This window comes from Podarcis melisellensis, assembly GCF_964234715.1.
Source record: "Podarcis melisellensis genome assembly, chromosome: 4".
Classification (NCBI taxonomy): Eukaryota; Metazoa; Chordata; class Lepidosauria; order Squamata; family Lacertidae; genus Podarcis; species Podarcis melisellensis.
In genome coordinates this window covers 68236943-68525300 of record NC_138531.1, presented here as the reverse complement: position 1 = coordinate 68525300, position 288358 = coordinate 68236943, and the positions used below count along the sequence as shown (strand labels likewise).

At 42.6% G+C, this 288358-nt stretch overlaps 3 protein-coding genes and 1 pseudogene across 4 annotated transcripts; 1 reads left to right on the top strand and 3 right to left on the bottom strand.

Annotated features, from left to right (window-relative positions):
* Nucleotides 1-32179: 32179 nt before the first annotated feature.
* On the top strand, nt 32180-36981 carry LOC309368819 (craniofacial development protein 2 pseudogene; annotated as a pseudogene). The gene is made up of 3 exons (XR_014173461.1): nt 32180-33781; nt 34761-34867; nt 36902-36981. The product of XR_014173461.1 is annotated as a craniofacial development protein 2 pseudogene (transcript).
* A 1899-nt stretch (nt 36982-38880) lies between these two features.
* Nucleotides 38881-83435, bottom strand: CD47 (CD47 molecule). The gene is made up of 10 exons (XM_081908547.1): nt 83228-83435; nt 78921-79274; nt 70407-70496; nt 61530-61631; nt 58394-58486; nt 57458-57553; nt 55078-55170; nt 51640-51671; nt 46169-46197; nt 38881-42561 (listed from the first exon to the last, which is right to left on the bottom strand). Exons 1-10 carry the CDS (start codon nt 83274-83276, stop codon nt 42489-42491), a joined length of 1011 nt encoding a protein of 336 aa, XP_081764673.1. The 5' UTR covers nt 83277-83435; the 3' UTR covers nt 38881-42488.
* Nucleotides 83436-154933: 71498 nt separating this feature from the next.
* IFT57 (intraflagellar transport 57) lies at nt 154934-178468 on the bottom strand. Its single transcript, XM_081908522.1, has 11 exons — nt 178209-178468; nt 172216-172378; nt 170297-170415; nt 166627-166717; nt 165497-165565; nt 161549-161668; nt 158674-158745; nt 158011-158142; nt 157649-157711; nt 156053-156119; nt 154934-155310 (listed from the first exon to the last, which is right to left on the bottom strand). Exons 1-11 carry the CDS (start codon nt 178385-178387, stop codon nt 155129-155131), a joined length of 1257 nt encoding a protein of 418 aa, XP_081764648.1. The 5' UTR covers nt 178388-178468; the 3' UTR covers nt 154934-155128.
* Nucleotides 178469-187533: 9065 nt separating this feature from the next.
* MYH15 (myosin heavy chain 15) lies at nt 187534-270897 on the bottom strand. Its single transcript, XM_081908322.1, has 42 exons — nt 270752-270897; nt 269056-269159; nt 266599-266742; nt 263640-263796; nt 260665-260692; nt 258867-258960; nt 257636-257656; nt 256538-256630; nt 253023-253086; nt 252828-252926; nt 250173-250276; nt 246244-246382; nt 245378-245496; nt 244159-244308; nt 242765-242935; nt 241508-241687; nt 240354-240486; nt 237072-237145; nt 236042-236129; nt 235791-235908; nt 234459-234582; nt 231255-231391; nt 230516-230771; nt 225007-225249; nt 224098-224274; nt 223336-223481; nt 221962-222052; nt 218638-219027; nt 215499-215625; nt 213358-213476; nt 212769-212965; nt 209942-210291; nt 207243-207367; nt 200870-200985; nt 199937-200129; nt 198459-198662; nt 196943-197068; nt 195308-195478; nt 194908-195012; nt 194098-194193; nt 191534-191671; nt 187534-187668 (listed from the first exon to the last, which is right to left on the bottom strand). Exons 1-42 carry the CDS (start codon nt 270840-270842, stop codon nt 187651-187653), a joined length of 5820 nt encoding a protein of 1939 aa, XP_081764448.1. The 5' UTR covers nt 270843-270897; the 3' UTR covers nt 187534-187650.
* Between the last annotated feature and the right edge of the window lie 17461 nt (nt 270898-288358).

The window sequence follows — 288358 nt, the reverse complement described above, 5'->3', positions numbered from 1 at the left end:
GTATTATTCATCCTTACAACAGGAGGAAAAGGTTTCATAAACATTTAGGTGCCCTAAGTGGAGATATCCATGCCTATGTGAATTGCATTTTCCAAATACATATTACTCATCCTTTCAGCTGAAGCAAAAGCTTCCATAAAATATTTTAAGTGTCCAGAGTGTAAGATAACCTTAGCATATCAGCCCATAGCAGAAGGTATATAGGAGATTAGATGAAACACTATATATTGCTATAAGTACACATGTGTAGCGCATTTGCACAGTTTCTTGCTCAGATGTCTTCCAAAACAGATCAGCCTTAACCAACTTGGTGCTCTCTAGATGTTTTGGGAAACAGCTCTCCATTCAACCCAGCCATGCTGGGGCTGATGGGAGTTTTAGTTTAAAACATTTGGAGGGCAACAGGTTGGTTGACAAAAATTGGATTAGAGAATTTCACAGAGAACAGGTCTACCAGTAACAGCTAAATGGAAATTTGATGTTGAGAAGCAGCAGGAGATGCTGAGGACAATAATAAGGGAAGACCACTTGGTGTATTGCTTGCGAGCACGGAGAGTTATCTCATTCATTGTGGATGGGTTGAACTAGTTGCTCCTTGCTCTGATCCAGTAAAGTAATTATTATGTGCTTAGTTTGCACAACCTGAGAATTTCTATAAGCCCAAATCCAGGGTGGTTTTCTTTTTTGGGTCTAGGTGTCTTGATTTAATTCCTGTTTGTAGACCAGTCACCCACAAGTCCTTAGGGCATAGTCATGTGGGAGATGAACCAATACCAACCAAAAAAAGAGGCAAGAAAATCACCCACCTTGGCCTATGAATAGATGGAGAACTGACATTGAAGAAATCTCTGCCCTCCATTAGATACTACATTAAATAATTAAACTGTATGTTTACAGTACTTGCTTACAGCATATGGCTCTCAGCCTCACGGCCATTTCTGTCTCTCCACTTAACCAAGACTGTCACCTGAGGGCATTCACATGACATCAAAATGCTGTTTGCATTTCCACATTGTGGTTCTAAAACGTACAAGAGCTAGAATATACATTGGACGAGGTTTGAAGGGTTTTTTGTTTTTTTAAAACTGAGGCTGTTGGGTGTGTTTTTTAACTGTCTTCTACATTTCATCCCACATTAACAACATTCACACATATATAAAAATTGCAAGAAGAAGAAAAATCTTGAAAATGCATTTAGTATCATCTGGGGGAAATACTCTAAGTTGCTTTTCTCCAGGAAATGAAATAAAACGTTCCAAAGCAGAGGTAGAAACCTGTGGTCCTCTAGATGTTGTCAAACTTCAAGAGCCCTTCAAATACAGTAGTACCTTGGTTCCTAAATTTAATCCATTCCGGGAGTCTGTTCGACTTCCAAAATGGTTTGAAAACCAAGGCGTGACTTCCGATTAGCTGAAGAAGCTTTCTGCACTCAATTGGAAGCCCCAGAAGCCACGTCGGACGTTTGGCTTCCAAAAAATGTTTACAAACCGGAACACTCAGTTCCAGGTTTGCGGTCTTCAGGAGCCGATTTGCTCAGGAGCCAAGCCGTTCGACTACCAAGGTACTACTGTATTATAATTATTGTACATTTGTGATGATTTGTGCTCATGATGGTATCAGGGCATTTATACACAATCCTACTTTTAATTGAGTTTGCAACTGCAGAAGTTTTGGGGTGGACATACTGTTTTGTCTCCCTAACTTCCTGCTGAAATCCAGTAACTTCTTATGCCATGAATGTTCTGGTTTATTTTTGCGGGTGTGTGACAGGATAAGAATTATGTTCACTGTGCCTTTCACTTCACCACTGAATATCTGCAACCTGTCACCACCACACAGGATTAGGGAACAAATGCACCTAGCAGATGGCGTGGATTGAAGGAAGTCTTGAGCCCCAGGATTTCTCTTTTAAAAAGAATTAAGCACTGGTGGTGGAACTCAGAAAGCTCTGTTTGTGCCAGCTGATATTTAAGTAACTGAAATCAATAACCTGTGTCAGCTTGTAGCAGAGTATAGGCAGAGGACAAAAGCATCTGTGCTAACAGTTGTCTGTTTCTACTTTGGTCACAAAAGGTCTTAGTGAAGTTCACTATCTTGGCCAGCACAACACTCGTCTGTCTGAAGGACCCTTCAATGGGGGTCTTGTTTGGGAACAAGCCATTTTTTTGAGGCCACTGGGGGTGGAGAGCATCGTACAAAACACAAAAACTGGCGTTTTGAGCAGATGAAGGGAGACAAAAATAAATAGACATAATTTGATTTGTGTGCTTTGAGAGGGGAGGGATATTTAATAAGCATGTACACTTGTGGATCTCAATGTTAGACAGAATAATAATACAAGCTTCACTCAAATTGACTGTACTCCAATGGCTTGTTTACACCGCAATTCATATTTGCAAAACGGTACCCCATTAGGCTTGAACAGTTCTTATTTTCTATTAATTTCTGATAAAAGGTTATGCAAGTTCTCACATCCCACCCACCCTCAGCTCATGCACCAAGTACTTTTGTGGAGAATGCTTCCTTCATTTCCACTTCTGTGCTAAAGCACCAGACAGTATGTAGGGCAGCTTTTCTCAACCTGGGAGTTAGATATTTCCCTTAGATTCCAACAGCAGCTCCTTATGCCCTGACACAAACCCCAGACTGCCAAGAACTGAAGTGAAGTCTCAGTATATATTTTAAGGGCACAGGGAACCTGCAGTTGGACTCTAACTCCCATCAACCCCAGCCAACATGGGGATAATGGAAGCCGTAGGCAAACAACTTTGCCTAAGTGTCTGGGCCAGCAATCAGCTTCACCTGCTGAACAGCAGCCTGAAGGGGGAGAAGGCAGAGTGAGTCCACCTGCAGCTGATCAGCCTTCAAGACACAGAGGAGAAGGCACTGATGAGAATCAGCTGGCTTCAGCCTTCCTAAGCAGAGCTTCCAACAGCAGTCAGTTGCTGGTAACAACACTAGTAGTTCCTGGTCCTGCTGCTTCCTGTTCATCTTGATCCTGACCATCGGATTCATCTGACCATGTGGATTGCTGTTTGCCCAACCCTGCGACTGGACCTGACTTTAGATACAGACCCTGCCCCCAGGCAAGTATACCTCCAAGACTCTTCTGGTTGGCTGGCCTCCCAGTCCACTGAGCTCTGCTTGTTTTTGCTCAGCATGAGACTACAACACCAAGTCTGGTTTACATATTGATTTGGGGCCTCCTTCTGGAAGATTGCCCCCTGGTTTTAATGGTGTCTGCCACACTCATGAATTTCTTTATGTTTACATTTAGCAGCTGGGCAACAAGGGAGAATTGGTGGCGTACTCTTAAGTGGGCATGGGTCTTTGGCATGGCTGAAGTGTGGTCCAAGCATATAAGCCCAAGCAAGGCCCATGGCATACCCCGCAAGTGTCCTGGAAAACCTAGGACATCCCATTAAAAAGAAAGGGCAAAGGGGTTGTGCTGGATGTAGTAGGTGATTGGAAGCTAAAGTAGGGCTTTGAGGAAGGGTGTGTGTGTGTGTGTAACACAGTCTAAATAATGGTAGAAGATGATAATATTTTTTTGCAGCAGAGTTTCTTGGCAGAAGCAGGGAAACTGAGTCGTGGCAAAGGAGAAGCTAGAGAATAAAGTTGCAGTGAATAAAGGTCAGAGACGGCTAGCGTCTGGGCCAGGGTTTTGGTTGAGGAAGAATGGGTGGGTTCTTAAAAGCAAAAGCAAATGACTTGATTGTGCATTAAAGGAGTAAAGGAGAGGGAAACTGAGTTGAATGTATGAGAATTTTTGCTTGGATATTCTGAATTTGAGATGGACCATCCAAACAGAAATATTGTTGAAAGGCTGTCTGACAAAAAGTCTCTATCTCAGACTATTTTCTTCACCTGCTCTTGCATCTCCAAAGGCGAGGCCTCATGGGCAGTTCAGACAGAAGGCGTCATGCGTTCACATTAAGTGGGCATAGGAGGGGGAAGCAGGATTGCATCCATGGTGTTTGTCTGAAAGGGACCTAGATGTGTACAGATGCATGTGTGCATCTGCTTAACACCACCAGGAGTCCTGACTGGCCAGCACTCTCACTCACATAGAGTCATCCTTCATGTTCATGCAGAGGCGTATTTAGGGGAGCGCAACCAGTCTGGTCGCACTGGGCACTGAGCCTCAGGGATGCCACAAGGAAAACTGCAACTATTATTTAGAATGGAGTGCGAGAAGAGGGGGGTTTTAGCGTTGCACAGGGTGCCACTGAAATTCAAGACCCGACTGGTGCATGTCTGTACTGGGATTTGGGTTTGCTATTCTGTATTCGTTCAGCTTTTGATCACGCTATCATAACTCAAACTCATCTGTCGTGGTTCACATGATCTTGGCCCACTCTAGTGGTTTGCAAAAATAGAATGATTGCTTTTCATCCTCCGAATAATGTTGTGAGCCTAGTTTACAAAATGGATATTGCTATTTACAGTTATTCATGGCCCACCATCAAGTAGCCATTTGTATGTTTTCAGGGGTATTGTAATGCATCTGTTTTGTGGTGCCACATTAAGTATGACATGCTCTTTGCCTCAGTCTACATTTGAAAAAGAATTTTAATGAGGTTCAGGGGTGCCAACGTGAATAAAATATTGTGGGGTAGGTAAGCCCAACCCCATATCATTGATCACAAGATGTGACACACACACCCCATTTAAATGGCAATTCCCAACAACTTTGGGGGTACCTGGTCCCATCAAATATTTTATTGGGGGGCAAAAGAGACCTTGGCCTCTAGGAGTTGGCTCCTATGATGAGATTTGTGCGTGTGACTGAACAAAATACTTTGCTTTACTATTTTGCTATTATTATTTTTTAACTCAATCCTCAGTTGTGTTGCTGGCCCTGTTTTATTTATTCTTACAGTACTTATATTTTTGGGGCGATGCTGAGAAATGTCTCATGTCTTAAAGTTCTACTTTAAGCCTTATCAGTTTGTGTACTCCTCTCTTGATCATGCAGTTGCAGTGATCCAACTCAAAATTTATAATGCTCAATCTACCACCCAGTGGAGAAAAAAAATGGTATAAGTAATAGTTTTGTTTCCACAACCCCACTCTATTCCCCTCCCCTCAGCCTGTTCATTTAGCCTCAGGGCACAGACTTCTAAGCAACATTTTTGCACAAATTATTGACCCATTTCATTGATAGAAATTCCTCTGGGAGAAGCTCAGAGAATCGTTCTTGTAAAATTTATTTGCCTATGTATTTATAAAGCTACTAGTACCTCTAAGTATTTCTATCTTACTCTACCCCCATCCCCTGCCAGTCATGTAAATGGAGAGCTTTATGATAAGGTAAGAAGCATAAGAATGAATGTTAATGGCTCCCATCATGGCCTCAGTAAAAGAGAGTTCAAGGGAATACACATTTCGGCGCATCAGATCAGACAGTAACTTTGAAACAATGAACACGAGCAGAGTCTGTTAGTATAATGAACTGGGTTATAAAGCACTGTTGATGTGTGTGCGTGTATCTCAGCATTGTTGTCTGCCACCCTTATTTCCAAGTAGTGCGAGATTCCTTTTGGAATGAGGCATGATATATATGCAACCTGAGCCTGTGTTGGAGGGGTTTGCAGCATCAACACTCCAAAAGGGTCTTGTTTCTCCCATAGCAGAAATCAAATGTTGCTCTCAAACATTGCGCGCGCTCTCTCTCTCTCTCTCTCTCTCTCTCTCTCTCTCTCTCTCTCTCTCTTCTCTTGCTGCTTTTCTTCCAGGTCACATCACTGCCCCCAAACTCTCTATTCTAAACTCTGGCTTTAGCTATTGAGGGAAGGGCCCCCATCCAATGGCCATCTCACACCAAGCCCTTTAATGGCTCATCACCTGGGCTATCACTTTGCCTCTAATCCCCAAAATTAGAAGCCTCGATTAAATTCTAACACTTGCTGGATCCAGGGATTAGAGGAGTCTGGCACACATTTTAACACCCCAAACTCATGACAGCATATTGTTAACTAAAGCTACAGCTTGCATGAAAGCCAATTGGCTTGCACTGTTGGTGAATGAGCAAACAAAGTACGGGTCATGTTAAAGTTTGATGACTGCAAATTTCTCCACCATCTTTAGTCTGGATACATGTAGGCACCCTTTCAGGTTAGTACCAATGCGGCTGCCCCAGGGCATATCCAGAACGCATATCAATGTTGGGGGTGTGAGCACTGAGGGGTGGGGTGGAGCAATCCCATTCCCCTATCACATATTCACTGAGCACATGAGAAAAACCTAAGATCGGGAGAGATAGGAGAGGATTATCACTTTATATTTGTTTTATTTGTTTGTTTAAGCCATTTTACTTGCGCTCATCAGCTGGGGAAAAAAAAAGCTCCCAGAGCAGCTTATTAAATCAACAATAAGACAATTCAAAAGTCATGACACAAATGGAAAAGGGATCGCGGGGAGAGAAGGGGGAAATCAAACTCAAGCAGTCGTTCTTAGATACAGAGTTCTTGTAATGATCAAGCGTAATCGGGGGGGGGGGAATCAATGAGAGGAGGAGCCAAAAGTAGCTGGACTCTCTCAGCTAAGCTGACAGAGCTCCACCTCTCCATTTGCTAAAACATGTTGAAAAGTGAGGTTGTTTCATCAGAACACCAACAAAGTGTGTGTAGAGAGAGAATTGCTAGGGACCCTGAACAGAACCTGGGGGGGGGGGGCGGGATACCAAGAAAGGAGGAGCAGCAGCTGCTACTGCTAATAATAATAATAATAAATAATTTCCACAATGGCGAAACTGAACAAAAGTAAACCATAGGACCTGGCTGGGAAGAAAGCAGCTGTCACAATTTATTATCCAAATGTTCTCATGAGGTGAAGCCCAAACAGGAGAAATGAGCACAGCTGGGAGGATTGTAGTAGCATAGCAAGGGTAGTGATTTAACTTGCAGATCAAGAGCCAGGGTGCCAGTAGCCTTGTGAAAAGTGTGGCTGAGGTCAATATCCCTGGAGAAAATTGGGCAACCAGGACGTCAGCTATGATTATTTTGTAATGCGTGAAGGGGTGTAGCCTCTTATTCTGACAGAGGCCAATGTGCCTTCAAAAGCTGGATGACAGGCAGAGACCCAAGGAGGGTGGCTTCCCCCCATCCCTGCTAGAAAAAGCTGCACCACTTGAATGATGGCCTGTTAAAGCATGTTTCAAGGGATGCAGCTGCCAGAAAGGTTATTTCAGGAGGGCTGCTGGAACAAAAAGGGTTTTCTCTGTTGTATGGTGAATATTTTTTCTTTCCTATGACAGGTTGAAAGGAAAGGTTTATTTTGCATGTGGGTTTTATCTGTTTCGCAGTGAATATTTTAGCATATTTCTTGCTGTCACTTTTATAGTAACACTCCTTGGCTCACATCATATTTAATGTATGTGGGTTCAATGTGAGTTTTGCCCAAATGAGTATCTCAGTTAAAAGGCAACATTCTGGATGGAATATATAAAAAAAATAAAATTAAAAATTGTCCACAAAAGGTGATGGGAGAGAATCAAGGAACTGTCCCTCACTCAAGATTACAAAATTAGAGTTAACCAAGTTTACTGCTCACACTGAAGGCCTGGAAGTATTTATATTTTGTTAACAACATATTTGACACTTCTGTTATGTCCACCAGATCTATCAAATTATTGATTAGATTAGAATATAAATAATCTAACCCTGATCAGGCTGCAGTCAGAGCTGGTATCAGGGGAATGGCTTTGTCATTTAATTACATATTGATTTTATAGCTGTAAACCACTTAGATGCACATAGATTAATAGGGAGGAGGAGGAGAAATAATCATTGTTGAGCACCAGTGAAGGGCACCATCTGAAGCCCCCAACATTGAAGCCCCTGCTGCTGATGCTCGCAGCTCCCTGAACCCGCTGCTCTTTCTTGCTGTTGCTACTTTCTCACCTGCATCTGAAGAACATCTGCTCTGCATGTAGAAAGTTTCAGGTTCAATCCCTGGTATGTCCAGGCAAGGCTGGGAATCTTCTTCTTTTTTGGCGATCACTTGTAGCCGAGTAAGATTGTCTTCCATAAACACGGTTTTAACAATGAGTCCGTAAGTGACTATGGAGGCCAATTCTGGATCCACACGTCCTTCCACAGTGGGGACATTGGTTTCTGGGCGGGAGCTGATCACGGTGTGGATTTGCCAAGCGTGCCTTCCTCTTAGCGTGTTTCTCCCTTGCATCCTGAGTTCGAGTGTCTTCAAAGCCCATGACACCTTTGGCTGTTCTCCAATTGGAGCGCTCGCAGGCCAGTGTTTCCCAGTTGTTAGTGTTTATACTACATTTTTAAAAAATTGCCATTACGCTTTCCATTTTAAAGTTTGGAATAGAGTAGTTGCTTTGGAAGATGATAATCAAGCATCTACACAACATGACCAGTCCAACGAAGTTGATATTGAAGAATCATTGCTTCAACACTGGTGATCTTTGCTTCTTCTGGTACACTGGTATTATTTCGCCTGTCTTTCCAAGTGATGTGTAATTCTTTTCGAAGACACCATTGATGGAATCTTTTGAGGAGTTGGAGATGGCGTTTATAAGTAGTCCATGTTTCACAAGCATACAGAAAGGTTGGTAGTACAATAGCTTTGTAAACAAGCATTTGGGTTTCCTTGTGAATGTTCCGGTCCTCAAACACTCTGCACTACAATTGGGAGAAAGCCGCACTCGCAGAGGTTTGAAGGTCATCCTCTGAGCGTAAGGCTGGGTATGTCCCCAGCCTGGAGCCCTGGGTAGCTTCTGCCACTAAGTGTAGACAACATTGAGCAAGATAGACCAGCGGTCTGACTCCATATAAGGCAGTTTCCTAAGTTCCTTCTCCAAATCTAGGAGGAAGAACAGCCTCCACTGACCTTGCCAGCTGTATCTGGCAATGGTGCCGACTGGGCCTAGAGTGAGAGGACAAGTAAATAAGCAGAGATCATGGGAAGGCAGAGCCTGGCTCCTCTTCTTCAGTGTACATAAAGAGACCTGACTGAATCTTCTATCAACACTGGCAAAAGGACAGCGTCCTTCACTACACCTGAAGGCAGCAGGCTGGCTTGCAGGGCACTGAGCGGCCCAGCCAGGATATACACATTGCTCAGCCCTCCAACACCTCCAACACCTTGGGCAGCTACATCACTCTGCCAAATGACAGGACCTTTCTGCCACACATAAGCAACCCAGGTATGAATGCACCTCCCCATTTGCATCCAAATATGCACCCAGACAGTTCAGCAGGAATCAGGTGAGCCTAGCAATACAGTGTTGGTATTCCATTCCCTTGCTGTGCAGACGTGTGGGATTGTTTTAATCGCATGTCTGTGTTTTACATTCCAGCACTGATTGTTGGAGTCTTGTGAACGGAAGCTCTGTTCTGTATTGCTTTTGTTTTCCCTTCTCTCTGAGAGCAAAAAGGAGAGGAGCCATGTTTTCCTTTGTCCTGATTTTGTATATAAATAAAGTCGCTTAGTGCCCACACCCCAGAGCCTGGCTTCTGCTGGTGCTGTTTCCCTGCTAATGTGTTCTCATGTCCTGGGATATGAGTCACATCAGTGCGATGGGGCACGGGAGTGATGAATTATCCCGGGCGGCGATGCGTTGGAGGAGAGGCATGGGCCTTGGCATTTCCCAACATACAGATGGGGATGCATGCAGGGAAGTTTTTAATGTCTGACATTTTATTATGTTTTTATATGTGTCAGAAGCCCCCTACCCCCAGTGACTGGGGCAACCCAGCCAGATGGGTGGGGTATAATGAATAAAATCACTATTATTAAATTATTATTATCATCCTCATTACATCCAGACTCACACCTGCATCAGCACCACACACAGGTGGGCAGTGAGCATCTCTTTCTTGCTGGGTTGCATAGATCTTTATCTACATAAACATCATATTTAGACATTCTAATTTTCATTCCATCTCAAAAAAGGAGCAGGAAGAGCCCCCCTCCTTCGAAATGCAGGATGGTATTTTAATAAAATTGTGTGGGTTTTTTTGCCTAAACAATAATTAGGAAACGGGTTAGTTATTCTGGGGTTTTTATTTTAGTTCTTTTGGCAGCTGTGAATTCTAGTACGCCTGTCTCTCTCTCTTTCTCCCCCTTTCCCCCCCTTCCCATCTGACCTCAGCAGCTCCTGCAGCGCTGGCACTTATGTCTGGTATTTTTGAATTCAAAACTGCTGATCCTGGATTGGGGCCAGCACCAGAGCTTGGTGGATGGACTGTGTTGGGAGCAGGGGCAGGAGCAAAGGCTTCCTGTTCATCTATTCTCGGTGTTCCCTGTTGCCAAGTAAGCAGCAGTCCCATCAGGCAGTCCCAAGGCTAAACTCTACACAATGCAGACTGCAGGTGCATCCCCAGCAGAAGGCAAGAATGAATGGAGTGCGGGCAGAACAGAACATGTCAGATGATGGAAAGCAAATGGCCCAAGCGACAGGCTGCAGGGCAAGTCAAACATCTTGCATTTATTTATGTATTTCATTTATATACTGCCTTTTCCTCCAAGGAGCTCAAGGTGGTATACATGGTTCACCCCCATCATTTTATCAGCCCTGTGAGGGAGTTTAGGCTGAGAGACAGCGACTGGTTAGACAGTGAGGAGCATGGGTGAGTGGGGATTTGAACCCTAGTCTCCCAGGTCCTGGTCCGACACTCTAACCAGTAAAAGGTAAAGGTCCCCTGGGCAATTAAGTCCAGTCAAAGGTGACCATGGGGTTGCACCGCTCATCTCACTTTCAGGCCGAGGGAGCAGGTGTTTGTCCACAGACAGCTTTCCGGGTCATGTGGCCAGCATGACTAAACCGCATCTGGCACAACAGAACACCATGATGCAAGCCAGAGCGCACGGAAATGCCGTTTCCCTTCCTGCCACAGCAGTACCTATTTATCTCCTCCACTAGTGTGCTTTCAAACTGCTAGGTTGGCAAGAGCTGGGGCAGAGCAATGGGAGCTCACCCCATCACGGGGATTTGAACCGCTGACCTTCTGATCAGCAAGCCCAAGAGGCTCAGTGCTTTAGACCACAGCACCACCCATGTCCAGTTTAACCACTACACCACACTGGCGCTCTCATGCATGTGTGTGCAGTATCAGCAATCACACATTTGGAAGATATTTGTACCAGAATATCAGAAGAAGCATTGGGGGGTAATTGGGTAAGCACTGAGGTTAAGACACAAGCCTAAAGGGCAGTTGGCAGATCTATTGCACAGGGACTTTCTAACCATGGAAAGACCCTCTTTGGCTTTAGGAGCCAAATAAATCAAGGCCAAGTAGATAAAATGCTATTGGTGTTAAAAATGTCTTTGCATTTAACATGCAGATTTTTTGGTTTATAAAGCGGAAATAGCATCAATTTGTGTGTTTGAGGGATGACGGCAGTGCTGATGGTTATTGGGATCACGGCAGGTATGAACTGGTGCAGTCCTCTGGCAAATCTCTCCTCTGAAGCTGCTGCTTTCATGGAGGTGAGAGGGCTGCTCCTTGTGTGTGCGAGAGCCACAGAGAGCCCCTGTGCATTCAGCAGAGTCAATAGGATGGGATGATGACATAGCCATGGACTGGTTCTTGCTCATTCTGGGCTCCTAAACGTGCTCACATGAGCATTTAAAGCCCTAAATGACTCAGGGTCCAAGTATCTGAAATTGCGGCTCCTTCCCTTCAGAGCCTCTTGGGTTTAAGATTAATTGGGGGGGGGGCTTTTGATAGTTCCACCATCTTAAGAAGTTCAGTGGGTGGCAGCCCAGGAGAGGGCTTTCTCTGTGGCAGCCCCTGAATTGTAGAATTACCTCCTCACAGAAGGTGTCTAGCATCATTGTTATATAGGCTCCATCATATGCTGAAGATACAGCTCCTTAGTGGCTGCTTCCAGATTTGGAATTCCCTCCCTAGAATACCTAAATTGGCTCCCTCCTTCTCCTGCCACCAAAATATGAAGACTCTCTTCTTCCAGCAGGCTTTTGGGGACTGACTGCTGTTAACGAAAGGGCTGGTGCTGTGCTGTTTCTATTGTAATGGTTTGTATGGTTTTAATGTATTTAATATATGTATCTAGTTTTAATCCCATCAAGGTATGTTTTAGTGGTTCTTACTTGTAAGTTGCCTTGAGTCCCAGTCAGGGGAAAAAGCATTGGGGGGTAAATAAATATATTTATAGAATGGTAATGGCAATCATAATACACTGGCATTTGATACCTGAGAAATATAATTTTAGAACCCACTCTATTTGCTTGATTAGAATGTGTTTTAATGGTTTTCAATACTGTGTTTTTAAATGGTTTTAACCTGCCTTGGGACCTTCGTAGTGAAAGGCAGGTAAGAAATATAATAAATACATTGGTAGATGATATATTTTAATTCATTTTTCTATTCCTATTGGGTTCTTTAAAAAAAACAAAAAACAAAACTTTGGAAAGGGTTGATACAAACTCAACTTTATATACCAGGAACAGCAAATAAAAATGTTTCACTTTGAAAGCTACAGAAACTTCCAGGCTTTCATTTCATCATTAAAAATCCATCATCCCTTTTCTCTCTTTTTGCTAGTGATGTCCCCAGGAGTATTTAGAGAAGCAGAGTGAGCAGAATAAAATAGTGATAAGTGAAAAATAAGCAGGAACAAAAATATTCAAAAGCACATTATTTTGATGGCCAGCTCCAAAAGACTCGGGGAAGAGCCATCACTCAGGGACAGAGCATCTATCTGGTAGGCAGAAGGTCGAAGGCATCTCCAGGGAGGGCTGGGAGAGAACCCTGTCTGAAACCCCAGAGAGCTGCTGCCAGTCAGTGGGTGAATACTGAGCTACATGGACCAATGGTGTGACTCGATATAAGGCAGCTTCCTTATCAGCAAAGAAGCATGGAGGGGCATAGAAGCATGGAGGATCATAGTGTCAGAAAGTAGCTTCCTGCTCACAGGGCCAACGCAATGTATCTGGCTGTAACTCAGCAGAGACTCTTAACATCACCATGACCAGCTGAACCTCTGACTGAGGCAGTCAGGAAAAGTGCCCCCTGATGGGCTCTGTCTAACATCACCTCCCCTCCTCACAAGTAGCCTTAACAGTGGCAGGAGCAGCAAGGAGGCCGGTTAGGCAAAAGAGTGGACAAAAGTGGGCCGCAATCTGCATCCTATGTGCATGTGGCAATACAGACGTAAAAGACTGTAATTAAAACAATAACAATATATATTAGGTAGAAGAGGTAAAGGACTCCTGACAGTTAAGTCCAGTCACAAACGACTCTGGGGTTGTGGCACTCATCTCGCTTTACTGGCCGAGGGAGCTGACGTTTGTCCGCAGACAGTTTTTCCGGGTCATGTGGACAGCATGACTAAGCCACTTCTGGCGAACCAGAGCAGCACACGGAAACACCGTTTACCTTCCCGCTGCAGTGGTACCTATTTATCTATTTGCATTTTGATGTGCTTTCGAACTGCTAGGTTGGCAGGAGCAGGGACCGAGCAACGGGAGCTAACCCCGTCGCGGGGATTCGAACCGCCGACCTTCTGATCGGCAAGCCCTAGGCTCTGTGGTTTAACCCACAGTGCCACCTGTGTCCTAATACATTAGGTAATTGTCTGCTAAAGCTCTTTTTATGATTCCTTATCTTTCAACCTGGCTTCAATGAGATAGCATTCAAATAGAGGACCATCCTTCATAAAGTTGGGACAGTTTGTTGGTTAACTTTTCTTCAACTAGCACAGGGACAAGGAAAGGAGGACACCTTCACCCCGGTTTGGTTCCTCTTTATCACATACACTGCGCAAAAGGATAATGACCTATCCTCCCCCAATAGCATGCAAATCAATATGACTAACCTGACCCAATAACCTACTGCACACAAACAAACAAACAAACAAACAAACAAACAAACAAACAAACAAACAAGCCATACTGCAACCAACTGAACGCAACCAACTGATCTTGGGACCCCTTAACCTCTCTATGTATATACAGTGGTACCTCGGGTTAAGTACTTAATTTGTTCCGGAGGTCCGTTCTTAACCTGAAACTGTTCTTAACCTGAAGCACCACTTTAGCTAATGGGTCCTCCTGCTGCCGCTGCGCCGCGGCTGCGCGATTTCTGTTCTCATTCTGAAGCAAAGTTCTTAACCTGAAGCACTATTTCTGGGTTAGCGGAGTGTGTAACCTGAAGCGTATGTAACTCGAGGTACCACTTTAATGTAAATAAAGGTAAAGGACCACTGGACAATTAGGTCCAGTCAAAGGTGACTATGGGGTTGAGGCGCTCATCTCGCTTTTCAGGCTGAGGGAGCTAGCGTTTGTCCACAGACAGCTTTCCAGGTCATGGGCAGCATGACTAAACCACTTCTGGTGCAACAGAACACTGTGACGGAAACCAGAGCGCATGAAAATGCACACCCACACCCCTGCTATCCATGTGATGCTGACACAAACCCTACACTAACACTATGCATCAGAATGAAAGAACAACATTCCCCATCTCTCTCTCTCTCTTTCTCCCCCCCTTTTCCCCCCAGTTGCAAGATGCCTATGACAAAAATGTCTCTCACTACATGTAAATGAACTGTGAAAAAGACTATGAATTGAAAGTGGAGACGAAAAATGTACTTTCCCCCATTTATCTGTAGCACAAGTACATCTTTTTATTTTTAATTAGTTTTTATTAAAGTGGGACAGTTGGCCACCCTGAGGAGGTGGCAGCTGAAAGTGGCCACTTATGAAATGCCAATGAAGAGTACAGCGGGGGTGGGGTGGGGAGATAATAGAGTTTTGCATAAAGAATACATAGGCTAATTTATATGTACAAGATGCAAATTTAGAAATACTAAGTGCAGTTTAAATAGAAATCCAACACACTTTGCCATACTTGTTGTGCCCAGATGACCCCTCCTTTCTCTCTACCCTGCACGGCCAACTGCCCTGTGGGAAGGATCCTGACAACTTGTAATTTGACTTTGTTTATTATGAATTCCTTCATGCATCTTGATGAAAGCCACAATGGAAAAGAATTGTATCCTGAACTGTGGTGATGCTGATCAAGGGAGTTTTAATTTTATTTACTTGTTTGTTCAGTTTCCTCTCTGAGCAATAAACAGCCATAACTGCAGCACAGATCTTGCTTTCCCAAATGCTCATAACTAAAAAATGTATATGCACATAGTTTAATTGTAAATGAAAATCACTAAGTCCATACGTTGTTATTTATTTATATCCCACTGGTAAACACATGCATACACACACACACACACACACACACACACACACACACACACACACAGTTATCTCAAACCAGTGATTTCAACATTGCCGGGATAAGCAGGAATGTTTTTAAAGTCCTTGTGATAGTCAGTAATAAGAGAGACATGCACCTCACCATGGAGGGCAGCCTACAATTGGTGAACTGCTGCCAAAAAGGCCCCATCCTTTGTCAACACCAACCAGGCAGCACCACCAAGATGGCTGATAGATCTGATTGCCCTTATAATTAAAACACCCCTCCAAAAGCATGTATGCATCCCTGGAGGGCAAAATCCTAATATTCCTGTATTAGCATAGGTTACATGTGTATCATGTATCAGTGAAACAGTGTTGATGCCCTAACTCTAGAGCAGGAACCATTTTATATCCAGAGGGCCACATTCCTTTCTTGATGACCTTCTGGGGGCCAACTGACAGTGGTAGGTAGCCCCAGAGGCAAAAGTTGGAGAAATGAATGTGGATTTTACTTTACCTACCTGTGCAGTAGGCTAGATCCTACATATACACACACACCTTCCTAGTCCACCTCTCTCTGCCTTCCTAGTCCAGCGAAGCAAGCTGCATGATCAGAGTTCAAGGGCACAGTCCAACCAGGCAAAAACCCTCCAGGAGGGTTGTCCAATGTGGGGCTCAAACCCACAGCCCTGAGATTAAGAGTCTCACGCTCTGCCAACTTAGTTATCCCATGGATGGATGATTCTCATGTACACCTGTCAGAGTTCTCCCTGCCCTTTTGAACCTGGGTCTCCCCTGGAATTGTACATAAGAACTTCTTCCACTCAGCTCCAGTAGTCCTGACTAGTCTCCCCAACTCCTGGCTGTGCTCCTTTCTTTTCTGTGTTATTCTTGCAGTAGTCACTAGGCAACTTTATCTTATTTCCAGCAACCTCCGACTGTGCTGCTGTTCTATCACCGTGAACTGCTTCTGAAACTATGTTCTGTTTATCATTGCTTACTTCCAACATGACTTCCTGCCTCACCTTGACATCCCTCCCTGCACACACACTGCTTGGCTGCCTCTCCTGTTCCTGCTTTCTGCTTATTCACTTGGATTTTGTCCCTTCTGCTGCAAAGCCTTACACCCAGGCTCCTTCAGTGAGTTTCATCAGTCCCACAAAAGGCAGAGAGGAGGGATGGTGAATGGAGCTGTCAAGGTCATCTCTCCTTTAAGAGCCACCTGACCCACTGTCCCTTCAAGGTATGAAGAAGACTAGCAGTGAGAGCCAGCAACAGCAGCATCTCTGGAGAAACATCTGCCAGGGCATGTTGCCATTTTTCAAGTACTCAACTTTGAGGGATGTCTTAATAAGACCCCCAGAGTCTTGAGGCCTGGAGCACAGTAGCTTAAGCCTGCTTTTTATTAGGGGTGCCACTGTCCGCATCCCTTGTCACAACTAGTATTAACAATTCAGCCGACACACGTACCACCAAACATTATTATTCCAAAGGCTGTGAGAGCATCGAACACTTGTTGCGGGTGCCGTCTGCTGCCCTGACATTAACGTAAGAGTTTAATCATCCTCATCAGAAGTAAAGAGTAAAAATAAACATGCGTAATAATGTTCTCTTTGTAAAGAATCAAGGCACCAGAGAGGATGCAAGGAATGCTTATCTCCAGTTATTTTGCAGGTGGGACAAACCTATTTTGCAATCTCTCTCTCTTGTAATCTCTATGATGCACCCACAAAACAGTTTTGAGGAAAGAGGCATTTGGTGCACATCAAGCACTCACAGTCCCTACAGGCCTGGACCTTCATTCCATCCCAGCTCCCAGCCCACCTCATGGGCAGTGATGACCACAAGCTGGCATTTTGCAAAACTGAAGTTGCATTACGACCCTTCCCAAAATGGTTTTGTGAGAAATCCTTACAGTTTAGTACGGAAATGCTAATTCGGTGTGGGGAGTGGGATCTGATTGGAAGGCTGGGTCCTGAGCTCCCCCCAACACCCCATGTGCCACTTTGACATGTGGGTAGGGCTGCTCAACTGCCAATCACCTTTCTTCCTTTTCAGCCTGGCTGGAACTATGCTGGTACCATCAATCGAGTGAGCTCTGCTTTGCTAGGAAAGGGTTGGCTGCACTCAGGAACTCTCACCTGGAGCTCCCAAGTGGAACCAATCTGACCAGGTCTTGCATTGGGTGCCTAATGTAAAATATGCCAAATAAAAGTCTACCTGCCAAAGAACAATGGAGAGTACACTTTAAGGCACCTGATGGTTTCTTTGCATCACACATGATGTCACATATGATGTCAGATGTGGGACAAATTGGCATGGCTGGGAGAAAACTGCTTCATGGGCCATATTAGGACCTATGTTGGTCCTAATTAGGTCCTAAAATGGGACAGTCCCCACCACTACTAACTTTAGAGCAATACACAGTTTTCTGAGTCCCTCATTCAATCTGCCGTAAGACATATTAGTATTAAAAGATAGTTAGCTAAAGGTATATTTGACAGATTATGGGTAGGATTTTACCAACTATTTCACACTCACAATGGGCCTTTTGCAGTGATTCTATGAGCACATGAAGCTGTCATGGGACAAGAGTCAGCTTCTCCTGCTGAACAGCAGCCTGAAGGGGGAGTGAATCCACCTGCAGCTGATCAGCCTTCAAGGACACAGAGGAGAAGGCCCTGATGAGACCCAGCTGGCTTCAGCCTTCTTAAGCAGAGCTTCCAGGAACAGTCAAACGCTGGCAGCAACACTTGTAGCTCCTGGCTCCACCTTGCTGCTTGCTCATCTTGACCCTGGACCCCACGATCATCAGATTCCCTGACCCCTGGACTGCCTGACCTTGTGGATTGCTGTTGGCCTGACCCTAGGACTGGGCCTGGCTTTGGATGCTGCCTCTGCCTCCAGGCAAGTACATCTCAGAGGTTCTTCTGGTTGGCTGGCCTCTCTCACTTCCCCTGAGTTCTGCATGCTGCTGCTCAGCAACAAGACTATGACAGAAACATCAGTAGCCTTTGTGTCATGAAATAGTCTGATTCAGACCAGGCGTGGGAGGCACTTGAGGAAATGGACTCTGAATGGGAAAGGGAGGGGATGGCACAGCAGTGCAAAACCTTTTGACAGCCCCCCCTCAATGCACCAGGATCTGCTGATGAGGCAGGTGTTCCAGAGGTTGCCTCTCCTTCACCTGTGAAGAACAGGGATCCATTGGAGACTGGGGAGGCCATATCCCTGCCAGAGGGTGAGGAAGACTCTGCTGTGTCAGAGTGGGAATATTCAGAGTAGAAGGTTGGCTGAGGGAGAGGCAGCACAGTGAAAGAAAGAGGCAGCTTGCTCCTCTTAGGCAGAGCACCTGTATTCAGACCAAGAATTTCTGCAGAGAAAGGGATTCTCATCAGTAACTGGTCATTTGCAGCCTCTGCTTGGCAGGTAGGCAGGGAAACTCATTAGGACAACCTCACTGCTCCTGTGCAGTCTTGGAAGCCATATTACTGATCTTGGGCACCTGAACCTAGGAACTCTTTATTGATTGTTGTGCTCCCTTTGCTTTTTAAGAGCAGCCGTACTATATCCTGCTCTTTCCACAACACTGAGTTTGTACCATGAGTCTGCTCTAATAAATATCCACTTCTTTACTTACAAGAAAGCACACCAGTTGTCATTTTGAAGCAGGAGTCAGGACATGTTGACTGATGTGGGAGAGGGGAAGGATTGTCGATGGATAGCTCTCACAGGACCAGGGGCATTGTCAAAGCATTGGTCAGTGTTGCCTATACAGTCAGTGGCTCTCCAAGGTTTTAGACGGGGGAGGGGGGTTATTCACACAACCCTGCCAGAGTTCAAACCTGGGACATATATAGACAAAGTGTGTGCCCTGCTCACCGACGAACAATGCAGTCTTTCATCCTTTTTGGAATTCATGATTCCCATGTTAAACAGCGCAAAGCGGTGTGAGGAGTTTGCACGCCTATCATGCTTTATATCGAACAAACAAACCACCTTGTTCAATTCCTCCTTTTCCAGCCAATTGAAAATCTACCCAGCATTTTAACTAAATGTTGTTTTCTCAGTGGTAAATCAAACTAGACCTTGAGCAAAAGGCAGAGATGGCATCTGTCTTAATTTTAGAGTGGCAAAAGGGAGATATATTTAGGGCAGTATAACGGAAGATTCAGTTGTAACTCTGGAGACAAATAGCAGCACTGATTAACTGTGCTGCAAACTGGATGGATGTGCTGTTCGCTTAAAGCTGGGGTGATATTTGGACACAGTGCATTTATGTTGCTGTGCAAATCTCTTCTGAAGCAGAACAATACCTTTATTGAACCCAGAGGTTCTTCTCTATGAGAGGCTTGTGTTGTTTGGCTTTAAATCCAGCATTTGACTGATCATCGTACTAGGGGGTTGGGCAAAACTCATTCAGGCCATTTTGGCTACCAGCTTGGGTGGGGCTGCTGTTTTGAGTTATTTTGGAGCTGCTTATCTGCCTTGTCATGTGTGTGTCTTTCCCCCTCTGCTCTCTGTATAGCTTTGCATGGAAATTTATTTGCCAGAGTCGCTAAATAGGAGCCGACTTGCTCTGTATCAGAGCTGGTGAGCTAGTGTCCCTATAGATGCTGCAGGACTGCAACTCCCATCAACCTTTACCTCTGGCAGTGTTGGCAAGGGCTGATGGGAGTTGTCATCCAACAATATTTGGCAGACTGCGGGTCCCTCATGTCTGCCCTTAAACCCATGTTTGTGTGCTGTACACCTCTGCTCCTGTCCATGTATAAATGAACAGTCTATAATTATTGGTGTTAACCACCTTGAGGATTGATTGGCAGAAAGATGACATAGGCGTTGTCTAATTAGTTAATTAGGAAAAGCAACCAAGACATTAGCTTTCCCTTGGCATATTTCTCTGAAGCACCAGCACAAAATAGCACAAACGGTTAGTGTTAATACTGTAAAACTTCTAGACTGGGTGGAAGGGAGCAAGGGCAGGGGAGAGAGGTAAGAACACCTGTTGTCTTTGCTCCCTGGTAGTCCTTCTGACCCTCAGTGTTGTCATGTTGGAGCAGAACCATGTTATGAAGTGAGTAAATTCAAATTCAAATTTATTTACGGCTATTAGCCCATAAAATATGTACAAACATAAAAGCACAGAAGCATAAAAAAACCAATACATCTAACAACAGAAGGGGAACACCACGATGCAAGGGTGGGTCATTGAGCAGTGACAGATAACAGCTTGGGGCCCGGAAAGATCCAAGGGACGGTTCACAGAAAAAGGAGAACTGGAGACGAGATCCATCATGCACTCTCATCATAACTGTCCGATTAGTTTTTGTTGTTGTTGTTGTTGTTGTTTTTTGGTGGTTTTTGTGTGTGAGATAACCGCATTCAGGAATCTCGCCACCTGCAGAGTTACAGAAGGATCTGTATCCTGCAAAAGCAGTGCGGCATGTAACTCAACAGGCCTGCCAGCCAAACGCAATAAAGCAGGACCCAGGAATTTAGTCCTAGCTATGCTATGTAAGGGACAGTTGAACATTATATGTGGAAGAGATTCAACTGTTTTCCCGTCACACTCGCATAGCGGAGACACCAAACCCTTGGAAAATCTGTGGCTCAGCAGGTTCGATGGAAAAACATTGAACCTTGCATGAATAAATGCAAGTCGGTGTGGTACAGATGAAAGAGATGACATGTATGATGGAAGGCCAAGTGGTGGGGTTATTCCGTGGTACCTGGGGGAGCAGACACCCCCACCCCTGGAGAGGTTGTGTTGATTTTCTATGTCTGCTAATCTTTGCTCAATAAGGCTTTTGGCTGAGCGTAGGTTCATCTTTAAGGAGTCCGCTGGGGAAATTCCGAAGCTCAGAAGTTTAGCATGGATTTTTCCTACCCACGGGTTAACAAAGTCATCCCACCAGAGGCACTGAAAGAGGTAATGGTCGGGAAGCCTATGCCAGCTGGACAGCCAATAGCCAAAGACTCGCTTCCAGATGACCGTCTCTAAAGATGCAATCCTTAACTCCAGATGTATGGCTGCGTTGCTCACACACATGGGGAGTTTCAGGAGGCGACGGAGAAACTGATTCTGCAATGTCCCCAGCGATGTTAAATTGGACCCTGGGGCCCAGAGCGGGGCAGCATAACAGAGGGTGGAAACCACTTTTGCATGGTACACCTTCAATGCAGAAGGGATGTGGGAGGCTCCGTCGACCGCAAAAAATTGGAGTAGAGTGTAAAGTATTGTTTTCCCTTTGTTCAGTAAGTACTGTATCTGTGGCTTCCAGCTTAGGTTGTAGTGAAAAAAGACTCCCAGGTATTTAAATTTGAAAACCTGTTCTAATTGGACTCCATCAAACTTCCAGCTGTAAATTTTCCGAGACCTGGTAAAGACCAGTACTTTAGATTTTCCATGATTAATTGTCAGGTGGTTGAGTTTACAATAAGCCGCAAAAATCTTTAGAGCTCTGCATAAACCGACTCTAGAGTAGGAAAGGATCGCTGCATCGTCAGCATATAAGAGCAGAGGGCAGCGAAAATCAGCTAGGCGGGGGGCATGAATGTTGGCTTGAGACTCACTCAGAAAGAGCTTCATATCACTAATAAACAAGTTGAAGAGGAGTGGGGCCAAAATGCAGCCTTGACGCACTCCTCTATTTATTGGGACCTCATTGGATAGGTTTCCCGCCGGTGTAAGTCTCACTCTAGCCGACGACCCGTGGTGTAATTGGGTTATAAGCCATAACAGCCTTCTATCTATGCCCCATCTCTCTAATTTCTTCCATAGACAGTTTCGTGGGATACTGTCGAAGGCGGCCTTTAAGTCTATGAAAGCAACACATAGGCGCCCCCGACTCGGGGCAGAATATTTTCTGGCAAGATGATACATAATTACCATATGGTCAGTGGTCGAATAATTGTTCCTAAAGCCCGCTTGCTCGTGGCCAATCAAGTTTGAGTCGTACGCCTATGAAGTGAGTAGAAGCTGTTGCGGATGGTTGCCACCCAGTTAGACTGCTACAAAAACGGCAGTGCTGAAGCGAAGGGAACTTGGGATTGCAACAAGGGTGCCCTCTTTGAAGTGTTTCTTGTGTTTGCTGAAATGTCTGATGGTACCAAGGAATCTTTTGGTGGGAGAGAGCAACCTGGATGAGAGCCGAATTAATATTGGGAACCCTACATCTTTCTGATTGAAGGGTGGCAATTCATTTTGGTTTTGATGCATTTCTGACAGTGAACAGTTTGGCTGTATCCTGGTGTTTTTGCCATAAATTTTTAGTTGATTGGAAGGATACTGGAGTGATTGGGTGCATGAGTGTGAAGTGTTGGAAGTAGACTGGGGTGAGCGATATTGAATGGGTAGCATTGTATGATTTGTGTGGATGTAAGACAGATTTTGGGTGTGATGTGTATGTGTTAGTGGGGTGACTGTTTTACATTATGAGCCTTGGCAAGAGAGAGGCTGAAGGAAGAGAACCCTGACTCTTAAGATGCTTTCAAAATGTGCTGCTATGGTTTTGTTTTGAGTAGATTTTGTTTGCTTTATATTGCCTTGCCTTGTAGTTTTGTATTATATTGTAGTTGCTCTGTTTCCTTGTTTGATATATATACATACAGTGGTAACTCGGGTTACATACACTTCTGGTTACAGACTCCGCTAACCCAGAAATAGTGCTTCAGGTTAAGAACTTTGCTTCAGGATGAGAACAGAAATCATGCTCCGGTGGCACGGTAGCAGCAGGAGGCCCCATTAGCTAAAGTGGTGCTTCAGGTTAAGAACAGTTTCAGGTTAAGAATGGACCTCTGGAACAAATTAAGTACTTAACCTGAGGTACCACTGTATTGCATTTGTTGTTTAGCTAACTGCTTAGAAACTGTCTTTATGAAGCTATATCTAAAGTTTTGAAATAGATAAACAAACAGCAATAATAAGCAGAGTAGATTATGTATTCTCGCAAGGGATGAATGTAAGTAGCAGGGTTCCCCGAGTCTGAAATGAAACTGAGGTTCTTAACTAAGTCTATATTCTGTTAAGGTGGCCAACTTTGTGGGCAACATTGAATTATTTAGGAGAGGTGTGGTTTGCTAAGAGATTCCAAAGGATCTCTCCAAACTGGGTGAACAGGCAATAAAATGGGAAATGTGATTCAATGTACACAAGAGCAAAGTGATGTGCTTTGGGGCAAAAACTCCTAGCCATGTATGGAATCTATGTTGGAAGTGACTAGCATCATGATGGACAGCTCAATGAAAATGTCAACCCGTTGTGTGAAGGCTGTGAACAAGGTAAATTCCATACTGGGGATAATTAGAAAGGGATTACCAAGAAAGCTGCCAAGATTTTAATGTCTTTATCAAATTAGACGATTCAGCCATAACTGCAATTCTGTGTACATTGCTAGTTGCTGCAGCTCTTAAAGGGACAATGTACTGCTGGGAAAGGTGCAGAAAAGAGCAAACAAAATGATCAGGGTGTTTGAGCAACTTCTCTCTAGGGAAAGGAAAGGTCTCAGTCTGAAGGCAGACACTTCTGAAGCTAAGGAGGCTGGCGGTCTGGTCAGTGAACGGACAGATGTGTGACCACTTGGGAACAAAATCTACGTCAACTTGGATTCCATGATGGAAGAAAAGGTGGGATATAAATACAGGGGTGGGGAATGGCTTTTCAGTGTAGAAAAAGTTAGTAGGAGGCATGATAGAGGTATATAAAATGATGGATAAAAAGAGTATAAAATGATACTCTTAATACTAGAACCCAATTAAGTTGAATGATGGGAGGTTCAGAGACACAAAATAAATACTTCCTTCATTCACTGTTACAATATGATGTCCATGAATGCAGGAGGCTTTAAAATGGGTGGCATACAAATAGAATGTGATTAAATAAATGATGGCTATCATGATGACTATATATTCCCTTAACGATCTGAGACATCTTATCCCAGAATACTTAGAAACAACAAGAGGGCTTTTACCCCCATGTCCTTCCTGTGGATTTCCCATAAGCCTCTGGTTGGCCACTGTGAGGAACAGGATGTTGGACCAGATGAGCTTTTGATGTGATCCAGCTGAGCTCCTCCGGTGTTCTTAAGCCTTATATAGATGTGTTTCTTTGATTCTAGTCTGTGCATTAGCTAAAGGGGATCAAGTCTACTAGAAAAAAGGGAATGAAGTAGGAGTATTATAGGCTGCAAAAAAGCACTGCAACTAGCTCAAACCTCAGTTGTTGCAAATCTTCTTCTGGCAGAAGGCATATGATGCACAAGATATGGCAAACTCCTAGAAGAGTTCAGTGAGTGGCCTGTTAAAAGCTCAGCATGCACTAGTGCACTAGTGAAAACCATAATTTGCTGTTAGGTATCAGTAACAGCTCATATTCATATTAAACCAGTGATGTAGTAGGAACATTACCTTATTATTTCATGGACCAAGGTATTTATTTTAGATTAAAATTAAAACCAACGTAAACTATGAAGGACATAAACTTTATGATCCTTGATGTTCTATTGCCATTTTGATACAAGCTCAGAGGAATGATCCATCAATTTAACTAAGAACTGCCCATTTAAAAATAATAATGGAGAGTCAAGAAAAGTCGAGAATGTGCAATAATTGTCACTTCTCCATCTCCATGCTAAAGTTACTAAACAGCTAATTATTATGGGCTGACAGTTGTATCACTACAGTTTCCTCTATAAACCAGTAAAATGAAGCTGTGTGATGCAAGTCAGTTTATCATTCATGGTGCTGTTCATGTCAATTTAGCTGCACCAAAATCAGCTTAAATACACTCAAATGCAAGTAATTGAACAGTACAACTGTTCATTTTAAAGTAGCACACTCAGCATTGAATAAGGACAATTAGCATTCAAGATCTCAGGCCTCTATCTGTGTGCAATCAATACAACACCAGCAGTCCCAATCTTTTATTGTTGCTGTTGAGTTTACAAAATAATGTGATGCCGTTTTCTTTTTTTGTTCACTGCAAAACATTGCAGACGTGGAACTGCTGGCTGTGCATGAACATCTCTGTTATTTGCAAGGGAACCGACAGGCTTTGTGAAAGGGCAGACTTTTTCCATGGTCAATTGTGTGTCCTTAATATTCTAGACCAGGAAACAACAGGTGCTACCTAGGGTGATGAATAATGTACTTTCTTCTGTAGCTTCCAGTGCCAGACTACATCTTGTTTTCTAATTGCCTGAGAGTAAGAACGGAATCTGGTCCACACACTCCAGTACATGGCAGCCAATATGTACATTCAAACTTTGTCTCCTCTATCCTGCTGCCACCCTGCCTCCACTTGTCCCGTTTCTGTACCATGCAATGGGTGCTGGCTCTCCAACAACAGAAAGGCTCTGAAACGGAGTTGCACTTTGCAGCCCTTATCATCGGGGCATTTTTTCAGCCGGAACTTATCAGAACTGTTCCGGCACCTCTCAGTTGGGCCCCATTGCCATTCTAAGAGAACAAGGGAAGTTTTCATGGTGAGTTCTGGCACCTCTTTTGCTAGAAAAACAGCACTGATTATTACTCAGGGCATCACTCATGCTTAGCATAGAAAGCCCCAAGAAGATGGAAATAAATTATGTGGTTGGAGAAGGTAAAATAACGGGAGACAGAAAACATAAAAAATGCGCACATTATATATATATATATGTGTGTGTGTGTGTGTGTGTGTGTATGTATATGTGTGTGTGTGTGTGTATAGTTGCACCACACAACTAGCCAATCACTTTCTGTATTAATAAAATAATAACAAACCTCATTAACAGTAAGAGTTAGCAAGTTTTTAAATTATTATTTTATTAATACAGAGATTTTCAGGTCAGGATTTAAAGGCTAGAGCAACAGCTGACAGTCTGCTGGGCAGGTAGTTCTGTGCAGCTTGTGGCTTTTTGTTGGAATCTGGTCGATTTTAGCTTCCTTTTATATCTTGGTTTTTTTTTAGCTTGTTTTTCTTTTTTATAATGAAAACTTTTAAGCTGCAATGCTGGTAAAATGTCAACACTTAACACACAAGAAACAGAGAGAGAGGAGTAATGAAACCATGAAACCTTGAGCCTAATCCAACTTAATGGTTTTGTGGAGCCGGGGGGGGGGGGAAGGGACCCATGCCATTTATTTCTTCCAGAGATACTAATATTAAAAAATGAAAAGAAGCTGGGGCAATAAACACTTCAACATACTTGTCACACATTACTTTGCCTGGCCGGAAGGCAACACTAGGCAATTGTCTATCCCAGCATTTAATAGAGGGTTAACATTTTTGTTGAAGCAACGTTGAAAAGAAAATCCTTTATAGGAGCAGAAGCTAATGCAACCACTTCTGTTGTTGTAGGAACAGCAGAGAGCCTTGATGTAACAAAGGTCTTTATATTAGATGCTATTTGAAAACAAGGAGTGTCCAATCCCACTGCGTCAGTCAGCGTCAGGTAGATTAGTCTTGATATTCACCCTTCACTTATTTGTTAACATCCATTCAGTTCCTTGTCATACAGTGGTAAATAATTCCACTTCTCTCCAGCTGAAGAACTTACTCTTCAAATATTTGTGCTTGGCTCAGAGTCACCAAATCATGTTCATCGTTGCCTACAGAGAACAGCTTTTGAAATATTGATAAATGGCTGCTGAATTATTAAACCACCTCAAATTATAGCATATTTGAGTCAATTTAATAAAGAGAAGTTTAATACGGTAAGTATTTTCTGCAGCACTGTTAGTACTGATGCAAGTGGGGCTAGGAAATCAACATCTCTTGTGATTTTTATAAAAGAAGATGGATCAGTGGAGCATTCACCAGGAGAGCTTGTTCTTCATAGATGGTACTAATCACTTTGTAAAATGCAGAGCTTCCCTCCACAGACAAACACATGATGCATTAAGGAAAGCAGCTTGGCTCCCTTCGTCTAATGCTGCTCATTAGGCTGTGGGTGGCACGGTTCAAGGCTATCAATTTTGAATGGAGAGAATAGTTACAGGTTTTAAAAATCATACCATTAGTGCCTTGCGCCCGAAAGAGCTTTGAGCCTGTGTTTCTATCACAGCAGCTTTTTATGGCATGTACTGGACAAGCCCCTTTTGAAACAGAAGCGACTTTCAAAGGCAATGTATAATATGAGAGATCTGTTCAGAGTGAGGGTGGGGCAAAGGAGGGCAGGAGTGCAGGGATCAAAATCCCCCCCCCCCCGGATACACGCATGCAACTCATTGGATTCTGGTCACTGTGTTTATTATACAGGCCTAATTTAATTTTAGGGAATGTTGATCTTTTGATACACACTGATAAATCACTATTTCTATTCCACCAGAAAGCATAGGAAATTAAAAATGTACCGCATTTGTTGTGGGTATTTTTGCATTTATTATAGATTCTCCCCCTCTATTAAAACCTATGCATTTTATACGGAGGTGGGGTGGGAAAGAAAGGAATAAGGGATGCCAGTTTGACAAAAAATATTAGGCAGTATAAGAGGAAAGGCAACTGAATGAGGGAAATAATTAGAAGACTTTAGGTATAAATTTTGGTTTAAATAACGAATACAGTGGTACCTCAGGCTAAGAACTTAATTCATTCTGGAGGTTCGTTCTTAACCTGAAACTGTTCTTAACCTCAGGTACCACTTTAGCTAATGGGGCCTCCCACTGCTGCTGCACAATTTCTGTTCTCATCCTGAAGCAAAGTTCTTAACCTGAGGTACTATTTCTGGGTTAGTGGAGTCTGTAACCTGAAGCACCTGTAACCTGAAGCATCTGTAACCCGAGGTACCACTGTATTAAGTAAGGGCTGCCCATCTTCACACCTTATGTTGAGCTTTGGCCATTTCTTGGTCTCTCGAGATCAGCGTTTGAAACTCCCATTGTTCCGGACACCTTTTGCGACAGGAAATTTCATTAACATGAGCAGTTTCTGAACTCTGGGCACAGTCCTGTGCTTAAGATTTCAGAATAAAACTGCAGAGGGGAAGGAAAGGAGGACCTTTTTCTGCCTCCCCCCTTCCACCCACTCTCTGAAGACTGGAGAAGAGACCCACTTAACAATATTAGGGGGGCAGGCAGGGGAAGCATGGCTTTGTTTTTTGAAGTCTTCACTAGACCATGTGAAAAATGAATATAAGATTTTGGCTGCAGTTCATTCATTTTCAGCTTTATATTCTTGTTATAGGCTTAAGGTGCCATTTAGCTTCTAGCTTTCATATCTCGGTTTCTAACACTGCTTGAGATACCCTGCCCCACTCCAGCCAAGGAGACAACTTGCAGCATTGAGTAGATATTAGGCTGTGGGCATTGGTAGAAAAGTTCTGTGAGGAAGGCAACCCATTGGGTTCTTTCTTAAAACACAACTTGTTTCCTGCAGGTTGCCTTCCTTCCCCTCCAGCTGCCCCCTTCCCACTTTCCTTTCTCACTCCAGCCCTTGCCTGCCTTCTCCAGGCTATATGCTGCCACCACTACAACCTTAAGCCTCCAGTTTGCCTGCACTGAATCATAAATTCTAAGCGCACCACAAGAGTTTCTACTTCAGACAGTGGAAATGTTACAGGTAGGAAACATGCCTTCCTGAAAGTGCCTTTCATAAAGCAATAGAAATATATATATAGTAAGACACTGAGATATCGTTCATCTTTATAGGCAGCTCACTGCTGCTGTGCTGATCACCCTTTCACATGTCATTAGAAGCCATTCATGGATATAGCACTGTGTTCTCAATGCTAGTATTCCTATTCCTATTAATATTAAATTAATAACACTCAACTTTGAGTTTCCATTCCCTCCCTTTATACTAATTGCTCTCTGTTTAAAATTAATATAAATATGTTTCATTACGCGTTTGTAGCAAGCCATCTGGGGACCTAATTTAGGCCTGTAATTCAAGGTGTTACTATGGCAATGGTATAATAAATTGGGAAGCCACTGCCAAATATTTGGATTGTTAGTTCAAACTGAATGTGAGTACTAGACCCCTGGCTCACCCCTTGGCTGCTCATCCCAAAACTTCTACTCCACAGCTTAATTGCCTTTTCACTCCTGCAGTGCACAGCTCATCTTATAAGGTCTGTGTGAGTTTCTCTCTCAACTCAGAGCCTCCTTCACTCCTCTCTCAAACCTAGAGCCTCTTGGGCCTTTAGCCACTTTTTTGCGTGTGACACTTTTGCCATTCTTGTTCCCTCTCAAACCACAGATTTCCTCTGGTGTGTGCTGCAACTCTTTCTGTCCCTAGGCCCTGAATTTTTTCCCCCCTCAGTCAAATGGACTTTTATCACTTCCCTCACAGAGGCTGCTGTTTCGTCAACATTCTCTGCAGCTCAAAAGATCAGAATCTGGCTCACAGTTCTTCTGGCTGCTTTTACTCCTCCTTTATGAAGGCTCCTAGGAGGAGGATGGGGCATGATGGAAACAGCCACCCACCCCAAACACAACAGTCTCTCCGTCCCTCCCCCTTGGAGTTCTTACTGCAGCTTACACAAATCGTTCCCTTTGAGAAACAGGGAAGGCAAGGAAAGCTCTGAACAAACAAGACATTTCACTATACACAATCAGTATGGAGATAAAATGGACAAAAGCAGCAATACATCTTTCTGGTGGAAGGCTGTGCATATCACACATTCAGTACTCGGCGAAAGGGAAAATGTGGGTTGGATGTGGACTTCCCGAGAGCTGAACTTCGCTTTAGGGATGCCCTCGCTTAAGAGGAAAGGAGGTAGTCAGCCAGTGAAGCTTTGGCTCACTCCCTCCATCTATCTAGATAAATTGCTCACAGGGTGAACTCTGCAGCCATCATCACAGCTTTTTCATGAACCAACTTCCCACCAGCACTATTACCAGAGAGAAGCTTTAGAAGACAAGGAAGATGTTGGCATTGCCCCATTAGAAAATGGGGTACACTTTTTAGGCCAGATCTGGAGGTTTATGTATCTACTGTTCTGGTTAACAGCTTCTTCTCCTGACGTTTTGCTGAACAGCAGAGAATGGCAAAACATCATTAGACATTCAAGCTTTGACTTGAACCTCGGGTCACTCCATTATTCACGGGATGACACTGTGCATTGGCATATGAATTTACAGGTCTCTAAAGCATTGATTTACTGTTACTGATGTAGTGTTGCGACACTGACATATGCCAAACTTCTCCTGCAAATGCAGCTAACAACTTTCTGCATTCACATAAACATGAAAAAGCTATTCAGCATGCTCAATAAAGGGAGGGGGAGTTCTGCTGTCTTACAGATGCAGTTTCTATGGAAGATTCAGTGCTTTCAAAATTCAAACTTGGTTTATTTTAGTAACAATACTGATGAAAATGTTCTCTGCTTTTCCACAGTTTTGATATATCACTGCATGTAATAAAATTGTGCTTAATTGAGTACCAAGGGATGTGACCTCAATGATCCCTTACAGCAACGTTGGGTGGGCCATGTGAGAATGGTGGTTACACACAAAGGCAATACCAGTTTAATATATTACGGTTTTGAAACTGACACCTCCAGAAAGAAGGCTTTCATGCTTTTAGCATAATCTTCAAGTATACGATTATTATTTTTTTCCTTTGGGGAAATGAAGAAGAGCAGCAGAATTCCAAATGGATTTGAACATTACCTGCTGAGGCACACACAAGTTCTGATGAGGCAGGCATTTAAACTATGAACACTCTTTAATTTCTTTCATTAAGAATAAATGAAGTGTACATCTTGCAAAACATGGTTCCCAAGTCATCTCTATCAAAAGGGGCTTTTTTAAAAAAATGAAATCACTTTCCTTGTTTACTCAAAAGTCTATTTGATCATTTATGTAATACCTCTAAAAATGAAACTCTATAATTTGCCCCCGTTTTTCTAACTACAGCTAGTATCTGATTCAACCAATGCTGGGCAGGTTTGATTTATTAAATTGTTGCCGGTATTTTCCTCCTTTTAAATAGATGTGATTGGATCAGGCTTCCTCAGACTCAGCCCTCCAGATGTTTTTGGCCTACAACTTCCATGATCCCTAGCTAGCAGGACCAGTGGTCAGGGATGATGGGATTGTAGTCTCAAAACATCTGGAGGGCCGAGGTTGAGGAAGCCTGGCTTGGATCCTATGCTGCCCCTCTATTTACAGAAGGGGAAGTGATTTCCATCAAGTGTCTTGCCCATCACCATTCACAAGGGGCACTTGAACCCCAGCAACAGATTTTGGGGGACACGGAACTGCAAAGGAAAAGGTAAAAGCGAGGCAAGAAATGCCTGTTCCCTTCACAGAAGGATATTTAGTTGTACCTTCCTATACCTGGTATAGTACGTATGTCGTACCATTGTAAAAAAACGTGCTAAGAGCCTTTCAAGGCTGAAGATGACAGAGGTTGTATTCATGTGGCAGCTTATTTAGTTTTCCTGAAGTTTCCCTGTTCATTTCTGCATTGAGTTTTCACACAACATAAAAGCCACTTGAGCAAATATATAGTGCAAGTTTAGTGCTCATTTCCATGTTATCTGCAAGAGGATTTTTTTTTCTGGAAACAAGTAACATGGAAATGAGTACTAAACTTGTGCCATATTTGACTATATTCCCAGCAGCGGCTTTTGTATTGCACAGAAGTCAAATACAATACAGAAATTAACAGATAAGGAAGCGTTGGGAAAACAAAATTAATTGCATGCCAAAGCCCAGAGACCCAGTTGCTCCCTGTGTAATGAAATAAGCAGACCAGGCAGCAGCATATAGTGTTACGGGGGTTCAATACAGTACAACTTTGTTGGTTACAGATGTGGTTTGGCGTAGGCGTTGGGTGAAGCCATTTATTTAACTCCAGCCTGTCTGTTGGGAGTCTGCCTAAGGGTCAACCACATCATGGGCGAGGAGCTATTGTGGCAAGGCCCCCTAAATAATAATAATAATTTATTATTTATACCCCGCCCATCTGGCTGGGCCTCCCCAGCATACAGAAAGCATACAGTTATATCATTGGGCCTTATATATATTGTTGTGCCTCACTTTACCTTATAGTGCCAAAAGTGCCTAATTCTAAAAAGCAAAATGCTGTGCCTTTCTCTTAGCCTTATTGCTATATTAGCAGAAAACATAAATGCATTTAGCTGTGTTTGCAGTTTGTAAGGAAGACATCCATCATAGCCATGGGACGGTCATCATAACCCAATGTTCAGTGAAACAGGATGTCCAAGTTGGGTGCTTTCCACATAGTACACAGGATGTCTGATAACCGGAGGCGGTTTTGGGGCTTTGTCTGCCCATTGAGGATTTTTGCTTTGCTTGCTGATAACAGTATATGAGTAATTACTAAAATAATGAGCAATTATATGGAAAGCAGAAGTAATCTTTATATGAACATAGGAGGATATAGGAAGGGAGGTGTCCAAGCTTATTGGTTTAATTTTGCTGCAGTTTATGAATACGTACTCCTTCATGGATCACTGCCTTGCCGTGGCAAAGGGGCTTGAATAACTCAGAGAAGCTATGAGCTATGCCGTGCAGGGCCACCCAATATGGACAGGTCATAGTGGAGAGTTTTGACCAAACGTGATCCACCTGGAGCAGGAACCGGCAAGCCACTCCAGTATCCCTGCCAAGAAAACTCCATGGACAAAGACAAAAGGCATATAAAAGTTATGATGCTGGAAGATGAGCCCTCAGGTCGGAAGGCGTCCAACATGCTACTGAGGAAGAGCGGAGGACAAGTACAAGTAGATTCAGAGCTGATGAAGTGGCTAGGCCAAAGCCGAAAGGACGCTCAGTTGTGGATATGCCTGGAAGCGAAAGAAAAGTCCAATGCTGTAAAGAAAAATATTGCATAGGAACCTGGAATGTAAGAACCATGAACCTGGGTAAGTTGGATGTGGTCAAAAATGAGATGGCAAGAATAAATATTGACATCCTGGGCATCAGTGAACTAAAATGGATGGGAATGGGCGAATTCAGTTCGGATGACCATCACATCTACTACTGTGGGCAAGAATCCCGTAAAAGAAATGGAGTGGCCCTCATAGTCAACAAAAGAGTGGCAAAAGCTGTACTGGGATGCAATCTCAAAAATGATAGAATGATCTCGATACGAATCCAAGGCAGACCTTTTAACATCACAGTAATCCAAGTTTATGCTCCAACCACTGGTGCTGAAGAAACTGAAATTGACCAATTCTATGAAGACTTACAACACCTTATAGAAATGACACCAAAGAAGAATGTTCTTCTCATTATAGGGGATTGGAATGCTAAAGTAGGGAGTCAAGAGATAAAAGGAACAACTGGCAAGTTTGGCCTTGGAGTTCAAAACGAAGCGGGGCAAAGGATAATAGAGTTCTGCCAAGAGAACAAGCTGGTCATCACAAACACTCTTTTCCAACAACACAAGAAACGACTCTACACATGGACATCACCAGATGGGCAGCATCGAAATCAGATTGATTATATTCTCTGCAGCCAAAGATGGAAAAGCTCTATACAGTCAGCAAAAACAAGACCTGGAGCTGACTGTGGCTCAGATCATCAGCTTCTTATAGCAAAATTCAAGCTTAAACTGAAGAAAGTAGGAAAAACCACTGGACTGGTAAGATACAATCTAAGTCAAATCCCTTATGAATACACCGTGGAAGTGAGGAACAGGTTTAAGGATTTAGATTTGTTTTTTTTTTATAAATATTTATTAAGGTTTTTACAGAAAAGGAAAAAAAACATCCAATAACAATAAACAGTATTACTTTGTTTAACAAAATTTCATATCCTCTTTGAGCTTCCTCACGCCTCCCACTCCCATTTGCATCATTAATGAATTTTGTCCAGCAAATTATCATCTTATTTCCAAATTTTATAACCGCTTATTTAGTTACAATAAAATAGTTCTCCTGCAAATTTGTTTTTCTTAATCTCTCTTGTCATCAATTCCTGATCTATTTTAGTGATGGCCAATTATTTATAACTAAGCATCTTTCTTAACATTCCAATAAATCATAATATTTTTGTAAGTAAATCTTAAATTTCTTCCAATCTTCTTCCATCCTTTCTTCTCCCAAGTCTCGGATTCTGCCAGTCATCTCCGCCAGTTGCATATAGTCCATCAGTTGCATCTGCCATTCTTCCAGTGTGGGTAGATCTTGAGTTTTCCAATTCTTAGCGAGTAGTATCCTTGCTGCTGTTGTCGCATACATAAAGAATGTTCTATCTTTCTTTAGCACCTTCTGGTCGACAATGCCCAGAAGAAAGGCCTCTGGTTTCTTGGTGAAGGTATACTTAAATACCTTTTTCAACTCATTATATATCATTTCCCAGAAGGCCTTCACCTTAGGGCAAGTCCACCAGAGGTGGTAGAATGTTCCTTCATTTTCCTTACATTTCCAGCATTTGTTATCTGACGAATGGTATATTTTAGCACGTTTAACTGGGGTCATGTACCATCTGTATATCATTTTCATTACATTTTCTTTCAAAGCATTACATGCAGTAAAGTTCAGCCCAGTGATCCACAACCTTTCCCAATCCTCAAACATAATATTATGCCCAATATCCTGTGCCCATTTTATCATAGCCGACTTAACCATTTCGTCTTGTGTATTCCATTTCAACAGCAAGTTATACATTCTTGAAGGTTTAAGGATTTAGATTTGGTGGACAGAGTCCCTGAAGAACTATGGATGGAGGCTCGTAACATTATACAGGAGGCAGCAACTAAAACCATCCCTATGAAAAGGAAATGCAAGAAAGCAAAGAGGGTTTCCAATGAGGCCTTACAAATAGCGGGGGAGAGAAGGCAAGCAAAATGCGAGGGAGATAGTGAAAGATACAGGAAATTGAATGCAGATTTCCAAAAAATAGCAAGGAGAGATAAGAAGGCCTTCTTAAACAAGCAATGCAAAGAAATAGAGGAAAACAATAGAATGGAAAAAACCAGAGATCTGTTCAAGAAAATTGGAGATATGAAAGGAACATTTCATACAAAGATTTCCATAATAAAAGACAAAAGTGGAAAGGACCTAACAGAAGCAGAAGTCATCAAGAAGAGGTGGCAAGAATACACAGAGGAACTATACCAGAAAGATATGGATGTCTCGTATACCCCCGGTAGTGTGGTTGCTGACCTTGAGCCAGACATCCTAGAGAGTGAAGTCAAATGGGCCTTAGAAAGCATTGCTAATAACCAGGCCAGTGGAAGTGATGATATTCCAGCTGAACTATTTAAAATTTTAAAAGATGATGCTGTTAAGGTGCTACACTCAATATGCCAGCAAATTTGGAAAACTCAGCAGTGGCCAGAGGATTGGAGAAGATCAGTCTACATCCCAATCACAAAGAAGGGCAGTGCCAAAGAATGCTCCATCTACCGCACAATTGCACTCATTTCACACACTAGCAAGGTTATGCTTAAAATTCTACAAGGCAGGCTTAAGCAGTATGTGGACCGAGAACTCCCAGAAGTGCAAGCTGGATTTAGAAGAGGCAGAGGAACCAGAGACCAAATTGCAAACATGCGCTGGATTATGGAGAAAGCTAGAGAGTTCCAGAAAGACATCTACTTCTGCTTCATTGACTATGCAAAAGCCTTTGACAGTGTTGACCACATCAAACTATGGCAAGTTCTTAAAGAAATGGGAGTGCCTGATCACCTCATCTGTCTCCTGAGAAATCTCTATGTGGGACAAGAAGCTACAGTTAGAACTGGATATGGAACAACTGGTTCAAAATTGGGAAAGGAGTACGGCAAGGCTGTATATTGTCTCCCTGCTTATTTAACTTATATGCAGAATTCATCATGTGAAAGGCTGGGCTGGATGAATCCCAAGACGGAATTAAGATTGCCGGAAGAAATATCAACAACCTCAGATATGCAGATGACACAACCTTGATGGCAGAAAGTGAGGAGGAATTAAAGAACCTTTTAATGAGGGTGAAAGAGGAGAGCACAAAATATGGTCTGAAGCTCAACATCAAAAAAACGAAGATCATGGCCACTGGTCCCATCACCTCCTGGCAAATAGAAGGGGAAGAAATGGAGGCAGTGAGAGATTTTACTTTCTTGGGTTCCATAATCACTGCAGATGGTGACAGCAGTCACGAAATTAAAAGACGCCTGCTCCTTGGGAGAAAGGCGATGGCAAACCTAGACAGCATCTTAAAAAGCAGAGACATCACCTTACCAACAAAGGTCCGTATAGTTAAAGCTATGGTTTCCCCAGTAGTGATGTATGGAAGTGAGAGCTGGACCATAAAGAAGGCTGATCGCCAAAGAATTGATGCTTTTGAATTATGGTGCTGGAGGAGACTCTTGAGAGTCCCATGGACTGCAAGAAGATCAAACGTATCCATTCTTCGGGAAATCAGCCCTGAGTGCTCACTGGAAGGACAGACCGTGAAGCTGAGGCTCCAGTACTTTGGCCACCTCATGAGAAGAGAAGACTCCCTGGAAAATATCCTGATGCTGGGAAAGATGGAGGGCACAAGAAGGGGACGACAGAGGATGCGATGGTTGGACAGTGTTCTTGAAGCTACCAGCATGAGTCTGATCAAACTGCGGGAGGCAGTGAAAGACAGGGGTGCCTGGCGTGCTCTGGTCCATGGGGTCACAAAGAGTCGGACACGACTAAACGACAACAACAATGAATATGTAATGCCTAACGCTATCTGGAAAAAGGTATATAAGCCCAGAGCACAAATGATCAGGGTCCAGTCCTTGGGAGAGAACTCCACTGGACCTATTGCTGTCAGCAATAAATTTTACTTTCTTTTCTCCAGTTGCTGTGTCTGTAGTCTTTGAGCACACCTTAAACATGTATCCAGGTAACCTTCGCAACACTATGACCTACATCAAATAGGGGTACCCCCTGAGGGGTCCCTGCTGGAGTTCTGTGGCCCTAGCTCCCATCTGGGTGTCAAACAGAAGGAACTCCTCACAGATCTCTTTAATGGGATACCCTTAACCAAGGAGGGCAAGCAGAGGCTACAACCTCCCCTCCAGCCAAGACTAAGGCTTACCCAATGCCTAACCTCACAAAGTAGTAGAGGTGGGCAAAAACTAAGTGGCTGGTGCCAATTTGTCAAGTGGAAAAACTCCTGCCCAGCCTTGAACATGGTAGCCAACAATGGCCATAGCAAGGTCTAGCATGAAAGCAGCAGCATTTGGAAAAAGGGGTGGCTTGTGGTCAGGCTAGTTAGTCACTTCCCTGACTCTCAAGATGTATTAAAAATGCGCTGTCAAGTTTATGCTTTTTGAGAATTTTATTGTTTTATTTGGGAGGTTTTTAGCTCTTGATGTTTTTTGTTTTCAGATATGCTGTAAGCCACCCAGAGGGGCTGGAGAAATAATAATAATTTATAGTTTCATTGTTAATTTGTGAAGGGTTTTGTAAACTACTTGGAAACTGTTCTGTTATTAAATGATACATAAATATATGAAATAAATAGATAATTTATTGGATTAACCAAGTCCAATGTATGCTTATGGTAATATGCTAATGCTGCATGCCTGACAGGAAAGTAAAGGCAGAAAATGTAAGCATGTGAAGTGGGAATTCAGAAAATTGCAATATAAGACAGTCAAGTTTAAAACAAGAATGGAGGGAGTGGGAGAAAGAGAAACATCAGCAGAAGGTTAGAAACAGTTTGGGCTGAATTTTTACGAACAAAGCACATCAAGATGTGCTTTATTATTTTGTTGCTCTTGGCAGCAAAGGATTTTTGTGTGTGTTTTTTAAAATCTAGAATTCTAAGGAAGCTTTTGTACTACCAATGCCAAGAGGATGGAGAAGTTCAGGAAACATTCACCTGAGTTTTCTGTGTTGCTTCGGTTACAAGGTCACCTACACTTCACATACCTTATATTTTCCCTTGTAAAACATATAAATTGTTCAGTCTCAAACAACATATTCTGAAGCATGAGGTGAATCAGACTCAATTTTATTTAAAACTGGAATGCTGATGGATCTGCAGCTGTTAAAATGAGGCATTATCTTTGAAATCTCATTTGCCTTCCCTCCTTCATTTTCCTACCAATAAATTATGCCCCACCCAAACAGACCTTCTTGTCACTATATGAACTCCTCAAACCTTGCCTACAAAAACACCAAGATGTCCCAGGCATAATAAAATATTTGCTTTCTATGGAAGCTCTTCTGAATAATTTTTAACCTGAGAAGGGATGTGCCATAAAAGTAACTGCTAAAAGGTATGAATCTGACAAGCATCTGACCTGAAAATAATTTTTCCTTCATAGGTCTTGCTGACGTTTCTCAGGTCAAGTAATTAAAAAGTTAGCCAACTCCCCACCCCATAACACTATAACATGCCTTGAATGGTTAATGTACATTACCAACTTCAATGTCTTAAAATGCACCTCACCATGATTTCTCCACAGCACAGAGAGCATTTTACACTTTGCTAAGTTATTTCCATTATATTTACACTAGCTCCCAGAAATTTAATTATTTAAGCTTTTTTTCTTTGCATGGTTTTAAAGAAATTTCAACATTTAGTGCTAATGTGCTAATTTAGAACATAGCATTGAACTCACCGGCTGAAAACTCTGTCACTGACATTTCTGTTTTAATGTTAATATATTTTCAATAAAATAAAGGGGCATGGTTAAGCATACCGTGAAATACTGAATTAGTAACAATTTGCAACAAACTTTTCAGGGTTAATTTGAAAGAAAAGTAGCCTAGCAGGCCTAAAAATAATTGTTAGCAACTTCGAGAACGCAAGGAGAAAGACCCTCAAAAAATTAAAACACTTTTATTTTAATTATATAGTTGATTTACAAAGCTATGTTCAATAAATAAAAACACACTGTTATGTTTAAAAGACTGAAGATTTTTTCCAAATGGTCAAACAACAAAGATTTGGCTTTATATTTATACAAAAAGAAAAAGGAAACCCCAATCACAAGTATTAAAACAGGCATAACCACTTTGGTTTCTTAAACATCGGGAGAAATAAAGGACTAGTTTAGGAAAACTTTCTCTTCTGAATGACGGCCGTATGAAATTTAAAGCACAGGACCCTCTTGTACATGTTATGACATTCTCAAACGGGCATAATCAGAATCAAAGTCTTTCTGTAAGACGAAGGAATATTTATTTATAGGAAAGAATTTGGCTTTACCCGTTTGTGGGCTACATAAGTTGTTTTTAGTGCTTTTTCAAACAAAATCATATAGTCTTGCAAGGCAAACAGCAGGACTAGACTTCAAATATAGCATGGAATGAATTTGCAGAATTCTCATTTTCTGCATGCTCCAGAAATGAGATGCATCAGCAATGAATCAACTTACTACAATGCTACGGAACACGTGGACGGATCACCAACTAATGGGATATATTGAATTTTGTTTTGCATTCAGGATGGCGGACCTCAAACACATGCACAATAGTATCTTAATTTTTAAAAAGAGAGATCCAAGATCCCAAACCTTAAGATTTAAAGCCAATGTACAAGCTTACCACCTAATCCTGCCATCTTTACATGAATATTTATGATCTTCAAATACCTACCTCAGTTAGGGACAGACATGAGAATGTAGGCCTTTTACCCAGTTTGGTAGTTATCAAACAATAGTACCCAGAAATCTAAGAATAAATTTTGGAAAACCACTGCAGGAATATGAGCATTGAACAACGGTACCAGAGTAATAATAAAAAAAGAAGCAAAGCAAACATTCAAAATCAGAGGCAATCTATGATATTCCTGCTCCCAGGGAGCACAGCCATTTAAAAAATGAGAACCAAACTGCATCAGATCTCTCTAATAAGCCCCTTTATTCAGGCAAATGTTTTGTTCATTAACTGCTGTACTGAATGGGGCAATGAGTGGGGAGTTGGGGAACTTGCATTTAGCATCATCAAGCCTTCAGCTACTCAAGAAGTCTATGCTCTCAGCCTTCATTGTGGTGATGGTTGTTCAGGTAGTAACAATTAGCTAACTAGATTAAAATAAAACATTTTAGCTATGTAGATGTGAAACGCAGTTTTATTTGAGGAGGGAGGGCTATCAGGAGACTGAGCAAAAGTCCCACTGAACATTTTAATAAAGAGTATTTCACGAAATTGACCTGAACTTCCAAAAGGGAAACTCCACAATTTAGGGGCTCAGAACGCTATGTTTCAATACAATTAATCTTGCAGTCCATTTAAAGTGGATAGATTCTTATTGGGAAGGTGCAGAAGAGCACACAATGCTTTTTTAATGCAATTTCCTGAATGGAGTCTACACAGAATATTTTAGTGGGATGGAAACAGGAATACAGTTCCTTAAATCCTCTTGAATGAAGTGGGGATTATTGGTTTGTTTCTGTCCTTTTTATTATGTATTTTGTGTGTTTTTATATTGTAATTATATATTGTGAACTGCCCTTGAGATCTATGGATATAGGCAGTATACAAAATTTAATAAAAATAAATAATAAATCCTGTATATGTAAATAACTGAAAGACGAGATCACAGAAATCATAGTTTCAAAAAAAAATGCAGCTTAATTTGGAATGCTGGCAATCTATAGACCAAAAAAGAACAACTCCTGTTTCTGCGCATAAGTTTCTGGCAACTGCAGGAGATGGAAAAGAAATAGGATTTAATTAGCATAAGTGTTATGGGATGATTCTCAGCCTCATGAACATTAAAGGACTACTACATTCAGCAGTGTAGAAATTGGGATTTGTGCCACGAAAGCTGAACTCGGTCCTTAATTTTAAAGAGCATTTTAATTAAAGAATAGGAAAAAAGAGAAAGTTACTTTGACTACAATACTGATCACCAAAGCACACAAAGAATTACAGTATATACAGCAGGAATACTAACAGGAAGTGTGTGGTTGGGACTTTTGTGATCATCTGTGAGAGTTGGAAACCAGGCTCTTATTTAGAAAAGACTAATGACGATCGTTTTTCAAAAATATTATAATACAAACTATCTGTTCATCTTGTAATGTATCCACTCACATTCACACCACATAGGGTATGAACAGTGCTTAATATAAATAGTTTTCTCATTTGAATATTGTTTCTGTAATTGTCATAGAAAACGTCAAAAAGGTAAGATTGGAATTAGGCAGTTTTTGCACATTGTGCCAAACTGGCTTGGCGTGAACATGACATCACGGCCACTTTACCCTCCTCTGGTCATTCTGCTGCTGGACCACACTGAGCTAAGCCATGTTTTGACTCCCCATGCCATCTAACCCAGGCTCGTGGTTTAACTCTTATCAAAACTAATGATGAGCTGCAAGTAAAGTTTGTTCTTGGTTTGCAGTTTGCCCCGCAGAACTAGACTTCAAGCCTGAGATGGGACAACATGCTAAGCCACACCATGTCTTAGCATGGTGCGCAATGCAGCAACAAAACAACTAGGGAAGAGCAAGGCAACTATCGTCTCCTCCCTGGGAGCCTGCATACGCAGGTCACTGCACTTGGCCACTGTTTCGTGTAATGTGAACCAGGTCAGTGTGTAATAGCAAGATGGAAAAAAATTGCATCGTTTATCATGCAGTACAAAGATTTGTGTAAGTGGTCCCATTGATTTATCTTCTGTGACCCTGCAATAATGTTCAGTCATACCAATGCTAGCTTAAGCTTAACCTCTTCTAAATATAGGGCTGGTACTGGCCATGTTGCAGGCTACCAGGAAAAAAACCATTTGTTTCGTAATATAAATCAGCCTTCACCAACCCAGGACCCCTCCAGATGTTTTGGAATGTGGCTCCTATCAGCGACATCCAGCATGGCTGTGTGGCTGGTGCTGAGGGGGAGTTGTAGTTCAACACACTTGAGGGACAACTAGGTTGGGAAAGGTTGAGCAAATACATTAGCACTGAACAGTTATATGTACAAAAAAGTTTTTTAAAAAGTAAAAAAAGAAAGAGTGAGAACTGCGGACTCATGAGCAACTCTTCTGCTTCCCTTCCTTCAACACTGCTCCCCAGTTTTGAGGCTAGGAGTGCTACTTCATGTAAGAAGTAGCTGCTGTATAGCATCACAAAAATTGGCCCAGGACAGAAAGGCGCTAATGTGCCAAACACTGTTAATGTTGGAAAGTAGTCCTTTCATGAAGTCTCGTCTTTATGAAAAGTGGCAGTTCAACAGTGCAGCACTAAAGAGACACAAAACGGTGAGTAAAAAAAAAAAAAAGAGAGAGAGAGTCCTTTGTATTCTTTCCCTCATCTAACCAAAAAGGAGAGAAATAAAAATAAACTCACGTGCATACACTCATTTCTCTTTTAAACATTACCACAACTCCTGTGACTATAAAGTTACCTCATAAGTCATTACAGCACTTTTCCACACATGCAAAACAACTAATTTCCTGATTTTCTTTTTCTTTGAGTAGTGCATCATCAAGGCCACGGTGTATCAACAAAAGTCTTTCTCCACTTGTTTCCATGTCCATTGCCAGATTGCTTTACTTTGCTGGGAAGGGAAAAATAAACCACAAAATTATTATCTGAAATTTGGTACACTTTAAAAACAAACAGTTAAATCTGATAAATCGAGCGAGTGCCTTCAGAACTTAAGGTAGGTTGCTTGAGATAGGAATAATAGCCATTCACTATATACATTATGAAAGATCAGCATCAATTGGTTTTTGCAGCTATTTTCAGTTCCACAAACCTATTCGAGGAAGTGCAAATGTATTTGAAGTGTAAGACTGAATGCAGAAGGTCCCAAGTTCCACCCTTAGCATCTCCAGTTAAATTGTCATGTGATGCAAAAGATCTTTACAGCACACCCTGGAGAGCCAAACAAATCATGGCTTAGCATGGATGTGTTTGGTCCATCTGGCTCTGACTGCCAGTGGCTCTCCAGGGTGTCCTGTAAAGATCTAGTGTTTTCTAGCTATTCCGTTGTAGCTTGGCAAACATCTTGGGTGGGGTGGCTAAACAAACCAGAGTTAATTATGGCTTGGTGTACTCACAAGCCTTCCTTAACACAAACCAAGTTTCACAAGCCAACAATAAATCATGGCTTGAGGATGTGGTTTGCTGATACCAAACAAACAATATTTAAGGTGGTGGGTTTGGATGGCCAAACTACAGTTTAATAAACCGTAGTTTACTTAACCATGGCTTACTGTTATGTGCAAATGAGATGTCAGTACAAGGCAGGTTTGTATGTCCATGTGGAGAAACAGTGACATGACCAGGTTACGTGAATGAATGATGTTCTGTTATAAAAAGGGTTTGATTTGTAGATAGTTCTGAATGAGACAAAAAGATTGGCAGTTTACTTCTAAAAGAGACCTGGAGCATAAAAGCTGTTCCTCAGTTAGTGTAGCAAGAAAGAGTTATGTTAAAAACAATTAATAAAAGGGGTATCTATATGCCTTGCAAGACTTTCCATGATGTCAGTTGACATTGGAGACCAGCTTCTTAAGACAGGATAGTGGAACCAAAAAGGTCAAACTGTGGCAGATCTTCAGTGGACATTCCATTTGGACTCACTCATTCTTAGTTAAAAATCAACAAGACATTGGGGTGACAGAGCATATTTTTTGTGAACTGTCTTCTGACTGAAGGGAATATAAAGACCAAGTACTGACGAGAGAGTATGAAGAGGACTGTCAAGTCCAGACTGAGTATTTCAGCCTAGCCTACATCAAAGGGTTGCTGTGAAGAAAAAAATGGGGAGGGGGAACCCTTGAGCTCCTTGCAAAAAAGGTAGGATATAAATTGAATAATAATGTCCTCTTATTTTACACTTCAAGTATCCCCATCGAGTCTTTAACACAGTACAAGTGGGGTTTAATGAATTTTACTTACTTTCTCATTGAATCTAGTGTTAAGAAGATGCACAAACAGTTGTAACAAACAGATTAAACACTCATGATTATCTCATTGATGAATGACTAAGACCTAATTACTTGCAAGTTCAGTTGCGGTCCTAGATTAATTAATCTCGATTCCCATGAAATCAAGATTAATACAGAAGCCACTGAACTAAATAGCAAGCCAGAGATTAATGAAGTATGTAAAACATGAACACTTATTTCCCACCCTGCTCAATTCCCTGTGGATTAATAACAAAATTAGGAAAATCAGTATTTTTAGTAAGCATTAGTCTAACAGACTGATCACATCCACTACCAATACCATTTTTTCTGATCACATCCACCACCAATACTATTTTGCCTTTATTTATAAAGGAAGGAAAGTAATTTAAAAAACAGGAATAAAGTGGCAATTCAAAATGTTGCAGTGTGGAGGGGTGTTCATGGTCAGGGTTCCTGACCACCAGCTAAGCAATGTTGCGGGAAACTCTTCCCCCTGACCCTGCGTGTGCCTGGCAACTTTGCCTGTAGGACATTCACAGCCAAGTGGAATCTGCAGCAAACCTTGCACAGTAGAAGGCTCTCATTCAGTTTTCCAGTCAGTCCTACCTTCTTTCAAGATGTTCCAATATACTTTAGCCATTTAACATGTTTTGTACTGATTGGACTGTTTCTGTCTCATTCCCCTCTTCTCCCTTTTCAGGCTCTCTCTCTCTCTCTCTCTCTCTCTCTCTCTCTCTCTCTCTCTTGCAAACCTTGGGACTGCTGATAACCTTCCCTCTTGTGTGAGGGTGTCGTAATTTTGGCTCCACAAGCTCCACACTCAGATAATATGTTTGCCATTAATATATGTTCTATTTGTGAACTGCATTCTTTGCTACAAGGCTGTGAGCCTCTCAAGGGAGGCAAACAGACATCTACAAGTTTTACCCTGGCTCAGTAGCCAGCCATTATTTGTGCCCGCTGCTGACTCCTTCCCTAGTCATCCGCATTTGCCAAAGGGGCTGGGGAAGATGTAGGAGATTTGCTTCATATTGTTATTGGCTTTGGAGAAGGAAGAAGCTCCTTTCTATCACTGTTCTCCGCTGCATTGCATTCTGGGGCTCAGCAGTTGACTGAAATTTTGGGAGGGTGATCTGTGGACTGCAAAGCCCCCTGCCTGATTTAATAAGGGGCCATGGCCATTTGATGCAGCAAATGGATTTATGGAGCCACAGCTGCAAAACTAAAATCTGTAAAGATGCTGGAAATACGGAAGTTTGCCAATGGCTTTAAAGTGACTATAAACCGCCACTATTTGGAGACACCCGCACACACCTTAATTCATAGCTAGAAAAACTGGGCCTCAGGGACTATTTTTGGTGAAATATTCAAGGATTGTTTGTGTCTTACTAGAAAAACTAATAACTAGAACTACTAATGCTTTGAAGTGTGCCTCCTGTTTCATGAAAAAGGGAAAAAACCAAAACAAAGGAAAAATCCCATAGCCCTACTGAAAAGCAAAGCTAATAAATACAGGCAAAACTTACCATCATTCTAACATCACTCCTTTCGCATCTTTGCAAAACCAAGCAAAACGTTAGTAGTTAGAGAAGCAAGGAGTAAACAGCAGTTTAGTAGAAACAGTGTTAAAATATATTGTAATTTAAGACATGCAAGAATTCCATGTAAACAGCAGTTTAAGAGGAACAGTGTTAAAATATATTGTAATTTAAGACATGCAAGAGTTCCATGTAATGGAAAAGAAATTAGAGAGTCTGATGCACAACCAGCCTTTCTCTTGATTCTACATCAGCATTCATTGGGATTTCCCCCAATACCAGTTGGATCAAATGAGGAAATCAGAGACCAAAAGGCAAAAAACAAAAAAAAACCCCCAAGTTTTGCTAAGCACTATCCTAGAAACTTGTGAACCCCATGCAAAAGATAACTCATATCTACTTTTCAGAAGGAACCAATCTTTCATTAAGAAACTAATTCCTTTTGGCAAATGAATTTATAAGATCAAAGTGGTATTTATCGTATATAAAAAAAAGCCATCTGAACTTTGAAAAGGTCCAGATAAACCAAGAATTACAGAGCCATAAACTATTTTCTAATACCCATAAGAGATCTATGAAAAACCAATAATTTAAGGTCAGGAATATTTTTTCATTATCTTGTATACATTTTTATACAGCCCCAAAAGCTAATTTTTGGACTGGAACAAAAACCAAGTCCCTGAATATAGATCAAAATTTCAATTACTACCTACCATTAAGTGGTTCTTCGACAGCTTTCTGTAAAATATTTAAAATATATATGTGTGTATATATATATATATATAAATATAAATGTCTTCATGTCTAGCTTGGATCTCCCAAATTAAATGACTCTAATTGACATATACAATAAATAATGATTCTACAAAACAAATACAAGAAACAGCAGAACATTAATTAGGTTAATGGCAGGCTGTTAGCTCTAGGGCCAGTAATAGCAACATGTAGTCAAGAGCAGAGAGAAAATGTGTCCCACAGGTTGGCTCACAGCCTCATCCCCCCTCCCCAAAACTGCAAGATTGCTAGTCCCTTAGTTCCCAGAGGAGCTGATTTGGACAAGAGAGAAAGAACACATGGAGTGTAGATCCCAGTGCAATGATGAGTGTACACTTAACCCTCCATTTGGAGCCTACTGGAGCAAAGAGGATGTGTTATGAGACCCCAGCCTTAAAAGTAGGCTTTTCTTTCCAAGGCTTCTGAACATTAAGCATTCCTTCTCCCAGTATTTATACAACGGTGTGATATCTACTCATCCTTCCATTCTCAACTTCTTCTGATCATCTGTACCTATGAACTTACACATATGAAGATATGCTCTCATTACAACAGAGCAGACATGTGATAAGACCCAATCAGGAAAAAGCTGTTGGCAAGTCAAGAATTTATTACTATAATATCAGATTGTGACTGCAAAGATGCAGAAATATTTCTGAAATAATAATTCTTCTGAGACTACTATAGTCACTGGTTGGAAGGCCTCAAAATCAGTGATGAGGGTCTTGATAACATAGTGTGGCCTATTTAATAACAAAAGGGGAAAGGATTTGAAGGATCTTATCAGTCAAATTCAACAATTAGGGGCAGGAGAATATGCCTATGTTTAAGACAAAAGTAGGCAAGATAGAAGTCCCAAGAAAGCAAATTGGCCTAATCAATTGCACCCAAAACATTTCAAGGCATTTTTTTTTCAAGAAGGCTACCAGCCAAACAGATTACTTTCATCTATGGATGTAAAATAATCTAATAACATGGTTCAGGATTGAAGAACAGGGATAGGGCTGAGACAAAGCCAAAGGACACTGCATATGAATTAAGGAAATGTTATGTAGCCCTCAGATTCTCCCTCTTGAAAGAAAATAAGTTCCTGTTTAGAAAACATTAAACGGTCCTGTTTAACAAAAACAGATATTGAAAATCATCAAAGGCCAGTTAAAGTTATTGAGCTCTATACAGCTGTTGTTGAATTAAAATATTTCTAAAACAAGAACAGATGGTTTTGCTACTAAATATCATAATATTTTCTTGAAATGCATTGTCATATTTTCTTCTGGAGGCATTAAATGCAGATATGCAAGAACAAACCTTTCCAAAAACATAGGCTTCTTTATCCTTAAGAAAGGATAAAGATGCTTCTGGAGTCAAATCTTACCAACCCATCACCCTTTTAAAACAAGAGTTTAAAATCTGGGCAACACAATCATTGGGAAGTATACTGCAGAAGATCAGTTAAGTTTTATTTAAGGAAAACATAAATTAGAAATGAATATAAGGAATCTTTTGAATACAATTCATGTGATTACTAAATCTAAAAACCATAGAGAGTTATATTTTTTTATGTGGAAAAAGCTTTTGACTATTTAGAATAGGGCTATTTGTACCTGATTCTGGAAAATGCTGATCTGGAAGGGAAATTTTCTACAGGAATATTGACGATATATACTAACTCATATACTTCTGTCTCAGTTAGTGGTGTACGTTCAGCTTACCCTATTTTTAAAATCATTTCCCCCTAACTATTGAGCCTTGAGCCAAAGCATCAGGGTCTAAGCAGGCAGTAGTAGCATTAAGATGGGACAGTAGGATTTTAAAATTAATTCATAAGCAGATGCTGTGGCATTATTTATATATTATTCAAATAACTCTTTTGAGAAGCTACTGAACCCAATTAAGGAATTTAATGTGATTTCTGTTACAAAATTAATTTTACAAACTGGATGGGTTGTTTTAACTTAGATAAGACAACAAACAAAAATTAACAAAATATCTGATTTAATGGAGAGACTTCCCTATTAAGTATTTATGCAAAGTCTGGAAAAGCTAACTAAAGTTAATCATGAAAAACTCATGCATGATGTTTAAACGTATTTTGCAAGAGGAAAAGGTCTGCCCCAGAAATTACAGTAGTCTCAAAGACAGTTTTTATTTTTTGAATATACCACTGCCAGTATCTTCTGAAATAACCATTAACTGGTAAAAAAATACTAATAAATTTTGCCTGGTATGAAGAAGAAGAAAAGAACCCCAGGGTTTCAGGAAAACTTCGTCAGACTTGGAAAATACATTTGAAGTGTACTAAATTTGGCAAGGAGTTGATAAAAGACCAATCAAAGTAGTCAAAGTGTATTATCTGCAGTGGATACAAGGAAAAATTAAGGCCCGGATTGTCACTACTCGCTGCATACGTGTTTCTATCTCTGCTGGTTATATTAAAGGTTGCATTTCCCAACACTTTTTAATTGTTTATGGGGTTTGTTATTGCTGTTTTTTATTGAGAGTTATGCACCTCAGATGATTTTAACCAAAGGGTTATGTATACAGGCATCCCACCACTTATGTGGGGCGTTATGTTCTGGGCCCCCGTGCACATAACTGAAATCGCAAAAAGTGAGGAGCACCCAACTTTTATAGGGAGGGCATGTGGGGTGGGGAGGGAGAGACTCGGGTGCACTGCCGGAAGTGCTGCCTGGAAGTTGCTTGGGGCCACTGCCCAGTGTGCCTTCTCTTGCTTGGGGCTGCTGCTCCCAGCCTTCCCTCCAATCCCTCCCATCGCAGCAAGCGAGCAGCTGAGAGTGACTTCCAGGCAGCAGTACCAAGAGAGGGAAGATGACCCGGGCAGTAGCACCTGAGCAACTTGCAGGCAGCAGCTCCAAGAGAGGGAAGGTGTGCCATTTCAATCATTTTATTTCTTTATTTCACAGCAACCCGTGTAAAAGCGGCCGCGCATGAGTAGGACACGCATGGGGCACGGGGAGAGAGAATGCCTGTACATTTTTTTTAAAAAAGAAATCAATAAACAAACCATGGTTAACATGATTGCCTTGCAGCCAGTCTGAAAACTCCCATTGTAAAAGAAGTGTGGTTAGGGCCTAATGGGACATGGAAAGAGGGTGTGTGGAAGCTTAAGGTGCATTCTTGATCTCCTAGCCAATGGCATAAATGTTAGGTCTGCACTAGGGCATAGGGCAGCTGTCTTATTTGCAACCTGACATATCCAGAACAGTGTGAAGTGCAACCCAGGCAGCTTACATGATAGATCAAAGGCCACCCTGCACAGACGGATTTTACAATTTGCAGGGGAAAGGACTGGATCTCCTCCTTTTAACAGTAGCTGTATGGCTATCAATTTCTCCTACTGCCAGAGGGGGAGAAAATGAAACTTCAAGCAAGGGCTCAGGTCTGACAGATGAAGAAATATTAGAAGCACCTGCCGTTTCACTTTACCTTTCAAGTGTGCTTTCAGGATATATATATATATATCCTGGTTCCATTGCTATAGACCAGAGTAAAAAAAACAATGCAGCCCTAGATGTCAAACATAGCAAAAGTGGTGGTAAATCCATTTATATATTGTACCACTTCAAGCAGCTAACAAAACTGAATGCTTTTCCATGTTCCTCCTCCCCACCTGCTACCCCCAACCATCAGCCAAAAGAACTCACATGTCAGGGAAAAGATTAGTTTAGAATGATTCTCATTAATTTTTATTTGTGCAGGGCTCTTGTTGTTGTTGTTGACAGAAGAGCATTCAATCATATTAGCCCCATCTGCAGTCTAAAGTGGCACAGTGAATAAACAGCTTTACCAACCAATCCGCCGCTCATGAGAAACAGTCTAAGAGCAAACTTCAAGCGCAGCATCTTTTTGCCTTCCAGTCATATTTGAGTGACAGTGCGTCTATATAAGGAAGCAGGGATGAAGGGTAAGAGAACCACACGGTGTCCTGCCAATCCCTCTCTGGGCTGATCTTTCCACATTAGAAAGTAGCCAACACTAGTGTCACAGTTGATAAGGAGCTTGCAGGAGCGGTGAAGCACCCCCCCCCCAAAAAAAAAAGAATAGGGAGGAGGGCTTATTAGCATTGTGCATATGCACAAATCCTCAGCCAAATCAGAACAATTTGGAAAGATCAGAAACTTAGCTGAGCTCAAGTGAGGCCCTCCAAATCACCTTGAGCAGTTTAATGGGCCTCCAGCAAATTTCTCCCCCCCAAGCTGATAAGAAAAGAAAAAAATCAGAGTAAGAAAGGAGGGAGCTGGGGAGAATATCTTTGTGACTGATGATGATGGGTTTTAATTGGAGGGAATGATCCTTTACCAGTGGACTCTAACTGCAGTGTTTTGGGGTAGGAATGCCGAAGAAATAAATATCCTTGTTCTTGTTAGTTATTCTAGTGCTGCTGGCCTCTGGCGCGCGCGCACACAGCTTTGTACTTCAATTCTGAGACTTTCTGGGGCCAACTGAGCAGAGCATAAGCCTGAAGCAGGGCTCCCCCCCACACCTCATTCCTCTTATACCCCTGGCCCAAGCACCCATCATTCTGAAATTCTGCATCTTACACTGTTGAGGTGTTCCTAGGAAAGTATGCCATTTTCATACAAAAATAACTTCCCCAAAAACCACAAGGAGAAGGCACCTAGCACACAAAAAAACACCCCTGCATTTATGTTTCTGAAATTTGGCAGGTTTTCACCTTTAGGGAAGCACATATCTCTTGAAGAGACACAGTATCCCCTAACAAATTTACCACAACAAAGTAGAGGAGATTGTATTCATTCTTTTTTTTTTGTATTCATTCTTTTTTAACCACTCCAAAACTGTAAAAGCTGTCCTTGCAGGAAAACAAACCCAGCAAAGCTTTGGTTTCACCAAATGGAAACTGGGACCTGAGGTGAACTGAGCAGCCTCTGAAGGAATCAAGAGTCAAATTGCACTACTCTCTGAAGTGCTAAACTGGGGCCTGAGCTTAATCTTTAGGCTTTAATCTACTACCATTACACCATTCAAAGCTGTAGTATACAAGTTACCTGAAATGCATTGCCTTGATTTTATTTTTCAAATGTTTCAAATTTTTCTAGCTTTTTTATTATTTAAAAAAAGGTTACTTCTCCCATTCTTAACGATTCCAATGTATGAGTGGTAAAGCTGCACTTCAAGTCTCCACTCTGTAGTCGTTGTATAATGAAGGAGATGGGAAAAGATGTTGAATGAATAAAGAGTTGAATGAATAATGAGGCAAAGCCAGGGTTGCATGTCTACATAACCTATTAAAATGGCAAGAATTCTCATTGCCGTGATTCTACTTGCTACCAATCTGATCAAACCAATTGTGAAAGATTCAGAATCACATTATGTATCACCTGAGTCATCCAGCAACCCCGTATGCATTAATTTTAAGCTTACCTTTGGAGGCTGATGATCTTTGAATCTGGTACCTATGGTTACAAGTAAAAATATAGCACAATTTCTTACTGGATACTCAAAGCACACAAATCTAATCACCACTATGCAGGGACATAAGACGACCAAGAAAGAATTTCAGCCAAAGCCTTGGACTCATGCTCTGTCCCCTTCCTGCCATTTTCCTACATGGCTACTAGCATTTACTTTCAGTTGTTGCACATGAAGCACAGCTTGTTTAAGCCAGCACCTCCTACTGGTACATGATGTTTGCTGAGAGATGCTGTGAAACAGAAAGTAAAGGCTAGCAAACTCCTTCCAATCACACAGGAGGAGAGGCAAGAGGGGAACATGTGACAATTCATGGTTTTAGCATTACCTGCAATGAGGCCATTGTTTAATATGTTCTCTTTTCCTTTCTACTTCTTAACTTGTGTCTCTGTCTCATCCTCCTTGCTTTTCCCATGCTTATTTTTTAAACATTGCAGGAGTGTGACAGAAGCAAAGCTTTTCTTCTGGTTGCTCGTGCAAAGTTCCTTTCTTGACCCAGACCTGCATTCTTGCAAGCTTTCCAGGAGTGCATGTTCAAAGCACGAATTGTGTGGAATGTTTCTTCAATATTTATATCTTTGGTTAAAACCACATGTCCCTCCTTCCCTTTTCATGTTTGCTATTGGAATGCAGTAGACAGAATGAAAATGGTACACATGCAGGACCTTCTACCTCTACGACCCAAGGCCAAGAAGCAGAGTTCGTAGCCATGCATGCATGGATTCCACAGCAGTAGCCTTCAGCTTTTTCAGATGCAGAACACACACCTGCCATGGGAGACTCACTTTGGCTTTTATCTTACAATGTGTGACTATATTTGTCTCTCCTTCTATCCTCCTCTCCCTTCCTTCCTTCCTGTCCCTGGCTGTTTCTTCACCAACGGTCTTTCACCACTTCTTAAAGACTTATTTATTCCAACTGCCATTTCTTACTTCATTTGGCTGCTGCTGTGGGCTTAAAAATAAAATAAAAAACAAACCTGCTACCGCCCACTTTACCTGTTTTAATGCAGTGATGGTTAGAAGTTAGATCACAATGTACTTGTAGATTCATGGGCAATTGACATTAGATTGGCAAGGGTTTCTGGTGCTCGATTTTTATTTTTACAGTAGCAACAACTTCCCGCAACTAAATTAGGCTGCTGAAATGAAGAAAGCTAACAAGGAATCAGGAGTGCACTTGTGTTGAAGGAGGGAGACCTCATCAGTTCTGTCGCTGAGAACAATTTCTTAGACATAAAATGAACCATGGTCCTTTATCACTAACTAGAGGTGGACATATAGGCTGGAGTTCCAGTACAAAACACAAAGTGGTTCCAAAAAGCAGAAGTCTGCTCAGCTCTTATATCTACCACTATCAGCAGATAATTGCTTTTTTAAAATTTTATGTTGTTAGCCACCTTTGGACATCTTCAGGTGGAAAGGCAGGACATAATTTTACTAAAAATTACAAAAAAAGATGCACTCTCACACACAAACACAGACAAAACAATGGAATCGTGGTCATAGTGCAAGTCAGCGCATAATTCAGCTGTGGGTCGATCATGACCCAGCCAAGAAGATCACCATTACACAGTACTAGTCCTCTCCCTTCACATCTGTATCAGAAGCAACTGTGGGACATGGATACATAGAACAAAAAGCTACGTACACAAAACACTTTTGGAATAGATTGTTGTGAATGCAGTTCCAATCTCTTCATGTTTATCTCCTCAATAAGTTTGTGAAAGAAGTGCAGAAGCGTTCCTTCCTTCTGAAGCACTCGAAAAGCTTAGAAAAACTTTAAAGGGCTTAACCTTTTTCTCTGAACATCAGCCTCCAAGGCATAGTTTCAAAGAGTGATGCTACTGTGCATGGGGGGGGGGGCTAAGAATCAGAAAGCCCCGTTATATCCATGGGCCAAGTTACATGCTTCTCTGGATAGTTTTAACCATGTGATATCTATTATTTCAGCTCAAAGACTTCAAGGCCTATGTGCATAATACACACAGCTGTATTATTACTGTCTAGCTTGCAAACTTTCCTTTCAGCAAGACTGCGTTTATTTTTCAAATACCTATTAAGCAGCATTTGTGCCAGAGCAACCCTCACATTCTTCATCCACATAACTTGCATATAGAAAATCCAGACCAAATATTTTCAGGTATACATAGTCAACAACTGCCTACCCAACCCCATCCCATTTTCTCTCCAATCAGCAAACTCACCTTCCCTTCATTTACAATACAGGCATACTGCTTCTTCAGTCTTGAGTCTCCAAAATAATATTGGAGTACAGCTGCCATTATCCCCAGCTGAATGGTCAGGTATGAAGGGGGTTGTAGGCTAACAACATCTGGGGCCCAATGTTGGAATAAAGTTCTACTTCAAGTAAGCCTGGGACCTGATTATGTGCCCCCAAGTTTGATTGCTGATTGCTTTCCTTTTATCAATAGATCCCCCAGACCAAAAATATTGATCTGCGTTGGAATGCATCGCAAGATGCCTTATAGAACTCAGTTGCTGGATATGTGCCCCTACTGATCAATGCCAGCACCTTCTATTTCCCGTAAAATGTTTTTCTGAAAGAAAGGAGAATGATAGGCTCCACACCACTTAATGGAAGGCAGCTCATTGTACTCATGGCACAGGACTTAAAAACAGCCCAATATAACCCTTGCAAACAGAGACAAATCAGTGAGATCCATTGTCAACTGCCATCCCTCCTTCAAAACAATGCTACGTAGTGCCCCAAATATTTATCTGATAGGCTAGGTGCAATGTCCAGCAGAGTAGTTCCATTAGCTCAAGGATTTCTGTTTTCACATTGGTACTTCACCTCCCTCTCCTCTCCCCACGTGCCATCCCCAAATCTACTCATGTGGTAAAGGAACTTTTTTTGCGTGATATCACCCCATGTATGGAGCACCTTTCTCAGTCTGAGGGCCACTTTCCCTGGCTGCACGCCAGTGGTGGGCGAGACCCAAGGCAAAAAGTAGGTGGAGCCAGAGGTAGAACAAAGAATGCAACTCTTCCCTTTGTACAGGAGGCTACATTCAAGCTACATGCAAGTCACTGGTTTCTATCTACACGCCCACATACACATCCTCCATCCAGGCAAGCAAGGGGCATTATCATAGCTCAAGGACACATCTCAGCCAGTCAAGAGCCCTCAATGATGGTACAGAACAGGATCTGTGAGCAGTGTGACCTAGGGAGAGTCCTGAGGGCTGGAAAGAAGCACTGGCAAGGCTGCATTTGGCCCCTGGATGTGAGGGTACACAAGGCAACCTGCATTTGTGATCTTCTGGTCAATCCTCTCCGAAACGGCACTAAACAAGAACTTTGTTTGAATATTCATTTGATTTTAAGATAAAGCATTTCATGTATACTCTAAGTAAATAGTACTTACCAATAACAACCATATAAATGAAAGCAATTGCTGCTACAGTATCAATAATTCCTAAGCCGGCAATCATAACAGAAGTTTGTTTTGGTGGGCATTCTGTTGAGAGAGAGAGAAAATGGAGTATTTAGGTTAGCATTTTTGTTTCTATTTTCTGAGTTGGTCTGGCAGTGTAACTACAACACTTAGGAAAAGATCTACAGCCATAACATCTTGCGCCAATGTGCACATTAACTGCTACAGAAAGTGTCAGGTTTTGCTGCATCTTTTACATGTATCAACCACCATAAGGAATATGCAGAAAGATATTAAGGAACTGTGGGTCAAAAACCAACAGCAAACAAATACACTTGGCTGTATTTTAATTTTCTGCAAGCATTGGTCTCTAAGACTCATAATTTCAATGGTTTTATGCTAAAACCTGGATCACAAACATCTTCTTTGATAATATGCAGTTTAGTGAAATTAAAATATTTTTCACTAACAATGAAGTTATTGACAGGAGACTGAAGAACAGATGTTACTTCCATCTAGGACGGGGGGGGGGGACCCCCAATACAAACACAATTATTTTTAAACTCAAAATGGTGAGTGTGGAGGAAATATTTAGATGCTGGATGCCAAAGAACAACTCACACACTTGACGAACTTGTTGAATAGGCTTCTGTTAAAATGAGTCACTGTGAGCCTAAAAAAAAAAATTCTGCAAAATTCTATGCAATGACTTTGACACACAGTTACACAAAGCTTAGTAATCTTGCTGAAATTTAAGAATGCATACAATCAATTTCCTCTTCATTAATCAGAGACCCCAAATTTTGTGGGCTGGTGTGGTATGGTGTGGTGTGGTGGACCTCTCACTAATGCCAAAGGAAAAGACTAGAAACTGCATAGCAAAATCAAACTCCTTTCAGATATTTTGTGATCCCAAATGAGTATCTGCAATCCACAGGAGTCACTGCAACCCTCAACTAGCCTTTATCTAATAAGAAAGATAAGAGGCGAGCATACAGAGCCATTAGAACAGAGCTACTGCCGCTTTATTTGCCAAACATTGAATATTGCTTTAGAGCAGTGGAAAGGGCTGAAGACTGGATGCCTGCAGTTAAAGATAATTTATTCAAACCAGGATTTAGGACCAAAAAAAAAAAAAAAAAAGTAGCTCTATTGCTTTATTTTTTTAAAGGCTGCAATAAATGTAATTTCACAGAGGCAGCTTTTTCTAAACTCAAATCTAAGCACAATCTCCACGCCCCCACCAAAAGAGCACCGCAAATTTAGATGTCTAGTATGCTATTATTATTTCTGGCTGGCCACCCTTAGAAAGACAACCTTTAAATATTTGAAACTCAGTCATTTCACACATTTTGTCATCTTGCTGATGTTTAATGCTGTTAAGAGTAAAGAAATGCATCTAAATGTGAAAAGATTTATGTTCACAATTTTCTCTGCTGCAGTAAGTGAAAACTGCATGTGTGTGTGTGTGCATGCGCGGGCAGGCGGGCGGGCGCACAAACACATCACACACACTAAGAATGTGGGCACAAATTAAAATAATTACAAAAAATGTCAGCAGTAGCTCTGAGTGAATCTTTAGGATATGCAGTATTACAAAGTTAAAAATTTAATGCAAACCCTTTAGCTCCTACTTACAAAATTCAGCAGTACATGGCATGGTAAAGGTAAAGGTACCCCTGCCCGTACGGGCCAGTCGTGACCGACTCTAGGGTTGTGCGCTCATCTCACTCAAGAGGCCGGGAGCCGGTGCCGTCCGAGGACACTTCCGGGTCACGTGGCCAGCGTGACGAAGCTGCACTGGTGAGCCAGCACCCGTGCCGCACACAGAAATGCCGTTTACCTTCCCGCTATAAAGCAGTACCTATTTATCTACTTGCACTTAGGGGTGCTTTCGAACTGCTAGGTGGGCAGAAGCTGGGACCGAACGATGGGAGCTCACTCCACCGCGGGGATTCGAACCGCCGACCTTACGATCGGCAAGTCCTAGGCACTGAGGTTTTACCCACAGCGCCACCCGCGTCCCAGTACATGGCATAGCCATTCTAATTAGAAGGTAACACCACCTTCAGGCAATTGTTCAAGAGATAAAATAGTAGCTCCAAGTCCCCATAGATCCCTGTTCTATACAACCCTGTTATGATTACGATTACGATATCTTTATTGTCATTGTCCCTTGCAGAACAATGAAATTGAAATCCTGTGTGGATTTCACAAACCCTTTGTGCATTTCATAATGCAGACAAGCTGCTTTGTAGGATATTTGTTAAGTGTGCTAGCAAGCTGATTCCCCTTGATAGTATAAAGGGTAAGTAATTTCTAGGGAACAAAAAATGTAAAGAATTTCAATAAAATAAAATACATTGCTCACCTGGCAAACTTGTAGCCAAACCTGCCACAGCAATTAAATATCCAAGCGCTTTCAGAATTATCAGAATAATTGCAAAGAGCGGTGGCTTCTCGAAAACTGGGGAAATAATCATACGTTATTGAGAAAAGAATGGCAAAACCAAAAAGATACATAAGTGAAAAATGGAACAAAGTAAACACCTTCTGAAATGTAACTGAAACCAGTGTGAATGTGTGCTACATGGAATGTTAAGTAAAAACAATCAAAAAACCTCCCACAGCTAGGCTGTCTCGTTTAATTTATCTTATTACATCACAGTACATACAACGTTGTATATTGAAACAGAAATGATATACCAAAGACAAGTAGCTGCATTCCTCGATCCAGCCAACTTTCCGCACTTAGGTGCACACATGTTTATATCAGAGCTAATCAGAGTATTGGATTCATCCACTTATCTTTACCAAGTTAAACAATCTTTGCAGCTTAGCTTCTTGTCTCTGTTAGGGAACATTGGCAGATGAGGCCAACCTATCTATTGGCTTCAAGTATCACCACACTTCTGTGAATGGCAAAGGAGGAAACAAAAGTTCGCTCTCTCCAGCATCTGCAGTGAAATGCCACAATGCAGACACAAGCAACACCTCAATACAGTCGCACCTTGGTTGAGGAAAGCCTTGTGACTTGAACATTTTGGTCCCCGCAGCCAATCGGAAGCCGTGCCTTTGTTTCCGAACGAAGTCAAACGGACTTCTGGAACGGATTCCCTTCGAATTCCGAGGCACGACTGTAATGCTAAAATTTCTCCCAGAGGTTATCCAATACAGGGCTGGAGCTAGCATTGTTAAAAGATCTACAACCCTACATATCTAAGGGGTTCTTCCCTTTCTGCTTCCTCTCCCCACACAATGGATTATGAAAACTAGTTCACAAGTTAGTAAAGTAACAGATTCTCACCTGATTGAAACACAAAGAAGAGAGGCGGCACCAAAAGGATAGTAGGGAGTACAACTAAGCCAAGACCAAATTGAGACGCTAATGTATAACCCTCTGCAAGAAGCCAAATGAAATAAAAAAGGAAAAGAACAGTTACTATTCAGGGAAAGCAAGCCAAGTGTTACTTTGATCTAGACTCTACGTTACCCCTTGCTCTTAAATCCTGCAACCCATAAAGCTATTGATTTAGAGGAAAAGAACACCCCAACACATTTGTGCCCCAAATAAATATATATTATTTTGCCCATTGTATTCTTGGAATACACCATTTATTACTAGTTCTTAAGAAAGGAACAGTACTGGACAGCCTCAAGGACAATAAAAATTAAGTGATACAATCACAAGAGTCCTACCCCTTTAAAGTAACAGTGTTTACCATATCCTAAAAGAGGCAGCAAATTATGAAGGTGACCTACTTAAATGCCCTCTGCAAGAGGAAACTAGAACTGTTTCCATAACAGGATGTAATAAACAGCGCTCCAGAACCACCCAAGCTATTCACATAACAAAAGCATTCATATCAAGACTACTAAATCAGAAAAAAGGTGCTCTTTTACTTGAAAAGCTAACATTCAGATTAAGGTTCTAACTGTTACCAACTTTGTCAATGGAGACTGCAGGCCTTTCTTGGAACATGTGATGCCCCCTCTCAGCCTCTTAGCTTAATTCGTGTTCTTGTTGATCTTTTACACATAATGCTTGCACAGCGAAAGAAATACAGCAGGTGTGGGGAGCCTTTTTGTTCTCCAGGTGTTGCTAAATTATAACTCTCATCATTCAAAGCAAGTTATGTCCAATGCCCGGGGACGATGAGAGCTGTAGTTCAGCAACATTTGGATGGCCAAATATCCCCCACATCTGAAATCAAAGCAAAAACAAACTAAGGCCACAGTACTCAGTCATCGCACCACTCCTAGCTATTTCTGACATGACTAATTTATACTGAACAAGAAAAGGATTAACAATAGGAAGAAGGTGAGTGCATGCAAACGATAAAAAGCCTGTCCTTGAAATCTCCCATGGAAATTAAAAGGGGTTGCAGAAAAGCATCACTTAGAGAATTAGGCTCACGGTTCACAATCTGGTATAGTCACAGATTGTTCAAGATTGAGAATGGCACACAATTCTGCCCCTCCCCCCCGATTTTGTTCTCTGCAATTCACAGCTCTTTGCGCATGCTAAAATTAGTCTGTTAGCAATTTTCAATGCATTTATGTTTTACTTTTTTTAAGAGCATGCTATTGAACTGTCATGTGTTAAATAAAACAAAATGAAGCTCTGGGCTTGTTTGAAAGTAGCAGTTAAACTACAATAAGTATGCTTTATTAACTTTTTTTTTAGCTAACCGAATACTTTGATTTAAATATTTGGCTACTAGAAAAAATATTTATACAGTGAATACAATTAGTAAGTCCCCCCCCCCTTTAATTTAGTAAATAAAAGTCAAACAAACAAGTTAAATCAGATCCAAGTAGAGCACCAGAAAATGAACCAGTGTTGCTGGCCCTGTGCATACAAATCTAGGTGCTATTAGATTAAACTGTCCCTCTCACTTCTACTTGGTATGAATTGGTATAAGCTGTGAATTGGAGAGAACTATTTCCTAGCATTAACTTAACAAAATCTGGAGGAGGGGCAGGATTGTGTGCCATTCTTCAGCTCGAACACTGAGGTCCAGCGCCGAGGGCCTTCTGGCGGTTCCCTGGCTGTGAGGTTACAGGGAACCAGGCAGAGGGCCTTCTCGGTAGTAGCGCCCGCCCTGTGGAACACCCTCCCAGGAGATGTCAAGGAAATAAGCAATTATCTTACTTTTAAAAGACATCTGAAGGCAGCCCTGTTTAGAGAAGTTTTTAAATGTTTGATGCTGTATTGCGTTTTTAATATTCAGTTGGAAGCCACACAGTGGCTGAGGAAACCCAGCAAGATAGGTGGGGTATAAATAAATTATTTATTATTATTATTATTATTATTATTATTATTATTATTATTATTATTAGATTAAGGGTGCATCTGAGGCCTACAAGCTTCCTTCCCTTTCCCTGTGCAGAAGGTAATAACTTCCCCTTTTCCTTTATTTGAACAGGTTTCTCATCTCCCGTACCTGGTATATAAAACCTTCTGCAAAGCTTGAAGGAGCTCTACTGATGCCCAAGTAGCTTCAGTGGTTATGTCCAGTTCTGGCTGGTTCACCAGCTCTGGCAACCTCTCCAATAGACTACTGCAACATGCCCCATGTGGTGCTGCCCTTAAAAGTGATCCAGAAAGGTGGTATACAGCATGGCAGCCAGGTTACTGACAGATGTTGCAAAGTGGCATCATGAGTCTTTTAAAAGAGGCCCCATGGAACATGTGTATTCTGTATCCACGGGGCTTCTTTTAAAGGACTCACCCTGTACCTGTCCTCAAGAATCTGCACTGGCTATCTGCCTGCTACTGGAACCAATCTGAGGTGCACCCACTGGTAGACAAAGCTCTAGCTCTATTTAATACCCAACTATCTGAAGGACCAGCTCCCTTGTTACTGGTCAGCCCATGCTTTAAGATCTGCATGACTTGCTCATGGTACCACTGATATCCATAGATCATGACAGAGTAATGTGGCACACTACGGATGTGGAATTCCCTCCCCACAGAGGTTTGTTTGCCCCCTAAATGTCATCTGAAGACATACTTGTCTCCCCAGGCCTAAAATGCAGGCTGAGAGGTCCTGGATGCATGATTGCTTGCCATTTCTGATTTTTGTTTTTTTTCTGTTTGGACTATACAGTGGTACCCTGGTTCCCGAACAACTTGGCTCCCAAATAATTCAATTCCCGTATGCTGCAAACCCAGAAGTAAGTGTTCTGATTTGCAAACGCTTTTTGGAAGCCGAACGTCTGTTTCGGCTGTTGGCATTGTTTCTGGGACCAATCAGAAGCTGCGCCTTGGTTTGCGAACGTTTTGGAAGTCAAACGGACTTCCAGAACAGATTGAGTTCGAGAACCAAGGTACCACTGTATTATTGTTTTATGGTTCTGAGATATTTAACCATGTACCGCCCTTGGAACCTTCAGACTGAAGGTGGAAAGTAGTAATGATATTAATTTTTGACACTTACCTTTGAGCAAAAGAACAGCACCAGGCACAACAATAATCATGACTATTAGTGCTACAAGACCAAAGCTGATCTTCTTAAGAAGACTCATCTCAAACTTCACAGCTTTAAGTAAAAATGAAAAGGGGAGGAGAATTTAAACACTAAAGTACTTAAACACAAATATGCTGCTTTTACATTTCATCTGATTCTATGATCTACTGGAAGAAAAAGCATCAACAGAATATAAATGCCGAACGTTTCTGCAAGTGATTTTGGACAGCGGTGATTATAAATAAAACTACATAAACATGTTTATGCTGCTGTAATCATTCTATACCACACTTACAGAGGTGCAGTGAAGCAGGGACAGGCAAGGATGAGGCACTACCACCTACTTCACAACAGAGGTGATTATCTTCTGGGGTGCTATCTGCCAATCTTCTGCATGCCAAATAAATCAGCTTCTCCCAAAGAGAAACCCACCAAGTAAGCTAATCAGAAAAAAGGTAAGTTACACTAGCTTGCATGACTAAGGGCTAAAATGCTACCATTGTTCTGAAAAAGACCCTTTTTATGACCGATCAATTTCCCAGAAAATAATGAGCAAGCTTTTGGGTCCACCAGAACTCTTCATCAGGGTGGAATTCAGGAAAAGGCTCAAAGGGGCATGAGGGGAGGGGAAATGCCTTATTATTGAAACTACAATGTTTGCATCAGTAAAAAATTCAGTTTTGTAAAATAGTCTTATGAGGGGCGGGCTGTGGGAGTTGTCATAAAGAGCTTATCTGTACACTTATGCATAATCTAAAGCATCCACATATTTGCCAAATGGGAATGATGTGCCTAGTGCAAACTGGTTGCATTCCACCAAAGGCTTTTAAAGAGGCAAGACCGGAAGCGGAAGGTGAGGATAGCGGAAATGGTATCTGCAATTCTAAGAGTTTGTAAAATGTATTTTTAGGCTTGTGGAAATTGTCATATGGCAATGGTGGTTGCCCGTGAGTAACCAGTCAGGACTCTGACCTGTCTTTTAGAGGTTTTATTTTGGTGCAAAACTATTTACAGTGCAGAACCACAAGTTCATGTCTGCCTCAATCACTAGGAGAATCCGGGAGTGGTCATTTTCGGGTCTTCCCCCAACATAAGAGCTTAGTCACCCCCAGCCTTTTCCTTCCTTCTTTGCGTTTTACACCTCTGCGCAAGGTGGGCGACAGAAAAGGCATGCTTCCCTCCTGGCCGGCTTGGCAAGGAGCAGTGCTGAGGCTCCCAGCAGCATCCTCTAGCCCCTTCCTCTCCTTTACCCTGGAGGTGTGGCCTTTCCCACCCTCAGACTGACGGGGTGTGGCGCTGGGGCTCCCAGCAGCATCCTCTGGTCCCTTCCCCTCTTCCTCACTGGAGGTGTGGCTTTCCCCACCGCAGGAAGAGGAACTGCTTCACAAGATTTTCAGAGGTTCCCTGTATCCCAACTGCCTCCCTTCCCTGTTCCGATGGCAGTCCCCTGACAGAAATGTTGGCTTCCTTCTGTTATTGCATGCAATTAGGGATAGTTGGATTCCTTAAAGCCTGGTCTCTTTGCTGCTACACGCTTTGAACGCACATGCAAGTGGGGTGATGGCTTTCCATCGCTCTATGAGAATATGTTGAAAAGAATGGCTGCCTCCATGTGAACACTACTCCCCTCCATGCTGCCGCCATACATTTATGTCCTGCTATGAACATTCTCATTTGCTTTAGATGCCTCTGTGTTAAATTCAAATGGTTTGCCTGCCCCTTTCTACCACTGGCACACATTATTCATCCCACACTTGCTTTGTAAGTGAAACTAAAATTCCAACTCCTCCACTAAAGGTTCACACAATCGCAGATTCAGGATCGGCTGTGTGAAATCTGTAACAATCATCTACACCACCTGTAAAACTCCGAGCGACTCAAACTGGCAATATCAAAGGGACAACTGCAACTATGCGCTCCAAGACTTCCTGCCCCCATTACTACTTTCTGTCATGTCAATAGGAGGCCACTTCAGAGATGCTGCGTTCCTGCACTCCTCTTCCTCCCAGCAGCAAACACTCTAGCTGTACCATACAATACTGGCCACAAGCAAAATCTACAGCTCTGTCTATGTGTTGCTGTTTTCTCTGAGATTCTATTTCAAATCAGAAGCGCTCTGCATAGAGTTCAATTCGTCTGCTGTTAGTTTCATGTGTGAGACAGATCAGATCCTAAATTCTTCCTTCCTAATTCAACAGAACATGCCAGTCTTCTTCCTTTTCTTTTTTTAAAGACACCCAGTTAAATTAGCGAAGTTACAGAAGTGGTTTGCTTCAAAGACTGATGGTTCATAGGTTTGTACAGCACTTTGGGAGCCTTCCAAAGAAAAGAAGTTGGAAAAATTGTACGCTCAGTAACACCAGCTGTGCTCTCTTCTGCCCTAGGCTCTGTTAACAAACTGCCAGGTACGTTTCTCTGTTCCAGAATCATCTTTGTAGATGTTGCACGTGGTTAAAAAAAAAAAGACACAGCATGATTTCCGTGTTTTAAAAAGTATGCGTGTGAGAGAAAGAAACATTGCAAGTAGAATTCTAAAGAGCAGCATTTAAAAGCTGAACAGCTATCAGTAATCACCTCTCACTATACTCATGTTTTCTGATACATTAAAGCAGTAGCTGTCTTACAGTTTACCTCTGCAGCACAGCAATAAATTGGAAATGCTCGGTTTTGCTACTCTGTCGAATGTTTACTTAATCAGCATGCCATGAAATAATGCCTACAGGCATTGGGTTAGCATCCCCAAGAAACATTACATCACACAGATGTAAGTACTCTCCAGCACAATGGGACTGTTTTTAGCTTAATAATATATACTGTATCCAAAGTGATGTCTAAAGTGATTAGTAAGCTTTGAAGATCCACATCTAGCATTACAAACCCCCTCAATGTTCACAATGCCCACTGCAACAGGCACTGGCCTATGAATGACATTTTAAATTACACAGTATTATAAATAACAATTTGCGTTCTCTCAAGTGCTTCAACATATGTACCAAGGGCATGTGGAATTTTCAGAAGCAAATTGAACGAAAATATTACCTATTAATTCCTGCAAATAAAAGAGACAGGCAACTGACAAACAGATGGCTACTAGCAGTACCCAATCATTGCTCTTCTTTTGTAAGCCACAAAAAGAATTACAATCGACTTTCCACATTATTAGGAGTACAGAGTTGTATTTTTTTCTATATGCATAGCAAAAAAGGAGGGGTTCCCTGGATAAGCAGCAGCAGGCCATGCATTTCAATATATTTACCCCTTGCCTATGAACTGAAAACCCTTCACTTGGGCTCTTCATTCTTGGAGTAACAACCCTCTAGGATTGATTCAAATGCCTAGGTACATGTAGCAGAATCACAATGTATAGGAAAAAAGTATGTCTGGGGGGTGGGGTGGGGTCTGGAAAGAAAGAATAAGAGGATAAATGCCTGCTATCCACAAATAATTCTTCAACTGGTTTCTGAAGAAGCACAAAAGAAGAGAAAATCCTGAATTTTCTGGTCTTCCCTTGATAATGGACTGGATGAGAGCCAATAAACTGAAGCTCAATTCAGATAAGACTGAGGCACTGCTAGTGGGTGGTTCGCTAGACTGGATAGGTAGAAGACTGCCTGCTCTTGAAGGGGTTATACTCCATTTTAACCTTAAGTAGCTTGGGGTGCTTGTGGATCCAACACTGTCATTTTGAGGCCCAGATGGCCTTGGTGGCATAGAGTGCCTTCTGTCAGTGTCAGCTGGTGGCCCAGCTACACTCCTATCTGAATAGCCTAACTTCTGTGGCCTACGCTCTGGTAAGCTCCCTCTAGGATGGATTTCTATAATGCAATATACACAGGGCTGCCTCTGAACATAGCTGTCAATGTTTCCCTTTTTTAAAGGGAAATTCCCTTATTCCGAATAGGATTCCTTGCAAGAAAAGGGAAAAGTTGACAGCTATGCCTCTGAAGAAGGTTCCGAAACTTCAGCTGGTGCAAAATTCAATGAGCAGAATGCTCAACAGAACAAGACAGCTTGAGCATACATATAACACCAATCCTGCTCCAACTGCACTGGCTTCTAATTAGTTTCCTGGCCCTGTAAAGCCTATAAAGCCTTGCATGGCTCAGGACCTCAACACCTTAAGGATCACCTCTCCCCATATAAATTGACCCGGGCCCTGTACTTGTCATTGGAGGTCCTTCTCTATGTCTCACCTCCCTGAGAGGTCCGGAGGGTGGCAACATGAGAATGGGCCTTTTCTGTAGTGGCTCCCTGACTGTGGAATGCTCTCCCCAGAAAGGTTGGTCTGGTGCCATCACCACATGTCTTTAGGCAACAGGCAAAAACATTCCTCTTTACCCAGGCCTTTAGCCATTAAATAATCTATGGCCTGTTAAAGTGGGGGTGGGGGTGGGTTTGCTGTTATTATGATCATTTTTTAATACTTTTTATTATTATGCTTTTTATTATACTTTTATTATTGCTGCTCCGTAATGTGTTCTTAGCGTTGTGCACTGCCCTGGTATCTTTTGATAAAGAGCAGTATATAAACTGAATTAACTACAAAACAACAACTCCACTGCTATTTATGTAGCAGGCATTGATTGGATAACTCATATTTTGTATCTGATATGTGTGTGTGTGTGTGTGTGTGTGTGTGTGTGTATTTGCACATGCTTATGTTTCAATAATCGCATCTATTTTGTTGTTACTTGGGTTCCTGCAACTATGTCTTTTTCTTTTCTTCCTATATGCATCCTGCTATGTTCTTTGTGCGCCACTGGGCATGACTGAGTTGCTATGTGTGGGGACTCCAGCACTCATTTAGTTTAACCATTGTGTTGGATGCCATTATATGACTCCCATTCATTTCTTAAAACTGATCATTTAATGATCACAAACCCATATACAGTACATGAATGCATACACTCATACATAAATATTTTAATGAAAAAGAGGTATAGCATTATAAACACCATGCTATAATGCTAATTTATTAGCTATAATACAGCTATAGTGCTGTAACACTCTACTGCAATAATTCCACAGCAGTATGGTGTCACAGGAATATTTCTCTTTCACTTTTTTTTTTAAAGGTGGTTTTTTTAAAATGACGTCAAAAATGGTGCTCAACACAAATGTTGTCGTAATGGTGTGCCAAGGTGTGCATGGGTCAGTTATCCTGTCTGTCATGGAAAAACTGCACCCTTTAGAAAAGACTAAAGAGTGCATTAAAGGTAAATACATCTGTGAAGTTTCAAGTACTCCTTCCATTCAAGTACTCCGTATGAACCCAGGGAAAATCCAGGATGACAACGAATGAATGACAGTGCTGTGTGGATGCTCTGTAACACTGAGTGAATGAAGCATGGCAATTCCATACTAAATGCCTGTGGGGAAACGTTGGCTCATTCAGAGGAACATGTTAATGGACACCATAAAATGAACTCATAAGGTCAGAAACAGAAAGAGAGCCTTATTATATGGCTGTTCAGTAAGTTTTCACTTCACGGAAAATGTATTCCACCATATGGGAATGATGATTGGCCTTGGCTGTCTCCCCATGCCAAAAGTTACTTTACTGGACACGGAGTGATACTAATCTATTATTTAGTATGGGTATTCATTAAAATTCTCACAGCAGTTTAAAATAGGACTCAGTGTACAAATACAATTTAGCTAAAATAAGTTTGAATAACTGAGGGGGGAAAACTATTAAAGCTGCAACTCTATCTATGTCTTTAATTCATTTCTTTCAGTTAAATCTCTCTCTCCCCATCCTGTAAGCTTCTCTTTACAGCAACTTTGAAGCTTTATATCAAAGAGCTTCTCCTTGTCCTTTAATAGAGCTCTACAAGGGTAAATTATTTCCCCAGATGCTATATGGAGCATTGGTGTGGGCTCATTCGGACATCTCAGTACAGTAATCAGTACAGCATAAATTATTGCCTAGAATGGTGGAGTAACCAGATCTACTTCTAAGGCCTTTGTTCAATCAGAGACAGTCTGCCATATTCAGCAAGAATGCTTGCTAGGAAAGAAGTAACTCCCCTTTAAGCATCACTCCATTTTTATTGGATGCTACAGATTTTTAAATGTCATACAGGACTGCCAATTTTAAAAAATAGGTCATGGGGAAGCAAAAGTGATTGATGATCTCTGGAGATCACGCGTTAATCTATACTGCTGTGACTTTGTGAGGGAAATCTTGTAACTAGCATACCATGGCAATGTACCATGTATTCTGATGCTCTGTTCTTGGTCTTGAGCTATGTATACTATTATGTATGTGTGTCTGCAGAAGCCCTGAGCGATAAACTTTGCTTATTTGCTTATTAAACAGGTTGCTCTAAGTTTACACCAATAAACAGAAGAAAAACAGTAATGGAACCCACAAAGGATTAAAAGGCTTTGATTGGTACCCAAAGGATAATGCAGTCAATGCCAAGGAAGCTTCTCTTGTGAAAATTTTTCATAACTGGGAGCCACCACTGAGAAAGCCCTGTTCCTGGTAGCTATCTCCCTTGCCTCTGATGGCAGGGCACCCACAGAAGCCCTTTGGTTGCAAGGCATAGGAGGGTGTATGCAGAGGCAGGCCATGCTTCAATTCTCCCATGCAGAAAGAAAGGTTTTCATCTAATTGCTGGTTTTGTCCTTTTAGTTGGAGCTAGAGATTAGTCGAGTGCTGAAAATATCTCCTCCTTTAAGAAAACCAAGCTAAAAACCAAACCCATTCTACAGCAATTAATAAGAAAATAAATTGCATCCAAAAATTATCAGAGGGGGGAAGTGGGCAGGGTACAAGAGTTTTGTTGCACTTTCCTTATTTTCACAGTGGCTGCTGGCTGCTGAGGTTCGTGAGCATGCTTCCTTTCATCCTACAAGTCTCCCCAGTGGTCTGCATTCTGCAACCTCACCAGGTGACTGCACTTCCTTAAAAAAACTCACAACAATAAGGTACACTCAACCCTATTCCCACCAAAATTATTAAGCAGCTTTAAATCACCCCAGAAATGCAGCAAAAAAAGTAACCACCCTAGAAGTCTATTTCACAGTGGTAGGGGTTGGTTTTGGGGTGGTGGTGGTTGTTTTTGAAGAATGGAAGACAGATTTCAGCACAGCACAGCCACAGTCAGTGCAACTAATGCAGCAAGGGCATGATGTGATCATGGTACCCAGTCCCAGTTAGTAAACTAGAAGCACCTTCAAAAGCAGCACCAAGTACTACAGTTGTTTAACCAGGAAATCACCAGAGCAAGGCTACCTCTGTCTAGACAACACTGGTCTAAGCATTCTGTAGCACCAAACAACTAGTGCTTGACAGTGATGAATCAATGAGAAACAACTGACTGCAAACATAATCCTTCAGCAGAGTGCAACCCAGTCAACCACGAGATGAACACCTCAGTCTTTTCTGGACTGAGCTTCAATTTGTTGGCCCTTATCCAGCCCACTAGCACAGCGAGGCGCTGGATTTAGCATTTCCTCTGCTTCACCTAAACTAGATGTGGAGTAGAAACAGAGTTGGGTGTCACCCACATGTTGAGAATATTCTACCTCAAACCTCCAGGTGAACTTACGCAATGGTACCACTCTGAGGCATCACTGTGTTACTATTTGTTTTAGGGCGAGTGGTGCATGAAGTGGCGCGTGGGCATTTGTTGTCAGTCTTCTGTATCTCCACCTAGCTGACCGTTACTTGCATAGGGCATTTGTTGGGTAGTGTCACTTGCAAGGATTACAAAACCAGAATTTGTGGCTGTATGCAATCAGTGACGCCGTATCTACTGTTGCTTCCCCACTTCTCTTGGGATTCAATTAAACAACAACAACACTGTTCTGGCTCATATTTGTCACTGGAATAATCCTGTTATATTTATATTTCAATAACATGAAATGCTAAGTTCTGAGGTTAGATGTCTAGCACATAGTTGCTATGAATTTTCTGTTCCCCTGACTCCCCTCAACATGTCTGAAAGATCCCAAATCTCCCGGCACCTCCATTTCACACTCTGCATTTTGCTAGTGCTGCTAAACCTTTATTGAAATGTTATCCGCAGCTGTACAGTTCAAGCACTAAGAATACAACAGGAGCCCTGCTAGGTCAGATCAAAGGCCTATCAAGTACTGCATCCTGTTTCCTGTAGTGATGAATGAGACGCCAGTCTAGGAAGTCTCCTAGCAAGATGCAATTGGGATATGAGCTGTGCAAGTACCTATTTTCAGATTATTTTTCAATCCAGTTGTTCACAGTAGGACTGATTTGTAGGCAGGCATAGGAAATAACTCCCCCAAAATTAAATGGCCAAGTTGAGGAACATCAGGAAAGGGAGGAGCAGTCACCTATTTCTTGCTCACAGAGCCAATACCCCAATGAAGAGTGGAGGTGGGACAGAAAGGTTGCCAAACCAGTTCCTCAAGCTAAAGCCATTCCAACGTTCCAAGTCTAGCCAGGCCCACTGAGATTGGGGTATTGGGTCAACAGGTGGTAGGGCCCCCAGACTCAGAGCTAGCTTTCTTTTAAAAAAAATCCTTCTAGAAAGAAGCAAAATGTGTTCTGTGTTCACTGTACCGCTAAGATCTTGAACAAGCAGTCATTGATAACCACAAGTTTCCTTTCTACAGCAGATCATCAGAAAAAGGTACTGATCACCATCAACAGAAGTCATATATTAAAGGGTATCAGACTTGAAAGAATGGAAAATGTTAGAAGCTACATAAACTGCTCATACTATGAAATCTTACACATTTTTTTTAACCTAATGCATTAACTACTACTTCTTTTTACTCCATTGTTGGGCGCGTGCAAAGCATTTTACGATAAAATACTATTCAGCATTGGTAAGGAATAAAGAATTTAGTACTTACCAACATAGCCAACCTGTAGCAAAAACAATGCTACCGCCAATATGGCTGCACCAATGACTAAGAAACTTTCCACTGGTTGAAACCAATATGCTATAAGAAAAATATAGTAGAAAATACAAATTTTAGTTTGATTTAGCAACACAAAACAAGCAAGTCTTATTGTATTAATTAATATACTGACCCAACATTAGCTCTGGGGTTTACTTTGGAGACCACAGGAGGAACCAAACACTCACAGTCCAAACTGTCATTTTTCTAAGTTTCACTTTCATAAAATGATGGAATTGTGTATTTTTACTGTTCTCCCTTGGGCATCCCCCCCCCACACCCAGTATCTTAAGAGTAACAGCTTCTCCATCTCAACAGATTGGCTCATTTCCAGGGAGACAGGCTTAACATTAGAAAACTATTCTCTAGTTTCATTTTGACATTCCAAAAGTCCTTGACATGGAACAGACTATTGATAGATTACATCAAAAATCTTTATATGCCATTCACTAGTCCAACTGAGTAAAGTTATTAAATATGTGCACACACATTAAAAATATGAATGTTTAATTGTTGATTGCCTTCAAGTATGCTACTATCAAAGGAAATTAAAACAAGTTTAAGATGCTATTAAAAGTTATCGAGAACTTGTTACTTTTATTCTTCTTTGATCTCATGTCTACCACAAAGTCAATTAATTCATGCCTAAATCTGGATCAATATACTAACAAATTGAGACTCAGAACAAGTTGTACCACAGTGGCATCTTATCCATCCCAAATACTTACAGACTCTATACTGACATGGTAGTTTACATAGAACTTCATAATCTAAAAATAATATCACATTTCCTCTGCAAAGCCAAGTAAAGCTATTTGGCTAAGAAAAGCAAGACCCTAGATAAAAAACACTGCAATGGATTTTAGCCTTTGGAATGCTTACTTTAAAAAAATTACTTCTGATCAGGCCATTCCTTGAAATGCAAGAATACTGCGCAGAAACACAATGACAATTCAAGGAGCACAACATGACCTAACTTCTACAACTGCTGTTGCCAGATTGTGATGACTACTTCCTTCTAATGGAATAAATCTGGCCATGCAAGTAAGCAGGAAAGAATCAAACTTCTTGAAAGGAACAAACTGATTATACCCAGGAGCAGATTCAGCTTGTACACTTTAGCAGCTTGTCAGCTACTCACTAGTTAATAACAGTGCTATTTGTGGCATTAAATTCTTAGTACAAGCCAGGTCCCACAACAAAGCCATTAAGCTCAATTCAAAGGCTAAATCCATCCATCCATCCATCCATCCATCCATCCATCCATCCATCCATCTATCTATACTGAAGAACCGGCAGTGACAAAAAAAGAGGGAACATCTAAGCTAGCTCAGTCAGTAGAGCATGACTCTTAACCTCAGGGTCAAGGGTTTGAACCCCACATTGGGCAAAAGATTCCAATGTTGCCGAGGATTGGACTAGATGATCCTCAGGATTCCCTTCAACTCTACAGTTCTATGATTCCATCTACTTTAAAGGCCACAACAGAACTGAACTAGCACTTGCAAGTTGCAAGAGCAAACAAACATGGAAAAGAGGGAACATGAAACATCCAAAATTATGCAAAGGAACTGGTGGAAAGAGTGTAATCATACAGACAAAAGGTCTACAGCTCATTAAGGACCGCAAAATGAATCTTCTTGCAGAGGCAATACATCACCTTTGCCTTTATCAACAATACATGAAGTGGAGAATATGGAAAGATCTGTGACACATCTGCAGAGAGAAGTCTGTTCTACACATCTGCATGATCTGGGAATGGAGATTTGTCTTCTTCTTGCATCCCCTTGGAACGATAAGGTCACAAGGCTGGGAGAGCTTGTGGACCCAGCCTTGTTCCTCAACGCTAAGGTAGCAGCTATTGCTAGGAGTACTATGGCAGGAGTTGTATCACTTCTGTCCCTTCCTGGATAAAGCAGATTAGCCAGTGACATACATGCCTTGGCCATGCCCAGACTGGATTACTGTAGCACACGCTTCATAGGGCTACCTCCAAAAGAATCTGCCTCTGCAGATCTGAGACCAAGCCATCTCTGACATCCTGCCATATGATCCTGTATGCCCACTGCATTCAACATTCAAGGTCAAACAATGCATCCCACCACATTCAGAAGTACAACTGGCTTGAGTATGAGACATGGCCTATTCTACTTTAGCATCCGGAAACTTGTGAAACTCCCTCTTTAAAAAGACTTGGTTTACTCCCTATCTCTGAAGCTCAAGGCAAGCTGTCAAGACCTTTTGATTTTGGCAAGTTTTTAATATGAGTTTTAAATTTTAATCTCCTTGTTTTTATGTTGAATTCCCCTTGGGGTTTTTACTGCATGCAACTCACTCTGGTAATTGAACGGCTCCTACTGTGCTTTAGGTCTTTAATGAACTTTTTTGGAAGCCACCTTGAGTTTCCTTTATTAAAAGAGATCTAGCTATATATTTTTTTCAAAATTAAGAAGACCCAGCTGAAAACACAGTTCTTCATTCTTATCAGTTCATGCTGGCAATTTAGTTGCAACTAGGCTATATCAAAAAACATTTGAAAGAAGAATTAGCAATTCCATCCAAATTAGCAGCTCAGAATACAGATGGGGAACAAGCTGCCTGGGACCCAGAAGCAGCCTGTAAAGGCTTTGAGTGGCTGGACAACCCACCAAAATATTTACTGGTGGTAGCAGTGTTGCTGCTTCCATTTGGTTTTCTTAAAAAGACCCACTGTACAGAATTCATTAGGAATAGTAGCAGCAGAAATGGCACTTAAGGCACTGCTACTGCAGGGGAAATGTCTCTCTTGGCTGATTTGTTTGTGGAAGGGGGGGTTATTGGTTTGTTGTTGTTTTGTGTTCTCATTTGCATTTTCATGTCGCGAACCGACCTGTGATTTTCGGATGAAGGGCAGCATGCAAATTTAATAAATACTCATAATAAATAAAAACAAACCACAGAGTCCAGGAGAATCTACAGCAGTGCTGGGGGACCTGTGGCCATTCAGATATTGCTGGACTCCAACTCCCACCAGCCCCAGCCATCATGCTCAATGGCCAGGTATGAGTCACTGTTGCAGGCATCTAGGACCCCACTAGTACAAAAATGCTTCAGTGCTCATGGCTAGTTACAGTGCAGTTAAGGAGCACTGAAGAGTCTTTCTCTGCCCCCAAATAGGTGTCAGAACTGAATCATGGCTCCAGTTTCCTCTCGAAACATACAGTGACACAACACTGTCAATTGTTAAAGGTAAATTGAGCTATCATGTTAGTCAGCTAAAATTGCTTATCCTTCTGCACTTCATATAGCTACATTATACAAATACAGGCAATTACAGACCATCTATGAATGAAATAATGCTGTGTGTTCAGAGTAGGATAATTTGATCTAACCATTTCTTACACAGAATTCTTGAATAACAAAATCCCAAAATTCAACTAATGGTTATAAACAAGCTGCAGGCCAAATGTAAATTGACTTTTAGAGTCAATTCAATTTCCAGAATTGATTACAAAAGTATTAGAATTCTGAGTTGCCATTACTTGAAGATTCTTGAAATTCTTGGTACTGTAGCATGCTTTCAGGAATGCCCCCGTGATCATTGCCATTTCCGTTCTAACCAGAAGGTGGCATCGCGATTCCTTTGTGAGCTTGGGCAGCTTTTACAATTACATTTTAAAGGTATGTTTTGTCTAAGATTCAGGAAAATCACTTCTGAGAATAAGGACAATTTTGTTGTCAAGAACTGGAAGTGGAAACGTTTCAACAATAAAGAAAATTAAACAAAAGGGGGGGAGGAATATACATTTCTATATCAATTTCAACACTCATCAAGACATTTACCACAAGCGATAATCTCAAATCCCATAGTTCTACAAATGTGTATAATTCAGCCTGATTAATTCCATTAGAACTGAATAATAAACACATTTTAAACCTCAAGAACGAAAAGAACAATCAACCTATATTTTAATTCCAGTTCAAGTTGCATTGCACCTGTAGCCGAAACAGCAATATCCATGGACAAGAAAGATGTACAAATACATAGGAGTAAAGCTCTTGCTGCTGCATTAGCTCAATACAGACAAGATACATTGTACCTCACTACCCTCAGAAGTGTAAGGAATGACAACCCGAGAGGGCCTTTTCTGCAGTAGCCCCTAAATTGTGGGATTCGCTTTCCACAGAGGCATGCATGTCTAGTATTTTCATCAAACAACTTTCGCCAAGTGCTGAAGACATCTCTCTTTACATTGGCCTTTGGTGCCCCATAAGGCTCCGCATTTGTAAGAAATCAGCCTTTTAGTGTGGCAGTACCCATAATTTGGAACTCCCTGCCTACTCACATCTGGCGGATGCATCCAGTGCACTCCTTTCGGCACCTGCTAAAAACATTTTTGTTTACACAAGGCTACCCACACATGCAGAATGTTTGTATGTGCTTTAATCTGATTTGTGATTTAGTTAGCTGCTTTCAATAGTCTTTTCCATGTAATTTTATTGTTGCTGGGTTGTTGTTTTGCAAACTGCATTGAGCTTGCTGTTTTTTAAAAAATCAAGCAGTACATAAATTATATGAAATGAATAAGCATAAGGGCATAATCAAACTGCCTTATACCGAGTGAGGCCACTGATTCAACTAGCCAAGTCCTGTGTATTTCAGGGGTAGCCAACATGAAGGCCTCCAAATTTTGTTGGAATATGGCTCTCATAAGCCCTGACCATGCTGGCTGAGGCTGATGGATAGTCTCACTCAGAGAGGCCCTTTTCCAGTATCAAAGAGTTTGGACTCAATTGCACCTGTTGAAGGTGTTTTGTAAGGCTGCTTCCTGGGTGTCTGTGTCTACTTTTGCAAAGCACTACTAAACTGACATTTCTACCTCTGCTAATTCCACTCTCAGCACAAAGGCTCTTCCTCATTCTTGTCCAAATGTGGCTGCCCAACTCAGGGTGTCAAGGGACATTGCTACAGTACATCCCTAAGCAGGTTGATCTCCAACTCCAACAAAAATGAAATTAGACTTATCATAAGCCTTTGTTCTACTTTGATTTGGGAGGACATCCTGCCCACACCTGGTACAAGGCTGTTCCTCACAGACTAGCCTATGAAAGCCTCTTTCATCATTATTTGAGTTGTGATTCCTAGAGGAAGAGAGATTGTCCATATTCTGCCTCACTCTACTTCATACTGGATGCTATTAGTTTGCCTTGTTGATTTAGCAAAGTTACATAGTCTCCTAAGAAGTAGCGATTAGTCTACTTCCAGTCTCTGACAATTTCACACCCATTCATTCAAAAATCCATTCTGTCCATAAACCTGACTTTTCTATTAAAAAACCCCCAAATCTGTCTGAAAGTTCGCATTTAAAAACATTTAAATACAAATTTTATTTCAACACACACGTTTCTAAGCATATTTTATTCTAAAATATACATGTTATAATGGATTTGTGTACTTTTTTGAGGCAAAAATTGCACTGCACAATTCCGAGAAGTGGATAATCTGAAAAATAATTATGCTCAAATCCTTGTACAGGAGCTAAAAATTAGGTCAGTTTGCCAGGTAAACAAATGGACAGAACAAGGCCCTCCATCCCTGCTTAAGAGGATTCCCCCCACCCCACATATCTATGGCTTGTCTCAAACTGGATGCCTAACTAAATTCATTAAAGTTCTGCCTCTGAAAACAGATGGTGAGGATTATTTTATTCATTTTATTTGTCACTTACTAAAAACTAGAAAGATAAGCACCAACTAAGAGCAAAATGTCTGAGTGAATAGGAACATCTTCACCTGGCACAGAAAACTAATAGTGAAAGTGCGAGGCACATCTCTCTAAAAGGAACATTCCAGTCAGGGAGCCACAACCGAGAAGGCCCCAACCTAACCTAGAGGTTTCCAGAGCGTAGACAACAGAAGCTAGGCTATCCTTGTCCAGATAGGGTCACAGCTGGGACACCAACTAAAGATGATGAAGGCACTCTGCACAATTTGTGCCTCTAGTGATGGTAGTTGATCCAGAAGTATCCCCGAACTGAATACCGACTGTGGTGTAGGGACTGCAACTTCATCTAAAAGGTAGAGAGACCCCTGACCATTAGGTCCAGTCGTGGCCAACTCTGGGGTTGCAGCACTCATCTCGCTTTATTGGTCGAGGGAGCCGGCGTACAGCTTCCGGGTCATGCGGCCAGCATGATTAAGCCACTTCTGGCAAACCAGAGCAGCGCATCGAAACGCCGTTTACCTTCCCGCCGGAGCGGTACCTATTTATCTACTTGCACTTTGACATGCTTTCAAACTGCTAGGTTGGCAGGAGCAGGGACTGAGCAACAGGAGCTCACCTGGCGCGGGGATTTGAACTGCCGACCTTCTGATTGGCAAGTCCTAGGCTCTGTGGTTTAACCCACAGCACCACCCGTGTCCCCCGCAACTTCATCTAGAACAGCTTAAATCCCACCTACCCAGTCAAAGGAACCACCTGCTAACAGTGCTTCAGTGTTACCCGGATTGAGCTTCACATTATTGGCTCTCGCCAACCTAGCATATCCCACAGCTGCCAATGTGAAGGGCCCAGGACACATGTAGCCACCTGCATTGATCCAAGCACCTTTCCCACATCCTTGAGACATACCAGCTGAAGCTCATCCAACAAAAAGAACCAGACACTGCTCTGGATACCTCTTAAGATTCACCTACTATATTGTATAGGGAAGGGGTAGCCCGGTGTGGGAGAAAATACCATTCTAGCCACCATGAATGCAAACCAGCAGCCTAAGCCTCTTCAGCCTGAATGATGTATCACCACCAGAAGCAAGCATTGCCAAAAGTGGGCACTGCCACCTTGCCTATGGCTTGCTTGACTCTCCTCCACTTACCACACTGAACATCCAATGAATGACAGAGGGACAATGCTCATCTTAATCATGGTGCCAGGAAGGGGGAGGGGCTGAAACCTCTCCTCCATCCAGCCCAACTTTACAAGGAGATACATATTGTCCCTTCCTTATTTTGCCATCCACTGTGCTGTTTACAAACCTCATATGAGAACATTGGGACTCTGCAACCCAGTCCATGCTGCCTTCTTGTGGAGAAAAGGTTTATGATATTTTATTGCAGCCACCTTAACCTGCTGCACTGTTTGGTTTTGTGGTTTTCAGACTGGCTGCGTTTTATGAGCTGCATTGGATTTTGGTAACGAAACGAAGGGTGCAGGTACTTTAAATACACTGTGGAATTCACAAGGATAAAAGAAAACTGTCTAAAATCAAGATGCAAGCAGGAGTGGCTCCCCTGGCAGGGAAGAGGAAACAGTCTCCTGGCAGGGTCATCACTAGTTTACATGAATGGGGAGAGGTAAAGTGAAGGCAAGGTCAGGGCTAATTGGCATAGCAGCAGGAGCACTGGATTGGTTCCACTGGTGTGACTGCACAGCCCTGACATCACTACATTCTTGCCCCTCCTGATAAGTGGCAAAGAGGACCAGTGACAATGGTATTCTGATGTTGCTCCTAACCTCAGTTTGTATCGATGATTATTAGTGTTATATATTATTAGTGCTTTGTTTTACGCCTGCTTCCCTGGTGTTTGTCCTAGCACGGCTTCAGATTTGCTACCAATTTGTGGTTGTAGGTACTTGCATTAATCCCATATTTTGTAATGGCATTGTGCCACAGACAAAAATTAAAATTAAAATCACTTACCGTATTTTCCCGTGTATAAGACTAGTTTCTTTCCTTTAAAATAATGTAAAAAATTAGGGGGTGTCTTATACACGGGGCCATCTCCCCCCATTTTCTTAAATCTGAGTCCCTCAAAATAGGGGGCATCTTATACATGGGGGCATCTTATAGACGGAAAAATATATCACTTTATTACCACTGTAATTTATTATACTGTAATTTTCCATTCCATTGCCCATTCATCGAGTTTGAGGAGATCCTGTTGGAGCTCTTCAAGCATGCCTGAAACATTACCATCTCAGATAAATCCGCTGTCACCTACCTGCCAACATGGCTTCTTGCACCCCAACAAACTTGCTTGCCAGCTACAAATGATCCTGGCCCTCTAGGAAGCAGAACACCAAGAAACAGATTCTCCAACCTCCAGCAAAGCTCTTCCCAAGTCATAGAGGATTTGGTGGAACGTTTCTTGGGCTGTGCTGAGCAAGCCGAAACACATTCGCCAAAACACAGTGCAACACGAGACTTCTGTCTGCAAGACACAGCATGAGAAGCCACACTGGGCACACTGCCCATTGTAAAGCTCAATAGAGAGCCCCACCCCACCCTGCCCTCCTCTAGCAGCCACAGAAGTCTCAGGGGAGGGAAAGACTCCATTGTCAGCACCAATTCTAGCTGGCTACTAAACTAAAATGTGTGGACCCCTGGCTACTTTGTCATTCACCCAAGAATCCAGATAAATTATACATGGGCCTTTAAAAGCACCAGTCTTGATACATAACAGAGAAAAACAAGACAAATAACTTACATGTACCATATCGAAGTTCAATTACATTCTCTCCTTCTCTGTTTCTTTCTACTACTATACACGTGTAGTTTCCAGGAACAGCTTCCTTTAGAGACATCTTGATTGATGCAACACCAGCAGTTAGGTTCAATATATCCAGTAGATCTACACTCAAAAAAGTATTGTTTTTGAAATACCTGTTCTCATAGCCATCATAAGTAAAAAACTCTTTCCCATCTATTTTCCAGTTCAAAAATATTTCATCTCTGCTGAACCTTTGTAGATTAGTAACTATGCACGGTATGATAATTTCGGTTCTATTACAGACATCAAAGGAAACATTGTGAATCTTCTTAAACATCAACTGGGCAGAACCTGCAAGAAGGAAAAACAACTGTTACTTATTTGAACAGAAAGAATTAAGTCCATGCTAGTGTTCATAACTTTTGGAAGGTACATTCTGCTGAGGACTACCCCCGTACAAACTCATAGAATGAGGACCACTTAAGAACAGTTCCGGGTATACTGTGCCACTATTAGCCAAAATTGTGGAAACTTTTGTTAATTACTCCATCACTAACGCTGCCTCAGAAGAACATCAGGTAACAGCAGCACAGAAAGGGAAAACAAGCCAGCTATCAGTTTTTCCTCTGCATTATTTGATATTCCAATGTTTAGGATAACCCCCCCCACACACACACTCCCAATTATTTGTTGTGATTGCTTTGTGCCAGTACTGTTGTCAAGCCATCTTAATCATATCAGAGAGAAGGTGGGGCCTAAACAGGCAAGCGTTTCTAAAATATTCAGCTTAGGAACATCTGTTTTACCAATATCAGACAATATAAGTTTGCTGTCCTATAGTTTCACAAAGCTTCTACACTTCAGAGATTTACAATTCTATGTGTCAATTTATTAGCTACTCAAAGACTTATTGGCACTTCATTGGCCTGAGCATCATCTTGTGGCTTACAATGGTTTTTAAACTATTGAGACCCCCAAGGCGTACTGTCACAGGCCTCACCTGGTTTCAAATAATTCTAATTCCCCAGAAGAGAGTTGTTTTGAAAGTAAGTCTGCAGTCCTAACCCCATTTACCCCAGGAGTAAGGTAGTGATGTATGGAAGTGAGAGCTGGAAAATAAAGAAGGCTGATCGCCGAAGAATTGATGCTTTTGAATTATGGTGCTGGAGGAGACTCTTGAGAGTCCCATGGACTGCAAGAAGATCAAACCTCTCCATTCTTAAGGAAATCAGCCCTGAGTGCTCACTGGAAGGACAGATCCTGAAGCTGAGGCTCCATTACTTTGGTCACCTCATGAGAAGAGAAGACTTCCTGGAAAAGACCCTGATGTTGGGAAAGATTGAGGGCACAAGGAGACGGGGACGACAGAGGACGAGATGGTTGGACAGTGTTCTCAAAGCTACAAACACGAGTATGACCAAACTGTGGGAGGCAGTGGAGGACAGGAGTGCCTGCCGTGCTCTGGTCCATGGGGTCACGAAGAGTCGGACATGACTAAACAGCAGCAGCAGCAACAACAATGCTAATTAAACTCAAGTGGATTTACTTCTGAGTAGACAGGACTGCAGCCTAAACCCCTTCTCTCCTTTACAGATAGTAAGAATCTTGGACCAAATTAAAAGCATTATTTTGAGATTTCCCTTCAACTGTCAGCATTTGAAAACTCTTAAAGCACCATTCCTTGGTCATTGGAAGAAAGATATTGGGAATGCTCACAAAAAAATACTCAGGTGGTGCACTTCTAATCTCCAATCATTCTTCCTGAGCAAGGTTGGGTTGTGGAATACTTCCCACTCCTGGCTGAGCTGACCTTAAAGCAGCATTTATGATTTATCCAAACATAACTATTAACACAGGCTAAGGGCAAGCCATGTTGGAAGTTGTTGCTCGTGGAAAGGGCAAAGAAGGGGTATGCCCAACGTATGCAATGAGCATGTCAGGGCAAAGAAATGAATTAGAAAAGTTACTCTGCATCCAAATTTCCTAGTCCCACGGACAAAGTTTAGTGTAATTTACACCACCAAACCTTCAAGTGCAACTAAAATTGACCCCATATGAGTCAACGAAAGGGCTGCCCCCCTGCAGGCAGGACCCATTAGGATGCAGTTTAATTCATGCAGGAAATGCACCGGTGCAAGGGTCTCTTGGCATATCTGCATAGACAAAGTTGCTCTGTTAATTTTCTTTTCTTGTATTTAATGTTGACAGGACCACTTGGTCAGAACATAAGATGAGCCTGCTGGATCAGACCGAAGCCCTATCTAGTCCAACATCCTATTGTCACAGTGGCCAACCAGATGCCAGTGGGAAGCCTACATGACTCAAAAGCAAGAACACTCTCCACACCGATGATTCTCAGCAGCTGGTATATAGAGGAATACTACCTCCAGCAGTGAAAGCAGAACATAAACCCTTATCCTGCATGAATTTGCCTAATCCTTTAAAAGTCATCCAAGTTGGTGGGCACTGCTACATCCTGTAACAGAGCAGGAAATTTTTGCCTACAGAAAGCTGACATGATTTGAAGGTGTCCTACCTGCTGTTTGAAAAGCAGGTCCACTAGTTGTTTACAGATTTCAATTTTACAGATTTCATTAACTTTTAGGTCTTTATGTTGAACTAGCCTAGTCCCCATCTTCTGTGCAACCCAGCTTAGCCTTTTCTGTTCCTCTTCAAAACTCCCACTTTAACTCTCTCACACACTACAGACTGCTTACGTGCTTCAGCCGAAAGCTTGATGCATATAATTTATTAAACCTGTAGGTGGCTGACAGCGGCACATGTTGTGTAACTTGAGCCCTTGCACTGCCTGCGTAACCCAGCAACTTGGAAAGCTTGCAGGCCAACAGATGTGGGTCCTCGGAAGGTTCACCAAAGCTATAGGCTCAACAGCAGAGTTTGCTTCACCTGATGCCTCCGACCTCTGCAATTCATGGACAAGGGATTGGAGGCAGGCTCTCAAACTCTAGCAGCGCGGAAACCACAGGCTATGAGGAGGAAACCACAGGCAATAAGGAACTGCTTTGCAGTCAAGTACTGTGCACAGAATACCATTTGGTGAGTGAGCAGGCCAGGCCCTCTTCTGCGCCCAGAACAGAAATGCAGTGGGATGGTGCTAAAGGGATAAGCTCTCTGTGCCCCTCTTCTGCTAGCACCCAATAGGCTAGTAAAAAAAGGTGTTTCTTCTTGCAGGCTGCCAACTTTTGTGCACTGCTTTACAAGGCATGTGGTTAACCCCACCCCATTAACCGGCTGCGACAAAGGCCCAGCATGGATTATTCCGCAGATTACTTCTGCGTGTTGAGAAGGAAGGAGCCCAGGGGAAAGGAATGCTCTCCCCCCATATCCCACTCCCACTCCACACCGGATCCCCGTTCCAGTTCGACAGCTGTGCGAAACTGCTGTGCACATGTCCTCCGAAGTTTTCAGGGAACAGCAGCCACACAGAGGGAGGCGGATTACCCGCTGCCACAGCAGTTTAGGTGGGTACTTTCAAGGGCAGCAGCCATCGCCGATGATGATGAGGTGCGAAAACGCCAGCGGGAGCCCGGCCCTCCTAAGAGCAGCCACGGAAGCACCGCTTCTCGGAAACCAGCCGGAGCAGGCGGAGGGAGGGGAGAGGGGAAAGGGACATTCCCTCCACGTCTCCCGCCTGGTTCCAGGCACGGCAAGTGCCAGGCTTGCCAGCGCCCCAGTTCCCACCTCGTAGTCCCCCCCCCCACACACACACGAGAGCCTGCTGTCGGCTCCGCTTCCCCGCACGCTCCGAGCAGCAGGAATCCTGAAGCGGAGCTTATGGAAAGCGTCAGGCGTCGGGAAGGGGGGAAGCCAATCCCAGCGCGCATCAACCCCAGCGCCCGCCTAAACAGCGGGCTCGCTCGAAGGGAGGGGACGTGGCGCAAAGCGAAGCCCTGCCCGTCATTGCGCACTTTGGTGGGACCAGCAGCGGCTCCCTCGCCAAGGACGGCGCGGGCTCCCACCTGCCAAGAACAGCCAGCCGCGCACCTGGGCGGTCCCTCCTCGACCCCCCACCCCCTCCCAACCCCCTGTCCGCCCTGGGGCCTGAGGGCGGGAGAGCGAGAGCGAGAGAGAGAGCGAGAGAGAGAGCGAGAGAGAGAGAGAACTGCGCCGCCGCCGCCACTACTCCGAACCTGCTCCACCTGCGAAGCGCAAAAAGCGCAGGGCGAAGCTCCCGCGTTCTGACGCGAGGGGCGAAAGTCGTCCGGGCGGTTAAACGCCCCGCGGAGGGTTGGCGGGAGGGCGGAGGGGGGGGAGGTGAGGGAGAAAGAGCCAAGGCAACTCACCGGCGCCCAGAGTGCCCAGCAGCACCCAACACACGCTCAGCGCCCACATGTCCAGCCTCGGGGTGGGCAAGCCGCCGCCGCCGCTCTCTCCGCCGCACTGATTCTTCCTGGCCAGCCGAGCGGGCGGGGGCGCCGGAGGAGCCGGAGCGGGGACCCGGAGTCGCCCAACCCGCAGCCTGACGAGCTTCCGCTGCTCCCTCCAGCCGCAGCGCGCGGGGCGGGGCCACACGCGGCTTTTGCTTTCGCTCTCCGCCGCGGGAGGGGAAGGCGGAGGCGGGGGAGAGGAGCGGAAGCCCTCCGCGCCCGCGGCCCCACAGAGGCGAAGCCCAGCCCGGTGCCTCCTCCCCAAATTCCTTCTCCCTTTCGGCTCGGAGGCGAGCAGGGCGAGCGGGACCTGGTGCCAAACGGGGTTGATTGGGGGGGGAGGGGGGTGAGTCCGGTGGGTCCGCCTCGGAGCCGACGCCGCTAACGACCGCTCTCCCGAGTCTCCCAGCCGGCGGTTGGCGGAGTTCTGGGCGGTTCTAGCGCGCCGAGCCGCGCGCCAGCTTCGGAGTCAACGCCGAGCAACTGGCGAGGTACCGAAGAGGAATTCTGAGTCACGCGGAAACTTGCGCGAGGCGGGCGCCGTCAAGGATACCGCCTCGCCCGTCTTATGTGAATGCAGCCTGGGGCGAGAGCGCAGCTTGCGGAGATCGCCTTGGTCGAGGGGCTGTTTCTTGCCTTGCCTGCGCGGGAAGGACTGCCGAGCCTTTTCAACACTGGGGGGAAAAAGTTGCGTGAAGCCTATATGCTCATAAAAGGTTTTCCCGTCCTCTGGACCTTCAGTGGCCCGATCCTAAATACGCTCTGTATTATTCCCTGGGAAATTAAGACTGAAGATGAGAGCTCTTAAATCTCGCATCCAATTCGCCTACCTTCGCTCTGCCTGCTGTCTTGTGACTCCATCATTATCAATAAAGTTTAATTAAACCAACGCTTTTGAAACGTTTGAAGTTAAATGTGGGGAATTATCACGCCCGTTGACAAATACAGTTTTTCCCTATTGAAAACAACCAGGTTGTGCTGGGGAACATCAGAAGCAAAATAATGGGGATATTTATGTTCTTTATTGTCCCTTTCCCCAGATACTTTGTTACTGTCATAGAACACAAGCACACTATTTTCAGTGCATTAAGACAGCCTTACATTTAGGCACTTGGTAGCCTTGGTAGGTAGGAAGGGAAGATAGGCAGACGGGAGGACTGGTGGGCGAAGGGCAAATTCCATCTATGCTCTGTGGCACAGAAACCTATTTGGCTGCTAGAGGAGGGAATCCTCTTTGCTCAGCCTGGACATGAGGCAGGCTGCTGAAGGAGGGGCAGTGCTGCCTCTTGCTCCTCTACCCCCCGCCCCACAGGCTTGTAACTTCTGTGCATTCATTTACAAGGCTGAATTAGGGCTCATTTAGATGCTACTCAGCCACGTGGAGACTGTTGGTCATCTGCTGCACCGCACAAGTTTCAGGCCGTTCTAACATTCAAGCCCCGTTCTCGTAACAAATGGGGGTGGGGAACCATGTAATTCCAGGGTATTTCGCAAAAGCGCACAAATGACATTTTGCAGCCATAACATAAAATGTAAATTAAGTACACAGAGACAAATCTAATTACACTGCACGATATAGTCATTGTTAAGCTATCTTCTTTCCCAACCCTTCCAGCCAGGAACACTCCGGCTGTCCTTTCAAGCATAACTAATGGAAGTTATTCCGGTGGAAAGGGCAAAAACGGGGTGCGTCAAGGGGTGGGCAATGCCAGGGCAGGGATACCCAGCTCGTTCTTGCCACATCTGCATCAAAGTGCATCATTTAAAGCATTTTTATATCACTGGAGACATCCATGTGTCCTGGGAATTGGATGAATCCTGGGAACTGCAGTCTGCTTAAGGGTTAGAGTTGTCAGGAGACCCCTATTCCTTTCAGAGAGCTACAATTTTCAGAGTTTTCAATCCCTCTTCCCCGAGAGCTGATATTCCTGCCTCGCCCCTCCTTGAGAAGACGAAGCCGGCCACTGTAATTCATGTCACGGTGACATATTAAAAAAGACTACTGCATTATGTTCCACATGGGGCTCACTCGGAAGAGTGCTCAGAAACTTCTACCGGTTCAGAATGTAACTGCCAGAATACAAACAGGAGTTCCCTGCATGCCAGCAATAGGAAGGGCATCTAGACATTGCAGTCATCTAGATAGTGCAGTCATCTGGACATTGTGGTACTCCAACTCCCATCAGCCCCAGCTAGTGGTCAGGGAGAGGGCAACCCATAGTATATACAAAATTTGGAGGGCCACAGGTTCCCTATCCCCACTGACGTACACTCAATATTGTTCCACCTTCATTAGATTCAGTTTGTTTTTGAATCCATTCCATGCATTGGTTTGGACTTTTAAAGCCTGAGACAGTCATGATAAGGACTGCCTTTTCCAATACGCACTTTCCCAAAAACTCAGATTGACATCAGAGGCTTTGTCCCACGTCCCATCCTGTCCCCCTGTCCCAAGGTATAGTAGGTGGGTCCAAGACAGCCTTTTAATTTTTTTCCTGTGAAATTGTTTGTATTGGATTTAAAAATACAACATGTAAATAAACAAAATAATACTTACATATCTAAATAAAGAGATTCTCCGAATCTCAGGACTTCCCCCCCCCATCCCCCCATGGAGTCTCAGTTTAAATATCTACAACTGCATATTCATCCGTACTCCGGAATTTCTATCAAACCATATTGTTCATAATAATTTTTACACTACAAGTGAATCAAAATCCTGCTCTTGTTTCCATCTGCTTACAGTGGTCACTTAAGTACTGTAACTTATATTTCCCCTCCCCACAATAAAAAAAATTGTCTTCTTGTTTTCTGACTTTTCCAGTCAGTTTTGCCATTTTGGCATAGTCCATCAGCTTAGTTTGCCAGTCTTCTCTGGTAGGGACTTCGTCTTCTTTCCATCTCTGGGCTAGTAGCATCCACGTGGCTGTTCTTCCATACATTAAAAGTCTCTTCTGGTCCTTTGGTATGTACATGTAATTCCTAATAAAAAAAGCTTCTGGTTTCATAACAAAAGTTATTTTAAGCTTTCTTTTTCATTTCATTATATATCCTTTCCCAGAAGGCTTTTATTACCTTACAAGTGCACCACATATGATCAAAGGTACCTTCTTTTTCTTTACATTTCCAGCAAGTATTTGAACTTGTCCTATACATTTTTGCTAGCTTAGGAGTTAAATACCACTGGTATATCATTTTACAAGTCAGCCTTTTTAGTCACAGTGCCACAGTTGTGGAATGCCATATTTATAGACCAATATTTCTGCTGCTGTTTTACTAGGCAGTTTGCTACTGTGCTTTGCTCTCTTTTGGTTGTTTGGTTTGTTGGTAGTTTTATCATTTTTCATAACCTATCATCATCATCATCATCACTACTGTAAGCTTTGGTGATCTTTCAAATAGAAAGGGAGGTTAAGAACCAGACTGGATTGCTGCAGTGCACCCTACATGGGGCTGCCCTTGAAGATGGCTTGGAATCTTAAACTGGTCCAAAGCGCATGATAATTCAGTCTGTGGAGCATGAGACTCGCAATCTCAGGATTATGGGTTCAGGCCCACATTGGGCAAAAGATTACTGCATTTCAGGGGGTTGGACTAGATCAGGGGTCAGCAAACCTTTTCAGCGAGGGGCTGGTCTACTGTCCCTCAGACCTTGTAGGGAGCAGGACTATATTTTGAAAAAAAATTATGAATGAATTCCTATGCCCCACAAATAACCCAGAGATGCATTTTAAATAAAAGCACACATTCTACTCATGTAAAAACACCAGGCAGGCCCAGCAAATAACCCAGAGATGCATTTTAAACAAATGTATTTTACTCATGTAAAAACACGCTGATTCCTGGACTGTCCGTGGGCCAGATTTAGAAGGCGATTGGGCCAGATCCGGCCCTGGGGCCTTAGTTTGCCTATCCATGTACTAGATCACCCCTGTGGTCACTTTCAATTCCATGATTCTATGAAAATACACTGGCCAGGCTTCCATTTAGAACTCACATAACCCCTGTTTTAATACAGCTGCACTGGTTTCCAGTTTGTTTCCAGGCCCAATTCAAAATGTTTAAAGGCCTGATTAACATAGGCCGCAAATATCTGAAAGACTGCCTCCTAGCCTACAGGCCCTCTCAGGTGTTAAAATGATCGGGGCGGGGGCTTGGTGGTTTTACCACCCACCCCCCTCATAAGTTTGGGGGTTGATGGGCCGGAGAGAGTGCATTCTTTATGGTAACCCCTAAACTGGAATTCCCTCCCCACAGAGGGAACGTTTCTGGCACGTTCATAAAAAAATTACAGCTTACTGTATTATCTTAATTGTAATATTTAATATTGTATTGTTAGATTGTTGTAATGGTCCCTGGGATCTCATGGAGACAGGCAGGTAAGAAATATTATTATTAAATGTTTTGTAGAATATATAGATATTGGAATATGGGTGTTTGCCTGACAGCTACTGACTGAAATAATAGAATGAAGCTCTAGAAGGTGGTCTGAACAGGTGTGCAACTTGTATTAGCAAGGAGCAAATTGTACCCCTAAACTGAAGAATTGAAACTAGGCTAGGAAGAAATGGGCGAGCGATGTGTTTTGTGGCAGGGGCTAAAAGGTGAGGTATAAATGAATATTTTAAAACATTCCTGTTTACTCATGCACTTGATGGCTGAAAGATACTGTTCCTGGCAACTCTGAGATTATTGTTTTTGAAATGTTTTAAACTGATTTCAGAATGTTTTGAAATCCGTTCTATTGTGAATGTTTGCCGCCCTGGGCTCCTTTGGGAGGAAGGGTGGGATATAAATTGAATAAAATTATGCAAGACATATTGTTCACTTCATTCTGCTTATTGCAGAGGATAACTGTGCCCGTATATAGGTTAAGTGGAGAGATATGGTTTCAGCATTTGCATTCTGCTGGCACCTTTGTAAAATAAGCTGGCAAAGAGCACAACACAATGCATTTTTCCTCAAGAAGACAATTCCAATCTGTTGAATGGGCCTTTCTCTCATTCAGCTATGCCTAGGATCACAGCCAAAACCTTATAAGTATAAATAGACTGCAGAAAATACAATTTGAACAAAGGAAAACCAATTGTACAAAGCTGTAATAGAAGTACAGTTGTTAATTTATAAAAACAAACGATAGCAGGAAGTGCAGCCTGCCTAGAAGCTGCAGGTCCTAAGGGATGGGGCTTGGTTTTTGTTTTATGAGGGAAAAAATGCTCACTGCACATGCTCCAAAGTTCTCTTGCATTCCACTGCCAAGGTTTGTTTTTGGCAATAAGAAACTGGTTTCAGGACTGCGACTGGCTCAGATTAAACCCTGCTAGAAGCCTTATTCAGTGTATACAAGCAACAAAATGTAGTCTGTGATCTAGGGCATGTGGGAGGTGGGGGGTTCTTGCTTCCCCGGCTCCCATCCTCGATGGAGGCTTCTTTGCCCCCTGACCCTAAATTAATTATGTTTTCTGCCTGAAAAGTCATGAAGCACTCGGAGATCTCTCCCTCTCTGCGATCAGGGTCCCCTAAAGCGATTCAGCCCAGCTGGCTGTAAAAAGGCCATGCGATGGGAAGGGGAGAGCTTGCGAAGCGGGGAGCGGGCGGGGAGGAAGCTGATGCTAGACCCAGCCAGCCTCCTCTCGGCAGTGGGAGTCAAAAGGCGCTCATTTGTAGCCAGCAGAAATGGAGCCCAGCTGAGAAGCAGCCAAGGAGACAAGGATTTGGGGGCGGCGAGGAGTCTCAATTCAGCTCCCGAGATAATGAGCGAATAGACAGGAGAAGGAAGCTGGGTTTGTGTGTCTCTGTGTGTGGCAGCGTTGGGCTTGCACTCAGTCACACACAGTGCACGGTCTGTCTGTGATGAGATGACTGTGCAAAGCTTGGTGTACTGCCGGGTCCAGAGAGATGCAGCTGCAACAGCACACCCACTCATCTCTCTGCTGCCAAGGCAGGCTCTCAGAGCCCACCCACTCCCGGCTGCCTAGCACACCCACGCTCGACGACGAGCGGCGGCACGTACACACAACCAGTTGCTGGTCGTGCCTCTCCGAAGGGTTTGCCACTCAGCAAAGCAGCTGTGCAACAAATGTGCTCATCAACGGGGGGACGGGGACTATTAACTAACAGCTGTAGCTCTGTGAGGAAATTAGCAGCATTAGCACTTATTTGCAACATCACAACAGTAGCGAGATAGTAGTTGAAGTTATTTGCATGATAGCAGGGGCGTTCCAGGGTCATATCCCCGCACAGCCATCATGCTGTGCCTCTTAGCCTACCTCACAGGATTGCATAGCTGTCAACTTTTCCCTTTTCTTGCGAGGAATCCTATTTGGAATAAGGGAATTTCCCTTAAAAAACAGGGAAACGTTGACAGCTATGTTCCAGGATAAAATGGGTGGGGCAGAGATCTAGGGATGCAGCCATGACCTCCTTGTAGGAAAATGTGGTATATACAGTGGTACCTCAGGTTACGGACACTTCAGGTTACAGGCGCTTCAGGTTACAGACTCCGCTAACCCAGAAATAGTACCTTGGGTTAAGAACTTTGCTTCAGGATGAGAATAGAAATCGCACGGTGGCAGCGGGAGGCCCCATTGGCTAAAGTGGTACCTAAGGTTAAGAATAGTTTCAGGTTAAGAATGGACCTCCAGAACAAATTAAGTTCTTAACCCGAGGTACCACTGTAAATGCAATCATTTTCAATATTTATTATTATTTATTTAGTGCATTTAGAGCCCGCCTTTTCTCTAAGGAGGCGTACATAGTTGTCCTTCTCATTTAATCCCCACAATAACCCAGTGAGGTGTGGGAGCACCCGCTGTGGTAGTGGCCTAAAGGGCCATAATGAATGTGATAATGTAAACCCCCTATAAATCCTTGAATATGCTTCTAATAGAGAGGTTATGGTAACCTATTGCTTTAAGAAACTGATGATTTTGCAAGAAGCCGTCCCCCACTGGGAGAGAAGGACTACTAATACTTAAATCACAAAGATACAGCTCATAAGCTAGAACATAAGTTGATAAATGGTGCAAATGGCTACACGTAATACAGGTTCCCAACATGCATACTAACACAAAGTAACTGATCATGGTGAGAATCAAAGCTTAGTTAGCAATGCTTATTGTGACGCGGGTGGCGCTGTGGGTTAAATCACAGAGCCTAGAACTTGCTGAAGGTTGGCAGTTCGAATCCCCGCGACAGGGTGAGCTCCCATTGCTTGATCCCTGCTCCTGCCAACCTAGCAGTTTGAAAGCACGTCAAAGTATAAGTAGATAAATAGGTGCCGCTCCGGCGGGAAGGTAAACGGTGTTTCTATGAGCTGCTCTGGTTCACCAGAAGCAGCTTAGTCATGCTGGACACATGACCCAGAAGCTGTACGCTGGCTCCCTCGACCAATAAAGCGAGATGAGCACCGCAACCCTGGAGTCGGCTACGACTGGACCTAATGGTCAGGGGTCCCTTTACCTTTAACTTTACTAAACATGAAAGGAGGTAACGATGTATATGATTGGTGGAAATACATCTTGAGGTGAAAGGCAACACGGCCGAAGATAATTCCAGCCTATGCCTAGGGAACCTGTAGTTCACACATATACCCTGGAACCACCAACCCCTAATTATACCAACGTGCCTGTTACTGTAGTTTTAGTTACCTCAGGCAGCAAGCAACTGGGAGATTGCATATTTACTAAGCTAAGGGCCCCTGATCGTTCAGTTGGATTAAATCAGCTCCAAGTTGACCACAGATCCCTAGAATAATGCTTATTATAATCCTGTGTATGCTTTTGAATCTTTCTTTCCAGGGTTACTCAAAGGACTCAGATATAGTGCTGGCAGGTCTCCGGTTCAATAAACAGGTGTTTAAACTAGAGGAACAGGTAAACCAACTCCTAAGCTTCTTGAAAAGGGCAAAATGTGGCAATTAGAGACCTGCAGCTAATCTTGCATTTCCTCTTGTGCATCTGTACACATAAACATGCCACATACGCACCACCCCCCTCAACACAAAGAATACAAATTCACAACATATACAGGACCTTCAGGTTTGAAGGGAGGGAGATATGATTCAGTTTGCATTTAAAATTGAATCTATGAAATCTGCACCCTCTGAAATGAGACCCAAATCGCACACCTCTGAATTTTGTGATGCAGTTCTCCAAACAAAGAATGTTTACTAAGATGCACATTTTAGGGGAGAGAGTGCATAAAAAACAACATATTAGCAAAAATAACATACACAAATGCATCATATTGTGAAAAACTGCTTCAATTTCTCCAAACTGCATACACAGATGCGTTTATCCAGAGAAATCCACACTAAAATGCTGAAGAGATTTCACAAGGATTTTTTTTTTTAAGGCAACCACAAATGGTTGAAGAACTGTGGAGAACTGAATTTGTGACTGGGAAAATAAGAATCAGAGAACAAACTGACAGATTCTACCATCCCTCACTGGGCAATAGGTATAGGTCACAATATAGATTTTAACATCTGGGGAAAAGTCTAGAAAAGTGACTTGTAGTTTACAGCATGCTATTCTTTGAATAACTACTTGAAAATGATTTACAGATGGCATTTAACTCTGAGTAGGCTTGCTAAGATGTATAAGACTGAATCAGATAAGTGCTGGAGATGCAAAGAGGTGGAGGGAACATTCTTTCATATGTAGTGGACTTGTAAAAGGGTAAAAGATTATTGGGAAATGATCCATAATGAATTGGGGAGGGTGATTAAAAGTACTTTCCCCCAAAAAACAGAGTCCTTTCTGTTGAGGATAATTAAGACTGAAATTCCCAGATGTCAAAAAAGGTTGTTTATGTATGCCACTACTGCGGCCCATGTTTTGTTAGACCCAAAATAGAAAACGAGCAAGGTCCTAACCAAAGAAGAATGGCAACTTAAGTTGACAGAATATGCGCAGCTTGCAGACTTAACATATAGAATAAGAGAACAAGAAGAACATAAGTTTAGAGAAGATTGGAAAACGTTTGTTGAATATACGGGAAGTAATTGTGTACAGTTGAAAATGCTGGCAGCATTAAGATGAATTCAACAGTGTAAATAAGTTTTGATGGATGCTATAATGGGAGACTGAATGGTATAGTTTTTGTAAAATATGCAGGGATTTGTGATATGTAAAATGAACCATGCAAAGAGAAGAAGGGAAGACATTGATATCTTAAGGTTGTGAAAATGAGTACATACAGGAAAGAAAGGCATTCCCGTTTGCTCCAGTGTTTCACAATTGGAACAGATCAAAGTCCTGTTTCCAGAGTGCTTTGCTGAGCTCTCTCAACAGTGACAGCTTGGTCAGGTGAAACTCACAATAAAATGGGGGGGGGGATTGCCAGGGAGCTGACAGCCCATTAACAATGGATTGCAGGCTGGCTCTAGTGCAAAGGCCAGAGGTTCACTGCCCCAGTTGAAAGGGTTATGTCCAGATTAATGGGTTTACAAGTTTTTGGCACTCTCATTAAGAATATTGATAAATAGCAAGCCATATGTTTAGGAGGAGTTTCTCTTTGTTGGTCCATATGGATAAGCCTGGAAGACAAAGCTAGCAGGTGGACTTGTTTGTGACTCTAAACTCCAACAACAAGAACCTCTTTTAATAAACTAATTCTGGTTGCCCATAATATGCGGTGATAATTTGGATGGTTTATGAGTATGCTTCCATTTTTCAGTAACCCATTATTGGCCTAGCTTCCTGTTTCAGTTCAGCACAATGTTTGAAATGTAAATGCTGTGCCAAACTCTGTTTTCTCAATTCTCAGGGCACTTTGAAACTTCTTTAGTATTTTGTTACCATTTTGCTGGGTGTGAGGAGTTTGAGAGCTGCTTATTGTGGCAAGTTGGCCAAAGGTGTTTCTTCCCAGTAAATATTTGTCTGGCACTCTGCAGCCTCCCTGGCTACCTGACCTCCGTTATCTGGAAAAATCCCCATGGGAAGAGTTGTCTCAGGACATTTCCCCCGGGCCTTAATTGAAGCCCAGGCACCTGGGAAGGCTGCAAAGAGCAGACCATTAGTAAGACGATTTATGCAATGAAGGGTACTCACAGATACCCCTGACCACCTCAAAAGTAGCGTAAGCACAAGAAAAACCCCTGCACCTGACCCATGAAAATTTCACAGAAATTTTCTCTGCATTGATAATTTTTGAATACAATTTCTTTTCTCATTAGTTGATGGAGAATGGGGTGGGAGGAGCACAGGAGAAATATTAAACACAGCACTTAATAAGAAAAAAACCTGGCTTGACGCCCTCAGAGATTACGTTTAGAACTTCTTCTCAATATAGGCTAATTTTGCTATATAGTTATTAGGATTCAGAGCCACACTAGATGATTTCCGAAATAAATGAATGCATTTCACATGAATGGTTTTTTAAAAAAAACTTAAGTCTCTGCGGAGGTGGGAGGGGAGGAATCAGGACTGGAACAATGACATTTGGGGAGGAGAAATTTAACCCTTTTCTTTCACGTCATTGACTTAGTAAAATTCTCTCCCCGACTACCTGTTCTTGCCACCAAAACATGCACAAAAAGCACCCACCCATTTTACAAGTTGTCTAGCTTGACCCTCAAGCATTAAGATGATACTATTTTGTTCCACTTAATGAAGTAATTAATGTAGGGCTGCTGTCCAATTAAAGCTTTCTTAGCCAATTAATCAGTTGAATGAATCAGTTAAAACGTAGATTTGCATACAAAATTACTTTTTTATTTTTGCTAATTGCTCATGTTATTTCAGTATTAGCTGCCTTGAAGAACCTTGGGTGAGTGGAATATCAATATATCTTTTAAAAACAAGGCCCATTTGGCATGTTAATGCTGTGAAATCCTCCATCACGGGCTCATATATGTCTAAATAAACCATATATCATAAAGTCACCATAGTCTCCGCTGACCCTCAGTCTGAAAGGAAACATGATCCTTGCTCAGAGATTGGGGTGATGTGCCACATTATTTTAGCTGTTTTTAAGGATACGTCTGGGCATCACAGCTTAAGAAGGACATTGACAAGCTGGAATGTGTGCAGGGAAAAGAAGAAGAAGAAGAAGAGGAGGAGTTTGGAATTGGTATCCTGCCTTTCACTTCCCTTAAGGAGTCTCAAAGCAGCTTACAATCTCCTTTCCCTTCCTCCTTCACAACAAACACTCTGTGAGGCGAGTGAGGCTGAGAGACTTCAGAGAAGTGTGACTAGCCCAAGGTCACCCAGCAGCTGCATGTGGAAGAGCGGAGACACGAACCCGGTTCACCAGATTACGAGACTACCGCTCTTAACCACTACACCATGTTGGCTTTCAAGGGACCAGGGTGATGAAAAAAGGGGTCTGGAAGCCATTACTCTGAGGGATGTTTGAGGGAGTTTGGTATGTTTAGCCTGGAGAAGAGAAGACTGACAGGTGCTAATATATATGTCTTTTAATATCTGAAGGGCTGTTGCATGGAAGATAGAGCGAGCTTCTTTTCTGCTGCTCCAGAGAGTAGGACCTGAACCAATGGATTGAAATTGCAAGAAAGGAGATTCTGACTAAATATTAGGATACCTATTTCTGACAGTTCAAGCTGCCTGACAATAGAATGTGATTTTTTAGTAGTGATTCCTGTGTTGCAGGGGATTGGACTAGATGATTCTGAGTGTCCCAACCCTCTGGTTCTCTGATTCTAAATCACCTTAGGATCTACAGAAGGCAGGCATTTTGCTGTTAAAACCATGCTGCTCACTTTTGCAGTTCATTTTCTCCTCACACTGGAGCGGGAATCAGAATTAGGAGGCCTTTCTCTTTCCACGCTGAATTTTTTTTCTCAGGCTGCAGCCCTAGCTCCTACGTTGTGGTTTTATTTTCTATTCCCCGCAAAAGTAAAAGTAGTCACTTGTTAGGAAACTTCTGTTTTTTTTTTTAATGTGTCAAATGGAAGAAGTCGACAAAGCCTGGCTTTTCTGTGCAGCTAAGGCAGGCTAATAAAGGCCACGTGCTGCTTCTTAAATAGGAAACGGAGAGCCTAGCATAAGCCTGGTTCCATAATACATTTCCCTCCCAGCTCCTGAAGAAATTAGATGGTAAAATAGGAAGAGAGGTAAGAGAGAAGAGATAACCCAGGCAGGCAGGCAGGCAGGGGATCCTCCTTCACTGGGTGTGTGAGATAACCTATCACTTTCTTTACATGTTGGTGGGGAAGCCTTCAGAATTCAATAAAAGCTAGAAATGTCAAAGGGTGGACCTGCTTCCCGGTGTGGTGTAGTGGTAAGAGTGCTGGACTAGGATCTGGGAGAGCAGGGTTCGAATCCCCACTCAGCCCTAAAGCTTACTGGGTGATTGGGGGGGGGGTCACTGTCACTCAGCCTAACCTACCTGACAGGGTTGTTGTGAGGATAAAAGCAGGAGGAGACAAACTTTATATGCCACCTCACGCTTCATGGATGATATAAAAGGTGAGATAGAAATGCAATAATAAACAAACCATGAATACAGATTGTGTCAATGACCTCAGCTGCAATGTTCCTGTGTTGTTCTAAGTTTTGTCATTCGTTTGTTTACATAGGCATGCGCCATTCTGGGCTGTGCTGGAGCACCTGGGGGAGATGGGTCTGTTCTGATTGCCATCTCTTTCCCAGATAGGCAGGGCATAAATAATAAATTACTACTACTACTACTACTATTACTACTACTAAAACAAGGGTATCTAACCTCTGGGTCTTCCACCACCAGCCCAAGTTATATTGGATGATACAAATTGTTCAGTGGAGGACCACAGGCTATCCCTGCTTTAAGGGAATTGTTGTTGTTACTCTTATTATCTTTTTTAAATAATTTTTTACAATAACAATCATTTCATTGAAAACAGAAAAAGAAAAAAAGAACTTAAAAAGAACAAAGAAAAACAAACAACTTCTGAATACATTCTGAATGTCAATTCCATATTTTGGGATTCCTTGAATCCCCTGACTTCCCTCCACTCCCTCCCCTGATTCTTTTGTATTATTTTCATTTTTGCATGTCAGCAACAAATCTTTATCTCTAATTACCTCCTAATTTAAACGTTGTCCATAACATTACAAGTGTTTTGTTCTTTTAACCCTGCTAGCGTGTTGACTTGTTTACATTGCTTTTTTTTCCAACTTAAATTTTTATTAGTTTTCATCAAACATACGTTCCAATACATTCATTGTATTAATACATCTCATACATAACATTAGCTCTGTTGAGCTTCGGACTTCCTTCCTCTCCTTCGGTAAGTATCATATATTTTTATTATGTCACGTATTTTATACATTTATCTATTTGATCATAAGCTGTTGAAGTTAATCAAATCCTGCCAGTGTCTTTAAAGATTTACAGTTGTCTCTTATATAATCCAAGTATGACTTGTTTACATTGCTTTTGTAAATATGCAATAAAGTTTTCCCATTCCTTTTTATATTTGTTATCATCTTGATTTCTAAGTTTTCCAGTTAATTTAGCCATTTCCGCGTATTCCATTAACTTAGTTTGCCAATCTTCTTTTGTAGGGACTTCTTCTTTCCAATGCTGGGCTAACAATATTCTCTTGGCTGTTGTAGTGTACATAAACAAAGTTCTATACTCTTTTGCTAAATCAGTTCCTGTAATTCCTAATAGAAAAGCTTCAGATTTTTAAACAAAGGTTATTTTTTTAAAAAAAATTCAATTCATTATATATCATTTCCCAATTTTTTTGATGACCTTACATTCCCACCACATATGAAAAAACATGCCTTCTACTTCTTTACATTTCCAACACTTATTTTCTTTTGTTTTATACATTTTTGCTAATTTTATCAGTAAGTACCATCTGTACATCATTTTCATAAGAATCTCTTTAAGTGAGGTACATGCCATTAATTTTATTTCATTTTCCCATAGTCTTTCCCAGTCTACCATCATAATGTTATGTCCCATGTCCATTGCCCACTTTATGATAACAAACTTAAACTCTTCATCCTTGGTTTCCCATTCCACCAATATGTTATACATTTTTGATATTATTTTATTAGCATTTTCTATAATTTCTCTCTGAAAGTTTGAAATTTCATAATGAAATCCTTTTTTATCATTTTTAAATACCTCTTTTAACTGGAAGTATTGAAGCCAATCTGTTACTTTCCCTCTTATTTCTCAAAATTCCCTCAATTTTAATTGATTATCTGTTTCCATTAACAGCTCTCTATATGTTGCTCAATCAGTTTTTGTATTTGATTTTTTCATTGATATTGCTTCCAAAGGTGAAAGCCACCATGGTGTTTTTTTGTTCTAAGATATCCTTATATTTTCCCCACACTTGGAAAATTGCATTCCATATTATATGATTCTGGAAGCTTTTATGTACATTTGCTTTCTGATACCATAGATACGCATGCCAGCCAAATCTATTATCATGTCCTTCTAAATCTAGTAAATCTATATTTTTTAATAATATCCAATCCCAGATGCAGCAAATGCAAGAGGATTCATAATGTAATTTTATATCTGGTAAGGCAAAGCCACCTCTTTCTTTAAGATCTGTTAACAATTTATATTTTATTCTTGGCTTCTATTGTTACTCTTATTATCATCCTCTTTATACAACAATAGTAGTTATTAGTGCTGTGGGTTTTCCGGGATTCAAGGACCCCCTAAAATTCCTGGGTGCCAGGTTCTCGCCATAATTTTTGAAGTTATTAAATTGTGGGGTTTGAAGTCTAGTCAGCCTCCTGAGGAGCTGGGCTTGTCAAGAACAAAGACAAGCGATAGCAGAGTCAGTACCCTGACAAAAGGTGAAACATTTGGCAACAGGCAAGAAAGGGGGAGGCTGCCAGGATTACAGGTGGTGTGTAACACTATTTTATCAAGCAGTCCCATAACTAGGCATGTACAGTGATTGATTTGGTTGTTGTTGTTGAAGAAGAAGAAGAGAACAACTCTGCTCATAGCTTCACAATGGTAAAAGATGAAACCATATTTTATAGTTTTCCCCTTTAAAATATTTCTTATGTGATAGGAATTTCTCTTGTGTAGAACTATCTGCTTCTTGGTGAAGGCTGTAGGGCAAAGGTGGACAAGAGTATGGTCAAGATATCAAGATTCACCTTGTTTAATGCCTTCATATCACAAAAGAACCTAGAATCATAGAATCATAGAGTTGGAAGAGACCACAAGGGCCATCGAGTCCAACCCCCTGCCAAACAGGAAACACCATCAGAGCACTCCTGACATATGGCTGTCAAGCCTCTGCTTAAAGACCTCCAAAGAAGGAGACTCCACCACACTCCTTGGCAGCAAATTCCACTGTCGAACAGCTCTTACTGTCAGGAAGTTCTTCCTAATGTTTAGGGGGAATCTTCTTTCTTGTAGTTTGGATCCATTGCTCCGTGTCCGCTTCTCTGGAGCAGCGGAAAACAACCTTTCTCCCTCCTCTATGTGACATCCTTTTATATATTTGAACATGGCTATCATATCACCCCTTAACCTCCTCTTCTCCAGGCTAAACATGCCCAGCTCCCTTAGCCGTTCCTCATAAGGCATCGTTTCCAGGCCTTTGACCATTTTGGTTGCCCTCCTCTGGACACATTCCAGTTTGTCAGTGTCCTTCTTAAACTGTGGTGCCCAGAACTGGACACAGTACTCCAGGTGAGGTCTGACCAGAGCAGAATACAGTGGCACTATTACTTCCCTTGATCTAGATGCTATACTCCTATTGATGCAGCCGAGAATTGCATTGGCTTTTTTAGCTGCCGCGTCACACTGTTGGCTCATGTCAAGTTTGTGGTCAACCAAGACTCCCAGATCCTTTTCACATGTACTGCTCTCAAGCCAGGTGTCACCCATCTTGTATTTGTGCCTCTCATTTTTTTTGCCCAAGTGCAATACTTTACATTTCTCCCTGTTAAAATTCATCTTGTTTGTTTTGGCCCAGTTCTCTAATCTGTCAAGGTCGTTTTGAAGTGTGATCCTGTCCTCTGGGGTGTTAGCCACCCCTCCCAGTTTGGTGTCATCTGCAAATTTGATGAGGATGCCCTTGAGTCCATCATCCAAGTCGTTGATAAAGATGTTGAATAAGACCGGGCCCAAGACAGAACCATGTGGCACCCCACTAGTCACTCTTCTCCAGGATGAAGAGGAACCATTGATGAGCACCCTTTGGGTTCGGTCAGTCAGCCAGTTACAAATCCACTGAGTGGTAGCATAGTCAAGACCGCATTTTACCAGCTTCTTTACAAGAATATCATGGGGCACCTTGTCAAATGCCTTGCTGAAATCAAGGTAGGCTACATCCACTGCGTTCCCTTCATCTACCAGGCTTGTAATTCTGTCAAAAAACGAGATCAGGTTAGTCTGACATGACTTATTTTAAGGGCAAGTCTTCAGCTTTAAGGGCAAGTCTTCAGCTGTACAGATATTTCACAGAGTCTAGCAACTGACAGTTGGCAACAGGTCCAACTGAATTGCATTAGGATATGAGCGAGCTGGACCTAACTCCTGTGGCTTAAAAAGAAAACCTGGAAAAGATTGAGTCGTGCAGGTAGATTGCTTCCCATGACAAGAGAGGAGTGGTAGATAGCAGCATCACAGCAATCTTATCCCCTGCAATAAATCCTACTGAGGTCAATGAGACTAAATTCCCCCCAAAGAGAGTAAAGGATCACAACTATTATGCATTCAGTGGTCTGTGTTTGCCTGAGCTTGAGTTTGGACTAAGGATTCTGGACCCCTGTGTTCTGATTCGATACATGATATCCAATCACAGAACATTTCAGGATTTGGGACTCTGCCATTGGCCCTTAAACTCTGAGTCATAATTTGCAGCTTGGAAGTTTAGACAGCTGATCACACTGGGAGTGGGATTGGCCCAGGCCTTCACAAATGTATATAAGCAGTTGCTTTGCCCCTGTTGTCCAGTTCTGTTAGTTCAATAAAGGTTCTTGCTGTTTTCTCTGTGTCTTGCCTTGTGGGAACCCACCTACACTTCAACAGCCTCATAAGATGAATTCCAAAACCAATTCTGTTTGTTTTTTAAAAAAATAATTCAAGCATGGTCTTTAATTTTCACCATGGAGGGCCTACCTGGCTCAGGCCAAATATCAATCCAGCCCACCATCTTGCTTCCTGCAGTGACCAAGCAAATGACCCCCTGAGAAGGCTACAAGCTTGGCATGAAGGCAATGACCTTCTTCCAATGCTGCTTCCCCGTAGCTGATATCCATTGATGGACTTGCCTCTGAGCATAGAAGTTTCATGCAGCCATCTTGACTAATAGCCAGTGGTTACCCTCTTCCTCCGTGGAACAGTCCAATCACTTTAGATAGAGGACATTGCCACATCTTCCTGTACAGAATTACATTGGATTAAGCCGGCATTCTGTCAGGGATGGGGAATCTGTGGTCCTACAGATGTTCTCAGGCTACAATGTCCACCTGTCCCATCCAGCACGGTCAACAGTCAGGGAGGATGGGAGCTGTAGTTCAGCAACATCAGGGGTGCTGAAGGTGCAAAAGGTTTCCCAACCCTGCATTGTCTGAGGAAATGCTTTATTGTTGTTTGTCCTGCAACTGCTGCAAACCAGCTTCATTGGACGACCCCAACCTGTCGACCTGTCATTTCTCTCTGCAAGCTTCTCTTTTCTATTTGAGTGCCCTCCTGGGTCCCTCTTGTACATGGCTTTTATTCTTAGCAATCCCTCCCCCTGCAGTGTTTGGCAGTCTGTGTGTGTTAGTCTAAAAGGCATGCTTCGGTTTCTGCCCTAAGATTCTAGTGAACCAAAGTAATTTGTTATCAGCTGGCATGGTTGCAAGAGTCTGGGAGGTCAGGAGCAGAGCTTGAGTGGATCACAATGCACTGAGATGATTTTAATTGGACATGATTCCGCCCAAGAAAGGTCTGAGCGACTGGTGTCCTGCTGGTCTCATCGGCTACCAGCATTCCTGCTTCACTAATGCCTAGCTGAAGGAGGCAATCAAAAGGCAGCTGCATTTTAGTGTTCCTCGCTTATTTCTTCCCTCAGCAACATCTCCAGAAGCGCCTAAATTATGGATGCTGCTCTTGCCCGCCTTGCCAGAGCCTGTCGTTCTACTCCTGTCCTGACCCACTTGTTTGTGAGAATCTTAGCTGTGTGCGTTGTGGGGCAGGCGTGAGGAATGGTGCAGCTATATCTGTACAGAAACTGTGCTGCCGACGGTATAAAATCGAATTAGTTTGCGGAGGTGTTTAAGGAGCCCTTAGTATGGGGGCCTATCCATGTTCAAATGAGGCCCCTTATCTCTGCCACAATTATGGCCTCCGTGCCTCTGCGCCACTTACTCTTCATCATTTATAAACCAGGCAAATAGAAGTTTCCAGCTTTATAGAGTGATGTTGAGTGGATAACTGTGTTAAAGATTACGAGGCATTCTGATGCTATGGATACAGTGCCAGTAGGAGACAGATGGAGGGGTCGGGCCTGTCAAGAGTGTGTTGTGAGAGAATTCGTGCATGCCTAGGTACAGCTATGGGAAGATTTCCTGATTAAAACCTCTTTGTTTTTCTGTTGATGAGTGTTGGCAACTACACCTACAGAAATCACTCCCAGCTGGTTTCTTCTCCACACAACAGTCTCTAGTCATGCAGTGACTGTATGGATCCTTGTCTCAGTATATACTGCCCTTAGCAAGTCAGTGTTCTCCGGAGACCTTGGCATCCTGCAACTTTTTCTTTCTCTCTTTTTTTGGACTAGGTTATCTGCACAGACCCACGCAACAACAAACAACAACACCCCCTTCTGCCATGCCAACACACACATAACATGAAACGAGATGGTGGTTTTTGTCTCCACCTCGCTCTCTTTTAGCAAACAGAGAGGTGCTCAGCTGGAGTGAGCAAGAGGCAGCATGCACCCCTCTGTGCAAGCAGCATGTCTCAGCCAGCCAGCGCATTGTCAGAAAATCAAAGCAACCTGCTATTATTTCTGGAGCCCAGGATATACTCAAATCAAGTTTGCCAAACACTCAAATAGCACTGTCCCTGATTTGAAAGAGCTCACAGGTGAGAGAGAAGAAACAAGGAGTTCCTTCTTGGGTAGCCAAGAGAATTTACGAGCTTAAGGAATTGAGGAGACTCATGAGAATTTATGAGCTTCCGAGGGGGAAATGCCGTATGCAAAAGGCAACAGTTTCTATGGTGCCAAAACAGAACATTGGCACAGAACTGCCGTGAAACAAACCGTTGAGAGACTGGTATGTTGCCCACAACCACAAGCTCCACTGGTCACTGGTTCCTACAGCATTCTGCTCACTGCTGGTTCATTTCCTCCTGCACCAAAATCCAGACACATAACTTCCAACATGGGGGACAGATGGAAGTAGCCCCTCATAATGTGGTACATCACAAAATGCAACCAGGGTCCATGCACCAAAGAAGTGTGAAAACCTAAAATATAGAGCTCCCTACCAGCAAATATTAGATCCTATTATTCTAGGCTCTAACTTTTATGTTTTGTTGTTGTTGTTGTTTTAAAACTTAATATACAGCATACTAAATTGCAGGTCAGATAGCAAAGTAAAGGGGCAGCTGTTATTTTCTGTACAAGAGGACACAGCATGTACACCACAGTACAATGTGCAGATGTGGTGTATTCCACGTTCCCCCAGATGTCCCTGGGCAACAGCTTCCACCAGTCTGGCCCAGCATAGTCAATGGTCAAGTGTAATGGGAGCCATAGTCAAAAACATCTGGAAACCAGGCACCAGCACAGGATTTTGTTTTGTTTGCTATGACCTTGGACAATGTCATAAATTCCAGGCTACCTTGGTGGCTTCTCACTTGTGCTGATGGATGGATGAAGGGGTCAACGTCTTTCTTTCTGCAAGCTTCTTCTTCCCTTGAGATCTTTCAAGTGTACTGTGGGCCAGCCATCCCAAGTGTGCTGGCTGGAGCTAATGGGAGTCATTGTCCAAAGAATCTGGAGGGCACCAGGTTGGGGAAGGTCACTACAGGTCAAGTTGTTTCCTTCCTCCTTTCTTTTCTCAGGCTGTTGCTTCCCCGTTGGGTTTTTAGAGCATGCTATGGAGGCTGCTCCATCTCCTTTTTTATTTTGTGCTTCCTTCCACTGGTGATAGTGATAAATTATAATTAGACCTGACTGGAGCATAAAATTAACTGCATGGTTTTTGTAGTTTTCAAAAGCTGTATATTATATTTTTTTTTTGCAAATAAAGGCAGAGCAGTGTGTTTCCTGGAGTCATGTGCATTCTTAGTCATGTTTGTTTGGACAAATGCAGATTAATTATGAAAATTCCTTATGATTCCTTGTCTCTCTCACATTTCTGCTTATGTGCACAAGTGCTGCCTGCTGAGTTGTTTTTAGGTTGCCTTAGTAACTTGCTTCCACTCTCTCCTTACCCCCCACAACCTCTCTCCACTTGGTGCTGTTCAATTCATGATGAGTTTGGAGAACCCTTGGTCGGGGTTAAAACACAGTCACTGAAACTGAAGAATAAGACAGCAGTGGGCCATGTCCTCCACAATCAAGGTATGACTCCTGTGATTGCAAAGTTGAAAACATCCAGGTTTTAAAGACCTAATCTGAGGAGTGGTATTTGGGATGCCATTACCAATTTGACTTTGCTTCATCCACGCCTACAGCATCGGTGCCCCTGATCCAGTTATGAAGGTCAACATGTTTAAGGCTTCCTAAGGCTTCATAATACCAATTTCTTGCTGGATGAGGAAGCACCGGCATAACTCTGGTGTGAATGCAAACATGGACGTCACGTGTGTGCATGCCGTGTTGGTTTCAAAGGCTTGCATGTACTGATTCGCATTCCAAAGTGGGCTTCAAAGGGATGTACGTGTATTCTAAATGTTCACTGAAATAATCAAACCCATTCACATGTGGGCACAAAAAGTAAATCCCTTTTAAAGAGTTACTAGACCTTGAATCATAGAATCTTAGCGTTGGAAGGGACCTTGAGAATCATCTAGTCCAACCCCCTGCAATGCAGGAATCTCAACTAAAGCATCCATAACAGATGACCATCTAACCTCTGTTTAAAAACCTCCACAGAAGGAGAGTCCACCACCTCTTGTGGGAGTCTGTTCCACTGCCAAACAGCTCTTACTGTCAGAAAGTTTTTCTGAATGTTTAGTCTCCTTTCTTGCAACTTGAAGCCTATGGCTCGAGTCCTACCCTCCAGAGCAGGAGAAAACAAGCCTGCTCCCTTCTCCATGTGACAGCCCATGAGATATTTGAAGATGGTTATCATATCTCTTCTCAGTCTTCTCTTTTACAGGCTAAACATACCCAGCTCCTTCAAGCGCTCCTCATAAAGCTTGGTTTCCAGGCCTTTGATCATCTTGGTTGCCCTCCTCTGCAGACGTTCCAGCTTGTCAACATCCTCCTAAATTGTGGTGCCCAGAATTGGACAAAGTATTCCAAGTGTGGTCTGACTAAGAGCTTTACGAAGCAGTTCTCATGACGGAGGGCTTCTTTTGACGCCAGCACATTCTGGATGCTGGGGGAAAGTCACAACCCATCCCAACACACAGCCACGTCAGTCCTTGGCAGGCAACCATGTGTCCTGCTGTTGCATACTGAACTTAGTTCAGGTTGGCTTTTGCAAATGAATGAGCACCTAGAATTGTAACCTCATGCTGAAAATTCCCCCAGGACAAATGGCAGCATGTGGTGATGGAATGTACATGATCACCATGTTGCACAATAAAGGGCTTGGGAGACAGAGCATTTGGGGAGTATTCATACAGACATCCACACACTGAGATGATTATTGGGAAAGAACCATAGCTGAGTAATAGAACATCTGCCTTTCGTGTAGAAGCTTCCAGTTTCAACTGCCCACAGTTCCAGGGAGAGTGGACAGAGAGTCACTGTTTGCAAACCATGGAGAGCCACTGACAGTCAGGCCTGGTGTGGGGAACCTTTGACCCTCCAGATCTTGCTGAAGGACAGCTCCCATCATCCCCAACCACTGACCATTCTGACTGGGGCTGATGAGAGGTGTTGTTCAGCAGCATCTGGAGGGGCAAAGGTTCCCCTGTGTCTGGCAAACATAGTACTGAACTAGTAGCCTGGCCTGGTGTTAGGCAGCTTCCTGTGGGAATATGACAAAGTGCTTTACATGCAGACACATTTGGTTCATGGTCTTGGTGTACCAGTCATGTGAAACCAAGTGCATACAAGGTAGGTTTTCTTATCCAAACAATGGTGTAGCGATTAGTGTGTGGAACTGGATGAAAGTCAAATTTCCTGATAGCCATATAGCTCAGTGGGTGACCTTGGGCCTGTTATGCATATCTGTTCTATCTCACAGAATTGTTGTGTGCATAAATTGGAGCAGAATTGCGTATGCCATCCTGAGCTTCGTGGGGAAAGGGTGGCTGACATCCGTCTGTCTCGGGAGACAATAGGGGAGTGTGCTTTTGGGGGTGAAGTCAAGCTGCTGGACAGTTGCAGTGCCTGCTGTGGCTGTAGAGACTGATACGGAAGAGACATGTTTTGTTGAAGCTGGGGTAGACGAAGGCGTCCGGTTGTGCTGCTGCAGATGCACCATGGCGTTTCATTTCAGTCTGGTCTGATTGGCAGCAGCTCTGTAGGGACCCAGGCAGGGGTCTTTGCCATCAAGCTGTTACCTGATTGGTTTAATAACTGGAGACAGGAAGGAAGCCTGAGCCAGCTTCCTTCTGCATGCAAAGCATGCATGCTGCCACTGAGCTATAGCATCTTCCCATCATAAGCTATAAGCACTATTGATTTTAATTTAGTCGCTCCTCTAACTCTGTTGTTAAATTTGGCTGACTTAACAAGTGCCTTTGGAAGCCTGATCTGATTCTAAAAAGGGTTCTGGGTTCCTCCTACTTTGTTTGGTCAAAAAAAGAACTTCCTTTTTAGATTCAAACAGCTTTGAGAGGTTAGATTTCACCCACTATTTAAGAAAAAACAAGAAGCTGTACCTCTGCTCTGCCAATGGGTAGTTTTTTAGCAGTGGGTTGCTAAAGATTGTGTGCCTTTTGCTGTGAAATAGATTTTCAGGGGGGGGACACAATTCATGGGAATTAATATGCAGTTTGTTCTTGCTTGAAATTTTCGTGTGTCTCCCAGCATTCTTGTTTCAGTTTATAAATATTAATAAATAACCATTAGTTTTGTCTGACACATGCAATTAATTAATGGCTTGTTTTTTCAAAAGTATTTGAGCAAACACACCCAGACTGTTGGGTGAATTTCATGTGCTCATCTGCTTTCTTTGCCATATATATTAGGTTAACAGCAGAATCATTTCAAAACTTCCCTTTCCGTTCCTTATGTCTTCCTCATTTTCTTCCTCTGCCAAACTGTGGAACAAAGTACAGGCCGGATGTTATCTTCCCATGATTAATGTAACTAAAATCAACTTATGTCATGGATAAATGTGAGTGATTCTGTCCCATCAACATCTACAAAAATGAATCATTCCAGCAGAACTGGCATTATTATTATTATTATTATTAATGATTTCTATTTGAATTGCTTATTAGAAAAGAGGTTTGAAGAGAGTCTCTCACACTACTGGCACGACTACGAGCTCCTGTTAAGACCAGGGGCAGTCAGTAGCAATGGCAGTTCATTAGGCCAAACTACAGCCAGCATAGCACAGAAATATGGATGGAAAGGATCTTGTTGCCATTGCCTTTAGGGACCAGGAGGCAATGCTAGAGGTGGGGTGGCATAGCCAGCAACATGTTGGCATCTGTCTGTCCATGAGGCAATGGAGTGCGCCTCTGGAGGTGAAGTCAAACCACGGTGTTAGCAGCACTGAAGTGCCCTCTCTGAGGTGCAAGCCTGGGCAGTGTGTATGGAGGTCCTGGGCTGCCCAGATTACAAGAAACCCCCACCCCCAATCTCAACCACACTGATGTGGTTGAAAGGAAAGCAGAGCAATCCATCTGGTACCAGCTTGGCTGCAGGAGTTGCCAGAAGGAGGCGTACAAGGTGCCATCAAACTATCTTAGGGCCTCCACTCCGGATTTGTGTAGAGTTTATGCCTCAACTTTTCTTCTCCTGAAGCTATCCCGCAAGGCAAGAGAGGTTTAGGATCTGAGTTTTCCATTTCTTTTTGTTGTTGTTGCTAATGTCATGTGTGTGTTTTTTTTAAAAAAATTATACTTTTCAAGTTTATTTATTTCACTAATTTTACAATCATTTTGACATTTCAAAACTTGACTTCCTTCCTCCTCTTTCTACAGTCCCTTAAATTTATTTTTAATATCTTCTGCATATCCAAATTAACTTAATTTACTCATTTATTCATCTTCCTTAAATATACAGTAGAATCTCTATTTATGACCACCTCTACTTGGGCCTGATCCAAGTCGCGACTGTGGCAAACCCAGAAGTAAATACCGGGTTTGCTGCGATTTGCACACATGCAGAAGCGGTTACCGCCGTCTGCACATGCACACAACAGCGCTTCAACCAGCGACCCGTTTTGCCTAAAGGACAGGCCGCCAGAATGTTCCACTGTATAGAAACTGCAGGTAAGTACAATACTTACAATACTGTGGTACCTCGGGTTACATACACTTCAGGTTACATACGCTTCAGGTTACAGACTCCGATAACCCAGAAATAGTACCTCAGGTTAAGAACTTTGCTTCAGGATGAGAACAGAAATCGTGCAGCGGCGGCGCAGCGGCAGCAGGAGGCCCCATTAGCTAAAGTGGTGCTTCAGGTTAAGAACAGCTTCAGGTTAAGAACAGACCTCCAGAACGAATTAGTTTCTTAACCCGAGGTACCACTGTAATTCTGCCAATGTTTTTATCTGTTTACAATTTATCTGTGAATATTCAATATGAGTTTTCCTTTTCCTAGATGGGCTACCTTCCCAGACTGACTAGCCACACCTGCCCCTCACTTCCTTCTACAGCATGTGCAGAAACCACCTTCTTGACCATTGGAACCACTATTGGCTCAATCTGCCAGAGCCTGTCTTCACATGCAGTGGAAGTCCCTAACTCACTGAGGGCTTGGGACCCATTGGGCTGCCCTCACCTGGTTTAGCCGGCTAGTTGAAGCCGTTCCTGGGGTGTGGCTGCCGTCACATGCTGAAAGCTTCTAAGAGCCACAGGTGGAAGCTGAACGCAGGGTGGGGGCCAAAGGGTCTTTCACTGTTGTCTGGGAAAGGGGATATTATTGCTGTCTGGGGATGAGTTATTAAGAACAACAGACTCAGGTAATGAATTGGCACAAGTACAGCCACTGTCTCCCACTGCAGCAGAGTCACCTGCATTCCTTAGCCCCTCAGGTCATGTGTCTCCTGTCCCTGGCAGAGTCTGAGCTTAGATTTCTGAGGAAGTGCAAAAGTGGGCACTTTCTTTTAAACTGGGGCAGACTATGCTTGCTGGAGGGAGGCCATCACTTGCAGAGGACAAATAATGGCTCGATTAGAGGCATCGCTTGCGCTGGATGTGATGCTGTGACTGGGATTTTATTAAGGGAACCCAATCATGATGTCATTCACTGCGGGGAAATGTCTATTTACATGAGTTAGCCCTTGTAATTAGGCAACCTTTGGGGATTCCCATCAATATATGAAACTAGGCTCAAGCTTCCTCCTATCACTTTCATTTCGCTCTTTGCTCACAAGTGAGGTCATAGTCTGGAACTGACACTCCCTCTTTGGGTGCAGTTGTCCATTGTGAAAAGAGGATGCTGGGCAGGATGAGCTATGAGCCTGATCCAGCAGGCTCTTCAGCAGGTTCTAGGGACACAGGTGGCACTGTGGTCTAAACCACTGAGCCTCTTGGGTTTGCTGAACGGAAGATCGGCAGTTCAAATCCCCGCGACAGGGTGAGCTCCTGTTGCTGTCCCAGCTTCTGCCAACCTAGCAGTTTGAAAGCATGCCAGTGCAGGTAGATAAATGGGTACCACTGTGGCGGGAAGGTAAACAGTGTTTCCGTGCGCTCTGGCACTCATTACAGTCCTCTCTGCACCAGTAGCGGTTTAGTCATGCTGGTCACATGACCTGGAAAGCTGTCTGTGGACTAACACCAGCTCCCTCGACCTGAAAGCAAGATGAGTGCCACAACCCCATAGTCATCTTTGACTGGACTTAACCGTCCAGGGGTCCTTTACATTTTTGCCTTTACCTTCAGCAGGTTCTGATGGTCCCCTTTCCCACTGTCTCAGAATTCATGTACGGCCAATGTTCTGGTGGCCGCATGCCAAAAGTGGGTGTGGCTACCCCATGTTTGTCTACACACTCCTGCATGCACACAGACACACACACCCCTCCTCAGCTCATCTGTTGCCTGGGAATGGGAGAGGAGGGTTTTTTGAACCCCTTCAGGGTGCTTCCCCCACCCCAGTGTTATGTCTGCTTTATTTATTTTTATTTTTGCTTCCACTACCAAAGTCAAATGGGTCTCGAATTACCAGAAAAAGACTGCTTTGTTGGGATCGATGAAGCCTCCTAACTATGTGTTGGCCATCCCTGTTCTGTGTTTTCAAAAGCATATAAATCAGAGTCCTTAAGCCACTTGTCTGCTTATGTAATCCTACTTCCTCCATTTTCTTTTGCATTGCTTCATTCAAAGCCTTTGAAATGCAGCCGACAAAGGAAGCTAAATAATATCTAATGCATAAATAAAGCATTTTCAATGAATCTAAAATTAGATCTAATGCACAAGAGAAAGAATACTATGCAGCTGTAAAATACATAAGAATGCACATTTCTCCTCAGTTCGTAACATGCTGCATTACTCCTTCAAGGGTCATTTAAAAAATGGCAGTCAGAGAGGTCTCCCTTTTGACTTGCCTCTACTCAAGATAGATCATATGCTAAGGTCAAAACATGAAGGGGAAGTGGGAATATCAACCACCAAGTTGTTAGGGCAGAGAACAAGACAGCTGGCACCGACCTTCACTGGGAGAAAAGTGGCTGGAAGGAGACCAAATGTATTTATTTATTTAAAATGTTTTTACCTAGCCTTTCCTTGAATAGCTCAAAGCAGCTTCAAAACAACCATCAATTTTTAAAAACTGCAGTAATAAAACGGCACGATAAAACACTATAAAAAAATTCATTTATTGAAAATGGTAAGGATTGCCAATTGTTATGGCAGGCAAGCAATCATCCACTGAGGCCCTTATTCATGTGCCTCCTCCACAAAAGGCCCGGAGGGTGGCCTTTTCTGCAGTGGCTCCCCATTTGTGAAATGCTCTTCCTGGGGAAGCTTGCCTTGCCTGGTGTCTTTGTTACATCTCTTCAAGTGCCTGGCAAAAAACATTCTTTCCCAGGCCTTGGGCTAATTAAACAATCTAAGGATTTTGAAACTGTATGATGGGCGGGAGGCAGGGGGGTGGGATTTTGTTTGTTTGCTTGTTTGTTTGTTATCTACTTTTGTGTTTTTGTATTGTAAACCATCCTGTGAAACTCAGATGAAGGGCAGTATAGAAATTTAATACAGTCAGACCTCGGTTTCCAAATGCCTCTGTTTTGGAACCTTTCGGCTCCCGAATGCCAAAAACCCAGAAGTAAGTGTAACGATTTTCAGAAGCCAAACGAGCTTCCGTTTTGAGTTTCCCTGTTGTATTGAGGCTTCCGCTTTCAGTTTTTGGTTGTCGGACGTTTCTACAACTGATTGTAAATTACAATAATAATATCCAGCCTTTGAGGGCCAAGGGCCCATTCTTTATTAAAGGTCTGAAGGCTGCAGCAGAAGGCAGGCAAGGAGGGGTGGGCAGTAGGTGCCACCCTAGGTAGGCCGCTCTAATGTGTGGCTGCAGCATCAGAGTAGTGCCCCCCCGACCTTTCCCCCCTGTCCCAACCAAACATGGCCCTGGACCTGACGAGAAGTCCTCTGCAGATATATTGCAAGGGCTCTGTAGGAAGCAGGAGCAATGTGTGTCCTTTTGTGCAAATTCTATATTTATAATCAGAAGCTTCTTCAAAGCCCCGGTGCCAAGTATTACTGTTACTTCTTGTAATCCCTTCTTCAGTGAGCTTCCAGCAGTGCTTTCCTGCCACTTGCAGCTTGCGCAGAACGTGGCATCAGAGTTGTTTACTTTACTGATTTTGACAACTGTGACCATATTTCTCCAGCTCCGTTCTCTGCATATGCTGCCTGGAGGTGACTGGATTAAAATCAGCATTGCAGAGTTTGTTTCCAAAGCTGCAAACCGAATAGATCCTGGCTCTGTCTGAGCACAGACACCATGCATGGTTCGGGGACCCTGCCATCATAGGATAGCATCATAGCATTGTAGATTTGGAAGGGACCCCAATGCAATGCAGCCATCTCAACTAAAGCATCCATTACAGATCCATCATTACCTCTCAAGTCAGAGGCTTTTTAGGTTTCACTTCTGTATATGCTGACCTGTGAGTAGGAATGGGTGAACTTGTCAGTATCTCATATTTCCAATCTTAAATTCAGTTATCTACATTTCCACACCGATCTAATGTCCTCATAAAAATTTACCAGCACTTTTCGTGCAAATCTCTCCTAATGACACATTTTGTATGCAATTTTGCCCAATATACACATTTTTGCAAAGCATATTCCCCGCCGCACCACCAGTTCAATGCATTTCTGTTCAATTATTTTTCACTCACATATGCAGTTTTTAATGCACACTTTACCCAAGTATATGCTGTTTTGTACACATTACCTAGCTGGAGAACTGCATTTCAAAACTGGAAGAAGTGCAGTTTTTGAAGGAAGACTGCTTCAGTTCCTTTATGGTTTCAGGAAGGATGAATTAGGAGATAGGTTCACTGTTAAAGGGGATGCGGGTGGTGCTGTGAGTTAAACCACAGAGCCTAGGACTTGCTGATCAGAAGGTCAGCGGTTTGAATCCCTGTGACAGGCTGAGCTCCCGTTGCTCGGTCCCTGCACCTGCCAACCTAGCAGTTCGAAAGCACGCCAAAAAAATGCAAGTAGATAAATAGGTACCGCTCTGGCGGGAAGGTAAACAGCGTTTCCGTGTGCTGCTCTGGTTCACCAGAAGCGGCTTAGTCATGCTGGCCACATGACCCAGAAGTTGTACGCCAGCTCCCTCGGCCAATAAAGCGAGATGAGCACCGCAACCCCAGAGTCAGCCACGACTGGACCTAATGGTCAGGGGTCCCTTTACCTTTACTAACTGTTAAATGTGAACTGAACAAAATCCCCCCTCCAGATCATCTGCAGCATCAAGGTGGCAGGAAGAGGTGCCATATGGGCAGCAGAAGTGACCTCATGTGCCCCCCCAATGTGGCGGCAACTGGTAATACTAGAGGTTGCCATGTCATTAAAAAACCAAGAATTTGTCTTACCAAAATCCATACAATCCAGGATTAATATCTGTTGGGGATAATAATATAATCTACTTCCATACTAATTGAAGTTGGAAGTGGACATGAGTCCACAGAGATTTATGCCATGACAAATTTCTTATTCTTCAAGATGCCAGAAAACTCTTCAGTATTTTTGGTGCTGATGAGGATAAAGGGTTTGAGCAGTAATTCGGGCAAATACTGATCATGGCTTTCGTAAGATGACGCCTCTGTTTCTAAGGTACCATAATCTTGTTTCATAATTGTTTATTTTAATTTATTTATTACATATATATATATCCCACCTTTTTCTCTCTCCAAAGAGCTCAAGGAGGTTTACAAGGTTCTCCTTCTTCCCATTTTGTCCTCACAACAACCTTGTGGTGTAGGGTAGGCTAAGAAATGGTGACTAGACCAAGGTCACCAGTAAGTTTCATGGCTGAGTGGGGACTCGAACCCTGGTCTCAGAGGTCATAGTCCAACACTTTCCCCGCAACATCACACTGGATATCTGGTTGCTTCATAAATGTTCACGTAGTTCTGAGGAGTCTCTTTTTGCAAGGGATACCTGCAAAAAGATGCTCTTCTTGCCAAACTGAATGGTTTCTACTCTTTCAAATCCTGTTCTGCTGCTCAATGAAGCTGCTGTACGCACAACTCCGAAGGCTTTGGAGAGGGGGAAAAAACCTTGCAGACAGCCTATCCCTAGAAGGACCTGGGAGGGGGCATGAGGGAACCACTGCGAAGGAGAAAGAGCTACTGTGGGATTTGTCCCCTTTTAGGAACATAAGAAGGCAAAGGATCAAGCAAACAATGGGAGTGTTATCCCAGCTGGTAGATCCTGGAAAAAAGCTACTGCTTGTATCAGCCAACACTTATCTTAACAGGCTCTTTGTGATTGCAGCAGATATGTAATATCCCTCTTCATAACAACTGGAACATTTCCAGCTATTCACAGAAAAGAGCTGGAAGAGCTGTGTGAAAAACATCGTTATTACAGGGTTTTCAGCTTTTCAACCCCCCCCCCCTCTTTTCCCCAATCATTTAATTATGCCTTTTACTCTTGCGTGTCTCTCTCTGATGTCTCATAGTCACTGTCCTAACCTAACCCCGTCAATTTTCCCCACCCTCTCTCATTACCATTCTCTTTCATACTCATTTAAAATCTTTTCTGCTGCACTCTGATGCAGTTGCCATCGAAATAAACAGGAACTGCACCAATTTGTGCTTGGCTTTCGCTGCGTTGGCCGTGCATCCCTCCATTCCTTTCATTCAGGCTTTCCTTCCCCCTTCCTTTAAAAAGCTGCACCATTGCAGCCCTTCTCTCTCTCTCTCTCTCTCTCTCTCTCTCTCTCTCTCTCTCTCTCTCTCTCTCTCTCTCTCTCTCCAATCCACTGTTTTGGATCAGAGGAGGCTTTCTGTTCCTCAGATCAAAGTATCTTTTCCTGACTTCTGCCACCTTATTATTATTCATTCATATCGCACCAGATGTGCATGGCGTTTTACAAAGTATAAGAATGGTCTCTTCCCCAAGGGTCTTCTAATCTAAAATAGGAAGCAGGAAAGGCAATACTGGAAATGGAGGTAGATGGGTGTCAGGGATGTAGACAGAAAAAGAGCATGGCATACAGTAATATTCTTCAGCGATGGATCACCAACAAGTTGTCAGGTTACAACTCCTGACCATTGGCTAAGTTTGCTAAGGATGATGGGAGCAGGAGTGTGGTGGCAAATTCAGAAGTGCAGGATCCCCCCCCCCACAGCCACACCCCTTCTAAGATTATGTTGTAATCTCATCATTATACAAGGGGTGTATGGGATCTTCTTCTCTGGCGATCATTCATAGCCGAGTAAAATTATCTTCCATGAACATGGTCTTAACAGTGGGTCCATAAGTGACTGTGGAGGCCAATTCTGGATCCACACATCCTCCCACAGTGGGGTTTCCGGGTGGGAGTTGATTGCGGTGAGGGTTTGCCAAACATGCCTTCCTCTTAGCACATTTCTCCCTTTCTCCCTGAGTTTGAGAGTCTTCAGAGTCCATGACACCTTTGATAAAGGCTGTTCTCCACTTGGAGCACTCGCAGGCCAGTTTTCCCCCAATTGTCGGTGTTTATACTACATTTCTTTAGATTTGCCTTGAGAAAGTCTTTGAACCTATTTTGTTGACCACCAGCATTACGCTTTCCATTTTAAAGTTTGGAATAGAGTAGTTGCTTTGGAAGACAATATTCAGGCATTCAAACAATATGACCAGTACAACAAAGTTGATGTTGAAGACCCAGCACTCAGCTCTCACATATGGCTCCTAGAAGCTGCCGGTATGCAGCAGTTCCCACAAGCTCCGGTGGACTGAACGCATAAGACCAATAGTGGGCCCAGTGGTCAAGGAGGTAGTTTCTGCATGTGCTATAGAGGGAAATGGAGGGCAGATGGGGTTCATGAACCTGGGAAGGTAGTCCATCTAGGACAGGGGTCTGCAACCTTTAAGACAAAAAGAGCCACTTGGACCCGTTTCTGAAGGGGAAAAAAACTGGGAGCCGCAAAACTCGTCATTATAAAAATAACTTTTTTGTCACTTTTTTATTATTTCTTTGTTTGACCCCTCAGAGTTACTCCTCCTCATAAAAATAAATGTTAAATTAACAAGTTATCTTTTTGTGTGTGTGTGTTCTTTACTCCCCTTCAAAACAGTGACCAGCGTACATGCCCCCTTTCAATGCAGTGACCAGCGTACATGCCCCTTACAATGTAGCGGACGGGCATGCGGGCAGGTGACGTCGGGATGGTGCGTGACTAACGCACGCACCGCCCCCATGCGACGTCACAGCCAGTACAGCGCCCGCCACAGTGGGGAGTTTTGGGGCGCACAATGCGCCTCCTCCCCTCGCTAGTATCCGCCCCGGAGCTGTGGCAAAGGTGTAAAAGAGCCACATGCGGCTCCGGAGCCGTGGGTTGCAGACCCCTGATCTAGGAGAAGGAAAACTCTGATATTAAATCTCTGCTGTATTCCATGAGAAGAAAAGGCGAAGGAATAAACCCTATACAAATCCAGAATGAAGTCCCTAAGATGGTTGCATGACACCATTGTACACCTTCTTCTGGCAACTTCTGCAGCCAGCTGGTGCCAAACATTTTGCTCTGCTTTCCTTTGGATCACATCAGCAAGGCTGAGAGGTTTTTTTTTTTGTTGTTATCTGGAGAGCCCAGGATCTCCATATACACTGCCCAGGCTTGCACCCCGGGGAGGTCACTTTGGTGCTGCTAGTGTTAGGAGTCATTCTGCAAAGAAACAGAAAAGATGATTGTAACTTTAAGAACTGTTTCTGTGAGTTCTGGGTGCGGTTTTCTAGGCTGATTAGGTACAGCTGGTGATGACTACAAAAGGATGAAAAGTTGCAGTTTGAATTTGCCTGCAGAGAGAGAACACCCACATGCTTTGTGTTTGTGTATAACTGTAATAAAACCTTTGTTTGAGTGTTTTACACCGGTCTCGTGGTCCTGTCATCTGCCACCAGAAGAAACCCCCCCTCTAACAGCTAGCACTACAGTTTCACTTCACCCCTGGAGGCGCACTCCATTGTCTCTCAAGACAGACGGATGCCAACAACATACAATAACAATAATTAGGGATGTATTGCAACATTCAATGCAGATCTCCATGTTTGGCCTTTCAGCTGGATCTACTGTTTTCTGCACATGCACATGGGAAATTATTTGGAGTGCTCCAATATAATTTTTCAGAGTGATTTAAGTTGTCCTCTTTGTGAAGTTCCGTTGTGTGTAACAGAACTTGCACACCATTCTTTTGAAGCTGAAGCACCTTCAGTGTTCTGAAATGCTTTGTTTTGCAGCATATGGTGGCTAAAAAGAACCATTTCATGCCAACTGGATGGCTCTTGGATGCTGTAGACAGAGACCCTGCTGCAGAAATAGTCATGGGTCTTCAACCCCCTCAAACCCCACAACACTACACTCTTGGGTGGGATTTGTAATCCAACAACATCTGGCGACCCAAGGTTGAAGAACAATGATTTGAAGGAAGTGGTTGGAAGTTCTTCTCCCTCTCACATAATGCTAAAACTCATGTTGTTGAAAATAGCAACATATTGGGAAATGACCTTCAACAACTGAAGGAGAAACAATATAGTTGAGTGTGAATGATGCAGAACATCTCTCATTGTGGAATGTAGATCTGCAAGGGAAATGTCAATGTGACACATTGTAGAAAACAGCGAAGGGTTGTGAATATGGTTGGGAACAACAACAGAGCCTCGAGAAACAGTGACAAGGGCAGGATTAGACAACAGATGGGATTAGAACAAGTCATGAATTGCTAACGTCAGCTGGGCGAGGGGATCAATTTGGTCATGATAGTTCTTCAGATGAATAAAGCTCTGGAAACAAAGCAACAGAAAAAGTCTGCTGGCATAGGACAAATAGAATTAAATAATGGGTTGCAGCAGGGCAGGAGGGAAGAGGCATGGAAGGAAAGGAGCAATGGAACTCGCAGCAGAAGAAAGAACAGTAAACCTGAAGGTTCAAGTGCAAGCAGAAGTGGAGGCTGGTCCTTGAGGATGAATGGGGCACTGCCCCAGCAACCTCTGTCTGCCCTCAGCCAGCCCCCACCATCATATTTACAGGCAATACAAGGGTGGTTCTGCCTGTCAGCTTCCTCCTCCTTAAATCTAGTGTTGCCCCTTGTAGAACTCAGCAAGGAGGAGGAGGGACAAAATTAGAATCAGGCCACCCTCACATCACAGATTTAAAGCACTATGATGCCACTTTAAACAGAAATAGCTATGCCCAAAGAATTCTCGGAGCTGTAGTTCGTGATGAGTCCTGAAAGCTGTTAGGAGACCCCCCGATTCCCCTCACAATTTCCAGAGTTCCCTGTGAAGAGAGATCAAATGCTAAGCCACTCTGAAAACTGTAGCTTTGTGGGAGGAGTGCTCAGCACCCCTAAGAAACTGCAGCCCCCAGAATTCTTTGAGGGAAGCCATGACTGTTTAAACTGGTATCACAGCAAGGTATGAATGTGGCCACAGCTGGCTCTGCCTGTCATTGGTTCTGGCTCCACCTATTGGGTGGGCTCCCTACCAGATCCAACAGATGCTAGCCACCACTGAAAACAAACATCTGAGAAGGGAAAGAAAGGAAACACCTGCTTGCAAAAGAAAGGAGAAACGGGGATTGGTTTTTGAGAAACTGCATGGACGTATTTCCCATCCTGGTCTAAAAACAAGGGAGTTGTTTTTGCCACATGCTTGCTCTGAAGCCATTACAGAGGCTTCTTAAACCTGCAGCCTACTTCTCCATAGTGCTCACCCGGCCACCAACAAGACCATCGCCACTGTCTCTGCCAAGTGTACAACTTGTGTTGTGCACTTGGAGGTTTCTGTGCCTTCTTTCTGTTCTTGAGCCTGTCTGAGGTATAGAGGACATCCAGTGAACTTTGTGTGCCACGTCTCACTCACAAAGTTTCTGAATACCGGTTGCTAGGGAACAAGAGCTAGTAAGGTCTGTCGTCCTCAGGTTCTGCTTGTGGGCTTCTTGGAGGAATGCTGGTGGTGACCACCATGAGAACAGAACACTGGACGAGAAAGGCCTTTGGTCTGATCCAACAGGGTCTTTCTTGCATTCACAAAACCTGTGAATTGCTATTCTTGACTCCATCTCTTCCTCCATCTCTCTTCCTCCATCTCTCTCTCACACACAAACTTTCCCTGTGGGGTATGCAAAGTAGCTTAGACTCAAAGATTATGGCTCACTAAATGCCACCCAGGGATTTTCATGGCTGAGCAGGAATACAAAACCAGAGCTCTTCAATCTAACTCCAATATCACACTACACTATCTTCACAAGGGGACCCCTAAGGATGTGCACCACAGAGGACTCAGGCACATAATACACACAGTAACAACAAAGGTGAGGGTGCCTCTGAGCACGTGCAGGGTGCCTTTCGTTTCCAATTCATTCCCCTACACCGGGGCATCAGGAAGTGAAGTTTTCAAGTAAAACAGCATTGCACTCAGCCTCTGCACTGATTTTTTTTAAAAGAACCATTGTTTCAACAGCTAATTGTTCCATCTGGAAAAAGTTATTTTTAATGCCATCAAAAATACAAGCAAACAGAATAATACGTATTGCAAGACTTGAGTCCCTGTCAGTCAGCAGAAAGGCAAACCCTGATCTTTCGGCAGCAGCTGTATTGCAGTATGGGGTGAAAGGCACCAGTGAGTGGCATTCAGGGTTAACCTGGTCAGCACTAGAAAACAGAAGTCTGTTTGTGTTTCATTTGTTTTCACATGCCCAAGAGGAACAGATAAGCAATGGCACCATTGTCTGCAATATGTGTGTGCCCATCCAGTTGAAAACACAGGATGGCATGGTGAGAAAACAATTAACCCCTGATTAGATAATAATCCTGGAAGTGCTACACAGGTTAGCCCTCCTCTGGCATCCCATCAGCATGTTAAATGAACACACAAGGAGCAGGCAGCTGTGAGGATAAGTATGGTAGCACCATCCTCCAATGCAATGGTATTCCCATCAACTTCCCTGAGCTGGAGGGCAACTTTGCAAAGCAAGGAGTCTCCCGTGCTCATGGAACTTCCCAGCTCATTTTAGAACCCTGATTTTTCAGGATTCTAAAATGTGCAAGGAGCCTCCGTGAATACAGGAGGGGGGTTATTGGGTTGTTGTTTTTATTTTTATTATGTATTTTGTAGTTTTAGATTTTGATTTTATTCTGTGAACAGCTCTGAGACCCCCGGGTATAGGGCAGTATAATAATAAAAATAATAAAAATAATAATAATGCAGACTCACTTTAACAGGCACTCCCCAACTCACAGACAGTAATATGAATTGTGGGGCAGAACTTGCATGCTCAATCCAGGTCCCGCCTTAATCTGTTTCCTGAACAGGCTCACATAATTTCTGAAAATGCTACAGTCTGAAAGCAATGAAAGACAAAGGCTTAGAATATACAGCGATGGTTAAGAAATATACCTTTGAGAACTCATGGTGATTATTACCCCTTTTCAGTTAAATATAAAGTTGAACAGCATCTTGTAATTACTGGAGGTGCCAATGGTTTCTCACTAGTCCAAAATATGTTGTTGTTGTTTAGTCGTTTAGTCGTGTCCGACTCTTCGTGACCCCATGGACCAGAGAACGCCAGGCACCTCTGTCCTCTACTGCCTCCCGCAGTTTGGTCAAACTCATGCTGGTAGCCTCGAAAACACTACCCAACCATCTCGTCCTTTGTCGCCCCCTTCTCCTTGTGCCCTCCATCTTTCCCAACATCAGGGTCTTCTCCAGGGAGTCTTCTCTTCTCATGAGGTGGCCAAAGTACTGGAGCCTCAGCTTCACAATCTGTCCTTCCAGTGAGCACTCAGTCCAAAATATATATTTGCCCAAATCCATCAGCTCAACATCTTTTTCTCATTTCAGAAGCAACTTGGGTACTTGCGTGCCATTTATGAATTAGGAGCAGAAAATCACCCACTTTGTCTTCCAGCAAAATTCTAATTTAGACAATTATTATTTGTTGTTGCTTTTGTTGTTATTAATCCAAATTAATTGGAACAGATGGAATTTAGCAGCATTCGCTCCATCTCCAGAGTCAAAAATTGCTACATGTAAGTTGCTGAAAGGTTCGTAAGTCTCATGGGTAGACAAAGATCTGTCTGGTTCTATTATAGGTGTGATCAGTCAGTGCGCTGTTTTTCAGATATCAGTGGAGTTTTGTTGGTGCCTGAGGGTTTCCAGATATGGAAGAAGAGAGGAGCGATGAACATACAGGCCAAGAAATAAATAAGATGGAAGAGGCCAGAACAGATGAAAAAAAAAGATGTTAATGTTTTCCCTCACTTTTAAAACTGACTTTACTTCTTGCAGCTTTCCCAGAGCATTTCTGTGGGAATACGCACCTACACAGACTGCAAGCCAAGGCTATTTTCCTTAAAAACTATGGCTGATGGGCCTAATTCCTCCCCCCCCACAGCCCCCTACCCACACCCCTTGCTAAAACAGGGAGTTCCAAGAGGGGACCTACTACTTCCCAAAGCCCCCCCCTTATCTACCACTGAGCAAATTCTGCAGGGGTAAAACAAGCCAAGCAGAGAGGAGGACCCATTGAGAGCATCTTGCCCCAAACCAGGAATTGGCACGGACTATGACAGTAACCCTGGTGCGGGGTTTGTTATGTATACAGTGGTACCTCGGGTTACATACGCTTCAGGTTACAGACCCCACTAACCCAGAAATATTACCTTGGGTTAAGAACTTTGCTTCAGGATGAGAACAGAAATGGTGCAACGACTGCGCAGCAGCAGCAGGCGGAGGCCCCATTAGCTAAAGTGGTACCTCAGGTTAAGAACAGTTTCAGGTTACGAACGGACCTCCGGAACGAATGAAGTACTTAACCCGAGGTATCACTGTAATTGGTTTAATTCACACTGAAATGTGAACGCCTGTGTGTATTGCAGAAAGGGTTTAGCTGGAAGATTCAATTGAAGCCAAATGAAAGCAAAAAGGCCTCTCTGAGCTGCCTTGATGGGTTGATAATTAACTGTTATTGTTCTCTGGTAGCTCTGATGTGGCTTTTAACCTTAGCTCACATGAGAGGTATTGAATTGCAAATTCACCACCTTGGAAGGGTGGTGGCAGAAGGTCTTTGTTCCCAGGCTCTGTGAGAGTAAGGATGTAAATGAAGATCTCCAGGTAAACAGCCTAAGGTAGGATGCAGGCTGGAATGTAGGCTGTCGGAAGAGAAGGACCTCTGCTTTTAGGTCTGTTGGATTTATTAAGAAGAAGAAGAGGAGTTTGGATTTGATATCCCGCCTTTCACTCCCCTTCAGGAGTCTCAAAGTGGCTAACATTCTCCTTTCCCTTCCTCCCCCACATCAAACATTCTGTGAGGTGAGTGAGGCTGAGAGACTTCAGAGAAGTGTGACTGGCCCAAGGTCACCCAGCAGCTGCATGTGGAGGAGCGGGGAAGCAAACCCGGTTCATCAGATTATGAATCCAATGGTCTTAAGATGCTGAGCCTATGCCTTGAACTGCCATATGTCTTATGGAACTGTTTGGATGTATTGTTTGATGTTTCCGTTCTGCTTTGAAGAAAGTTCTGCAAGTAAAGTTTTGAAATAATCTCATGGGCCTTAACAATGTTTTATTTCCAAAAGGGCTCAGTTTTTATGCCTCCAGTCGCTTCAAACTGTGCAATACTAATATCCGCAATAGGGTTTTCTGTGTGAATTAAGCAACACACCTTTCTAAACTAAAACAGTGCCTGGACCCTATGAATGGGATACAAAGAGAGCTCTTCTTACTGACAGGCCAAACTCATTGACAGTCATGTGAGCAATGCTAGTTCATTGAAACAAATGAAAACTGTGGCTTGGTATATGGATGCAGAAAGTGAGAGCTAGCCTGTTGCTGGCAGGAATTCCAGTACAGCAAGTGAAGTGCAAGTGCATTTTTCGCACTTATTAACACAGAATGGCCTCTTTATAGTATGCAGACCTTTTAAAACAGTCTTTAAATAACGGCGTTTTTAAAGCTCTTGGCAACATAGAGATGCTGTGAAAACACTAAGTACCCAAACAGAATAATCTTAAGAGGGAAAACTTATGGTGGCAGAGCAGCCAGGAACGAATAGCTTACCAGAAATTTCAGTTTTATTGCCAATACGTTGAAATGCCATAAAATTGTGCTGAATCAGCCCCCACAGAAGAGTAACTGAGGCCACTATATCATATTGGCCCCTCCATCCAGTCATGGCTGTGCTTGCTGAATAATAACATAAGACCCATGAGATTTAGAAACCTTTCAGCAAGTTGCATGTATCAGCAGTGGTGGACTTGGGTACTATGGAGCCTTGTAGAGGTTAAATTTGGCGTCCCCCACCCAGTCTTTGTGATTCCTTCCCAAAGGTGGCTAAGGAGATTCCAGAGAATCTAGACAATGCTTATCCCAAACTTTTGCATTCCTATATATTCTCCCATTTCTGCCCCTCCCCCACACACAACCCAAGCACAGAGGTTTAGGTTGTATTCAAGCTTAGGCTAATTTTCTGTAATTGGAAGGATTTATCCTTGCATAATGACACTCCACCCCCCCTTGTTCCCAGCTCTTAAATATCTTCTGCAGTTTCCTCCAACCCCCTGGAACAGATTTGGTGGTAGTCATGCATGAGGAGCACTACTGGCACTCCTTTTGCATACTGAATGCCACCAATAATCTTACGTAACTGTAGCACAATCTTTTTCTGGTGTCCACAAACTCTAGTGATATTGTCTTACCTAGGGACAGAGAAATGAGTTGTGTTCTTGGTGAGAGCACAGAATCCCACCTCTCCTGCTCTAGTAACCCCTGAATTTTCTGTTCCACTGCCATTTTCTTCAAAGCTGTGTTGCATCTGACAACAATCCTTCCCAACCCAGTCTCTAGCATTAGCTCAGCGGCGGGACTTATTTCCACTTTTGAAACGAAGAGTTCACAGGGAAGGGAGGGATCACGTGAGAAGCATGTACTAACCACAAGGCTCGTAGGTTTGTTTGGGAATTTTTCACATGGTTTGCCCCTCCTGTTTTTATATATTACAGGAGTACAGTGGTACCTCGGGTTACATACGCTTCAAGTTACATACGCTTCAGGTTACAGACTCCACTAACCCAGAAATAGTACCTCGGGTTAAGAACTTTGCTTCAGGATGAGAACAGAAATTGTGCTCCGGCGGTGTGGCAGCAGTGGGAGGCCCCATTGGCTAAAGTGGTGCTTCAGGTTAAGAACAGTTTCAGGTTAAGTACGGACCTCCGGAACGAATTAAGTACTTAACCTGAGGTACCACTGTAGTATGGGGTGAATCATCTGGAGGCTCTATGCATACTACCAAGATGCCACACTAATCCTTTTCCCAGCTGATGTCGATTGCAGGTCATAGTTTAGTGGTAGAACTCAGTGGCAGAGCACAAACTCTGCATGCAAAAGGTCCCAGGTTCAAGTCTCAGCGTCTCCACATAGGTTTCAAAAAGACTCCTGTCTGTAAACCCAGGGCAGTCAGTGTCAATGGTACTAAACTAGATAGACCAATAGTCTGACTCAGTTCAAGGCAACTTCCTATGTTTCTGAATGTTTCAAGTGTTACAGGCTCAGAATCAATAAGAGCATAAGTCCATTGAACTTGCGTGACATAATTGTTTTGAATTTGGAAAATAATTATGTAGCTCACCCCAACTGGAATTTTGCCCAGAACCAAGATAAAGTGAGTAACCTTTCAAAATTATAAATTATCTCATGCTTCAATGGTATTAAAATGGAATGAGATGCCAAAACACCCAAGATATGTGTGTGTGTGTGTGTGTGTGTGTGTGTGTGTGTGTGTGTGTGTGTGTGTTAGTTAATGACTAAGAAAACCGGTCTTTGGTCTCTTTAGTGATCAGAAGCGATTTTTTTTATTGAATTCAAAAGAGCTAATAGAGCCTATTCTCATAGGAAACAGCTGCAATCTCTCCATATTTTTCCATAGCAACTGCCCAGAGCTGACTGCATAGCTGTTCCAAGTCTATTAAGAGAATGAATTTTCAGATATCAAGAAACCTGCTTGTATCCGCCTTACATTTGATGAGCCTACCGGATTATGCTGGGCCTTGTAAACCATCCAGGAAAAAATTAAAGTTGTGGATATACCTGGAACCTATCACTGGAATCTGTATCAATAGCACTTGAATTTGAACTGGCCAAGGAAATAAATCTTCAAAAGGATAAAATTCAGTAAAAATCTTAACATTTAGCATATCTGGATCTGAAAGCTGATCATTTCAGCCTTAGAATTCTAAGATTATTTGAACAGTGGTCCACAGAGGTGACATCAGGACTGAGTTGTGGGGAAGACGTCTACCCATTGCCAGCATAATTAGTAGGAAGCTGTCCCGCCCCCACCCCACCCACGCAGCAGGGCTCATTTACCACATTGTGAAGAGATTCACATTACCATCTAAAGAGCTTTCTACTCCATAATATCAATGTTGAATGTCTAAAATTTCCTGACTGTACCATTGATGGCCAACATTGCTGGAAAGTTCCAGGAGATGGATTTTTGGCCTGTACAAAATGATACGAGCCATAAATAAAAATACCAATTAAACTGATAAGAACAGAGGAATCTCTATATTAGAAGATACTTGGTTCCAAATCTATTTACAGGCAGTAAAGCAGCACACACCATTCTTGGGAAATGCAAGTGCACGTAACAAATGGTTTTAGTGGGCAACAGTAGAAAATAGCACTTAATATGGTGTACAAGTCCTTCCCAGGGTTGAGGTCTGGAAGTGAAGGTCAAAGTCTGGTTTGCAACTGTCCAAAAAGGGAGTTTGGGGGCATGCCTGAGTTTGCTTTTTGTGTGGCCACACTAATCTTCTTTCCGCATATGGGTGCTTGGCAGCAAGAGTGTTTCTCCAGGTTAGGGGGTCCTCTGAGGTGGCTCCTGGGAAGTCCAGCTTCGCCTGAGTCACAGTGGCGTAGGGGATGTGATATGGTGCACATAAACTGGACTGGTTTATGCTTGTCATTGGAAATGCACTAGAAATGGCATTCCGTGAATCTTCAAATTCATTCAGACTTACAAATCAAATATGGAGGCCAGTGTTTCTATCAAGAACTATTTGTCACTGGGTTAGGACCAGTTTGAATGGTTTAAATCCCCCAAAGCAGGAAATATTCAGCCTACTGTAAATGTATTTTGTCTTACCAAAATGTGCCTTGAGTATGGAGTGTATGTTTGATCTTCTGCGTGTTTTGATACTTGCATTAAATAAATTTAATTTTTAAAATGATACTAATAATTGGGCCCCTTGGTTCAATACTTTGTTCAGAGGACAGGAGTTAGAAAGCATCTGCCTACCATTAGATAAAAGAGGAAGGATGCTTAGTTCATATTGCATTGGGAATCTATGTGGCAGTTTTCTCTTTCTTTGCTTACAGAACAACGTATTGTTCCTTGATCTGAAGTCATCATTACCCAAAGAGTCCAGCTATTGCACATCCCTGGTTGATCCTCTGGTTGACCCCTATATGGTGCAAGCAGAATGACAAACAATGAATGTGGCAGACTTGGAAAATCATTTGATTGCCAAATACTGCACTAATTGCACAATATCTGCTCAGATGTAAGTCCCACTGAGGACCTTTCACACGGGTATGATTAGCTCCCTGTAGTTTTTTTAATAAGCCGCTTATGTTCTTCCAGATATCTCTGTGTTTTCCTTACGCTTTGATAGTATGTTTCTTTTCAGAAGCAGATCTATTCTTTCCCTTGAAAGTTTTGTCGCTTTCCTGGTGATTGACTGCGGTTTAGCGTTAGGGCGTTTTTCACACCTGGCCTTTCAAGTCGTTCTTGTCATGCCGGCGTTCAAGCTATATTAGCCAGCATGCTCATTTGAATTACAAATGTAACTTTTCCTGCTTTCTGTTCTGCATCAACAACAATCAGATGTTCACACAAATGAACACACTTTCAAAGGCTTGAAAGGCGTTTAAGTCTCTTGTATGAAAATGCTCTTCATCTTGAGATGGGGAACTCTTATCGAGTGATGCCGGTCTAGACTCTCTTTCCTGCCTATATTGTTACAAAAGTTGCGTGACACCCCAACTTCTGCAGAGCGGTGCATGAGATTCCAGGGGGTTCCAGGCCTTCACCCAAGGTCAAGATGCAGCAGAGACTGCAGTGCCTCTGAAATATACAGTAGTACCTCGGGTTACATACACTTCAGGTTACATACGCTTCAGGTTACAGACTCTGCTAACCCAGAAATAGTGCTTCAGGTTAAGAACTTTGCTTCAGGTTGAGAACAGAAATTGTGCTCTAGCGGCGTGGCACGGCAGCAGCAGCAGTGGCAGTGGGAGACTCCATTAGCTAAAGTGGTGCTTCAGGTTAAGAACAGTTTCAGGTTAAGTACAGACCTCGGGAACGAATTAAGTACTTAACCCGAGATACCACTGTAGTTTATTAACACACTTAGGAATAGGCAAAGTAAGTTTACAGCATTCTCAGCTCAGCAGCAGCTTGTTCTTCATAGCAGCCCAGCATTGCAGACAGAGACATTCTTCTTCTTTTTTTAATTAAAGATTTTCTTGATTTACAAAAGTGTGTGCAATGTCTCTCTCTCATATTTTTTCCCTCCATGTAACATTTTTACAAATCAGTTTCATTTGTTGAGGCATTAGGAGGAAAAGGGGGAAAGGGGAGGGGAGATGTGTGGGGGTGGGGTGACGATGTTTCTATTTTACTTACTATATGTGGGGTTTGGTGTCAGCGTTGCTTGTGCAGGTTCTTTGCTGTTCACTTGTGTTCCTTTGGTGCTGAGAGAGGTTGGGGTTGGCCTAGGGTGTGGTTGTTCATTTGTGGTTGGCTGTGGTGGTCTTTGTTTCCATGTGTGAGTGGGGTGGGTGGGTGTTTTGGATCAGGTTAGCCATATTGATTTGTATGCTGTTGGTGTATTTTTGTCATTGTCTTATTGGGCTGTGTGTGTGATAAAGGGGAGCCATACCGGGGTGAAGGTGTCGTCTTCTATTTGTCCCCGTGCCAGTTTCAGTTTATTGGTTAATTTTTCTAGTAGGGCTGTTTCCCAACACAGAGACATTCTAAGCACCATCCCTGCTTCCCAGCCAGCTATAATAGCTACAGCCCTTCAGCCCCCACCTAGTATCCTCCCTTTGCTCACCTTCTCCTTCCCAGAAAACCCCTGCCAAACACAGTCCCGCCCCTTCAGTCTCAGCTATTCCAAACCTGGTGCAAAAGGCCGGATTTTCCTATGACAGTCACGCCCCTTCCTGTCACCTTGGCAACCCCTGTTTCCCCCCCAGACCTCAGGATTCTTCTTGGAAGTGATAGTGACTTCCTGTGGTTAGGCTAATTGCTTCCTGGTCCCAGGAAACTGGTCTCACCTATATTTTAGCACTTTGCTAAGTCCAACATCTGGCTCCAAGCATTTATTAAATTTACAAACTTTGGGGAATCTGCCCACCACCTCAAGAAACCTACACCACTTTATTCAGGAAGACTATGGCTGTGATACATTATAAACATAGGAGGTTAAGGAAACAATATCCCCAGGTCCTAATCTGGATCCTTGCAAATGGAGAAGATGCTGATGATAATAAACACTTCCACCGCCATCACAACTAGTTCTTAAGGAGCACTTACCCAACCTCATATTCTTACCTAAAATATTAATTAAATGTGTTTTGAATTAGTATATACTGTATATTGTTGCATGCTACCTCAGTCTCTCAGCAGTGCAAGATTCCAGGGGTTCCAGGTGATTTGGGATGAGGCACAGAGCAGACTGTGGTGTCTTAATGATATATACAAATGATATATGTGTATATATAATATATACCTGAGCCTGCGATGGAGGGATTCCAGCATCTACACCCCAGGTGAGTCTTGCTTCTTCCTAGGCCACAGCTTCTTATTCCAGCAGAAATCCAACATGGCTCTCTCTCTATGTCACTCCAGCCTTCTGATTCTGCATCCAGCTTTTATCTCACATAACTCCAGCCTCCACTCTGGCCTTTTGACTGTCTAACTGACAGGTCGGGGGATGGGGACCCCTTTGCCCTCTAGCACAGATCCACTCCCTTGGTTACCTTAACAACCTATATTTAATATGCCAGCTATTCCAGCAATGGTGGATCCAGGAATTAGAGGGGGCGGGGCTCGTGCATACAGCCTACCCCCCAGCAAACTCATAACAATAGAGAGCATTTGGAAACGTCTAAGGCTCACTTAAGACTGCCACCCGTTCTGTATGCAGCACAAAGATAGATTGGATGACCCAGCATTGTCTGACTCTTCTTTCAAAAATCTCTGTAATTCTATTTCAATAAAGGTTTGAAAAAAAGCTTACATTTCATAACTCCATCTGAAATTCAGGGGATAAAAACGCTTACAAGCAATTTACAAGAAAGCAGCCGCTACTCTTTTAGTGACCCAGCCGCAAAGTATTTTTCACGACTGGAGGGTTGTGGAGGTAAATTCATCCTTGGGTAAGAGTAAAATTATTCCAGTCACAGCAGGAATACCCAGTCAAAGCCTCAATAAAGCGTGTACCAAATAGTGTGTTCACAACAGTGAACAACACTCTCACAATTATAAGATTTCAGTGTGCATTAGCTGGTGTTTGGTGCCATAAACAACACAATCCGTGGTAGCATCTGTTTTTGTTTTCTGTAAACTTGCTTGGGTCACATCTGTGCCATGCTTATAGTGACCTGGAAGACTTGCCATTTTAAATATTTTAATATGCATAGTTAATTTCAATTTAATTTCACTCTGTTGGCACTGCCTTAATACTGTAAGTGTGAGGACCAGTGCATCCATTGGGCAGCTTAGAATGGCGTCCAAGATGCTCAGTCTTCAGATGGCTTTTCTTCCTCTTCCTTATCTTCTTGGAATAGATGGTTTCACAGGTTTTTAATAGTAATTGCAGACCCTCATATTCAACAGCTTCAGTGGCTCCAGAGGAAGGAAGGAACCAGAGGACTCTTTGCAGCACAAATGGGACCTTCCGACAAACTGTGATGGGAACTCAGCAGTTAGAGAATTGCTTTGGAAAGAGTGACAGGCTGTTGACTGGAGCCCGATGGCAAGTATGTGATTCCCAGGTTACAGCAACTACACAAATCCAAGTGCTGGTTATGCCATATAAACAGTGGCAGACTTCAGGCTCTCAAATTTCAACAATGCCCAATGCGATGCTAAAATTTGGCACCCCTGTGTCTCATGCTCCATTCTACAGCATTGTTGTAACACTCCCTGCAGTGTGGTGCCCAGTGTGGTCAAATTGCTTACACTACCCCAAACCTACCTCTGCTATGAAGTCCTAAATGGCTTGGACCAGGATATCTGAAGGAACACCTTCTCCCATACAAGCCTGACTGGGTGATGAGCACTTTTGGAGAGTCCCAATAACATCTGATGTGTGTGTTGGTGGGAACGTGATACAGCATTTTCTCAGTGGCTATGCCCAGACTTTGAAATTCCTTCACAAAGCACCTTTCTTGATAGCCTTGGCTGTTTATTCCAGCTGCTCTTATCTGAACTTTACATTATTTTACATTATTTTACTGTGATTTATTCTTATGTTACTTAATATTTATCATGCAACAGGTTTGTTGTTAGCTGCCTGGGGCACTTTTTCATGAAAAAGTGGGATATAAGTGTAATAAATTCTCACTTTCTTTGGAGTGATTGACACTGGCCATCACAGTTTTTGAAATACAAGTCGCACACCAAATACCATTCTTGAAGCAGAGACTTACAAAATACATACTGTCATCGCATAATATACATGTAACAAAAGTAATAATATTGCAATGTTATGTGCTGTGGCAGCGGCATAGCTGCATAAATATGAGATTGGATTTGGAAAATAAGCTGGTGCCAACTGAATACGTGGAATGATAAATAGGCAAGGACCCCTACTTTCTTTAACTCAAAACAGGAACTGCTAAAGAAAGGGTAAGTGCTGCTTTGTTTTGCTTTGAATGATGAACACTTAAATTACTCTGCATTCATCTTTTCATTTTCATTTAGTTATGTTGCAGGGACTCGTTGAAGAAAGAAAATAAAATGACAACTCTGATTTTTTTTAAAAAAAACAACAACCACGAGCCAAGACATTATGAAAATACATATGCATATTTACATTGTGCATATTTACTCAAAAGTAACTCCCATGCGTGCAATGGGACTTACTCCCAAGCAAGCATGCACAGTTCCCAGCCTAAATCATGACATTGCAAACAAAAGAGTAACTTCCTGTTGCACAACAATCTCTGACTTTTCCAGTTTGCAACAGACGCTTCTTCTTCTGAAGAGGTAATATAGATTAACTCTGTTGACCTCCCATAGAAGCCAAGATTTTCAGAAACCTTTTGTTTACGTTGAATAAGCCTCACGTTCCCCTGTGGGTTCATTAACCGGCTTACCTCTATGGGTATATAAATGCCCACAGATAGAGATAAATCGATACATTTCTGTCATGTCTGGCATGGTATGTGCCAAGTGTGAATAGCAAATGTATAAAGGGTATTGACTGAGGAAATGTAATTGATAAGGAGGGTTTTAAGACATATTTATATATGTATGAAGTTGGCTTACACTGAGTCAGTCAGTTGACCCATCTAGCCCAAGTGTGGGGAACTTCAAGACTGGTTCCCAGATAACTGGCCCTCATGACCATACCCAGACCCACATCTCTTGCTGGCTCTTCTTTGCATTCAATGTGTTTTCTTTTGCTGGAAAGTCTCCTTGAACTCTATCCTACTTGCCTAGATGGAGCCTAGAGAGGCAGGTGTGTGTACAAACCATCTTACAATACAAAGCCTGCTCCACCCATTTTTGCCCCTGGCCCTGCCCACCGCTGGCACATGGCCCTCAGAAGTTTGCCTAGAGAGCAATGTGGCCCTTGGGCCAGAAAAGTTCTTCCCACCAGTGAACCGAAACACAGACATCCTTTGACATTCACGCTTTTCTGAATTTTGCAATATGGTTTGCCAGCTAAGTAAAAGGTAAAGGGACCCGTGACGATTAGGTCCAGTTGTGACCGACTCGGGGGTTGCAGTGCTCATCTTGCTTTATTGGCCGAGGGAGCCGGCATACAGATTCCGGGTCATGTGGCCAGCATGACTAAGCCGCTTCTGGCGAACCACAGCAGCACACGGAAACGCTGTTTACCTTCCCACCAGAGTGGTACCTATTTATCTACTTGCACTTTGATGTGCTTTCGAACTGCTAGGTTGGCAGGAGCAAGGACCGAGCAACGGGAGCTCACTCCGTCTCAGGGATTCGAACCGCCAATCTTCTGATCGCCAAGTCCTAGGCTCTGTGGTTTAACCCACAGCGCCACCCTCATCCCTATTGCCAGCTACATAGCATGTACCAAAATACATATTCAGAGGTAAAGTTATGCACATAAATGCATACGTCAGAGGAAATAACTTACAAAAATGCATTAGATATGTGTCTATTGGGCAAATACGCGTACAAACATATTTCTGTTAGGAGCCATTCACACCCGAATGCTGATGAATTTTTATGAAGAGTGTTTCCATTGCAAACGAATACACAAGTGAAAAACTTAATTTACAAGTGGAAGAAGGAGATAATGAGGGAATCCAAAATTAACAAATTAACCAATCCTCAGTAAGCACATAAAAGGAGACCTGCTTGATCAGACCAAGGACTTGTATAATAAAGGCTCAGGAAGCAGATGAAGTAAAATAACTTTGCCTGAGACCAAGGAGAGCTGTTGCCAGTCAGAAATGTCCCCAATTTGCATTTTGTGTGTATGCTTAATTCTAATCTTATTTCCGTCGTATTGTCTGTCCTTTTGCCCATCCTTTTCTGTCTCTCTTGCATATGTCCCTTCTTTCCTTTTTTTAAAAAGTAGCTTGGCGATGTTCTGATGTTAACAGGCTCCACACTGTGCCTTTCTTCAGCTGCTAATTTCTTCCCCAAAAGATGCTCTGGAATGCTCAAGAGCAAACCAGGCCAGATTATTTTCTGCTTCGTTGACAATGCTCCTTTGTGCTGCACCTGTCACAATTCTATCTGTCACCCAGTAGTTAAAAATCAACGGCAGCCAACCCAAAATCACAATATACAGGCACGGCCAGCTGAACAGACTTTCAGCCGAATGAGAACAATCCCCAGTCCCCCCCACCCACCCCCCTCCACCCACTTCAGTTCCTTTTAATACTAAATTATGCCATCCCTAGCCAGATTAAGGCCACCCCATTGTGCCTTAGGCTGAAAACGGAGTCTAAAGAGCAACAGCAGGTGGAGGTGGAGTGCAAAAATCGTTACTACTGATGGCTGGCCACCTGTGCAGCTGGGCTGCTGGAGGAATTTTAAAGATGAAAGGATTCTGGGAGGAAGGGAAGGAGAGAGAGAGAGAGAAAAAAAAAATCTGGCTGTGAAAATGTGCAAGACTTGGACATGTTGAGGATTGATTCCCCCCTAGTGTGTGTGCGACAATACAGTTAAGTGCTTCCTCTGATGTCTTCCATTAGCTTCAGGCTGCAATCCTAAGCATATTTACTTGGAGACAAATCCCACAGAACTCAATGTGATGTATGTCTGAAGAAACGTGGTCAGGATCAGGCTATTAAAGAAATGGCAATCATGCATCTTTGGGACCGAGCTGCACCGAATACAGCCGGACTTACTTCAGGCTGAACACACAAAGGACTGAGCTGTCCTTCTTGCTTGTTTCATTCATTTATTTATGCAGATTATAAAACTTCACTCTGCCCTTCTGATGCATATGCATTATTCGAGGCAATTTACATAGGTTCGAATTGCAACCTCGCAACAGAACGTCGACATCAATAAAATATAACAAATAAAGTCATGAGATTTTTTTTAAAAAAACAAATGTTATCTACACAGCAATGATTTTTTTAAAAAAATAATAATTATGGTAGGTGTTCTGAAGTTGGTTTCAGGACTTATTCCCACCGGCCCCCTATTATTGACTGACTAAGCAAAACTTAAATAATAAAAAGATGGAGCCACACGTCTGATCAGCCTGAGGAACTTTTGAAACTTGGACTTCCTGACATTCTGCTGCAATCACTTCTCAGGAAATAACCTGTTGGGGATGCAATTACTGCGAGCGAAATACTTGTGACGAAAGGAATGCCCTGGGGATGTGTGACTTTGGGCGCAGGGCACTGGCAGCAAAAATGCTCTCCAGCTGCCAGAGCACAAGCGGATCGTCTCACAGTGTAACAGAGGACTGAAGTGTGTCATCTGTCCCTCCCTCCCTCCCTCCCTCCCTCCCTCCCCCCCTCCCTCCCTCCCTCTGTGTGTGTTTCTGCACTAACACACAGCTGCACAGAGAAGACAGCACAGCACTGACATACTGTGTAAGAAGTCAGAATTTAAACAAACAGCATCTTGCTTGCTTTTTTGTCAAAAAAAATTTAATAACTACATTTGTCAAATTTTGGCAATAGGACCCAGCTGTACAATAGAGATCTGGATTTCCCACAGTTGCAGTTTTGTTGGAGTAAAGGTTCGGTGATGCAGTGCGCAGCTGTTGCTCCTTGCATTTTGCAAATGGCAGCTTTCGTAACCGGCTAATTGGTGCACGAGGAAGAAGGCTAATTGAGTGGCATCACTTTCTCTGAGCTTGTGGCCCCCGCCCTTTTGTTGCATCAAATGGTACATAGTGGCAAAATAATATTCCACAAGATGTGCCTTTGAGATACGTGACTTTCAACACGGGGGCACCGACAGTATTGCTTTACAGCTGCCAGAACACAAACAGGACTTCTCACAGCGTAGCAGAGGGCTGGAGTGTGCCGTATGTTCTGCGTGGCCAGGGCTGGCAGGGACCTTTCTGGGCAGCCAGCTTGGCATCAGCTCTGAATCAGAAGCAGAGTCATAGCACTTGGTAACAGAGGGCATCATGTTAACACATGCTGATGAGCAACCTCCTTCTATGTGGGCCTTTGGCAGACACACATACACACACACACCCCATGAAGAGCAGCAGAGAGAAATCTGCAACTCCACTGGTGTGGGGGGTGAACAGATGGAATCAATACAGTCGCTGGGTGACTTGCACAGAATAGATGCTCTAATCCAATATATCTCGCCCCTGACAAAACCCTGTTCCAGAAAAAGAAGAAGGCCCTGCTGGCACAATTTGGTCTTCCTCTTGATTCACTTAATATTCAGTTATGGAAACCACTATTTACAATGAGAGGAGTAATAGCTACACAAGGCAGCATGTGCTCTCTGAGCCAAGGTCTCCCCCTAAGAGGCTATGGCCATATGAAATCTTCATCCGTTATGCACTGACAATTTGATAAGTAGAAAGCTAATGTGACTTTTAATCTGTGTTTAAAAGGTAAAGGTCCAGTTGCGGATGACTCTAGGGTTGCGGCGCTCATCTCGCTTTACAGGCCGAGGGAGCCAGCGTTTGTCTGCAGACAGTTTTTCCGGGTCATGTAGCCAGCATGACTAAGCTGCTTCTGGCGAACCAGAGCAGCGCATGGAAACGTCGTTTACCTTCCCGCCGGAGCGGTACCTATTTATCTACTTGCACTTTGACGTGCTTTCGAACTGCTAGGTGGGCAGGAGCAGGGCCCGAGCAATGGGAGCTCACCCCGTCGTGGGGATTCGAACCGCCAACCTTCTGATCGGCAAATCCTAGGCTCTGTGGTTTAACCCACAGCACCACCCACGTCCCTTAATCTGTATTTACTCTACTGTTATTTTAACTTTTGGAAGGTCTTAAATTATAGCTGTTACAATTTCTTATTGATAACTTTATTGCTTTATCTTTTTCGCAAACCATTTTGAGGGTTTTATTTTTACAATCAGGTGGTATATAAATCTTAAGAAATAAATAAATTTATGAAATAGAAAGCAAGGATGCTCTTCCTTGTTTAAATCTATGTAACCCTGCCCACTGCTCGCCACACAAAATGCACATCTCAGGCCAACATAACTAACGCTTTATAGTTTTTTATCTTGAAAAACTTTACTGATTTTTATAATAAAGCAAAGATACATTTTTTTGTACACAATAATACAAAAATGATGCAGGTGTGGATGGCAGGAAAGCAATAAATAATAATAATAATAATAATAATATAATAATAATAATAATTTTATTTATACCCCGCCCATCTGGCTGGGTTTCCCCAGCCACTCTGGGTGGCTTCCAACAAAAGATTAAAAATACATTAAAAATCAGTCATTAAAAACTTCCCTAAACAGGGCTGCCTTCAGATGTCTTCTAAACGTCTGATGGTGTAGAAAAGGAAAAGGGGGAGAACATTTAAATAAATAAATAAATAAATAAATAGGTGCAATGCATATTTTGTAATGGAAGTCCAAATGAAGATAGAAAGTGTCTGTCTTAGGTTATTAGCAACATACCTTCCCTACAGAACACACACACATCAGACTGAACCAGCAGAGGCCGATGGACTTTTGCTGCTGGCACCACTAACACTTATGAGGCATCACCCCAATCATGCATCAGATACACATGCCCAACTCCACTTCTCTTCTCACTGCTACCATCTTCTCCTTGGGCTGGAAGAACATCAGTGGGGAAAAGAACTTTGAATCCTAGCATGGCACTTTCATAATCCTAATAGCCTAACACAGGAAGAAACTAATGGGATTAAAAAGAACATCATTGTCAGATCATGCTTTTCAGCTCATGGGTAAGTACAGAAGTCAACAGAGGTGGAGATGTCTCACATTGACATAGTTTCTAGTTTAGAACTCTGCCTGGAATTTTCAAGGTGACCTTCTGAATTCCTATTGGTTCATGCACATTTGTGTCATCCCATAGAATTCTGGCATGTGGATAGTGCTAATCCAGTCCTAAGTTTTCCATGAGCAGAGATAGAATCATGTTGACTTGTTCTTGCCATACATGACATCTCCCTAGGGGTCACATGCGGAAGTTGTCAGCAAGGCCATCACAGGACCTTATCATGACTGTGACACAAACTCCTCTGCAGCCTCTCCAGGCTTCAGGAGCCAGGAAAGAATAACCTCTCTATTCTTAATCTGACGGAGTCCTGAAAAAGCAAGGCAGGAAGGCCCAGCACTACAAATAAGGGCTCTTGGAAATAAGAGGAAACAAGTGGAACTTGCAGCAAAGTATTGTAGCATGGAGTGCTCTTGTTAGTTAGTTATGCCTCCTTCACCACCACCCATCATTTTCCACTACAGCCACCACACATGCTCAGCCATCAATGGATTCCCCACCTCAAGGTATTTCTTCTGCTAAATATATTTTGGCACTGCTGCTACCCTGAGGATTCCTCAAAGCCTTCCTTCCCCTTGTGTGGTGTTATTTTTTGCTAATAAGGAGCAGCACTCAAAGTCTGAGTACTGGGTATGTATGAGATGTAGCTGATTGAGATAGCTATGTTCATCTCAAACATATTTCAAGGTTGCAGGAGCAGATTAGAGATCTTCACCCCACTTTGCCCCAGTTGAACCTAGTGCTGTTTCAGAAACTACCAGTTTCAGCAAACAGATGTGGCCAGCATATAAAACGCAGTTCTGCTCTTTCTTGGGGAACTTCCCAGCTGAAAAGCTAAGTTGGCATCAGTTCCGCTGGACCTAAAGCACAGCTTACTTCTGGTTGCCATCACTAAAAACAGTAGAAATGGGAAGCCTATAACAGCTTTGCAAGGACTGCAAATGAGCTGTTTTTCCCAAAATAGCAACACTGCCGTCCATGTGGCATCAGTCCAATTTACCGTACTGAAATCAGCTTGTATGGAGGAGAAAGCAAACATTTCTGCTGGCAAATAAGTTAGTTTCATTTTTAAAAAAGGAACAAGCCACCCTAACGTGTAACAAACATATGGAGAACTACAAGACATGTCCTCCTGCTGCCTGGAACCCAGGTCCACTTGATCTAAAGACCTCCTGTTTCATCCAAGATGCGTAAGAGTTGGCAGCGGCTGCTCAGGAATAAGGAAAAGGTACACAGCTATTGAGAGGCAGTGCAAGCTACACTACGTGTTGAGAAAAACAATCCGAGCTAACAGGAAATACAGGACTTCCAGGATGACTATGTTAAATAACCAATGTTCTCTCCCACCCACCCTGCTTGGGATTGGATTCTAGATTCCTGAGCTGCTGGATTCTAGATTCCAAAGCTTTCAGGTCAGGAGAAACCAAACTTACCGGCAACAGCACTCTGACTCTATAGCAGAATGGGGTACCAGTGGTACTCCAGCTGTTGCTCAACCACAATATTCATCATCCTTAACCACTGGCCGTGCAGGAAGGAGATCATGCAAGCTGGAGTGCAACAACATTGGGGACAAGGGCCTGATCCTATGCATGTTTACTCAGGAAAGTCCACTGAATTCAGATTCCCAAGTAAATGGGCACAAGACTGCAGCCTCATCCTGCGCGTGTTTCTTCAAAAGTGAGTCCCGCTGAATTCAGCCTGAAGCATTCCTGAGTTCATCGCCAAGCAAGCCTGCCCAAGAGTTCGGCCTAAGACAGGCTTTCGCCACCCAGCTTCCCTAATAACGCCAAATGCTCAGTGCATTATTTTCTTCTCCCATTTGTCTAGGTAATCTGAGCTGGATGATCACCTTATCCCACCAACATGTGGCCGCCTAGAATATTTCATTATTGCAGAGTGACAAAAATAGTTCTTAATTTTATTAATCATATGGATTGAATCCCTTCCCCTCAGACACAAGCACTGGGCATGAACTTAATCTGAAGTGACTGATTTAGCTTTAATGCTGCTTCTGTTTCCCACATTGATCCATCAGTGGAATAAATGACATGGATAATTGCTTTTTTAGAGCAGGCTTTTCTGCTGCTATGGCTGAGCCCACTGTTAAGCTTGTGCTTTTACAGAGCACTGTGTCTATTTGTTGGCTCAATAATGAGGAGGGGGGAAGACTCTGGTGCACCATTGTGCCATCTTACTGCTCTGTGGATGTGCAAAGCTATTTGCAAAGCCCGGATAGCAAATACAAAGTCATATACAGCTCTAGATGCAGCAGCAGCAGTAATTACATCTATAGATCAAAGGCACAATAGGGCTCAGCTGTTTTATGGGCCTCGGCAATTACAAAATTGACAACAGTAGCAAGCAATTGTAGAGCTGCCTCTATTGATGAAATTACATTAAATGACACTTCCATATGAAATCCTACATAGACAGGCCTTGCACCTTAGTTAAGAGAATTCCTACCAGATGCCGGAAGAAGCTTTATATAACATCCCCAGATCTGCTATAGCAGCCTTTACGAGGGAGAACATTTCCCTGCATCAACATCATAAAGGTGCATTTTCATGTTTTGTCAACTAGACTCCGTTGGCCTCTCTCTCATTATGAAACTGGCCCTGGGTCGCCTTACACAAAAGATTCCCACCGATTTCATCAAGTGCGAGTTCACAATGGCAGCCACTGGTAACAATTGGATGCAAGGCAGGGAAGCTGCTTCTCAGATGTTAAAAGTCTCCAGGGAGATAAACAGAGAAGGGCTCAAGACCTATGGAAAAAAGCTTGCCTGGCATTGATTGAGCTCTAAAGCGCCAAGTCAAACCTTTGCCACCAACTTATATTAGCAGTTTTCAAGGCCACTAAGGGCCCCCTCCGTACTGGGCTTGTATTTTTTCCAGGGAGGGAGGTATTCTACAACATGTCCTTGGTGCAGTTAGAGTGCCCCAGTGATGGATTTATTCTGGACCATCCACACATCCTTCTGCTTTGTTGGTTGTGTACTGATGCTTCCCCAACGTTATCTCTTTAGTGCCATCTGGAGGGGCACTCTTGCATTATAGCACAACAAAAGAGGAATTGCAAATAAACGGGAACATTGTGGTATAAAAGGTTGCAGGATTTCAGCACCAGTTTACCAACTGGGAACAAAGTAGTAGGTCCGCCCTGAAACATTTGCAGGCGCAGGAAGTAGCGAAAGTGGGATCATGTATAACCTTCCTGATACCATCATGAGCACATGTGTCATGAGTGCACAACGGAAAAGATATTTGAAAGGGCCTTTGCTATGTCAGCTTCTGCAAAATGGGGACAATCATACTGATTGAGACAATAGATGTATAAAGCACTAGACATCTGCTAAATATTATTTTAAGTGGTCTGACTTATTATCGTTAAAAAGACAAGACTGTGATTTAGCCTGCTCAGCCTTAGCAGAGGAACATAACTGTGTCCTATAATACAGGAGATGGCTGAAAGAGAAGGGAATGGCTTCACCCACTGTCTGCACAGGACCTCTGAGGGAACACCCCAAGGTTATGTAGGTAGCCCTTGATAGGAAAAAAAGCCCCCCACCCCTGGAATATAAGATCAGAAGTCTGGAGCAGCCTTCCTGGCTGGCCTTTGATGCTCACATTTGACTCTTGCAACGTATCACAGGCTTGGATCTTTCACCGCTTCCTGCTTTGAAAAATGTAGGTAGGCAACATTTCATTGCTATCTTGCCATTTCTCCACTGCTTGCCCATGCAATTTGTTTAGTTAGCAAGATCTATATACAGCATAATCAACAAAAGGAAAACTTTGAGGTGTTTGCATAATATATCAATTTTAAAAATAACAACGAAAGCAAATGTTAAAAACAGTAGACATAGTGTTAGCAAAGTATAAATTTAAAACCATGCAAAATCAGATTACAGCCCTGTGCACACCATACATTAAAAGCACATGACATCCCCCCAAAGAATTATGGGAAGTGTAGTTTACCTCTCACAGAGCTATGATTTCAAGCACCCTTAGCAAAATACTTCCCAGGGGAAGCTGTGTCCTTTAAATGTATGGTGTGTGCACAGCCAAAATATATGGGTGGTCTTGCCTAATCAAAAAGGGTTTTAGTTGGAGTCGAACCCAAAACAATGAATAATTTCATCACATTGTCTAACTAGTGTTATGCAATGTTAAGCTAAGCAGTGGTGGTATGGTGCAAGTCGTTAAAAGATATGCGTTCCAATAATTACCTCACATGCAAATCAATTTGAGCTGTGCATTTGGGAGAAAACTGTGCCAATGTCACAGAGCTGGAGGTGCAGCTGTCAAGTGCCACCATTCAAGTGCTTAACATTTCCCTGAAGTGAAGCAACAGCTGTATGCTAGGAGGCCTATGCAGCTGTATAGCAGGATAGAGAAAACCTATGACTTTAAAATTTTAAAATTTTAATCTTTCGAAAGCTTATTTCTATAGTAACCTGGTATTTGGGTTTGGTTTTTTTAACATAAAAGTAAGACTTGATATTTGCATTTTTGTAGGCTCAAAATGAGACACTTGCAAATGAAAAAACCTGTAGCTCTCCATTCTGCTACTGCCATTGTGTTCCGAAATACAGCTGACTTTGGGTTTTAGTACATTTAGTTTTAGGAAGATAGGAAATGGCTTTGTTGAAATCAGGTCTGAATATACATCCATCTAGCCAATTTCAGGGGTTCAGCCTGAGGGTGGGGGGGGGCAGGACAACAGATGCATGCCCCACCCCAAACATCCTCACACATACGAGCTCAACTTCAGACTTACCTGTGCTGGGCATGAAAGCATGAAGGGGCCTTGTAAGTAAGTTCAACTCAACCCCCTTAGAAGTATTCTCTCACAGGGTTCCAAGTTGCAGGAACACTTCCAAGCATGAGCACACCTTTGGGCAATAATTGAAGATTCTGTCTTACTTGCCAATTCCTAATCTGTGTTGGTTTGTTTTTTGCTTATGGCATCCAAAGTAGCCATAAGCCACCAGTCTCCATTCTCCAAATCTATACAGGGCAAATATTTCTATCTTTGCAAGAGCCGTTTTCTGTCATGCACAGGGTCATAACATTTGAGGGAGCTGGATATGTTTAGCCGAGAGAAGAAGAGACTGCCAGGTGATGGACTAGCCACCCTCAAATATCTGAAGGGCTGTCAAATGGAAGGCAGAGCAGACTTGTTTCCTGCTGCTCCAGAGGGTAGGACCTGAACCAATGGATTCAAGTTATAGGAAAGGAGATTCCGACTAAACATCAGGATGAACTTTCTGACAGTAAGAGCTGTTCGACAGTGGAATGGACTCTCTCGGAAGGTGGTAGACTCTTCACCAGAGGCTTTGAAGCAGAGGCTGGATGGCCATCTGTCAAAGATCTGTAGCTGTGCTTCTTGCATTGCAGGAGGTGGGCCCTTGCGGTTCCTTCCAGCCCTACAGTTCTATGATTCTATATGTGCTCAGTATATTTAGACCCAAATAAAAGAGGTCAATGTCTCCCCTTCAGATGTTCTGTGGTCCAAGAGTTAACACTGGTTTTGTGAAGGAAAGTCAAGGCTCTCCAATCTACAACAAAATGTTTGGCTGCTTTCAGAACCTTGAGATAATCTCCCTCTATAACCAATATCCACTTGCTGATAAGCTAGGTCTCAGAAGCACAGACCTTCTCATATCCAAAACAAATTATTTGAGAACAGTGCAGATAGAAATGAAATAATAATATTTCAAGAAACCCCATTTCCATGCTAACTCTTTCATGCCGGACCTCATGAAGCAAATAAAAAATGCTGCACCTCATTGCACCTTCTCATTTTATGAAAATCAAGTGGCAAAACAAGACGCCCAATACATGCATGCCCTATCTGAAAATGTAGTGATAGCAAAAGAAGGGAAAAGGCCTATCTAGTTCAGCCCTGCTGTCTGGAGGCCAGTCACACGTCTTGAGGAAGCTACAAGTAGGAAATGCATCACAATAGGCCTTTCTTGTGGTTGCCTCCCAGCATCAGGTATCCAGGGGCATATTACCTCTGAACTTAAAGATACAATATAGAAGTAAAATAAAATTATATGGTTATGGACCAAGTAAGAGCTTGGAGACACCATATACCCATGATGAGCTGACAGCCTTATTCTTGTCAGATTCCGTTTCAAAGCTAAGCATGTCGGTGTCTGTCACCTTATTCTGTGGTAGCAAATTCCAGTTTGCTTGTTTATTTAATGGAGACGTATTTCTTTTGATCTAGTCTGAAACTTCAACCACTCAGCCACACTGGGTGACCCCGAGTTCTGCTATCACAACAAATGGGGGAAAAAACCTCTTTAAAGTCAGCAGGGAACATTGTACATTTTTGTGCCATCATCAACAAATACAATCGGTGGAGCTGCTTGTTTGTGGCCAACGCTGTCAAGTGCTTGTCCTTGTAGCCACACTGATGGGAATATTGCATTTCTTCACAGCCAGCGCTCATAACCTTCTACAGCGCAGGTGGAGAGCTGTGTTTCTTTGGCTAACAGCGTTGCCTCTGTGCCGTGCACAGACTCCAAGAACAGAGGTTGCCGACTGTGGAACAGTACCAAGACCAGGGAAAAGCAGGGGGAACTGTGTCTATGCAAGTCATAGGAACATAGGAAGCTGTCTTCCACCAAGACAGTTCTCTGGGGTCTATCTCCCTCAGTGTTTTCCAACCTTGGGTACCCAGATGTACCTAAACTACAATTCCCATCACCCCGGCAATTGAGTAAGCTCACTGGGGATGATGGCAGTTGCAGTCCAACAACATCTGGGGGTCCAAGATTGAAGAACACTGATTCTTGCTCAGAAAAATTTTAGTAGTAGTAATAAGAAGTTACTACTTGTATTCCACCCATTGCCCCAATTATTCTTGGAGGCTTCCAACAACAATAATAATTAAAAACACAGCAAGACATTCATCATTAAAAGCTTCCCAATACTTGCATAGGCTGGCAGCAGCTCTCCTGGAGATGATCATTGAGTCATTGATTCATTGAGTCTGTGGCCTTCTGCATGCAAGGCAGATGCTCCACCACTGAGCTGCAGCCCTTTGTCAAGTCATACTTGGGCACGGTAAGCCACACAAACGCCAGTGATGTTAGATCAAAGTTACACAATAACCTAGGGCTCAAGAAATGCAATGTGCTGGATGAGAAACAGAAAGCTGTAGCCATTTGTCACTGAAAGGCTCCAGCAAGAAAAGATCCAAGTCATTTAAGGACAGATACATTCATGAAAAAATGGGAATATAAGAAACCAAAGATTCATTAATGCCTAGTTTACTCTTAGCCAGATCACATCATTAGATGTTAAGAGTCAAGCAGACCTGGAATCCTCTACCTCTGCAGCTGAATTTACATCTCCAGCACAGAATGGGGAAAAGCCCAAGTGTCATGTTTGATTATGAAAGACAACCATTATCATGTATATTTCAGATTATTTATGATGTACTTCACTTTGCACTTACATTAAGGCTCAAGTGTGTGCGCACATACGTTTTAATCTTCAATTTAGAACCCCAAGTGTGATTTGCGCTACATATATATTTGCCCACACAAGCTGTCCAAAATTCTACAAATGCACAATCAGACGGACTGACATAATGGATTAACTGGGGGCCAAATGAGACACAGCAGATTTATTAGGGTTTGTTTGTTTGTTTGTTTGTTTGTTTTACCAATTAGAATCTACAGGCTTTGAAAAACTGTGAAGAGGCGCTCTGGGAGAAAGTGTTGAATCCTTTCCCTGGTGTAAATCTCCCACCGCCAGCTGCTACTAGCCCAACTGGGATGGATGAGAGAGACCAGAAAGAGCATATTTATCTGTCTTCCCTTCCCTTCCCCTCCTCTCCTTTCCCCAGAGGAGAGAACATGGAAAATCTGGATCACAGATTTGGGCCGGCTGTGCGCAGTCCACTCTTATAGTATGCAGCAATTCTGGTGATTTAGTCTGCTAAAGAATCTGTGGCTGCTTTTAACATAACCTTTTATGGACTTGTAAGCATAGCCTTGCAAAATACACAATGAATTGAACTGATCTGGTTAAGAAGGCACCTAATCATCCATGCAACACATGCTTACAGGTTTTCTGCTCAAAATTCATTTTTTCTATATAGGGTGAGATTTGGTATTCAGAATACCTAAGCAATCACTAATAATATATAAGAATAAGAAGAATCATCATCTAGTACTAGTGATTAAGGAGAATGGCTGGAAACAGGTGCACAGCTGGTCTTAGAGCATCCAGTGACTGCTAGGAAGTTAGTCAGTATGTCATGGGGTATAAAATACCAGAGCCCCATCAGCAGCTACTATTTCCCCCTAAGACTTGCCATTTACCGTAATTTTCGCTCTATAGGACGCACCCGACCATAGGACACACCTTGTTTTAGAGGTGGAGAACAAGAAAAAAAAAATCTCCCCCTCTCTGCTCAGCACCCCTTCAGTGAAGTGGCAGGAGAAACGGAGCCCCTTCCATTTCTCCTCCCGCTTGGCTGAAGGGGCGCTGTGCAGCTCTCCCTCTCTGCTGAAGCCAGGAGAGTCTTGCTCTCCCGGCTTCAGCAAAAGGAATCCGAAGCCTTTGGAGCACAGCGGGAACTCGCGCTGTGCTCCAAAGGCTTCAGGCGGCTATCCCTGAAGCCTGGAGAGCGAGAGCGGTCAGTGCGCACCGACCCCTCTCGCTCTCCAGGCTTCAGCGAAAGCAACATGAAGCCTCCGGAGCGTGGAGGGAGCGCTCTCTCTGCGCTTTGGAGGCTTCGTGTTGCTTTCGCTGAAGCCAAGGAGCCTGCATTCGCTCCATAAGATGCACACACATTTCCCCTTCATTTTTGGAGGGGAAAAAGTGCGTCCTATAGAGCGAAAAATATAGTAATTCTTGTTGCTCAACCAAGTTTGGGAATAGTAATAGTAGTAGTAGTAGTAGTAGTAGTAGTAGTAGTAGTACCCTGCCCATCTGATTGGGTTGCCCTAGCCACTCTGGGCAGGGACCACTGAAACAAGCTATAGTTGGCTTTAGTTTAGAAAAATACACCATGATCCATACATGAAGTAGAGCTATTAAGGTACCTTAGCTCTACTTCATTCTATTGTGTAGAGATACTTTAAGCTTGGAGTGGCACACCTCTGCACATTCAAGTACGGCAGAGGAAGGAGAGATGCTTCCTTACAAGGAACTTTTTTTAATCATCAAATAATTCTCCAAACTCATTAAGAAACTTCTTTCTGACAGTAAAATACAACCACATTTAATGCAGATACGTGGCAGCAACGTTAGTCTAAATACAACAATGGAGCTCAAGAGTGAACGTAATGAGCAAGTTTGTGTAATGAAAGTGGGAGGATTTAAGTAGGCAGCAAAAAAAAAGAAGTTTGAAAATTAATTCCTGAAATTAATTCAATTACTTAGCATGTATTGTGGTTTAATCCACAAAAGTTTTAATACAAGCAATGGAGGGGAGAGACTGAACGAAGGCACAAAAGCGGTAAATGACTTGCCAAGCAACACACACCCTGAATGGATTGATATGGCTGTGGCCTCACTGCATCCCAATTTAGGAAACAGCCCAAGACATTTAGATACCAAATCAGAAAATCACAATAGACCCTCTTATGTGGATGAAGATGTAGACTAAACCATTGTCAATCTGCTGCCCTTTAATGGTTTCCAAAATCTGTTCTTTGACACAGGCAGCCTGCCTGATGTTAAGGCCAGCCTTGCACTAATTGTGTTTGACCAGATGAGCTACTTGGCCACGTTAGGAACATCTGATGCACATGATTCACCACTTCACTGTCTATTGCCACAGAAGGACATAGAGAGCCCACGCCCTGCAGTTCATACAAAATGTTTCATTGTAGGAAATGGCCTTCACATATGTTGCTTTTATCATTATGTGATAGTATTATTGGGTGGGAAAGTTTGCATGCTGAGAACTCGCTTAATGATCACCAGAGAACTAGTCATGCGAATTCAGCCCCAAGTCATTGCTGACCTACACTTGGCACCATTTAAACTCTACTGAAGTCAGCTGAGCTACACTCCAAAGAGATGTGACCTAAGCACTGAAGCAAAGGATTGCTTGTAGTCCAGAAACTACCTCTTTTTTAAGCGCTACATTAACAAGAATGCATTCTTGCTTCAATCTTCAACCAATGATTGCTTAAAGGAACAGGGAATGGGACTTTCAACTGAGCAACTATAAGAGACTAGGAAAATCAACAGCAGCTGGATGATGTCAGTTTTCCTGGAAACCTCGTGGTAAAAAACAAAAACAAAACCCAGACAGAAGAATGTGTTGGGGAAAACCCACTATGGGAAAGGATCCAGGAAGCAAAATTATAAATGGCTAACAATGAAGCACATTGTTTCAGTGGACACACCTCAGTGTTAGGCAAGTCACCTGAATTTCAGTTACTTTGGAAGTGTTCATTTGTTCTGAACACTTGCAGCCGCTACACAACCTCCTACACCAATCCTAAAACTCTTCTTGCTGCAAGAATGTAATCTATATAAGTGAAATAGGTTTTCTAGAAAGCACACGCAGCACCCTGCCCAGACTGATTAAGGAAGCTATTGCAAGGTTAAGACAAGTTCCCAGCAATGTCAGAATTTGCATGCAGATAATCAAGAGAAATTTGAATTTTTTACTGTACATAAGGGTTTAAAAGGAAGCCTTTAGAGCATTAAAAAAGGCCTTTAAGATAGCAATGCTGAGCACACTTAGCTGGAAGCCCAACTGCAAAAATGTCTACCTACACTGGGGGGGGGGGGAATGACAGCAACCTAAAATCACCAATAATATTACATTAATAAATCAAGTGCAAAATACATCACAAATCAGTATATCAGATACATTGACAGAAATGACTCACCTCTCAGTGAAAGCTTGAGTTTTAATGGATGAGTTTTAAGCAGGCGTCTAAATGCTTATACCAGTGTTCTTCATCCTCAGGTCTCTGGGTGTTGGATTAAAACTCCCACCATATCCACCCATCGTAGCTGTGATGGCCTGGGACTCAGGCTCGGACTCGGAGCCAGAGGAGTCTCAGTCCGCACCGGATCCTAGGCCGCAGGTGGCATCTGAACCTAGTCTGGGGCCTGATTCTGAAGAGCCCCAGTCTGCACAGGTTCCCCTGCAACAAGCACCAGCTGGGCCGAGTCAGGGGCCTGAGCCTGCCCTGGTTCCAGATGCGAGGATTACCTCGTTGCCTTTAGCTGGGCAATCACTTACAGCTGCTCCACTACCAATTGGGTTAGGAGAGGCTGAGGCGGCCTCTGGGTCTAGTAACCCACCAACATCTCCTGAGCTGCAGAGACTAAGGTCTGAGAAAAGGAGAGACCTGAGTACTCGCAGGAGGAGTGCTCCCCTTCGGGCGAGACAGGGAGGTGAGTCACCGGGGGATCAGGACCGACCGTTACCCTGATAGAGATAAAAGGCTGCTGGACCCCGCCCCAGGCTGCGGGAGCAACATTGCTGTTTGCCAGAACCTGCCTGTGACCCTGTGCCTGACCTTGCCTGTTTCCTGCCTTGGCCCTGTCGGACTGACTCCTTGCGGAACCCTTGGACTCGGGACCGGACCTGGACCACATTACTCGGGTTACCCCTGGGCCCAGCACAGTAGCCAAAGGTCAAGAACAAAGGGGGCTGAATTCCTGCAACATCTAGACACACTGGCCTACAATGTAGGCGCCTTCCTAATGTTCATTGGGAGAATATTCCAAAAGGCAGAGCCACCACGCTAAAACTTCTAAACTAGGGGTCAGCAATCTTTTCAGCTGTGGGCCGGTCCACCGTCCCTCAGACCATGTGGTGGGCCGGATTATATTTTGGAAAAAAATAATAACGAACGAATTCCTTATTGTTGTTTAGTCATTTAGTCGTGTCCGACTCTTCGTGACCCCATGGACCAGAGCATGCCAGGTACTCCTGTCTTCCACTGCCTCCCGCAGTTTGGTCAGACTCATGTTTGTAGCTTCGAGAACACTGTCCAACCATTCCTATGCCCCACAAACGAATTCATATGTCCCACAAATAACCCAGAGATGCATTTTAAATAAAAGCACACATTCTACTCATGTAAAAACTGTTGGTTTCTGCTTTCTTCTCTGTGCAGCGAAGTGCTTGTCACAAGACAGGTGTTTACATTCCACACAGTCTGTACTGTTGGAGGTTTTCCCACGGGAATGGGAGACTGGATGTGACGTACACTGGTTTCCTGTTTTTCACTGTTCTTTGCAGTTTCGGTTTGTGATTCTCTCCGTGCCTTAGAGGAGAGATGACGCTTTCTCTGCTCTGGCAGAGGGAAGATGTTTTTCTGTAACTTACCAGCTTTGAACTGTAAATAAAGTAGTATAGAGCATGTTGGCTCATACTTCTCATCATTCCGCTGTGCACTGGACACTGCTTATCAACAACATTTGGTTTCGGGCCCAGAAAAATGCAGTGTTTTGAGGATGGACTTCAGAAGTCGGGCTCCTGGCAGAGGAACAAAGGAGCAAGAGACGAAGTGCCGGCAGAGGATCGGAAAGCAGCAGAGAGACGGAACGCAAGGTATCTGCTCTGCGCGTCAAAATGATTGATGAAGGTATGTGCTACTGCTCCGGGCAGCCTGCCAGCTTCTAATTAATGGCTTTATGGCTGGACTTTGAACTTTTATAGCCGGTTTTGCCGCGGCACAGGCAAATGGCTCAAAGGGACGCTATGCTGGGGGAAAACAAAAGTAAAGTGCAACTGCAGCTCTATGACGCAGCAAGAATTTAGCACAGCATAGAGAAAGGCACTTGGGGACTTTCACTTTTGAGCTTGCTTTTGGAATGCAGTTTGAAGCAGCTGCAGATAAGCAAAGCAAATAAACAGAAGAGCGGCACAGGCTCATAGGCAGAGGCTGTTTTGAGATTGCCTTTGGATTGAAGCAGCTGTACACAGAAGCAGCATGTATACAGCAGCTTGATTTAAAGCAGCATAGATGACGCAAGAGGCAAATGCCAAAGTCATGATGGCTAGCTGCAGAAGGCTGGATGGGGCAAGTGGGGAATTTGATACCACTGATCAGCCAAATGCTCAACTCACAGTAGCTTGTGATACTGCCATGATTCAGACTGAAGCAGATCGGCGGGGTGCTGGCTGCATGGGAAATGGGGAGTCTTCACAGACGTCATCCCATAGTGCAGTGGAACCACCAGATGGCGCCAAAGCTTTGAAGGCAGTGAAATGCTACTCGTGTGGACGTCTAGGCCATATGAAGAGGGAATGCAAATATCCCAGGGCCAAGACAGAGCAGCGCAGCGAAAGCTCATCGCGTGGAAAAGGTCAGAGCAAAGGCAAAGGTCCGGTGTCCAGGACAACGCAGCACAAGGCAATGGTCTCACGCTACGCTCCAAAGGTTACAGAGGTTGCAGAGGTTGCAGAGGTCCAGAAGACGTCTAGATCTTTCTTCGTTGTTGATTCAGCTGCAACGCACCACATGTGCAACGATAAGCGACTGTTCGTGTCTTTTACACCGCAGGAAGGTGCGATTCACCAGGCGGATGACCACACAATCCCCAGTAAAGGCTACGGAACTGTTGTTCTTCACAGTTTGGACTTATCGATACAGGATGTTCTTTATGTGCCGGACGCGAAACATAATCTGCTTAGCGTTGGACAGCTGATGGAGCGGAAAATAGACGTTTCCTTTAAGAACAATAGATGCATCATCACCAAGAGAAATGATTATCAATTGTACGCTGAATTTGTTGATCGTTTGTTTCTTTTGTATTATGATGATGTTGTGCAGGATGACACTTGTTGCATTGCAGGTTCTAACAAAAGTTTGCATGCAGATTGTATTCATGCTTTTCACAGAAAATTTGGACATTTGCATTTTGAGGCAGTATCTAAAATGCCTGCCTTGGTTGAAGGTATGACTATTAAACCCTGCAGGTACCACATGAAGTGCAAGGCATGCGCAGCAAACAAGGTGAAAATGGCTGCGAAAGGTAAGGTGTCTAGTAGGCAAGCTACAGAACCATACCAGGTTGTTCATGCTGATTTGGTTGGACCACTAGCGCCCTCTTTGGGTGGGAATAGGTACTTCATGGTTCTTATTGATGCATTTTCCAGGTATATTTTTGTGTACAATCTCAAGCAGAAATCAGAGGCTTTTCCTAGGTTCAAGGAATTCTGTGCTTGGTTGGGTAATGTGCATGGTAAGAAGATAAGGATTCTTTTTACTGACCGGGGGGGAGAGTTCACTTCTCAGCAGTTTGAAGCTTTTCTGGCTGAGAAAGGAATTCAACATGATTTGTCTAGTCCTCGCTCGCCATGGCAGAATGGGCTTGCGGAATGGGCAAATCAGACTTTGCTTCAAGGGTTAAAAACCTTGCTGCATGATGCAAATCTTCCAGAGAGTTATTGGGCCGAAGCTCTCTCATGTTTCACTTACAGTTATAATCGCAGGTTATCTTCAGCGATTGGTTGTACCCCCTATGAGAAGATGTTTGGCAAGAAGCCATACATCAAACACATGAAAATTTTTGGTTCGGACATGTGGGTTCACTCACCACAACACTCCAAGTTAGACAAGCGTGGATTGCATGGTATCTTTCTAGGTTATCAGAAAGGGTCTTACAGAATAATGATGACTGACTCTAAGGAAATTAAGCTCACAAGAAGTGTTGAGTACAATGCCAAGTGGGGGGAGAATGTGGGAATTTTCCAATGTTATCCTGATGACAGTGATGAAACTGAGGATAGTCAAAAGCAACCGCAACAACCCACACCCACTGATGAAGGTTCTGATTCTGAAACTGAAACTGAATCGGATGATTCAGAGGATTTCAAGAGTGCGAAAGCCTCTATGCGACCCTCTGAAAGCTCTGATCAAGAATTGGAGGAACCATTGTTCACAATAGGTCACTTTTCTCCTAAGAAGGAAGAGGAGAGTGTTGAAGACCTAAGGCTAATTCGTAGGTCACAGAGAGCCACAAAAGGCAGACCTCCAAAGAGATTTGCTGATGAGTTTGCTAAGATAGCAGTAACAGCTGTTAAAAGCTCCAAGAAGGTTTTTGAACCTTCAAGTTTCCAAGAAATCCAGGATTTGGATTCAAAGGAAGCTGAGCCATGGTTAAATGCCATGAAGGCTGAGCTTGATTCCTTGGAAAGGAACAAAACATGGGAGCTAGTTCCAATAGTTCCAGGAATGAAATTGCTTGGAAGCAAATGGGTCTTCAAAGCGAAGACTGATCAAAATGGCAAGATAGTCAGACACAAAGCCAGATTGGTAGCCAGAGGATTTGCACAGGTACCAGGTGAAGACTATCACGAGACCTACTCACCTACAGTGAGGTATGAGAGCATTAGGCTTATGCTCAAGCTAGCTGCAGAGGAAAATCTACACATTAGTCACCATGATGTGAATACAGCTTTTCTGTACGGATCTCTAAATGAATCACTTTCTATGCTTCCACCTGATGGCGTACAGGTAAAACAGGGATTTGTTTGTGCTCTGAAAAAGTCAATTTATGGTCTCAAACAAAGTGCACGGTGTTGGCACACAAAACTCACTGAAGTATTGTTTTCTCTAGGTTTTAAGCAAGGGAAAGCTGATCCATGTGTGTTTGTCAAAGAGGAGGGGCAAAAGAAACTGTATTGTTTGTTTTATGTTGATGATCTTTTATTCTTTTGGAAAGATGTCACAATGTACAATAACGCCCTAGCTCAACTGAAAGAGCACTTTGACATGAAAGATCTTGGTGAGGTAAACAACTACCTATCTCTGGAAATAGAGAGAGATCAAGATGGTAACATTCTAGTACACCAGTCACGGAAAATTGCTGATGTGTTAAGCAAACTAAACCTGATGGATGCTAACCCTGTAGACACACCGATGATAACAGGTTATCAGGTAGATGACACTGAAGAAGCATTTTCTGACACTACACTGTACAGAAGTGTGCTAGGCAAGCTAAACTTCATTGCCAGATGTTCAAGACCAGACATTGCTGTTAGCTGTAATTTGCTAAGCAGACAAGTCAACAATCCTACTGTTAAGGATTGGAAAGCTCTGAAACGCATAGCGCGGTATTTGAAAGGCACTATGCATTACAGACTGAGATTTAACAATCAGAAGTCTGGTGGTCTTGAGATATTTGCAGATGCAAGTTTTGGAAGTGACACTACAGACAGGAAAAGTACGTCTGGAGTTTGCTATAAGTACAATCAGGGTCTTTTTGATTGGTCATGCAAGAAGCAAACAACAGTTAGCTTAAGTACTTGTGAAGCTGAACTGAATGCACTGTCTTATTCACTTAAAGATTGTGAATGGTTGTTACAATTGTGCAAAGACATGAAAATTCCTGTCAAATGTCCAATCCAGGTTTACCAGGACAACAAAGCATGTTTGGCTTTGCTAAATTCTGAAGGTTGTAAGCAAAGCACGAAGCACTTGCAATTGAAGTTGCAACATGCTAGGGAACGTATTCAGAAGGGACTCGTAACGGTGTCCTATATGCCAGGTAATGAAATTCCTGCTGATGTATTGTCCAAGATTGTATCAAGGGATCAACACTGTACCTATGTGCAGAAGTTGGGTTTGTACTGATATTGTACGAACACGCTGCCCAGAGATGTTCACAGAAAGGGGGAGGATGTTGGTTTCTGCTTTCTTCTCTGTGCAGCGAAGTGCTTGTCACAAGACAGGTGTTTACATTCCACACAGTCTGTACTGTTGGAGGTTTTCCCACGGGAATGGGAGACTGGATGTGACGTACACTGGTTTCCTGTTTTTCACTGTTCTTTGCAGTTTCGGTTTGTGATTCTCTCCGTGCCTTAGAGGAGAGATGACGCTTTCTCTGCTCTGGCAGAGGGAAGATGTTTTTCTGTAACTTACCAGCTTTGAACTGTAAATAAAGTAGTATAGAGCATGTTGGCTCATACTTCTCATCATTCCGCTGTGCACTGGACACTGCTCCTCCCCACATTACACATTCTACTCATGTAAAAACACCAGGCAGGCCCCACAAATCACCCAGAGATGCATTTTAAATAAAAGGACACATTCTACTCATGCAAAAACACAGATTCCCGGACCGTCCGTGGGCCGGATTGAGAAGGTGATTGGGCCGCATCCAGCCCATGGGCCTTAGGTTACCTACCCCTGTTCTAAACGGACACGTATAGGATTGCACTGTAAGCATTAGGCGAGTTTGCCAAGGTGGGTGCCGGGCATCTGCCATGGCCTGCCTTTTTCAGCCAGCTACTCTAGAGCAGGTGAAACTGGGCAGCTGATGGGGGAACCAAAAGGGAGCAATCAACAGACCCCTCCTCAATGCTTTCAAACAAGCAGTGTGGACTCAGATAGGAGGAAAAACAGCAGCAAGCTCAAGTGAGTTTAATGACATGTCTCTCTCACGTAAGGACATACCCAAGATCGAAACGTTGCAACGCAACGCTCTGCATGTTTGCTGAAAATCAAATCCCACTGACTCCCAAGTGAGCTTCTATAAGATTGCAGGTTTAATGTATGTTGCTGAAGAGCCAGCAAGGAGTTTCTCAACAGAGCCCAAGGTTATCTTGGACACAGCAGGAGGGATGCTACAGTGTTACATTCATTATCCTCCACAGCTACAGATGCACATTTCATGGTTCTGCTGACAAATCCCATACAAATCAGCCCAGGCATTGCTTCAGTCTCTATCTGTGAAGTCAATTTAGTTGACGAGCACAAGAGATAGGATCACTTTTGCAGCGGCTCCCCAGCTGTGGAACCCTCCCCCTCAAAGGTGTACATGGCTTTTATGCTGCAGATTAATAATTGTTTTAATAATAATAAGCAGCTTTTAAAACATCTTTTTCAAACTGTCTTTTGCTAAATGCTTTTTCTGCAGAACTACGTTACAAAATAAAGTTTTTCAGTTGTTTTATTAGTCTCTGAGACTGTTTTAACTGACCTTTATAATAATTTTGATTTATTTCAGACCATTGTATTTATTGTTTTTTATTATATCATGAACTGCCCTGGGTGGGCTATGTCCAAAAATGCAACATATAAATTTTATAAAGAAAGAAAATGAGCAACATTCTTTATTAGTGGGCAAGGATGTTTCAACTTTGCTGGTCACTGTTTGAAGAAGGATGCTACAATTAACTGGGCAGCTTCCCAAATTCTTTTTGTAGAGATGTGAGAACCTCAATCAAGACGCACTACACCTTTGACTCCGCATTATTCTTGTCCACTCACCCATTCTTTATCAGTTTTTTGTTAGAACTATGTGGGGGGGGGTTTCTCTCTCTCTGTATAGTTTATTGTCCTAATATTTTAGAAGCTGAACATACACGGCTTTCTTTTATCTTTTCTTGATAGTGTGCACAAAAATTAGTATGTCTATTTTATTTACCAACCTACAATTTATTAGTAAGTGAATTTGAATGATTCTATCTACCAAGTGACTAAGCATGACAATAAATTAAAATGTGTTTAATCAGGTTAACAGCTGCATTTAAAACCCATTAGACTAATGGGGCTTGTGCACAAAAGGCATGTCAGCTCAAGCTACAACCCCTTCACTCTGAACAGGAAGATTTAGGATCTATTCTGTAGACAAGTTCCTGGGAATAGGCATTCAACTCAAGGCAGAATACAGTGTGCTTTAATTCTGAGCAGACTGCATAGGATTGCTCTGAGTTTATTAGTCACCTAATCAATGAGATCTGAGAAATGCTTGACTGGACAGTGGCATAATTTTTGAGGGCTCATTGCTAAACCAGCTCCTTTATACTAACTAGGTAACTAACCCTGAAGATAGTTCAGTACTCTGTGTAAAGTAGACTACAGCAGGTCTCAAAAGGCTTAATACAGTCCCTGGGCCTTATAGTTTGATAGCCCTGATCTGTAGCCTATGAAAGAGAAAAGACATCATCTGCCTTACTGATTGCTTAGTTTTGCAACATTGCATTTTCACCCCAGATTTTTGTTTTCCAATACATCTACCAAGTTCAATCCAAGTCCTTTGGCCTAACATACTAGAAGCTTGTGAATAATTTTTTAATAATACTTTTTATTTTTTTACAAAAAGTGTTGTGTAATAAATGTAAGACACAAAATGCAATATGACTGCATTTATACAGACAGAATTAACAGATATGTAACATTCTATGCAACATGAGATACATAATGTAAAAAAATTGTACAAAATCAGATTTGCCTAGAATAAAAAAGAAAATCAAATAAATTTAATAGGTACCAACAATGGAAGAATCTGGAATTATAGTAGCATGCATATCTCTAGTCATATTTGATTTTTCTTTCAGCTTTGACTGGAGTAACGTGTGTTCCACCACGCCAATTCGTATGTCCATCTGAATAGTTTCTTGCTTCAGTTTGGTTAAAGCTTGTTTAATTTTTACTAAGGGAGCTGTTAAAAAAGAAAATGCAAAACAGTAGAGTTTCCTGTTAGCTTTCCACACAAAGAAAGGTATTGTTTTTTCTTCCTAATTTGCTCTCTTTGTTAATCGGGAGAGAGACTTAAATGAACAAAAGAATGACAATACTCTGGAGGCATGACTTTATGGATTCATAATTTCACATGGAAGCTATATTAAAATAAGGTTATCAAATTTTTGACATTTTGGATCTCAAAATGTGCATTAAAGGGTACATACATTTTTTAAACATAGTTATAGTGACAGTATTACATTTTGCACTGGGGAAGGAATATATCTTCTGTATATGCTAGTACAGATTCAATCAGTTTCTCAGAGTACCAGATGCAGCAGCCTTACAAATCCTGAGGCTACAGCTATACACAGTAAGTTTTTTCCTCAAGAATGTGATGCAAGCCCAGGTAAGGGTTTAGGCTTATGCGGATTTTAAAATGGAATTAAGCCACAACTGACAAGTCCTATATGCTTTATCTTTTTACTAGCTGTGAGCATACCTCTCCCCATATGAATGATAGAAAATGCTCAATTAATCACTCCCTGTCTTCACAAAGGCCCCAGCACAGGGTTTCAAGGCCCAACAGGACAGGAAATCTTTTGCAAACCTGCCATTCTGGTTTTGTTGCTCTGCATTAAGAGTTTTTGCTTACTAAGCTGCTCAGAAGGTGAGAGCTTTGTCTGAGGAAGGACTTGAAAGGACCTGAAAGGCAAGCTTACCTCCATCAGTCATACTGCTTCCCTTTTCTTCCATTTCCTGCTTTATCTTCTCTAATTCTTCGGTAATCTTAAGAGAAATGTAAGCAATGAATCATTTGCAAAATCTAGAACACTCTGAAACCAAAGATATCACCACTGGTTTTACAAGGAACAACCTGAATTTAAGTGCTCACAGACATAAAAAGGTGAGAGATGGGAGGGTTCATTGTTCTGTGTGTGGAGTAAGGGTGGGAGAGCACAATGTTTCTCCTGGGCTCGTTTGGGCCTGCCCTTGTATTGGAACACAGCCAAAGAGAGAAGGTTATTTGGCTCTCACAAGGCCATTTTGCTTCATCTTGAGACACAAAACGCTAATAAATATTTGTCTGAACTGTGAAAAGTAAGAGTCATTTTCCATCCTCACATTTTGTGGAATAAACCTCAAGCACCCAGTCTCAATGTGTGCCCTTAGCTAAATGAACTAACAAATTATTATCAGCCCAAGCAGATCACTTTCAAAGATACTGTTGCCAGTGATGTGTGTTTACTCAATACAGTGGTACCTCGGGTTACAAACACCTCGGGTTACAAACACTTCAGGTTACAGACTCCGCTAACCTGGATGTAGTACCTCGGGTTAAGAACTTTGCCCCAGGATGAGAACAGAAATTGCGGCGCGGCAGCAGCGGGAGGCCCCATTAGCTAAAGTGGTACCTCAGGTTAAGAACGGTTTCAGGTTAAGAACAAACCTCCAGAACGAATTAAGTTTGTAATCAGAGAAACCACTGTACTATCCCAGCTGGATTTGTTTCATATACAGCCAAGATTTTCATTTACTCATTCCATAATGGTTAAAGGCAAGAGCAGAAAAGAAAATATAAATGTTCACGAAATCATGACAGTAGTGCAACCAAACCACTATTTTGCAGTTTAACTGGAGGTCTTGAATTGGATTCTGTTACTTTAATTACCTGCTCTTACAGGAGCCCTGGTTAAATGAAGGCTTCATACCTATCATTTCTTTATTGTGCCAGGTCTGGCATGCAGCCAAGATGAATATGCATGCTTATTCACTTTTCCATCCAGTATCATCAAGAATGCAAAATGGATTAAGGGAACAAATTCCATTAACTGTGATTTGGTGCAGATGAAAACACTCATCTGTGGCCCATCTTGTCATACAAAGTTATGCACTCCTGTCATTTAATATTAGTCATCTCATAAAAATAAAGATTAAAGCTTAGTGCTTATAAAAAAGTAATTTGAAAAGGAACGGTAACTCATTCAGCCTGAAAAACTTTACAGAAGTCAGCAAAGTAAACCACTTAACTAAGGAGTTAAGTGATATTAACTCAAATGAGAGAAATGCCTGATGAACTAGACTGATTAAGTCTTTGCTCTCAGTTTGTTTACGATTTCAAAAATACAACTTCTAAAATACCGAGTCTGTGTCCCTACTCGGGAGTAAGCCTTAGAACTAATTGCATCACAAACGTACTAACACATTAGATGAAGATTGAAATGCTTGTCTTGTCATTATTTTAAGATTTTCAGATTCTGGAGAGAAAACACACACAAAGCATCTGGACTGTAAAATACCACCGAGAAAAGTTCTACCTCAGAAAGAACTCTAGCCCGCTCTGTTACTCCTCCACTTCCTTGTTGGTATTTCTCTTTGGCCTGTGAATAAAAGAAACAACCTTTTTTACCTTGAGAGGAAAATGAAGAACCCCTGAGATATGTCCTATTCAACACAAGCAACTTAAATGAAAGACTTGTATGATCTGATCTATAATTAAAAGGCCATGAGAGCAACCTAGAGAATTCTTTATGTTTACATCATTAATAGCACATGAGTAAAAGTCACAGCTTGAGCTTTAACAGTAGAAACCTAGAGTTAAGGGTGGAAGAGGCAACACTACAGCCTCTTAACATCAATCCAAGACTACAGAAAAACAAAGAGACAGTCAGCTTGTTACCTCACTCAGAAGTGCCTGTGCAGAACGATACTCCTGAACCAAATGCTCCAGCTGGTTGTTGATATACTTTTCTCGACTGCTCACTTTTTCCAGAGTTCTGCTTATTTCATTGTGAAGTTTGTCGAGGTAACCCTGTCAGAGTTTGAAACGGGTCAGTTCTCACCGAAGGCTAGCAAGGATCTAAAGAGCTTGGGCAAGCCCAGTAGGACTTCAGACTCTCTTTTCCATTGACCATCAGGTTCTGATCCTATATGCAAGCAATCTTTTGGAAGTCCTCTCACTTTCAAAACTAGCTTGCATAGTTCTTTGGACCATGCCAATGTATTACTGAAGGAACAGAGAGAGTTGGCAGGGAAAATATTTCAATTGCTCCTCCAAAACTAGATCCAAAGTTCTTAAGCAACAGCACTTCTGTTACAATTCAAGCTTGCATGTACCCCAAACTTCTACTGTATAAGAGGAGTGGCAGCTAACAGAGAAAGTCTAGCACAGGAGGAAACCAAATGCCTAGCAGCAGTTCATTTTACTAACTAGTGAATCAGAGGCACTTGAGACCGCACATACACACAAAGGGGAAGTTCTCCAATGAGAATTCCCTGTGTGGTCACAAACTCATAACCACCTCCATTATATGTGAATTACTTATACGTATCAGAGACTCACCCTGGTATCTTTTAAAGCATATTCAATTCCATCTTGGTGCTGGTGCATTTGATCTACATGGATTCGCCAGTCCTGCAAGTTAAATAAAAAGTGATATGCAAGCTTGTAATTTACTTCAGACCTGTCAAATCATGGCTTAGCAAGTGTGTGGCATACTTGTTTGCAGATTGTTGTTTGTGACGATTCTTGTTCCAGAAATAATTCTAGCCGAGTTCTCTGAACACTGACATTGATTCCAACTCCACTCCTTCTGATACAAGAAAACAGGTTGAGATTGCATTTACTATGCAATCATAACCTTCATTACAGCCTTCACTACAGAATAGTTCAAGTTAGCACTGGCAGAATTTTAATCACTTTAAAACAACATACTATTGTATGTTGTACCAGCACCAAGAGATCTCTGAAGGGAAAAGGACTGGCCAAGAGTAAGACACAGCAGGCAGCATAAGAGAAGCTCTCCCAGACATAGGAGATGGATGCATATGGACAATCGTCAGATCAAAATAACCAGATAGAACTATGTTGTGTTGGAGATATCTGAATGTACTAGCTAGAGAAGAAGTGAGAGAAGAAGAATAAAGGGGTTGCACAGCTTCTCTAAGAAGCCTCAATGTGTATTACAACACTTTAGTCTTACAACAAGTCATCACATTAAGATAGAGACAGACTGCTAGTGCCCTCCATAGCTCAGTGGAAATATGAACCTAGATTTCTTATCTCCAAGCTCAACACTCTAGTCATTGTGCCACAATAGATGAACTTGTGTGAAATACAAAAACAAGAAGCTTACACTTCTCTTAAACAGCAGATGAGGCGTATAAGTCTGTGTCAAAGCTGAATTACTCCTTGACTGTAAATAAAATTTCTCTATACTAAGGTAGAAGGCTAGGCTAAACCTAGAGATTTTTTGTATTTAGCAGCATTCAATCACGCTCACACACCCCTGTACACCAACCTGCACTCCTAAGTGGGACAGGTCAAACACAGGTTGACCACCTCATGTCCTGTTTATGAAAACAAGGTTTCTCAGGAGGAAGCGGAGACTGAGGGAAATAACTCAAGGTTAAAAGGAGTCATTTCAGGCTTAAGAGGAGGAATCTATATAGCAACAGGGAAGCTACCAGATTTTAGCAGATGTACTTCGGAGAGAATGTGGAAGAAAGAAGAGCAAGACAAGAACTGTATTTGTTGAAAGAGTGAGGTGAAATTAGAGAATATTCCCTTTAAAATCTGAAATTTTTACTCTGCTGCTGTCATAGTTTTCTATAGACTGTGAGAAGATGTAAACTGATTTCAGCACTTTTAATTTGGTTATTTTATCTCTATTTTTTCTATCTACATTAATTGCAGCAACCATGAAAACTGTAGAGGTGCATGCTAAGAAGTAAGCTTGTATTTTTATATGTTTGAGAAACAACACCAGTCGCCTGGCATCATATGGGATATGAGAGGAGTATCTAAAGACAATCCCAAGGTTTTGATGCCTTCCAGACAGGATGTGGGGGGGAAAGATGGAGGAAAACAATTTGGATAAGAAGAGCTCCATCTTCAGAAAGTTCAGTTTGGAAAAACCCATCAAGGAATCATGAGTAAATGTTAGCAATACATTTAAACGTAGCTAGATAGAAGTGAAAAGTTACATGTAGGTGGATAAATGACGGTAATTATACTCATGTATATGGATGAATACAGCCAGAGTGTTCATGTTGAACAAGGAGAGTAGAACCCTGACAGATTCCAATGAAGTCTTACAAGTGTGAACAGAAGAATTCAGTCACATGTGTGTGTGTGTGTGTGTGTGTGTGTATAATACACAAACTGCAGAGCGATCAATACTACTAAAGACAGCTGAATCCAAAAAAAATACAGATGAAAAAGAGGCCCTAAGATTTGGCAGTAATAAAATCAACAGGAATCCCTGATGGCTTACACTTTGCTTCAAGCAAAACAGATGATATAAGCAGAGAACGAGATGGAGACTGGAGGGCTACACCGGGAGAAAGCTGATATAGCAAAATGGGGGCAGTAGAGCTCACCACAAAATGCAGAAGTCAAAGAAGGTTTGATGCCAACTGTCCAACAGTGGGACTAATTTGAAGACAGCATCATTAAAAGCTGCTCTCCTCAGGAGAGGCTAAACCAACATAAATCTGAACATCCAAAGCATGGGTAGTCAACATTGTGCTCACCAGATGTGGACAACTCCCTTCATCTCTGATTAGTGGCTATGCTGGCTGAGATTAATGTGGTTTGTGGTCCACAACACCTGTAGGGCACTACATTAGCTACCCCAATCTAATGTTTAGGTAGTTGAGGGAATCCATTTAATGCCCTCCTAAAAACTATTTGTTTATACATCTGCACCACTTTCAATAGGATCATTACATCTAAAAACTGTACAAACATGTTTATGCTGGGTTTCAAGTACTTTGCTTGTAGACACTAATCTATTTTAAGTGCTCAGATGTCAAGTAGCTTTAAAATAGCACTTCACATCGAACTGTGAAATTTTGCAGAAGAAAAGGCAACTAGGATCTCTAAATCAGATTTGGAAATGACTGTTTATAGTCATTTATAATGTGTTGATTACAGTCTTGGCCTTTAAAAACACACAAGGGAAGGTCATTCCAGGAATTTGGGTTACTGCATTAGCACCAGCACTATAGATATTTATCTATCTATTGCATTTATAGCCCACCTTTTCCTCCAATGAGTTCTTTCCACCCTTATTTAACCCCCACAACAACATGAAGCAAGTTAGGCTGAGAGGCAAGGTCACCCAGTGCGCTTCAAGGCTGAGAGGGGATTTAGCACTGGTCTTCCAAGTCCTAGTCTGACACTCCAACCACTACAAAACACTGTCATTACTCACCTTATTATCAGTTCTGATTGTGACTTTCAACTGTGGTAGTACCCGTTCCACTTCAAGGTTCCACTCAGCTGCATCTACTGTGGATTCTAAAATCTCTTCTTGCTTTGATTCAATCATATCCTATCAATAAGTTTACATTATGCACATCAGCAAATGATGAAACTGCAAAATGCGGTAATACCAGAGAGAACACAAATTTCAAAACCTGCAGTGCCAGCACAAACATTGAAGATGATGCATACCAACATTTAAATAACTACTTATTCACATTATTATTATTATTATTATTATTATTATTATTATTATTATTATTATTATTATTATTCCACCCATCTGACTGGGTTGCCCTGACCACTCTGGGTGGCTCCCAACAAAATATTTCAAACACAATAAAACCTCAAACATTAAAAACCTCCCTGTACAGATGTCTCCTTTGCCACTGCTTGTAAAAGCCATCAAATAATTAACATGAGGAAACTCCTGAAATTAACTTTTGTATTACTTAAGCACAAATTATAATGCTAGTTTGATAAGTTAGCATGTGTATACTTGATTTGTAAGAAAGTAAACATAAGAGTAATACTACAATGATGTCTTTAAAGACTCTATGTGATGCATAATTCATTGTGCATTCTATTATTATAGTCAAATTAAACATTGACTGAAATTGTTAACACAGTTCAAGATGCAATTCATAACTACAGTGGTGCCCCGCTAGACGAATGCCTCGCAAGACGAAAAACCCGCAAGACGAAAGGGTTTTTCGGTTTTTGCGACGCTTCGCTAGACGATTTTCCCTATGGGCTTGCATCGCAAGACGAAAGCCCATAGGGAAATCTCGGGGACCTTTTTTTAAATGCTGGCGGTGGGGAGCAAAGCCTTCCCCCCCCTCCGGACTTCAGAAGAGGTCCAGGAAGGCCGGCGGGGGCGAAAGGCTTTGCTCCCCACCGCCAGCATTTTAAAAGCGGTCCGGGATAGCAGGGAAGCGCTTCCCGCTATCCCGGACGGCTTTTGAAGGCAGGCAGGGGGGGCAAAGACTTTTGCCCCCCGCCCGCCTTGGGAAGAGGTCCTGGACCTCTTCCGAAGGCGGGCGGGGGGCAAAAGTCTTTGCTCCCCCCTGCCTGCCTTTCCGGGAGAGCGGGAAGGCAGCGCTGTCTTTTCCGCTCTCCCGGAAAGGCAGGCAGGGGGGAGCAAAGACTTTTGCCCCCCGCCCGCCTTCGGAAGAGGGCCAGGACCTCTTCCCAAGGCGGGCGGGGGGCAAAAGTCTTTGCCCCCCCTGCCTGCCTAACCGGGGGCTTTTAAATCGCCCCGGGACTGTCCGGGGCGATTTAAAAGCCCCCGGACGGCTTTTGAAGCCTCCCCCCCCGCCCGGCTTCGGGGCATCATCCCGATGCCGGGCGGTGGGGCAGGAACGCCTCCCCCAGCCGCCCGGCTTCGGGGCATCGTCCCGATGCCGGGCGGTGGGGCAGGAACGCCTCCCCCAGCCGCCCGGCTTCGGGGCATCGTCCCGATGCCGGGCGGTGGGGCAGGAACGCCTCCCCCAGCCGCCCGGCTTCGGGGCATCGTCCCGATGCCGGGCGGTGGGGCAGGAACGCCTCCCCCAGCCGCCCGGCTTCGGGGCATCGTCCCGATGCCGGGCGGTGGGGCAGGAAAGCCTCCCCCAGCCGCCCGGCATCGGAACGATGTCCCGAAGCCGGGCGGCCGGGCGGGAAAGCCTCCCCCCCCCCGCCCGGCTTCGGGGCATCGTCCCGATGCCGGGCGGTGGGGCAGGAACGCCTCCCCCAGCCGCCCGGCTTCGGGGCATCGTCCCGATGCCGGGCGGTGGGGCAGGAACGCCTCCCCCAGCCGCCCGGCTTCGGGGCATCGTCCCGATGCCGGGCGGTGGGGCAGGAAAGCCTCCCCCAGCCGCCCGGCATCGGAACGATGTCCCGAAGCCGGGCGGCCGGGCGGGAAAGCCTCCCCCCCCCGCCCGGCTTCGGGGCATCGTCCCGATGCCGGGCGGTGGGGCAGGAACGCCTCCCCCAGCCGCCCGGCTTCGGGGCATCGTCCCGATGCCGGGCGGTGGGGCAGGAAAGCCTCCCCCAGCCGCCCGGCATCGGAACGATGTCCCGAAGCCGGGCGGCCGGGCGGGAAAGCCTCCCCCCCCCGCCCGGCTTCGGGGCATCGTCCCGATGCCGGGCGGTGGGGCAGGAACGCCTCCCCCAGCCGCCCGGCTTCGGGGCATCGTCCCGATGCCGGGCGGTGGGGCAGGAACGCCTCCCCCAGCCGCCCGGCTTCGGGGCATCGTCCCGATGCCGGGCGGTGGGGCAGGAAAGCCTCCCCCAGCCGCCCGGCATCGGAACGATGTCCCGAAGCCGGGCGGCCGGGCGGGAAAGCCTCCCCCCCCCCGCCCGGCTTCGGGGCATCGTCCCGATGCCGGGCGGTGGGGCAGGAAAGCCTCCCCCAGCCGCCCGGCATCAGAACGATGTCCCGAAGCCGGGCGGCCGGGCGGGAAAGCCTCCCCCCCCCGCCCGGCTTCGGGGCATCGTCCCGATGCCGGGCGGTGGGGCAGGAACGCCTCCCCCAGCCGCCCGGCTTCGGGGCATCGTCCCGATGCCGGGCGGTGGGGCAGGAAAGCCTCCCCCAGCCGCCCGGCATCGGAACGATGTCCCGAAGCCGGGCGGCCGGGCGGGAAAGCCTCCCCCCCCCGCCCGGCTTCGGGGCATCGTCCCGATGCCGGGCGGTGGGGCAGGAACGCCTCCCCCAGCCGCCCGGCTTCGGGGCATCGTCCCGATGCCGGGCGGTGGGGCAGGAACGCCTCCCCCAGCCGCCCGGCTTCGGGGCATCGTCCCGATGCCGGGCGGTGGGGCAGGAAAGCCTCCCCCAGCCGCCCGGCATCGGAACGATGTCCCGAAGCCGGGCGGCCGGGCGGGAAAGCCTCCCCCCCCCCGCCCGGCTTCGGGGCATCGTCCCGATGCCGGGCGGTGGGGCAGGAAAGCCTCCCCCAGCCGCCCGGCATCAGAACGATGTCCCGAAGCCGGGCGGCCGGGCGGGAAAGCCTCCCCCCCCCGCCCGGCTTCGGGGCATCGTCCCGATGCCGGGCGGTGGGGCAGGAACGCCTCCCCCAGCCGCCCGGCTTCGGGGCATCGTCCCGATGCCGGGCGGTGGGGCAGGAAAGCCTCCCCCAGCCGCCCGGCATCGGAACGATGTCCCGAAGCCGGGCGGCCGGGCGGGAAAGCCTCCCCCCCCCGCCCGGCTTCGGGGCATCGTCCCGATGCCGGGCGGTGGGGCAGGAAAGCCTCCCCCAGCCGCCCGGCATCGGAACGATGTCCCGAAGCCGGGCGGCCGGGCGGGAAAGCCTTTGTCCCCCCTGCCTGCCTTCCCAGGGGCTTTTAAATCGCCCTGGACAGCGGAGAAGTCCTCCGCTGTCCCGGGCGATTTTAAAATGCCGCCTGCCAGAAGAGGTCGGGGGAAGGCTTTTTCCATAGGAACGCATTAATTGATTTTCAATGCATTCCTATGGAAAACCGTGCATCGCAAGACGAAAAACTCGCAAGACGAAGAGACTTGCGGAACGAATTAATTTCGTCTTGCGAGGCACCACTGTACTACTGAGAAGTTGTAGAATTTATGGTACATAGAATTAATGGTATATTGTAGAATTTATGGTATATGGTAGATGGACTAAGCTGTCATGTGTGCTTCCAATGATGCATTAAGTAAAACTCAAATTGCACGCTGAGGCTTTCCACATGTACTAACTCTTGTGCTACACACACACACACACACACACACACACACACCACACACACACACACACAGGCAAATGGCTTGAAGAGTGTGGACATCCTTCAAAGGATTGTGAAAAGCTGTACACAGCGATGCAGCAGCAATGGGCACCATGAATGAGCAGAAGTGTCTTTCACTTGCACAACAGCACAATGTGAATTGAAGAGCAAGAACACTTACCGATTTGTAAGTTTGTGCCTTCAAAACGTTCAGATCAATGTAGTTTTCTTCATTATCTGTCTCTTCTTCCTTAAGAACATAAAAAATATTGTTCAGCAAGAAATGCAGGATTGTGTTTTAAAAACTGTTTCTGAACTGCATCACAACCGTTGCCAAAGGAAAAATGAAAAATGGTATTATGTACTGACCCTGGGATAGCTCAATCAGTACAGCATGAGACTTAATCACAGGGTTGTGGGGTCAAGTCCCACGCTGGGCAAAAAGATTCTTGCATTGCAGTGCACTAGATGACACTTGTGGTCTCTTCCAACTCAACAATTCTGTGATTCTACTACCCATGGAGCTTTTTAGGAGAACCACTCTTTTGGCACTAGCTACCACAACTGCATTGCCCCCCTTGCGTTAAAACATCGCTAGTGGTTGGCTCACACAATAAATTTTGCTCCATGTATGAGCAATTCTGGACACCCACAGTACATGTATTTACATGAACAAGGCAACATGGCAAGGAAACTGAGCAATCATGGAGGCAGCAGGCAGAAATTCCTATGATTATGACAGCTGGAAAATTGCTGCCACATTAACATGAACTGTTGCAAGCTGTATCAGTCCTTTTCATTCTATATACTAGCTTTTGGTTCATGCAAGCATGTTCCACAGAATGGTGTGGACTGCTAATATACAGTACAAAACATATAGCGCATTGAACCCTTTGATTTGCAGCAATTTAAACTAGAATTTTCACAATTGTTTAGGCAACAATTCTAGCCTACTCTGCTAGTTTCTAAAGGTTTCCACCCCCCTCTGGGCCAACATGAAAAAAGGGGATCATCCAGAATGAACACTACTACCACACTCTGCCGTCATATGTAGACAAGCCTAACTGGCTTTCTAAGTGACAAATCTACTGAGCATATGTTATATCAATAAAATATTCAGACTAGACTGCTACTTTCTCAGACTGACTATTTACACTTCTTAATTCAAGACAGTACTACAGAGCTAACCATACTCATAAGCCTTTCATGTGGAACACAAAATTATTTCTTTACCTCATTTCCACTTCGTAAGAAAAGTGTCTTCACATTTAACAATAAAATTAATGTCAACAAAAAATTACCTATACCTACCGCAAATACTTCTTCCACTTTATTAAGGGTCAGTTCAGCATCATCTTCTGTTATTGCTTCTTCTTCTAGCTCCTCTGTTGGATATGTTGCTCTAAAACAATGAATGCAAGCCTCTGAGAATGTTACGACAGATATAGACAGACAGACAGCTAATGTAAAAATGCAGCTGTTTTGAAAGCAATGCTAGGCAGTGATATGGGATAGAAAAATCTGCTGCTATATTTTTCTGTGGAAAGTTTCTAAAAATGCATTGTTTCATAAAATGAATTTGAAAAATATGATATCCATCAAATAGGACAATTTAAAAGTTGTAATTAAGTTTTTCATTCAAGTAATTCAAGTTTATGCCTAGGAAGCATCTATGCAAATACAATAAACATAAATGTATGGCTCTTTTGAGTGTACTAAAATTAGTATGTTAATAGCTCCAGTGCTTTAATTTCTTTTACTTAGAAATCTAAATAATATAAGAAAAGTGTATGCTATTGAATGGTCATGCCTTAAATTTTTTACAAGCATGGGGGGGGGGGATGACCAAGCAAAGCATTGAGTTGGTTTGAATATAATGTTTAAACTAAATTGGTTTCTTCTCTTAATCAAATACTTCAGTTCAAATACATGGGGCTATTGGAAAGCTCCAAGATATTTATGCAGCATGTAAAATTAAAGTAATATGCTATAGTTTTGTATTAATTATAAGTCAAACACGCCAGCCGAGCAACGCTAACTCCCAATCCGCATTGCCAGAGGAGTGTGTGTAGGTTTGCCCTTAGCTATCTCTGCTGGGCTCATGTGTGTGTGTGTGCACATGCTCCCCCAGTGCACAGGGTTCCCTGCATTCATTAAAAGCACGGGCTGCTGACAGGCTACTACTGGTGTAAGGGCCTGAAACAGGCTGTGAGGGGGTAGAGCGGGGGCAGCCATGGATCTGCTGGATCCTAAGCTACTCCAGTCCTGTCTGCTGCATCAGCCTGGACCCGGTGAAGCAAAATCTGGGTATAATACTCCCCGCTTTGCACTCTGGCTGGTGGGAGCAATAGGGCTTTGGACGCAGCTGTGGGTCTGCCACTCCTCACAGCCCACTGTTCTCTGGTTAGGAGTTAGGATTGCTCCCTAAATCATATTCTGATTTAGAGCATTGGGAGGCCCATTATTATTTTTTTAAACATGCCTGCCTACGGCTGGCCTGCTTTGGGCCATGGTGTTGAACCAGGACCTTTCAAAGGCTGAGTCCTCCAACCACTGCAGTTCTGAGGAAGAGACTGATTTATTCCCATGTACGTCTGTTGACACCAGAGCCTTCCTTAGCCCTGAGAAGAGACCTTTGCCACCAGATCTGGATGGCAAGACTGTAGATTCCCATGGGATCAAGAGAGTCTTGGGAGATCACCACAGCTGGAAATTTTGTTACCCCAAAGGAACAATCGGCTGCAGCAAAAGGCACCAATCTTTTAACTAGCCAGTAGGCAGCACTTGTGGGGGTGGAGCCTCCAGTCAATGACTACCTAACCCTGCTGTAAAACCCAGCCAGTTGCTTCAGGATGTCAGTGAAACAGCTTGGAGGTTTTGGTTTCACCAAAACCATGATCTTGAACCCAATATCCAATATCCATGATCTTGAACCCACACTTTGGAATAACTCCAAGGTGGCTTTGGAACAGGAGACTACTGAGCTTACCTTGCTTAGGCCATCACCTTAGTGGTGGGTTTCCCTTTTAGAATGACAGTGATTAACTTTTTGTGCTTCTGAAAGCTCACAGGGAAAAGGGAAACAAAAGCAGCTAATTTGAAATCCGCATATAAATATTTCTATGCAATGCTCAACATTGCTCTTTTGCTATGAGTCATTGCTATTTTAAGACCTGTTGTGGGGGGAAAAATCCAGCCCATGCCAAGTTATTTTTCATCAAATTCAAGTAAAGGTAAGGGTACCCATGACCATTAGGTCCAATCGCGGACGACTCTGGGGTTGCGGCACTCATCTCGCTCTATAGGCCGAGGGAGCCGGCGTTTGTCCACAGACAGCTTCCGGGTCATGTGGCCAGCATGACTAAGCCACTTCTGGCAAACCAGAGCAGCACACAGAAAAGTTGTTTACATTCCCACCTATTTATCTACTTGCACTTGACGCGCTTTCGAACTGCTAGGTGGGCAGGAGCTAGGACCGAACAACGGGAGCTCACCCCGTCGTGGGGATTCGAACCGCCAACCTTCTGATCGACAAGCCCTAGGCTCTGTGGTTTAAACCACAGCACCACCCACGTCCCTAAATTCAAGGATAATCCATGCAGCTGCTGGGTGACCTTGGGCCAGGTACACTTCTTTGAAGTCTCTCAGCCCCACTCACCTCACAGAGTGTTTGTTGTGGGGGAGGAAGGGAAAGGAGAATGTTAGCCGCTTTGAGACTCCTTAAAGGGAGTGAAAGGCGGGATATCAAATCCAAACTCTTCTTCTTCTTCATTAAAAACAACATTTGTGGGATATGTTCGCCAAAACCATCAACCAATCTACACGGTGGATCATGGGAATATCTGCTTCTCGGTTTTGGGGTTTATTTAAGTTTGCAGTACTTGCAGTTGCCAATAAAATCTTGAAAATTTAAACCAATTTGTTCATGTTTCATATATTTGATTTCTTCTGCATGCATCTTTAAATGATACTTTGTTTTCTTTCTCTTTTTTAATGTGTACACCACTTTCACCATCTCTGCATGGCCTGGTATACATTGCCTGGTTTGTATTGCTGCAGCTTGCCTTTAACTATTATAGTATTGTAGCTATTTTGTATTTTAATGGCACTTGTACTGCAATCTTTTTGTAAATGGTTTTTTATACTGTAGGTTAAATGCTTTGTACATTATTTTTACTACCCTGGTATGAAAGAGGCAAAGAAACATATTAAATAAGATCTGGTGTGTGTGTGTATCTGTAACTGAATGAGGCTAACAAATGTTATCATTTCCCCAGAGAAGGGAGGGAGAAGACATTGAGAAACAGTGTGACCTGCCCAGTAAGCTTGGCACTGAGTAGAGATTTGAAATCAGAACCTACAACTCATGTTCTTAAGCACTGCCTTACACCAGCACTTGTGATGCTAGGAGCACTAGTTGTTTGTTTGCAGAGCTGTGGCTACAGTGCGTGTGGGTCTTGGGCATGGACATGCCAGATTCAAGTCTCCGCTCAATATTTCCACATGAAGGTATTGAAGCAAGCAATATCCCAGCCTATCCTAATCTATCCCACAGGGTTATTGAGACAATAAAATGAGACAAGCCAATATGCTCCACTTAAAGTTCCTTGAAGGAAGGGTGGGCTAAAAATTTGAGAGATAAGACAGTTGTGGAAATAGGTGCTCTTGCTAGGGAGAGCACTACAGTTTACCAGCATCAAAAATACTATGATTCACATGGTAGGAAAACAAAACATATATGTAATAGAGCCTCCATCATGAGAAGGACATCTGGGTCTCACACAACAACTGAGTAAAAAGTGCAGACTGACTGTGAAAACATACAAGAACAAAAACTAAATTGGTGTGGAAACTTAGGCATGTATCTCAAAAGACAGCATTAGAAGATGATAGTTGCATTGCTCTGGCTCTCTCATTTTATACAATTAATGCCTGAATTCCCGGAAAAGAAGAAATGTAAGAGATTATCTTGTTAGGATACCTTTTCCATGCAAAGGATGTGTATTTTAAGGCTTCTTCAGCTAAACAATCAAGAACATAGCATGCCTGCTCTCCATAACCTGCCTTTAACTTTGAAGGAGGAAAATCCACAGATCTGCCCTAAAACAAAGATAGATATCATTACCAGAAATGCAAAATCATTACATCTACTAACTACATTTCTTCATTCACAAAGGAGTTGTTTGAGTGTGTGTGTGGACACAGCACCAAGAAGCAAAAGTTTATGTGAGTGAGTCATCACATATGGAGCCAGTTCATACATTCAGCTGGAAATATCAGGTGATGAGAAATCAATTGTTGTACATATATGTGTGAACCAGACCTCTGATTGCTGCAATCATGATCCATACTGGCTTACATCTGAGTTTTCTATTTGGATGTACTGTCTAAATGTGAGCATGACAGCCAAAACATATAATAGTTTCTCATTGGCTTTTAAGAGACCTTTCCTGGCAATAATCCATAGCTACACTACTTGGGTTGGTGATTATTCAGTTTCATTTTTGATTCCTGGAATTACTAAAATAGCAATTTATTCAGAAACTAGGTGAACATTTTTCTCCCAGTACTGGTCAATTTACATACCACACCAAACGGTAGTTAAATCAACTTAACTATGACTGGTAGGATGTCCAAGCTGAGAAATTATGGTTCTGAATTGGTTGGCAAACCAAAATTAGAAATAATAGTTTGTAGTGGGTTTCCCAACTATGGGTAGTGCTAACTATGATTTGGTGTGATGTCCGAATTGACAAGTCATAGTTACGGCCATCACTGTGCCTCCAGAAGCTTGCTGCACCATGAAAGAAAATTAAAACATAGTTCTAAAGTATGTTTGTCTGCTGTACATTTGGAATTGCAACGCATGATCTCAGTTTCAAGCTATGGTTAATTTCCAACCACATTTTGATATATTGTTTACATGTAGCCAGAGGATCACTTAACACATGAAAAAGTGTCTGCTCGGGCTTTGTTTCGAAGAACTGAAAACAGCATGAGAATAAAAAATTATATTCAGAACCAACTCCCCCACCCACTTATTAGAAGCAACACTGAAATGAACTGGTGTTAATCACTCCCATACAAAGCAACTGCTGTTGCATCCACCCACCTGCTCCAGCAGAGAGACAGAATCACTCTTGTTCAGGAGGAGGCGGATGACAAGGCCCTGTCACTTTTTCCACCCTGCAACTCTATGATATGACAAATTGCACCTGCTGAGGTTCCCTCTTCTACACAACTATTCAAGGAACAGGAACTAGTCCTATCTTCCAACTAGTTGTCCTAACAGTAATAGTGTGGTTTGGGTCTATTTTCTAAGAAAACTTCTCATTTAGTCAAACTCTGTATCAGAACAAGCACACACATTAGTGCAAAAGCTTTCAAGAAACAAAGTAAGAGAAGAGAAGCTCAATTCTTAGTCACCTTCCCTTTAAAAATATAAATTCAACTGCAGTATACAAGCATCTCTGCCGTGTTTTCATTTCCATTTGATCCTTAAAAAGAATTCCATTTTTCTCTCCTCTCTTTAATTCCAAAATCTTCAGTAATCCAAAATGCAGCCGACCCAATAGAAACTCAGCATGATTACTTCCAAGTAAGTGAAAAGATGGGAAATGGAGTGTCAACCACAGAGCACATACAGTATGACACTTGGGTTGTACTGATGAACTTGGGTGTTTGACAATCATGATTTAAAATCAGCCCAACCACACATGATAAGAGTGACAAAACATATCCCTGGTCCTAGACCATGGTCTGCAAAACCATTGTAGCTGTTTAAAAATCAATATAGTTCTACTTAAGGATCAGTTAGAAAGAACTAGCATATAAGTCACCTACAAAGTGATTATGACAGACCAAAAAATTTCAGATACACACAAAATATGATCCACTTACAAATGACCGCAGTTCTGATAGTATGCTAGATATTGTTGCATTTGGGTCATCGTATTCCTGCGGCTGCTCAAAAGGATGCCCTGCTTTATTAATTAGCCAGGCAGCAAGGGTGCAGAACATGTAGAATTGTTCACCTGGGTTAATGGGCAGTGCAAAGTAGTGCCTGTTTTAAAAGGGAAAAAAACAAAAAACAAAGATTAGCCTCCCTATCTTGAAAAATCTTGTCCTTCTAGCTAACAGAACTTATCTGTATTACTATAACCCTCTATGCCCCCAAATTGCTTTTCTCAAGGATGACATTAGGGCTGGTATTTCACTGACAAGCAATTTCCCCGAAAGATGTGCTATTTTCTTTGCAGTACATTCAAAATGTTATGCCATAACGAGCCATGACTTCCATTGTGTATGTACACCCTGCAGATAATTAATTTGAGTCAAAAGCTGTAAATGCAATTCTCAAGAGTATTAAAGCTGCACTTGAGAGTTCAAAAGGGATTTGATTATCAGGTAGTTTATAGAACTTTTTGCAGCTTGACCTTCTATGGAAGTACACAGCAGTTCAGACAAACGCACAATACTTCATATCATCAATAAAACAGAAATTTACTTTAGAAATATTGTTACAAATAAGAAATGTTCAAATTGGGGCGTGAGGGGCACATTTGTTGGCATCGGTCTGTCTTGAGAGACAGAGAATGTGCCCCTGGTGGTAAAGGCAAGCCACTGTGTTAGAAGCACCAAAGTGACCTTCCTGGACAGTACTGTGTATGGAGGTCCTGGGCTGCCCCAATGACAAGACTTCCCTCTCAGCCTTGCCGATGTGGTCCAAAAGAAAGTAGAGTTATACATCTGGCACCAGGTTGATGGCAGGAGTTGCCAGAAGGAGGCGTACAAGGTGCCATTCAACCATCTTAGGGACTCCACTCAGATCTGTGTAGGGTCTATTCCTCAGCCTTTTCTTCTCCCGAAGATATCCCACAAGGCAGCAGAGGTTTAGGATGAGAATTTTCCTTCTTCTAGATGGGCTACACTCCCAGGCTGATGAGACCCATCTGTCCAACATTTCCCTCTGAAGCACATGCAGAGACTGCCTTCTTGACCACTGGACCCTCTATTGATCTTGTCCACTCGATCCACCAGAGGCCTGTGTTTGCATGCAGAGAAAGGTCCTAACTCACTGAGGGTTTGAGACCCTTCGGGTCCCCCCACCTGGTTTAGTTGGCCAGTCAAAAGCATTCTCAGGGTGTGGCCACTGACGCATGTTGACAGATTCTATGAGCCACAAGTGAGAGCTGAGTGCAGGGTGGGGACCAAAGGTGGACAAGCTATTCCCAAAGCAGCATTTTCTACCCTTCCCCTAACACCCCATACAGGTATCATTTCCTAAACTACAGTGTCCACAATTTACAAAGCAAAAAGAGATTAAATTTGGCCAACAAACCGTCCTATCTTAAAATGAAGTTCTATCTGCTAAGTTCAAACAGCAGCTTTGGAAGTATTTTGAAAAACCTGTTATTTTAGCTCACTTATGGATGCCAAGGTGATGGACAGTTGATTAATTTAGTACTAGTGACTACTTAAGGTAATCATTTAATGTTAACAGAGTATTTATATTTGTTTTAAAAATCTACTGTTACCAAGTCTAGGCCTTCAACATGGAGGATCCTAGAAACTTAAGCAGAATGAAAAAAAGAACAACATATTAAAAGTCTTTAACAAAAATGAGGAAACAAAAGATATCACACACAGGGAACATTAATATTAACAGAAAGCCCTGCTAATGGAATGTTTGGAGACAGCATACCAGAGGCTACGGATCTATAGATCCAAAGCTCTCAGGTCCCCTGAGGTCCAATAATCAAACTCCTTAGCTGTGCCACCTTGGAACTAGCACAGCAAACAATTAAACCACCAAGTGACCTTCCACCATCTGCCCTGGCCTGCATGGTTTTGAATAAGACAGTGCAGCTACTGCTTTTATTAAATAAAATGTAGTCAATACAGTGGTACCTCGGGTTAAGAACTTAATTCATTTTGGAGGTCCATTCTTAAGCTGAAACTGTTCTTAACCTGAGGTGCCACTCTAGCTAATGGGGCTTCCCACTGCTGCTGCGCAGCCGGCGCGAGATTTCTGTTCTCATCCTGAAGCAAATTTCTTAACCCGAGGTACTATTTCTGGGTTAGCAGAGTCTGTAACCTGAAGCATCTGTAAACCAAGGTACCACTGTATCATATAATATAGTGGTACCTCAGTTCTCAAACGTCATCTGTTCAGGAAGCCTGTTTTGGCTTCTGAAACGTTTGAAAACCAAGGCATGGCTTCCCATCAATTGCAAGAGCTTCTTGCACTCAGCGGAAGCCGCATCGTACGTTTGGGTTCCGAAAAACGTTCAAAAAGAGAAGCATTTGCTTCCGGGTTTCGGCATTTGAGACCCGAAACATATGACAACGGAGGTGTTTAGGAACCGAGGTCCCACTGTATAAGCAAGTGACACCTTTCAACATGCCAGTGTTTTTCTTTTGGGGCAAGTATAAAGAGTTCTATCAACTATAATAACAATATGTACTTCTGCAGTGACATTCTTCCCAAGAAACAGAAACAATGACTTGTCTCTTTAGGCAATACTTTAAACTCCAAACTCCCAAATCTTGCCAGTATCTTGAGAACAGGATACTGTATAGCAATCAGTAGTATTAGGGGGCTGTATTACTTGAATCTGATTTATTCACATGCAACAATATTGATTCAATTCTCATATTCTGAGTGTCTTAAATCTGCAATAAAAATAAAATATAATTATAATTTATTTCAAAGAATATCCAATTCGGAAAAAGAAAGTGTTTAATAACTTTACCATTTCATTAAAAGCATTTCCAAATTAATGCAAGTTTTCTATTTAAACTGAAGTAATGAAACTGTGCGACATATCTCAGAACTGTTAATTGGTAGATCTGCCATTTTTGCCCGCAACAAACCAAGTCTGCAAATCAGCTACACCAATATGCTAGTGAATAATATTCTTTTGAAAATCTGCTAATTTTTGGCACAATCCAAACCCTGGTTTCTGCCTGGTGGGGCTTAATGGAGCAGCAGGGCCACCCATCCCTGCTGTGCAAGCTGGCTGGGGCAGAAAGGTAGGGGAGGGCAGGCACATATCTGTGCCAGCCTGGAGTTGGTGCAGCAATTAATCCCAGATGGGGGCTGATGCCATTACACAGACAGCAGTGAGGCTGCCTTGAGATCCAAGAAATCTGGCTCAGCCCCATGCCACCCCAACACCCTATGGGGGGGGACTTTCCAGTCACCCACCCAGTAGACAGGCAGAAAGAGGAGCTCTGAGCCAGCTGAGTGACACTGGCATGACTCTGCAGGCAGATGCTTGCAGGGCTGAGCAGAGGAACACCTCTCCACAATTCAACCCCCTCCTATTCTGGGGGCCTGGACTGGCCTCTTGCATGTATGTGTGCATGATGTGGTGCAACATCAATGCTGATGCGAAATCATATTTTCTTCTGTGAGCCAGAATATTTTTTTTATTTCACAGAAGACAATAGTTGATTTGATCTGGGTGTTATAACCTGGACTGAAGGGAGTGCATAAAGTGCAGTTTACTAGTTCAGACACCACAGGAAACTATTATAGTCTTAAGAATCAAAGACAGCTTTGACAGAAGTGGACATGGGAGGGGAGGTGGGAAGGGGCAAAAGGAGGACTACACAGCTCATTTCAAAACAAACAACTATGGTTTGTTTAGCAAGTGAAGGATAATGATGTCTGGAACAAGCCAGCATCTTATTTTGCATTTTCATCAACTATGCTTTGAAAAGCCAACATGTAAAATGTGGTTGGAAGAATATAGCTCAGCAAGGTGAGAACAAAGGTTTTACCTTGCACAACACAGAAAACATTTTAATTATAGCTGAGTAGTCCTAGAAGTTGTAACTTTGATATGGATTACACTGATGAACAAAAAAGGACTAAAATGTGCGCAACAATAATCAACTGATGCAACGAGGTGCTTTGAAGAGCTGTTCAAGATAAAGCATCGTCTTCTTCTTAACCTAAAACCTCATTGAGATAACAATTAGTTTCCGACAGTGCAATTCCTTGTGTGTCTACACAGAAGTTCTAAGTTCAATGGGATACTCCTAGGTAAGTATGTATAAGTCAAGTGTACTACATATACCCTCAGGTATAAAGCCTAGGAACATTTAAAAAGAAATCATGAACACAGAAACTGCAAAAATTCTACTCTTCACAGCATTTGAGCAACATACACAAGTTCTCTGAACACAGCTTTCATCCAAACTGCAAAAGGATTGACACTAACAGTCAAGCTGGCAAAAAGCCTAATTGGCCACGCTTAAATTAAATTATTCCATGTTTACAGCCACTCTGCTAGAATTACAAGAACAATATGAACAAATCAGGCTGATTAATGAATGAATACTATTTTGTATTTTCTTTTATCTGTAGATGAAAAGAGTGCCACAATTTGAGGATGAAAATAAAACCCCTAAAACATGGCTTTGGTACTTCAAACAGACTCTAGTCAGAGCTAGAGCTTAAATTCCTGCAAAACTTTCACCAGTCACAGCACAAACAATTCTGAACAACAATTACCCTTAAGGAGTGATCAGTAAGCCACAGTCTGATAAAGTTCACCTTTTATAACTTAAGACAATTAACTTAAGATCCATTAACAGTGTCTCCCACTAGGACCTACTATCTTTGGTGCACTTTGGAGCACTAGAATTTACGGTGTATTACAGAGCAGAACAAAGAACAGGTCCAACGTGGTCTAAGGATCAGTCTTAGGGCTACAGATGAGGAAAGCGGAACAAAACAAATGGAAGCAGGGTACACCAAAGGTACAGTATAAGACTGCAATGAACAAGCAAGTTCTCTCCTCATAAATATGACCAATTCTGCTGACTCTCACAGAGAGAGAATCTGTGCCTGATGCACATCCAATGTACAACCTCAACACCACTCCCAAACACTAGGCAAATTTAGGTCACTGACATTACAGGATTGAGCACTGTAAATGGAACACCTCAATGTCTAAAAACTACTTATTCACCTAATAAAAAAATGACATTGTTTATTTCTCAGTCTCAGAGGAAAGATTTTTCCTCACCAAGCAAAATCTCAAAAGTTCTTCTAGAAAAGTCCCATCTTAATACTGGTTGGATCACAACCCCCTGCTGCACTAGATGGCACACTTTTATGAACAGATTCCTCCAAAGAAAAAGTTCTTCGCCTTCTAAAATTTAGAAGGGCACTAATGTCTCAAAACGCATACGTATAGGGGGTATATAAATTCAATAAATAATAATAACAATAAGACATCCAACATGTTAAAAACAAAAATCACCAACTCTTGCAGCATAACCACACGCATGTTCCATCAGAAGGAAGTTCCACCAAGTTTAACAACATTTTAAGAAAACGTGCAGCCGTCACAGTCCTAACTCATCCAAAATGTAAGTTTTTAATCACTTAGCTTCTCAGGGGCTGCAGAAGAAAACGCGTGCCCTGGAAAACGGACGAAGCATGCAGACATGCAGCACAAAGCCTATGCACGTTTTATCTGGCAGCGATTTCTCCTCTGCTCCGGCGGAGTTGCTCACCCCGAAGTGAGCGCGGGCACAGAGACGAAGCACCCGGCGGCCCCGCTCTCCAAACAACATTACTCGTCCTGCACAAACTTCAGCGTGCGCCGCGGTCACCAACCGACTCACCTGCAGGGGGGAATCGCAAACCACCAGAGTTCCCAGGAGACAAACTCAACTGCCAGCCACCAAGAGGAGACCAACCAGGGACAGGGCTGACCCAGCAGGGCGCGCGCACGTGGGAACCATCCCTTGCCGCGGACACGTGTACGTCTCGCGGGCAGGGCCGAGCCTTTCGCTCTTCGGCCGGGAGCTTCCTCACCACCCCTTCCGCGCCGCCGCCCGGGCTGCTGGACGGGAGTTAGGCCCGCTGTTACCTGGAGGGCGGCCTCATGTTGTGGCTCCGCAGCGCCGCCTCCTCCTCGTAGTTGAGCAGCTTCAGCTTCTCCAGAAGGTCCTCCATCATGACGAACATGTGGTAAACCGCGCCGGGGCCCCGCTCCACGGCCCCCGCCGCCGCCGCGGCGTCGCCTTCCTCAGCGGCCGCCATGACCATCCCTCAGCCAGCCCGGAGTTGCCCAGCACAACAACACGCAAGCGGCGAGGCCGGCGGCGGCGTAGCCGGGGAAACAAACCCCGCCCATCCGAACACTCGCCCGCCAATCGCTTCTCCCCTGGTGATTCGGACCCAATCGTTTCGTCGCCGCCTCATTGCGCGTGCGTAGAGCGGCACGGCGCTCCCCTCCCTCAGTCGCCTCGCGCGTACGTCTCCCTCCGCTTCGCCTCCTTACCTCCCTTTCACGTCTCGGCTGAGGTTCCATCTTTGCCAGGAATCGCGAAAGGGGCGTGTCCCCGGAGGCGGAGTCACGTGCGTTGAGTCCGCTTCGCGGACTCCCTGCAGAAGGAGAGGGAGGCTGCGATGTCCGCGGCCAAAGGCGGAGGCAGGCAGGGGCTCCGTGGCATTAAAGGGGCCGAAGGCAGGAGCCGTTTCTTTTGAGTCACGGCTGAAGGGAACTGGTTAAGCCCTTTGCGCGTTTATAACGGCTGGAGACGTGTATACGCATCGCCTTAAAAAGAGTGAACGCATCAAGCACACGCGAACCCCGCAAAAAATTTAAAAAAGGGGTGCACAGATTTGATGTGCGGGGTAGAAATAAAATTATTATTATTGCTTATTATTTGCACGAGCTGCATTTTATTCCCATATGCAGATTTAGAAGTCATGACTGTAATTTAAATAGATGTATTTTATTTCATGGTAATAGGTCTGCTGTCCAGGCAGGCACTGTTAGTGTGCAGCTTTCAAAGGCCCCTGCTCTCCTCCCTTCTTATTATGCTTCTCTTTCCGCATTTCCTCTCTGCCTATGGAATGTTGCAACTGAAATGCCCTGTAGTTTTGAAGGGAGACTGACAGTTGAAATAAAAAGTTCAAGGTAGCTATTTTCTTATAATGCCTTTATGGGCACACTTAAACCATAGGAATATAATTTTACATGTTTTAGACTGCACTTAGACTGCACAGTGAGCTAGCCTGTAAGTTCCATCGAACAAAGTGGGACTCCTTTCTGAGTAAACTTGCATAAGATTGCACTATTAAAAATAGTCCCGATTTGTGGACAAAAATGGAGATACATACATCAAAATCAAGGCTTAAACCCATGCTTTTTAGTGAATCTCAACAGTCAGTAGGCTAATACAATTCAATTGGCATTGGACTGAATACTACTCCAACACTACCAGCTTTGTTGTAAAAGGTAAAGGTACCCCTGCCCGTACAGGCCAGTCTTGCCAGACTCTAGGGTTGTGCGCTCATCTCACTCTATAGGCCGGGAGCCAGCGCTGTCCGTAGACACTTCCGGGTCACGTGGCCAGCGTGACAAGCTGCATCTGGCGAGCCAGCGCAGCACACGGAACACCGTTTACCTTCCCGCTGGTAAGCGGTCCCTATTTATCTACTTCCACCTGGGGGTGCTTTCGAACTGCTAGGTTGGCAGGCGCTGGGACCGAACGACGGGAGAGCATCCCACCGCGGGGATTCGAACCGCCGACCATGCGATCGGCAAGTCCTAGGCGCTGAGGTTTTACCTACAGCACCACCCGCGTCCCTCAAGCATTGTTGTAGTTGATGTCAATTAAAAAAGCTAGTTGTACATTTTTCTCATCATTAGTGTCAACACCCAGAGAATTTTAGGAGCTCTTCAGCCCAATTGAATGCCATTCTCAATTCTAAACATAAATTTCCATCTGGGACTTGGATGTGCATTCTTTCTGCAGTTGACTTGTCAGAACATGACAGTGCTTTTTGGCATGGTGTCAAATGACTTGGTTCAGTTTCTTCATTGCTGGAAAATGATGGACCACATCCTCTGCCAAATTTCTTCCTGGCCAAGTCAGTGACATTTGTTGGCCATCTGCATATGATAGCTAAACTGGCAGATAGCAAACTTCTGACTGCCTTCAAGAATAGTGTTCTTTTGTCAAGTCTCCATGAGCAAAGGATGCTGATCTAAGATCATATTATGAATACTGCTGAATACAAGCTGTTCATAGGTTTTGTTTTATATAGTAACATATATATAGGAACTTATACTAAGTCAGACCATTGTTCCATCTTGTTCTGACTGGCAGTGGCTCTCCAGGGTTTCAGACAGACATGTCTCCCAGCCCTGCCTGGAAATATTGGAGATTGAACTCACGACCTGCACACACAGCAGATGCTCTACCACTGAGCTATGTACCCTTGTTAAGAATACAACTTTTCTCAAGAAAACTAATGGCTTGGGATGGCTGGTAGATGTTTCACTAATGGGAGCTAATTGTGGTAAGATGGCTTAATGAGAATGATGGCATTACAGAGAAAACTGTAATGAATCCCCCAGCAGCCATTCAAACGGGGCTGAGATCTTTATCAGAGCCAAAAATAGTCTTCTTGCAATGCCAACCTGGGCTGAACTAACAGCTACAAATATCAGAAAGGAAAGTGAAACTAAATAAAAGTAGCTGCTTTGCCCCTATGGGATAATGTCATCACTATTAAACTGTTTAGTTAGGCTTAGAGAACATTCATTCCCAGATGTCAAGGATATGTCAGGATGCAACAAAAGGCATCACTTTGGAGAAGGCGTCACCCGCTACAACTAAAGGAAAGTATCCGTGGTTCAGTTCAGGGTAACAACAGAAGCAGTTTTCAAAGCAGAGCGAGCTTAAGTGTGAGAATAAACTGAAGGCACCTTGGGATGCAGGTACACCTCACATCCACACACTCATACAGGCAGATATACCTTTTTGTACACACACACCCCGTCCTTAGCTTAGCTGTTTAGATCAGCTGGAGGGCACATCATCCCCTTAACACTCATTAAATGCTCAATCTAATGCACAGGGGTGCATTGCAGCCCTGGGCTCAGCCTACTCCAGTGCTCTGTGTACTTTACTTTTATTTAATTTCAACATTTTCACTGCCACTGTCATCATGGTTGGGTCTTTCATGCCAGAAAGGTTTGCTTGGGGCATATTAGACCTACAAACTACCCCTGTTCTACATACATATTTAGAAATAAATCAAATACTTTGAATGTGTCTAAAGTCTCCAACGATCTCTTCTCCCAAAGGAAGCGAAACCTTAGAACTGCTGCCCCTGGAACTTCTCCCAAATTTGGGAAAGTGGGAACTTTGGGGCAGAGGGGAGGCACAACATTTACTGATATTTCATCCCCTGTCCTGGGCAAACAAGAAACCAGGGCCAAACTGAACAAGACAATCTGAGATTTCTGATTTATTTGTTTTTTAAATGGTTGGGGCAGTGACTCGGGGCGAGACCTTGACCATGCCTTTTTCTCATGGTATTTTCCACTTCAAAATACTGCTCTCCAGCACTTGTATGTTTCCATATATAGGTCAAGTAGCAACAGCGGGGGCGGGCTATTTCGATTTGGAAAATGACATAGGGCGAAAGAGGTTTGAAAAACCCACCTCGCTTTGCGCTATGGCCTCCCGGGGCTGCTTTTAACTCAAAACAATTGATGGCAGGAGATTCACTCACAGATCTCTCACCATTTTGTCTAGTTGAGCCCTGAGAATGAGTATGTGATGCAACTGAAGCAAGGATGATGCAACTGCCCGTCTCTTCCCCTTAATAATGTATTTTTAAAAGATGGAATGAAAAACATTATCAGGGCACCAACATTTAAGCGAACAAACAGTTCTTCCTCTGCACCATCGCATCCAGACGAATGGTTCTACTGGCAGGTGGCATTTGCAATTTGGGAAAGAAATGCACCATTTCTCTCTCTAAATATTTATATCTTTCTACATTGCCTTTTAAAGGCTGTAGGAAAGTAACAGGGCAATTGTCTGGAGACTATATGCTGCCTTGGTCTATTCTGGTAATGACAAAAGCAATTCACTGGAAGAAATGTGTCCCGCCACCATTACAAGCAAGATCAGCTCCTGGATCAAAACCCCAAGTACAAAAATTGAACAGCCCTTTTTCATGCAGAAATCCCTGAGGAAATGTACGTGCAAGCCCATTAAAATTGCATGGCCCTCGGCTGAGTGACAGCAGCTTGTACAGCTGTTATTGGAACACAACTCTGGATACAACAGAAGCAATGGGTAAGCCGGGAAAACTGATAGCAGGCTGAATACACCTTAACTGCATTATACGTGTTGGAAATCGCTGCCACACACCTTGGGCCGTACATATCGCAGCATTTCAGGCATTCGGATAAAAGGAATGTCACTGGGGGTGGGTAGTGATACAGGAAGCACAGTGCACGGATTTTGGAAGGAATCCAATCTGCAAGGAATCCAACCGTGGACTTCCTGCTAGAATGTCATAGGTAGGGCTATTCTATGTAGAGAGTAGTCAAAATGTATGCAGAACTGCCTCACAGCCCTCTGTTGCAGCCATGTCTGTGGAATGAGTGTAGGTTGGAGCACGCCAAGGTGTCTCTGAATGGATGCTCATTCATAAAAGAGCCTTGTTGGGTCAGGCCAAAGGCCCATCTAGTCCAACATCACAGGGCCCAACCAGAAGCCTTTAGGGATTCTCCAAGCAAGACCTGTTGTAGTTCTCAGCCTCTGAATAAGACTGGTAGCTGTTGATACTTATCTGCCACAAATTTGTCTAATCCTCTTAAAGCCATCCATATTGGTGGCCATCTCGTGGGAGTGAATTTCTTAATGCAACTATGCACCATGCAAAGCAATGCTTTGTTTTGTTTCTTCCAGCATTCAGTTTCATTGGATGTCCATGGGTTCTCAAGTATTATGAGAGAGGGAGAATAATCGTCTGCGCTTCTATTGTATTCTTCCCTACATTCTCTCCAGTCAGAAAAACCTGAAACATCACGACTTTTCCTCATAGGGGAGTTGCTGCTCCAGATCCTCAGTCATTTTGGTTGATCTTTCCCACACCGTTTCCAGCTCTATGGTATCTTTTTGAAGTGAGGCGACCAGAATTGACCGCAGCATTCCAAGTGTGGTCTCACCATAGATTTGTAAAATGATATTGCCGGTTTTATTTTCAATCCCACAGTAATATGGAATTCACCTTTCCACTGCTGCCTCACACTGGGTCAACATCTTCATCAAGCTGTTATCCACTGTGACCTCAATGGCCAGTTTTTGGTCAGTTACCATAGATGTGAAATTTGGGTTGGTTTGTTTACCCACTGTGCATCGCTTTAGACTTGTTTACATTGAATTGCATTTGCCATTCCACTGCTTACCCACTCAGTCTGGAGAGAGCCTTTTGGAGCTCTTTGCGATCGTTTTGTTTCAACCACCGTGAATGATTCGGTAACTCTGGGAAATGTGCCTACCCCAGTGCTAACCCCTAGCTCTAAATCTAAACGAACAAGTTAAAAAGCACAAGTCTGGATACTAATCCTTGAGGGACTCCACATAATGTGCATCTTAATTCACATTAATGTGTTTTAAATGTGCATCTCTTTACACTACATTTTTCTTGGTGTTCATCCTAATGTGCGTGCAGCAGAGCCTCTGTATCCTCCACTGGCAGATAGAAGGGCCACAGCTTAGCTTTCCATACAGGCAATCCTAGATTTGATTCCTGGCAGGCTGGGCTCAAAGAGACCTGGAGGGCCACCGCCAGTTCATAAAACATTACTGTTCAACGGCCTGACTTGGTGTAAGGCACCTCTTATGTTCACATTGTATTTAATGCTTAGAATTAATATGACCAGGAAAGTTCATTTCAAATAGGGATCTCGCACATGAAGAGGTGTGTGATAATTGCATGGATCTAATGCCAAAACTAATATTACTGAAAATCCTCTATTACAACATTTTAAACAAAATTAGTTTAAATATATATTAATTTTTAAAAATATATCCCATACTTGTGCATGCAAAGTTTGTTTCTTTTCCTTGTGCTGAACGCTGGCAATCTAGGTGTTTCTAAATGTAAAACAGACCCTAACAACATATATAGTGCAATTTTTGAGAAAAATAAACTGTGGTTGAATTTTTTTGAATGCAACCTTCATGCTCCAACCTCTGCTGTATTTGCCAGATACTTCCGTTTTCTTTTTTGCCATTGATTTGCAATGAACTTTTATAGCTCGAGCACAGCTGGCTGAAATTTTTCGGAACATGCAGTACAGAAGTTTTCAATTAAAATGTCCCTGGGGGTATGTCCTATAGTACTAGCTCTAACAGCTCTTACTTTGTATTTGAGGGAAATGATCAGATGGAACAACATCCCTTGAATGAAAACAGGCAGGGAACTTCTTCAGGAAGCAGAATGACATTTTGAAGCCATTGGGGGAAAACACATTGCTTTCCAATTGTCATAGACAAAAGAAAATGCAGTCAAACTTCACTCATCCTGATATAATAGAGACCGCTCCTACTTGTATATATCATATCATATCATATTATCATGTCATATCATATTGGCATTAATTATGTGGGATACTGAATATTAGATCATAGAATAGACTAATTGAAATCAATAGACCTATATAGCAGTGCATGGTCAGTAACCTTGTGGCCAGGCCCTAGTCTTCCCCTTGATTCTGGTAATTCGGTGGTATTATGCAACTTTCAGGTTCCCCTGAAGAAAAATCACCAGTCTTTATCAGAATAAGACAGATAACCCAGGCAGTACAGGTCACCAGTGCTCAGCCAAAGTTCAAATCCAACTCTGATCTACTTTTGCAAAAAAATGTTTTCAGCTACCCTTTATACATTTACAAGGGACTATAGTGAGGCAGATTATTCTCCTGCCACAAGGATCCATAATATAGGGCTGCCATACATCTGGAATTTCCTGGATATAGCCGGGATTCGTCTGTCAAAAATGGCGTCTGGGCAGAATTTTCAAAAAGCAGTTAAAATGTCTGGCCATATCAGAAGTGTCAGAAATGTCATTTTTTTGCCCATTTTCCTTAAAAAATAGCTTAAAAACAACTACTTTTGTGTCTGGTGTAGATGAGTGAACAACAATAATAACTACCTATACAGAGGAATAGCCATGATTGATTTATGTGCTTATTAGTCCCTTTGCATGAAGGAAGATTGGTGCAAGTTCATATAGAACCTAGGAATTCCCTAGTCTTTCTGGAAGTAGACACCCATTTTAACTCCTAAACCCTTAACTGCTTTGTCAGTCATTAAGAGCAGCCTTCCCAAACTAGGTGTCTTCCATATTTTTGGGACTACAACTCCCATGATCCCCAGACTATGACTGATGTAAGTTGTAACTGAAATCATCTGGAGGACACCAGTTTTGAGAATGCTAGTTAAGAGAAATGCATTAAATTCTTTGCCATGGTGTGGACATGTTGTCAGTGTGCCGTGTGCAACCCTGAAGTGACAGAGTGCTAGTCGAGTGCTGGCTCATATTTCAATGCAAAGCTTTAAAATCCCTCGTGGCCATTAGATTATGCATTCAAGCCACTTTGTCTACTGTCAAGGAAGAATGGAACGCAGTGACAGAGGTACGCTTTCCAAAATGAAAGACTATGCTTTCTCTTTTGTCACTCACTCTCCAAAGAATCCACTAATAGTCTGAAATCATTAGTACATAATTACTTCCTCATGTCTTGTCAGAAGGCACGCCTGACTTATGTTTGACAAAGTGGGTGGAAGAGCATTGATGCTGTCACGGCAAATCTGGCAAAACCAAAGAGGCTTCCACATCTTTGCCTTGGACCTAGTGGAAAGCATGGAGGCCTCCTTTTCCTTCTACTCTCTCCTCCAAACCCACCTTTTCTGTGGAGCATTCGGCACAACCACCTGCTCTCCTTGCCCTACTGTTACGAAACCTAAATACATATACAGTCATACCGTGGAAGTTGAACAGAATCCATTCTGGAAGTCCGTTTGACTTCTGAAAACCAGTGTGGCTTCTGATTAGCTGCAGGAAGCTCCTGCAGCCAATCGGAACCTGTGGAACCCCCGTTGGACATTTAGCTAACAAAAGAAAGTTCGAAAACTGGAACAGCCAGAACGTTTGACTCCCAAGGCATCCAGGAGCCGAGGTACAACTGTACTATCTACTTATGTAATAATGCATATTCTCCCTGTTTACTGTGCTACCACTTCACCTTTCTTTCATCTGCCACTTCCCTTTGCAAAGTGGATTAAAAACCCTCTGGGCAAAGGCCTGTCCTTGACTATTAGTTATACTGACTGGGGCCAATGGAAGCTGAACTCCAATCACAATGGGGGGGGGTCTCAGGTTCGCTACCACTACAGTAAAGAGTCATGCACCCTGAAGCCACTATCTAAGATAAATAAGAAAAACAAATTAACCTTTTCTGTCCACCAGCTACTGGTGGCAGCCAGCTGTGATGGGAAGTTCCTTTGTAGGACTCCAGATATAGGAATGATTATGCCTGAATATATACTATAGATCCAGGCTATGTCCCCTTTCAATGAAAATCTTCAGCGGAAAGGTCAATGGAAAGCAGAAAATATAGTGTGACAAAATTGGTAACATGCATAAGCCTAATAAGAGCTATATTTCCCTTGCTGCTTTTCATGGAGTTCCTGGCTCCTTTATCTGAATGCCTCAATCTCTCCATAAACTGGGTGACTGCTGAGTTATTACCTATCTCTAACGTCTTGTCATCTCACACACCTGCTCATGTGTCTCACATCTTTCCTCTGCAGCAGCTTCATATATAGAGGAGATCTGAAGCTCACAACATCAAGGAGGAGATGCTAGAAGATTTAGCCTGCTGGAATTTGAGATTGGTACAAGCCTTTGATTGGGAGTTAGGGCCATGTATGTGACAGACTGCTCTTGGCTAAGGTAACTCATTACAAAGTCTTCAGAGGGACTTTTTAAATAATAAAAAAGCTATAGCTCACCTTCTTTGAATTCCTTGCGTTTCCAAAAACAGAAGCTTGGCATGGGAGCATTTAGTATGCTTTACTGTGCCTTTAAACCAGATGACAACCTCTAGATCATGAATAAGAGGCTATCTGACTCATAGGTCTAGGGCAGTGGTGGAAATCTGTCCTGTACAAGTCACATCAAAAGGCAGTCATTAAGCAATTTCCAGATATTTCAATGGGGATTCCACAAAACATGTTTTCCTGTGAAATCTGCACTTTATCTCCAACATCCTAAATACTAATAAAAAGTGCTGAAATTGTTTTTTCACATCCAAATACCAAGCCTTGCGAAACATAACTGAAAACACAAATAACAAGGGCATCAGCAGGTTTTAATTTGATATTTGTTTATTTGTTAAGATGCCTGTTTTCTTCTGCTTCAGCGGTGGGCTGCTGGTTTCTATGTAAGAACCAGTCTAGCCAGCAGCTACTCAAGGCATAATAGGTTTACTCCTCATCGTGAACCTGAAATACATTATAAAATATGACAACACAGTTTAGGCTCAACCAAAATGACTGCATGGCTTTTTAAAGCAACAATCCTTTACACACTTCCTAGAAAAGATAGCCTACTGAATTCATCCTGAATTTCCTATGTGGAATGCATTTTTGTGTAGGAAAAATATAGACAGAAGTGCAACGCAGAACGTCTTACGAGGTTTCAAAAAGTACCAGGGCACAACACGTCATTTGCACATAGCTAAGTACAAAATTAAGAATGTACAGTAGCATCCATGAGGAATGGTGACCACCTCATGGCTGTGGCATGCAGTGATGATTTGCATATTAACCACTATGTGAACTGTAGCAAGGTAGCATGACGCTGAAATCCCATATCCACTTTCTTGGCAGTAAGACCCATTTTGCACAATGGAGCATACTTCTGAGTAGACATGTGCAGAATTGCTTTGTTCCTTGAACACCATTCCCACCGGAATCAATGGGATAGATTAGCCATAACTTCCATTAAGTTCAACTAATTTATTCTTTACTCTGGTTTGCTGCTTTAGCTCCCCACTCCCCGTAATTGGCCAGTTCAAATGGAAATTTTGGTGGGCAATCCCACAAGCCCTTTCAGCCAGCAGGGGAGGGTTACACTGTCCAGCCATGAGGAAAATAATGTTTTCCATTGTGCCCCAGGGAGCACTGGGTTGAGCTGCAACCGCTGCCCAACCAGAATCGGGGTGAGTGCCCATTCTCTTCTGGTGTGCAAGTCAGGGGTGGAGCTTGCTATCCCTGCCCCACACATGTTTGTTCTACCTGTTTACTTTACATGTAAGAGGGCCAAGTGTATAGGAAGCAGATGTATACGTAACCAAGGGCTGCCACATGTCAAACCAATGAATTCAAGTTATAAGAAAGGGGATTCTGACTAAACTTCAGGAAGTACCGTATTTTTCACACCACAAGACACACTTTTTTCTTCCTAAAAAGTAAGGGGAAATGTCTGTGCATCTTATGGAGCGAATGTGTGGTCCCTGGAGCTGAATTGTCCAGGGGTAAAAAGCAGATCATGCTTTTTTTTTTTTGAAAGAGGGAAGGGAGTGTTGAAAGGAAACAGCTGATTGGCAAGCGATCGGGAGGGGAGACAAGGGACGCTAGCAATAAAGGAGGCTGCCTGGGAGGGGGGAGGTAAAGACAGGGAAGTTGCAAGGAGAGGAGACAGGAAGACTAAAACAACGAGGAAAGAAATTAGAAGAAAAGGAGGAGCAAAAAAACGCTCCAGCTAAGGAAAAGACACTAAGGCAAACAAGAGGGAAGGGAGTGTTGAAAGGAAACCGCTGATCAGCAAGCGATTGGAAGATAAAGGACACTAGCAATAAAGGAGGCTGCCTGGGAGGGGGGAGGTAAAAGGCCATGGATCCTCAGGATTTTTACATTGGGTCACCCCAAATTCACCATCAGATCACATAGCATGTCCATGGCTACAGCCTGCACCAAAAAAATCACGCACCCACTGTTGCGTGGGGCCTCAATGGCACAAAAACGTGGTTACAAAGCACGGATCCACATGGATCCTCAGGATTTTTGCATTGGGCTACCCCAAACTCACTGTCAAATCACATGTCTGTGGCCACAGCATGAACCACAAAAATCTATACATCCACTGTTTGTTTAGAATTTTTCTTCTTCTTGTTTTCCTCTAAAAACTAGGTGCAACTTATGGAGCAAAAAATACGGTACTTTCTGACAGTAAGAGCTGTTTAACCGTGGAACAAACTCCCTTGGAAAGTGGAGGACTCTCCTTCCTTGGAGGTTTTTAAACAGAGGTTGAATGGCTGAGATTCGTGCACTACAAGGGGTTGGACTAGATGACCTTCGGGGTCCCTTCCCACTCTACAATTCTATGATTCTAAGTAAACTGTACTATAGGGAATGAGGCTATGAAGGGGACTTTTTGAGACAGTCTGTCCACATACCATGGGAGGTGAGAAAGGTAGATATTCTGAAAATCTTTGGGCAGAAAGTTTTCCTGGCTTTAAAAGGGAATCTGTGTCTTTAAGAACTGTGTGGAATGGAGAGGCTGAGTAAGGGTCTAGTGTTGTGGTGATAAAGAAAGTTGCAGCTTCCTCAATGTTATTAAAAAGCATAGCATGTTTCTCCAGATATTAGGTGATGGCAGGGTTTAAATGTACAAATTATGAATAACCTCCGTTTTCAAGATATCAAGTGGGCTGATGTATTAAGAAGTATTTTTTTTTAATGTTGTGTTTTCTATTTGCATTTTATCTGCATGGATTTCTGCTGCCCAAACAAATGTGGAAAAGTAAAATGAAGGATAAATCTCTTTACTAAAACTTGGCTTTGGGTGTTTGGTGGAGTGTTGTTTTTCTTGTCGCCTGAAAAACTTCTGGAAGAATTCTATTAATATTTTTTGCATAATGATAAGCCTACCGTGCATGTGATTATTGTTTACTGTGTCACCTCTCTCTATTTGGGAACCCTAAAAGCCAAGAGCGTGATAATGACTTATAGCTACATACATTATGCTCATCCCACAGGATTTACTTCTAAGAGCAGAAGCAGGCAATGTCTAATCTTTTCGTATGTTTGAATGACAGCATGTACACAGTCCCACATCTATTAACCAGATCTTGCCCCCTGTCCAACACCTGCATTTAGCACTGCTTGACCTGCATGCGGAAAGGCATTTCTACTTGTGAGTAGCATTCTTTTGGTAATGTTTGAAAAACAGGAAGAGGAGCTAAATGGTTTTGATTTGGGGGGGGGGGGGAGTTATCCGCCTCCAAGTTTCCAAAAATTGCTAGGAACTGCCACCTCCACTGTGCATTACAAAATCACAACAGGGATTTATTATAGCGTTGTAACTGCCTATAACAAGAAGCAACAGGCAATGTGGGCACTTTCCTCACCTGCAGTGGAAATGCTTGTGAGTCTCTGACTATTACAGACATCATGTGAAGGAGGAAGTTTTGCTGCTTCACTCAGGTTGAAAGCGATTATGTTTTCTACCTTAGTGTCACCCCGTGGAGCTCTCAGAATGGTGGCCATGACAACAGCATCATAGGATTATGCAATATGGATGTCGGCCAGAACAGGCTTCCTTCTTAGCCTCTACTGTTCTATGGGGACTTTCATTTATATTAGTGAATAAGATTTTTCTCAATACCCATCATTAGAGAAAATAATGTTGATATAACCAGAAACTATGAGTTGCAGCTGCCAAAATAATGCAAATAAGCCAACGCCAAGGTTGTTAACTGCTAGCTTTAGCTGGTTTTAGGATGTAATCCAAATCCTAACAAAATCATTGTCAACCCTCCACATTGATTTTAATAGATCTGGATTGCACCTTTGAGGATTAATTCTTATATTAATTACAGTAGCTCCAAAGGCATCATTACGTGGGCAAAACATAGAGTTTGAGTGATTAATATGTGTTGGGCATTATCTGGTTTTGCCTAGACTAAATTAATATATTGATACCATGCAGTTTGGCTTGGAATAACAAGCATTCCACAACAGAATGGCTTCCTGCAGTCTGCAGTGTTTCATTCACAGCTGTGCCTTTGTAGTGTTATTTCCTGCATACCTTGCTCGGCTGTAAACTGTCAAGAAAGATTCAGCCTTCAGTGCTTCTTGGCTGCATTTTGGGACCTCAGGAGTCAACCCATCAGGCTGGAATTGCTGCCCCTTCTCCCAAACTGGGCAGGCAGAGGAGAAATAGGAAAGACTGTTCCAAGTACGTAGGCACATAGATGGGTTGTCTGAGATGCAGGCCCGCGAAATCCTCACCTCACTCCAATGTCCTGCCCTGCTTTTCTGAAGGTTCTACCAGAAACATTCTCCCCCGATTCACTTGACATACCTTTTTTATGCCAATATCCCTTGACTTGGTCCTGAGCTTATTGACCTGGGATTCAGCTATTTCGGCTCGTTCTTCAGCATCATCCAATTCATGCTGCTGCTTCCTGTACTTTGCAAGGTACTGGTTGGCTTGAGCTTCCTGGTAGGAGGGAGATAAGAACATCGAAAGTGCTTTGCCTCCATAATCTAGCAAGTGGTGGACCTTGCACTACTTGTGAAAAGCATGCGTGAGTCAGTGGTAAACATTTCATGGAACTTTGTGGGATTTGCTACACAGGAAAGGCAATTTCATCTTTAAAAGTCTATCTGGGAGGCCATCAGTGATCAGTGAGAGAGTTTTGTAGATGGCAGGTAGTGATTTCAAGCCTTTAATTGGAAAGCAAACAGAGTAGAAAAATTCCACATTCTGTGGTGAAGAAATAGCAAATTGCTCTAGACCAGCCTTTCTCAACTTGTGGGTCCCCAGATGTTGTTGAACTACAACTCCCATCACCCTTAGCTAGCAAGGTCAGAGCTCAGGGATGATGAGAGTTATAGTCCAACAACATCTGGGGACCCACAGGTTGAGAACCGCTGCTCTAGACCCTCAAGTAGTGGTATTATCACAAAGGCCTCCAAGACTAAATAAGGCAAACTTTGATGCCCTCTAGATGTTATTGGACTACAACTCCCATCATCTGCAGCTAGCATGGCAAACAGTTAGAGATAGGGATGGAAGAGAAATCTGATTCAGTTTACATTTAAAGATGAGTTTATGAATTTTTCACTTTCCAAAATAATGCATGAACTGAAATACTCATCCTTTGACATTCGCACATATCAAACTTTGGCAATGCAGTTCTCCAGCCACGTAATGTGTACAAAAATGCTTATAATTTGTAAAATGTCCATAAAAACAAATGCATTAGTAAACATAACATAACCATGCATTATATTAGGAGAAATTATTTTGTAAAAATGTGTATTTTAGGCAAAATGGCATATAAAAAATGTAAATTAGGAGAAATTCACACTAAAATGCTGGTGATCTTCTGCAAATATTTTGTAAAAAATTGCAGACTGATGTGATGTGGAACTCAAGAGAGAAATAAGAACTGATAGAGTCACCCATCTAAAGTCAGGGATAATGGAATTCAAGAACATCTAGAAGACACCAAGTTGGGAAAGACATATCCATAGACTCCATAAACAGTTCCATAATCAGCCTTGTGACTTAATCCAGAAATGTAAACATCTGCGTTTACAGGAATGCTCAGCAACAGATTTTACTGCTGTAAGTAGGCCTGCCTCGCCCTTTGAGAACTCTCATTCTAGGCAGAAAGCCATGTGAAAGTTGCTTGTACAGCCAGTGGCTGTGCTATGGAACTCCAAATACGTTGAGACACTTTTAGTAAACACATACTACTCTGTTTCAGATCTTTAGTGCATTAAGTCAGAAGATCTGACTGTGGTATTCGCTGAAGCGAAAACGGGAATACAGAGTGAAATGTTTTCTGACAGCAGCATCATTTTGTCAAGCACTGGAATGCCTTAGACAAATGATTCTGTACCAAAGTATCGTTCATTTTCCATTCTGTGAGATGAAACTGTATTTAGATTTGTTGTAGATAATGGAATGCAGCAGAAACATCATCCCCTCTGTTTGTGGTAAGAGATGCAGCATGCGTGCTGTTGTGTATGAAGCCAAAACTGCACCACTCCCACGTAAAACGGCAGTATCAGCAGATGAGAAGGAACATGCAAGGTTCCAGGAGTACAAAAGATCTTGAGAAAGTAGCCTTTAAGGTTGCGAGAACCTATCAAGACGGCCTAGTCAAGACTGAGTGTGCCCAGTGACCATGAAATGTTGCCTAACCCTTTTTCCAAGGTAGGGGAGAGGTATACAAAGAAAACTAGCAGTGAGGAAAATGGGATGAAGTCTGACAGAATGAGGCATGATTGACAGTGAATAGGAGTGCTTCATAGTACAGCAATTTGCTGAAGGTCTGCATCCTTATTTCTTAGGGGGAGGAGATGGGATTTTTTAAAAAAAATAAAAATACAGCAAATATTCCAAAACTGAAAAGCTTCAGTGCTGTGTTGTTGCTTTTTTAACCCGTTTATGGAAACTGAACAAAATTAAGTAACTGTGCCTAATTTATTTGTGCTTCCAATTCAAGTTTTTCTTGTTGTAAAATTAGATGTTTTGGAAAGGTCTGGTGTGGCTGAGGAAAAGAAAACCATTTTCAAAATTGGAGTTTGGAAACATTCTGGACTTAGGGTCAAAGCAATGACACAGCTCTCTGTGCCCCACAGTTTTCAAAATCATCAGTAGGAGATTTACATGTACTCTCTAAACTTTCCTCCATGCTTTTGAAGGTAGAAGAAATGTGCTTTTCAAAAAGGGAAGAGAAATTGCTGCGATGTTCAGGATTCTGAGGCGATTTGATGATACCTGTTTGTGCAGTGTTGTTGTCACACATCAGCAGTTATCTTCCTTTCCCGGTTTGAATAATACAACTCCAATCAGAAATTAGGTGAATTACTGATTGGATAAGAGCCACACATTACACTGTACCAACTTACAGCTTCTTCTGCTTGATGCTTGTAGCTTTTCACTTTCACCTGCAGCTTGTCAATCAGCTCCTGCATCCTTGTTAAGTTCTTCTTGTCTTCTTCTGCCTTTGTAGAACAAATGGGGGGAAAAATAAGTTGAGTGTTAACTTGGCAACCATCCACTCCTCAGAGTTAGATAGGTAGCTTGTTTCACTGGAAATCTAGAATTATGGAACTAAGAGACTATCTAATTTTTATCCTAGCCTTCCTCCAATGAGCTCTGGATGACTTAAATTGTGTCATTCCATTTTATCTCACAGACATCCTCTTGAGGTTTCTGCTGATAGTGAGTTGCACAGTGAACTTCACCCAGAAAAAATGTGTGGTTGAACAAAGATTTCGAGCCCAAATTTTGCAAGTCCGGTACTCTATCAGCTGCAACATACTAGCTATAGGGATGCTTGGAGAATTCCATTGACCTCTCAGCTACCAATCCTCATTCTCATTCCCTTGCTTCAGTGTTTCCAGGAATGAGTCAGAGGTTCAGGCAGAGGAAGAGACAGAAACTGAAGAGTGCTGGTGAGATAAGAACATTTCTTCCTTTGACTCAGACATCTCTCTGTCCTTCATCCCACAAAGCTATTTTAGTCAGCATGGAGATGAAAGAGCCAGAAGGAAAAGAAAAGTGGTAGAGAATCGCCTGCAGGCTGTTAGCTGCTGCCTATAATATATAAAGTCTTTGGTAATGCTGCTTTACATCAGAACAAGTTTCTGTGATTGGAAATTACGTGTATTTGTCCTAGCGCAATATTTCAGTTCACCCACTTTAGTTATTATTACCTGGTATGTCAGCTCTTTGATGCGCCTTTCATATTTGCGGACTCCTTTCTGAGATTCTGTATTGCGGCGGGCTTCTGCCTCTAGTTCATTTTCCAGCTCGCGGACCTGCAGCAGAATCAAAAGCGTTTATGTGCTCCTGTTGGGCTCTGCCTCATAGGAATAGCTCAAAGAACTTAGTCTTAGCAATAGGTCTTCAGAACGTGCTTTATAAATATATATTCAAAAGCTTTTGGCACGTTTGTTGAGTGCTCTTTTACATCATTCTCCAGCACTTAGCATTTCAAAATAAAACATTACTACTCTAGCCAGAACTGAGCTCCCGTTTAAAAAATGAACATGCCAACCATTTTCCAAGGAGGCTGGCACAACAGGTTCTAAAGGTGGACTCTTAGAAGCCTACCCTGGATTCCAGCTTTTGAATCTGCTTCTTGCCCCCTTTTAGAGCAATTTGCTCTGCTTCGTCCAGTCTCTTCTGTAGATCTTTAATGGTCTGTTCCATGTTCTTTTTCATTCGCTCCAAGTGAGCACTGGTGTCTTGCTCTTTTTTCAGTTCTTCGGCCATCATTGCTGCCTATAATGACATAAATGTGTGAAACGCCACCCCAAACAAACAATGAGTCCCAATAATTTTGGCGATTTGAGACAACTACAAAATCCTGGGAAATATCTATAACAGGAGGAAGGGCTACAAATCCTATCATGCATGACCATTGGACATGCTGACTGGGGCCAATGGGAGTTGGAGTCCAACAGCATTTGGTGGATCACAGGTTCCCTTGATCTGGAGAAAGTAATGAACCATTTCTAGGACTTAGCTCATCCAGACTTGCCTTTGCCCTACCACTTCCCCCCAGAGAAATATGAATTGGAGCAAACATAAATAAAATTTTCTCAAGATTGATGTTGCCTCTGATTTATCACCGAAGGGTGTGTTTTCCAGGGACAAAACCGCTTGTACCCATGCTTCCTAGGCATGGGACAAGCATAAGGTTGGATGAGCCCTTAGTCTAAAATGTAATAATAATAATAATAATAATAATAATAATAATAATAATAATAATAATAATTTATTTATACCCCACTCTGGGTGGCTTACAAAAAAAATATTAAAATACCGTAATACATCAAACATTAAAAGCTTCCCTAAAAAGAGCTGCCTTCAGATATCTTCTAAAAGTCTGGTAGTTGTTCTCTTTGACATCTGGTGGGAGGGCGTTCCATAGGGCAGGTGCCACTACCAAGAAGGCCCTCTGCCTGGTTCCCTGTAACTTGGCTTCTTGCAGTGAGGGAACCGCCAGAAGTCCCTCAGTGCTGGACCCAGAGGTAGACCGATGGGGGTGGAGACGCTCCTTCAGATATACTGGACCGAGGCCGTTTAGGGCTTTAAAGGTCAGCACCAATGTAGGTCTTTCAAGACCAGTGTTATGTGGTCTCGACGGCCGCTTCCAGTCACCAGTCTATAAATTTTATTTATAACTTCATGTAGTATAATTAAGCACAATGTGAGTTGTTGTACACATTGGTATTATGTACGGATATCACTTTATTATATCCCTACACTTGAGCCATTTTCTGTTTAAGCTGTAACTGAGCACATTTGTAATTATCACGAGAGTTGATAATAGGAAAAATCTGAAACAGACAGTTAACATTTCAGAGAGGCAAATGCTTCTCCCACCCAATTTAGGAACACTGCTGTTATTCTACCAATTTTCACCAAATTTCACATCTGGGTTTTTGAAATGCAGTGAAAGCCAATCTGCATGAAGATATATGGGGAGAAAAGGTCACTTTCAGTATAAAAATGCCAAACATCCTTCTAAATTATGATAGATGTTCTAACATATATGACCTCTGAAGACAAGAGAACACCACTCTTAGTGAGTCTAAATAAATAATTTTTCACAATCCCTGACTTGCCAGCATGCAAAGCAGTACTTGACTCAGAAATGAAAACCATGGGCAACGAAAGATCAGCAAACCAGGAAGAATAAAACTGGACATCTGTGCAAGCAGAAATAAGCTGTCTACTTACATCAGTGATTGCTTTTTTGGCCTTTTCTTCGGCATTCCTGCACTCCTGGATGGCTTCCTCCACTTCATTTTGCATTTGAGAGATATCAGTCTCCAGCTTCTTCTTCTGGTTGATCAGGCTTGTATTCTTGAGTTTGAAAGGAAGAGGAGAAAGGGAGATCCTTCAGGGACACATGATCATCTTTATCACCTTCTAGGACTAGTGCTACACTGAGGCTATTCACACATTGTACCTGGGGGTGGGTGGGTATAATTCACAAATTATACTTGGGTGCACAAGCGAATGTGTCTCATTAACTACCTTTGGAGTTCCTAGGCAGACAGTAGAATTAGAGATATAGAACAGACCAAAAGTATCAATAATGCCACGTTTTTGCTTTAAGATAGAATCAGAATATCTACCATTGGTCATACTCAGAGCAGACCTAGTGAAATGTATGGACATGCAGCTTAAAGCCATTGATTTAAATTGTCTACTCTGAGTAAGATTAGTATTGAATATTGCCCTCGGTTTTCAGCCTCAGAATTTATGAGAGAAATTAATTTAGTAGTGTAGGAATGTCTTTTGCTTTTTACACCTGATGTGAAAAAAATGACATTTGAAAGCATCCCTCATCAAAGTAACCCGGATATCACTTAACCCACTTCTCTGGGTAATTAAGCACACAATCAGTATTGAACAGATACTTTTATGCTAATCTGTGAAAGAGAGAGCTAGAGTGTGATTGAGCCAAAATGATGCATTTGTAAATCTCATTATTTCCATAAGAAAGATTTATAATTAACTGTTACCTGCTAAAATAATTGGATTTAAAGGTAGTTAATATTGGCTGGATCATGTCCTAATCTCAGTATGGTTGACAACAGCAATAAGGAACATAATGTCTGTGCCAAAACGGCTAATATTTTATTATCAACTCAGCTGTTTCATATTGGAAAGTTCTGAGAAGTAGTGGTCGGTGTCATATTTTTGAAACTTGGACATTGAAAACATTTTTAGCAATAAAGAAAGGCTATATTTATTGAGAACAGTCCACTCTAAGGCACAGTTCACTCTGAACAATATAGGTAAGGCCAATTTTAAAACAATGGAACCTGGGTAAATACTCTAAACTCTCCCTTGACAGGGATGAGTCTTTAATGTTATTGTAGCAGAGACTGGGATAAGCGAAGAGTAAAATCATGAAAGAGATCATTTTGACAGAAAGAGAGCACAACGGGAGGCAAACTAGACAATTTTAAAAGGTGGTAGATGTCACAGAAATGTTCAGCAAAGCCATTTTTCTTTTATCTAGAGGCTTTCGAACTATAAATGTGTTAAAATTACTCTTTTCTGCTTTAATTTCTCTCCCCCCCCCCCAAGAATGAACAGTCTTTGTGTACCCTTGTTAATGGGGTCATACTTTGTCTGAAACCTGCATTGCTCTGAATCACTACTCTATGTAAGAATGTCTGGTTTATGATCTAATGTGATGGGGGGTGCGGCAGGTTAGGGAAACAACATTTGGCATAACAACCTGGGTGTGCAGAAGGTTCACACGTTCAGTGGCTTCCAGCAGCTCCTGCTCTGCCAATTTACGGCCACGTTCTGTCTGGTCCAGCAGAGCCCTGAGCTCATCCAACTCAGACTGGAGGAGAGTGTTACGTCGGTCAGTGACTGCCAGCTGCTCTTTGAAGTCTTCATTCAGGTGTGTTGAATCATCAAGTTGTACTTGCAGTTCCTGGAGAAAAACAGCAGCATGGTCACACACTGGGCCCAATGAAGTCAGGCTTTACTCCTCTTATGCAGAGAAGGAATCTTATAGATGGGATCCCTCATATCACTGTCTTTCAGGGTTAGGATTGACTGCATTGTAGTGCAGGGAATCCTATTCCTCAACCAAGGGTGCACTGTGCTTTGAAGCCCTGGCAGTCAGCTGATGGTTGGAGCTTCAAAGGCACCCCTGATCCAGCCCAGGAGTGCCTGGAACCCCCTTTCATTTTCCTACTGTGGTTTCACCTGTCCCATATGTGGTTTTCACCTTTACCATATACCTTATGCCAGGTGTAGGGCAGATGGTCATGGCTTGGCCAAAATGACCTAGTAGGCCAAATGGGTAGACCTGGCAGGCCTAAATCAGGCTGTGGACCAGAGGTTCCCTACCCCTACCTAGCACAATAAATCCATTTTTCTTTGCAATGGACTTTTTGCTGTTAGGGAAGTGATGGGGAACTGCATTGAAATGTATGAAATGGTTAACATGAAGGGATATAAACACCTTAGAAGCAAATAAGGATGCTCATTGTTGTATAATTGCCTTGCAAACAACTCAGAATGAATGCTCAATAAAATTGGCGTGGGGGAGAGGACAGGAAAAGCTTAAACACCTTCCCTCACATTCTCCCCAGGTTGCAAGTATTTCCCCAGAAACCACTTTAGTACTACAAGGGAAAGGTAACTTCTTGTTTGCCTTCTAACCCTAAGTTTGAAGCTGAAGGAGCGTCCCCATCCCCATCTTTCAGCCCGGACATTGAGGTCTAGCTCTGAGGGCCTTCTGGCAGTACCCTCACTGCAGGCATAGGCAAACTTGGCCCTCCAGATGTTTTGGGACTACAATTCCCACCATCCCTGACCACCGGTCCTGTTAGCTAGAGATCATGGTAGTTGTAGGCAAAAACATCTGGAGGGCCAAGTTTGCCTATGCCTGTCTCACTGCAAGAAGTGAGGTTAAAGGGAACCAGGCAGAGGGCCTTCTCAGTAGTGGCACCTGCCCTGTGGAACACCCTCCTGTCAGATGTCAAGGAAATATCTGACTTTTAGAAGACATCTGAAGGCAGCCCTGTTCAGGGAAGTTTTTAATGTTTGATGTTTTATCATGTTTTTAATATTATGTTGGGAGTCACCCAGAGTGGGTGGGGTATAAATATTATCATTATTATAATTATAATTATTTTGAGTGCAATTGGTCAGAATACTTTTTGTTAATGCCCAGGTCCCACAAGCAACAAGAAATACCTTTATTTGAGCCTGAAGGATGCGTGTGGTCTTTGTTGCCTCAGAGGCATGCCGGTTAGCATGGCTGAGCTGGATTTCCATCTCGTTGAGGTCTCCTTCCATCTTCTTCTTCAGTCGGATGGCCTCGTTTCTACTCTTGGCTTCCGAATCCAAAGTGGACTGTAGTGTGTCTATGGCACGTTGCTGGTTCCTCCTGATTTTGAAATCATGTTATGTAAGCAAACGTGGGCACAGGCTTCTCTTTTCCTAATGTTCGACTTCAAGCAATGCCCTGTGCTGCTAGTGAAGTCTACCTTTTCACATACAGGTTTTTAGCATAAAGAATAAATAGGAAAATCCGGCATTCCTCTCCATTCCCATCTCCAGATCTTCTTATTTCTCTCTATAAAATCATTTCATTTTCAATCTCTTCCCTGAAATACTCTCAACTGTGAAAGATTCCAGGTTTTTTTTTGTTTATTGCCTCTTGTTTATTAATGTATCTTTTGTCAACATATTGTGCAGACAGTAATTATCAATCAGCCTTAACAACATTCTTGCAAATTAAGACAGCATGTACAGATGGCAAAACAGATACATAAGCAGAAGAAAATTGCCCTCTTCTACATAATGTGTTACTGCCAGGACAAGTTTGAGAAATTCTGGTGATTGGTAAGAGACACACTGATCATTTGTGTCTAGTTCTTAAAAAGAAACAAAAAACCTGTGTTGGAGCCAGACTACATTAGGTTCTATTGAATTCCATGGGGAAAGATATTCATGATTCAACTCCCTTTAGTTTAAACTGCATCTAAGTTCAGTTAACCTACTTTGGATGCTGAGAAATACTAAAACTAGAAATCTTGTTTTCTTTTAGATCCAACCCTGTTCTTTTTAAAAATCACACTTCATATATAACTTGGCTCTGTTAATTGCCTTGTGTGCATACTATACCTGAAATTATCAACTTCTTCATCTTTTTCTGCCAGTTTTCTTTCAAAGTCTGCTTTAATTTGGGAAAGTTCCAGTTGAAAACGCAATGTCTTGCTTTCTTCATGTTCCAGAGCCCCCTAAAATATATATAATGCATATTAACAACACAGAGATAATAACTTTGAAATATGCAGCCTAATCCTTTGCTTCATTGTGCAATGGAACATACATAGGATCCAATTCTAGTGTCTAAGGAATGAAGCTTTCTGCAGCTGCATGGGTCTCTAGGAGTGAGAATCAAGGGATATCAACAGCTATGTTTATCACACCCTAACAGTGCAATCCTATGTATGTCTACTCAGAAGTAAGTCCCATTGTGCACAAAGGGATGTAGGCCTGCAATCCTATGTATGGTTACTTGGAAGGATCTCCCAATGAACTCGGTGAGACTTAACCCAAGTAGTCATCTATAGGATTGCACCGCATCTCTCAGGCAGGGTGTCAGGGACTGGTAGGACGCTCATGAGTGTCCACCAGTGGAGTATGACCCAGGATAGGGGTACAGTGATGGCAGGAGTCAGAAGCAAGGGAAGTTTCAGAGCTAGAGGAACAGGTGGGTCAGCAAGTGAAGGGCTGGGTCCTTCCTCACCCTCTCCTGAACCACTGTCTCACAGAATTAGGAGCGGGTGGAAGTGAGAAGAGCAGTAGCAGCTTCCACACAGGCATAGTCTCTGGCTGTGTGTGCACAGCCTGTTGGGGGAAGATGCATAAGCTGGTGGAGGGGACATGGCTCCCTGTTGCTGCAACTGCTCCATAGAGCTCAGACCTGGGAATAGCTGCCTAGATGCTAAACCGGCCTGTGTGGTACTTGGAGCCTACTGTAAGTGTGAGCTTTGATTGACAATACAGAGTTAACTATCTGCTGTGTGCATTCCTTTGACTAGGGAGCACCCTTGACTCAGGGCTAGCCCTAGCATTAGCTGTGTGGTTCTGGCGGCAGATGAATCTGCCATTGCCACTGTCACCACTGCAGTTGCCACCTAGTCACCAATACACCATGAAGCACTTCTGCTTTTGCTTCTAGAGCAAGCATTAAATAACATTTGCCACTGCAAGGAAGTGGAGCCCAGGCCTACATCTCCCCTGCCTAAGATTGCGGCAATGTGGGTGAGGTGGCCTAAGGTAGCAGAGATTCTTAAATTTTCAAGCAGCAATGGGAAGTCTGTGGCCCCCCAGATGCTATTGGACTACATCTTGGGCCATTGACTGTGCTGACTGGGGCTTGCTGAAGTCCAACACCACCTGGAGGGCCACAGGTTTCCGTAAACAGTAAAGGTAAAGGGACCCCTGACCATTAGGTCCAGTTGTGGCCAAATCTGGGATTGCGGCACTCATCTCGCTTTATTGGCAAACCAGAGCAGCGCTCAGAAATGCCGTTTACCTTCTCGCCGGAGTGGTACCTATTTATCTACGTGCACTTTGATGTGCTTTCGGACTGCTAGGTTGGCAGGAGCAGGGACTGAGCAACGGGAGCTCACCCCGTCGCAGGGATTCGAACCGCGGACCTTCTGATTGGCAAGCCCTAGGCTCAGTGGTTTAACTCACAGCACCACCCACGTCTGTAAACAGTATTCAGCCGTAATTTCTACCACTGCGGCAAAGCAGGGGCAGCACAAGCATTCTCTGGGGCCACCCAGCAAACAATGCTTTGCTCTGATGAAGGACCTCTTTCTTAGAGTTTGACACTGAGGTGTGTGGTGATCCCGGTTATCTTAGAAGTGTTTCTTATGCTGCTGTCAGCAAGTGTTTGACAAGGTGAGCCTGCATGTTAATGTGGGACAGGAGGAGGCAGCTGCAGTGGAGGCAGATGAGGAAGACAGTGGCAACAGCCCACCTCAGGCGGTGCAATGTCTTGCACCGACACTGTTCTCAGGTTAATGAGCATTGGGTAGCAACCAAAGTGATGCCAGAGCAGCTTCATAAGTAGCACCAGCACAGCTTTGCTAGAGTATTTTCCTTCAGCAAAGGGTGCTCCGGGAGCTTGCCTCGTGTAAGACACTGCTTGTGTTGTTCTAGCATCTACATCAGTGGACTCAGGTGGGAGACTCAAGATGTAAGTTACAGTCTTTCAGTTTATTCCTGCACAAATATCCTCTTTAGCTGACAAGACTTCTTATTGATCCCCTAAAATATCAATAAGAAGAAAGTCTGGTTTTGCTATCAGAAGAATTGATGTAATTTGCTCTGCTTTCAACTTCTATGATATGGGATGTTGTGGCAGGCTCTTAAGAAGTAAGACTGGAAGGAGTAAGTTTTCCCCACAGCTACTGTTGTTAAAGTTGGAGGGGGGATTATATTAAATGCATCCACACATTTCGCCTGCAATCCTTCACATACATATCTGGGATCATTGCAATCAGTGAGTATTGCAATCTTATACCTGAGTAGACAGGTATAAGAATGCACTGTCGTGTTTGTTTTGGCCATCGAGTTCATCTCTTTCCCCTCTTCTTGCATAATCTTTTTGCAGAGTTTATATTAAACATGCATAAGAGTTCTCCCCTCCATCAGCTGAGAAGCAAAGAGGCATGGAAGGTGATAAAAAAAGAAAAACTTAAGTGGTAAGGCTGGGGGTTTGGGGACTGACACTGAGATAGGTCAAGGAAGAACTTGGCATTTCTGCAGTCTAGGGACTGCAAAAGACATGGAGATTTGGTTGGACTGTGTGTGTTTGTGAATGTAAGAGTGTTGTGGAGCTAAATCTATACGGTAAATAAGGTTAATGGGTTATAGGGGCTCTAAGGGCTGTTTAATTCTCTTTCAACATCCATAAAAATAGAAATTTGTTCTTCTTTGTGTACAGTTTATGCCACCACACTATGCACTAGATAATAATTGCCCACAATATGAAGATCAGTCAGGGTCTGTGGAATTCTTGACTATCTGGTCATCAGCAGATGCTATCCGGGAAATCTGTGTCATTCAGTTATTAGCAAAAGCAGTGCAAATGAAGCAACAAGTTTACCTGATTTAAACAATCTGTCAGACAGAATCAAATAAGGTCTTTATATAGTTATTGGATATGGTTTGGTATCTACTACCTTTAGAAATAAAAGACAGAGGCAATATCTGTCTGAATGCTGTCCAATATTGCTTTTGGATTATGACAAAAGTCAGAGAATTTTGAAACGTTCTATGAAGGATAGAGGGTTTTTTTTTTTACTCCAGGATAATAGCCAACACACACACACACACACACACACACACACACACACACACACACACACACTTATGCAGTATTTGCATAAGTAATATTTCACTCATGCGCCTCCTAATAAAAACCCATTTGTGCAAGAGGGGAAAGGAGGGGTTTCTACTAAATTAGCATCAAAAGCCACTTAATATTGGCTGCCTCATATCCTAAGCAAATAATTTGTTCTTGGTGGGTCTCAAATCATGGAAGCAGTAAGGTACATAATTCCTATACTGAAACTGTTGGTGATCTACAGCTGACTCAAGCTTTCTGATATTTGGATAGCGCTCAGAAGCAATGGCTGTGAACTTCCCCCATCTTGAGATAGCAAGGGGCTTAGCCGGGTTCCGATTTCTGTACAACAACTACCACAGCAGAGTAATGGGGCTTTTGGAGAGGGAGAGCAGGGTGCTGGTAGAGTTTAGAGGATACGTGGCTTGACTGTATCAGGCCTTTGGAGCTGTTCTCTTTAGTGTGGATGGCCAGGAATACCAGACAACTGGAAAACAAACCCCCACCTTTGTAAATAATATTGAATGTTCCCAAATGGCTTGCAGCTTTCTTTGGTGTTTCCAAGCACCAGCCCCTGGCCCAGAACCACCACCACTACTAATGCGCAGCCCCTGCCAAAGACACTTGAATCCCAATACTGACACAACAGAAAAGCAGAAATAATGCATCAGCAAAGGCCAGGGGTTGGATGATACCATATGCAATCCAAACAGCTAAAGGGCTGGGAGAATGCCTTGAAAGCATTTCTGCAGTTAATGGAGACCTATAGGATTCGTCTGTTAGTATGACACACTGCTTAAGAAGTAGGGAAGAGCAAAACACTTCCCCTTCCATTTTGTTTACAGATCTGTGGCTGTGCTGCTTTTAGCACTAATATGCCATGGCACATTCTAAGGTGATCTGTCAAGGTCTTGAACACACCACAAGCTGATGCATTATGACCAATCAGCTAGAGTATAATTGCAACATATATTATATATAAAAATATAATATATCTATCATCTATCTATCTATCATGCTTAGCTATTCAAAGCAGTGCGATGAAACATGCTGTTCCTCTGCTCTGATAGCAACACCTTTTTATTTGGAGGGGAAATCCCTGCAAAGTACAAAACAGCCTGCAAGATGGAAAAAAAGAAAGAAAAGATTTTGATAAAAATTAAATAGCGTAAGCTAAATCTTATTTTCAAGTATTCCAAACATTTCTAACAGATGAAGAAATGGAACTTAAAAAAAAACCTAATTATGTGTGATTCTTTAAGGTTAATTCATGAAAATGCCCTTGGTGATGTTAAATTATTCCACAATATAAACAAATCATGTTCCAGTGAACTGAACAAACCTTCAGATATCACAGCAAATGCAGGTGCCAGGTGGGGAAGCCAAAATGTTTCAGGCGCTCATGAGAATAACTGATGGCTTTTAAGATTATATTCACTCTAGCTTCATAAAAATAAAAGTGATTTGGGGGGTATATTAGCTTTCCAGTCCTCACATTATCCTGATGGCATTGGCTGTATCGTAGTAGATATGAGCAGCCATTTTTCCTCCCTCCAAAAACACTCCTGGGAATGAGGCTGATGGATGATTGTAGTTAGCTTGAAACAGTGGCCAGGCATAAAAGAAAATTAAAAGAAAGGAGAAGAGAAATCCTAGGCTCTTATTTCAAGGTAAGCCCCTACTCTCCCCAAAAGGTGCTAGAATTTTGCCTGCATCAAGAGTCCTCAAATATTCAATCTCATCCTACTTGTGTAGGGAACCAATGATCTCGTGAAAGTCTTGGGGGTACATTCAGCATATCTTTTTTAAGTTCTATGACTGAGATTCTCTCTTCCCCCCCCCCCATCTCTTTTTAACTAACAGCAGGAGAAGTTAAGTTAATTCAGATTGGGAGCATGGTATCAGGGGGAGAAAGATTTAACAGTTCCACCAGCCCCATTCTGTTTTCCCAGTGAAATTGGCCCCTCATGCCACTTATTTGAGGCTAACCAGCAGCATTCAACAGTGTTTTGTTTTGTTTTGAGGGGGAGATTTCCAGCAAGCAAATGGCAGGGAGGGGAGATCAACATCTCTACATCTACTCTAAAAAGAGAAAGAGAATCCCAGTTATGAGATTCATATAATTTGATCCTCAAGATTTTATTACATCCAGATAGGTCCATTTGCATATTGCATTAAAATCCAAATGAGAGATGAGATATGAAGTGTAGAATCCCTCTTTCTTACATATGTGTTTGTTATTGTTTAAAAAAGATTTTTTATTGTTTCTAATGTATTGTGCATGTGTGTTTATCTATCTATCTATCTATATCTTAATTGCATTGTGCAGGCACAGATAAAGAAAACAACACTTGAACATGTTTTGGCAGGGTCACCAGGGACCAGAACCTTGCTTTGGGGTACTGCTGCCTACAAGTCATTACTTGTCCATCCCTGTCCAGAGGAATAGTCTCTGTTGATGCAGCACTCTGTACAGACTTGTAGTTCTGGCTCATCACCATATGCTAACCAAGGATAGGGTGCCTGTGGTGCTCAAAATATTATGGGACTACAACTCCCATCATCCATGGCCATTGACCATGTTGACTGGGGACAAAGGAACTCGGGATTGGGCAATATCTGGAGGGCTGTGATTTTCCCATCGCTGCCCCAGAACATGCCCAACACCCCCCTATGGCTGTTTATTACAGGGTAAAATAGGTAATGGTGGAAAAGCTACCTTCAGGGAAACTTGTCTGCCATTCCTGATACACCCAAGGATTTCTAGAATCCATAGCTCAAATGTCTAATCTGACTGGGTTTTTCCCCCAATATTTTTTTTTAAACTCACACTAAATTCAAACGGAAACTTCAAATTGTGAAAGTTGAAATCTTTTGAAAAGTGTACTGCAACAGCACTGGTACATAGCCTACCCTAGGATCCCTACGTAAAGAGAAGGGGAGGAAGAAATCTAAGTAACAATAATATTCCATATAATAACTACTACATCATTTTACCACACTTTGTTTTCCCTGCCTATGCACATGAAGCAAATCTTGCTTATCCTTTGTTTCCCATGTTTTTCTTTTGAGTGGAAAACTGACAGCGATTCTAGAAACCTCATTCCTTGTTCCAAGCCTTTGTCTTACCTCAGCTTCTTCCAGGGCTAGCTGGACTTCCGATTTTTCTTGTTCAATCTGTTTCTTCATCTTCTCCACCTCATGAAGGTTCTTGTTTCCTTCACTGATCTGGTCAGTTAGATCTGAAATCTCCTCTAAATTTATTTTTTTAAAAAAAGAAAGAAAGACCAAAGCATCAGAAAGTCCTGAATGCACCAAGTTATCTCTTCAAAATGGCAATTTAGTTTTTCCTATCTTGCTAAAAACTGAGAAATTTATGTTTATCTATTTAAAAATTGGTGGGTGCGTGTCATATAGAACCATCAAATTTATTAAACAGGCTTATGGAGAAATGAAAGCTATTAGCATCTGAAGATCACATAGGTTAAAACACATTCATTGGCCTGCTTTTGTGAGGGAATATTTATATGATTTTTTAAACGGATAATGTATTCTGTATGTACTTTCTCTGAGGCTTATTTTTGCTTTGTTATGTGTGTATTGGTAAGAGTGTGTGCATGCTCTAGGCCTAGTTGGTCAAAGAACAATGAAATATTTCTTATATTTATGATTGTTTTTTTGATAAAAAGTGATAATGATAACAATACAACCAGTCCTCTAGAACTGGGTTTTGATCTCCTTCCTCTATGGTTCCCAGTTCCTGAAAACAAGGTGAAAACTCTTATTCGACACAGCTGAAATCAGGGAAAGCTACATGGCTACATTTTCATCCTGACAGAACCGCTTGGAGCAAACATTGATTGGTTGACTCCAGCTCTGGCTGTTCTGTTCACAGTTGCAGACAAAACAGGATGCATGCCAATCGACTGGAGCAGGGTAATTGCGGTGCCAATCTTTAAAAGGAGGCTTAGAAATGATCCAGCCAATTCCTGCCAGTAAGTCTTCTTAGTACATTATAAGCTAAACACTTATACAATAAATGAATTGACTAGATAGAAGCACAAGGTATATTATTTAATGAAGGAGCTGGCTTTAGACAAGGCCAGTGTATCTTATATCATTGCTCTCTACTACCTCATTCAGTTGAGAAGTATATTCAAACAAGGGTCAATTGACCTGAAATCTGCTCTTGCCACAGTGGCCTGTGCAATATAGTAGGATAAACGGACAGTTACCAGTACTCCACTCCAGGTGGGATAAATGGCCACCTTACCACTTCATCCAGCACATATCAGGGACTCAGAGAGGGGTGCACACAAGGACCAATTAATTTAAAAATGTGTTTATTAAGTTCCAGTCTCTCCTCTTGCAGTTGTCGATTCTTATCCTCCTGATTTTGTTATATTCTGGTAATAATGTCTTGCTCTCAAAAACTCTGTTTAGTCCGGAAAGGCTGTTGCAAATCTTGTTAAGCTCATTATATTAATGAATGGCTTGTAATTATCATTAAGATAGATTCTATTTGGCAGAGGGCGAAAGATCCTCCAAGCTCAGTTCAAACGGCTTCCTTAAAGTTGGGGAATATTTTGAACAATCACATGCTATTTTATTATAAAATGGTCAATATGCAATCGTTATTAAAGAACATATTCTGTGGAAGGACAAAATATTGAATATATTGTGTCAAAGTGTTTCAGTTTAGTATATAAAACAGCATTAACATGGGTCATAGAAGAGGCAATGAGAAGACATTCAGGTTTACGTATGCACATCCCTGTCCCATCCACATGTAAAGCATGGCTGGATATCTTAATGGATCTTGAAATGGGCTCATGGGTGAGAACAGCTGTGCCTTCCATCCTACATACACTGCCTCACATTCTAATGTTCCATCACTTCAGGACCTTTTCTCCCCAGCCCACCTAACTTCTGCTATTGGGAGATAAGGGAGGCACACGCACATTTTCAACTCTTTTCACCTGTACACCCCTCTTTGTATTAAAACAATACCCATGACTTTATAAGTGAATGGGGCAGGCAAATGAACAGCATGGCCACATCTAGTTTGGCCCCTGGCTATAAGCAATCTTCAGAGGTGGTAGGGGTCTTTAAGTTCTGATAAGATTAGTTCATGCCCCTAGATTATTTTAGACTTTGCAGGAGATTTGTCCAAGTCCCATCTTATAGGGACAATATGATACTAAGCCCATACATTATTGGTAGCCTTGCTGTAGGAGAAAAAATAGGCAACTGCAGTGTTATTCCTATCCATTCCTCACTCCCATTCATCATTGCTATCATATCTGGTCACCACCCTCTCACCCACCAAGGAAAATTAAGGTTGCCCATGCCTGCTTCAAGTGAACCACTTCATATGCTTCTGAATACCAGTTGCTGGAAGCCACAGGGGAGGATAGTGCTGCAGTACTTGGGTCCTGCTTGTGGACTTCCCATAGGCAACTGGTTGGTCACTTTGAGAAAAGGATGCTGGAATAAATGGTCCATTGGCCTCATTTTATGTTCTTATGATTACATCTATGTTGCCAGTCTCTGAAATAGCAGGAGGATCTGATACCACCTGGTCTCACTGGAGAAAAGCTAGGCTCTTAGACTAATGACAGAAGGCATCTGGCCCCAATATATCTCTCAGTCCTCAGAGCAAAAATATTTTATGATGTAGAGACTGTTTCCTTGCCTTGCTTGTCTCGCGCAATGGTGAAGCTAAACTACTAGGACTCATGAGCTCTCTTACTTTCACCATCTGGCTTCCCCCTCCACTCTCCGATTCAACTCGCTTGACTGTCCAACATCTCAAGTGCAGGACGTACCTTGGAGATTCTTGTTTTCCCTCTTCAAGGTCTCCAGATTGTCCATGCTCTCTTCATACGCATTCTTCAGCTTAAATAATTCCGTGCTGAGGCTTCGGGCTTCCTTCTGAGCACCTTCAAGCTCTGCTTGGGACTCCTCATACTTTTGTTTCCACTCATTAAGGATCCTGTCAAAATTGCGCTGCTTCTTGTCCAAGGACCCTGCTGCTGCGTTGGACTTTTCCAGATCAATCATCATGTCCTCCAGCTCATTCTGCAACCTGTGCTTTGTCTTCTCCAGAGAAGAGCATTTGGCATTGGCCGCCTCAATGGCTTCCTCAGCCTCTTGGAGACGAGCGGCCAACTTTTTCCTAACAGAACATGTACATGGTAAAATGACCCACAGTGAAAAGGCTCTTGATATTACCAAATCAAAACAGCGTGAATTTCCCTTTGTGGCATTGTTATTTGCTACATTTAAGCAGTCAGAGTGGCTTACAATTTAAAATAGCAGCTTACTGCTTAAGATGCATGATATAAAAGGGGAAAGGAAGGGGGTGTAAAGGATGAAAATAAGCAAATTTGTTTCCGTATTTCATGTTGACTTTCTTTATTATTGAGCATTCTTATATACCGCTTTGTGTAAAACACGATAACCACCTCCAAGCAGTGTACATTGAAACCAAGAGTACCAATAGGGACCACACACATGCACACACAAGATGAAGAATACAGTTAAAACCCACCAATAAAATAAAATCATGTTACATTATGAAGCTACATTGTGAAACTGCCAGAGACAGTTCTGGGTCAAGAGGAATCAGATGGCCATTGGCCCTAGCCAAGCCAACAGAGGGGGTCTTGCTGTCTCATCTGTGCCTCTCAGGCAGCCAAGAGGAATGAAAACTGGTAAGACATTTCAAGGAAGGGAGGAGCCAAAGGGCAAGCTGATGGAGATGGTTTTGCTGTCTCATCTCTGCCTCCAATGCAGCCAAGCAGAAGAAGAATTGATGAGACGTTTCTGGGAAGAGAAGAGCCAAATACCAGTTGGGCCTAGCTACCCTTCAAACAGGACCTCACACTTCAGCGGGAGTGTGTGCCACAGATCAGGAAAGGTGCCATGAGGATGTCACCTTGGTTAATGAGCAGAGTTAAAGAAACTATTAGAAGTGAGAAGGTTTCCTTCAAAAAAATAAATGGAAGCCTTGTCCAAATGAAGAGAACAGAAAGGATCATAAATTTTGGTGAAACAAAGTGCAAGTGGACAGTTGGGGATGCTAAGATATTGGGCACATTGCTAAAAAACATGGAATTTGACAACATAAAGTTCTTTAAATAAATTTGAATTGGAAGACTGTCTAAGGAGGCAGGTGAACCCTTGGATGACAAGGGAATCAAAGGTGTGCTAAAGGAGGATTAGGAGAGAAAATGAAATAATTATTCGCATCTGTCTTCCCAATGGAAGATATAGGGTTATCCCAATGCCTAAACTAACTTTTGCTGGAAAGGAGTCTGAGGAACTGAGGTGGATAGAGGTGATGAGGGATGAAGCTCTTGGTCTAACAGACAAAATAGAAACTGACAAATTACCAGCTCCACATGGCATCCACCTGAAAGTTTCCAAAGCACTCAAAGGTGAACTTGGTGATCTTCTAACAAAAACATGAAACTTGTCCCTCAGATCAACCTCCATACCTGAGGACTGGAAAGTAGTCAATGTAACATAATTTATTTTATTTTTTAAAAAAGGGATCTGGGGGGATCCTGGAAATTACAGGCCTGATAGCTTAATGTGTGCCCTGGGAAAACTGGTGGAAAGTATTGTGAAAGATAAAATAACCAAAAACAGCCAGCATGGCTTCTGGAGTGTCAACAAGTGCATAGGTAGATGCAATCCAGTTGATATAGTGCACTTGGACTTTAAAATGACTTCAACAAGGTACCTCACCAAAGATTCCTGAGTCAAAAAATAAGAGGAGAGATCCTCTTATAGATCAGGGATTGGTTAAGCAGCAGGAGAGTAGGAATAAATGGGCAGATGGAGAGATGTAGAAACTGGAGTCCCCCAAGAATCAATATTGGGACCTGTGCTTTTCAACATGTTCATAATCAGTCTAGAGTTAGGAGCAAGTTGTAAAGTGGCCAGGTTTGCTGATGACATGAAATTGCTTAGGGTCGTTAAAACAAGAAGAGACCATGAAGAGCTCCACAAGGACCTCTCCAAAATGAGTGAATGGGTGGTAAAATGGTAAATGAAACTTCATGGACACCTGAAAGATAGCAGTGACAGGGCAAGGGAAAAATGTCTAGAGTGAGTTCTTTAACTGGGGCATCACACACAGTCACCAGTCTTACCACCCAAGTCAGGGATGCCTTAGATCAGCCTTTCTCAACCTGTGGGCCCCCAGATGTTGTTGGACTACAACTCCCATCACCCTTAGCTAGCAAGGCCAGAGCTCAAGGATGATGGGAGTTGTAGTCCAACAACATCTGGGGACCCACAGATTGAGAACCGATGCCTTAGATGAGTTTCTCAAGTAATGAGCAGGCTCACATTTGTTTTCCTGATCATCCTGGATTACTGACATGATTGCAACAGGAAGCCATAAGAAATAAGACGTTGATATGTTTGGATTGTAATTTATAATCGCATCTGACATGGATGCTTTAGCCGAGGTTCCTGCATTGCAGGGGGGTGGGTTGGACTAAATGACCTTTGGATCCCTTCCGGCTCTAAGATTCTATGATCTCACTGCATGGAACTGCATGCAGTCTGTGATCTAGAATGTAACAGTTTAAAACAAGAATACATGTGGAAACGTAGGATGGCATTTCTTGCATATCTTACTTGGCATCTTCTAGCTCCTCAGTCCTTTGAATAGCATCGGTTTCATATTTAGTTCTCCACTGTGCCACTTCCGCATTCCCCTTGGAAAGTGCCCTCTGAAGCTCCGCCTTGGCTTCTTGCTCCTCCTCAAATTGCTCCCGTAGGAGGTCACAGTCATGGCGGGCAGCTTGCAAAGCATGGGCGAGGGCATTCTTTGACTGTAGGAGAGGGGGCGCTGTAGTTAGCACATTCAGCTGTGGACAAAGCAGCTACTACAAGTACTGAAACTCGTTCTGATGGTGGGTTCACCACCTGGAAATTTCCCCTTTTCCAAACTCTGTATTCCTATTTCTTCCATCACACTGTCTCAATCCTTAATAGCAAGCACAGCATTTCCCAGTCATACTGCGACTATTGTATCCCCAGCAGCCTGCAATTCACTAATATCTACAGACTGAGGCACATCCTCAGCTTATGCACTTAAGTCCCATTTCACTGCACTTACTTGAGCGCATGTGGTTCCATACCTGCTTAAGGGCAATACCTTAAAACCGAGTCGTCGTTTCAAGCTGAGTCAGAATCATGTTGGGAGCCTCAATCAAAGCCTTACCTTGCTCTCTTCCTCCAGCTGCCTTTTAAGCTCTTCTATTTGTTGAGTGAAAGACAACTTCCCTCGGGAAAGTTGGTTTATAAGCGATTCTTTCTCTTCCAGCTGTCTTGTAAATTCACCTGCCGGAGGGGTAGCACAAAAAAAGATGATGAGCATCAGCTTTCCATGACAAGGGAGGAAGAGGGCAAGGAGAAGATATTCCCAGGAGTTCTGAATAATTGAAAGTAACCTGTGACCCTTTTGCCCTTCAGGCATACAGGGGTGGTTTGATGAGGTAAATTGGGGATTTTGTGGCATTGGACATAATTAGCTACATCCACATTTTGCCTATGCCAGCATGACAGGTGACATCCTAAGAAGTCCTCTGGACACAGCCAAAGGAACTGGGGAAACTGTAGTATTTGATGATGGACTTGAAACATGCATGGGAGAGTCCCACTGATCACAATATTAAAGTGCTCATATGCTATGCTGCACACTCTATGTAACATGCTCTATGCAGTGCTGCCATTGAAAACCATTCAGAAACTTCATTTGGTGCAGAATGCCGCTGCTAAAATCTTGGCTTCTGGGGTCATGTGATTCCCCCTTATTCTGTCAACTCCCAGTCAATCTTCTAGGGCCGTTTACTGTGCAGTCACTGTACCCCCCGTGCTGAGTCTTTAATCTGTGTTCACATGACTTTATCCAAAATGCATCCTGTACTTTGTTATAAAATACTACTGTTTGATGTGTTGTTTTCAAACCAGCTTCATGCCGACCAGAGTCTTTAAGCCATTCCTAATTCATCTCTAGCCAAGGGGTGAACACCTTTGCATAGGGTACAAACATCCCGGCCCCTCAATGTCTCCTAGTGTTTACACAAACAGAAATGAATCAGAAGCTAATGATGCATTCTGGTGGGGGGCAGGGGGGAGCTGGAAATGCACCAGAAAAAACAATAATGTGAACACATGATTCAAGGTGCTGGTTATTAGCTATAACAACCTAAGCAGCTGGGATCTAGCTTGTCCTGTGTGAATCTGGCTGTCCTTTGATTAGCTAGCACACCCATCTCCCCTGCCTTTGCCTTCTATGGCAAGGGTAGAAACAACATGCAAGAGGGCATTTTCTATGGTGACACCCCATGTGCAGAAGTAACTTCCTCTTGATTTGTGATGCACCCCACTCCAGCAACTGAAAACATTTCTTTTTTCCAAACCAAGTTTTGTCTCCTCTGTTGCTGCTTGTTAGTGCTGTTCTTTGCATTTTTGCTTCTTGCCATGTTGTTGGATTTCTCAATTTGTGTTTTCATGATTGGGTCACTGTTGTTTTCATGTTTGCTTTTTATTTGTAAGCCACTTTGAGTGAGTCATGTCTGAACATGCCCAGGAATCTAATAAAATGATATCATCCCGTCAGGAAAAAGAAGTTGCCAATTGGGAAAAGATCACAGAAAGCTGTTATTGCAAGCTGAACCGGAATGAGTCCTTGGTGGGCAATGAATGGAGTGTTGTGGAAAGACAAGCACATTTTGCATCAGGAAAACTTCGACTGAGCATCCAGCATAAATCAACAGCAGCAATAAAGGTTGGGAGTCAATGTGATAAATGTTGTATAGCCATGAAGCTGGTCCTCCCTCACTTCCCATGTTTCATCATGTGGACAGGTATATAAGGAGAGGACAGAAAACTAGATGGAAAGGAAGAAGCAATTGACCAGCAGATGAAAGGGACCTGTTCTTATGTAGGGGAAAGGGAGAAGAAAGAGACATGAGTTCCTCATGAAAATATTGCACATGTGCAATTATGTGGGGATGGGCAGATCAGTGTATTTCTGATATACTTATTTCTGATAAGTTTTAAAAAGAACAAAAAGGATGAAATTAAATAATGTGTGTTCATCATATTTCTGGCAAATCTTTATGTATATTTTGTGTGTGTGTGTGGAGTAGAAAATTTCTCACAAAATTTGGAGAAATACAGTATCCAAATGATAACTGCTCTTCATTCCACACAGTGGTTCAGTGAGTGCAAATCAGATTGTTCTGCAACCACATAAAGATGCGGACTGAATTAAATCTTCAAGCATCCCGCCTGACTCATATAAGGTGTTGCCATGCTCACACTTCCTATGGCTATAACAGTGTTTGCCCAACCTACCATTTTCAGTTTGCAGCTTCCCTTTTTGGGCAGTGAGGTCATTCACCACACGAGTCATCTCATCCACTTTAGTTTTTGCCTCATTGAGATGGTCTTCCAGAGTACGACAGAGTTTTTCTGCATTTGCCTAATGTGGTTAGAACAAAGGTAATCAAACACCCAATCCCAATCAAAGTGCATTGCTCATCTCATTTGTCCCATAAAAAGACCAATATCTGACAATTCAGAAAGATCATGACAATCTTTTTCTATGTAATAGAAAGATAAAACTTGGCATATGCCAATTAGTCTAGAAACTCAGGAGGCAAAACATAAACCATCCAACATTAGGGCCACAATTTCTGTGCAAAGTGTAAAATTTGGTTTACAAAATTTGCAAAAATGAAAAGGGCCCACCAACAATTATAATTAGAAAAAGAGCAATAGCTGCATGATATACTTTAAAAAGTATTTTTATATGCATATACCAAAGATTCAGTTTACTGGAAGGAATAATAAAAACAGATTCGTTTAAAATAATTAATTGTGTCCAACAGTTTCAAAGTACAGTAAGACTTACAAAATCTTGCATGCAAGACTACGACAACCTTTTGTCTTTATCACATACATACTCACCAGTTTGCTTCAGCTATATAATATATTTTGACAAGAAGAACATTATTTTTTGTTGTTAATATCTTACTGGAGTCATACAAAAGCAAAAGCAAACACACTGAGCTACTATATGATTGTTGTTTGCACTGAGAGTCTTGTGGCACCTTAAAGATGGATAAATTTATTATGACATAAACTTTTGTGGACCAGAGTTCACTTCATCAGCTGCAGTGTTCCCTGTAGGCCACAAAAGCTTATGCCATATGAAATTTGTTAGTGCTTAAGGTGCCACAAAAATCTTTGTCGCTTTTGCTACAAAAGACTAGCACAGCTACTTCTCTAGTAGAAATCGTTACATGACAGTGTGTGGCAAATGGAAGGGACTCAATCATGTAATTAATAACAGCTCTAAATTATTGAACTGAATTGATGCGATAGAAAAAAGTTCACACTGAAAATTACACATCTGTGAGCCATAAACACATCCTTCTTAAGAGATTCCTTAAGAGTTGCTTGGGAGTTAAATATCCCCAGAGGAGTATTATTCAATCGTTCTGTATATCATTTATAAAACCTACGGAGGATGAGAGCTTTCCAAAGATCATAATGTGGAAAAAAACATACTCCACCTTCATTCCCCCTCCTGCCAAAATCAGAAAGTATACTAGTTTAGCATTCTGTATGAGAATAGTGTGATCTGCAAAGCCATCATAAATATATCAGAATATCTATGAATTATTAGAGGATGCAAAAGCTTGCATGCTATTTGGTGATATTTTGGTTGGCCTAATAAATATATTGCCCTAATATGGATTTTGACATTTATTAATAGCGATGCATTATGGTTTGCCAAAATGCTAGTACCAAGTACGACTGGAGTAGTTTTAGAAATGATTACAGAATGATATGTGGAGAAAAATTTAGAAAACCCAGTGTCTGATTCAACATGGTGAATATCCTAGAGTTGTAAGGCATAGTAAGATGAGCAAAAGTAAATGCAGTGGAACCTCGGGTTGCAGATGTAATCCGTGACGGAGGCATGTCCACAACCCACAGCATTCGCATCCTGAAGTGCTGCGTCTGCGCGGGCACCGGTGCGATCTGGCGCTTCTGTGCATAGCATGATTTAGCGCTTCTGTGCATGTGTGAGCAGCGAAACCCAGAAGTAACCTGTTCCGGTACTTCCGGGTTTCCTGCAGTCCACAACCCGAAAACACATAACCTGAAGTGTCTGTAACATGAGGTATGACTGTATATAATTAATTTAAGAAGTTAAAATGGACACTTAAAGGCTAAGAAGTTAGGCAAGCATGATTCTCAGAGAAGACAGGCACTCAAGGGAGAAACTTATGAGTTTGTGGTGGGATCAGACTCCCCTAAAAGGGTTCAAATTTAAGCAAATCCTTAAATTCCTGGATTGAGCAAAGGTTGGAAATAACGCTGGCCAGCTTCCTCATGAGGTAACCACTTGATAATGGTTGAGTCTTTAACCCAACCAAAGGTACCAGATGGATCATCCGGAGAATCAGTGCCAGACATCCAAATGGGTGAAGCCCCTCCCCAGGCTCTGATTTTAGTTAATAAGACAAAAGGCTGGTGTTAGTTTTTTAAGGATGGCAGTTAGTAATGATGTACTAGCAAAACTGTGACAAGCTGTAAAGGGAGACAGAGAACATGGCTGATTTCTGTTTTAGATCCAGGGCTGTGGGAGAAGCAAGAGACCCTCTTGAAGTGTAATGCTGGGAACCTCTTCATTGTAGACTTCAGTACTATATACAGTGTAAAAAACCATATATCATAAAAACACTGCAGTGTCTGCTGTGCCTCATTTCCAAAAGGAAACACAAATCCTTGGTAAGTGCCTGGACCCCTGGAATCTCACACTGCTCAGAGATTGGCGTGGGGTGTAACAATATTTTGTCATTGCCTCTCCACACACACTGTACTTCCTCTCTTACTCCTTCCTGTGATTCTCAATTGCCTGCTTTACATTTGCAAATTCTTGGATTGAAAGGTTTCCCCTTCTGAGAGCAAAAGGTTCTTCTGCTTGTATCTGGGAGTTAGTGACCCCCCTGGCTACAGCTCCCCTCTCCCCCCAGCAACCCCCTGAAAAGCTGTTCCAGCAGATCAAGAGACCCTCCGGTGTGTGACTGACACATAATGTGACGCAGGAGGGCTCAGCCAGGAAAGAAAATCAATGACATCCCCACATGAACAGAGAGTTTTTCGGATCCAACCATTTGTTATATTTTGCTCCATTGTTTAACCACTTGGCATTTCTGTGTGGCCTTTTCTATATGCATACCTGATGTATTGCATGAACATTGTTTGCAGCTATTCAAAGAATGCAACTCCCCTAAGAAATGAGTGAATGTGACTAACTTGGCTCTATTCATTTCAGCGAGCCTACTCCCAGCAGAACTTGGCTGGACAAAGCCTCCTATTTTTGATTCACTGATCTGACTTTGTGGAACTGAATGGTTTTAGTTTTGGTTGTAGCTAATCCAGGTTGGCTTGAAAATACCCCTATCTCCAGAGGCTTTACCTTTCCCTTGATCACTTGCTCCATAGTGGAAGACAGATCGTCCACTTCCAACTTCAGCTCACTCTTCTCTTTCTCCAGCTTTTGTTTGACCCGCTGCAGGTTGTCCGCTTGTTCCCCAAGCTCCGCCATGCTGTCTGCGTGCTTCTTCCTGAGTGTAGCTGCGGTTGCCTCGTAGTGCAGCGTGGCCTCTTCAAGGTCCCGCCGCAGCTTCAGAAACTCGGCCTCCCGCTTCTTGTTCATCTCCAGCTGTGCCGCAGTGGCGCCCCCAGCCTCTTCCAGCCGCTCACTCAGCTCTTCCAGCTCTCGGGCCAGGTCTGATCTTTGCTTCTCCACTTTTGCGCGGGCAGCTCGTTCTGCTTCTAGTTCTTCCTCTAGTTCCTCTATGCGGGCCTATCAGACAGAGAAGCATGTGAGCATAACAGTATAGCCCTAGACACCACAGACATTGGAAATAACCTTTGTGGTAACCCTGAAGCCTCAAATTCAGAGTGTTCTCTCACTCTGAATTTGGATCAGAACTTTAAATCATGAATTACAACTCAGTTAGATGTTTTTGATCATCTGGGGAAATGTTCTCTGCCATCTTTCCAAGACATCAGACACCCAGACCGCAGTCCTACTTACACTTACCTCCATTGCCCACTGGGAACTACTTCCAACTAATATTGTGCAGGATGGCTCCAACAGTATGGCAAAATAGACATTTTTAAAAGCAAGATAATATTGGAAGTGGAGTATTCCGTTACAAAGAGTGTCCCCTGCCACTTTAAAATTGTGAGTAGGGGGTGAAATATAGGGTAACAGCAAGCATTTGTGGTCCCTTTCCGTAATTCACCTCTGTACTAGAACTGTCAAAACTGGTTAGTCACACATTCTGCCTCTGGGCAGCAAACAAGTTGCAGAATTATTAATGCCACATCCCACCCCCTCCAGAGGGAAGAAAGAGCAACTTTGGCAGCTGCAAAACCAAGGAGGTCATAGAACCTCCATAGATCAGCAGCCAAAGGGACTGTTTTTATTCTTGACAGAGTTTCTTACTTCTGTGCAAACTTTGTTGCCAGTGTTAACACATTGCTGCAATTCACATTGTCTTCCTCTGAGGTGTATTCTGTTCTTTTACTGACTCGCAAGCCCCTAGGTGCTTGTAACCAAGGACAATACAGTCAGAGGCGAATGTTCCCTTTCCATTAAGGATATACTGCCTAGAAGCCAATTTCCCTGCTTCCATCGCTTTCTTCTTAAATATCTTTCCTTCAAATGTGTCTCTTATTATCTTTCCCAACCACCAACTCAACAAGGCACCTTCTGTTATTAGGATTCTTGTTGCTCAAGAATGGAATTTCATTTAAGCCTGCTTGTGATCAATGGTTTCACCCTCAAAATCCAGCACAACAAGCCCTGTGAAGATGTTCAGTGAACACATGCTGAGAAGGGGAGAAAGCAGAGTGTGCTCACTCTCAGCCTATAGACTAGGGATGGGAAATCTGAGGACCTCCAGATAACGTTTGGCCACAACTCCCCTCATTCCCAAGCCAGACTATGAACTGGGGCTAATAGGAGTTGGAATCTAACAATATCTGGGAGGACTTAGGCTCCACATCCTTCTCTACATGTTCACTTGAAGGTCTGAAAAGAGCCAATATGCGTAAACAATTCACACACATAGCCTCCAGCTGCTCTCCAAAGAGCATCTTATAAATTTTATTTTCTGTGTTTGTGTAGATTTGGTTTTAATTTTTTAACCTTTTCTGAGCCTTTAAAATAGGTTAAGAAATCAACAAATAGAAAAAGCCAAACCATATGCCCAAAAGTCTTTCTCCTCCTCCTCATTCTTTACGTAACATAGCTCTTCACATGACACGGAACAAAGTTATAAAATTTGCTAGTTTTTTAATCCTCATGAATATTCATCAGAATATTGTTGTGAATTTCTCTGAATTAAACCCATTCTTGTATGCAGTTTTGATTGACCCAAATCTTTTGCAAGGATTCCCCTAATAGAATGAATTGTTGTGTTTTATTTTCACTAATATATTCATGTTTATGTACAATTTCACTTAATAAGACACATTTTTGTAAACACTGTTTGGTTGAAGAATTGCATCACAAAATTCAGAGAAGTGTGAATTTTGAAGGCTGGCTGTGTTTCTGTTCTCATACTGTTTGGGAATATGCAAATTAGTTAGGTCCACCTTTCAATGCACAGTTAATTTAATTTCTCCACCATCTATAAGGTAAAGGTACCCCTGCCCGTACGGGCCAGTTGTGTCCGACTCTAGGGTTGTGCACCCATCTCACTTAAGAGGCCAGGGGCCAGCGCTGTCTGGAGACACTTCCGGGTCACGTGGCCAGCGTGACAAAGCTGCTCTGGCGAGCCAGCACCAGCGCGGCACACGGAAATGCCGTTTACCTTCCCGCTATAAAGCAGTACCTATTTATCTACTTGCACTTGGGTGCTTTTGAACTGCTAGGTGGGCAGGAGCTGGGACCGAAAGACGGGAGCTCACCTCGCCGCAGGGATTCGAACCACTGACCATATGATCGGCAAGTCCTAGGCACTGAGGTCTTTCCCACAGCGCCACCCGCGTCCCACCATCTATAGTCACTGGCTATTGGTTCTGGCAGCTAAGTGATAGCTACAGGTTTGGTGGTAGTAGGCCACTGAATACCAGATGCTGGGAAGGAGAAGGCCAAACAATGGGAGAAAGCTGTCACCTTCAATCCCTGCTTTCAAGATTTCCCAGAGCTGTCCACTCTGGAAAACAGGGTGATGAACGAAATGGATGTCTAATCAGGCAGAATGAGACTGATCCCTGTATTGTATAAATATAAGTTTGTAGGGAGGTAAAAAGAAATTATACAAGAAATATGTAACTGTACGGTATAAAGTAATGGATAGACAAAGGACAGTGAAATTAATTGGAAGTCAGTTTTAAATTTCTTTTCTATAAATTCTATAATTGTGTTCAATACCAGGAGTATATATGATGATAATTATATTAATCTTCTTATATCTTATAGTGTGGTGGTTTGTTTGATTTTTCTGTTATTTGTTTGTTCGATTGTATGTTTGTTTACTTGTATGTATGTCTGTTTTTCATAAATGTATTTATTTTAAATTAATAAATATATATTAAAAAAGAGAGAGAGAGAGAGAGGTGGATGTCTAATCTGACCCAGAAGCTTTTCTTGTGACCTTAAAAGATTTCTAATAACCTGGAATTCAGATCAAATGGGATTACAACCTGTACAAAGCCCAAGGCTTTCTTACAATACAATGTCCAGTATATCCAGAACTGAGAGAAAGAGAGCAGGAGTAATTACCTGAAGCTCTTTTATCTTCTTTTGGAGCTGCATCACTATGGCCTGCTCATCCTCAATCTTGGAGCTCATCTGACTGATTTCAAATTCTTTCCTATTAATGCAATAGATTGGGGTTGAATACAATGGAGTAATTGGTTGCTTTTAAGTAGAAATGGCATCTCAGAACAAACAATCACCATAGCCCTATTCATTTTTTAAAAATATTTTTTATAAAGTTTCATATTACCAAATTAAACACATCAAACCAATTAGTCCAAATTATAACAATACATATCATATAATCCAATTGTTTTCCAAATTATACATTTTTTTGGGGGGGTACCCATGCTTCTTGATTGGCAGGAGTCCAACCCTCGAATATTTGTTCTGCTTTCATATTAAGAATGATGTTTCCAGTCCCCTCTTCTAAATCCTTGTCATTACTCATTTTCCATTTCATTCCGCAAGTGGGTTGAAAAAAACAGTCACTATAGCCCTATTCAGGTGTTTGCATAGAGCAACACATGCATGCATGACTAACCTTCCCCCCCCCTTGCAGGGAGGGGTGTTCGTGTGTACAGCAGCACATGTGAAGTCTTCTCCCCAACCACATAGAATTCCAGGTTGGATGGAAGACCAGCCACCACTGTACATTCACACTGTATGCAAGGATGCCAAGGACAGGACTAGTAGTCAGCACACACTACGAAAAGGGGGACTGGCTACTTAGTGTGGCTCCATTCCTTACCCTTCTGATGCTCCATACAGGAGCTATAATGCCTGAATATGACTCATTCCTGCTACTTTTCAAGGTCCTTAGGAAATTGCTGCCTGCAAATTTGCAATCTAAGTAACACAGAGATTTGGTACCTGTTAGAACTCTGTTGGAGGGAAAAGCTGGTTAAGTGAACTGCATTTTGATCTGCCTGCCAAAGCCCAATCTGCTATGACGTGGAGCACAAAACCATACCAGATGGAAGGAAGAAAAGCAGACTGGAGCATGGGGAGTTGAATCTGGCCGGCTGCCCTCCACTTGGAGGTAGCAAATTTGGTCTACCTTTCTATTTTCTATGTTGTTACTGTTTTATGGAACTGTCTCACTAGGCAACCCTATTTCTAGTTGTGATGTGTGTGTGTGTGTGTGTGTGTGTGTATAGCAGGCCTACAGAATCTTTGACCCATCAAGCTAAACACACCCACCAGCCACATATGGCAACTCACCAGGGACTAAACAAACCTCCTGTTTTTGGCAGGCACTGAAAATATAGTGGCACTGCAAGATATTATTGTTACTCACTTCTTGCGTTTTACACAGAGTACAAAGCATCATAGGGCAGTGAATGTTTTACAGTATAAAAACAGCCTCTTCTGCTAAGAAATCTAACACCACCTTACTTCTTTAACTTTTCATCCAACTGCAGCTTATCATTTTCCAAGTCCATGACACTTTCTTGAGTCAGCTTCAAGTCACCCTCCAGTTTGCGTTTGGCTCTTTCCAGATCCATCCTCACTTTCTTTTCTTGTTCAAGAGAGCCCTCGAGCTACAGAAATGAAAAGGGACAGATATGGGAGAAAATAGCCACTCAACTTTTCAAGTTCTTGGCAGACCACAGACGTTTGGCAGCATCTTCAGGTACTGTAAGCCATACTGAAGTTTAGCGAAACCGAATCCTCTTTTTATTGATGTATGCAGACTGATCTCTCTCCCCATAAATAACATGCTGAACAAAATACTAGAAAGGGGTGTGGAACTACCTCCCGCTTCCCACCATTCATAGGAACATATGAAGATACCATGCTGAGTCAGACCACTGATCTATCCAGCTCCAAATTGTCAACACTGACTGAGTCTGTTGGTGACTCTCCAGAGCTCCAGACAGGAGTCTTTTTCCAGCTCTACCTGGAGACCCAGGGATTATACTTTGGTGTGCTCTACCACTGAGCTATGGCCCCACCACTGCATCTCTATGTGAAACTTGGAATGCAAATGAATTCCTTGTATTTACCTTCCATTCAGAAACTGAACAACAGATCGACTTTCATTGTCACCTATTTCAATAATAGGTCCAACATTTATAACAGGACAACCAAAGCCACTTGAATGTCCAACCCCGACCCCCAAACAACCTAGGTGAACGAACAGCAGCGCAAACATACATCATCAACTTGCTGCTCCAGTTTCACTTTAGCCTTGCTCAGCGTGTTGACTTTGTCCTCCTCTGCTTGCAGGTCATCCAAGGCCTGCTGGTGAGCTTCCTGCAATGACTTCTTTTCCTTCGTCAGCTTGCTGATGGTCTCATCAAGTGCTGCCATTTCTTCTGTCAGATTTTTAACCTGTTGGGGAAGGAAGACACAGGCCAGAAGTTTTTTAAAGAAATCTTAGCTCAAAGGTTTCTCTTCCCTGCCTGCGCTGCGGTTGAAGTGGACCGAGTGCTATGTATGAATGTGGGACTGATTCCCACAAATAATTTTTCATCCATGCAAGTGGTGCTTGGCTTTTTTGGATATCTGCTCATGTGAACTGAATTCCAGATATCAGGTAGGAAAGCAAATAGCATACATCAGGTGTCTAATGTGGTACTGTTCAATTCCCAGTTATTAAAACATGAAAATCCGGGCACCAAATATAGGGCCAGAAACAACTTGCACAACAACTTTCTAGTCTAAGGGACATGATGTAGCCACCTTGTGAAAGGTAAGCTGGTCCGGGTCTAGTCAGTACCTAAAAGGAGATCTCCTGGGAACCACATGTACACTGTCTTGAGTTCCATTGTGAGAGAAAGACAAAGTATAAATATATTAAATAGACCAGGCAGAAGGTTGCTGATAGCAAGATCACAGATCTCCTGGTTCATAAATTGCATCAGTCTTTCAAAGAATCCCTAGACTGCTCCCATGTGCAAAAATATAGCTGTCTTCTTATTAGCCTGACATAGTACGGGCGGAGCATGTAGCCAGATCTTTTCGCAGCCAAGAGTTTTGGAAAATTATAGAGTTGCATATTGATCACTGCCATAAAGCTGCTCTGAGGTGGATTTTTTTTAAATGGCCAAGTATTAAAGCTACCTTATTTTCAGTGGCATGTTTTTCTTTCTCCACTTTTGCCAGTGTTATTTCAAGGTCATCAATGTCCTTCTTCAGCTCAGAGCATTCATCTTCCAGCTTCCTCTTCTTGGACGTCAGCTCAGAGTTCATCTCCTCTTCATCTTCCACCCGCTCAGTCAGCTCTTTGACTTTGGCCTCCAGCTGGATCTTAGATTTAATCAGCAAGTCACATCGTTCTTCTGCATCTGCCAGGGTGTCTTGCTCCTGTCAGGATTTGCAAGGGACTGCGTTAGTGGCTAGGGAGAAAACTTATGTAGCAAACGGCTTCTCATCCACGAATTTTCTCTCTCCCGAGGATGCATGTGCTCTCACACATTGCGAGATTGATATATCAATCTCACGCACAGACAAACGATCAGATATGAACAGCTTGGGAGATAATTGACATTAATTGTTCCGCGCATTAATTCTGGGCGCCTTCATAACCCTGTAGATAGATAACAGGCCTGAATGACTGGTATTCATTTCTGCCCCCTCACCAAATGTACCCATTATGAGTCCTCTTGGTAAAGGTTAACAATGAAACACACCATTGGAAGATAATGTAACAGCTGAGCAGAGACTATACAGTGGGATTACATCTGTGGCAATCCAGATGTTGTTAGGCTACAGTTTGCATCAGACCCAGTCAGCATGGCCAATGGTCTGGCATGATGGGAGCTACAGTCCCATAACTTGTGAAGAGCCACAGATTCCCCATCTCTGCTATGCAGCAAAATAAAAGGTGTTGGGCCAAGATAGGACCCATATCACTGCCTCTATCAACCCTAGTCAAAACAAAAAAAATTCCTTCCAGTAGCACCTTAAAGACCAACTAAGTTAGTTCTTGGTATGAGCTTTCGTGTGCATGCACACTTCTTCAGATACCATGCACACGAAAGCTCATACCAAGAACTAACTTAGTTGGTCTTTAAGGTGCTACTGGAAGGAATTTTTTTTGTTTTGACTATGGCAGACCAACACGGCTACCTATCTGTAACTGGATCTATCAACCCTGCAGGTGACAGAAAGGTTCTTCTGAACATAATTGTTTCCCCTAACCCCCTGAAAAAGCCAAAGGATTGCTAAGCAAGCCTTCTGAGGCAAAATGTCCCTCCTGGTGAAAAAGGCCTGCTTTAAATAACAACAACAGCATATCTGCGTATGCATAGACATGAATGAATATATTAGTGACATAGGGGATGCTTCCAGATGGGGGCCTTGGATCTAATTTTCCTCTGTGTGCATTTGCTTCCACACATTCTCATTTTTCAGTCATAGCTATTCACTGCTATTTCGCCACTTGCCATCCAAACCAGTGGGCAGAGCTGGATGGAATTTATCTGGATGTTTGTTTGCTGTCCCTTCCCTCAGTTGCTCTTCCTTTGCACTCCACTACTTCCTCCACCCTTCTGTACTGCCTACACATGCAAATATTTCTACATGAAGAATGAAGTCTACAAGAGCAAATGTTATCAGCCTTAGTCATCATGTTTCACAACAGGCAAAACGGAAAGCTGCCCTTTGGGTGGAGGGGCAATACCCATTTCCATTTGTTTTGTTAATATTGATGTTTTGTGCTAGAGGGCTATTTTATTTTTAGCTAAGTCTTTAGCTAAGACTGACACTAGAATAATCTCAGGTAAGACCTCTGCATTATTTAAATAATAATATTTTTAAGACCATTTCAATTACAGTCTCCGACAGAATCCCACACGTTCTGTGTGGAGATCTTGAGAGAAGAGCTCCTTCTGGCTTGGTTGCTGAAATCTGAAAATGCCTTCAGCATGCAGCAATTAGGGGAAATAAGCACACTCAGACTGTGTGGGTTGTCGCAAACAACATAGCTAGGTGGTTCACAGGTGAGGAGCAAATGGCAGTAGGGGTTTGCATTAGAGGCCACTGACTGAAATGTCACCACCTATGTGACAAACTTCTCACCACAAAAAACACGCAATCGAGTTTACACCCTAGTAGTGACTGCAGATATACAGTATAATGGGTTATTTTTATGGATTTTCTATGGTAGGGGGAAAACTGATTATTATTAAGGTATGGCCTGGCATTCGGATGACAACATTGTCATGTAGATGTTGAAAAAGACTTGTGTACATGAGTAACACTGACTGCACAATAAGCTGCCATCTGGAAACAATTCAGTTGACTGTTTCAGCCACAGTTCCTCGTCTTTTGAATGAAAATAATAGTGTCCCACAAGGGATTTAGGAAGATGAACATGATAGTGATTACAAACCACTTTATGTGTTAAAAACATTCTGTGTACTAATAATAAACAGTCACTCAGTTTGGAATGTGCTGTAAGCTCTCAAAAATTTAAAATCTGCATTCTTTGTCATCTTTTCAAATAATTTCTTTGCTAGTTCAACAGCATGCTTGCAAATTGCATGTAAAATGCCACATCTCCCAAGTTTAACATCTCCTTGCTTCAGTGGTTTGCCATGGTAACCAACTCAACTGATTGGAATATAGATGAAAAACATTAGTATTTATATCCAAGCCTTTTAAGTATTGCAGTTCTTTTATTTGCATGTAAAGTAATGTAAACTAATGCAAAGCAAAACTAAGACGCCAGTCCTTAGTTGAACAAATTATGGAAAGCAATTGTTATTTTCTTTTAATGTACTTATTTAGAGATAAAGATTCCCAAGAAGTCTAAATTTAATACAAAATATACAGGCTGACATCTCACAACTGAATATGAATGTTCCTAATGTCTGTCTTTTACTGTGAGGAAGAAACTTTCTGAATATTTAATTATGAACTTCAATACTGTAATATAAAAAGAACTTCTTTCTTCCAGATTTTGTAGATCAAAAGATTGACAGTGCCCCTTTGTTAATTTCTACATATTATCATGGTTTTGCTAGGTAGTTTGTACATCTCTCATTGCACATGTCCACAGTTTTAAAGAGACTTTCCAATATGATTGCTCTGAATATAATAAATGCAAGCATATTGCTTGTTTCTTTGCAGGAGAATTGGAGTTTATGTTTCAAGACAGCACATCTATTGCAGAAAATCACATTCTCTCAACATTCCTATTGCAATATTTAGTCACTAGAAAAACTGCTATTCTTTTCTAAATATTGAGATCGTAATGTGATGGTTGTCTGTCTGTCACAAGGACCTATGGAGCAATCCCTATTACACCACCAATGAGAAGTGGCATAATTGACAGTGCCCCTTTGTTAATTTGTGTAATTGTCTCTCTCTGTGTGTGTAATAATATAATATAATATAATATAATATAATATAATATAATATAATATAATATAATATAATATAATATAATATAATATAATATAATATATAATAATCACTAGGGAATTATATATATATAACAATTTTTAAAAAATAAAATAAAATTATGGTCTTTATTACAGCAAGTCTACTTCTACTGCAATGCCCCATCGTTTTGTTAAGTTTTAGGGAGTTTTTTATTTGGAGTTCCGTGAAAAAGCTTGGTCAATTTAACTTTGCACCTAGACTTGGGGCTGGTTCACACATGTATGTGCTCTCTTGATTTTGCCTCACTTGATTACTCTAAACAGATGCCTCCTGGTGGAATGTGTGAACCAACTCTAACAATAATAATAATTTATTTTTTGTACCCCACCCATCTAGCTGTGTTGCCCAAGTCACTCTGGGTGTCTTCCAACAAGGTATGCAACACAACAGAACATCACACATTGAAAGATTCCTGATACAGGGCTTCCTTCAGATGTCTATGGAAGGTTGTGTAATTGCTTATCTCTTTGACGACTGACGGGAGGGCATTCCACAGGGTGGGCACCACCACCAAGAAGGCCCTCTTCACTTCTTGCAGTGAGGGAACTGCCAGAAGGCCCTCGGAGCTGGATCTCAGTGTCCAGGCTGAATGATAAAGGCGTTCCATGTCAATTCTACTTCTCCACTTTGGGCAGAAAAAGTGAAATTGATAAAGAGTTCGTCTGAAGGAACTCAAACTGTTTTTTTAAAGGTTAATATTTGGGAATCCTGATTATGTTGCTGGAGCCATCCTTAATCTGGAAGCTGGCCTGAGCTCTTCAAAGTGCCTAGTGCAGGTTTATTCTATCCATTTGGGGCTCCTTTGCTATCTTGCATTAATTCCTTGGTATTTAAAAAGCAATGTTCAATTCTATTCCTGGATCCAGCAAAGATTAACAGCTAATGGAGGATCCTATTGTTGAATGAAGCAGCCAAGGGCCCATAAATATGGGGTTTTTTTACCATAAGAAAGTGGCTTTGTGCCAGAGGGCAAATGAGTGGGGGCCCCTCCCTCACCTGATTGGTAGTGAGAAGCACAAGTGTCAGAGTTGTGTGTGAGCTGGACTAGAAGCAAGCAGAAGTCTACTTAAATTCAAGGCTGTGACTAGAGGGAAAGCTATGGGGTGCTGATGTTGTAAGTTAATACTGTGTAAAGAAACCATATATCATAAAAACACCACAGTCTCCACTGTCCCTCATTGCACAGAACCCCTGGAATCTTGCATTGCTTGGTGATTTGGGAGGCGTGCAACACTTTATTTATCCCTAGTGAATTCAGTATGGTGCTGCTGGTGCTGCTGCTGTTAACATTATGGGGTGATATTCTGCCTACTTGTTATAACCTTCTGATTTGACACCTCATCGGGGAACAAAGGGTCACTGGAGGGAAATTGCCCTCTGAGCCAACCTTGGAAGTCCCCACTGCCCTGGAAGTTCCAGCAGAGGAGGAGTCCATTCTGTCAACACCTGAAGAGGACCTTTTGTCATCCTATGACTCTGATGCCTCCAGCCCAGAAGACCTAGCAGAACCACAGTCTTGAAAACAGGCAAGCCCCTTTGAACTAAAAAACCTTCCATTATTTATTCATTTCCTCTATGAATTCCTTGCTACAAGGCGTCCCAAATAAATTTGTAATAACCTGGGGCAGAGCTAACCTCCCAAACTGTGTAATATTTCTATTTAAGATTCAGTCTGAGGTTACCTGTTGGCAACCCCTCCCTTGATTTCTACTGGAACCATCATCACCTACAGCATGCGGACCACTGCCCCGGGCCACCAGCAAATGAGTCAAATCAAACAGAAAGTGTTTGTTTTCCCCTTGGCATATCTGGAAAGGTTCAAGTTATCTTCTCTGTTCCATACTCCCCCCTCCCAAATGCGGAAATGTTTGGCAATCTGTTCTCAGTCAGAGCCAGTTCTTGTAAACAACACGAGTGCCTGTAGATTCTATTTTTACTAGATACTGAGCAGCATATTAATAATTGCTCGGGCTACGTCTTTAGAGCTCTGTTTCACTATTCATTCCACTTTATGATTCATAGCAAGTGCCATGCAATAAAATGTTATATGAATTGTATTCACAATGTTTTTTTAAAAAAGTGTGATTTTCCAGCTTTAAAGTGAGGCTCGCACTTTGTGTCTGATGCTGCTGCCCCCAAATGGGTCTATATTCCAACAACAAAATAATTTTGGTCCACTTACTGCCTGCAGCTGAAGAAGCAGGTCATTCTTCTCCTGCACCAGAGATACTTGCTTTTCTTCAAGCTCCTTCCTCCTGGCTTCAGATTTTTCCAGGGCCTCCTTTAATTTCAGGAACTCTTCTTTCATATTGGCCATTTCTTTTTCAGTTTCTGCAGATTTCAGCAGAGGCTTGATCTTAAAGAAAAGCTTCATCCAAGGCCAGTTTTTCACAACCATAAAAGCTCGGATATTCCACTGGATCACAAGCAGGGCATCCCTGGTGTAAGAAGAATAAGACACTCCTCTGAGCATGCTTCATAGGATCTCTGTAATGGGGCAAAGGTATCTATGGGGTGAGCCCCATGACGGGGCAGCAAATACATCCCAGCAGCTCTAGAAGTTTTTCAAGCCAAATCTTTGGCGCAGATACTTTACGGGGCCCAAATTTGGACGGGTAATCATTGTAGCATTCTTGAAAACTGTCCAGTCCAAATTTTTAAGGACAGGGTAAGCTCCCTAGCAGTTTGAAAGCACGTCAAAGTGCAAATAGATAAATAGGTGGGAAGGCAAATGGCATTTCCGTGCACTGCTCATGCTGGGCACATGACTTGGAAAAACTGTCTGCAGACAAACGCTGGCTCCCTCAGCCAGTAAAGCGAGATGAGCGCAGCAACCCCAGAGTTGTTTACGACTGGACTTAACTTTCAGGGGTCCTTTACCTTTACCTTTACTATGACATAAGCTGTCCATACATAAATACCTTCGCTCTACGATCTTCTGGAACTCAATGCGCATCAATCTGCCTCGGGCTCTTGCTTGAATTAGTGTTAAAATCTTGGCTAATCTCTCATCCCTCATTTCTTCCAAATGTCCCAGAAGACCAGCCTTAAAGAAGACCTGAAATGTACATGAACCTAAGACTTACAAATTCAACAAACCCTTGACATGTAATATGGTCCAATTCAATCTTAGTTTTCCAAAACAACAGTGCGAACTGGGTCAGATTACTAATGACACAACTTATACTGGCTGGTTTTGAATAGTGTAAAATCTTGTACCAAGGGAAGGTGAAGTGACATTGTAGTGTCCTGTGTGCTCTGTTGCTCCTCAAAACAGCTCAAAGCTCCAATCCTACCCACTGACCCCTTTCCTGGTAATATGTAGCACTTAGTTCTGTGCAGACATGGCTAGGATTGCATCATAAATTTCTGCAGAATTGGACAAAATGACAGGCAGGATTCAAAACCTGTGGGACCAGAGATTTACAGAAGATTGGAAGAAGTATATGAATTATTTGAAGAGCAACTGTAATCAACAAATTACGCTAGTAGGACTACAAGAAGTTTTGTAAGGAGAAATATACAAAGTGTTACAAAGTAGAAAAAGATAGAGATATTGGTTATGAGTTTGAAATGTAATAGGGAAGATAAGAAATGCATACTGAGAGATTAGATTGGAAAATTTTCAGACAGGATTGATGGAAGTCAAAAATTTGAATAAGATGTAAAAGTATGTTTAATTACCGTTGAAAATAATATGTTAAAAAAACTAATAAATTTTATATATATATATAGGATTGCATCATAAATTTCTACAGCTCTATGCATGTTATTTTGTAAATGCTTCCAGATGACCTGTTTACTGAACTCTCATCCTGATGTGTTTGCAGAGAGATTGGACAGCACTGGCTATTTAATGAGCATCCATTCTGTTTAGTTTACCAGATGATCAGATGCTGTTGCATCAAACTGTTTCCCCACTTTTTTCCAGTGAATTATACCACCCTTTTCCTTATTGCAAAAAGCCTGGAGTTGGTTGGGGGGGGGGGGAGATTTGTTGTTCAAGGCTTCCCAATCAACTATAATTGTGCATCCTGAACTTACCAGTATGCAATTGAAAATAGCGACAGACTATCCTATATCTACCCTATATTACAATACTCCAGCTTGCAAAAAGCATGCCATATTTTTAAAAAGTCAAAGAAAAAGAATAAAGACATATCTGGATGTTTGAAAGCTAGGGGGTATGTCTCTACCCTTGGCAAGGTTTAAAAAAAAATATTATTCATAAAAGTGGCAATTAGTTCTATTCTTTTACATCAATTCCTTTGAAAAATCTAGCTATTAGTAATGATGAATGGCAATTGAAGCATTACAGGTACAATCAGAGCTGTGAATTATATATCCTTGGGTGGTAGACAATTGGTGGTATTTCTGATCTACTTCCTTCCTGTTTTATAATTTGATCTGACATTCAACATTATGGGGTGCATTTATTCTGGCCATTTAATCTGAAGTGCTAGAAAAGGTGTTTCCCTTACTTCTCCACATCGGTTTTCTGAACAGTGCTAGAGATTTTAGCATGAGAAGAGACCTGCTGGATCCAGAGGCAGTTTTAGGGTAGCATAATTGGTGTGAGCTGCAGGGGGGCCCCCGGTGTTGGACTGCAGGGGGTCACACAACATTGCCATAGAACAGAATGTGAGAGGCAGGGGGCACCAAATTTTAGTGTTGCACAGGGCACTGATGAAATTTGAGAGCCCAAAGTCCACCACTGACTGGATCAGGCCAGAGGCCCACCTGGTGCAACATCCCATTTCTCACTACGGCCAACCGTATAGTGTCTAGCACAGAACTAGAACACGTCGCCCACGAAAATCAACAGCATTTCTGGCTAAGGTTTATTGAAATGGGGTTCCTTTTGCAAACCAACTTCCTTGCATGAGCCCAGGTCCTCTGCACTCTAATTCCAATAAGCCTTGCAAGCTGCCTGTGAAGGCAGCAATGGTGACTAGATCAGGGGTCAGCAAACTTTTTCAGCAGAGGGGCCGGTCCACTGTCCCTCAGACCTTGAGGGGGGCCAGACTATATTTTGAAGAAGAAGAAAAAAGAACGAATTCCTATGCCCCACAACTAACCCAGAGATGCATTTAAAATAAAAGGACACATTCTACTCATATAAAAACACGCTGATAACCGGACCGTCCATCGGCCGGATTTAGAAGGGGGCTGGATCCGGCCCACAGGCCTTAGTTTGCCTACCCATGGACTAGATAGCCTTCTTTGTGTGCTTTGGAATACTTGTCACACGAGATACCATTTGCCCCTCTCTTTCATTTCCTTAACTAACTTGTATACTGTTCTATATTTCAGTAGAAATCTTAAGTGATTTACACAAATACAACACAGAACGGAAGCGAGAAAATGGCAGTGGTGCCATTCTCTTGCTGTTTTCTGTCACTTAGTGAAGACTGTTTTACTCCAGGGGCCATTTGCCAGGTAATTTTTTTGCTTTTAAGGTTGTTTTTATATGCCATGCCTGGCTGTGCTGACTGTTAGTCATGCTGCAATTTTATTGTTCAGGGGTTGAATTCAGGGGGACTAGGAAGGCCCAACCTATCTAGTTGTTTTAATGGGTGGATCCACCCTGCCTAGTTATTACCATGGGGGTCTCTGTATTTAGCCTTCTACCTGCATTAATCTTTGTTCTTATTGAATATTTGTTTGGCTTGCCCCTTGGCCTGGGTGCTTAAAGATGAATAATGACACACAAGGAGCCTCAATTTGGTGTAATGTGTTAGGTGCCACACATCATCTGTGGGGAGCTACCTTCTTGATTTCCACGATTGTCATGTTGTTATTTTAACTGATGTAATGTGTATGGGATTGATTAACACTTGTTATTAATCAATGCACAATTCTATACAAGCTACTCAGAAGTAAGCCCCAATGAGGTTTTTTTATCTATCCTTGGGTAAGTGGCTATAGGATGATAGCCTCTCTTTAACCAGATGTCATTTCCTACTTCCCCACAACCACCACTCTTTCATAGATGGGACAGAATAGTGTATATTGATCTTCAAGTGATCATCCATCCATCCATCCAGGCCTTCAACAGTGTTTTAGCATCAGATTCTTTCAGATGATTAACTGACCTCAAGGAAAGATTGAAACCATTGCTTTACCTTTGTGTGTCCAAACTTGTACTGGTTATGATCAATATCTAAAGAGGCGAGCAATTTTTCAGCAGCTTTCCTGCTGTCTACAAACTTGTCCTCGGGAATTGCAGAAGGATTCAGAATGCGGTACCTGGCAAGAATAGATTAAAAAATGTGTACGCAGATGAAACTCTGGACCAGGTTGCTATGCCTCTCTTTACACTGGAATACAGGAGGTATGTCAGAAAGAAGACCAGATTCTCTGCCTTTCTACCCATTATATGGGGGTTTCTCTGGGTTTCAGGCTGAAGCCATTTTCATCAGTTGCTACCTACTTCTTTAAACTGAAGATGCCAAGGACTGAACACGGGACCTTCTGAATGCAAAATATATGCTCTGCCACTGATCTCTGGCCCTTCCTCAATTAATGCACCCAATTAACCAGTGAAGTCAGAGCAGTCATTTGTTTTTTTCCCCTCATTAACCCAGCCCCCAACACATTAGCTAGATAATAATGTAAAATAAGGAAGATTAGGGTGAAAGGAGATAGCTTTGAACTTCCAAGGCTTCACCCCAACAGCCAATTGAGCAAACTTTGCCCTGTAACTTTAAGTTATAGAAAGCATTTAAAGCAGCAAAGGGTCATAAATATTCCCTGTAATAGCATTGCTATTAACAAAACAAACTTAAAAACATTTCTCCTTCCGGAATCTAAACATAATGAGCTGATCTCTCTCCAGATGAAGATTTATATAGCTGTAGCAGCAGCAGCAGCAGTAAACACTGACAACTTCCTTTTTCCAAAAGGAATGGCACAGACGTTGACATTTAATTGTTTCCTCAAAACTAGGGTAGATAACACTGATTTTTTAAAATAAAAATACGACAACATAGAGGCAACTGGGCGCAATCCTGTCTAGATTCTTACCCTCCTGCCCAACTCCCAGGTGTGCAGTGGCTGGAGGCAAAGAGACATATGCTAAGTACATGTTCAAAAACATGCATTTCACAAGCTACAGGGTTAAGGCAGGCATGCTAACAGACGCTGGGCCAAAAGAGAGCCCTGGCCGAAATGAAGTTGAAGTAGGTAGGCAGCTGAACTTCCATAACACCCAGTATGAACTGGTGGTCTAGAAATACTTTTATGAATAAATAAAATTCTGGGCCAAAATCCACACATCTGCCAAATTTCCAGCATGTGCAAAATTTTTGATTCAGCTCAGCTGCGGAAAGAACAATCAAGTAAATGAAAAAAGCCATCCAAAAGTGAATTAAGAGGATTAAAAAGGAAGGTTGCTTATTGGGTTTGGGGGATCAAAAGAAGTAAGAACTTGGCTAGGCCACTGATCTTCACGATACCTTTGTTTAAAGTCGGCATAGATAACCCTGTTTGGAAATCCCTTGCGGCAAATACGAATTCCTTCTAAGACACCATTACAACGAAGCTGGTGAAGGACAAGGAAAGGGTCCATAGCACCTGGAAAGAAAACCCAACGTGAGGATTTTATTTTAGAGTGGCTTTATCACATGTCACCGGAGATAATGATTTGTATTGTGAGACCTAAGAAAAGTGTATCTTTGAAATGTAATAAATGCTGGATTTGCTTTACCTGGAGTTTTTGTTTCATTGGGAATAATGCAGCGCACAAAATGGGGAGATGTGGACTTCAGATTAGTCATCAGTTTGTTTAAATTTTCCTTTGGAGAGGAAAGGGAGATTAAAACAAGCAAAATCATGGAACATTCCAGAACAACAAGCATCTGATGAGCAAGTCACCCATCTCCATGGGATAAAGAAGTGATTCAGTAGGCAGGTACACACACTGGGACTACTGTAGCTCCTTTGTTGCCCACAACTTCCCGGTGCCTGGTTACTTCTTAGTACACTTGCTTCACAATCACTGCTCTGGTTTGGATGTAACACTAAACCATAGTTTAAGCTACGTCAATGAACTTGCTCAAGCACTTGCTTCTCCTCACCTCCCATCTGATGTAGTCATGAGAAGGAGGCTGGAAGCACCCAGGTCTTGGTTTAAATTAAGCACAGTTCGCAGTTACATTGCAAGAGGACCAAACTGTGGTGAGTTTAAACTATGGTCTATTAAACTGTGCCAGTATCTAACTGTAGCTTCTGATCCCGGTCCCAAAATAAGCAATTGATGTTGTCAAATCCAACCATGCCAACTACCTGCTAAGTTTTGGATACAACTTCTAGAGGGCTAGCCATATTTGACCGTTGTTGCAAATGCAAGAATTGACACTGTTTGTCTGTTATGGTCCCTTAAAGGTTAACAAGTTCATTGTGACATAAGCTAAAGTATACTCTATTCCCTTAAAGTTTATGGAATAAAACCCTGTAATTTTTGAAGTCCTCCTGGATGTGTTGGTGGTTGTATTGAACCCCATCCTTGATGAGCTATGACAGCTGAGTATAGTTTACCCATCTGGCTTCAAGTGCTGAATCAGAAGAGGAAATCAATAAAATGTACAGCTAATGACTTAAGGAAGCTAGACAATCAGGTCTTGTAAGTAGGCCTGTTTCTACTATTTTAGGTTCTCTGTTAGGAATATTCCAGCTCGTTGGTGTAAAATGACAAAGACAACAGACAAGTTACATTTAAAAAAGAAATGAAAAATTACTTTATGCATGGATGACACAGTTTGGAAGGAAGCACCTTTCTTGCGTTTCTTCTCTCCACCTTTATCAGCTTGTGCTTAAAAAAAAAAAGACAGAGCAACTAAGTTAAATACTGATTACAGCACTGACATGAAGTAGAAATGTTTAATACAGTTTGCATGCTTATCAATGGCTTAGTAGGCCAGGGACAACATAGGCATCTAAACTGATTAATTAGGGGAACTTCATGGAGGGGACTTTCCATGAGGCATTTGCTTCGGTTTTAAGTTAAATATTACATCATAGGAAAAGTGTCCAAAGGAACATTTTAGAAAGGAAAGGCAGTTTTAATAGGTCAGCCATATATTCTGGTGCTTAACACCATGTGTGGGTTACAGATAACATCAAGAACATTATGTTGTTGTGGTGTAAAGTATCCTCTAAGCATACCCTGATCATACTCCAAACACTCTTGTCGGGTTAGTGTGATTTTGCCTCATATGCACCCTCACGGAGCTACAATTCCTAGAGTTCCCTGAGTTCCAGAGGAAGAGAGAATGACAGTCACACCACTTGGAGAACTGCAGCTCCAGTGTGAGGGAATAAGGGTCTCCTAACAACTCTTAGCACCCTTAACAAACTACAGTTCCCAGAAGTCTTTGGGGAAAAACCATGACTGTTTAAAGTGGTATGACACTGCTTTGAAGGTATACCGCACATGGGGCTAACTGGAGTCAGTTTTGAAGACCTGCAAAGAATCTGAGAGGACACCTGCTCTTTTCTACAGCATAAAATTTCAGAACTGGATGAGATCTTGAGGGTCATTTAGTCCAGTCCCCTGATCCATGTAGGGCCAACAATGCAGGATGTGACTAGAGAATCCCTGGCAGATGGCCATCCAGCCACCAGGGAAGGAGACCTCATCAGCTCCAGATGTGTTGGTTCTGATACAGAACGGCTCTCGGCATTAGGAAGCTTCTCCTGATAGTAAGCGTCCGTGTAAAAAAGACCTGAGTTGTGCCATGTGTTTCATGTTGCTACTAAGACGGCCATGCCCTTTGGCAGACATAGTGTGAAAACCACATAACAAGTCCCAGGAATAACATTTCGTGGCAGATTAAAAAAACAAAAAATCCCCACAGGCAAGATGATGATTCCTAGTTACCTGCAATGATGTGCGAGTGGCAGGTTGTGTTATTTTGGCTCAGCTCCTTCTCCAATTTGCGTTATGGAGCCTGCATTCTGGCTGCGTCTTCTAGACACCCTCTTATGATTCATGACAACTACATCTACTCATATGAGGTTCTTAATAAATATTCTGTAAATTGATTGTGGCTGTAGGATATAACAGCTAAGTCTCTGTAATGAGTCACACTCCTACTTATTTAACATCATTTTATGGAAACCTGCAAATTGCTGCGGCGCCCAAAGAGGACAGTTGCAAATGTGGTTATTTAAGAATTATTTCTGCTCAGTGGAGCAGAACCTTCAAAACTAAGAGATTTGATATTGAGAACGACCATTTTCTTTTAATTATCAGGTGCACAATATTTTTTATTTCCTGAAGCTGCATTTACCTTACTTTATACTAAAAGATAGGCGGGGTGTCCCAATTTTTAAAAACGCTTTATATTCAAATAAGTGACACAACATAGCCTATATACACAAAGAAACAATTCATACTATTCCTTTTTAAACTTTGGGTGACAGCCAAGTAAGCAATTCTCCTAGTGCAACCACCTTTGCTACACAACAGAGCTTCCTCTCCCTCTCTTCTGCCCATGTGCCCCCTAAAGATGTTCTGGAGGGTTTAGCTGGATACTGCCCCTTCTTTCCAATCCATATAACCATTCTTCCATAGCATCCATTATAAGCATCAACTGCTGGGCTCAGGTGCAATGAGCTCACACATTACTTGTGCTCAAGGCAGTAACTTGCCCTCATGGTTGCTGATTCACACAACCAGTTCACTATGTGCCCACTCAAACCCCAACAGAAGCCGTGTGCAGGCATTCAGGCTCTTATGTTCATCTTTGTGGGAGTGGTGACATTTCAAGCAGCCTCATCCTCTAGCCTTTGCGCAAAGAGCACAACCACCTGTGGCAGTGGAGCCTTCACACGTACAGCACTACGTATGAAGGTTTCCTCGAAACATGGACTCCCAATGGTGCAGAAGCCTAGAAGCCTTCATGTGCACAGCTGTGGGCAGAAAGAGTCTGTTGTTACAAATGGTCATGCTTTTCACATTTCAGGACTAGCGGAAGAGGTTAATTGGTGGTTCCTTGCCTCCATGTTGATGAGCACAGGAGCATTCATGCCCAAGTAGGCCGTGACTGAAAAATGACAAGGCCCCAACTAGGATATATAATTCCAGTGTATTGGAAAATGCATACTATTTGTGCGTAGTACAGGTGTCTTCCCATTTACCGGTATGTTACGTTCCAGGGCCGCACGCATAAGTGAAAATCATGTAAGTAGGGAGTACTCTCAAAAAAGCCCATTTTTTTCTGCCCTCCAGCTCTCTCTGCCTCTCAGCACAACTCTCTTCAACTAGAGTTGAAGCTCTGGGGATGGCTAGAGGCTGGAGGATGCGAAAAAGCGGTGGCTACCGCACGCATCATCTGCTAGGTGGGGAGACTCAGCAGCCTAAACAAAGCCCCACTGTGCCCGCAGTCTCTTTGGGGCTTCCTCCACCCTCTCTGAAGACCTCTTTGGGCTCTGGGGAGGGTGTCCTCATGAGCCACAAGGACTCTCCAACTCTCCCGCCATTTCCTGGATTGAATATATCTATTTATTTCCCAGCACCATGCATATATGCGGTCACACGTGTGTCAATCTCACATAAGTGGGGGCATGTCTGTAATATACATTTGCTACTTCCAGTATTTTCATGATTCATGGTTCTGACCTCCCACAGTACTCCAATCTGTTCTTTCCAGAGGTTATTTCACTCATTACACAGTATCATTCCCACCAACGGTGTATTCATCAGGAGTGTTAAAGACATTCCTAACTGTCTAGCATTTAAAGATGTACCTATAAAGCATTTTATGGGTGCACCTTCAAAATGTAACTCATAGTGCCTATGGCTGCAGCTGAGTGATGTACCAACATCTGAGCCAGAAAGAAAGCTGAGTGAGGCACCAACTGTTTGAATCAGTAGAAATAGTCATCCCACAGAGATGTTATGGAAAAAAGTACATTTAAGGCAGCAAGACCTTCAGATCTCATGAGATGGTATATTTACTCAACATTTCTGCTAAGCTTTGATCTAGGAATTAAAGGGAAATGGTCATTCGACTTACCGCTGTCAGCACTGACATAATTTTCAAATAGGCTTGCCAGAAGTTTGTTGGAAGATTTTTGAAAAGTGCTCACTACTGTTTCATTGAGTGGGTCTTTGTTTTTCTCAAGCCAACCCATAATGTTATAGGGCACCTAGGGTGTGTGTGTGTGTGTGTGTGTGAGAGAGAGAGAGAGAGAGAGAGAGAGAGAGAGAGAGAGAGAGATGATAGACAGACAGACAAAAGGGAAGCAAAACAATAAAACAGATTAAATAATCAAGTCTAATGCCTTTTGCTTTTACCTCACAACCATTATAATTCTGGTTTATCTATGTATGCATTTATAAACTGCACTTTCATTAAAAAAATGGAAGAGAAATGCAACATTTGAGAATAAAACCAACAATAAGCATATATAAAAACATAATTTTAAAAAAACCAGTAAATACTGGTTGGTTTGAAAAGAGAACATTCATATTGCAAAGGTCCGTCTGCACAATATAGTTTCCAAATGACATCTGAAAGAAGGGAGGTAATTAAGGGGGATTTTATGGGTCACTTCAGGAGTCTTCCCAGTAATATATTCATCTTAATATTGGATCTCCATTTCCCTAAATAATCACCACATCTTTCTTCCATGCATCCCCCCAGTCTTTCAGTTCCTCCTATCTCTTAGGAACATGGGAAACTGCCTTCTACTGAGTCAGACTACTAATCCATTTGTCCACACCACAGCTAGCTAACATGGTGACAGATGTTCTTGGATTGCAACTCCCATCACTCCTCATTCTAGGGTTGCAGATTGGGGTCTTTCCTAGCCCTACCTGGGGACGACATGAATTAAACCTTTTGCATACAGAGCATGTGCTCTACCACTGAGTTTCAGTCCTTCTTTGTACAGACAATAATAATAATAATGATGCCTAGAGATGAAGACAGGGACTCTGTGGTTGAATTCTAAGGCATATGTTTCAAGAGCAGATAATTTCAAACTGCTTCCAGCACACTCAGAAACTCAACTGACTTCACCCTCAAGTTAACTTTTCAAAACTCAAAGCGTGGCATTCCTCTCATGCCATTGCAACCACTTTGGCCCATGGCTCCATTCATCCCAACAGGGCTTCATGCTTTGAGGTTAATGCCATTGTCCCCATCTGCAAATGCCAAAAACTTACCGCTCCAGCATAGTGCAGGAGTTCAAAATGAGCTTCATATTTCCGTTTTTTGTCAGGCCTGGGTTTCTGCAGATTGGGTGACTTGCCCAAATGATTGTCGTACAGCTTGGCTTTGAAGGTCATATCTGTAGCCTTCGGGAACATGCATTCTTCTTCTAGGATAGACAAGATCCCCAAGGGCTACGCACGGCAATAGGGAGATAAATGTTAGGGTTTTGTTTTCCAAGGATGTCATTTAGGTTAGTATGAATGAATACTGCATCTGCAGAATCTCCCCGCTCCCAATAGCTGTTAACATATTACTTTTTCAGACTGCTATCAGACTTGACGACACAGTGTGAAAATATTATATTTTATACAGATTGCTGACACAATATTGATGCTTTGGTTTTCAAAAAGGCTTGGATTGACTTACTTTTCTCAATAAATCAGTCAGAAAACAACCCAGCGTTATAATAGCTGAGGTCTATATAACTTACTATACAGCATAATGAACACATACCACCAGCTGTGTCTCGTGGCTTGCCAAGTTACTGACACCCATCCCAGTCTTTTTCTGCAGTTCTTGCATTATTAGGCAACATTTGCCTTGGTGGGGCAAAAGTTGTTTAATGGTCTCTCCTAACTAATGGAAAAAACTGGTCAAGAAGATTTATTTGTTTTGAATGTGACTGCTACATCTCTGAGCATGGGCAACTATGGAAAAATGAATAAATATAGATATATCTGTATCTCCAGCGGAAACATCAAGAATCAAAAGGTACCAGGTGTATTGCTGTTGTTTAGGCTTGTCATGGTGCTAGTAGAAGAAATCAATCTTCAAAAGTATGTTTGCATTCCTTCTTTCCTTCAGAGAACTCAAGCTGGCATACATTGTTATCTTCCTCAATTTTATGGTCAAAACTAGCTTGTCAGGTAGGTTATGCTCAGAGGCAATGACTGGCCCATGGGTCAAGCAGTAAATTTTACAGCTGCACAAAGACATAACCTAGTTCAGGGCCTTGTCAGACATGCTAATCACTACAAGGTTTGATAGACCTTGGGGTCTCAAATTTCAGCCGTGCCCTATACAATGCCAAAATTTGCCCCCCTCGCATCTTGCCTTCTGTTCTACATCATTGTTGTGGCGCCGCCTATGGCATCCCCAAGTTTCCACTCCCAAACCAGTCGCGCTCCCCTAAATCCACCCCAATCTCATTGTCTTTATGGTAAGCCTTTCCTGCTATCAAACAGAAACCCCAATGATGTTTTCCATACCTTTTCAATGAGATCAATGCAGGCTTGCAAATCCAATCCAAAGTCAATGAACACCCAATCGATGCCTTCCTTTTTGTACTCTTCTTGCTCCAAGACAAACATGTGGTGATTGAAAAACTGTTGCAGTTTTTCATTTGTATAATTGATGCAAAGCTGCTCAAAGCTGTTAAACTATGAGGGGGAGGAAAGACATAAAATTAAATTTACAGAGGAACAAGAACGAAGGCAAATATATGTAAAGTCTGTTAGTATATGATCTGAATTCCTTTAAGACTAACTTCAGTGCTAATGTGCAGAACACAACTGCTTAATTTTCACATATGGACAGAAGAGTGCCACTGAATTCCCAAAGTATGCCAGGCATAATATGCCAGGCATTTTTTTTTGAAGCCCTGATTCAGAGTAGTTCCCCTTGTGCCTAAGTCCCATTGGAACTGCTGTTAGATGAAACTTTGAGCAGAACTGAAGTCAAAGCCTAACCAACATTTCCTGGATTGAGGCTGAAGTAGACTCATTATGAAAGGTATCTGTCAAAAGGCAAATATTTTCCACTTTCCAGCAACAGAAGAATTGAAGTCCTGCAAATGTTGGGGCTGTTTGCTAAGAACATGAGAAGTAAATTTGTGCAAACTATGGCATTTTCCTTTGAGTGAATGGTGCTAAGTTATATAAATACTATCCACAGTTCATTGACCCTTCTAATTTTTATGGTTAAACATTTATGTGCATCTTCTCTGCCTTTGTGTGTGTATTTATATGTGCATTCCTACTGCCCTTGGGTGGATCAAATAAATTAGGTCAGCTGAACACTGGTAAGCCTGTTGCAAGTATAAGTTTGCAACTTTCGTATGAGAACTTGACCACTGCTTATTTCTTACCATCACCAAAAGATCAATATCATAATACTAGTTACAGTTCCTTGCTTTCCAAGATGGGTTTGGGAGTACGTTCCCCATGCTCTTATCAATGATAAATAAACTACACCTATACATTATTGACTAGTTCTCATTGCTCCTTATAAATCCAGCAAGCTGTACAACACAGATGTGTAATCTGTGGCCCTCCAGATGTTGGACTCTAACCCCCATCAGCCCCACCCAACATGGCCAGTGGTCAGGAATGATGGGAGTCAAGCAACATCTGAGGTGACATTCCTGCTAATACAACATTGATAACTGATTCTTTCAACAAACATTATCTTCTAGCTAAGAGACATAATAATAATTTATTATTTATACCCCGCCCATCTGGCTGGGCTTCCCCAGCCACTCTGGGCGGCTTCCAACAAAAAAATTAAAATACAGTAATCCATCAAACATTAAAAGTTTCCCTAAACATAATTATTTTAAATCAATTTGTTGCTATCATGAAAATTTTGGGAGGCAATTACTCACATCAAAGATTTCAAAGCCAGCAATGTCCAACACCCCGATGAAGAACTGTCTTGGCAACTTGGTGTCCAAGGTCCTATTGATGCGAGTAACGAGCCACTTGAACATCCTATCATACACTGCTTTGGATAAGGCCCCAACAGAATAGGAAACCTGTAGAAGAGAGGTAGAACAATCACACAATACCATAATAATCCTTGGGATCAAAAGTCTGCGGAAGGTACTCCCTTTGAGCATCCTACATGCCAGGTTCAGATCTATTGGCATTCTGGGTTTAAACCTAGCATACAATTATTGACCTAAAACATAGATCAGTGTAGCTCAGTATAGAGGGTGTTGGACCTGGGATACTTGATCCAACTATGCAACCTTGATAAAGCAAATCATTTCTCACCCTTAGTCCCAGACTTATAAAACAGGAATAAATATAGCTACATGTGAAATCTGCAGGGGGAATTATATTTTTTCATCACCAAGCAACATATTTATTGGCTCAACGGCAATTTATCTACTTCCTTTTGCACTTGCATAGTTTACTGCTTTCTCCAATGGCAAGGACTTCGGTGTGGTAATGTGTGCTTTAATAATTGCCCAAAGCCATAGGTTTTGCAGTTTCAACTCGGCATAAACATGCTCACACAGCTGCATGCAAGATGGATTTCAATGTAGCTTTGGAATCTTTGAAGCTGGATTTACAGTTTTGATTTATGAAAATTCAGCTACGTACTTTCCTGTTTCATGTTGTGGGAGGTTTTAAAATTTTCTACATTAAGCCCAACTAACCCGTATCAAAATCAGCAGCACTTATTTCTGAGGTAAGGAAATGTGTACTGAAGAAAGACAATGGCTTGTATCCAAATAGCTCTTGCATTAATTGTTTGGTTTTTTTTTGAGTTTGTTTGTTTGTTTGTTTGTATGTATGCTGTGTTGTTTTTTCATATGCTGGAAATGTTGTTTGCTAATTTTTAACACTTTGTTATTATTGTGAGCCAATCTGAGCTCAATGTATTTGTTGGAAAGGGTCAGACAAATAATAAATTGAATCTTAAAAGAGTCCCCCACCCACTTTTAGCTCCACTGCTGGCTTCAGCCCCCCCAGTAGCATGCAGTGCCAGACAGATTGCTCCCAAGGAAACTGCAGCCCTCAAAAGAATGATGGTTCTCCATCCCAGCATATGGGTTTGGTATCATGCTGGCTCATGTAGTTTAAACACCTCCTTACCTGTTCCACACTTTGGCCTTTGGTGACATACTCATTTCCAACTTTCACTCTAGGATGTACCAAACCCTTAAGCATATCAGAGGAATTAATTCCCATCAGGTAAGCAGCTTTGTCAGCACCTGATAGAGAGTTACAATATTTCAACAAGTTCATTGACACAGGATAGGACAGGTTTAGATTTACAGATCACTCATTTACTGGGATAGACTCTAGCATTTTTTAAACAGCAACAATGGAGCATGAAAATCAAATTGGCTATATAAATCCTAGCTACCCTGTACTAGAATTTAATATATTTAAAAGATGGCAGACCTCTACATCATAGATCCTTCCTGAATTCACTGTGTTTCTCTAACCCCAAGTACCCGAGTCTGAAAGTCTAGCTGCTGCTCTTGCTGTGTTTTGACATTTATTTTCCCCCAGGAGAGTAATATCAACATCATGGAAAACACAGAAGTGTCGTATGTATGTTCCAATCACATGGAAATGACAATCGCAGAAGTGATAGGAATAAAACTTGAAGATTATGTATGATCTGAATACAGATCATACAGCAATAACAAGGCTTATTCACATGTTTCAATGAACACAGATATAAGCTGGCCCTACAAATGTACAAGTGTTTGTGTGAAAGATTGTACCCTTGATGTATAGCTATTGTGTGGACAGTCTGTACACTTGCTGAACATTACTTGTGAATAACTGTACATGTGCACAGCTCAACTATTTGTGTACACAGATTGTGCACTCGTTGAATGTAACTTGTGAACATCCCTGCAGTAATTTAAAATAGACCTTGCCTTGCAGCGTCACAGCTCAACACAGGGCATGGAACATTGTGAATGGGCAGATACAGAAGAGCTTACTTTCAGTGCCATCAGCTTCTGCCTGCTCCTCCCTGGGTCTCTGTTTAAATTTCATGTTTCCAAAGTGCATAATGGCACCAGTGAGCTTGTAGGCACCATACTTTTCATCCGCCACAAAGCCCAAAATATCCATGGCTTGCTGTGGAAAGTAAAAGAACAGGACGTTTTGTCACTTGCCTGTGAAACAACATGCAGCTTTATTTTCTAGAGCTCTTTCACGGCATGGCTGATGTTTGTGCTTGTTCTGGTATTGATCTTTCAAAAAATAAACTAGAGGAACAAGAAGCCTCTGCTATTTATTTTGAATCTGCCCTATTCCTCAAAAACAGAGAATAGTTCCTACCACTAATAATCTACTGAAGAGAGAGAGAAAGAGAGATTTTTCATTTTTAAGGTAAGCAAATAAAACCATCAACCCAAAAAATAGCCCAACAACTGCAATGGCATGACAGCTGAACATAATAGTACTACACGCCAACCCAATCTACGCCGAGCGACTGCTTGAGGTTCCAGGAGTTCCAGGAGCTCAGCCAGGGTTGCGTTTCCATTGGGAAATCAAGGCACAGTCTTGAAGAAATGTGGTTTATTGTACCCATATTTACACCTGGGTCTACTTTGGAGAGAGTTCAGAGCATTACATCACAAGAGGGACTTGCTTCCCACAGCAGCACAGCATTGGAGTCTCTGTCCCAGCCTGCCAAGATGGTTCTGCCCTGCATGGCTTCTGCCTGGAGTTCTGGCTCCACCCTTCTCCTTCCCAAAGACCCTTGCTAGGAAAAAAAACCCGTCTCATGTTAAACAGCTATTTTTTTTCTGTGGGCACAGCCCCACCTTCCCTGTTTTCCTATTTCATGGAAGCTGAAATCATACACCTTTCTCCACCCACGGTAACCATGGGAGCTTCCCACTAGGTCCTTGTCAGAAAATCTCTTGCCCTGTTGATGGTTTTTATTGATGGGTTAATGACTCACTTCCAGCACCTTTTGCCATCCTTAATAACTTCTATCTTAAGTGAGGCCCTGGCCTGGCATCTTTCCTTCAATACTCCAAACATTATCTAAATTCTATCATGTATTGATTTCTAGCACTCACTAACTCTAGCATTTATGGGTCCCCTTGCACCCCCAAACTCTGTTGCCCCAGACCTGTAACAATATTCTTTTTTGCTATGAGACTAATACAGAAGAAGACAATCACTGCTATCATATTCATCAATCAGAGAGATTTAAGGCATCATAAACAATGTTGTTTCACTTGTCTCTGCTTTCTCTTTTTGAGGAGACGAATAAATATATTAATACAACAGTAGTGAGAATCTTTCTAGTCCAAACTTAGTGAAATTTACAAGGTCTATAGGACTAGATTTATGGTTTAGCAATGTGTGAATAGCTCCTTGAGGAGAAAATAACCCATGATGTAGCAGTATAGAGGGGAGAAAAGAAGCCAGATACGTTCTGTGCCAATTAGTGGCCTTTTTTTTTTACACATGTGGAATGGAGAACACAATGTTGGCTGCCTCAGCACAGATCTTGACTTCCTGGCTGCTTTCTCCTTGTTAGAACTATGTTTGTGTATGTCTTGTCTCCTTTGATTGATGGAGATGATGGTGATGATATAATATAGAAGATCCCTGCTTGAAGGACTGACAAAAATAGACAGTAAATGAATATGATTGAAGAGCATACAATATAATATGAACAAGAACACTTACTTCTGGCAAGAGGAGGGCGGACCCTTTATCACTGTGTGGATTTAATTGTGTCCATTTAATATATATTATTGGAAAATCAATTAAAATATGGGGGGATAAAGAATATTGTTTGTAATGCTTTAAGTCACCCTGATTGACAAATATAACAGTGAGTCTTCTCCTGTATTCCACCGATGAGAATTCCCCACAAACTTAAATCATTGATTGTTTTTTCCTAAATCACTATATATTGTCTTGTCCTGTCAATCTTATTAGCATTAAAAAAAAGCTACTCCTTTCTGTAAAAAAAATAAAGGGTGCTTTGTTTTGTTTGTTCCTTGATGAAATGGATTTGATGTATAAACTTTTCTGCAATGGTAATTTCCCAAGATTTACTGTAACCGAGATATACCATGAGAGTCCTATTGCTCTTTCCACAGTTCCATTATCACAAATCTTTCAGCAGCTAAAATGAATCTAAATAAGCCCTTAAATACTACATTCCCTCTCTCCTCCTCCAAAAAAATTCCGCTTAGTTATAATATTACTCTCATTGAGTACCCAAAATCTCACTATATGTTGCCACTCTCAGCCCTGACCACAATCCTGCCAATGGTCTGGAAACACTGTGCCCTGCATGTGTGTCAGTTTCACTGAGGTATGATACCACATGTGGCCTATTCTAATGTATTCCCTTTAACATATGCAGAAACCAGGGCCCTCTGACCATTTACCGTATCCAAAACTACATTCTCAAAATGCCCGAGTCCTCTGGTTGCTTGCTGCTCACTTGGTCTGTTGGAAACAACGTAATTTATCTGATGGATACTAAGCAAGTAACTTTTGCATTGGCTTATCTTTCTCTCAAATTGTTGTTCCCATTGTTCAGATGAGGGGTGTTAATACAGAAGTACCTTAGCCAGTAAGATCCCTCCCCTTTCCAATCCCTAAATAAACTATAAAAGGATGGATGGTTTAATACCGATATCAGGGGAAACTTATTGGGAATATTCTGGGTTGCTATGTTCTCCATACCAAAAATATGCATTATGTGCAATGTGAATGCATTACAAAGTACTTGAGAACATCAAAAGCGTAGGGAATAGCATTAAAAACACATTATAGGATAGCATTAAAAATCCATTATGGGATATGTGCGCATAATGATGTCAATATCTTGTGATTCCCAGAGGAATGAAATTTTACAGCTCAGGAACAGTCACCAAGAGTACCTCAGTGAGGCACCATTCACATTTGATGGGAACTGTCAAAAGGTTACTTGAGGTTGACTACAGAGATTGCAATGAGCAAAATAGTTGATCTCTACATAGATATCTACATCAAGATGGAGAGCCTTCAGCCCACGCACAACCTTCTGGGGCCTCCATGCCAGTTGTGGGCAAGACAAGAGATAGCAAAGTGAGTGGGATCAGAGACAACAGATTTGATTCTTACCTTTGTACAATAGGCTACATTCCAGCCACGTGTCTCTCCTTCCTCTATGCAGGCAAGCAAGAGGCATTATCACAACCCAGACACTTGAGGAGGCTGCAGAGAATGGCCTACTCACAGGCATGGTCTGCGGAGAGTCCCAAGGGCCACATTCGGCCTGTGGTCTGGAGATTACCCACCACTGCCCTACATCAAAATGGACTTCTTATACCTGGTGTGTTTTTCTTAGTGCTGCTGTCTATGATTCTATGATATGACCATCGCGTTGTATCAAATATTCAATGGAAATCCCTTGTGGAACAAAAATTTTGGATACCACCTACTGTCTCTGCCAAGTTTTAAAGAATTATTAATGCTGATACACAGATTTAGTGTTGCTTTTTATAATATCTGTACATATAGAGATAAGAATTATTTTCCTATGTACTCAAGACCTAATGGAAACCTACAAAGTGTAATGGAAACCATAGCCCTAAAGCTATGTCTGCATTTCCCCACTCTTCCTACTCTGAAAGACTTAAAGCAAGAAGAGAGGTTTGGCTAAAGGGGACCCTATGCTAAGAGCATCCTAAATACTGAAATGCACCAGATGTCCTGACTTGGTAGCACAGTTGTGCTCAGCTACTCTATGCTACAGCACATTTCCCATGTGCTGGGTGTGCAGTGCTTCAAATCTGCTGCCACAGTTTCAGTGAGAACAAAAGAAATATCTAACCACAGCAACGCCTGCAACAGATTATGGCTTGCAAGATTTTGCAATCTTTAATCAAAATGAATCATATCTTACATCAGTTGCCAGCAGCTCTTCCCCATCATCCAGATTGTCCACAGTAACTACACCTTGTGAGCAGAAGTGGAAGTCATAGGGATTTGTCGACACCAGGAGCATATCTGCAAATAAGAAAAATTAAAATAGCTTCTCTTCTTGAGATCTGGTCTGTTACTGAGTATACCTCATGAGCCAACATGTACCCATAAATGCAATGTCATAAGACAAGGTTTATGGTGGCATCACAATGACAGTGAAATATTGTTGGAAGAAGTTAGACCTGCAGAAATGTGTAGAGTTTTAGCTCCTAAATTGGATCACTTATAAGTGCCATATGCATGACTTCCACAGGAAAGACCAGGAGAAAGAAGTTGGACACCACCACTTGAAGTCTGACAATTATTTCTTCTGAGCCAACCTGCTATTTGTTCACAAAAGTACATAAAAGTTTCCTCCACCACAAACCACTTTGATATGGGCTAGGGAACTTGTTGCTCTTCAGATGTTGCTGGGTTAAATAAGTAATCCACTTCTGACATCTTGCAGTGCCTGGATTTCATCTTGAGGTGGAACTGCAAATGATATTTATTTCTGTGCTCAAATCAAGGGTGGTATTCAACTCTGTTTTACTCAGAGTAGACCTGTTGAAATTAATGGACCTTGCTGCACAGTGCCACCTTGCCACTCTTGTGCTCATACAGCTAATTCCATTTGGCCAAAAGCCCCCAAGTCTCACACCTTGGTCAACTTGGTATCATATGGTGCCATGCTTTCAGATCCTTCCTCTTCTGCAACAGATAAAAGGCAAGAGAAATTGCACAGTGCCCAACAACTCTAAGTCAACTAAAGAGCCTCAGCTGATTCCAGTGCATTGATCCCCTGTAGAAAAGCACTGGAAATTCAAATGACAGTCAAGAATATTAGCCAAAAAGCAAGACAAAAGGAAGACTCAGGAGATTTGTTAAGACAACAGGATGTGTGTGTACTATAAACATTATTACCGACAGTAATTTCTCTCTCTCAGTAGGACTACTTATGAGCAACTGATTGTAATAGTTAAATAAAAATTTGGGCGGTGACTGATGCATGCAACCATCTCTGCAAATGTGTGTAGCAGAGGAATAAATTCACCATGGAAGGTACATTTTCACAGTACAATATTTGTGTTCAAATCCTGTTAGCACAAAATTACTTTGAAACAGTTCCTTTAATCTTCCTTAATTAGACCACAGCAAAGGCTAACTGGGTTAAGGGTTTAGCAGATGGACCACTCTGCCGGGATAACAAGAACTCAAATGAGATTATTACTGCTTTTGCCAAGCAGCAATTTAGCGCATGGATAAAGGGATGCTTCGCTATATTAGAAGAAGCACTGCCTAGCTGGGGATTTCTAGCAATCTGCATCAACTCACAATCAGCATGTATAAATGTCACGAGGCAAAGATGTGTCTTAGGCAAAACCCTATCTACAGATTCAAAGAGAATAATATATTAGAGAATAATATATAAGAACATAAAAAAGAAGATGGCTGGACCAGGCCAATTGCCCACCTAGCTCCAGCATCCTGTTCTCACAGTGGCCAGCCAGATTCCTCTGGGATACCCACAAGCAGAACATGGGCTCCTGAGCACTGTCAACTCCCATAGTTTCCAGCATTTCTTTATTGAAAGGAATTCTAAACTGCCTGATAGGAGATAACGCCCTTACAAGGCAGTGTACAATTCTAAAATGAAATGAAATGAACCCACGTACACATTAAATTGATCCCAAGTATAGCAATTAATGAAACACAGAATTAAAATGGTTTTTGTTTTTTTTTAAAAAAAGAATAAGTGAAAATATATGGAAGGGAATCAAGCAAGGAGATCCACCCAATGGGGTGGAAGCCAGATACTCTGGGAAGTTTTGTTGATTTCTTTGTTTAGCACCAGCACCAATAACATTCTAGGACATGGCAAAACCCAAAGGCATTTTAAGGGTATGTTCACACAAACACTGTCTTATTATGTTTTTATATCTGTTGGAAGCCACTCAGAGTGGCTGGGGCAACCAAGTCAGATGGATGTGGTATAATAACAAACAAACAAAAAAACACATAATAGTTCCACACCCAGTGTGCTCCCACTGTTAGTATGCATTAACACAACATTACTGCCAATCCAGATCAGCCCTGTAGCTTCTCAAACCAGTTTCAATCCAATTAGAAAAATTAAGCTACATTTGCTTTATACTGCAGAATGGTTTGAACATTTGAGACAGCCATTGCACAGGTGACAGCTTCAGTGGTGGGTTGGGGGGGTGATGTTGCAGAGACAGGAAAACCAAAAAGCTCATGAGTATTGGGTGAGGAATTATCTCTTAGGTGAACAAAACCATGTAAACTGAGGCTTCAAACACAGCAGGGGAGGGGGAACGGCCTTGCCGTGTATTGAGCTGTCAATGTGAACATACCCCAAATGAAAAAATGAAAAGCAGTGGGGCTCACTCCTGTAAAAGTGTGCATAGGATTGCACCAACAAGCAGTTACAAAAAGAGTAAAAACAACAACCCACTACTGAACCTAATTGTGTTCTGCAAGTCATCTGTCTTTAGTTTTTCATTCTTTAATGCAGCAGTGCTGATCATAGTTGCATTTCTTAATTTGCACACACCACGTCTTTCCTTTCTCTTACCTTGTAGCTCTGCTTTTTTCCCAGACAAGATCTGGTAGAAGATATGGTAGTCTCTTTCACCTGGTTGTTGGAAAATAACCCGGGATTTCTCTAGCAGATCTGGTTGGGCAATGAAGAATTACATTGAGAAATAGGTTGAAACATGCAATCTGAATATATAGCTCAAGTAAGTATAGAAATTAGCATGTTGCTTACAGATTTCAATATCCGCTGAAGATAGCTTGCCTGTAGTTCCAAAATGGATTCTGATAAATTTACCCTAATTTGTACAAAAAAGAATATATCAATACACATAACCGCAACAGCCAACAGATAGAAAAGGAATATATAACGAATTAAAAATATGAACAAAAACCAAGGGCGGGCATCTATTTGGAGATGCTTTAGATATTGGTTGTCATGGTTTAAGGTTGGGGGGGGCTAAATGATGAGTGGATACATTCAAATGATTTTTAACATTCTTTTCAGGTAGGCAAGGTTTATCACCTCACATGTACGAAGTGAGATTAAGGGAGGGGACCCATGTAATCTGCTTGAAACAGATTGTGCAACCTTGGAATCAACCCAAGGAAGGCCACAGGGCCAGATGGGGTAGCTGGAAGGGTATTGAGAGACTGTGCAGATCAACTAGCAGGAGTTTTCACTGGGATTTTAAATCGATCCCTAGCCGAGGCTATTGTTCCATCCTGCCTAAAGTCCTCTACTATCATTCCAATAGCAAAAAAATCTAACCCGGAAGATCTGAATGACTTTCGTCCAGTAGCACTCACACCTATAATCATGAAGTGCTTTGAAAAGCTGGTACGAAATCATGTCATTGCCTGCCTACCAGAGGGACTGGACACATTCCAATTTGCTTATAAAATGAAAAGATCGACAGAGGACGCTGTGGCGATTGCCCTCCATGCCGTTCTTGCACATTTGGAGCAGCGGGGGGGGGGGGGGGTATGCCAGACTGCTTTTTTTAGATTTCAGCTCGGCATTTAATACCATTCTACCACAACGCCTGATGTCTAAACTGGAAGATCTGGGGCTTCCGTTATCACTTTGTGGGTGGATATTGGACTTTGGGCTCATCTCTGAAAGGGAGGGTGAAACGGACTATAGAGATGAGGTAGAGCGGCTGACAGAGTGGTGCAGAGCTAACAACTTGCTCATAAATACAAGGAAGACAAAGGAGCTTGTGGTGGACTTCAGGAGACAGAAGAGCAATGTCCAGCCACTTTTGATTGATGGGGTCTGTGTGGAGAGGGTAACAACGTTCAGATTTTTGGGCATTGAATTACAAGAGGATCTGTCCTGGAGTGTCAACACAAGGGGGCTTGTGAAGAAGGTGCAGCAGAGACTGTACTTTTTGAGAATTCTAAGGAAAAACCATCTTCTGCAGAAACTGCTGCTTGCCTTCTATCACTGTGCCATTGAAAGCGTGCTCACTTATGGCTTATGTGTGTGGTACGGAAGCTGTACTACCCAGGACAGGATGGGGTTGTGCAGAGTTGTTAAGGCAGCAGAGAGCATTGTTGGCTGCCCACTCTCCACCTTAGAGCAGATTTATGCCACAAGGTGCCATAGGAAGGCACTGGACATAGTAAAAGATCCATCGCATCCTGGTCACTGTCTCTTCGAGCTCCTGCCGTCGGGACGGAGATACAGGACGATGAAGACAAGAACGAGCCGTGTTAAGAACAGCTTCTTCTCCAGAGCGATCTCGGCCCTGAATGGGAAGCCTGGACTTTGAAAGTCATCTAATCTTCCTTGCTGTATTATACTGTTTTAATTAGTGTTTTTATAGTTGTTTTGATTTTGTGTGGAGTGCCCTACCTGGGTGGATGGAGCAGCCAAGTAATTTCATTGTCCCTGAGAGGGACAATTATTATTATTATTATTATATTATTATTATTATTATTATTATTCAGGTGTCTAAAGATTCTCATATCTCCTCTGTCTTTGTTAAGTACATGAACCGGGAAACTGCAGAGGCAGACTATGGTTTCAGTAGCTTTGCATTCCGCATACCATAATTATAACAACAAATTATAACCCTTCTGTTGACTTGTGACCAGCTTGCTTTGCATCCTTTGGGCATTTTTCCACATGACTTGTGTGCCTTACTTAACACAGTGTTACACAAGAGCACAGCGGTAACTGTGCTGTGCTGCAGTTGTTATCTGCATCCCACTCATCCATTCAGAAGATGTAACCACCTTCCATCTGCTGGACAGGAGGCTGCAGCACTCATTTCATTGATACGTCATTGCTGTACTTGATTAATTGGTCAAATTATCCCCTTGACAACCTTCTTGCATGGATATATGCACCTTTCTGCTTTCTGACATTTCCTGTGGTTTATGCATGCTGCTATGTCCATCCCTTCCTAGTTCCGATTAGCAAGCTCCGTTATTTTGCTGTGAAGTGCTCCAAAAATATCTGTATGGAGGATGTAACGGGTGCTTTATAAATATCAAGTGATTGTCCAAACAGAACTCAAGTCCGCTGGCTGACATTCAAAATATGTACAATGTGTTCAATAAACACCTGTTGTGAGAGGGAGAAGCAAGATCATGGCAGCAGCCTCCAGACAAAGCCAACCTGTGTTCAAAGCTTGTCCGCATAACTCCTGCCTCTCAAGTTTAGGAACTCTGCACAAAAGCAATGTCTTCAGTTGTATGGATTGTGTAGTTGGCTGGGTGAATGTTTGGTGAAGACAGGGATTGCTGCTTCAGTCCTGTTCCACCCACTACACGGCAGAGACTACTGCGAAGTGCTTAGTCAGAAGGGCAAAAGGTGGGACTGGAAGCAACATCTGTAGATGTTTCAATAAGTGCCTTTCCACGCTTACCATTTTATAGTGGAATAGCTAATTGGGGATTTAGATTTGGGAGCATATTGCTAGACAACATTGGTATCATTCAGCTAGTATCCCAGAATAATGGCCTCACAACCCCATATTTCTTGGAACGCAAACCACCACTCCCCCAACTTTTGTGAAGATCCAGAATGGATTCGCAATATTTTCAGTTGTGTGGCATGTGTGCAAGCAGCATCCCAGTTTCTGTGAGGAGGGTGGGTGGGTGGGTGGGGTTGGGAAGATGCCTGTTTCATGCCACTTCTGACGGGTGCAAGCTGTTGGTATGCAAGCTCAGTTCGGAGAAGAAATGTGGCAGAAAGAGATGAAGATAACTGAGGCAAGATACTGGCCATGACAGCAGCAGACCAAATTTCATCAGAGGAACTAGGCTTGCTATCGCCTCAGGCAGGCATGTAGTTCCTCTTCTAAACACCTATACTTCCACAAGGTCGGTATTCTGGAATTAGTTAATTAAATAGCCACGAAAGAGCTATCCCCCATGCTCATGCTCATAACCCTGACATTTACTGGCTGGCAGAACACAAGAGTTCATTAGGGGTGTGACTACAGTTACTGAACTTTTCTCAGCTCAGGCACAACCTGCCAATCACGTTGACAGGAAATCCCTACACTGCTCTCTAATAATAGCGAAGTGTGAGCAAAAGTGTCGATAACTAGCTACAAATTCACTCTTACAAATGTCAGATCAAACAACAACACTTTCACCATAAATGGTAGGTGTGAAAAGGCCCTAAGTATCAGCCGTACAGCTGTCTATGTTGAATGCTGAACATTTTTTATAAATACAGTATTACTAATGAAGGCAGACTGGTAAAGTACCATAGCAATAAGGCATACTTACAAAGCGTGAGGAGTTGTCATTTCTCAGAGTTTTGGCATTCCCGAAGGCTTCCAAGGCTGGGTTGGCTTGGATGATTTGATCTTCCAAAGTCCCCTTACAATGCAAAATATGGAAGTACATTTAGGGCACAACCCTGCACTCATAATTTGCCAAAAAAGGGCTTTAAGATTTGGTGGAAACTCCACGATTTTGGCAGAATGCCAAAAAAATGCACTTGTGGAAACTCCCAAATATCTATTTCATAAAATTTATGCACTGCTTGACTGAAGAAAGAAAGAAAGAAAGAAAGAAAGAAAGAAAGAAAGAAAGAAAGAAAGAAACCTAAACGTGATTTACAAAGATGCCAAATGTGTGGTCTCCTTGTATGCTAAGGGATGTGGGGAACTTTGGAAGTAATTTAGAAGGGGATATTTAAAAAGTCTTACAGGCTATCTTTCCACGCTTTACTTTGCTGTATATTTTGTGGTTTTAAATCTCTGCTGAGGCTCTCTCACCAGAGAGTACTTGCCCAAACCTGAATCTCAGGCATCCAGGGAATTCTCCTTTTATTTTACCTATAGTACTTTCCCTTAAAACGAAATACAAAATATTAAAAACCAACAGATTTGATGTGTAGTCTAATGCCTACTGGAAAAAATAAAGTCTCTTGCCAGCATACTTTATGCTGAAGACATGCAGCGAAGCTGAAGGAAAGGGAAAGAAGGGGCAAGTTTGTGTAAAAAGGGAAAACAACAACAATCATGTCACTGAATGAAACCTGTGCTAATATTCTCCAGTTGAAATCAGCAGAATGTAAGCACTTCTCACTTAGGCTGACTCCAGCTTCACAAAATGAAAGAAACACTAAGTATAAAAAGATGCAATAGGATTGGTCTAGAAAGCTAAAAATGTTTAGAATCATACAGTTAGATTGCTCAGAGCCAGTTTCTATGATTTTGAGTTGGCTTTGTAACAAAAATTAATTTCAGCTGAGTTCTTCTAGGTTTAGAAGCAGGGCAAGTGCAAATGAAGTTTTACATACACCTGTGAACAACATTCACGGCACGTCAGCAAAATCTGTGAAATACAAATTCAATTACAGGAAAGTCATCTACTTACCCCAGTCTTGGTTGCTGGTTGCTTTCAAAGAAAAATGAAAAGACAATTAAACAAACAGTTAGTCTAAGTGATTAGAAAATATCATTTAACATTGCTTATCAATCCCGCTCTATTTGTGATTTCAGAAACCTTTTTTATTCTGCAACTGCTTTTCTACAGAGACTTCTAGAGTAAATTTCCCAACACTTCTAAGCTGCTTGTCCTGAACCAAGAGGCATCCAGTCCTAGGATCATATGTGGATCTTCTGTATGGCTGCAAAACCAGTTTCTATATCCATACTCCCCATTCTTCCCCTTCCTTCACATTCTGAACCCAATTTTTTTTGCATATGCTTTGTTCCTACACCTATCAAGTTGTCCATTATTGCTGTCGGTATTAAACCATCAGTCCCTGCCATGTTTTAGATCCAACCACCCAGAGTCTGAAGTCCAGCCACTGACCCAACATACTAGATTTGCAGGGCTCTGTCCCTATCCATACTATACTACTCCTGATGCTTCACCGTGTGTCCAGATGACTCTGTTGCAAAGCACAGGAAAAAGAGGTGACAGATCAGAGATGGAGAATGCTTGTGCTAGTACAGCAGAACCAGGAATGGCTATAGCTGTTAATGGAGCATTACCAGTTACAGCACTGTTCCATCTCCAGGTCCCCAGGGTACATTTACCCCGCAGGCTTGAACTGGATTTACAATCATTCACTCTTCCCTGGGATCTGTCATCCTGGAAGAAGGACTAGAGATCTCTAATATAAAATTCTTAGTAACCTTCTGGAACAAAATGGACGTAAATGTACCTACCCACTAAAGCCTAATCCATCAACAGCATTGAAATAGAAGACTGAGCCTTACAACTCACAGATAAAGATACTATGCAAACTGTAATAATTAAACAGAATTAAAAGCAGCTCAAGTGGACCTTTGTCTTCTGAAACACTGAACCAGTTTCAATACCCCTACTCTCCATTCTGCCCCTTTCTTCACATTCAGATCCAAAAATAAATAAATGATGATATGATGATAAACAACAGCCAGACTCATTGGGCAAACTCCCATGAGCTCTGCTTCCCCCGAATCACTTTGAAATATTACAGCTTCTTCTCACATATCCCCATGCAATTAACAATCATGCTAACTGGTGCTTACAGGGCCTTGGAAACAGAATGTCTTCCACCTGTTGGGTAATAAATATTATTTGCGCAGAAGAAGAAAACAGTCATTTGAATATTTACATTCTTTTTTCCAGGTTCACCGATTGCTGCTACTGTGGCAAAATACTGAATGACACGTTTTGTGTTCACAGTCTTGCCGGCACCAGATTCTCCACTATGAAACAGAAGGAAGATGACATTATTAATCTCAAGCTTTTCACTTCAATCAGCCTTATACATTTGCATTTTTTTCCAAACTCTAAACTGTGCTACATTTGAATGAATCATGTCCAGCAACCTCACCTTTAAGGAATTCATTTTTGATCCATGTTTACAGGTAAGTCCACTGGCGCTGATTCAACACAGGCTTGTCGTGATGGATGATTCCCAGCAGGCAGGAGGCCAGATAGGCCTCCTCGCCTGCCAGGAAGTTTGAATCCATGCCTGCAGCCAAATTGGCCAATGGTGAGCAGGCTAAAGGGTGGGTGCTCAGCCAGGGAGCAAACCCAACTGGCAGCACTTGGGTCTGCTCCTTGAGTATAAAAGGAGGCCAGTTGTGACCTTATTTGACCCAAATACACTGTGTTATGTCTGATTTTGTTCTCTAAGTTGGGATGCTGAGAACCGTGGCGTCTGGGCACACAAGAGGATAGGAGTATGGAAAGGATAGCGCTATCAGGGCAGTATCCCACTAACTCATTCCATCAGTGCAATAATTTACATTTGGAACTTTCTCCCCCTCTCATTCACTTCCTAAATCTCTTATTGGGCTTTCTCCCAGCCTTCTGGAGCAGATTTGAGGAGGGCAAGGGGGGCAGAAAGAGGGGAAATAGAATTATCCGAGGGCAAATCCTTGGGCTAAGGGAACAAGTTATTCAGCATTACATTAGATACAAGCCTTAGTCTTATTGATGGCCATGTGAAACACCACTGAATAGAAGATGGTGGAGGCAACTGTGGGCTAGTGAAACTCTCCTTGTGAGTCTTCTCAAAGCCACCTGGTTGGCCACTGTGGGAAACTGGGCCGAGACTTAGTACGTCTTTGGTCTAATAAAACACAGCTCTTCTTCTGGAACAAAGGTACCAACAAAATATACACTGACTAAAACCTGAGTATCAGGACCTGAGTTGTGACGCAACAGAGCTGTGTTTCTTAGAAACAGACTCAAGGCACCTCAGGTAAATCCAGTCAGGAACAGCAATATTTAAGCACAGTAGCCAGGGAGCCCTGGTTAATTCTTGCTACCCAGGCCCACACTGCCTTTCTGCTCACACTCACCCCTACCAGGCATTCCCTTTTTAAGTGCTTACTCTTGGCCTAATAACTAACTTTATACCCAGAACCCAAGGGTGAAATTTACTTCTCTTAATGCCCATGCTGAAAAACCTTGCAAACAAGTTAGCAAAGGTGAATATGTGCTTTGAAATAAAATGTCTTCAGTTTTGTGTGCTCTCGTAAGCATACTAGAAACCAATTGCTTTTGCTGATGTTTGAATTTGCTGATGTGAGGCATCTGAAAAGATTGGGGTGGCTATGTGTCCTATTTTATATAGAACAGTCCTCTTCTGAAGGAGTCCTCTGTGTGAAAGACTGTCTGATCAGATTTGAAGAGAAGAAGGGAGAACTGGGCCTTGAAGTAACTATAAATAGTTACTGAATAGGCACATAGATCAATTGGTCACAATCTTTCCCACTGTGGTGGGATATATTGAATTTTTATTTATATTATAGCAATTATTTCTCGATTTGTATCTATACTATAATTAGCATATAGGAATGTTAAGCGAATCTGTGTCCTCTTTTGCCCTTCTTTTCGAAGATGCATTTTTCCTTTTTTGGCATTGCATAAATAACCTCCCTAGAAAAAGATCCACTTACGTGATCAGCATTGACTGGTTCTCTCGATCTGTGCAGAAGGGAAAAAAAGAACCTGTAATTGCACTTGCTACGTAGTCACCAGGGAATAATTTCTTATACAAACAGAAATAAACAAGAAGAAACCCATTCAAGCAAACTTCCCTCAACATGAGAAATATCTTGTTTAGTATATTTTGAGTGCTTTGGCAAAATGCATTGGCCTGCAAACCAATTCATTTTGGGTTCTCTCCATTATTTAGTGCCATATCCCTGCTGTGAAGGTAGCTGCAAAAGCCATTGCCTGACTCCATCACAAGCAGAGAAAGACAATTTAACCAGATCAGTTTCTTGGTAGAAATTCCAAGAGCAAGGTATGCTGTTGAAATTCATTGGGCTCTTCAAAGGAAGTAGGACTGAAGAGAGCAAAGAGAAACAAAGGAGGGATGGGTTTTTGACAGGTTGGGGTTAATTAGCATATCAAAGGCTCTGTAACATGGAAAACACATTCAGCTAAAGACATTCAGATTAGAGGGTTTCTAAACCTGTTGTGTTAGATGCTTCCCTTCAACCTGTTCTATTCGTGTTACATGGAAGAAACCTAGTGAAGTTTCAAGTTTTGCATTTAAACCAAAAGGTTTGGTTGCCCCGCAACAATTTCGAGAGCATGGGGCTTCTGTTTGCTTTCTAATGAAAGGGCATGTTTTGTGAATTAAAAGGAAATCAGCATTGGCAGTCCAATTGGTCAGGGCAAGGATGGAGAACTTGTGGCCCTCCAGCTGCTGCTAGACTACAAATCCCATATTCCTTGACAACTGGCTGCGCTGGCTGGGGTTGATAGAAGTTGCAGTCCAATTTCTAAAGGGCCACAGGTTCCCCTTCTTTGGCATAGAGATTGTCTCAAAGTACCAGCTGTGTAACATGTCGGCTTAGCAATCTTTTTTGTTTGCAAGTGATTTGAGAGAGGAGAGAACCTAGAGGAATTTATGTTATATTGGGTAAGCATGTGCTTTATTTGCAAATGACCATCAATGGAATTTGAAGTACTTGCCTCCCCTACCAACCCCGCCCAGAATGATCATTCCATACAAGAGTAGCAAACAAGACCCATATAGCTGCGGTATTGCACTGACCTGATAGGGGTAAGGGAAAAGTTCTTAGTTCAGGGGATCTAGACAAACTAGCTCTGTAACAATAGTGCATGCCTCTTAAGGGCAGGCACCTCGCATTTAAAGATGCTATAATTATAAGGACCTAGAAAGCCAAACACATTACTGTGCCAAGCATAATTACAGATTTTGCTTTGCTTTTTATGCTTCAACTATTATTATAACCCAGCCAGCTCCAACAAAAAGCACAAGACGGGAAAATGTCTCATACTTTGATATATTATTTTAATGTTATCAATGGCAGTATACCTATTGTGCTCTGAGCAGAGTCACATTTGAAACAGATGAGCACAAACCCCAAGCTCCCTTGGTAATGTTCCAGAATGTCGATGGCTGCACAAATATTAGTGCTCCAGATAATCAGGCATGCATCACCACTGCCCTCTGATGGAAGAAATCTGCTGCTCGGACATGAATTTGCAGTGTGCTCCAGTTCTGGTGGCATGATGTTATATCACTGCTCCAGTGCTTGAGGGAGGCTAGAGTCAGTGGCCTTTAACATTTGGCTGTAGTGCAGCCAAAACCAGGCAATTTTAGCACACATTGATTTCAACAGGAGAGCTAAGCGCACGCTCCTTCTCTTAAACAGCTGCTCCAGTTATTGAGATCACTATTTCTGCCTTGTGGTTTCTGTTCAAAGAAGGCTCATTTGTTACAGCACATTCCTTTCTTTCAGCCAAAGGGAAGCAGGACTGTAAAAAAGGAAAGAAAAGAAAGTGCCCTGACCTACTGGCTGATTATTTCTCTGTGTAAACAGGGAGCAGGCAGGGGTAGGAGCAACAGAAAGGTGCACATAGAGATTGAAGCAAACCAAGGTTTGCCATTCACTTTACTGTCAGAAAGAGTTATGGGGCTACTGAGTACACAGATTCACCCTCTGACAATGATGTCCATGGAGAAATTCTTGTTTATGGGTGGTCCGTGTGAGCACAGGAACACAGGCGAGGTGACCTGGATCATTGTGTTGTAAGATTGGAGGTTTTGAAAAGAGAGTGTTAGAGACTAGAGAGCAAGAATGACTGCTGAAGCGCCTTTAAGACACAGTTGCAAAACCTTTTTTTAGGCAGATTGCCAACTGATTGCTCTTGATAGATGGATCTCCCTTAAGTCATCTGAAGTGGGTGGGTTCTTTCCCTATCTAGCTAAGGATGGTGTATGCTAGGTCTGTGTGTGCCTGGGAAGTGAACAAAAGGGATAAAGTCTAGTTTCTGAGAGACAGGCACAGAGAGCTGAGTTTTTAGGAGCACAGTAAGCAAACTGTGTCAGGGAAGTTGGAGATCTGAGACATGACAATGAATTTGGCTTTCTGTTGGAATATTAAATCTAGATCTGCACCTGTAAATAAATTCAAATGCTTAAAAACTGTCATAACCTTTCATTGATCTTCTTCCAAATAAATTAACTCAGAGTGAGCGCTGCACATCCCTGGAGTTTCTCACTGCTCAGAGACGGGAAAACTATGTAATGATGGTTTTAGTGTCTTATAAAACCTAAGCATTACTGGGGGGAAATAAAAAAATCCTCTCAACAATTTCTCTTTCTTTCTTGTAAACCAGGAGCAGGGAACCTGTGGCCCTTCTGGCATTGTTAGGCTACAAGTCACTTCAAGGATATACAGTTCCGACAGTCAGGAGTTCAGTAGATATTATCCCTAATCTGAGTGGCACTGAAGATCACAGATCTTACCATTTCCAGGATCTTAGGTCATAATATAGTGCCTAAATGTCCTTCCTAGAAGCTTCTCTTGTCAGCATTTGGAAAACATTTGAAAGCAAGATTTAGTTGTAGGACAAACAAATAAGGGCCATGTGGGCAAATGACGCTACTTACTACGCAGCATATCATGGTAAGCATTATCAGCTATGGAGAAGATGTGAGGAGGAGACTCTGAACGTCTCTTGCCCTTGTAAGCTGAAACAACTTCTGTCTTGTAGACAGGAAGCCATTTGTAAGGGTTTATTGTCACACAGAAGAGACCCGAATAAGTCTGGAAAGGAAAACAGAAGAAATCACTAAGAACCTTGGTAAAGAACATGAAGATTTTGTGCTGTGTCCTCATGCCAACAGTGCAGTTGTTCTAATCCAGTTCATTTGTAGGGTTTGTCGTTGTTGTTTTTAACAAAAGATGGCTTAACAGAACCAGACTGCACTGGCATGGAAATTGAGAAAGAAATTTACTCATATATTAATACTAAACACACAAAATGAAAGTGAATCCCATCGATAGCAGAATGTTTTTTATCAAAGTTGTCTGTTTCATTTTGGAGCAACGGATATGTTGGCCACAGCTGAAGATTTCCTCGTACTCCCAGCCTCCAACAATTCACCTGAAAATGCAAACCTCTGTAAATATAAATGATAACATTTTGAAGGGAAAGCAACATTAGTTGATTGGGACTTGTATAATGGTAAAAAGATGGGGAACATGTGGCCCTCCAGATGTTGTTGGACTACAACTCCCATCATTCCTAGCTATTGATTATGCTGACTAGAGTTGATGGAGTTGGAGTCCAACAACATCTGAAGAGCTACGGGCTCCCATAGATGGTCCATAGTCACTTGATGCAGCAACCTTTCTAAAACTAAATGGGATGGAAAGCCACCTGAGAATCATATCCATGCCACCTGGAATTCTACTGAAGAAAGGTGTGATATATATGAAGTATCCCCAGACTTTGATGATGTGTAGACTGAAGCCCACTAAGAAAATCTCACGAATAAAAAACCTCATTTCATTAGTACAACTCAATTAGAAATTAGTTTAACCTTGGAAATGAGGAACATGGTCAGTAACAATGAATTTCATTGTAAACTAGTATGCATTGGAACATGATTTTCCAAAACCAAACACTTCATCTACTACAATAAAATTCTGCACAAGGCATTTAGAAAGGTACGCAATCTTCACGGCTAATAATATTTGTTGAGAAAGGCTTTCAACTCCTGTTGCAATCAGAACTGGGCACACGCCATGCTATAAACATCCAGATTCTGCAGCAATTATCCAAACTTTGCACTTTAAAAGGAAACTACTGCATCTTGATAATATTATGCAGCATGTGTCTTTGCTTAATATGCCTAGTTTATTCTGCTTCTGCTGGTGTGTAAAGCATGAAAAGCTATTGTCCAACCAGAGTGAAACCAAGAGGTAAAGGCTGGCTAAGCCACAGAGAAAAAGTAAACAAATGCCTGGTGTACCCAATTTATAGGGGTGCCCTCATTTATTCAAATATCTTAGAAAGAGAGCTGCTCCCTGCATATTTAGAGACAGGGTACACAGAGGCACGTTGTCTACTGTTTGACACCACCTGTATTTCAGGAGACAGAATTAGGAACATTCTGACCTCTATCAGCTGCCCAAGGCACAGACGCAGTCATAAAATGGGTGAATTAAGGATGTGACAGACATTAAAAAATGAAAAAGTAGCCCTCTAGTCAACCTTTGATCATTTAATGTGCTACAGCATCTGATAAGACACAGTGACAAAAATTTAATTCACTTACGGTGATTTAAAAAAAACACTTTAGCTTGCTAGAGGCAAGGTTACATGTTAGTACAGTGGTACCTCTGGTTAAGAACTTAATTCGTCTGGAGGTCCGTTCTTAACCTGAAACCGTTCTTAACTTGAGGTACCACTTTAGCTAATGGGGCGTCCCACAGCTGCTGCGCCGCCACTGCGCGATTTCTGTTCTCATCCTAAAGCAAAGTTCTTAAGCCGAGGTACTATTTCTGGGTTAGCGGAGTCTGTAACCTGAAGCGTCTGTAACCCGAGGTACCACTGTACTGAGCATTACAAACATGGGAAGCACCAGAGGGGATACAGGGGGTTAGCACTCCAAACAAGGTGAATAGTCATCCTCCACCCCTACCTTGGATGGCCATTGCAAATAACATATACTGCTACTGTAATTTTAATTCAGACAACAGCTCGCCCACCTAGAAATATACTTTGCTTCTTCTATGCCCCCCTTTTTTCTGGTGACACCACAACATTTGAGACAGGGATGCTAAAGAAATCACACGGGGGCAGTCTCATTCCTGCCTTCTTCCTAGTAGGCAAAACCACATGAGAAAGGCAATGGTTCTGAATACCAGTTGCTGGAATTTTCTGGACACCAGTTTCTGGAAGCTGCAGGAAGGGAGAATGCTATTGTGCTCAAGTCCTGCTGCTTGCAGGTTTCCCATAAGTACCTGATTGGCCACTATGAGAAAAGGATGCTGGACTTGATAGACCACTGGCCTGATCCAATAGGCTAGTCTTATGTTCTTAGGGGGGTTTACATAATAGCAACCATTCCGTAATATGCATTCTGAGTAGTTGTAAAGGCTCGAATGACAGATAATCCATGTTCAAAAAGTTGCCGGAGAGCTCATACAAAATTACATTTTTATGACACAATCTACCACTCATTTTAACCACATACTTGACACTATGTGCAGCAATAAGCTCCTTACCCCTTGACAGGGGTATAGAGAGCTAACCTACTTTTGGAGGAGAGAACTGAACCCAAGGGGATTTTGGTTGTCTGCCTGTCAACGGTTATTCTGGAAACTTCTGACCAGCAGCGTGCACCAGAAACTCAGTTTCAAAGGAAGATCACAGAAGTGAATATACAAGGGAGCAGAGAGTATACAGAGGAGAGTCCCTCATGCATAATAAGCCAGGAGCAGGAACCACAAAGGGGTCAAAGGTCAGAATGTCCATCTGGCAGTATTGATTCTTATCCTGCACAATGGATACGCAATTCAACATGCAGTTTTAAATGAAAATCAATGAATGACTCATACATAGATCATCCAGTTACTGTAGCGTCTGTTCAAATTATGCAGCACAGATGCCTCGTTGAGGTGGGTCAGCATAGCCATATCTTCAATCATGTCAAACTTGGGAGGGTTCATCTGTTGAACATCATCTTCCTTCAAAGTGACTGTCTGCAAGAAAAGGGAACATTGTAACCACAGCCTTTCCAAACTTCCTGTACTACAGAGCGATCTGACAACACTTTTTTAAAATTAAAAGATGGTTTAAGGATTACTTTCAAGAACAGGCTGCCCACAAATGGAAACTCAACTTTGAAGGCTTCTGTGCAACCCTAAATATCTGGTCTCTTGGGAGACTGATCGAAAGGGAAAAAAGAAAATGCATCTCTTATCCATTTCAGTTTGTTGGATACTGCCACCCACTGTTGTAAGCAGTAGAATACATGATTTTAAGAAAGCAATAATGATGATGGCCATCTGAAGTTAAAAAAGCAAGATGGAGAAAGTGGTCAAACACTGAGAACTGGTTATAAGCTAAATGCTATCCCAATTTGCCTATGAAGGATGTAGCAAGGCATTAACCTGAAGCTGTTGTGATTTTAAAACAAAACAGGAACCAATGAAGACATAACAGTTACTAAGTATTATAGTTTGTAGATAAATTACTTGCAGAAGGGTAGCAATATTAGACCATGGCAGCAAAAACAAGGAAGACCCTTGTGGCATCATAAAGAATAACAAATTTATTATGACAAAAGAGTGTTGTGGGTGATGGCCCATTTAATCAAGTACATTAAGTGTTATCCTGGGTTGTAGATAGATATACAAGTGGCGGTGGGATAGCAGTGACTGTAAACAGTGAGGTCAGAAAAAAAATTAAATGCAGAAAGTACAGACCATGACAATTACATGAATAATTTTCATTATTCACAAAGGACAGTTGTTGATATCAGAGACATCCTAGTATTGGTAAGTCAATTAACTCACACAGATCTGATTCACGTGTAATGCCAAGTCAATCCATGGCTTCGTACAAGCCATGACCAAATGTGCAGGAGCAAACATCATAATCCCAGATAGAAGGTCATGATCAAAGCAGTAGCCCAGAAACCCACATGTTTGCTCACTCATGCTAAGCCATGGTTTGGCTTAGTGTCATGTGTGAGCGGGACCATGGTGTGGGGTAGAAATTTAATAAATAAAAAAACCTATGTCCCAATTCAGTCTACAGGTCATAGCAATGATGCGTTTGGTCAACCTTAATTCAGTGCATCTGTTTCATGTATACCTGAAGAAGCGTCTCACCCCCATTGTTCAGCCCGGACACTGAGGTTACAGGAAACCAGGCAGAGGGTCTTCTGGGTAGTGGCGCTCGCCCTGTGGAATGCCCTCCCTTCAGATGTCAAGGAAATAAACAACTATATGACTTTTAGAAGACATCTGCAGGCAACCCTGTATTGGGAAAATTTTAGTGTTTGATGTTTTATCGTGTTTTTAATATTCTGTTGGGAGCCACCCAGAGTGACTAGGGTGTAAAATAATAATAATAATAATAATAATAATAATAATAATAATAATAATAATAATATTTTGCAAACTCATGACTAAACCTCTCTCAGGTTTTATTCATTTGTTTGTGTCAACAGTGATTTTAAAAGACTTTCTTGCTTAATCCTTTGGGTTGATGCATACAATATAAAAACAAATTAAATATACTTGTTCATGTATTCCATAGGAATCACAGAGAGATGTTTGTGGCTTCCATATGTGCCACATATTCTCAGTCACCCCAACTGCCATGGGTAGAAGCTTAAACAAAAATGCTTTCATATAAATACAGGGGGCTCCTCATACGCTACCCACATGCAGGTACCAATAAATGACATATCTGTAGGGTCGTCCCCCCCCCCAAGACTGTGAGTTTCATAAGCTCATGTGCACCTATAGGCAATTGCTTATAGGCTCCTGGATGTATGAAGATAACATACACACAAAGAGCTAGGGGGCTTAGAGAAAAATATCCCATTGTGAACTTTTTTGCCTAAGCTTCCTAGCTATACTGGAAGGGGGGGGGAGAGAGGATTTTCATCGTGAACATGGCTGGGGGAAGAGAGATAAGCCTCTCTTTCCCTTGTGCTGTGGTCTGGATAACTATCAGGCTCCTCCTCACACAGCAAAAATGAATTAAACAAAATCTGGAGGTGTAGCTGCATATATATGCTATATATATATGCTTAACATGCATTTTGGCCCTTGGTTTTAGAAGCACAGTGAGATCATACATAGTGAAGCAGCAAGGAAATCTCCAGCCCTCTATACGGTTCTCTCTTGTGTGATCCTCCGGCCCTTCCTCGGATTGTTGCTTCTTTCTCTTTAACTGATTCTGGCCTAAGTTTGTACGCAGCAAAAACTGTTTCTCTGTCCTCATTATGTCTAGAATGCTTTATTCTTGTGACTAATCAAACAGGGAGGGGGGCTCTTTACCTTCCCGTCCGCAGTCTCAACAGTGACTTTGCCACCGCCAGTCTCTTTTATCTCAGCTTCAAGATAAGCTTTCTTCTCATCTGGAATCCAGCATTTCTTCTTCCCTAGCATAGAAAAACGAGTCCTTCATTGTTATGCAAAAATATTTGATACTCAACATTGCAAAATAAATTACAAATTGTATATAATAGAATATTAATTAATAGAATAGAATTGTGTTGGTTTTGTATGTGTTCAGATTCACAAACTCAAGTAATCCTTGCAACAGCCCTGAAAGGTAAGATGGCGCTTTGACCCTCCTTCACATTGGGAAGGTGTTGAAGCGGACAGTGGCCTTGAACAAGACCAGGCATAGGGAAACTCGGCCCTCCAGATGTTTTGGGACTACAACTCCCATGATCCCTAGCTAATAGGACCAGTGGTCAGGGATGATGGGAATTGTAGTTCCAAAACATCTGGAGGACCGAGTTTGCCTATGGCTGCACAAGACCATCATTTGTGTTAGCAGCTCAAGTGAGATTTTAACTAGAGATGTTCCAGCTCATAGTTCATTTTCCTGAATACTATATTTCACTTGCATTGGTTCTCCCAGACTTAAGATGAATAACCTGTGCCTACTGCACACAGCAAATGCTATGGCACCATTTCTGCACTACAAAAAACAACAACAACAACAACAACCCAACCCAAATGTGCTTTTGGTTAACCTCAGCAAAATGCAAGGAAGTGTGCAATTCACAGGTTACAATTTGATTGTTTGGAATTTGAGTAATTTACAAGTATGTTCTACTCCCCATTGCTCCACCCTCTTACACTAGCTTACTTTTTACTTGAAACGCTTTTGGAGCATTCGCTTTTATGAATTGCTCAAATCAAAGAAGCCAACAAACTCAAGCTGAAAATTCAAGAATCAGGGATGCAATAATTGACACATTTGCACATCATCACAATGTACTAGTGCCAAATCTATCATACCACAGGGTAGAGTATACTTCATGGATGCACTTATACTATTGATCTTACAGTATGCAGTGCAAGTCATAAGAGCTGCAAATGACCTCAGCCATTTCTTATCACCCTAAAGGCGTGGCATCACGCTCTGAACTCTGTTGCTTTTAAGGTTTTTTTCTGGTTCCAGCTAGTTGATGCTTATAGAACAATGCCTGGAAGCTGTGTGTTCTTTGCTTTGATGTCTAAAAGCACACACTGAAACCAGGCAGACCATATGTCACCCACATGCAATAGACGTACTTACCTTCTTAAAATACCATTAAAAACAATACATGTTCTCCGAACTCGCTAAGAGCTGCTGTGCTATTTCCAGACAATGTTACTTTATACTTTGAGATGGTGAACATCAAAGTTCTGCAACCCTTCTTGCAAGATCTTGACATCAGAATAATCACAACATCAATGGGGAAAAGGGGGCCTTGTCAAGTAAAATGGAAAGGCTACCTATTATGTATTCAAATTGCAGTGCAGTTCAAGAATTAAGCTACAGATGGAACATGCAGCTGGTCAGAACAGCAGAATAAATGCACATTTTTTAAAAGTGCAGAAGTATAAGGGGCACCAGTCTAAACAGACTGCTATGAAGACACTGGTCCTTTACAATAGAACTTCCAATCATAAGCTATAGAAGTATGCTTCATTCAGCCTTCCTGGTCGATGGCAGAAGCAACAACTAACACCTTACCTTCAAAAGCCACAGTCTGCAACACCATCAACTCCTTGTCACTTTTCCGGAGGAAGGGAGCAGCTTCCCCGAATTCCGACATGTCCATCATCTTGGCGAGCAAGCTGAAAGTTGTACTCCCCAAAAGAAAAACAACGCAATCTAGCCTGTAACAACAACAAAATTACTATCTATCTATCTATCTATCTATCTATCTATCTATCTATCTATCTAATATCCAAAGCAGAGCGATATATAGCACTTCCACGTGGCAGCTGTTTCCAAGGAAAGCTGAACTATGCATGTATTTATTTTTCAAATGTGTGTCTTGTCAATCTGTTCTGCAGAGCTAAAAGCTGCCTGCAATGTGGTATTTGAGAGATAAGTTGTAGCTGTTCAGGGTTACAGAAAATTAATCCCACACATGTTCGGAGTTGGTTTGTTGCGTGGCCAGGCAATGCTGCTCACCACCCTCTTATCCACTGCAACAATTAAAACAAGGACTCAGAGAAGAATCATGGGTTCAAATTAGACCACAATTTTATTGAGTAAGGATGCAAGTCTGGCATGGCATTGAGCATCTCAGCCTGCCTGCTGGTCAGTTACCGGGGGAGTGGGTCAAACCTGCTAAAAGATGACCTATGACATACATAAAATGGATACCATCTGACAGTTTTGCCATGCTAGGGAGTGCTATGGCCCTTAACTGCCACCTGGGTGTATGGACAGAAGCTCCTCACCCTGGATTCATTTAATAGAATACCTCACTGCCACAGAAGGGACTAAGGATCAAACCCTATGCCATAACCACCCAAGTTGTGATGATTGCAAACAAACCAGACAGGCCCAATTAGCCTGAGGATGAAATTCCTCCCTGGCCCCAAATACAGAGACTAAAGCAATCCATAGCAAGGTCAATCAAACACCAGTACAAAGAAAGAAGCCAAGGGACAAGGGAAGGAGGGAGGGAAATCTGAAAGGCAACTGCGGTGCCAGGCAAGGAGGTGGAACACTTTAAATGGCCAGGGAGCAGACCTGAGTAAATACTTTCTCTGGTGTCCCAGTCAGGTCTGCCCACGCACCCACCTGTGATTGGTCAGTTGGCAGGCAGGCCAGTTTTAATTTCCTCAGCTGACGGGAGAGGCAGCGACATCTCCCATTGGCTGTGGGAGCCTGGCACATGGAAGCCAGAAGGTGGCAGCAGGGTTCTGCCAAGCTGCAAATGCTGCCCAACCTTCAGGTGAATGAGTGGAGATTTGTGACTTCAGGGCTGAAATCTGACCTGGAGAACAGGTTGTTTCTTGGATCTGATTAAAATTTGCTAGAAATAAAGTGTATGTGTGCGTAAAGATACAAAGACTCAGATACAAAGGGTCTGAAGGCCCTTTCCTTAGCCACGAATGCAGGAAATCTCTGTGATCATTCACTGGTGAAGGAATTTTAATTTAAAATATTTCTATTCCTTTCTCTGTTTTTTGCTGCACTCCTATGCATATTTATTGTATTTACTTATTGTAATTAATCTTCACTGAAAGCTTTAATTCATTTATATTCAAGACAACTCACAACATATCCAAAAGACAATTCAATAAACATAGACAAAACAAATGGCCTATCATTTTAGCTTGTGCTCCGAAAATTCATCTCTACCTTATTCTAAGTCAGATCATCAGTTCATTTTGCCCAGTCTTTGTGTAATCTAGACTGGTGCTGGCTTTCAAAGGACACAGGTAGAGCTGGCAATATAAGCCATGAACACAATGATCTTTAAGACATCATCAATTGCTCTCATGGCTCAGCAATACATAGACTGCTTGATGAGGAATCTGTGTGTGATTAAAGGAGTTCACTTTGTTAAAAAAACAGTAGAGCAGGCCAAGTTGAGCAAACCCTATGTCTGTCTACCATCCTGTGCCATATCTGGTAGATTTCTCAAAACAAGTTGCAATAGTGATCTATAGTCAGAAAATAAAGAAATGCTTCTGGAAGAAAAAGGGAATTTTACCAAGAACTGATTGATTGGGAATAATCAGTTTTCTCTGCATGCAGCCCTTAAAGAGTAGCAGAATAATGGCATTAAGTTTATTAACGGTACAAGCCTAAGAATGCCTACTTTGAACAATGTCTTGTTGTGTTCAGTGGGGTAAGTATGCACAAGACTGTCACCTTTAACTGGTCCTTTTATCTTATTCATCCCAGAATACTCATAGTAGTCATGGGCGGGGGGGCGGCGGGGGGAATCCTTGTGTATTTTGCTTTCTAAATAATAAAATATTTAACGCTTGGATAATGAGCCTTCTGTATTTAGTGATGTAGTGTACAGGTAGAAGGACAGAAGAGCAATCTGGGGGAAGATAGCTAACTTTAACCTTCACTTAACACAAGATTCAAGACAGAACAGTCTGTAGTCATGTGATACTTGTGTTTCTCCATCTATGTAGGCCAGCAGAGACCAGCTAGAATGAAAACCATTTACAGGTTTATAATAGAAGTGCTGAAACATCACTCTCCCTGTGCCTGAAATCACAGCCATCTTTAAATGAGAAGTTTCATTTAAAGGGAAATGAAATAGCCATTCGGCTCTCATTCATTTTTGTGCATTATTCTCATCCTGCACCGAAGTGAATTTTGTATTAAAACTGTCCCTTCGGATCTTGCTGCAGCAGGTTCTAGCGCTGTGATATATTTTTATCTCCAAAATCAAGTACCAACTGGGAGAAGGGTTGCATTGGGAAACATTGAATTGGCACTGGATTTTTCTCAACAGATACTGTGTTTGGGTGCAGCAAATGCTATTTTATTACTGAAACAACTGAGCAAAATATTCTGGCCCAATTGCAAGATTTTTTTTTCCTGTTTTGAAGTGTACATGCTGCTGTCATTCCTCCTTAACTTTAGACAAATGCTCTAGCAGTCAATGCATGATGTTACAACAAGACAGCCTTGTTAAAAACTAGAAGGCAGAAAGCTCACCTAACCTCTATGTACCAGAGGCCTCATTAACTTTAGACTACATCGATAGCAATTGACCCAAGCTTGCAATCTCATTACCAAATATAAGAACAGTCTGCAGGATTTATTTCTCGTGTCTTCACTGTCTCAAATCTGTATGTGTCCATGCATCGGAGACTGAAACTGCACTCTTAAATGAGTCTACTCTGATGTAAGTCCCAGTGAGTTCAGTAGGGTTCATTCTTAGGTAAAGGATTGCAGACTGAACCACCTGGAACTGAGTTGACTCATAAGAGACGCTCTCATGAATCCTTTCCCTTCATTGATGCTCTTCAGTATTAGTCAAGTTTCACAGATTCCCAGGGAATAATGCATTGCAAGCACAGTATGAATGATGTGATGGTTATACGAAAGTTTAACTAGGGCATACTTCCTGGGCTAAACAGGTATTTGGCATGAATGCTGGTGTGGGTATGAAAGCTCAGGACTGAAAGGGGGAGGATTAAAATTCATGGGGCAGCCTATAGTCTCTGAAAGAAATAAAGCCTCTGGAGGGGGCGGGGAGTGAAACACAACGAGAAGTTAAAAGGAATGATTTCCCCACTGAAACCCAAAGCAAAAATTTGTACAATCCCAACTGGTGTTTTCTTGTCTGCAAAATCACTGAAAACTGGCTTAGGCTGTGCATTTTCTAAGGTGCTTCAGCCTCGTTTTCATCTAAGCATGTTTTAACTAGCTGATCCACCGGAGCATTTAAGTTGTATAACTGAAAACCTCCCTAAGGTATTTGGAAAGATAGAAAACATGACTTGCATATAATAAATGATCAATCCATCCTCAGCATACCAAGGACAGGAATCTCCTTTCAAAAGGAATATGGTTCTTTCCAGCTGATTGAGTCTCAGGCTTTGTGGGTCTCAGCAGAAAGATCTCTTCCCGGAGCCCCCATGCTGGCTGGCAGCATCACAGAGCTACTTAAACACGGCTATCAGAACTAAAACCTTTACATCTTAGCAGCATAAAATACAATACTGAGAAAAGGTTACAGTACTCTGGACTACAAATATATATATATATATATTTAGAAGAGAGATTGGTACCTACCCTGAAAAGTAAAGGACCAAGTAAGGGGTTTGTGCTTGCTCTGGACTTTATATACACCTTCTACCAAGGTCATTGATGATAACGTTGTACAGGGCATCAACAGTTCCCCTTGTTTCTATATTTGTCTTCTGGGCCCTGGAAGAAGAAAAGAAAAAACCCACAAAGCACTTCAGCATGTGTGGCATTCTAAGGGGAGTGGTTTGCTACTTGATATGTGGTTTATCTTCAGCATCCTTTCAATAAGCAATATACATTGTTTTTATTTCTAATTTGGGGAGGGGGGCAGAATTTTGTCTAATCATAGCTCGCTTCAATAGAAAAACTATGAACTGCAAGCCAGTAACTTTCAAGGATTGTTGAGATGTTACTTTTCAGGAAGGAAAGCTCACAGCCTTCTACAGACAAACAGCTCAATGAGAGAACATGCATGCAGGAGAGAAAAGAAGAGCATGTCAAAAGACGACCCCCTCCCCAACACACACACACACACACACATACAAGCATTCATTAGACTGCATGAACAGACCTACATGCATATGCACTGAAGGACTGCCTAACCCTGTATCACTTTGATCACCTGGGGAAATTCTACTAGTGGTACTGCAGTATACAGAATAGCATAGGAGGGTGACTTGGAAAAAGATGTTTTCCAGGGCCTACTTGGAACTAACAGCACACCAGTTTGAAAGAACCATCCTTCAAGCTACTATTCATGTGCCAGAATGTAGATAGGGGGGAGCATTTAGATGCTACCCACTGTTGCTTCCAGTCCAGAAAAGTGGGTTTTGCAAGAAGAAGTCATATCCATATCCTGATATGTCTCTCTAGAATTGGATGAACAAATGTGCTCCAAAATAGTTTATAAACTTTCAAAGCCATTGGAATTTAATACACGCATAGTACAAAGTGTTTTATTTACTAGTAAAGTCAGAGAATTGGATAGTTAGATTATGTAGATCTGATTGACATAGAGAACTTGTGGTCCAGACTGTGCAACTTCTGGCCACATCGCTAGAGTACCCTGCACATAGACAACAAGCCTATCAGGAGCAAGTCTGGGCTCAAAAATACCATACGTTTTCTGTGCAGGGGGCATGTTTCGTATGGTACAGTGTTCAGTCAGGTGAGCCCTTATCTGCAATGGTAGCATCCAGACACAGATTTACCTTCTCAATGAAAAGTACTCAATTATTCTGGACTTCACACCTGATGTTAGTTATGTTGAAGAAATGACAATGATTGTGTGTTATGTTGATGTAATCAAACAATCAGATAATTATATGTCTGGGCCTGAGGTTATCTAAGATAATATTTATTGGGAATTGTTCTAAAGGAGACTACAGGTGCCTTCAGTGGCGTAGCGTGGGGGGTGCTGGGGGGCCGGCCGCACCGGGCGCAACATCTGGAGGTTAGGGTTAGGCGGTGCAAATCCACGGGTTAGGGGGTGCAAATCCACGGGTTAGGGGGTGCAAATTACTTGCCTTGCCCTGGGTGCTGACAACCCACACTACGCCACTGGGTGCCTTTATAACAGAAACTGTTTTGGACAGCTTGAGCAAATGAGATTACCAGTTGGGAATTTGCATGATCAAGGTTATGATGATGGGAGTGACATGAAAAGCAAAGGAAATGGCATATAAAAGAGAGTCCTGGACATTAACCCATGTGCCCTTCTTTTGTACCATGCAATGCATTCTTTTTAAATCTTTGATGACACAAGCCTAAAAGGTTTACAGTGGTACCTCGGGATACATATGCTTCAGGTTACATACGCTTCAGGTTACAGACTCCACTAACCCAGAAATAGTGCTTCAGAACTTTGCTTCAGGATAAGAACAGAAATCGTGCTCCGGCGGCGCAGCAGCAGCAGCAGCAGGAGGCCCCAGTAGCTAAAGTGGTGCTTCAGGTTAAGAACAGTTTCAGGTTAAGAACGGACCTCCGGAATTAATTAAGTACTTAACCCGAGGTACCACTGTATCTGGAAATAATTCCCAAATTGAAGCTAAGGCCCTTGGTGATGCAATTTGTAAATTCAAGTTTGTGAGATTTCCTTGTTACAGGGGACAACATCCTTTTTTGAAGTCAAACTTACAAGCAAGCTTCCAAAAAATAAGGAAGCTGATTTCAATTCAGTTACAATCCAATTGAGAGTGATCAATTATTACCTTGTGGGATGCAGAGTTTTCAAAGTTTTGATAAATGCTACTGAGATCGCAAGGAGCTAGAAATACCACCAAACCTTGAGACAGATCAAGTTAGTAAAAGAAGAAAGAAATAGCAGTTTGAATATGAGGCCCAAGAAGAGGCACCACAAGACTAAAGCAGAAATTCAAAGTACAGTAGGTTCAAAGTACAGAGAGCCAGTGTGGTGTAGTGGTTAAGAGCAGTAGTCTCGTAATCTGGTGAACCGGGTTCGCGTCTCCGCTCCTCCACGTGCAGCTGCTGGGTGACCTTGGGCCAGTCACACTTCTCTGAAGTCTCTCAGCCCCACTCACCTCACAGAGTGTTTGTTGTGGGGGAGGAAGGGAAAGGAGAATGTTAGCCGCTTTGAGACTCCTTAAAGGGAGTGAAAGGCGGAATATCAAATCCAAACTCTTCTTTTTCTTCTCATGTGTTTTCTTAGACATGACCATACAATCTGTTGATATATCAGATGCAACAATATAATTCCCTATTTGGAATTATTTTTTTAAAAAATATACTAATGATGGACTTAAGGCCTGCAAGAATTTGGAAAAATAATCGATCCACAATGGAAACAAAGATATTGATGCTGAAGAGCTGTGCTGTGAACATATAACAATAGCCCAAAGACTTTCAAAGTCTATGCTGCTACAAAGAGTACTTCTCTTCATACTACAGCAAACAAAAACAAAAAATCCTGAATAATGTGCCTAATGTTTCTGTTGCTCTAAGGATCCTTCTCAACTTCTAGTGTTCAATGGCAAGTGGTGAATGCAGTTTCTCAAACCTCAAACTTATAAAAATGTAAGCTCCAGATAAGGCTGCCATTGGCAGACCATTCAAAGATGGTAGAAAGCACTCATGGCCACTGATGACGTGCCATTAAGGACTTCAGAGGTACATTTCAGACCATAATAGCTCCTGGTCCAAAATCCTTATTAATATAGAGGCATTCAAGTGTGTGGGTTTCCCACATCTTTGAATGCCTTAGGGTTCATGTGCAGTCTGGATGTCCTGTTGGAATGGAAATACTGCAAGTTATGTTAAGTTGACTAGAAGCCGAAGTGCTAACAAGGCTCCAAATAGTCTGCTTGTGCAAACGTTGAATGCTGCTAACAGTAAAAAAGAGAGAGAGAGCGCGCAGAGGTTAGATGTTCTATTCCTAGATTCTACTCAGAAAGGCAATTAGCTATTTTGAGCCAGCCAAGTATAAAGCCATTGTTTACGGATTATATCTGCTCTTGCTAATGTGCTCTTTAAAACGTCTTGCCCAGGGGAAAGAGTGCTTGCCGCAATAAAGATTTGCAGAAGATAGGACTTTCACAAAAAGTGTTGATTCAACAGGCTTTGAGAATTGGTGACCCAATAACAAGATAATTAGGTTCAGTAGGAAAGGGACTGGATCTCTTTGAAGGAAGTTGTTATTTACTTTTTAAACTGTAGCCACCAATTACTGGCAGGATTCATGGTGCAGACCTTTCACACAATAGCTGAAATAGGATTGCATGAATGTGCACCTGAACAGGGAAGAAGCCACATTCTCTATAATCTATCTCCACAATTTAAATGCTCATCGACTATACTTCTTTCTCCACTGAAAACACAAACTCAAAATAATAGCTTTTTTTCTTTTGCATTCAAAAGTGCCTTAAGCAGCCATATTGATTCAACATTATTCTACCAGAGGAATGTCCAGTGTGACGTAACCATGAAGTAAAAGCAGAGCAGATAAATTAGGGAAAGCCAGTGTAAATTAAGTAAAGCCTGTTTTCAATATATTTCCCCTAAGCATGACTCGATCCAATGTCCCTGAAAGCAGCCTTGCAATGGAGATCCATCTCCAGTTAGGTTGTTAAAAGTATCCAGAATGTGCTGAGAGCCAACACTCCTTCATCCGGTTTTGTAAAACCCAAAACATTTTATACCAAAATGTTGCAGTGTAAAAACAAAGTATTCCGCTGGGTTTAGGAACTGCTTATAAGCAGCTGAGCTTCCCACATGGCATGGCTACATTCCTCTTTTTAATGAGCTGAAGAGCTTTATGGATGTATGAGAAGTTCCCCTATTGTTTGCAGAAAACAGCATAAAAACACCAAGTTCCAAGTTCTTTGTGAGTCATGCACACCCCTAAGAACACCAGAGCCACAGGGGGAAGGTATCCCACTCCAACATTTAAACACAAACAAACAAGAGGAGATGAAATATTATTTTCTTATTCTCTGATCCTTTACGTTATTCCATACACCCTTCCCAACTTAGAAAAATCAGGAATAGAGAACTTTATTTCCTTTTATGGGTGTATATATATTTATACTTTTTATTCACCCTGTTTGAGAAACAAATTATTGATCCTGTGAGAGCTTGATTAAATGGTGCTACCTCAAACAAGATGGGCTGCATCATCAAACAAGATGGGTTGCAACCCCCTCGTTTATAACCAGGAGGACATTGTTGTGAAGGCAGGGTGTGGGACAGAAGCCCTGTCAAGAAGTGAAATTCAGTGGCGTAGCGTGGGGGGTGCAGGGGGGGCCGGCCACACCGGGTGCAACATCTAGGGGTTAGGGTTAGGGGGTGCAAATCCACGGGTTAGGGGGCACAAATTACTTGCCTTGCCCTGGGTGCTGACAACCCACGCTACGCCACTGGTGAAATTAACCTGTACTTCCACAGATATGCCTCAAGAAGGCAGTCTTCAAAAATAATGAAAAGATCCCCACAAAGTTCTGAAATCTGATTGGCTCCACCAAGTTCTGAACAAAGACAATCCTAATTGGTTGGCCACCTTTGCCTTATTTAGATGTCCAAATTATGTGCAAATAATGCTCTGCTCCCTCCAGTGTGTCACCTTCAGTCCACTTTTAGCCCTCTGTGAGTTTGAGGTTGATTTTATGAAGGAGAGCCAGTGTAGTGTAGTGGTTCAGAGCGGTGGACTCATAATCTGGTGAACCGGGTTCGCGTCTCCGCTCCTCCCCATGCAGCTGCTGGGTGACCTTGGCCCAGTCACACTTCTTTAAAGTCTCTCAGCCCCACTCACCTCACAGAGTGTTTGTTTGGGGGGGGGGAGGAGATTGTTAGCCGCTTTGAGACTCCTTAGGGTAGTGATAAAGCGGGATATTGAATCCAAACCCTTCTTCTCTTCTTTTACGCATAGAGACTCTATACAATTTAGAGTCTAGGACATAAATTGCTCTACTCCACAAGTGGTGAGAGGTTTCTTGCTTCGGTTGCCCTCACTCGGGGAGGGTTGACGACTGACTGAAAGGGGCAGGACTTTGCAACACACTTTCTACTCTCCCTACATGCAAGTAGTCTGAACGCCCAGATGGGACCTCTAATCATCAACATTTCAAATTTCAAAAGTCAGTATACAGCAGCAAAGTTCTTAGACTTAGTATCCACAGGATGTTTAATGCAATATAGTGAGAAAATCAGATACCACACAAATAAGTACAGCTGGTGGAAACATTTCTACCATTTCCCCATACTGAGATGATAAATAGTTCCTTATCTGTTGGCATATGTATCATTTCAAGTTCTAGCTGCTGTCAGAAATGGCTAATTTGCTTTCTGTACTAACTTTGGCTGTTTTCATTGTGATAATATTTCAGTCATATTTTTATGTTTCCTGTTGTTTGAACTAATTCATGTGAAAGGTGACTTTTCTTTGTTAAATTTGGAAACAAAACAAACACCATAACTAATTATGTGGAAAGGTCAAAATTCCTTTAATTGGTAGGTTAAAACAAGAGCGCATAAGAAATGCTGATAAATTATCCTGCAACTAGTTTAGTCTATTTTTAATAACATTGCCTCTTGGAAAAAGAATGTAATAAGATTTATCTTCTCTAGGCACAGAGATAGTGTGAAATAGAGTGCCACAATCTTCGAGTGGTTGTCTGGATTGTGTAAAATCTACTTATGACACCTTACTCCTTTCTAAATGAAGAACTAGATGCATTTTTTTAAAAAAATTGGTAACTGACGTCAACAGTTTTGTTCTTTCATATAATGCCCTGGGTATAAAACATCTGTTCCAGAAGCAAGACTGGGTGCTGAAGCATGTTTTTTATTAAAAGACCAGCACGGAAAAACTGCAATTGCGTACTATTGTCAAGCATTGTCCATGTCAGTCTGGACTGCCAGTTCATTTCTATGCCCAATTCAAGGTGCTTACATTACTGTTTAAAACTCTGAAAGATTCAGGCCCCCACTATAGGAAACACCACATCTTTCCCTACAGATCCTCTCGAGAGCCATCTTAGTAGTTGCACTGCCCTCATGTGCTCGAGGGCTGGCATGCTTGAAAGAGAGCACTTTCTGTGGTATTTCCTCCACACCGAATGCACCTGGTACCTTCATTCTGCAGTTTCTGTCATATGCTGAAAATGTGCCTCTTTACCCCGGTCTTTGGCATGTTTTCAGGATCCATCCCATTCCTGTGATTATACAGTGGTACCTCAGGTTAAGAACTTAATTTGTTCTGGAAGTCCCTTCTTAACCTGAAACTGTTGTTAACCTGAGGTACCACTTTGGCTAATGGGGCCTCCTGCTGCCGCTGCACAATTTCTGTTCTCATCCTGAAGCAAAGTTCTTAACTCGAGGTATTATTTCTGAGTTAGCGGAGTCTGTAACCTGAAGTGTCTGTAACCTGAAGCGTCTGCAACCCGAGGTACCACTGTAATTTGTTTTGAACTGTTTTGAGTATTGAATTCTAGATGGTTGTAGCCTCCTTCCCTGGGACCAGATAGTGAAGGGCCCATGAAAATTTGAAATGATAGTTGTCATGATGATGATAGTGATGCAAGCCACTATATCTTGAAGCAGCACATGGAGATGGAGAAGCACTTGGTGACAACCAGGCTTAGTGGCAGGTGTGAGGAGGCCTTTGGATAGGCCCTCTCCTCTGGGACCTGGGAAGTTTACTTCATAGAAATGGCAGTGGTGGCAGCCAGCATCAGCACTCTGAGCAGCAACCAGGTGCCTAGCAGCTGCCATTTAAACCTCCCAGAACCAGGGTTGGCCCAAGACATTTTGGAACCTGTTCACCAAGAGGCTGCTGCTGGAGAGGCAATATTGGGGGGGGGGGAGGGGCTGCCAAGGAAACAGCAGGTCCTTCCTCTAAGGAGCATGCCACAGCTGTCACGGCCACCATGGCAGTGGCAGGCAGTGGTGGCAGCAGCAGAAGATGCATTCTGGATCTGCTGCCCCCATGCATTCTGCTGCCTGAGGTGGTTGCCTCACCTTGCCTCATGGGTGGGCCATTCCTGCTCAGAGTGATGCTACAACATAAAATTTAAATGACAGATAGACTCAGTGACCAATGAGCCAAAATAAAAATTAATGGTGGGTCTCACACAAAGCACTGGATCCCTGGCAGCTGCCTAAGGATATCCAGTGCTGATGTTGGTCCCATTCTCTATGATCTCTGCATTTTAAGTCAATCCTCTACCCCTTGTAAAAATACAAAACTGTTAAGTGTGGCTTTCAAACCAACCATATGGTTAATGCTTAGATTCAGGAAAGTGTTCTCCTACTCATTCTGTTGAGAGGTGTCCTGGGTCCTAGGGCCTCTGCCTCGAAGTCCTGTTCTGGCAGCATGATTCTATTTGAGCATCTCTTTAAGGCAAAACCATAGGGAGAGAGGTCCATCCACAGTAATGAAATGGAAGTATTTTGCTGGCTGATCGCTTGGTAATTTGCAGATCACCCCTACTGCAGGTAGTTGCCAAAAGTCACAGAAATCACAGAAAATCTGAGAGCAGCCCTCCACCATTTCCTTTGGTTTAGTCCTGTGAACCAGGCCATCTGTAGAATCGGCACATGCAAACCTTGCAATGGAGTCGTCATAATTAGCAGTTTTCGCTCACTGTGAAATCAGGTCAGCTTGTCACTGAGGCTCTCCTGGGCTCTTTACTCAGCCTATGAAAAATGCATTGAAATGGTGCCCAGGTGGTGAGCAAATGGCTGGATTTACTCTTGAAAGCCACCTATCGAACGCCTGATTGACAGTTTGCCCTGCGTATGCAAAAGCAATTAGATCTGTTTCATGCCGTGTGAAAATGCCCTATTGTTCCTTGGCCTCAAAAAGGCCTACAGTTTGGAGTTGCGTCAGGAGAAGAGATCAAAAGAAACTCTCAGGTCGCAAAAGGAAAATAATGCTGCATACTTCACTGGTTCCAAGCAGACAAAGGCACGCCTAATCTCTAATGTGTTTTCAAGTGGACAAGAGTGCTTGGCAGCATAGCACACAACTGTCTACTGAAACACCCTATGCAAGTGCCACTCCTCCCTCCCACCAACCCTAGCTATTCCAGTCTAAGTAGGGATAAATTTCAAAGCTGTCATTACTCATTCTGTCCTGCTGACATTTGATCATTATTGTATCTTAAGAACTTCTAAATAGGTCATGCCTTTAGCGGGAGAACTCAGTTGCAGGAAGCGAGGTTGATGGAGCTCTCGGAGCTCTTATTAGTCATCACCAACACTCACGAAGCAACTATTGGGCTCCAAGTACAGAAGGCAAAAGCCAAAGCTGGATCCAAAGGGACGTGTGACATTAACCCCCTCCCTGCAAATATTGGTAGGGACCTGGGGGATGAAGATCACCGCTGATGTTAATCCAAGAAATCCATCCATTTATTAAGTATTTGGGGTTTGCCATGTGTATCTACTTCTCATGCTTCTTCCTTTTTGTCACTTTTAAAAATTTCTTTAATCTGAGCGTAGTGTAACCAGTCTCGCACTTTATCCTTCATTTTCTCCATACTCTGCAATTTCCAATTATCTCCATCTTTTTCTAACAGTTCCCAATATTTTGGCCAATAGGCTTCCATATTGGGTCTTTTCCAAGCCTTAGCTTCCAAAGGTGAGAGCCACCTTGGAGTTTTATTTTCCAATAAGTCTTTATATTTTGTCCAGACATTAAACACTGCTTTTCTGACAATATGGTTCTTAAAGGCCTTATTAATCTTGGCTTTATCATACCACAGATATGCATGCCAGCCAAAAGCATTATTATAGCCTTCCAGATCTAACACATCGGTGTCTTCGAGAAGTAGCCAATCTTTTAGCCAGCAGAAAGCTGCGGCTTCATAGTACAACCTTAAGTCTGGCAGGGCAAAGCCCCCTCTTTCCTTTGCATCTGTTAATATCTTAAACTTGATTCTGGGCTTTTTGCCCTGCCAGACAAATTTGGAAATATCTCTCTGCCACCTCCGTTTTGTCCACAATTTGTAATGTTTGAAACAAAAACAACATCTTTGGCAGCACATTCATCTTAATGGCAGCAATTCGGCCTAACAAAGAAAGTTTCAGTTTTACCCAGCTATCCAAGTCTCTCTTAATTTCAGACCACTACTTCTCATGCTTCTTGTGGTTCTTTTAAAATGAGATTCAGAAGCAAAACAAAATATACAAGTGAGTGAGAAGTTTAAAGATTTTATTCCAAAACAGCAAGCAATGTGTACATACCAAGCAAACACTTCAACCTGCCACCTAGAAGCCCTCAAGAAGTGGTGAAGTGACCTTAGTTTGCATGGCCCTGCGGCCAATCAGTCTGTGCATGAGCTTCAGAGAAACTCTGCCCAAACTCTGCCCAATTTTATAGACAGCCTGTGGGGCTTCCAAGACTGGTTACATGCAGATCGTCCATTAGCCACCTCCTCCCAATGCCTCACTTTCTCAAAACAATGTCCAGCATCAAAGAAGGTACCCAGTATTATCTTCCACAACTGATTCTGGCAGCTGTGTGGGGGCCTTCACCTCCTCCCAACGTTCTCAGGACATTAAAGACTGTTCTCATACCATCAAAAAACTTAACAAGTGTGCAGGAGGGGGAAGGAACAGAGGCAGGAAGTGCTCCGTGTCAGATCACTAACTCCTCAATACATTTTGTCGTCCAAATGCATTTCCCATACACTTATTCAGCCATTTGGCAGAAGAATCCTAGCTAGAGTGCCTAGCTAGATTCGCCAGCCCTTATCAGAGTGTACTAGTCGGGGGCTAGCCGGGTAGAAGAGCCAAAACATTATTTTTCTGGTTTTAAATCTGAGAACTGCATGAGTTGCCTCACAGTGGATGAAAAAGGCCTTCACATATATATGGAAAGCAGTCTGTGCTGCCTGGGGCTGATGGTTGCCTGAAGGACATCATGATGGTGAAGGCTGTCCTTCAGTTCTCTTTCTCTTAAAGTTAATTTCATATTATGTTCAAGAATGTAGCAAAGGACAACAATATACGTTTTTGAATTTTAAAAAATTAAACCAAAATTCTATTGTTATTGCACATTGTTAAATTAACCAAAACAAAAAAATCATAATGATGTACAGTAATATTTCCATGTGCATTATATAAAAAAAGACTCAACATGCCTCTTTAACACATGTATGCCAACCGTGAGAAGAGCCAACTTAGCCATAGGCCACTTCAGCCTTACAGGTGTTTCATCAAGCTGCACATCATTAGTATTGTGGGCAAGATATTGCCCCACATTGTGGGTGTCAGCCATCTGCATGTGATGTCATGCATGTCACACAGGTGACATCACATGGCATGCCACAGAAATGCGCATGACATTGTGCTGTGTGACGTCATGTGCACGCTGCATTCGGTCGACTAGCCAGGCACCCACAGTAAAAAAATTGTGAGTGTTTCGAAACTTAGGGTCCCCCCCAAGTTGACGTCTATGAGGGGTATTAATTAGGTCAAGAGTCCAAGACAAAAAGGCATCTTGTCCACAGAATTCTGAAATAAAGGCGACAGACATTCCAAGCAGCTGGTATGGCCTGATATAAAGGGCTGCTATTTAACTGAAAGACATCAAACAGATGCACAAATCCTTACGGAACAGCAGGTCTGATTGACAGGCTGGTTCTGTGCAAATGAATTTCTATTCATAAGTTCCTATAGGGTTTGTTTGGGAGGTTTTTTTGTTTTAAAAAAATGAAATAGATTTGTGCAGTCCATTCAAACTGAAAAATATTTATTTGCTATAACTTTTTTTTTGTTAATGAGTGCTCTACTACACCAGCAAAGATGTTATTACACTGAATGGATTTTATTTCTGTTTTTAAAACTCATCCAGTCAAGATTAGAATTTGGAGAAAACAGCTGATCTGTCTAATCAAGAGGGAGAATGTTTGTGTCTGCATTGCCTTAATCATCACCCACTGATAGTGCTCTTGTCTATTGTTACCACAGTGTCCCCCACCCAGTCATGTCACATGCATCTATCACCCGCCAGTCACCCACCACTTGAGTTTTCTATTAGCTTGCCAACGTTTGCCTAGTTATAAAAGTGGCTCTAAATAAAATTGAAGCTTGCTTTCAGAATCTTTAGAAGTCTTAGAAATGAATGATGGTACTTATCCGAACAAGTTGCATCCAATATTTACATTTCTATAATACATTCTATATAACAGAACAATATGAGCTGGGGCCTGGAAGGTGCAGAGTAAGGAGTCCTCCATTGTCTCTGGGCAGATGCTCACAGGAGGGTGATGATTTTCCTTTTTTCCTTTTTCTTTTTACTGCACTGGTTCCAGGCAGGCACAGCTGAGGCCCAAGCCCCTCAGAAGGATCATCCCCTCAGTCTTCAACACCAGGAGATTAGGCAGGATTGCACCCTCGTTTCTCAAAACTTTTTGCGGTGTTAAGTAAGCTTCATAATAACGCCACTATTCACTTTGCCCCAACGGACTTTTGTCTGAGACACAGTTAGTAAATCTTTTGAGGCTGCAGAACAAAATGCCCCTTCCACCAACACATTTCCTAATGGCATCCTTCTTGATCATTCCCCTGCTAATTTGTCTATTATAGATTAAGTGTCCTACTCTGCCACACAGGCAGGACTGATTGTATGGGTTTTGTTGAAATGATTTTCACTTTACCAGGAAAAAAGACAACAACTGATTGGGAAAGACCCAATCTGCTCAGCAACATTGTGGTGATATTCACTCATATACCACAGGTATGTGAGATCACACCTCGCTGCAAGTGGGCGGGGTAGGGGGGAGGGAAGTGTTACTACATAATTTACAGCATTGCTTAAATCTGGGTGGCCTCAGGATTTTCCTCTTGTCTCTTCTAAGCCTTCTATGTCAAAGTGTTCAAAGCAGCCCTTATTCAAATAAATCCAGTGGTTTTTTCCTGGGAGGACGCAGGGGTACGCATACCCCTAAACATTTTGTGAATCTATGTTTGGCCTCATATTTCAATATGGGTAGGAAAAGGAGAGTACCTCTAAACATTTTTTTAGAAAAAAAGCACTGAATAAATCTATTCACCGTGTAGCTTGTTAGATTGTTAGAACCGTTTTTCTCACAAATAGAGAGTACTGGGATAGGATTTCAACTCAGAAGAACAATTCTTGCCTGGCATTCTGCTCCAAATTCAAAGCCCCTTCTTTGAAGCACATAAGTCTCCAGGTTAAGTGGTTTATGAATGCACTTCTACTGGAGTCCTCCTGGTTTAACATTTTTCCTCTTCATCTTGGGCTCTCAAACTTTCCATTCTGAGGGCCCACTTGGGAGAGCTAAAATTTACTGAGGCAGTGGTGCAAGGGCAGAGCTAGTCACAGCATGGATGTGGATGGGGGCAGAGATTGGCATAACCAACCATAATTACTGACTTTTAAAATAATATCTACTCCCTCTTGGAAATTGCTAAGTTCTTTGCCACTGTGATTTCCTTGTAGAGAAGTGAGTTCAGTTTTCTTCATGTACATTTGTTCTGGAGACTGCATGACATAGCATGCCCAATTTAGTCAGAATTTACTGATCTAGAGGCTTTAAACGAAAAGCTTTTTATATTGACACACAAACACACTTCCCCAATAATTTTTACTCGTCTCTTGACATTGCTTCTTTCACACTTGTACCCAATGACCTTCACCAGACTGCCATTTTCTTTCATCCCTCCTCCATGTGACTTCTACATTCACTTCTTCATCCTGCGTCCACTTCCCTTCTTTGTCCCTAGCTCAGAATTTGGGAAATTTTGCTTTCCTTTCAACTGATCAAACTATGGCACTTTCACATAGGAGCCAACTCCTTGGGGCCAAGGTCCCTTCAGCCCCGCCTAAAATATTTGAAGGTGCTGCCTTCCTCCCCCCCCCCCCAGTTGATGGGCATTGCCATTCAAATGGTGGGCATGTGCCGTGTCTTGTGATCAATTATGCAGGGTGGGGCTTAACTGGGCATCCCTGCACTTTCATGTTGTCAATAATCCATATTTGGTTTAAGATCTGTTACATTTTTATTGCAGAAGTCTTATCCTAAATGAGCAGAGAAGGGTTTAAAATACCACAACCAGCCAAGCAGCAAGGCCATGAGCCAATATAGGCCTCCCTAACGCTGCTTAAAATTTTGCAGCTCTCTCACACCTTGGCTA

Excerpts from the sequence above, each read along its gene's own strand:
- CD47 (XM_081908547.1), bottom strand. The coding sequence starts at position 83,276 with ATGTGGGCGCTGAGCGTGTGTTGGGTGCTGCTGGGCACTCTGGGCGCC. Across the intron at positions 61,632-70,406 it reads GCTACAGGTTGGCTATGTTG|CTGTGAAGTTTGAGATGAGT; the intron begins GTAAGTACTAAA and ends TTTTACTTAAAG. Across the intron at positions 55,171-57,457 it reads TTTGGCTACAAGTTTGCCAG|AATGCCCACCAAAACAAACT; the intron begins GTGAGCAATGTA and ends CTCTCTCAACAG.
- IFT57 (XM_081908522.1), bottom strand. The coding sequence starts at position 178,387 with ATGGTCATGGCGGCCGCTGAGGAAGGCGACGCCGCGGCGGCGGCGGGG. Across the intron at positions 172,379-178,208 it reads AACATGAGGCCGCCCTCCAG|GCACTACTTTGCACTGCCCA; the intron begins GTAACAGCGGGC and ends CTTTTAAAACAG. Across the intron at positions 158,746-161,548 it reads CAATCAGAACTGATAATAAG|GACTGGCGAATCCATGTAGA; the intron begins GTGAGTAATGAC and ends TTTAACTTGCAG.
- MYH15 (XM_081908322.1), bottom strand. The coding sequence starts at position 270,842 with ATGATGGACATGTCGGAATTCGGGGAAGCTGCTCCCTTCCTCCGGAAA. Across the intron at positions 256,631-257,635 it reads AACCAGCAACCAAGACTGGG|GGGACTTTGGAAGATCAAAT; the intron begins GTAAGTAGATGA and ends TTGCATTGTAAG. Across the intron at positions 215,626-218,637 it reads AGCAAGTGATCAAGGGAAAG|GCAAATGCAGAAAAACTCTG; the intron begins GTAAAGCCTCTG and ends TAACCACATTAG.